General features: G+C 40.3%; 3 protein-coding genes and 1 pseudogene across 11 annotated transcripts; 2 read left to right on the forward strand and 2 right to left on the reverse strand.

The window, feature by feature from the left end:
- The first annotated feature begins 8,081 nt into the window (after positions 1-8,081).
- Positions 8,082-12,802, forward strand: FZD7 (frizzled class receptor 7). The gene has a single exon (XM_037848778.1). The coding sequence runs from the start codon at positions 8,860-8,862 to the stop codon at positions 10,582-10,584; it is 1,725 nt and encodes a 574-aa protein (XP_037704706.1). The 5' UTR covers positions 8,082-8,859; the 3' UTR covers positions 10,585-12,802.
- Positions 12,803-39,692: 26,890 nt separating this feature from the next.
- On the reverse strand, positions 39,693-40,160 carry LOC119543908 (annotated as a pseudogene).
- A 1,395-nt stretch (positions 40,161-41,555) lies between these two features.
- Positions 41,556-185,600, forward strand: KIAA2012 (KIAA2012 ortholog). 8 transcript variants are annotated; one of them, XM_037848777.1, is made up of 23 exons: positions 41,856-41,939; positions 43,106-43,375; positions 63,244-63,403; positions 65,413-65,568; positions 69,099-69,235; positions 70,675-70,861; positions 71,523-71,665; positions 74,550-74,718; positions 76,699-76,845; positions 80,029-80,151; positions 82,703-82,813; positions 113,333-113,409; positions 117,394-117,483; positions 126,258-126,395; positions 134,644-134,716; positions 159,247-159,337; positions 161,151-161,316; positions 162,800-162,914; positions 174,814-175,154; positions 176,994-177,196; positions 179,699-179,871; positions 180,689-180,908; positions 182,812-185,599. In XM_037848777.1, the coding sequence occupies exons 1-23, from the start codon at positions 41,856-41,858 to the stop codon at positions 182,948-182,950; spliced, it is 3,513 nt and encodes a 1,170-aa protein (XP_037704705.1). In that variant the 3' UTR covers positions 182,951-185,599. The 8 variants fall into 8 exon arrangements, with proteins under 8 accessions (XP_037704699.1, XP_037704700.1, XP_037704698.1 ...); XM_037848771.1 differs by lacking the exon at positions 76,699-76,845 and having other exon boundaries at positions 41,556-41,939; positions 182,812-185,600; XM_037848772.1 differs by lacking the exon at positions 65,413-65,568 and having other exon boundaries at positions 41,556-41,939; positions 182,812-185,598.
- A 79-nt stretch (positions 185,601-185,679) lies between these two features.
- On the reverse strand, positions 185,680-226,830 carry SUMO1 (small ubiquitin like modifier 1). Of its 2 annotated transcripts, XM_037848780.1 has the most exons (6): positions 226,677-226,830; positions 201,232-201,306; positions 194,617-194,694; positions 192,157-192,228; positions 186,445-186,513; positions 185,680-186,000 (listed from the first exon to the last, which is right to left on the reverse strand). In XM_037848780.1, exons 1-5 carry the CDS (start codon positions 226,686-226,688, stop codon positions 186,445-186,447), a joined length of 306 nt encoding a protein of 101 aa, XP_037704708.1. In that variant the 5' UTR covers positions 226,689-226,830; the 3' UTR covers positions 185,680-186,000. The 2 variants fall into 2 exon arrangements, with proteins under 2 accessions (XP_037704708.1, XP_037704707.1); XM_037848779.1 differs by having other exon boundaries at positions 185,680-186,513.
- Positions 226,831-251,746: the final 24,916 nt, after the last annotated feature.

The raw sequence follows: 251,746 nt of genomic DNA on the forward strand, positions 1-251,746 counted from the left end.
GGTTTGGATATATTATGTCCCCCACAAAAGTCATGATCTTTTAACCCAATCTTGTTGGGTGGAAACTCTTGATTGAGTGTTTCCATGGAGATATGACCCACCCAACTGTGGGTGATACCTTTGATTGAGCTATTTCCATGGAGGTGTGGTCCTGCCCACTCAGGGTGGGTCTTGATTAGTTCACTGGAGTATTTAAGAGAGCTAAGAGCCAACACAGAAGCTAATGCTTGCTGATGCTGACACTTGGAGACGCTTGGAGATGTAAACAGAAGGATGTTTGGAGAACCAAGCAGAGAGGTAAGAGAAGCTGAGAGAGACAGAAGGCCAGAGACATTTTGGAGAAAGCCATTTTGAAATGCAACCTGGGAGCAAAGGACCAGCAGAGCCAGCCACATGCCTTCCCAGCTGACAGACACCATTGGCCTTCCTTCGGTGAAGGTACCCTCTGTTGATGCCTTAGTTTGGATACTTTTTATGGTCTTAGAACTGTAAATTTGTAACTTAATAAATTTCCATTTCTGGTATTTGCACAATGGCAGCTTTAGCAAACCAGACACCCTGTATCCAGTGGATACGTCTAGTGGGCAGAAGTCTTATGCCAGACAAACTCTTGGCTGGGTCTGGTGCTCACTTATTTTTGGTTCAACCAGCTGAGGTCAGGGTTCGTATGGTCAAGGTCAAGAATAGCAATGTCAGTCTGAGGAAATGCTGTGAAGTGGGAATAGCGGCTGTTACATTTCAAAATAGCTACTGTGAACCTGTTGAGAATCATAAATAATGTCCCAGACCCAATCCCATACCAGGCAACCAACATTTATCCAACCACCTCTCTTTCTGTTTCTCTTTCTAATGTAAACACACACACACTTCATACACACCATCCTCCTTTATGGTTCTATTTCCTTCAGTTCAAAAGTTAATCAAGTGGAGTGACAACTTTATGCAAAACTAAAGATATCCTATAAGATGTCAATAACACAATATACTGCTTTGGAATACAAGTCTGGGTCAGCAGTTCCCAAACCTGAGTAATTCAAAAGAATCACTCAGTGAGCTTTTAAAAATTAAATTTCCAAGTCCAACGCCAGAGATTCTGACTCAGCAGGTCTGAAGTGAGGGCCAGGATTGTGTAAATTTTTCTTGTTTGTTTTTACTCCCTGGGTGATTCTGATGATCAGCCAAATTTGGGACCCATTGCTCCAGGTCCCATTTTCACTATTCTAGAAGGTTCCCTGGGTGCTTTCCTCACTATTGTGAGTCCCATTCCTGCAGCTTCTCCTTCTGGCTCTCTGCTAACTGTCATGGTCTGCCAACCTGCTCTCATATGAGGGCCTAATACACCTCCAAGCTTCCCACCTGACCTCAAAGTCAGGAGCAGAGCCCCACATCTCCTAAGCTAGATCCCCACCGGTGCAGTTTTGGCAATAGGAATTAAGTTATCCCTTGGAAAATTAGTGATGAATGAACATTACCAAGTAGGTTTGAAACCTGTATAGGTATAACGTTCAAAGGGTCAACACCAATCTGGGCTTTACCCCCTGTGCCAGTTTGAATGTATTATGTCCCCCAAAACGCCATTATCTTTGATGTAATCTTGTGTGGGCAGACTTATCAGTGTTGATTAGATTGTAATTCTTTGAGTGTTTCTGTGGAGATGTGCCCCACCCAACTGTGGGTGATGACTCTGATTGGATAATTTCCATGGAGGTGTTATCCCACCCATTGAGGGTGGGTCTAAATTAAATCAAAGGAGCCTTATAAATGAGCTGACAAACAGAAGGAACTCAATGCAGCTGAGAGTGACATTTTGAAGAGGAGCTACAGCCAAGAGGGACACTTTGAAGAATGCACAGAAGATGAGAGAGGAGCTGCAGATAAGAAACAGTTTGAAGATGGCCATTGAAAGCAGACTCTTGCTCCAGAGAAGCTAAGAGAGGACAAACACCCCAAGAGCAACTAAGAGTGACATTTTTGAGGAACTGCAGCCTAGAGAGGAACATTCTGGGAGAAAGCCATTTTGAAACCAGAACTCCAGAGCAGACGCCAGCCATGTGCCTTCGCAGCTAACAGAGGTTTTCCGGATGCCAATGGCCATTCTCCAGTGAAGGTACCCAATTGTTGATGTGCTACCTTGGACACTTGATGACATTAAGACTGTAACTGTGTAATCAAATAAACCCCCTTTATAAAAGCCAGTCCATTTCTGGTGTTTTGCATTCTGGCAGCATTAGCAAACTAGAACACCCCCCAAGCCTGGAAATCCTGGAGGTTCTCTAAATTTTGAAATGGCTTTTGATCAAACCTATTAAAATTACAAAATTAGTGATGTTTACCATGAAGACATTGAGGAGTAGTGCTGTGTGAAGTGAAAAATATAGATCTGAGTTTTAGTCCAGGCTTTGTTACTGTAAAAAGGAGCTTACACTTTGCACCTCACAGGACTGTTATGAAATTAGACATATTGTACCAAAAGTACCTGGAACTGTATAAATGATTGTCATTGCATTATTAAGAGTACAACAATTTTTGATGCTCAAAATTATTTGAAGAGAACAAGTTCTGTAAATCCTGTGGTGTGCTGGAGATGCTTCTCAGGGGCTTCCAAACTCTTGAATTCAAGGACTGTTATCAATTGAAGTGTGCCCACCCCCACCCCCCCAAATATATATGTTTAAGTCCTAATGTCCTCAGAATGTGACCTTATTTGCAAATAGGGTCATTAGAGATAGAATTAGGCAACTTAAAACAAGGTCATACTGGAGTAGGTGGGCCCTTAATCCAACATATAAGGACATTTGGACACAGACGGACAGACAGGAAAATGCCATGTGACTACTGAAGCAGAGAACACCATGGATTTCCGGGAAGCCACAGCTGGGAGCCAGGAGAGGCATGGATGGATTCTTTCCTACAAACTTTAGTGGAAGTATGACCTTGCTGACACCTTGATTTCGGACTTCTACCCTCCAAACTGTGAGATAATAAATTTCTCAAATTTTGTGATACTTTGTAATGGCAGCCCTAGGAAACTAAGACAGTGACATTACGTGGGTAGCTTGACATCAGCCGTGGTGGCAGTGTTTACACCATGGAAAGCAGCAAAAGTACAGATCAGAGCTTTTTCCTTGGAGAGCTGGTTGTTAAACATTTACTAGTACACCACCATTAAAACAAAACAAAACAAAACAAGAAAAACACAACCTCAGCAAAAGGGCCAGAACCACAAAATATGCAACTAACGTGGCCTTTTATTTTCTCTTATTTGCATCTATATAACTAAACTAGGATTCTGCCCTCATCACAAAGCATTTTGTAAACATTATCCCATTAATCCTAACAACACCCTGGGAGAGCTAGGGAGGTTAAGCGACTTGCCTGAGGCATCACAGGAAATCAATGGTGAAAGCAGAATGAAACCGGTTTGTACTAACCACCTCTGCAACCCTTCCTACACATCTAATGTACAGACTGGCACTGAAGACATGGGTAGCAATTACCAACGTGCTTTTACCTCAGAATCCAAACAAACCAAAGTCTCTTTCTACAGACTTAAGGCCCAATGCCCTGTCTTTTGAGTACAGATTTGACACCTCAGAATGGTCCACCCTCTGGACCTGAAGGTTTTTTTCCAGGCTTGGTGATGGTCTTTTATTAACCAACTTCCTTCATATTTCTTTCTCTCTCTAGTCCAACAGCATGTTTGAAAAATAGTTGGCCAAAGTTAGGGTTCTGTTCTTACTCTAACAGACACAAGTAGTATCATAACCAACCAACACTGTGTTTTTATTTGTGACCTTTTCTCTGGTCTCCCCAAGGGAAGAGACCCAAGGCTTGTTTCACTCTGTGGCCTCATCTCCATCTCATTTTGGAAATGAATGAACAAATACTTGTAGTAGGCAGTCTCTGAAATGGTTTCCAATGATTCTTGCCCTCCATGGGTTTTCATGCCCTCCTACCCCTTGAGTGTGGGTAGAGCTAGTGACTGGCTTCTAATGAGTAGAATATAGCAAAAGCTAGCAAGAACCTGAGGTCTGCCAACAGCCACAAAATGAGTTTGGAAATGGATTCTGCTCCAGCTGAGCCCTGAGACAGGTGCAGCCCTGACCAACACCTTGATGCAGTCTTGTGAAAGACCCTAAGCCAGAAGACCCAGCTAAGTGCACCCAGATTCCTGACACACAAACTGTGAGATATTAAATGTTTGTTGTTTTAAGCTGTGATAAAAGAAAAACTTTTTAACAACATGAAAATTAGGATCTCACGCTTTACTGAGCAACCCATGAATTGGGCTTGCATCCTATCCAGAAAGTAGAAGGGAGCTCTGAAGGGTGGTAGAAAGGGCAGGGTTTATCTAGACAAGCTTCTACAACCAACAAAGAAGCTAGCAATAGAAATGACTCCACTGCCTAACTCAAGAGATTATCCTTATGTGGTTAATGTCAAGCCAGAGGGGCTGGGACACACAACCTAAATTGGAGTTTCTGGACTATGACTGGTTGGCCTTAGGGTTTGGGTTCTGAGAGAGCTGAGGCTCACAAAATATAGTAGCTAAGTTAAGTTTTTGGTTTACTGACATGGGGATTTGCCTGAGCAGCTCCATCTTGGGCCTATGTGCATTCTCTCACAGCTGCTAAGTTTTGGGATAGTTAGTTACAAAGCAACAGATAATTAATACAACCCTTAACCAAGAAGGGAGATGGTGGTCAGATTCAGGGACTGAATCTGCCATATAAGTCATCTCTACAGGATGGGACCAACCACACCATGTTTTCAGCATTGTCCTCTTCTTATTCAATCTAGACATTTCTAACTTTCATAACATCTGAAAGTCTTTTTCAGAGATAAGAATGTCCCCATTTTTGGAATGAACCAAGACCAAACTAAAATGAACAGAAGCCAACAGCTACCTGATAACTGGGAATTCAAGTCCTCTATTTTATGATGTACAATTTGTCTAGTTAAAAGACAGACCAAAAAGGAAGGTATGTACTAAAAGCTGCCCTTTCTGGTGTTGCATGAGTAATTTTTGCAACTGGAGTTTCTCTACAACCACAGTATTGTGGAACCACAAAGGTGGCCATTTTCAAATCTGGCCTGACATCAGCATGTAATTCAACTAGATAAACCTAGGATCTGGCCAAAATAAGCAGCATTTAAAAAACTGGAGCTAATCAATAGCATAACTTTTCTGTGGGACTGTATGTCCATGGAATGCAGAAATAAAGGCCTCTGTTGTTTTAAAGGGCAGGAACAATTGGAAGTTTTGGAGCAGACAGTTACAACATTTTCCACCCTTAGCTTTAAGATACCAGTTAGTGGTGTTGGGAGTTGGGTGTGGAAGGTAATGCTTAGGAAAGAATATTAAATTGATCCTGGACAGAATGTAAACCAGTGTTACTACATTTTCAGAGAGCCTAAAACAGGTTACTTAGCCCTCTATGTTGTATACTTTTCCTAATTTACTCCCTTTTATTACTTAGTTTCTTGAAATCATAGCATTCTGTATCTGGTAAAGCATAGAAAGCTACTGCATTCTTCTCACAAACAGCAATTTCTCATTTTTCAGAATAATTTTGGAATTTTTAAAAAATCACCTTAAAAAAAACTAAAACATTTTCCAAACACTGCCTTTGCTTCTTGGCTTTTTGCACTTAACTGCCTGGGACAGAGCAAGAGTTCTCACATCTGTGGCACTTTCCATCTGGGATGGGTTTTCTATATCTTTATGCATAGATTCTTGTAAAAATATTTCATTCCTTCCCTGTTTCCTTTTTTTAAGGGCGCTCTATTTTTTCTTTCTGAATTGTCAGCCCTATTACCTAACATTAGGGAGCCATCTGGAGCTATAACATAAGGAACAGAAGTTGTGTTTGAGACTCAGTATTTTAACCTCTTGGTTTTCATTTAATTTGATGTCAGTACTTGCTATTTCTCCCTCAATAAACAAAGATGACTTAGATCAGTGGCCTGATGAATAAGCACGAAAAGTTGATTTAGAAAAGGAGGATATCCTGAAGCTCAGAGAGAAAAAAGAATTTCCAAACCCCCATTCCCTCCACCCCCACCACACACACACACTTTAAATGACAAAGCAAAGCAGCAGCACTATCTTTAAGCAACGAGTCTCAATGCTTCCTGAGGTAAGGTAATAGGAATAATAATTTAGAGAGACGTTAAAAACAATACAAGGGAGGAATGAAAAATTTCAAAGAAAATATCACTAATCCTTCATATTACCTTGAGGCAGATACCCCAATAGGGAAAAAAAAAAAAAAATCACCAGCCCAGATGTGAGAGGGAAAGCTGAGGCCTGGGAGGGAAAAAGATGAAGACTTCCACCGCGGCCGGAAGGAGGATGCGCACAGTCTGACACCCTCCTCAGCCCAAAGCTCTCAGCCCTCTAGACGCATAAATAGGAGGAGAGTGAGAAACGACAAAGAACTGTGACGTGGAAAGATTTCCAACGAACATCAATAAGAGAAAATAAATAAGAGGAAAACAGAGGCAGTCAGTCTCCGATGGAAGAGAACCCAATTAATTGTTTTAGATATCAGAATCATTGTTTTTTTGTTTTTTGTTTTTTTTCCTTGCTGGAGAAAGATTAGAAGCAGCAGCAGCACCAGCGGCAGCAGAAGCAACAACTTCTGCAAACACTCAACCTGATCAGAAATCCCTGAGAGTTCAAGCACTGGGAACTCAGAAAGGGCTCCGCCAGGAGTGACATTAAAAAAAAAAACAACCTAGGATTTCTGTGTTTGTGTGTGTGTGTGCGGGGAGGGAGAGAGGGGGGGGGGGGAGAGACAGAGAGAGGGATTGATTTTTCATTTCTTTCTCAACATGTTATTTTCCTGCATGGGAATTCATGATAATCCTTGCTAAAGGCCCCCGGGTTTCCACCTCGTCCAGAATAACCCGAGGGAGCGCGCCCAGCGCCTAGAGCTGGGCGAAGATTCGAGAACAAAAGGACATTTGCCAATCAGAAAATGCTATGAATGAGGGTGACTCCCTTTGTGTTTTTAAAACTCCTTAATTAGTAAACGGCCCTGGTTTCTAATACTGATTAAAACTTTTCTACGCAGTTTCCAGATCAAATAATTGCTTCTGCAAGGAAAACGGGATCCCGAATGCCCACACGCCGCAGAACTAAGGAAACAAGGCAACAGAAGATGCGCTTTAAACCACACAGTGTTCTTGGGCACTCGGTCTCGGGTTACCTTTATAACCATTTACCCCACACGGTGTCTTACTTTTCGTATAACGTTGCTGAAGCCTCCCCAGCTCCCCAGACCCTGGGCCGTGCGCGCGGGCCGAGCGGCCTGGGGCCGGGGTCTTCCACGCCCCCTGCTCCCGGGCCCTCTCCCCTCGCAGGGGTCTGCACTTCCTCCCGCCTTAAGTCTGGCGGCTCCGCCCAACTCTGCTTTCTCCTCCGTGGCGGGCCCTCCTCCTTTTTACAACTGGGGGAAGGGGAGAGAGGGGCTCACGGCCTCACGCGGTCTGTTCGGGTCTGGGGAGAGAAAAGCGACCACAAGGCGCACCCCTTTCTCGCCCAGACCCGAATCCCACATTTAGGATTCGGCTACTCAAAAGACCTCACCTGACCCAGCATTTTCAGCTCGGGCAGGGCTAACGTGACTACGGGTCACGTCTCTCTTCGGCTGAAGCGCTGCGCTATTCTCAACTTCTCGCAAAAGCCTTTCCCGAATGTGCTCTTCTGCTCAGGAATGTGCATTTTAGTGTACCCGGAAGAGGAACAAATCTTTCGAGCAAATGCCCTTTCTGGTGCGCTTTCCTCCAGAGCGAATTCAGGGTACGAGCTTTTTCTAACTTTTCCCTCTCGGCCGCCTGCCCCTCCCCTCAGGAATCCGCCCAAAGCTCTGCAGACACCGCCTTCCCAGTTCCCTCGCCCGCCCCTTCCGACTTCCACCCAATGCGGAGGTCCCTACAGAGAAAACAAAGGCCGTCATTGGGCCACCCGGGGGATCAGGGGCCCGCCCCCGGAGTGGTTTGTGAATGGGGGGAGGGGAAGGGGCGGGGCGGCCCGGATCCCTACAAGCCCGACGCGTCTTTTGCGGAGTTGGACGGCTCAGAGGCGTTACTCGGCATTCTCTCCCCGAGTGCGGGCGGTGGCTGCGGGCTCCCGGACTCTAGAGCTAGATAGAGCTCGCGGGACTGGAAAGGCCGGGCCCAGGCCAAGGGGTCTCGCAGCTTCGGACATAGTGTAACTGGATTTCCAAAAGGAATTTGCTGAGCTCCTGGCTCAAAAGCACGGATCGGACTCAGAGCGACAATCAGCCGTTTGGCTGAAACTTGGGCCGGAGCTGAAGGAGTGGGGAGTGGAGAAGGAGGCGGTGGCGGGGGCGAGCAGAGCCTCGAGGCGAGGGGGCGGAGCAGTACCGCCGAAGCTGCGGCCTGGGCGAGCTGGCGGCGGCGCCCGGCAATTGCCTGGCGGGGGACGGACTTGGTGTGGGAGGCGTGCGTATTTACTCTCGCTGGGGGTCGAGAGACTTCGGCAAACTTTGAAAGGTAACCGGAGACGCTTGTTGCTTCTCGCCTTAGAGAAAGCCGCACCGTTACGTCTTGGCGGGGAGAGGAAGGCTGTTCCGCTCAGCGCCCCTGGCCCAGGCGGACGAGTTTGGGGCCCCAGAGGCCACACGAGTGCGAGGGGAGGCAGTTGCGGCGCCCCCGCGGCGCGGACATCCAGGCGGCAGCGCTCTCGCCTGCACGCTGCCCACGGCCCGGCCCCGGCGCCAGGAGGACTCTGATGCGTCGGGCGCGGCGGCGCCTCTCCGGATCCAAGCCTTTCTCTGTCGCCTAGTCGCCCTCCTCGGGCTGAGAGTGCCGCTGCTCCCGCTGCCGGAGATGCCGGGCCCCGGCACGGCCGCGTCGCGCTCGCCCCTGGGCTTGTGCGCCCTGGTGCTGGCGCTGGTGGGCGTGCTGCCCGCGGGCGCCGGGGCGCAACCGTACCACGGCGAGAAGGGTATCTCGGTGCCAGACCACGGCTTCTGCCAGCCCATCTCCATCCCTCTGTGCACGGATATCGCCTACAACCAGACCATACTACCCAACCTGCTGGGCCACACGAACCAAGAGGACGCGGGCCTTGAGGTGCACCAGTTCTACCCTCTGGTGAAGGTGCAGTGCTCGCCCGAGCTGCGCTTCTTCCTGTGCTCCATGTACGCGCCCGTGTGCACTGTGCTGGAGCAGGCCATCCCGCCGTGTCGCTCTTTGTGCGAGCGCGCCCGCCAGGGCTGCGAGGCACTCATGAACAAGTTCGGCTTCCAGTGGCCTGAGCGGCTGCGCTGCGAAAACTTCCCGGTGCACGGCGCCGGTGAGATCTGCGTGGGCCAGAACACGTCCGACGGCTCCGGAGGCCCCGGCGGCGGCCCCACCGCCTACCCCACCGCGCCCTACCTACCGGACCTGCCCTTCACTGCGCTGCCCCCGGGGGCCGCAGACGGCAGGGACCGCTCGGCTTTCCCCTTCTCGTGCCCCCGTCAACTCAAGGTGCCCCCCTATCTGGGCTACCGCTTCCTGGGCGAGCGCGACTGCGGCGCCCCATGCGAGCCGGGCCGCGCTAACGGCCTCATGTACTTTAAGGAGGAGGAGAGGCGCTTCGCCCGCCTCTGGGTGGGCGTGTGGTCGGTGCTGTGCTGCGCCTCGACGCTCTTCACCGTGCTCACCTACCTGGTGGACATGCGGCGCTTCAGCTATCCTGAGCGGCCCATCATCTTTCTGTCGGGCTGCTACTTCATGGTGGCCGTGGCGCACGTGGCTGGCTTCTTGCTGGAGGACCGCGCTGTGTGCGTGGAGCGCTTCTCGGACGACGGCTACCGCACGGTGGCGCAGGGCACCAAGAAGGAGGGCTGCACCATCCTCTTCATGGTGCTCTACTTCTTCGGCATGGCCAGCTCTATCTGGTGGGTCATCCTGTCGCTCACCTGGTTCCTGGCGGCCGGCATGAAGTGGGGCCATGAGGCCATCGAGGCCAACTCGCAGTACTTCCACCTGGCCGCGTGGGCTGTGCCCGCCGTCAAGACCATCACCATCCTGGCCATGGGCCAGGTGGACGGGGACCTGCTCAGCGGGGTGTGCTACGTGGGCCTGTCGAGCGTAGACGCGCTGCGGGGCTTCGTGCTGGCGCCCCTGTTCGTCTACCTCTTCATCGGCACGTCCTTCCTGCTGGCGGGCTTCGTGTCTCTCTTCCGCATCCGCACCATCATGAAGCACGACGGCACCAAGACGGAGAAACTGGAGAAGCTCATGGTGCGCATCGGCGTCTTCAGCGTGCTCTACACGGTGCCCGCCACCATCGTGCTGGCCTGCTACTTCTACGAGCAGGCCTTCCGCGAGCATTGGGAGCGCACCTGGCTCCTGCAGACCTGCAAGAGCTACGCCGTGCCCTGTCCGCCCGGCCACTTCCCGCCCATGAGCCCCGACTTCACCGTCTTCATGATCAAGTACCTGATGACCATGATCGTGGGCATCACCACCGGCTTCTGGATCTGGTCGGGCAAGACCCTGCAGTCGTGGCGCCGCTTCTACCATAGATTCAGCCACAGCAGCAAGGGGGAGACTGCGGTATGAGCCCCGGCAGCTCCCGGAATGGGGGCCCCCGCATCCCTTTGCAGGGGGAGAGACGCGGTAGGGAAACAACTAATGTGTGTGGAGAGGGGAGTGTTTTTGTAACCTCCCACGCTCCGCTGAGTAGTGACCTGGAAGGGAGAAGTTTGCAGATTTGAGGTGAGCGGTGGGTTTGGAAAGGAGGCCTGGGTGAAAAGACTTCCGGCAAAGACTTGCAGAATAATGATAGTAACGATAGTGATAATCAGTAAGGGACGGGCAGACTTGGGCCTGTCGAGGAAATTGAGACCAGCAGAGACTGCCGTGCTTTCTTCCCGGCCCAGGGGTTGAACTGGGGCTATGAGCGATTCCTCTGCTGCAAGGGAAGTGGCCTGTCTCCACTCCTGTGACGCCCGGGGGAAAGGTACAGCGCCGTTTGCGGCGGCCACTTTGTTGGGGAGAGGGAGGACTCCCTGCGGTGTCCTTGTCAAACGGTGGTCAAACCATAATCTCTTTTCACTGGGGCCAAACTGGAGCCCAGATGGGTTAATTTCCAGGGTCAGACACTACAGTCCTCCCCTACCCCCTCCGGCCTGTTTTCCCTCCTCTTCTCCTTTCAAGTCTTATAAAATAAGCATTTGGAAGTCTTGGGAGACATGCTCCTAGAATCCTAATGCGAAGATGCAAAAGAAATGACGATATCATTTTGAGATGAGGCAAAGGAGACGAGTAGGAGGAATTTCTGCTGCTTTTTAATTTTGTGGGAAGGCAGGAGAAAGAAAGAAGGGTGTTGTGTTTGGTTTAATATCCTGAAAAGAAGTGATGACTTGTTGCTTTTTCGAAACAGGAACGCATTTTTCCCCTTGTCTTTGTTGTAAGAGACAAAAGAGGAAACAAAAGTGTCTCCCTTTGGAAAGGCATAACTGTGAAAGACAGCAACTCTTACAGGCAAAGTAGCGCGAATCTGAGGTTTCCCTTTGGTTGTTAATTTGGTTGAGGTAAACATTCCTTTTTAAGGAAAAGTGGAGGGCAGCGTGCTTTCGTGCCCAGTTCAGTCAGAGGTTTTGACTTGGCTAAAGGAAACTCAAGGGGTTTCGTTGTTGTGTTTGTTTTAAATAAATTTAATTCAGAACACATGATCCAACAGTCTTGGTTGCTTAACATGTTCAGGGAAATCTCTCCATTTTTTTTTCTTTTTTATGGCTGTATTTAGGGTTGTTTTTTCTATTTTTTCTCCAATTTGAATCCTTCAAAAGAAAAGAAAAAGCATAATGGCTTCAGCTTCATAATAAAGTAAAAAAAAAAAGTAAAAAACCATTTTGTCCTGTTTTCTTAATTTCATAAATCTGTTATAAAACATCTTGTGTATACTGACCCTGTCTTTGTGTGTTTGGGTAAGGAGGTGTTCTACAGAGATAGTAGTGAATGAAGAGGAAAGTTCCAACCATGGGCCCCATTTTTTAAGGAAACTCATTAAAAGAAGGTAAACTTTAAAGTAATTCTGGAATTCTTTGAAATGTGCTGGATGATTTAAATTTATTAATCTTAAATCATGTACTTTTTTTCTGTAATAAAACTCTTGATTCTTTCGTATAATGGTCTAAAGCTGAGCAAAGAATTATAGGAGCTAACCTTTACTCCCCCTTTGACACTATCCTGTTGTAACACTATCCTGTTTCTCAGAATAGTTTTAAAATGCCAATCATAGAAGGTACTGAGGGGAGTACAAGTTACTTTATATATGTAATGTTCAGTTGAGTGGAGCTGCTTTTATATTAAAGTTAAAATTGACATTGTGTTTCTTTAACCTCCCAAATTGTCTCATCTCTCTGATTTTTTGAACTCCCGCTACACAGGTTTTGGCCTCTTTTGTGTTATATCTTAAGTGCATGTGAAAATTGTAAAATAGAGACAAGTGCAGTATGTATATTTTGTAAATCTCCCATTTTTGTAAGAAAATATATATTGTATTTATACATTTTTACTTTGGATTTTGTTTTGTTTTGCCTTTAAAGGTCTACAGTGAAGCCCCACTTTATTACATGTACAGAACACAAATAAATTTTTTTAAAATACAATTGTTTATTTAATCTGCTGTTTTTATACATTGTTAAGCCAAAGAGCAGAACCTTGTGTTAAGGAAAGAAAGTATAGAGGGACCCCATTGGGTGTGTCACCCATTGGGGGAGGATGTATGTATTATTGAGGTCTTTTTTTCTTCTGCCTTTTAAAATACAGTGTAATGAATGCCTTACTGTCCTCTAATTTTTTTCTGTTGTTGCTCTTCTTGCCCCCTGTCCCCCCAATAATTCACCTGGTTAGGTGAATTATTGAAAGCAAGGAATAAGCATCTCTTTTGGAGAGATATTGTCGGATTTGTGTTTTTACTACCTTTAAGAGATGAAGTCCATATTTGAAAGAACACTAGAAGATATTTTTGGTCTTTTCTGCTTTTCTGGTGATGTTTCCATTGGGACCAAGTTGGTGAAGTGTTTTGTGTTTTATTTTGTTTAACTCATTGGTGTTTTTGTATTCTAAGGCACCTTATCTAAATAATTATTCTTAAATGCTTTGGGTTCAGATGGCACAAAAATCAATAGATACTCCCAGCTAATAGCAGAGGACTTAGGTGTGGAGACTTCTCAGCTGAAGGCTTCACTCTACCTTCCAGGTAAACTGAAGCAGAGGTCAAGTGCCTCCCCTACGTGGCAGCCCCAGCAGGAAGTCTCCATGCCTGACCTGGGGAGGTCCTCAAAAGCCGACTGAACTTACTCTCTGCCCTTCCTTATAGGAAAGGCTAACTTTGGAATCCAGTTTGACAGAGATGCCTTTATCATTCAGGCACTTGGCTATTAAGCAGTTCAAAACCAGTTCTTCAGGGAAATGATAAAGGCATTCTAATAATTCCAATTCCAAGCTTCACCAGTTTTTTTTTTTTTTTAAATCCACCTTTCTTTTAATTCAGGTGCCTGTTTCATGGCTTTTTATGATAGTCTTGATTCTTAGCAGCTCAGCAACAGGCTGTTGTTTCTCCTGCCTTGTTTCAGCTCTAAATAAGCTCAGCTGAAACCGTTCTGTTTTGGTTTTAATTAACAGGCCTGCACACATGGCTGGTGTGTTTAACAAACACATAGAAGGAGAATCAGTGACAGACAGTTCTCACTAGGAGGAGGAAGCGGTGTCTATTCACTCATGTGCAAAGCAGCTCTCCTTTAAGATCCTGGGTTTTGAACATCATGAGTGTGAGGTCATCTTAACCTGTGAAGATTTTGGCATCTAGAAAGGAAAAAAAAAAAAATACTGACTTCAAGTCTCCTAAGGTTTATCCAGTTTTTGCTCATAAAATGACACCTTTTAGGTTAAAGCATTCCTCTCTTAACACCATACCAATACCGCCTGTTAGGAATGTTTGCTTTTAAACTAGGTGGAAGGCTCCCAACGGTGTTTTTTGCTCACAAATTAACTGCTAAAGGCACTTAGACTCTTCTACTGGGAGATGTGTGTGACCGCTCCTGTAAATGCGTCCCCTTCCCCTCATCATCGTTGCCTGTCCTTCAGGTCTCTCAGATTGAAAAGTATTGGTCTTCAGTGACAGAACAAAGACTGTATATGAATAAATTACTACCTGCTTTTTTGTAAGCCGAGATAAAAGCGGTCCATTTAAAATTCCTTTCACATTGTGATGTGTCCTTATGCAATCGATTTTTACCTAAAAATTTTAGGACACTCAGGGATTTTTCTAAAGGTGGAGCATCTTAACAGAAAATATGTGAAGGAGAGTGTTTGTGAAAGGGCATGTGTATAGTTTAAGAAAACATTGGCAGGAGTTTGGTGTTAATCCCTAGATGAGGAGCTGTGCAACACTTGTGAAAATTTTCTTTAGTTTATAAAACAAACTGGTCTACACAATCCCACATAGCACCTAATCTCTTTAAGTAGGTAGTGAGAAACCTTGGCAAGAAATACACATCTTGTTGACAACATCTTACCATTAAAGAAAAAAATGGAATTTTTTTGAATGTGCTTCAGATAAAATAATATTAGGAATTCTGGTAGTACTATAGAAACATAACAGCTGTAGGTTTGAGCCCTATAATTATACCAGTAAAATCTCTTCAACTCTCCCATCTTTAATTTCACTGAAAAGGCAGGTGGCTATTTATAGATGGTATGTTTTTATATATGCATATGTGGATGGTGAATAACAGTCTACAGGGCTCCAGGAAATTCTAGAAGGGTCCCAAACCATTCCAATGTGGACTTAAATAAACAATTCATAGATCCATTTAATTTCTCTCTTATTTCCCTTCAGTGGCATTAAACTCATTTCATAAAACTTGGTTCTTCAACTCTTTCCTGTTTAAGATTTCTTACATCTGAATCTGTATACCTCACATTTCACCCAAAAGCAAACTAAGGGTATCATTAACATGTTCTGTGGTTCTTTGATAAACATGCACCATGTCTCTTATTATTTTTGTTTTTGTTTTTTTAATAATGAACTGTACAGTCACTTAGAATTTTCTCAATTTGTACCACAGTTGTAGAAAAAAGGAAGTTAGACCAAGACAATAGTAGTGTATAATTAATGCTCTATTTCAATAGGTACTGACTAAGCAGCTACTATGTGAAAGGTATTACGACTTTTAGTAGGGCCTACAGATAAAGTAAGAAAGACACAGTACACATGAACTAACTCCTGACTTAGTTGGGGGTGAGAAGGGCAGCCCCTAATGAGGAGTTAGCAAATAACTATAAGGCTAGACAAAACCCAGTAACTGCCATTATAAAAGCACAAATGGTATTTGGAATAATATTACCTATTGCTCAGTTTTTGTTTTGTTTTGTTTTGTTTATTCATTTTATTGAGAGAGATTCACATACCATGCAGTCATACAAAACAAAGTTACGTTCAATTGTTCACAGTACCACCACATAGTTGTGCATTCATCCCCCAAATCCATCCCTGACACCTTCATTACCACACACACAAAAATGACAAGAATAAAAATTAAAGTGAAAAAGAGCAATTAAAGTAAAAAAGAACACTGGGTGTCTTTTTTTGTTTGTTTTTGTTTTGTTTTGTTTGTTGTTTTTTTTTTTCCTTCCTCCATTTTTCTACTCATCCATCCGTAAACTAGACAAAGGGGAGTGTGGTCCATATGGTTTTCCCAATCACATTGTCACCCCTCATAAGCTACATTTTTATACAATCATCTTCAAGATTCATGGATTTTGTACAGTTTTTAAAAGCTCCTTTCACATTCATTATTTGACTGCATCCTCAAATAATTGCTCACAGTTATAACAATCCTGCAATGTGGAATAATTCCTATTTTAAAGATAAAGAAGCTGCAAGGCTCAGGGATGTGAAGCCACCGCATGGAGAAGAAGGAATCAATCTTGTGTCCCCAGACTGAACCCAGTGCTCTTTCTGTGATACTCCAGATGTAATATGCCTCTCTCACCAAGTGATGGTGGGAGTGACCCATCCAATTGCAGGTGGGTGTCCAGCGAGAATTCATTTTCCAAGAACGCAAATTGTGATCTTCCGAGCACCTTGCATTCCTTATCTGGTGTAGGTGACTCTGAGGTGAAGGCTTCCTCCAGCATCCCGTGATTCCAAACAGCCATGATAAAGGCTAGACTGGCCCGGCCATTGTGCGTCATCCACAGCCATTTTGAAATCCCTGTCTGATTGTTTTTTTCTCCTGTTGGTTAATGTGTTCCACTCTTCAGCCAAACAAGTCAGTGTGTGCTTAGTGAAGGAAAACAAGCTTTAACATTGGCCTTTGCAAATCCAATTAAAAAGAAAATCATTACTGTATTCAGAAGTCAAAATTCAAGTTTAGGGGATTTCTAGTCTCTTGAGTTAGGCAACTGTGTTCCATCACCTGATAGCAAATAACAAAGGGGTTTTATTGCGTGAGGTCTTGGTTTCTCTCAAAGATCCTGTCTATATCACAGGCAGGTTGGCCACAGTCTCATTAACTTGGAATTTCTGTTGGTGGGTATTTCAGTGCCAAATCGACATTTAAAATGGCTGAAGTAGTAAGAGAGAGGTTATTGGTTCTGAGCAGTTACACCCAGCCAAAGATTTAAATGCTTCTCTAGGTCATTGTCCCTAAAGCCTCTTTCAGAAGATCTCAAACTGACAAAATAAAATTGCAGCTATTGTGAGGGGTTCAAATGAGCTTTACTGGGGGGTTATTTAACTTTGTAAGAAAATTTTAGGGGACTTAAGTTCATCTCTTTTGCTATTTAGCTTCTTTTTTTTTTTTTTTTTTTCCTTTGTACCTGCAAATCTCTTTATGCTTCTTGGTCCTGGCATTGGATTTTTCTGAGAATTCAACAAGTGGTCTCCAAAAGATGGGCATATCAGAAACAAGAAAGAGCATTTAGGGGACAGGGGCAAAGGGAGGGAGAGAGATGAGATAAAGTTGCATGTCGCCCATGAAAAAAGACCAGCTATTCAAATGATCTAGGTAAGAAAATAACCTATTATTATTCACCCTTAAAAAATTTGATCCCTAAACATCAGTTTGTCCTTGCAGACCCTAAAGGGCAATTTAATCAAAGGCAAAAGTATCTGGGAAGGGTATGTGGGACAGAGAATAGGAAATACAGTACCAAAATGGAAGTTCACATGGCATAACCTAGCACCAATTATATGTTTTTTAATTTCCAAAGGGGAAAAAAAAAAAACGGCATTTAGCATGTAGTTCCAGTTTGCAGATCTGGGGAAGCTGGGAGGAGGAATGGGAGGCAGCTAGTACCTGAGTTGCTTTTGCAGCAGAAGTAGAGAACAAGTCAGTCCTTGATCTAAAACCAGGGATTATCTCCAGTGCCAACAAATTGCTTCTTGAGGACCTACTACATGCCAGATGCCATGCTTGGCCCTGAGCTGAGCACACTGGCTGCTGGGACTTTTTATCCTGAGTCTTAGCCACAGCTTCAACCTGGACACAGCACACACTCCTCACCTCACTCATGTCCCACACCAGCCAGTGAAGTGGGGAATGGGAAGTGAACTCAAAACAACCAACTTTTGTGTTTACAAAGTAACTTTCTCCATGTAATCCCAAAGTATTAGCAAATGTGTAATAATATCTTGATCACATTTTGAAGATATGGAAACCTGAGCCACAAGACTCAAAAGCAGCTCATGTCAGGTAATCCCGGGGCCCAACCACAATGAAGGCTCCACCCAAGTCTCCCAAGTCTCTGAACCTGGTCATCTTTCCCCCAGAGCAGTATGATGTGATGTGGCCAAAAGTAGAGGGACCTAAGAGGGGCAGGGGAGGGATGGGGGATTTGGACCAGCTTTCTGAAAGGGATCATGATTGTACAGACGTTGCTAAGGGCAGTGAAGATTGGCTTTGTTGATGATAATAATCATTATCTTCATAATTGCTAACATTAAGCATGTATCACATGCTTTGCCCTGGGCTATAATATGGTATAGTGGTTAAGATAATCCACATAAAGCCATAACCACAATACTTGACATCTAATAAGTGATCAATAAATATCAGCATATTACTATTAATATGTAATTATCTCACTTAATCTTCACAACAACCCCATGAGATAGGGACTATTAGCCCCATTTTATGTTTGAGGGAACTCTGGTTCCAAAAGGTGAGCTGGAGAGCATCAAAATTGGGTATAGTTTGTGCCCCTAATCACTATACGACCAGCATTTACTGAGGTCCTAATGTCTTCCATTCTCTATTATTTTTTTTAATTTAATCCAGAACCATTCAAAAATAAGGAAAATAGTTTGCATCAGGACAGAAAGAAGTGAGGAGGACATTTTCAGAGCCAGTTCCCAGGAAACACTTTTTAGTGAGAAGCAGAAGGCTCATAGATAGAGTAAATTCTGGAGGGCTGGGTGCTCCTTGTTCTCACCTTGCATGAGGTTCTCCTCTGGGGTCCGAGAGCCTGACAGCGAGAATGAGTTTGAGGAAGTGGAAGTTCGTCCCAGACATCACAGCCAGTCTCTCAGGGGGTTGGTTTAAAAGTATCTCTGGAGGCCACCTCCCTTAGTGTGGGTTTCTTCCCTGCCCATTCCAGAGGGCTGAGGGGGAAAGCCCACAGTCCCTCCTGGCTAGCGCCAGCAGTATTCCCACTGGAGTCAGTGAGCAGGAGCATGAGGAAAACAAACCCCACACCCGGAAACCCCCCTCCTGAAGGCCTATGTGGGGAATGATAAATACATTCACATAATTATTATCATGTATATCATATCAGTATATCATAATGAAATCATAATAATGATAGCTATCATTTAATAAGTGCTTATTATGTGCCAGTTCTGGGTTAAGCACTTCTATTAGCTCATTCAAATACAACCAGGTTATGAGGGAGAAATTACTATTATCCTCATTTTACAGGCTCTCAATATGAAATTCCAGAATGCTTCAGAGTGTTAGAGTTGGACATGAATGCAAGAGAGAGCTTGTGCAAGTATCCTACCTTAACTATCCTTTTATTATCCCCAGTTTACAGTAGGCAGCTAAAGCACAGCGATATTAACCAAGCCTCACCAAGGTAGAATGACAGGAAATTTTAGACCCGCTACCCATTGGAGTGCTACTTTTTTGGGAAAAAGTGAAAACAAATGCAGAGAATGTTGTTAAACTCTTCTGCCCTCCTACCCTTGGCTCCAAGAAGTGTGAATTCGGAAAGCAACACCCTTGGTTTTTTTCCTTATTAAAAAACACACACATGAAATAAATTCGTGAGTTTCAGCAGCACCAACAACAAAATCCAGTGCATTTGCAGGGAAAGCAGGACACTGTCTTTCTCCTGATGCTGAATGTCAGTGTGAAATGGCGTCTTGCACCCAGATCCCAGTGTACCTCCCCTTCCACATTTGTGCTTCTGCAGGCCTACAACATTTGTGTAAAAATAACTGAATTCCCAACAAAGGGAAGGTTCCAATTACAGGGAACTTAATAGCGAAAGCTGGCAAAGAAGAAACTCAAAAGGTTTTGCCCAGTACAACAGTCTGCTAATTTGCTAATTAAAGCCTGATATTAGTTAGTTATGATGGGGATCTAGAGTCCATTCTTCAATTTGTTCAGGGCCTAAGTGAGCTTTAGATTGCTTAGAAGTTCCAGATTCTCACGGAAAATCAAGTCACGCATAAAGAAATGAAAGGTTGGGTGAGTGTGTGTGCACATGGGTGTGTGTGTGCAGACTATTTTTAAATAAAAGGGGTCTTGTGTGTGTGCAGTAGTTCAAAGTGGGCTTTGAATATTTGAAAGAGGGCAGACTTAAGGGAAAGAAATCTAAATTTTAAGGTAGGATCTTTTTATTTAATCCATGATGAAAAGACAATATCTTACACATACTTCTGTCTCTCTTTCCCTCCCTCCATTCTTCCCTTCTTCCCTCCTCCCTCCATAATTAACACTGAAATGCCATATTTTAGCTGCATTTCTCTTTCCATGAAAGTTGACACAGATGTCATTTGTCACACTGTTACACCGAGACAGATACCAGCCTGAAATGGGGCTATTTAATTTTTCGCAGAAAAGAAATCATTCTAGGGATAATCTGTTGCTATTTTCATCCTCATCTACACTTACCATTTCCAAGGAGCTGAATTAGTAAAGAGCACACTTACTTTAGGAAACAGTCATTGCTGTATGAATTGACCACCATTACTTTCAGCTTCCAGCATTCTTCAAAAGCCAAATGGTGTGATAAAGGCAGAAGAGCCCCAGAAAATAAGAACAAATGTTACAAACTGAACCATCCTCTCAAGCCACAAAGAAGTTTCATTTTATTGTTGGCACAAGTAGCTGACAAAAAGAAGGCAAAAAATTAAACATTTCAAATTCTCCATTAAGGTTCTACTTAGGGGATTCTCCCACTACAAAAGTAGATTCTGATTTCATTTAAGGTGGGAATCTATTTCACCATAAGAGTTAAATGGAACAGTAAGGAAATTCAATTAGTTCATCTCTGAGGAGAGGAAGGCAACAGTACAATTCATCCATTCAACAAGTGGTTTTTGGTCTACAAATTGTACAAAATGTTTACTTCAGATAACTAAATCCCCTTTCAGTGGAAACCATTACTATTATATATTTTTAACTGTTCTGTGCTTGCCTCTCAGGATTACTGAAATCTGTCTGAGCAATGGAAATGGCTACTGGGAAAAAAAACTAAATGCAATCTCTGCTATCTTAAGAATGCTACCTAAATTGCCATTTATTATTTTTAAATTATAAAACCATTTTCTGCCAGTCAGAACACCAGGTTTGGATGACTGTGCTTGCTTATGAATAGGAAAGACTCAACAAGTTCCACCTCTGAGACAATTACTGCGTGGGTAGTAGTAAACATTACTGTTTCTCTTCATCCTGGCTATTTGAGTAAAAACGAAAGAATTTAACCCAGGGTTAGCCTTTTGCATAGGTTCAGCCTTCAGAGTTGATCCTATGCAAGCTAGCCTCATTTTCCTTGGGGACAGACTCCCACTTCTTTTAACCAGAAATCTTTCTTACCTGTCTCTTTGAACCAAGGAAAAGGAACACAAAGATGGAATGTGTTAAAAAAGAAAAAGATCAGAGGGAAGAACCAAGGCGGGAAAGAGGGAGATAGCAGCACGGTCCCGCTCCTGAGCCGATGGCACTTTCACTCCTTCCACAGCTATTGACTTTCGATCATTATCCTCATTTCCTGTGCCCCACAGTTATAATAAGAGCTAATAGTAATTGAGGGTGGAGGGTTTTGATGTACCAGGCACAGTTCTAAGCACTCGACACATCTTATTTGATTCTCTCAATGACCTTCTGAGCTAGAGTTTATCCCCATTTTAAAGCTAGAGAAAGCTGACATACCAAGGAGTTAAGTAACTTGTCCGAGACCCTTGGTTCCCATACTGTGTGGCATCACTCCTGTTTTGTTTCCCCAGCCCTGACCACTGAATTGTTGGTATCCGCAGAATAGACCCTGTTTCTCTGAAATATCACTAAAACAGCCAGATGATTAAATTAGCTTTTCTTGCAATTGTGAAGTGCATTTATCCTGAGTCATGTGTTCTTTGTTAGCGGGGAATTAGCCCTTGCTTTCCCATGATCTAGGTTTAATGACTTCACCCATGTGAACAGGATATCGTAGGAGGATCATGGCCACCAGTGGGGGAGCTGACAGACTGTTGGAGCCAAAGCAGGGTTTGAGTTTAGCTCATCTCATCGTGTTCTTACATGAAAGGGGTTGCAGGGTAGCCCTATAAGGGCACCCTGGGGCAAAGTGGCTCCAGAAGGTCAACAACCAAGTCCAGATGACTCACTGCATGTGTTCCCCCATGTGTTCCCTGCATCCAGCCTCCAAACTACCCCCAAAGGAAGAGGTTGTTGACAGATAATGACAGAATCCCTAAGGAGTTCGTGAGTTGTTTGGAAAAACTGATGAGTTAATGGCTCCCTCCAAGCATGAAAAATGTCATCACTATTATTCCAGTTTGGGGTAATATCTTCGGCTCAGTTATTTAGTTCATAGGGCTAGTCTGATCAAGGGACACAAGAATGTCCCCCAGCGAAACTCAGCTCTACCATCCCACAGGCCTGAGACGTCCCCTTTCCCTACCATGGCATTCAGATAAGGAGGGCATAAATGTTTGGAAGCCCACAAAACAAAACAGTCATGTCTCTAACAGAGAGCCAGTAACTGTGGTTCCCTCTAAGGGACTGGTTTCAGGGGAGAGAGAGCAGGGTGCAGTGGAAGAGACAGCTGTGCTCCCCCACCACTGTCAGGAATGGCTTCTTCTACAGCCTTCCACCTGTACTCAGGCTGACCCTACAGCCCTGCAGGGTCTTGGTATTTAAAAGGCATAGTGGACTGCCAGGACAAGGTGGATAGTTTGAGAGCCAACAGCTGGTGCTAAATATATACACAGTTGCTCTGCCAGCAACTGTAATTTATCCGTGGCTCCATCCTCTCCCTCAAGCCCTACAATCAGTCAACCAACTTGGCTTCTAGTTCTTCCCCGCAACTACCATCTCTTGCTTAGATCACTCTAATGACCTCCTAACTGGTCTCCCTGTCTCCATTTTGTCCTTCCTCCAATTTGTCCTCTACCCAGTACCAGAGGGAATCATAGAATCCCTTCCTTGCTTAAAACCCTAAGCATGGCATGCAAGGCCTTCCATGGTCTTCCCTGCCTAGCTCTCCAGCCTTATCTCCCACCGCTCCTGCTCTGCAGAGAGTACTCTGGTCATGTTGATCTCTTTACTGTTGCCCTACACATCCACATACCAGACAAATCCAATTTTGGTGAAAGGGAACATTTGCAGCTATTGTGACCATTGAAAGCTAATTGAGCTCCTTACTGGATGCACCTCTCCTGCTCCCTGCAGACATGGGCAGGAATGTGGATTTAGAAGGAAATAGAAATGAAGGCCTAGATACCTCCAACACCCTACATCATTGCAGGACAACTACAAGACTCTCAAGAAGAAGGTGTACTGCAATACTTTTAAAAAAATCTGATGAGATCATTAAATATTGTTATTGCCTAGAGAGCTGTGATTTGTGTTATATTTAATTTCTAGTGCCAAGTACAATATCCTGCACATAGTAGATGCTCAGTGAATGTTTGTTGGATAAATGAATAAAAGAATAAATGAGTGGATCAGATGTGGAAAGTTATTTGGACCCAGATAAAATATTAGCACCCTGAGAAATATGATTTAAACATTATCAACCAAAAGCAATTTCTCTTGCCTTACTACCCCATAACTAGATTAGAGCTGAACGTACATTTAAACTCTAAATAATAGTGGACCCAATTAGTTTGCTGTAGGTAATTGGTCCACAATAACTCACTCAAACTAAGGAGACGAAAACAAAGAATCCAGAGGTTGTTTTCAGGGAATCATGGGTTCTTTTGAAAATTTGATGGAAATTATGGGCTCAGACCCCGGAAAAACACATGCAGCATCAAACACACACAAAGTTGCAGGCAATTTCCTGCTGTCTCCCCACCCCCCAGCCCACTGAACCAAGGTAAAGAACTCCTGAATTAGAGGATATGGGTAGAATATTTAGGACTTTCCACCTTTTCTTTGGACACACTGAAAAACAGAGAAAGGCAGCGGAGTTGTTTCTCCTTTATAAATTAGGCCATGCCATGTCAAATTATGAGGCCCTAATAGCTACTATGGACTACAGGAGAGCCACAAGGCCTAGGAAATGCAGAGACCTGAATTCCAAATCCAGCTTTGCCATTTAATTCTTTTGTTCTCTCTCTTTTACTCACTCCCAACTCCAATAAAATGTGGCTGCTTTTAGGGTCAGAGGACAGGTTAATAAGATAATGCCGGTAAAGCACTTTGCCCCCACGAAAACATTCCTATGTAAACATAAGATATTATTAGACATTATCAAACTTCAGCAGGGCCAACAGCAACCCAGCCACCATGATGAACCCTCTTCCTTATCTACTGTTTGGCCAAATTTGGTTCTTTCTCTAGGCAGAGAGTGTGGGAGGTCTCCTGCCGCCTGGTGTTGGGGCCTCTGATAAGTGGACCCTATCACCTCCCCTTGAATAGTGCAAACAGATCATTTGACTGCATTTGATTAAAGGCCCCTTTCCTTTGCTAACATTCATTAGTCCCAAATCTCTTTGTACATACATATTGAAGCAATAATCATCTGGGAATTCTTCTTTTACTGTGTGTAACTTCAATGTGAATTTTTCAAATACATTAACAAGAAAATAAATCTTATTTGATGTTCAGTGGTTGTGATTTTTTAATACCTCTTAGGAATGATTACATAGGATTTCCTCTTTATTACTGCTGTTCTTGGCCAATTTGAGAAAACGAGAAAAACATGATGAGCAGGGATCCAAAACTTATTACATGGTTCTTTTACTGTACTTTTGAAAATCAGATAATAAGGAAGGACATTCTTTATTCATTTAACTTGATCATTTAGGTCAATGTTGTCCAATAGAACTTTCTGCAATGATGGAAATATTCTATAATTCTACACTGTTTGATATGGTAGCTTTTGGCTATTTAAATTACTTAAAATTTTTAAAAAATAAAAATTCAGTTTCTCAATTACATAAGAAACATTTCAAGGGCTCAGGAGAACTAGCCACATTTTATTTTATTTTAACTTTAAGTAATATAAATTTAAATTTAAATAATCACATGTGGCTAGTGGCTACTATGTCAGACAGCTCAGATCTAAACACTATTATCAAAAAAGACATATATATATAACTGTAATATGGATGAGAAAATATTCATAAAGTTACAAAAAAGAAAAGAGTAATGTCTACAATTACTAAATTGCAGTCAAACCTCAATGTTTCAAACTAACATTTTCTACACCCAAAAAAGCAATTGCTTGAATTCTATAGGAATTTGTTTAAAAAAAAATCTCAAAGGAGCTTTCTTTGTCATCAGAATTGACAAGGGCATAGTGTACTAAGAGAAACCTAATATGACAGCAATAATTTTCATCAACATGAAGATGACACAGAATCTTAACTCATACCCTTAAGAAATCCCACTACAAAGGAAAAAGAATTTACCCACAATTACCCACTCCTCGTGTACACAGACTAAGGGTATCTAACATTTGACATTAGCAAGTGCTCTGCATTCACTCAAACTATGTTTTTCCAATTTCTCCAATCATACTTCTCAACCAGAAGAATGACCTTTCAAAGAGATGTCTGAATCCTGGTCATGCGAGTGTGAGAATCTTCTCAGTTTCCTCTATCCCATCCTCCTTTCTTCCTTCAAATAAGCATATACTGACCACCTACTATGTACTAAGCACCATGTGAAGTAGAGGTAAATAGTATACATTCTACTAGTACCTATAAGATCAGTATCTAAATCATTGGGATTCCTGATCTAGCAACTTTTGGATGGGCGGAGATATACCTTGGGAAGAGGAAATTGTCTTAGCTACGTGGGAGAAAGGGGAAAGGGATAAAAATGATTTCACTTGGAAGGTCATAATTCAGACAAGTTTGAAAAGTGTACTGATGATGTACTGCTAATATTCTTACCATTTTACTTCCTCTCTTCCTTCCTCCAGTGGATCAAACATATAATGGTTACTCAGGACCACCCTAAATGACTCCAGTTCTAACCCAGGATACATGCATTTATATCACAGACTTAATTATGAGGGCATGGTGTTCTCCTAAATCTTTTCCTCTCTGAATACTGTATCCTAGGAATGTTCATGCCTCATCAAAAAGGAGAAAGAATGAATGAAAGAGAACCCCAATATGTTTAGAAAAGGTATACACTGAAGTTGTTTAAATACATATTTAACATTTACTAAAAGTAGCTCTGATTGCAGGAGAAAATCAAAAGAGATGAAATGCTTCTAATCGGATTTATGCTATCTGCTCATGTAATTAGACCTGACTTTTAGGCCATCCTAACAAGTTTATTTGAAAAGGAAGAGAGATCATTGTTTATTGGAATGGTAATAATTTGGGCTTCTTTAATTGACTCCTGGTGTGAAGACGTTGATGCCTGCTGTTCTCTAAGAAGCAGCATGGAAAGTTTCCAGGAAAAGTTCACATTCCAGAGGCAGCTTTGGAATCTACTTTCCATTGCAACCCAAGCCTGCCGTTGGGGCTTGAGTTCATACCAACAAAACGGCAGCTTTCAAAGGCAGCCTCACCAGGCAGCAGCCACCCCAGCCATGCCAGGGGCTAGATAAGGAGCCCAGCCTTGAGCTGGGGCATGAAGATAATGGAGGGCATTCCCGAAATCCCAGCGTTTCCATCTCCAAAGCACTAAAAAGCAGGAGGCACTAAGAGCTACGGTTTTAGGAGCCAACAGGGATGATTCTGAAACAGCATTAGCATTCTGATATAAAGCCAGCCAAGCGGCACTGCAATGAAGATAGGGGAGAGAAGCACTAGGTATTTCTCCTCCCAGTGTTCCCAAACTCCCAAGCACAGGGTTGCCAGTTGCCTGCTAAAAAAAAAAAAAAAAAAGACATTCCAAAGGAGTTTAACAAGGTACAAAATAAAAAATAATCCATAACTCACTTGAAAGCAGAGGCACGTCTTGAAGTCCCTCACTACTCCAAGCAATATGTTTTATTTTAGTAAATTGAGCTTCATTTCTTTATAGGGAGCTTTTAGGTGAGAACGAAGCTAGACTGGTGGTCCTGAAGGACGAATTGGAGATTTCAAAGCTTGATTTGATCCTGAAGGCCTAATAGGTGACCAACTCTCTCCATATATAATCATAATATATAGACTCAGCATGTCTGTGGCACATACTACCTCCATTGATCCTTACAAAAACCTTGCAAGTTTAAGGGTATTATTCCTATTTTCCAGATATGAAAACTGAGGTTCAAGGAGGTTAAGTAACTGGCTCAAGGTCAATATTTGTGCCTAAGCCTCTGACTCCAAAGTCCACATTCTGTCCATTACGATCCCAGGGCACCTGGCTGCACTGTCCCCACCCTCCATACAGACTGGCAGAGCCAGGTAAGGACAGCAGTGGCAGCCAATTGTCCTACACACGAGGTCAAAAGACATTTCACTCTCTAAATCATTCACTATTTCCTATGGCCCTCTCTGGAAGGACCAGGCATTTATATCTCAGTTTCTTCTTTTATTTTGATTTCTCTTTTACCTTTCCAGAAAATGGAGCACACTGACCAGAGCAGAAAAGAAAGCAACCCGCATTTCTCCATCTGGCCCACATGGTATACTTGGGGCTGAGTACATGATGCATCAGGCTGAGCCAGGGCAAGGAAAGAGCATCTTCTCTTCTCTCCTCTGTTTCTCTTAGTTCATGCCAACCCCCCAGAAAACCGTCTCCTAACTGAGTACAGAAGAGGGCCCCGCTTCCATCAGGGAGATGATGGAGCAGGCCCATTAGTCAGAATGATCTATTTAAAGCATGAATCAGATCAAGTCATTGCTGATTCAAAATCTTCAATGGCTTCTCATCTCAAACCCCTTCCATTGTCTCGCAAGGCCCCGGATGTTCTGGCCTCTACCTGTCCCGCACCCTGGTCTCTTACTTCCCGCTCCCTCGCTTACTGCCCTCAGTCACTCCGGCCTCCTTCCAGGTAGTCGTATCTGCCAAGCACTCCCCTACCTCAATGCTCTCAGCCTGGGAAGGCTGTTCCCACCCATCCCACACCTTAGCCCAGCAGGCTCCATTTCTCTCTCTCTCTCTCTCTCACCTGAAACCTGAAATGTCCCCTCCTCAGACAGTTTCACTGACCCCACTAATTAGTTCCCTCTCCACTTCCATTAATTGCCATCTAAGTTCCCTGTTCAAATCCTTTTTTAGAACTTACTGCAACTTGTAATTACATATTTTTTTTGTTTATTTATTGTCTGCTATCAATCTAGGCTCCCAGCACGGAGCCTGGCACTATTAGATGTTCAAAAATGTTTGTTAAATGAATGAATGTGCTAGCTCCAAAAACTGTTTCATTATTTTTTAATTTTCTCTTTTGAAATAACTTCAAATTTACAGGAAAGTTGCAAACATAACATAAAAATAATACAGAGAACTCCAATACGCTCCCTACCCAGATACAGATTTACTGACTTTTGACGTTTTGCTATATTTTTTATATAATTTTTCTGTGTATTAATCTATTTATATTTTCTAAACTTTTGAGCATATGTCAAAGGAGCTAAGCTCCTTTACCATTAAATACTTCCATGTATATTTCTGAAAAACAAAGATAGTCACTTATGTAAACACACTTAGTGAAATGATCAAGTTCAAGAAATTTAATATTGATATAAAGTATACAGTCTATATTCTGATTTTTTCAGTTGTCCCAATAATGTCCTTTTGGGCATTTTCTCCTCCACTATATCTGTCCAAGTCCCTGCTTTCAATTCTTTTCCATGTATATCTAGAAGTTGGATTGCCAGGTCATATGGTAATTCCATACTTCACTTTCTGCCAAACTGTTTTCCACAGTGGCTGCACCATTTTACATTCCCAACAATATACTAAGGTTCCTATTTATCCACATCCTCACCAACCCTTGTTATTTTCTATTTTTAAAATAGCAGCCATTCTAGTGGGTATGGGGTGTTATCTCATTGTGTTTTGGATTTGCATTTCCCTAGTGGCTAATGATGTTGAGCATCTTTTCATGTGCTTATTGGTCATTCACATATCTTCAAGTCCTTGGCCCATTTTTAAATTAGGTTGTTTGTCTTTTTGTTATTGAGTTGTAGAAGTTCTTTATATATTCTGGCTATTAAACCTTTATCAAATATATGGTTTCCACATATTTTCTCCCATTCTGTAGGTTGTCTTCTCACTTACTTGATAATGTCCTTTGAGATACAAAAGTTTTTAATTTTGATGAAATCCAGTGTATCTATTTTTTCTTTTGTTGCTCATACTTTTGGTATAAAGTCTAAGAATACATTGCCAAATACAAGGTCTTGAAGATATTTCTCTATATTTTCTTCTAAGACATTTTTGGTTTTAGCTGTTATATTTAGGTGGTCGATACATTCTGGGTTCATTTATGAGTTAATATGGCATGAGGTACAATTTCATTCTTTTGCATGTGGATATCCAGTTTTCCTAGCAGCATTTGTTGAAGAGATGAATCATTCCCTGTTGAGTGGGTTTGGTACACTTGTCAAAAATCAGTTGGCCATAGATGTGCGGGTTGATTTCTGAACTCTCAATTCTATTCCATTGTTCTATATGTCCTTGTGCCAGGACCCCACTGTTTTGATTACTTTAGCTTTGTAGAAAGTTTTGAAATTGGAGTGTGTGAGTCCTTCAACTTTGTTCTACTTTTTCAAGATGCTGTTGGCTATTTGGGGCCCCCTCCCCTTCTATATGAATTTGATGTTTAGCTTTTCCATTTCCACAAAGAAGCTGTTGGAATTTTCATTGGGATTGTGTTGAATCTGTAAATCATTTTGGGTAGTAATGACATCTTAAAAATATCAAGTCTTCCAGTCCATGAGCATGGGATATCTTTCCCCTTATTTAGGTCTTCATTAATTTCTTTCAGCAATGATTTGTGGTTTTCCATGTACAAGTCATTTACCTCCTTATTTAAATCTATTCCTAGATATTTGATTCTTTTAGTTGCTATTGTAAATGGAAGTGTTTTCTTTATTTCCTTTTGGGATTGTTCAATGCTGATGTAGGAACATCACTGATTTTTGTGTGTTGATCTTGTATTTGTTGAATTCACTTATTAGATCTAGTAGCTTTCTTGTAGATTCTTCAGGGTTTTCTATTTATAGGATCATTTCATCTGTGAATAGGGATAGTTTTACTTCTTCCCTTCCAATTTGGATGCCTTTTATTTCTTTTTCTTTCCTAATTTCTCTGGTTAGAATTTCTAATATAATGTTGAATAGCAATGGTAAAAGCGAGCATCCTTGTCTTGCTCCTGATCTTAAAAGGAAAGCTTTCCATCTTTCAGCATTGAGTATAATGTTAGCTGTGGGTTTTCCATATATGCTCTTTATCATGTTGAGGAAGGTCTCCTTGATTCCTAGTTTTCTGAATGTTTTTATCAAGAAAAGGTGACAGATTTTGTCAAATGCCTTTTCCATGCCAATTGAGATGATCATGTGTTTTTTTTTCCTCCATTCTATTAATGTGGTGTATTACATTGATTTATTTTCTTATGTTGAACCACCCACATATTTCTGGGATAAATCCCAATTGATAGTGGGTTATATTCCTTTTAATGTCCTGTAGGATTTGACTTGCTAGTATTTTGTTGAGGACTTGTTTTATTATTCTAAAAAACAAATAACCACAGAGTACCTTCCACATACTGCATCTGTAGTTCTCAACCCTGACTGAACTTTAGAATCACCTGGGGAGCATCTAAAAATTGTCAATGCCAGGCTCCTACTCCAAATGATTTAATCAGAATCATTTAGGAGCCCAGGCACATCATTTCACCTAATCCTTGCAATAGCCCCCCATAACTTTACAATGAAGAAACTGAGGCTAGAGAAATTAAGAATTTACCCATTAAACATCTAATAAGGGCCAGAACAGGGGTGGTCCCCAAATATTTCTCAAATGTATGTTGTTTTGTTAAGGGCCCTTTATAATACATTTTTTTTTTCAGTTTATTCAAAGTCAAACTACATATGAGTATGTTTTTAGAAGATAGTATGTCTCATTCACTTTTGCAAAATGGTCAGGAAAACCAAGGGGAAAAATGTGCATGAGGAAATCTCTTTATACACTTATATTTAAAATTTTGGAGAGGAACAATACCTTGAAATCATTTTATAAAGCAAACTTGTTTTACTCAAACTGATTTATGAAAGGCCTAAGCCAAGCAAACTATACTAACATCAAAGCACCATAGGTAGCAGGGTTAAGGTTGACTATTTCCATCCAGTATTTCAATTAGATGTAGGAGTTCCTGACTAAATAAGAAAAATAATCCTAACAAGTTTATAAATCCCTCAGATAATGTTTATCTTTCTATAACCACATATATAATACATTTTTACATTATATGAGGCAGCACCACTTCCGGTTTGCTAATGCTGCCATTATGCAAAATACCAAAAATGGATTGGCTTTTATAAAGGGGGTTTACTAGGTTACAAAGTTACAATTCTAAGGCCATAGAAGTGTCCAGACTAAGGCATCAGCAAGAGGATAACGTCACTGAAGAAAGGCCAATGGCATGCGGAAGAACGCTGTCATTCGGAAGGCACATGGCTGGTGTCTACTTGTCCCGTGTTGTGTTTCAAAATGGCCTTCTCCAAAATGTCTCTGGCCTTCTGTCTTCACTGCTGTCTCTCAGCTCCTGTGCAATCTTTGCTTCTTTCTCCCAGGGCATTGCTCTCTAAGCATCTCTCAGCGTCAGCATCTGTGTCAGCTCTTGAACTCTGTTAAAGGACTCCAGTGAACTAATCAAGACCCACCCTGAATGAGCAGGGCCACACCTCCGTGGAAATAATTCAGTCAGAGGTTCCACCCTAATCAACAGTCTAATTAGTCTGCCCCCACAAGATTGCATTAAAGAATATGGACTTTTCTGGGGGACATAATATATCCAAACTGGCACAACCACCAAGAGCCCTGACCCTGCTAAGTACTGCAGGAAACCTGGTGGGACAGACATGGGGAGCCATTCATCACCACACACAGCAGCAGCACAGGCACTTCCCTCACCTCCATGCCTCAGGAGAACAGCCACAAGCCCTGTCGCTTTGGTTTGTCGACTCTTCTGTTACATCTCTGTACCATGACTGAGGTTACTTTTCTCTTGAGGAACCAGAAGTTTAGAGCAGCACAATATTAGGGTGAAAGGCCAGGCTGAAAGTCAACATCTCATAAACATTACTGAGACTTTTCAACACCTTTAGTTCTTGAATATATTACATGCTTAGAGTTCAGTGAGAATAAGTACATGAGATGAAATTTGATTTTAAAAAAAGACAAAATTAATTAAATTGATTGACACAGGTGAACTAAAAGTGAGAACAGCTTGCCTTCTTCTTCGATGCACTTTGTTATTTCTCATTTTATTTAGTCCCTAGGCAAAACAATAAAGCAATTTTCAGTAAGACTGAAGAATTCCGCTAAGAATTCCGATCTTCATTGGTTGGGGATCTAGTCAATTTTTTTTTTCCAAATGCTGAATGAGGAGCTACTTTTTAGTGATATTATTAGCAAATCCAGAGTTGCTAAGACCTCCATGTTCTATTGGAGGCAAACTTCTTTCCCCAGCTTGTTGTTGACTGGGGACAAGACTGCCACAATATGGATTTCGTTGTCTGAACTCCCTGGTTCAGCAATGCCCCTTGTCGGAGCACAGAGCCCGCAGTTATATCACAGCTCGGCCCAGGAAACAGCTAGTCATGAATCACAGAGGCTCATGCATTTCTGCTGAACAAAGAACTCAGGGAAACTTTCTGGCCAAGTCTTTCCGTCCCAGTGGAAAAGCAGGTAATTTCCAACTGGTCCTGCAGGAAACCAGCATGAGGACCTCACAAGGTAGGTGTACTCAACCTGGTGTCACTTTATCTTCTCACATCCACAAATGCTATTTTTCATACCAGCTGCATCCTAAACACTGTGTTAAGATGGTGATTAGTGGTGATGGTGGGGAGGGGGGCGCGTCTCAGTAGGATCTTTCTTAAGAAGAAAGGGCTTTGATTGAGCCAATGAAAGCTGTTGCCAGGGAACCAGATGCCATGAACAGGCCACTCCAGCAGCGTAAGAATACAAGCCATGAATGCTGGACTGAGCGTTAAGTGTACTTGGCAGCTGAGTCCTACAAGGCCTGTTAACCCTTTGCATACCTGACCATGTCTAGACAGTGAGTCAAGAGAAGGATTATAGAATCTGGAAAGCCAAGCCACCCTTGCTCACAGCATGTCCCATCGGAATGACCATTTCAAAGGTGTTCTCCCCACTTGATCAACTTCCCTGGACACCTGCTTTAGAGAGGGTTGGCATTGGAGGTGGGCATGAATGAGAGCCATCTAGGAGCATGAGGTTCTGCAGAGGGCACTGCTCATGTCTGACCACATGTGTTTTAACACTAGCAGTTCCTCTCTGCTTTTGGTAGAGTTTCATCTGATCTTTTCGCCTCTGGAGAAGGGACTCTGCTTCCCCAAGTAGGTCTGCTCTATGAGTTAGGGAGGGAGTGCTTCCCCTCTTTCGTAATTTATAGTTTTAGAGGCCTCTTTGGGGGTGGCAGGCTATGTCCCCTTTTAAGATGGTTGTCTGGAGGAGCGTGGGTCCAGGCTGGCTCTCTGGGAAAGTGGGGGAATGAGCAAAGCCACTGTGAAAAGGGCCTGCTGAACTACTTCCCAGAGGACACATCCTCTAGCTTGTCTCAGCCTCTTCCTCTCTCTCTTCCCCTCGTTTCTCCCCCATCAATCCCCAATCCAGGCATCCTCTCTGGGTCCCATTCTTGCACAGCCTGGTTAATTCGATTTCTGTGGAGGGATTTGCATCTTAACTCAGTTCCCTGGAAGACCTGAACGCTTATAAAGGTTGAATAACGCTGCGGTGAGGTTACCTGAGGGCCAGGAGACTCCTTGGTTCACAAGGTAGACTCTGGCAATGTGTAGGCATGAGGGAAGGTTCTCCCACCACCCAGGCTCCCTGATACCCCTCCCTCTTCCTCAGATGGTCAGGTCCAGCACCCTAACTGCTCTTCTCCACCCATATGTCACTGATGTGGGCAAATAGTGGGAAGAGGATTTGGGTATACCTTGGGTTATGCAATAGATATGTCCCTGAAATGTCCATGATTTACACCTCAAATTTCCATTCTTCTAAAATGATTAGCAGACAGCTCACAAGTTTAATTGTGATAGTTAGAAATAATTGTTACATGTTCTCATCATAGGGTTTACATAGTGGGCTGGGATCCAGGTGACAGAGAAGTGGTTTTTTGTGCAGCCCAGAGACTAACCGTTTATTGATATGTGAGATTCCCCACTGCAAGGAAATGACTTTCAGGGCATCAGTTTGTATAGCAAAATCTCACCACTGGGCACTAATAGTAGGAAGAGAATTTGAATATTCTGAATTATGGATTGGAATTTTTATTAAGCAATATTTTCTGTTTATTAAGCACCTACTATGTGCCAAGCATGACACTCATTGCCTTACATAAACCATCTCATTCATTAATCAAACCTCATTGTAACAATATTTAATGAAAATCAAAAGAAAAAAATGTACCCACAGTCATACTAGCAACATAATTGAAACATTTCGTCTTCTTCCTCCAATGTTCATTGGTTCTAGGTTGTCAGAATCCAAGTAGTCTCAATGGATGGCATTTTCTCTGAGATTCTTCCCTTGGAATTAAAGTTACCTTTGCTCTCGCCACTCTCCATAGGTTGGTTCCTATGAAGCTTTGTTATTTTTGCTCCCAATGAGTGGGCTGCTAGTCAGAATAATGTTTGATTTTCCCAGTGTTAAGAAAGAACCAAGATTCATAGATTGTAAACTATTATAGCACTCACATCTATTCCTGAGTTGTTACAGTTTTTTCCAAATTCTGAGATGCTGAGCTCTTTGTGTATAACTTGGTCATTCCCCAGAATTTCGGGTATCTGTGTGACACCTGAGACTCAGAGCTAGAGTCCTGCGTCTTTGAAAGTCAGCATTACCCCATATAGCAACTGTTGAAAGAGCTGAAGAAGAAATCAGACTTCATTTAGAGATATGAATGAAGCAATCTGGTTAGGACTGAGGCAAATCAGACTAAAGGGTAAAGGACAACATTGACTGTGCTTTGAAACTTCAACTTCTGTGTGAGACCAAAGGAAGGGATGTTTATTTGGTTCAAAATTTATATTTTCTGTAGGACACTATTGAATTTAATTTGTATGGTCAGTCTATTTGAAAACCATAATTACATGGAAACTTAAATAGGGAGTGAGATCTTGGTTTGTATAGGTAGTGCGATGCCCCATTACATACCAGAGTAATTTGGGCAGAGAATAAAAAAATATTTGCAAAGCCCCCTTGAGGGACTGGGGGAAAATGTGGAAATATTAAACTTCTCCACCTGGGGAATTCCTGATATTCTCTTAAGCATAGGGGGCTACCATTTTAATAGACCAAGACTTCAATTTTGGGGCTTGCCCTCATGAAACTTATTCCTACAAAGGAGAAACTAAACCTACTTATAATTACATCTAAAAGTCACCCCCAGAGAACCTCTTTTGTTGCTCAGATGTGGCATCTCTCTCTAAGCCAATTCTGCAAGTAAACTCACTGCCCTCCCCCCTACATAGGACATGACTCTCAGGGGTGAAATCTCCCTGGCACTATTGGATGTGATTCCTGGGGATGAGCCTGGCCCTAGCACCATGGGATTGAGAAAGCTTTTTTGGACCAAAAAGGGGACGAGAAATGAAACAAAATAAAGTTTCAGTGGCTGAGAGATTTCAAATAGAGTTGAGAGGTCATTCTGGAGGTTATTCAGATGCATTATGTAGACATCCCTTTTTAGCTTTAGTGTATTAGAATAGTTTGAAGGAAATACCTGAAACTGTTGAACTTCAATCCAGTAGCTTTGATTCTTGAAGATGATTGTATAAGTATGTAGCTTTTACAGTGTGACTGTGTAATTGTGAAAACTTTGCAACTGACACTCCCTTTATCCAGTGTATGGACAGATGAGTAATAAAAGAAAGACAAAAAATAAATAAATAAAAGGGGATAAGGGGTATGGGATGTTTTGGGTGATCTTTTTAATTTTTATTTTCATTTTTTTTTCTTTTGGAAATGACAATGTTTAAAAATTGATAGCGATGATGAATGCACAACTATATGATGATTCTGTGAACCACTGATTTTACACTTTGGATGATTATCTGGTGTGTGAATATATCTCAATAAAATTGCATTAAAAAAGAAAAAAGAGAAAGAACTAAGAATGTGTGATTTTCATTTCTTCTCTAATCTTACTATCTTCCCATCATAAACTTAAAACTTGCAATTACTGTGAGCACTCCTACAAATAAAATGAAGCCCTGAGTGAAGACATAACTAAATATTTTAGACCCCCAAAGCAAACTCTTCAGAAAGGTCTAAAGTAAATAGATCTCCAGTCCCTCCCTCCTGAAATAGAGGGGCCAAGGGGCCAAAATTTATACCTAAGGAGAGAAAGGAAGCAAGGAGCTAAGGCTGACACTTTCTCCCTTGCTATGATTCTACAATATTCTTTATTGTTCTTTTTTTTTTTTTCCATTTTCTTCTTTCAAAGCTGACCTGAGTCACATGAGGAATTAGTCCTTAGTCTCTGAACAAGCCAAGTACCTGATCCTCACCAAGTCTGTGCTTCCTCCAACAAGTTTAGAGGTTGTGTCTTCCACACTGGCTCTGTTGGGGCCCCTTCAGCCTTCATATCCTAAGCTTTGTAGCATCTGCTCTGGGGTGAGTTGGGTACCTAACCTGTGACTGGCTCAGAGCAAACTACTAAATAGGCTTTGACCTAATTGTCCTCTTTCATGTATCTTTCAGACTGGTTCAAAGATAATTACACATCTCTTTGGGGGTTCTGAAAGCAAGCAACAAATATTAATTCAGTTACTACTAGATGCAAAGAGTGCTATGGAGAGTACTAAGAATTATAAGATGCAGCCCCTACCTTTCAAAGACTTACAGTCTAGCTGGGAATATAAAACACAAGCAAGTGAAAAGAGTTGTAACAATGCAAGGCAGTGTGATTTGATGGTTTGGCATGTACACAACCCATATTTTAAAAAAATCTTTTGTTTTGATTCATACAACTTGTCTTTGGTGCTTATGATTAATACCTGTAGATGGCTCTATCAACATTCATTCCACTTCCCCTCTAGCCAAAGAGGTTAGAAAGCTGGACATTTTCTTTCCTAGATTCTCTTGCAACTAGATTTAGAAGATAAAGTGAGGAGAAGCAGGATTGGGGTGAAATACAAGTGTTCAGAGGCAGTCACAGCCACCAGTCTGAGACTGGACAGCCAGCGTCCAGTGACCAGCTTCATGGCTGACGAGTGCACTGTGGTGACCACAGTCACAGCTCCTTTCTGACCACTGGCTTGTAGCCACAATGCAGCATCTTATGAATGGTTGCTTCTGCTCTGTTGTGGAAGTGTGATGGACAACAGAGTGGGATTAGGATTGAATTTGGATGAGGTCCCGTTTCACCTCGGTTTGCCGTGTGACTTTGTGCAAATCAATCTCTCTGTGCAATGACCTTTGCTCTTCAGCTAAAAGGGCAATGCCCATGATTCTTCTTGTAGGCTTCCCTTGAAAAACAACAAACAAAATTACTAGAAAACACTATCTCCATTGCTTTTTAAAGGGGGGTGAGGATCCTGACACTATCTCATGGACCACTTCCCCAGAACAGCATCCATTCACCCCACACACTTTAGAGCAAAGGACAGATTCCTGGACACACTGGGGACATGGCAGTTGAAAACATCTCTTTTCTTTGTTTCATGTGGTTTCTATTTATTTACAGAGTACCAGGGTTATTCACAATGCTTTACAAACCATAAAAACACAGTCTCCACCCTATAGAATTTACAGTGTAATTTAGACAGACATGCTGCATGGGCTGACAGGTCAGACATGCCAGGAGATGGTGTTGGTGTTGAATAACATGGGTGTGGAGGGTTCTTTCTTGAGTTATAAATACTTTCCAGTTACAAGGGCCTTTCATCTAAGATCCCCAAGCACTTCAGAATAGCAATAACCTCAATTGCTTTCTAAACGCACTTCCCATAAACCGCTGTGGGGACTGAGTAAATGCTTTTAAATGTCTATTAATTGATCCGTGTGTCTGTTCATAGTCCATATTAAACAACATGGATGTAAACAAAACAGTTAGGAAAGGCCTGCTTTGGGCTGTGTTCAGTCTGCCCAAAGATTACAATCCCAGGGAGGCCTGGGAGCCTTGCCATGGCATTGGGATGGTATTTTCTCAGGTGAAATGCTCATTCAACCTAGACTCCAATGGATCCCTTCTCGGGGTCCCGATTCACCATTTATGTGTGAGTTCGCATTGCAAAGTCAGGTGAGCTTGGGGAAAGAATTTCTACTGGAGGGAGTATTCCCTTGGCTAAAATGCCAATATTTCTCACTCAGGTCTCAATGGCTCCATCAATTTCCTTTTCTACTATCTTACGGACTTTCCAGAGAAATGGCATTTTCAAAATGGCAACATTTGTATTTCATTGCATCTGGCATGGAGTTTCCTCATCTATGGCTCTCTCTAAGGCCATTCCACAAGTGATTGTTCTTGACTTATTTGACAAGTTCATTAAATTCCCAGGAAAGATTGGCCTCTGTTCCAAGGTTCTGAAAGTTCACCCAGAGGTTTGTGATAAAAGCATCCCTCCTTCTAGCCATCTTTTATACTGTTATCTTTCTAAAACCCAGACTGAATCACATCACTCCCCTGCTTTAAAAAAAACTACCTGAAGAATAAAGTCCAAAGTGCCTTAGCAGGGAACACGTGGCCTGCAGGGCCTTGGTCAGTTGGCCTGTCTCCCCAGCCTCATCTCTGTCCTCACAACCTGAGGCTCTGGCTGCACCCACAAAGTTGCCCCTTCCCCAGAAACCTCAAATCTCTCTGTCTGTACCCCCTGCAATAGCTTCCTGCATCTCCCTTCCTTGCCAAATCCTCCCTTTGTCCTAGCCTCCACTGTCCCTCATCTTCATAGCCTTCCATGGTGCCCACCACCATCTATCCCCACCCTACACACACACACACACACACACACACACATACCCCTTACTCGTCTCCACCTCTGTTATCACAGGTGTCACGTTGAATGTCAGGTACCGGTTCACACACAGTTATCTCCTCCCTCGGCTGGGAGCTCCTTCAGGGCAGGGACCATGTCACATACAGTAATTCTCAGTAATGTTTTGTTGAAGGCTCCTTTATTCACTTTGAAGGGGTCGGTAAGGGGAAGGGAGGAACCTATGGTAGCCAAAGACACCTGGAAACTCTTTGGAACTCTGGTCTTATAGGATTTTGTGTCACCTCCTCTGAAAAGGGCACTCCCCAATAACGCTGACTCATCGGCTTCCAGATTCTAAAGTGCTAAATTCAGGGTTTTTTTTTTTTTTTTAATACAGCATTTTTATTTAAAGAAAAGATATTTTTTAAAGAATACATTCTCACATTAGAGATTCCTACAGTGGGAAAATAACAATTACTTCATGGTTTTATATTTGTGGACATTTTATTTAAGGACAACTAAAATAAACACATTTGAAGGATAAGTCTCAGTTTATAATTAGTAATATTTTGAAAGGTCAACAAGGGAGACCTCTTCTCTAAATGGAACTAGAAGATCCCCAAGCTCTTTTTCCTTGCATTTAGAAATTAGTTATGTGAGGTATCAGCATTTCCTAATTTTAAAGCTTCTCTAAAACATGTGACCATCATAGCTGAAATCAACTGCACAGAAGAGTTTTCAAAAATTAAGCAGAATCTAATTTTCTGCAAAGTCTTTATTAATGAATTAATAGTCTTTCCCTTTGTCAATCATTCCCAAGGCAAATATAGAAGAAGTGTGATCACAATGCATGGAGAGTAATAAAGCTGAGTTCCTATTAACAGATTGTAAATGAAAAAGCAAAAGCTCGTATATAAGGTCAGAGCTTCCAAAACATGGCAACAGCTTTACGGATACCCATATCACGATAGCTGAAGGAACAAAGCCCAGAAAAGGATAACTCCAAGAGGAAACTGCCTTGGCAGTTTTCTGTAGTGCTTTCCCAGGGACATAGTTAATAATAACTTGTTCAAGGCCCCATTTACTATGGATAGTGACTGCTGCAGCCAGGGAGCAATCCACCGCAGAGCAAGGAATAAAATAAGCAGCAGGAAGCAGGCCCAGGAGTAGGATGCTGACAGCCTTCTCGGCTGTCCAGCGGAGAGATGTAGCCTTGGAACTAGTACAGCGGCTGATGGACAGGTGAATGTGCTGCACTCCTGCAGTAGGTAGACTGGTCCTGGAGAAATGCTAAGACATGAGCCAGTCTGGTCACTGGGGTTCAGTGGAACTGAGCTCGGTCTCCCTGGGCACCACAGAGGACACCCAACCTCCAAAGAACCGCCATCCTGCTCCCTAAATTCAGTTTTGAGTCTCTGCATTTCCTGTCTTGATTCCCCATGATAACCCCCTTTGTGACCAGCTTGAATGCGACTTTACAGCATGCCCTCTGTCTTCTCCTCGTGTGGCTTAGCCTGCCTCACAGAAAAGGCGCCATCACATAGGGAGATCTGAAGGGTAACTGGGCCGGGAACCTGCTGGATTTCCTTCCCACAGGTTGGCAGGAGGCACTCCCACAAGACCGTCCAGCAGTTTAGCTGACAAATGACAGGGCAGGTTGCTTTCCTGCCCAAAGGAGGAGCCTAGATCACAAGCAAGATCTTTAACCACAGGGGCCTTGGTAGATCCATCCTCTTACTAGAACATTAATTATTTGCTTCTATCATTTAAAGAGAGTTTGCCCATTTGTTAAAGGTTCTAGTCAAATTTAAAAGCAATTGTATATGCTTCAGGCGGGTACGACAGAAGCTTCTGCAGAGCTGGTAAGGTTTTGTTTCTTGATCACAAGTACATTCGCTTTGCAAAATTCATCAATCCTATACATTCAAGATTTGTGAAGGTTTTGATAGATACATATTTTATATTTCAATAAAATGTTTACAAAAATAAAGGGGGGGGTCTTTTTCTCCCTACCTCTCTCCCCACCCCCTCGCCTTGTGCTGCTTGCAGTGTCAGCACCAAAGAGAACCAAGCAGCCCAGGCCATAGCAGTGCTGCTCAAATGGGGTGCTGCCGGCATAGCTCCTCATCAGGAAGACAGCCCCACCCACTGCAGAACTTTTAGCATCCCCGGCCCCTGCTTGCTAATTGCCAGTAGTGTCCCCTGTCATTGTGACAACCAAAATGTCCCCACTCGCATTTCCCAAGTTCTCCCCTCTCTGGGGGTGGGGTTTGCCCAGCTGAGAACTAGGTCCACGCAGGAATCTGGAGACTCCTAGTAACCCCCACTTGCTCATGCAAGGCAGCAACTACTTTATGAGGCCTCGTGTCCAGCCGAGTGGATGTTGGCGCTCAGCCAAGGAAACGTCACTGGCAGGAGGTTGCATTAGGTGACCTGGATGACTCTTCTGAGGCTGTTAACGGTTAATTGACAATAACAGGCTCGCATATCAGGAGAAGGGGAAAGATACTCTCTCAAAGCAAGATGAGCAGGGCAACAGGAAAACATATCCCAACCCCACGTCCCCCACCCGCAATCAGGACTGGAAATCTGAGCCTGGCCCTTCAGTGCACATTTGACCCCCAGAGTGAACAAGCACTGCCCTCGGCAGCCTCTGCCTTGCGTTGGCTGGTTTCAGGGACTCCATTTCCTTGTGCTGCCATAGCAACCAGGAAACAACCTCCGCTCACAATGAGAAGGATGGTGCCGTGGGCTGGATCTGCAGATGCACAGGGCTGGTAACAGGGCAACCAGGGCCGAAGGACAACAAGGGCTCAGGCAGAGGGGGAGAGAGGCTGCCCAGGGAGCAGCTCGTCCAGGGCTTGAGGAGTCTGAGTGCGCCGTTGATTTTTGCTCCCGACAAAGACACATACTGTCTAAACTGTGTGACTGGTTGTTATTAAGAAGCTGCTGTAAGAGGGGAAAATGTATTTAATAAAAGGCCCAGTGTCTGTGGCCTTCTAGGAAATCTTGAGGTGTGACCAGTTTTCAGCCTTCAAAACCAAGATGAACTGCCCTTGAGAAGGGGTGTTCATGGGCGAAGATGTTCACGCTTTCTCTCCTCAGCCGGGGACATGGGAAGTTGGTCCAAAACAAACAGAAGTTAGAAGTCTATTTTGAACCAGAGGTGAGTCTTACAGCTGCATAAAGGCCCATGTCGGGGGTGGGGGAAGAATGCTGTATTTTTCCATTCGGGGAGGAACCACGTGCATCTCAGTGTGTGTTGGTAGGGAGGTTTTTTTTTTGGGGGGGGGGGGTCACTGGTGTATCCTCCTTCCTTCAAGAAATGCAAAGAAATAATGTAGTTTGCCTGACACCAGGACGACCACTGGAGCCTGCTTCCTTCCACCTGCATACCCACTTTCAGTCTCATTTGCTTTAGACTGAAGGAGATTCCGGATTGCCTGTATTTCAGATGGTTTGGTTCAAAACCAAAATTTCCACCTGGGTTCTAGGCAAGCTGATGGTGCTTTGGTTTTGAGAAGTCTGAAATGCTGTGGATGTTTGTGCCATTTCAATGGCTTCCTTGAACTTTCTGAAATTCAATTCACAGGAATCATATTTAGTATAGGCTAAAAAATAAAATCTCATTTTAGAAGCTTTTAAAGAGGTGGCAAATTTCCCTTGTTGTATTGGAGTTTTATTTCACTGAATCCTGCTAGGAATAAGCAACCCACTGGGAATGTTTTGGAACACTTTAGTGTCACACAGGGATTTCCACTGTCGTGGTAGTTGTCATGATATTTGACCTCTGCTGTATTAAAACACATATGAAGTTTCAAAGGATCTCTTTGGTCAATGGTATTTGCTTACAAGATATGTAACTCTTTATAGGCTCCTAAATAGCCAAATTAGGTAATGTTACATAGCATCTGGAATGTATAGAACTTCTCCCTGTGAACAGCTAAAGTGATGGTGGGTTGGAATAGTTTTCTCCTATTTAAACTGCCAGCTAGTCCAGGTCTAATTTCAAAGTTATCTGCCGCCCTTGATAATTCAGACTACTTACTTGCATACCAGGAACTTTAACTGGCCTGAAACCTACACTCCACCCCCTTTAAGCCTCCAGGCAGGAATGGCTTTCCTCAAAGTCGTATGGGGTAAGACAGAACCACGCCCTGGGTTCTACCAATTTTGAGATGTGGAGAGCAAAATTAGTTGCTAAGAAGAGTGATCATGTTCCACGGCACCATGTGAACAATCAAGAGAGAATCAGTAACTAAAAAATGTCACTTTGCACAAGCATATTTGCTCTGAAAGTGGATCGATCAGGGTGGTTTCTTCTCATTGCAGGATTACTTGAACTGGAAGTCCCCAGAAGATTATGTCCTGGCCAGCAAACCCCAGGATGAGGGCTCCTGGAGCCTCTTCCTTCCGAAAACTTTTAGCACCAGAAAAGGTGCCCTGATCCTCTACTCAGAAGGTTTAGCCATATCAGCATGGACACCCGAAGAGAGGAGAAAGGGCCTCTATCGCCCCAAAGGCCACAGGAAGAGGCTGAACCTTGAACTGCACACACTTCGAGATCTCAAGGAAGCCATCCTGGCATACGGAAGGGAACAGGTAGGCAGAGCAGTGACCCGGGTTTGAGGAAGGCACGGCTCTGCGGGTCTGGAAACCCAGTTGTAGCTTTGGGTATAACATCTTCTCTAACCCTAAGGAAGGCATGAAATCCTCAAATCCCCATTTCTTCATCTCTAAAATGAGGGTTTTCTTGGCCCTGATCTGCCTCACACACGTGTCATGAGGTTTAAATGAGATAATGCACATAAAAGGGTTCTTGAAAGCATAAAAGGCCTTATTATTATCATTTTGTGTTTTCCTTTCAGTTATAGTAACACAGAGCCCTTTTCAACATTCAGACAGATCCAGGCTGGCAGATGTTTTCATCAGAATCCTTGAAATCCTGTCTCATAGCCATGAGCGTCATCAGGGCACCTCTGGTGGTTGTTCTTGGCTTTGTGGACATGGGGGGGGGGGACTTTAAATATTGACCTTGAGCCCTACAGAGTCTGCAGGATAAGTTAATGACTTTTTCCATTCTGAATTTAATATTAAAGGAAAATTCCTAAGTTCTTTTCTCTGATTCATACTTTCTGATGCCTGGTGGGAGGTACACACGGCCCCCATTTCATATAACTGCAGGCATTAGCACTTTGGCTGAGCCCAGGACAGAGACTGAGAAGACGTGTTACCTTATAAAGTTTTAGGTTATAGATGGTGGGTTATTCCTTCAGTTAAAAGTCTCTGCTGGCTTCTCATTCCACTCAGGATAAGTCATTTGCTTCTTACATCAGGCCCTTTGTTCACCAGCTTGTCCTCCATTTCTAGCCACATCCCCATTTGTTCCTACCACCACCTCTACCAAGGACACCTCAAGGCCCCACCCATCTGAAGAGCTCCCCATTCTCCTAGTACCCCACGCCCTCTGTGTCTCTATGCTTTTGCACATGCTTCTCGTGCTGGCAAACTCCTGCTAATCCCTCAAAACACAACCTGAATATCACCTCCTCCCTGAAGTCTTCTCTGGTTGCCTTAGGCAGAGATAGCCTATTGTTCCCACCTCTGTGAACATTCCCATACCATCTTGCATTGTGATTTATCTCTTTGCCCATCTGTCACCCCTGATGGAATAACATCCCCTCAGGGCATGGACCATCTCTAAATAATTTCCAGAAAAGAGTGAGGCCTCATAAATTTTTATAGAATGAATGACTCAATCATGTGCTATACTTTCAATGTCTCCTAGATCATCTTCTGGTATCATTATTGGGCAATTTATTACCTATGTCACCCTGGGCAGAGCCTCCAAAAGGAAAGACTCCTCGGCCCCCTTCCCATCTTTCAAAATACAGAAAGGCTTGATGACCTTGGCCAAATGCCCAGTTGTCTTTTGATTTAAAATCATAAATTCTTGGGTGAAAGGAAACCAACTGTGGTTGAATGCTTATGATACTTTATAGTTATTCTTTTTTTTTTTTTAATCTTCATTTTATTGAGATATATTCACATACCACGCAGTCATACAAAACAAATCGTACTTTCGATTGTTTACAGTACCATTACATAGTGGTACATTCATCACCCAAATCAATCCCTGACACCTTCATTAGCACACACACAAAAATAACAAGAATAATAATTAGAGTGAAAAAGAGCAATTGAAGTAAAAAAGAACACTGGGTACCTTTGCCTGTTTGTTTCCTTCCCCTATTTTTCTACTCATCCATCCATAAACTAGACAAAGTGGAGTGTGGTCCTTATGGCTTTCCCAATCCCATTGTCACCCCTCATAAGCTACATTTTTATACAACTGTCTTCGAGATTCATGGGTTCTGGGTTGCAGTCTGATAGTTTCAGGCATCCACCACCAGCCACCCCAACTCTTTAGAACCTAAAAAGGGTTGTCTAAAGTGTGAGTAAGAGTGCCCACCAGAGTGACCTCTCGGCTCGTTTTGGAATCTCTCTGCCACTGAAGCTTATTTCATTTCCTTTCACATCCCCCTTTTGGTCAAGACGATGTTCTCCGTCCCACGATGCCGGGTCTACATTCCTCCCCGGGAGTCATATTCCACGTTGCCAGGGAGATTCACTCCCCTGGGTGTCTGATCCCACGTAGCGGGGAGGGCAGTGATTTCACCTTTCAAGTTGGCTTAGCTAGAGAGACAGGGCCACATCTGAGCAACAAAGAGGCATTCGGGAGGAGGCTCTTAGGCACAACCATAGGGTGGCCTAGCCTCTCCTTTGCAGCAACCGTCTTCCCAAGGGTAAAACCTGTGGTAGAGGGCTCAACCAATCAAACCACCAGTCCCCTATGTCTGTGGTCATGTTAGCAACTATGGAGGTGGGGTAGGCGAATACCCCTGCATTCTCCACAGGCTCCTCAAGGGGGCACTACATCTTTTTTTTTTCCTTGTTTTTCTTTTCTTTTTTTTTTTTTTAACTTTCCCTTCTTTTTTAAATCAACTGTCTGAAAAAAAAGTTAAAAAGAAAACAAACATACAATAAAAGAACATTTCAAAGAGACCATAACAAGGGAGTAAGAAAAAGACAACTAACCTAAGATAACTGCTTAACTTCCAACATGTTCCTACTTTACCCCAAGAAAGTTACCTAATATAGCAACCTTTCTGTGAACTTGCTCCTACTATATCCATCAGAAATTAACAGACCATAGTCATTCCTGGGCATCCCCAGAACGTTAAATAGCTTATCTGTTCTTCTTGGATTATTGTTCCCCCTTCCTTAATTGCTCTCTATTGCTAGTTCCCCTACATTCTACATTATAAACCATTTGTTTTACATTTTTCAAAGTTCACACTAGTGGTAGCATATAATATTTCTCTTTTTGTGCCTGGCTTATTTCGCTCAGCATTATGTCTTCAAGGTTCATCCATGTTGTCATATGTTTCACGAGATCGTTCCTTCTTACTGCCGCGTAGTATTCCATCGTGTGTATATACCACATTTTATTTATCCACTCATCTGTTGAAGGACATTTGGGTTGTTTCCATCTCTTGGCAATTGTGAATAATGCTGCTATGAACATTGGCGTGCAGATATCTGTTCGTGTCACTGCTTTCCGATCTTCCGGGTATATACCGAGAAGTGCAATCGCTGGATCGAATGGTAACTCTATATCTAGTTTTCTAACGAACTGCCAGACTGACTTCCAGAGTGGCTGAACCATTATACAGTCCCACCAACAATGAATATGAGTTCCAATTTCTCCACATCCCCTCCAGCATTTGTAGTTTCCTGTTTGTTTAATGGCAGCCATTCTAACCGGTGTTAGATGGTATCTCATTGTGGTCTTAATTTGCATCTCTCTAATAGCTAGTGAAGCTGAACATTTTTTCATGTGTTTCTTGGCCATTTGTATTTCCTCTTCAGAGAACTGTCTTTTCATATCTTTTGCCCATTTTATAATTGGGCTGACTGTACTATTGTCATTGAGTTGTAGGATTTCTTTATATATGCAAGATATCAGTCTTTTGTCAGATACATGGTTTCCAAAAATTTTTTCCCATTGAGTTGGCTGCCTCTTTACCTTTTTGAGAAATTCCTTTGAGGTGCAGAAACTTCTAAGCTTGAGGAGTTCCCATTTATCTATTTTCTCTTTTGTTGCTTGTGCTTTGGGTGTAAAGTCTAGGAAGTGGCCGCCTAATACAAGGTCTTGAAGATGTTTTCCTACATTATCTTCTAGGAGTTTTATGGTACTTTCTTTTATATTGAGATCTTTGGTCCATTTTGAGTTAATTTTTGTGTAGGGGGTGAGGTAGGGGTCCTCTTTCATTCTTTTGGATATGGATATCCAACTCTCCCAGCCCCATTTGTTGAAAAGACCATTATGGCTCAGTTCAGTGACTTTGGGGGCCTTATCAAAGATCAGTCGGCCATAGATCTGAGGGTCTATCTCTGAATTCTCAATTCGATTCCATTGATCTATATGTCTATCTTTGTGCCAGTACCATGCTGTTTTGGCAACTGTGGCTTTATAATAAGCTTCAAAGTCAGGGAGTGTAAGTCCTCCCACTTCGTTTTTCTTTTTTAGAGTGTCTTTAGCAATTCGAGGCATCTTCCCTTTCCAAATAAATTTGATAACTAGCTTTTCCAAGTCTGCAAAGTAGGTTGTTGGAATTTTGATTGGGATTGCATTGAATCTGTAGATGAGTTTGGGTAGAATTGACATCTTAATGACATTTCGCCTTCCTATCCATGAACATGGAATATTTTTCCATCTTTTAAGGTCCCCTTCTATTTCTTTTAGTAGAGTTATGTAGTTTTCTTTGTATAGGTCTTTTACATCTTTGGTTAAGTTTATTCCTAGGTACTTGATTTTTTTAGTTGCTATTGAAAATGGTATCTTTTTCTTGAGTGTCTCTTCAGTTTGTTCATTTCTAGCATATAGAAACATTACTGACTTATGTGCATTAACCTTGTATCCCGCTACTTTGCTAAATTTGTTTATTAGCTCTAGTAGCTGTATCGTCGATTTCTCAGGGTTTTCCAGATATAAGATCATATCATCTGCAAACAATGACAGTTTTACTTCTTCTTTTCCAATTTGGATGCCTTTTATTTCTTTGTCTTGCCGGATTGCCCTGGCTAGCACTTCCAGCACAATGTTGAATAACAGTGGTGACAGCGGGCATCCTTGTCTTGTTCCTGATCTTAGGGGGAAGGCTTTCAGTCTCTCACCATTGAGTACTATGCTGGCTGTGGGTTTTTCATATATGCTCTTTATCATGTTGAGGAAATTTCCTTCAATTCCTACCTTTTGAAGTGTTTTTATCAAAAACGGATGTTGGATTTTATCAAATGCTTTTTCAGCATCTATTGAGATGATCAATTGATTTTTCCCTTTTGACTTGTTAATGTGTTGTAATACATTGATTGATTTTCTTATGTTGAACCATCCTTGCATGCCTGGAATGAACCCCACTTGGTCATGGTGTATGATTTTTTTAATGTGTCTTTGGATTCGATTTGCAAGTATTTTGTTGAGGATTTTTGCATCTATATTCATTAGGGAGATTGGCCGGTAGTTTTCCTTTTTTGTAGCATCTTTGCCTGGTTTTGGTATTAGATTGATGTTAGCTTCATAAAATGAGTTAGGTAGTGTTCCATTTTCTTCAATGTTTTGAAAGAGTTTGAGTAAGATTGGTGTCAGTTCTTTCTGGAAAGTTTGGTAGAATTCCCCTGTGAAGCCATCTGGCCCTGGGCATTTATTTGTGGGAAGATTTTTGATGACTGATTGGATCTCTTTGCTTGTGATGGGTTGGTTGAGGTCTTCTATTTCTTCTCTGGTCAGTCTAGGTTGTTCATATGTTTCCAGGAAATTGTCCATTTCCTCTACATTATCCAGTTTGTTGCCATACAGTTGTTCATAGAATCCTCTTATAATTTTTTTAATTTCTTCAGGATCTGCCGTTATGTCACCTTTTTCATTCATTATTTTGTTTATATGGGTCTTCTCTCTTTTTGATTTTGTCAGTCTAGCTAGGGGCTTGTCAATCTTGTTGATCTTCTCAAAGAACCAACTTTTGGTGATATTTATCCTCTCTATTGTTTTTTCTTCTCTATGTCATTTATTTCTGCTTTAATCCTTGGTATTTCTTTTCTTGTACTTGGTTTAGGATTGGTTTGCTGTTCATTTTCTAGCTTCTTCAGTTGATCCATTAGTTCTTTGATTTTGGCTCTTTCTTCCTTTTTAATATATGCGTTTAGTGCTATAAATTTCCCCCTTAGCACTGCTTTTGCTGCATCCCATAGGTTTTGGTATGTTGTGTTCTCATTTTCATTCGTCTCTATATATTTAGCAATTTCTCTTGCTATTTCTTCTTTAACCCACTGATTGTTTAGGAGTGTGTTGTTTAACCTCCAGGTATTTGTGAATTTTCTAAGTCTCTGATGGTTATTGACTTCTAATTGTATTCCATTGTGGTCAGAGAATGTGCTTTGAATAATTTCAATCTTTTTAAATTTATTGAGGCTTGTTTTATGTCCCAGCATATGATCTATTCTGGAGAAAGTTCCGTGAGCACTAGAAAAGTATGTGTATCCTGGTGATTTGGGATGTAATGTCCTGTATATGTCTGTTAAATCTAATTCATTTATCAGATTGTTTAGGTTTTCAATTTCCTTATTGGTCTTCTGTCTGGTTAATCTATCTCTAGGAGAGAGTGATGTGTTGAAGTCTCCCACAATTATTGTGGAAACATCAATTGCTTCCTTTAGTTTTGCCAGTGTTTCTCTCATGTATTTTGTGGCACCTTGATTGGGTGCATAGACATTTACGACTGTTATTTCTTCTTGCTGAATTGCCCCTTTTATTAGTATGTAGTGGCCTTCTTTGTCTCTCAAAACATCCCTGCATTTGAAGTCTATTTTATCTGAGATTAATATTGCTACACCTGCTTTCTTTTGGCTGTAGCTTGCATGAAATATTTTTTTCCATCCTTTCACTTTCAGTTTCTTTGTGTCCCTGTGTCTAAGATGAGTCTCTTGTATGCAACATATTGATGGTTCATTTTTTTTGATCCATTCTGAGAATCTATATCTTTTAATTGGGGAGTTTAATCCATTTACATTCAACATTATAACCGTGAAGGCATTTCTTGAATCAGCCATCTTATCCTTTGGTTTATGTTTGTCATATTTTTCCCCTCTGTCTATTAATATCCTTTATTGTACCCATACCGAATCTCTTTAGTACTGAACCTTTCTCCAAGTCTCTCTGTCCTTTCTTTGTTTCTCTGTCTGTAGGGCTCCCTTGAGTATCTCCAGTAGGGCAGGTCTCTTGTCAGCAAATTCTCTCAGCATTTGTTTGTCTGTGAAAAATTTAAGCTCTCCCTCAAATTTGAAGGAGAGCTTTGCTGGACAAAGTATTCTTGGCTGGAAATTTTTCTCACTCAGAATTTTAAATATATCGTGCCACTGCCTTCTTGCCTCCATGGTGGCTGCTGAGTAGTCACTACTTAGTCTTATGCTGTTTCCTTTGTATGTGGTGAATTGCTTTTCTCTTGCTGCTTTCAGAACTTGCTCCTTCTCTTCTGTGTTTGACAGTGTGATTAGTATATGTCTCAGAGTGGGTTTATTTGGATTTATTCTATTTGGGGTTCGCTGAGCATTTATGATTTGTGTATTTATGTTGTTTAGAAGATTTGGGAAGTTTTCCCCAACAATTTCTTTGAATACTCTTCCTAGACCTTTACCCTTTTCTTCCCCTTCTGGGACACCAATGAGTCTTATATTTGGACATTTCGTATTATCTATCATATCCCTGAGGTCCATTTCGATTTTTTCAATTTTTTTCCCCATTCTTTCTTTTATGCTTTCATTTTCCATTCTGTCATCTTCGAGGTCACTGATTCGTTGTTCAGCTTCCTCTAGTCTTGTACTATGAGTGTCCAGAATCTTTTTAATTTGGTCAACAGTTTCTTTAATTTCCATAAGATCATCCATTTTTTTATTTAGTCTTGCAATGTCTTCTTTATGCTCTTCTAGGGTCTTCTTGATTTCCTTTGTCTCCCGTACTATGGTCTCGTTGTTCATCTTTAGTTCTTTGAGTAGCTGCTCTAGGTGCTGTGTCTCTTCTGGTCTTTTGATTTGGGTGCTTGGGCTTGGGTTATCCATATCGTCTGGTTTTTTCATATGCTTTATAATTTTCTGTTGTTTTTGGCCTCGTGGCATTTGCTGAACTTGATAGGGTTCTTTTAGGATTTGTAGACCAATTGAAGTCCTTATCTCTAATTTATCAGATCTACAGCTTCATGGAGTACACTTTCTCTAACTAACCAGCAGGTGGCATCCACGATCCACCTGTTCTCCACAAGCCAGTTCTCCCCTGCTTAGCCTTTTTGTTGAGTGGGGGAGTGAGTCTTGTGGGGTCCAATTGGTGTACCAAGCTTGCGTGTGTAGTTGGTGTTGCCTGCCCTGTATATGGGGCGTGTTTCTGGGCAGTCAGGGAGTGGGGGGTGGCTCTAACAATCAAATCTCCCTGGTGATCCTAGAGTTTTAAAGCTGCTGCAATAGTCTAATCCTTCAGTTCAGTCCTGCCACAGTTTGTCTCTGCCACTGACCCACAAGTCCTTGGTATTGGCGTATGGCTCCTGAGACTTGCAAGTGGGCCCCTCTTCCAGGCCGTGCACCCCAGGTCCTCTGTTGAGGGATGACTGTGCTATGTCACAGGTGAGTGCCGTCCCCCCAGGGCAGTTCTGGGCTGCTGGGCTGTGTAGGGAGGCTCCCAGTCTGCTGAAATGATGGCTGAATGGGGCTTTGTTAATTCACACTGCTCTACCTTCCCAACTCTGGGACAATCAGCTGAGGTTGCAGGGAAGGCTAATGTCCACGCCCAGTTTTGTGGTGTGTGCCTGTTATTTGAAGCACTTCTGTCACACTGGGTTGTCTGGGGCAGTTCTGGGCTATGGGGCTGGCGATGGGCAGGAGTGTTTCCTGTCCACCAGGATGATGGCTGTGAGCGGACACCCCCCTTTTCTTGGGAAGTTGTGGTGTTTAGTGAATTTTCTCAGCCACTGGATTATTGCGTTTTGTCTCAGAGCTCTCCTAGTTCTGCTCTTGACTTGACCTGCCCAAATTGCAAGTCTTTGAAGCTTTCTGTATTGGGCTTCTTAGAGTAATTGTTTTAGAAAAAGAAAAAAGGATTAAAAAAAAAAAAAAAAGAAAAAGGAAAAAAAGAAAAAAGGGCCCTCCTCAGAGATCTAATGGGTTATTGAAATGCTAAGAGACAAAGCAACCAGGGCCATTAAGGTAAGGTCCACAGGGCAGAGAGATCAGCTTTTCTTCGGGATTTGCATATGCGCCTCAGGGCCTGAGCTCGGGCCTGGGCTCTGCCCTTCCCCTTTCTATGTTCACCAGAACTCCAAAAATCCTCCGCTTTTATTTTGGAGTTTTTCGTGTTGTTTTTTTTCTATGCCTGTCTCCTCTCTGCTGGGCTGGCTGTTCTCAGATTCTCTGGTGTCTGGTCTCAGTCTATCTATGGTTGGAGTTTGGATCAGTAGAATGAGTTTCTGATAAGGGCTGCCACTGCAGTTCTCCCTTCTCCTTCCCGGAGCTGACAGCTCCTCCTCCCACGGGACTGAGCCTGGCAGGGAGGGGCGTGGGTCCCCTGGCCGCAAAAACTTACAGATTTCGCTGATCTCAGCAGTTCCACGTTTTCATGAGTGTTGTATGAAGTATGCCCAAAGTCAAATTGCTCTGTGGTGTCCAGTCCACGCAGTTCCTGGCTTTCTACCTACTTTCCTAGAGGAGTAACTAAAACATACAGCTCACCAGTCTGCCATCTTGCCCCGCCTCCCTATAGTTATTCTTTTAACTAATCCTCACAACAACCCTGTGAGATATGGTTAATCTTGCCTCCCTTTTGTAGGTGAGGAGACTGAGGCTCAAAAAGTCAAGCGACTCACCCAAGGCCTCAGAGCCAGTAAATGACAGAGTCAGAATTCAAACCCAGGGCTATCTACTTCTGTAGGGACAGCATGCTTTGTGCTTTACCCAAATGTGTCTGGACTTGGATGGGACCCCAGAGGTCACTGTGCCAGGCCTTGGCCTGTTTGCCCTCAAACCGACTCCTCACCCTTCCCCTGTTCTGCTCTATATCACAAGGAGATGGGCCCCAGGCTACAGTTCCACAAACATCTGTGCCAACTGGCTTCTGACTGAATTTGGGAATGGGAGGCCTTGGGAGGAGATTGGAGATGGGAAGAAAGGAAAAGCCAGGGCATTTCCCCACTCCCCCTCTGTCTTGGGTGGTGAAAACATCTGCCTCCCCTCTGTGGTCCAGCCCCCAGTGGACAGGCTCCAGGTCCCTTCGGGTGGCCTCAGCGGCTCCTCCTCTGTCCCTCTACCCAGGGGCAGTGCTGGCCTCCTGACATTGCTCATCTCTGTGCAGCCTCACCATGTTTGGCTTCAGAGAAATTCAGTCACCGGTGTAACCAATTCCCTGAATTAAATTCCTTCTGTTTTTAAATCCTTAGCATGGTTTCTCTTTCCTGGTTGGATGCTGACTGATGATGAGGCTAAGAGTAAGGATACCTTCCAGTTATCAGATGCTTGTCTATAGGGCTTAAATCCTTCTGGCAACAGAGATCTTATTACTTTATAAAGTAGATGAGTCCATTTTAGGATAGCTTCATTTTGGGTTAGATTTGGGCTTGATGAAGAAAAAGAAGTTCCTGTCTTCCAGTGGTATTTGTCTGCTAGGTGTGCAACTCATACCCTTGTACAAAGCAGAACACTATTGTCCAGCTCCCGATGGGTAGAAGGGAGATGATGTGAAGAAATAAGTAAGGAAAGAAAGGTTTGGAAGAGTGACAGGGCAAGAATTTAAGGATATTAGAGGACATATTAGTTTAAAACAAGTGGGGAAAGCAACTCAAAAGGGGCTTGGGATTAAAGAAAATGAGCATCTTAAAAGAGTAGAACTTTGAAAAATAGAGCACACCATCTGATTTTTGAAACTACAGGCTGGCAAGAAACTTTTAGAATCATAATACCTGGTGCTGGGGAGGGTATGGGGAAATAAGCAATCTTATACATTCAGAGCACAAATCTGCATGACATATCTGGAGGGTATTTTGACAAAAGCCTAGAAAGGGTTTATACCCTTTGATTTAACATTCTACTTTCAGGAATTTGCCCTTGGAAATAATCAGAGATGTACCCAAAGATATATGCACAGAGAAAGTTTACTACAGAGTTATTTATTACTTTGCAAAATACAGAAAAAATAAATGTCCAACAATGGAACATTGATAAAATAATGGTATAGTCATATGATGGACTTTGGGACAGCCAATAAAGTAATGCATTAGTCATGAATGAAATGAAAAAAATGTTTGCAGTGTATTTTTAAAAGCAGGTTACAACATGGTATTCATAAAATAAAAATAACCCATATCCATTAACATTTTTGAGGACTTAACTCTATTCCTGCCACTGTCCTAAGTGCTTTCCACACATAACTCATTTACTCTTTCTAACAGTTCTGGGCGTGGGTACTGTTATTGTCCCATTTTAAAGGTGAGGAAACTGAGGCAAAGAGAGTTTGAGAAACTTAGTCAAGTTTATGCAGCCAAGTAGATGACTGCTTCAAAATTTGAAACCAGGCAGTGCAGAAAATATTGCTTCTCTAGTCCCAGTTTTTAAAAATTAATTAATTATACACTGGCAGAAGGATATACACCAGAATTTTAACAGTAGGTGGTGGGATTATGTCATATTTTTATTTATGCTTTTCTTTTTTTCTAGACATTACTTTTTCAAAGCCATGGAATTTTAAGATAAAAAAAGAAACAAAAAACCTTGTGGGTAAGGAGGTGGAGCGTGAAAGGGAGACAGGCTGACTCGAGAGTTAGGTGGGACAATCAGGAAGGGGAACAGAGGAACAAACAGCCCTGTAAATGGAGCCCAGGAATAACCATGCCATCTGTCCCTCAGGGCAGGATTTCTTTGTCAAAAAAATTAAGTTCAAGAGTTAACACCACACTCAAAGTAAAAGAGCCAAAATGAGGAGGGGGGAGGGATTAACTGACAAAGTGGGGCTGCTTAAAGAAGGATCCTGCTGGCTGAATCCCCTAGAAACGGGAAACCTACAAAGCTCAGGTGCCCTCTCAGACCTGTGAGAATCGAGGCTGTGGAAGAGAGGTGCAATTAAATGTCTCAAGCGTCTCGCATCGTCTGAAGTTCTACATATGGATCTAATGACATGCATGTGGCAATACGTTGGGGTTTTATAGCTCCACATACACCACTCTTTAATTATCTTGATGGCACAACTTCTTAATGAGCAAAGATAAACCTTAAATCAAGAGATTGGGTGCCAGAGTTCTCAGACTTCTCCATACATAGGATACATTGCTTATCTTTTAAGCAGAAGGAAATGCTGTTCAAACATTCCCACAGCTAAAGCCATTCTCCTTGAGGCCTTTAATTCCCTCTGCTTGCCATTATTGAGAAATCAAATAGCTTTGAAATCCAAATAACCAGAATTTGGGGTAATGTCTAAACAATAGTCAACGATGCTTTTGAAGAATGGCAAAATCCTAAAGTGCCTCCCAAATCACCCAAAATAATAAATAATTCATGTTGTTTTAGAATTTTTTTCTTATATTTTTAGAAATTTATAAACCCAGTGATATGCTTAAAATGTCCAACAATGGAGCATTGATGAGATATATTCAAAATGATTTATTAAAAAATACTCAATCCCACAGAGTATCCCATCTCCCTATCACTGAGGAATAAACAGGATTTACATTAGTATAGTTGATTCAGACAGGATTGTATCATTTCCACCATCTCTCTTATAAAGTATCATCAGACTTGTTCCATTGAATGTACATCCCCACTCATTCTATAGTGCCTAATTTCAGTCTTCAAGGCACTTAACTTATAGTTGGTGAATTCAGGTGTCCAAGTAATACTGAAAGAAATATGTTTTAAAAATAAAGTTTATTTTTCCATAGGCTCGTCATACAAAATAGGAAAACAGAAAAGTAGGAAGAAGAATAAATTATGTTATCCTTTCAGTCAAAAAATCAGGACAGTTTTGACATTCCCTTTGCACATCCTGACTAATAACTTGCTACTTGTTTTGATGTTTTCCCTGAGAAGTGAGAAATGTCTGATGGCATCAAGCAGGCCCAGTGGCCGTGAAGGGGAAGAAACAGTCCCTTGGCTGCACTCCTGTTTGCTAGTGCCCTCCATGTGAGCAATGCCTGAGTAGTTGTACTTGGAGCCTTTAATAAACCTAGGAGGTAGGAAAGGTCAGGAGAGAAACATGGGTCAACTCTGACTGTGAGGTCAAAGGTAAGGTAAATAGCAACTAACACTTATCGAGTGCTTAGTGTGTGCCAGGCATATTATTTATATTAAATTATACATCTACACTCGTTCTTCACAAACCTAGGAGCTGTATGCTAGCACCATCTTCATTTTATAGGAGGAAAAACTGGGGCTTTAAGTGAATGAACTGTTTGCCTAAAGTTACAGTCAAGTGGTGAAGCTGAGATTGGAGCCCAGACCACTGATTCTAAAGTCCCACTCTTAACGCCCAGAGTTAATGATGATTGCCAAAGATACATGATGTATGATTTTAAAGACTCCTCTTGCCCCAGAGAAAAGAAGCATCTCTGCTTTCAACAGAATGAGAGAGAGCAAGAATCTGTGCCTTAGATTTTCATTAAAATCAGTCTTAGTTATAGGCAGCATGTTCACTGTAAGTCATATGTATAATCCAGTAGAGCCCTTTTTGTTCCAGGCTCTACGAACTTCATCCATAGGTTCCCTCATATAACTAACAGATAGCATTATAATAATAGCTAACACTTTTGTGGCACTTACTATATGCCAGTCACTATTCTGAGAGCTTTACATTTAGTAACTCATTTAATCCTCACAACTTTATAAGTAACTTATTTTAATCATTCCCATTTGACAGATGAAATAACTTGGGCACAGATGGGTTGAGTAATTTCCCTTGGGTCACACAGCTAGTAAGTGATAGAGCTGGTATGCAGACCCTAGCAGACTAAACTTTCATAGGAATGGAGCTTAATTTTTACACTTTGCACTTCAAGTTGTTGTATCTTTGTTTTTGTGACATATGGCTGTTCAAATCTTTGATGCTAAATGGTTTGGTCAAGAATCAAGGCCTGTTAAAACACTGTATCTATGGGAAAATTCAGACCACTTCATGGTCTGTTGTCCAGGAACACATGATTGCCAAAGATATATGGGAGAGAGGATAACATTTGCACAGAATCCCAGAAATTAAATCTGCAGTGAAAGGGCTGTCTGAGAAGCAGGAGTGTTTGCACAATGCTGATTAAAGTCAGGCTGAGGTTGGGAAGATTCTCCAAACACAGCTGCAAATGGCCTTACCTCTCTCCCTTCCCCCCGGCCCCTTCCCCCACCTCTATTCCAGTTGCACCCACCTGGCAGCCCCAAGGCTGGTGCCAGTCACACCTGCACAGGTGACACAACAATGAGCACTCTCTCTGTTGTGAGGTTTGGCCTTTGCCAAAGCACACTGATTCCAGCAGGCCTAACTGAGGGGTAGAGAACACAGCCATGTTTCTCCTAATACAGCAGTAGAGTACTGGGTCTTTCCACTCAACTGAGCTAAAGTCTGAGTAGTTATAACTAGTCAGTGCCTAGAATAGGGCCTGGCACATAGCAAATGCTCAACAAATAGCTGTTAGATAAACATATTAGTCATGAGTGAATGGTGAGGGGAGGTCATAGCCTCTATCCACCGGGGGTGTACAATGTGGTCCAGGAGGCAGATTTGTGCCCTGGTGACACCTGAAACAAGACAGCCTATGAGAGGAGCTAGAATATGTTTTCAGTACATAAAGGAAATAGAGATTATGATTTCTTCTTACTGGGAAAATCTAGAGTGGCTTCTTGGAGGAGGTAGAATTTGGGCTGAGTCTTGTAAAAATAAGTGGAGAGAGACCTTTTGGATGAGGGTGAGTGAAGGCCTAGAGGGCTGAGCAAGCAGAGGAGGATAAAGGAATGGTTAAGTAGACAGGAGCGGCTCTTAGCTGGAAATAAACCTGAAGAAGTGGGAGGGTCCAAATTGTGGAGGGTTTGGCCTGCCAGGCACGGGATTTTCTGGGCTTCCCTCTTCACCCTCTACGACTTCAGCACACAAAGGCTGAGCCATTCTCTGTGGTAAGATGGCAGCTGACCTTTCTGGGGATTCTGGCTCCCTGCTGCTCATGTCTTCTGGGCAGGAGCACAGGCCCCAACTACTCCTTCCAGCCTCAGAAAACCCTCAGCTGCCAGCACTGGGCAGATGGTCAGGACATCCAGTGCTGGGATGGGGTGGGTGCACGGGGCTCCCCCTCACTCCTCAGCTTACCAAGGCCTGGCAGGCACTGGGGAGGCAGACGGGCCCAAACAAGTTCCTCATTAGAGGAAGCACTCGCGGTGGAGTGTGGATAAGAGGCTGCTCTGAGTACGCTAATTGCTCATTTCAGGTGGTATATTAGTTATCTGTTACTATGGAACATCTTATCACAAACATGGCGGCTTAAAACAAGAAGCATTTATCATCTCAGTTTCTGTGGGTCAGGAATTTTGGAGCAGTTTGGCAGGGGATTTCTGGCTTGGGGTCTCATGAGTTTGTGGTCAAGATGTTAGCTCAGGCTGGAGTCAGAGGAAGGCCTGACTGGAGCCAGGAGCTCTCCCATGGCCATTGGCAGGCAGCTTCAGTCCCTGCCGAGTGGACCTCTCCATGGGGCTGCTCGGGCATCCTCACATCGTGGCAGCTGGCTTCCTCCAAAGCAAGTGATCCAAGAGGAAGAGCAAGGAAGAAGACACCTTGCCTCTTACGACCCAGTTTCAGAAGTTGCACATGATCATTTTCTCCATTTTCTGTACATTAGAAGCAAGTCACTAAGTCCAGCCCACACTCGTAAGGTTTTTGCCAGTTTTTTGCTACTATAAAGTTACTGTTTCCTCCTTTGTAGTTAATAAATATCTTGTGGGAATATACTGTAAGACTATGTAAATCTCCCTGCATTTTCATCAAGTTTATGTTTATTATTTGACATGATTTCAAAATTAAGTAAATAGCCCATATGGTATTCAGAGATGGCAAAGATAGTTTGTGGAAAAGTGAAGTTTGGGCAATACATGTTTTCTTACATGCATTAAATTTAAAGGTAGGAAAAAAAAAGCCAAGGGCAGGTCACAAACACACAAAAATAGGGACTCAGGGAAACCCCATTATTTCTTACATTAGTACATGACAAAAGTGTCTTGTCTGGGTTTCCCTAACGTCTGACTCATGGAAGACATTATATTTGAAAGGATGAATAAATAAACTGAATATTGCTCAATGTTGTGGATTGAATCACATCCCCTACAAAGAAATGTTCAAGTTCCAACCCCGGGTCCTGTGGATGTGAGCCTATTTGTAAATAGGACCTTTGAAGATGTCATTAGTTAAGGTGAGGAAAAAAAAAACAGTGAAGGTAGAAGTTATGATTTAGAGTCCCAGGTTCACTGTTTACTCTTCTGAATCAGTTAGGGCAAGTTACCTATACCTGTCTAGGTATCAGCTTCCTCCTCTGGGAATTGGAATCAATGGATTTTAATTCTTGAGATTTAATAATTCTATTACTTGCTTGACCACACTTAACTTCCTAATTCCTCCTTGTACATCTCCCCTGCCACAGGTCTCCACCAGGGCCAGATCCTCCTGATTCTATCTCAGCTTCTCTGTGCCTCTATCCAGCCTAGCACCAGGGTGCCAGCCTCTGCACTGCCGGTCTGCTATGTTCCTCCATGGTTTTACATTCCACATTTGGAGCGTTGTTATGCTGGCCTTTTCCCCACCCCTTGGATCTATAGCAGCTTGAGATCTGTGGCTCCCATATTGTTCCCATGTGTCAGTGAGAACCACTTTTGGCTGCAAGTAACAGATTACTTGGTCCCCAGTGGTTTAAATCAGGGATTGGCGAACTATGGCTCACTAGCCAAATCCTGCCCGCTGCCTGCCTTTGTAAATAAAGTTTTATTGGAATACAGCCATGACCATTCACTTACATATTGTCTATGACTGTTTCATGCTACAGTGACAGAGCTGAGTAGCTGAAACAGAGACCATATGGCCTGAAAATCCTAAAATATTTCACATCTGCCCTTTTAAGTAAAAGTCTGCCTACCACTGGTATAGGCAATAAAGAGATGTAATGATCTAAAGGAACCAGACGTTGAGGGTAGGAATTTCATGTTTGGCCAGCTCCTCCACAATGCCGTTAAGGACTCAAGCTCCATCTTTTCCCTCCGCCATCCTTCGAATGTTGGCTTTTCTTCCTCATGCTTGTTAGCTCATGTTCACAAGATGGCTCCCATAGTTCCAGAGCTCACATCCGGTTCAAAGCATAAAGAAAAGGGCCAGTGAGCAAGCCTGTATAGCTGTCCCTTTGATAAGGAAGCAAAGACTTTCCAGAAGCTTCTAGCAGCTCCTTCTTATGTTTCATTGGCCAGAACTAGGTCACACGCCCACTCCAAGCAGCAGTGGAGTCTGGATAAGCAAGTGTCTAGGAACAGGGTACTGTTCACAAAGAATCAAGGGGCTGTTCGCCAAAGGAAATGAGGGGAAGAAAGGCTGTTAAGAAGGCAATTAACATAGTCTTACACATTCTGGACTAGGGGAAGGAGAAAAGACCTAATATTTGTTGATATACTAGTGCTGAGTACTAAGGACTTTAATACTTCAGCTCATTTAATCCTTACACTGAGGACACTGAGATCAGAGCAGTAATCTACTTGCCAAAGGGCGTATGCTCTGTAAGGGCCAGGCTAGCTCTTATGGCCACTTCCATCTTAATGCAAAACCTCGGTTCAGTCTCCTTCACTATGAGTTCTCCTCCAGGACCGTTAGGAGGGCTAGGAGATTAGAGAGTGCTCTCACATCTGATCCTCATTACATCCTATGGAGCAAGGCAGGCAGGGGTGGGAGGCCTGGAGGAGGGAAGAAGGACGCTCACGTTGGCTGCATACTTGACTATAAACTGGCTCAGTGAGAGACATTTAACATACGTTATTTCATTTACACCACCAAAAAACCCTAAAAAGTAGGTATTATGTCAGCATTACAGAGGAAGTTATGTATCTTAGACGACGAAGAAGTGGTAGGGCTGGAATGGGAACTATTCGTTCGCGTCATTATTCCTTTACCAACAATATCAACCCCCTACTATGCGTCAGGCACTGTGAAATGTGCCTCTCGGGTTATGTGATTCCAAAACCCTTGAACTGTCCACCCCCTGTACCATGCTATTAGCTCCATTTTACTTAGAGGTTCAGAGAGGTTTCAGGGCTTGCCCAAGGTCAGAGCCTCAGAACTGGCCCTGAACCCAGACATCCGGCTCTGAGTCCAGTGTGCTTTCCTAAGCTTTCTCACTAAGCTCTCTCCTTCCTGCTCTTCTGTTTGTGCTTTCTGGACCCACTTGGTATATTCCAAGTGTCTGTTATTCAGGCTTCGCAGGCCTGTAAGGCTGATGTGAAAAGGTTGTTCACAGAGGAAGAGACTTGGTGCCTGTAGAATAGGTTTCAGGACATCAGAGCCTCTGCTCAGGCGTGGGCTCGTGCGTCACCACTGCACTCTTCAGGAAGGCCGAGGGGCCACGTGTGAGAGCGCCGTGACCTCAGCTCCTCAGGCGCAGGAAGAGGGTATCAAAAGTCACCAAATGAGGCAGTGAAACGGCCACTGTGGCAGCTGCAGAATCGCAGTGTGCTGTGACCACAAATGCTGAAAGAGTTAAAGGATGCTGACCTGCACCATTGAACCTCTGAATTAACCAACTCTGGAACTCTCCAGCCTTTGACTGTGTTGTCCTACGAGATAATCACCTGTCCCATTTCAACTGGTTTAAGCCCACTGAGACTGACTTTACTACTTCCAACCAAAAGCGTCTTAACAAGTGGGAAAGTCAGCCTCTCTAGGCTTATAGTCTTACTGTCTGTGGCTCTCACTGAGGCACCTACTTTGAAACCATCTTATATTTCTTGTTTTGACATCAAGCTGGTTCATGGTGCTAAGTCCTCATCACCATCGACGAGATGGTGAGTTCTGGGAAAACTAGCAGCTTTGCACTGACATGGAGTTTGAAGACCTGGGTTCTGGTCCCAATTCCACTGCTAACTGGCTGAGCCTTTAAACCTCTGTCTCCCAGGCCTATTACCTTAGGTGAGCTGCTTAACCAAGGAGGGAAATAGGTTTCATCTCTGAGGCCAGCTTTCACTGATACACTGTGTGGAGTACTTTCATGAAGCAAAACTATATGCTATATGATTCCATTTATATGAAGTTCAAGAATAGACAAAACAAATCTATTAGTGATAGAAATTGAAATAGTGGTTAACTGGGGGTGGGGGACACTGACTGGAAAGGAGCATAAGGGAACGTTCTGTGATGATGCACATGTCCTATATCTTGTTTTTTGTTACAAAGGTGTGTGCAGTTGTCAAACTTTATCAATCTGAACATCTAAGCTCTGAGCGTGCTGTTATATTTAAATTACACCACAATTACCAAAAAAAAAAAAAAAAAAAATTAAAGAAAAGAGAGGGAATCTGAAACCAGGATCAGTTCAGCAGGAAAAATGCCAAGATTGATTAGTGATGTCTGCCATGGACAGGGGGCAGTGAGTGGTGTCAACACAAGTACCACATGTTTGCTATTCTTATGCTTAACTGATCATCCTCAGGGGATTTCTGCATCATTTAAGTGGTTATAATATTAATTCAGTCCACCTTACAGGATTATAATGAGGTGAAAGTTCTTTGTATAATATAAATCCTTTACCTTATAGTAAGACATTATTATTCACATTTATTATTTTCCACAATGTCTTGCACAGTGGGACTGACTTTGTCAGGCAGGTCCCCAGGAAATTCTGTTTAGACTGAAATGAAATGCAGCCAAGCCAGATATTTTCAAACTGCCAGGCTCCCTAGGAACATGGGACATGGTTTGTCCCATTATGCATATTACAAATGCTGAATGCCAGTGCTGATTTATCAAACTGGCCTTCCATTGCTATACAGGGCTACCTTTTATGGTACGAAAATAATTTCCACAGGTTGAACTTGGTAATGTGTTTTCTTTAGAAGTTACTTATCCCTTTTGATGCTCTATCTCAAGATGGGGTCTGGTATTTGTCGTTTCTTTTTCTCCTTCCACCTGCAAATCTGCAGGGACCTTCCAGAATTTTACTCTGTGAGCTCTTGGTTTGTGTCTATTAGTATCTAAGGCATCTGTTGTTGGTGCCCTCTGGCACCTTCTGGGGATCTCCCAGATTACTCATGAGGATTGTGCTAACCAGCCTGTATCACTAGGAGTGTCAGGACTCAGCGGCTGTGCTATTTCCTGACTGGTGTCCCCACAGAGGGAACAGGACAGAGCTTGGCGACCATACCTCCACTTCCAAAGCCAGCCAGAGAGCCAGGCCCAACGGCGGATCCAGCCTGGGTACTCAGCCAAGAGATACCTGCGAGGCCTCTTGCAGAGATGGCCCCTGGACACCATGTACAGGCTCCAGTGTGCAGGTCAGTGGGGAAATGGGTGGTGTGAAAGTATACTTTCCATCAAGGACTGAAACATCAGAATTCCAGGCCCCATTTTGTGTTAAAGCAAAGGTCCTCAAGCTTAGTAGCCCCCAAGCCTCTATCTTGCTTTTCACCCTCTATCCTCTCCCATTTGCAGAGGGACGTACAGCCTGAAGCCTTGGCTTTACCCCCAATCCTCTCACCAGGCTCACACTCCACATTCCAAGCCAGAACTTTCTTCCAAACCTTCCCCACTCAGAGGCCTCAGAGATCCTCTAGTTCACCCCTATGGTACAAGGTAAGGAAAAAGAGGCCCAGAGAGACAGTAATTTGCCCAAGGTCATTCAGTCAAAAGTGGAGCTGGGACAAGAAGCCAGTTCCTCCCCCAACTCCTAGCCCCAAATTCTGCCCACCATTCCCTAGTTCACCATCTGAGGTGATCTCAGGTCCTCAAGGAAGTGGAAATATTAGGACTCCTGCTAAAGATGGCAGCTCTCCACCACAATCCGCTTGGGAATGAGATGAACACCCCTCTGTTGAATGGAGACCTCAAATGCACTCTACAAGGCTGAAAAAGGGAAACAGGTTATTAGATGGAGCACGTGCGTGTGCACACACGTATACAAACTCTCAGATAAACTTGCAATATTTGGAACATACACTAAAAAATTATTCATTGTTTAGCTGAAACTCAAATTTAACTGGACATCCTGTATTTTATTTGGCAAACCTGTTAGGGATGAGAGAGGTGAGAAGAAAGATTTATCAGTGTCCACTTGGCTGTTTGTCATTTCTTCAGCACAAACAAACAGAGAGGACCAGACGAAGACTGACTTTCCTCTTGCTTTAGAGGTTTACCCTGAGAAAGGGAGAAAAGAATTCTCTCCCCAATAAGGGGTGACTTGAAGCAAAATGAGAGCTATGGGCTGGTCCTGTAATTGGTTTGACTTCCATGGCAGGCCCAAGGGTACAGGTGGTTCTATTTATTTACCACTTGTGGAAAGAACCTCTTAATCAAAGATGTGTTCATCAGCAGACAAGATGAAAGTCAGAGCATACCACTGCCCCATAGCACAGGCCCAATATTTTCAAGGATGAGAGCCCCTCTTAACATCAGAAAATGCCTCATACTTATCCGTGGGACAGTCATATGGCTAAAATGTGTGTTTTAAGAAAAGACGTGTGTGTGTGCATTTGTGGGCCCTTTGCCCCCACTGAGGGCAAGGTCCTCAGGTTGGAGGAACCATGGTGAGACTCTGGTAGGAGACTACTGGCCCAAGGGTCCCTGCCATCACCACCCCCACATCTCAGAGGTCACAGACTTTGTGATGCTAGAGTGTTCTCTGGTCCCTCGTTTACCCCTCTTATAATCTTCTTGACCCTTCAAACCCATGTCTTCTATCAAGTCCTCTCCAACAATTCCAGGTAATACTGAGTTCCTCGTTTTCTGACCTTATTTCACACTGACAGTTGGGGCATACAGTGGAGCACAGGTGAACTTTGTCTCTCCAATAGACTATTGATACCTTTAAAAAGGACCCATGCCTGGGACCTCAGTATCGAGTGAGGACCTCTGCCTAGCAGAGGGATGGGCCCATTGGTAAGCCCTCAATAAATCCTTGTAGAATGACTGGGTTGAGAAAGCTGTGGATGAAGGGGCCCATGGAAGCAAACAAGATGCATCCACTACCTTTTGCTCTCTCCTCCTGGGGCACAAGGAGCTTTTTACCCAACTCCAAGGAGGCAGTCATATTTCTTCCACCAGGGAGACCCAGTCATTAGGAATGGTGGAGAAGAAGGGCACATGTGGCACACAACACCTAAGGCCCTAGATGAGAAACATCTGTGGGTCCTACCTGATTTTTAAGTTCTTCTCATCTATTAATTATCTTACTTAATGTGCAATATCCAAAGTCAGGTCTAGTGCAAATTGGGAACCTGTAGTTATCTCCAAAAACACTAGACTGGCAACCATTATTTCTACTAGTAACTCCTGACCTACCCTTCAGGATACATCAAGGATTCTGTGCTGCTCCAGGACAGTCAACTTAACATACGAAAGAATCTCAGGCCACATCAGGATCTTTCAGGTGTACCCCCAAAATACCACCTCCTGCCTGTCTTCCCTCCATTTTGGATTCAACCAGAAAAATCTTATGAACAAGGTACATGTTAATTTTATGACCAGATCTCAAATATTTGGACTTTTAATGCCTTAAAATTGACTTTTCCAATATAAAGTCTGGGGATTCTGGGTTTCATTGTCCTCATCTATAAAATGGAAGGGTTTCATCAAGACAAATGTTACCCAGTAGTGCTTTCTGTAATGATAGAATGTTCTATAATATGTAGTGTCCACTATAGCAGACAGTAGCCACAGGTGGCTATTGAGCACTTGAAATGTAACTGATGGGACCAAGAAAGTGAATTTTTTATTTTATTCAATTTTAATTAATTTAAATTTAAATAGCCGTATGTAGCTAGTGGCTTCTATATTACACAGAGCAGGTCTAGACTCTAAATTTAGATGATTTCTAATATATATTCTTCTCTAACATTCTTAGATCTTGTAATTAGGTGGCAATAACATGTGGAAAAAATGTAGGCTTTGGAACCAGAAATCTGGTGATAGCTGTTCTCTAACTTATTATATGTAGGATCTTGAACAAGTCACCTTAACCTCTTTGAGCTGCTGTTTTCTGGTCTATGAAATGTGCAAAATAAGACCTATTTCATTATTGCACAGAAAATATAAGCTGTCCATATTGTTCTTGGAAATTTAAAGCATTAAAAGGGCCAGAAGTTACTTTTGGTAAAGGAGATGGGAAAAGATGATTGGGCAGCAGTAATGGCCCAAGAATGGGGCCTTGGTTGGTACCAGAGTTTTTAAGAAAAGAAAAGGAGAGAACAAGAGCCCAATAGAAAACAAAGGTAAATTTTCTGAAATTAAAAATGAATTTTCCGGGAGCAACAGCAATGCCTGACTGAGCTCTGTCCTTGGGAAAGGGACCTATTCAGGATAAGTGGAGTATCTGTACAAATGAGTGGAACAAATCAAATGAGCGGAGGAGAATGGGGCAGGCTGTCAGGACCTGGTACCATTAAACTCTCCAAGCACACACCTCCCTTTGTTCTGACTCCAGGCACCAGAGATTCCAGTCAAACATTGTCCACATGTAGTTTGTCTACAAGTTATATGTTGGTCAGGCAACCGCATATCTCTTTCTAAATTAATACCCTGGTTTATACATTCTTTGCACTTTGCTAATGTGGATCAGCATCTCTGTGACCATTGATTTTGGGGCACTGAAGGGATGAAGGTTTTGGACTGACTATGTGCTGGGAAGTGGTGGACTCACCCAGGTAATGCCCCTGCTACCCTTCCCCAGATGGCATCCTCCTGTGCCATTGCCTAAAGGCTTCTCTCTTCAAAAATCTGTCTCCAGTTAACAACCTTACACTGATTTCTAAGGTCCAAAATTACTGGACAGTGGATTTCAGTAGTTCAGTTTTGGGGGTGCATAATACTGCACACCTAAGGCCAGTATTTGATGACACATTCCAAGAAGCTATCACAGCCAGGCAGAAAACAGGGAGGTTAAAGAGAATGGAGGTTAAATCCATTAACACCAGACTCCCACCCATGTGACTTCCCTCAGTTTCCTCATTTGTAAAATGGGAGTGACCATGCCCACCTCTATCTGACTGGGTTGTATGTGGGAGTTAAATGAAATAATGCAGTGCCTGGCATATAGTAAGTGCTCAATAAATGCTATAGACCTCCCTAGTGTATGTTTTTAAAGCATGATTACAAACTAATTGCAATGCCTAATTGCCCATGATCACAAGGGCTAAAAGTCAACTTTCAAAGAAGTAAAAGCAGCTCATAGGCTTGTACTTTGCCTAATAGTTGTATTGGTTTTAACTTTATCTCCCCTTGGCCTCCCTTGGCAAAGCAGTAAAAGTCCTGGCTGCAAATCTCAGATTCTCCAACAATGTAACGTTGGACAAGACACCTTAGTTTGCTCATCTGTAAAATGGAAATTATGGTATCTGCATTCCTTCCTCCTGAGGTTATTGTGAAAAATCACAGGAGAGTATGGAGGTAAAGCTCTTAAAAAGCTCTAAATTGCTACTTTGCCCGTTATTTGTATGATCTGAATCCATATTTGAGATATAGAGAGACCAAATTTTGTGGTTTCCTTTTAACACCCGAATCTTCCAATACTTGGCTTGCAAACCTGTTGCTATTAAGCATAAACAAATAAGCCAGATGGTGATGTTTACTGAGAAAAACCTGGTTTCACCTCACATAGACTGAGTCATATATTTAGTCTCACCTGGGATGTAGCCAAAGGGAAGAATGCCTCCCTTTATCCCCCTACCCACACTCCCTCTGCCCCCATTTAGTCTGGCACGTAAGACTATTCAGTAACTGAGGGGCCATTTGGCCAGAATTCTACTTCCTCCACCCTCAGAACTGCATTTGAGTAAAGAATACTCAAGAAAAGGTCGGTTAGTGTTGCACTCAGCCCAGAGTTCAGGACCTCTAGGGGAAAGACCTAATATTGCCCTGGACCACCTCAGCTTGAGGAACACCCAGTGCCTAACAAATTTCCCCAGATCACTAAAACCTGACCAGACCCCACTGTACCTGAGCCTACGTCTGCTCTACCAAAACTCTCTAGGCATCAGCTCAGTCTGCAAGCAGCCTTCAGGAGCCACTGGGCACGGGAAAGAGAGCTGGAGGGCGGGAGCAGTCCTACAAGCAGGCCTTGACTCGTGATCCAGTGACACCAAGGATGGGAGTGACAATGGGAGGTGGGGGCTGGGGAGCATTCGGGGAAGGTGAATCTGGTGTGGGGAAGGAGGAGGGGCTTCCAGAAGCCCAATGCTCCCTCATACACAGGGACCCCAAAGGCTCCCAGAGCTCCTGGTTGAGAAACAACCTCATATTGTTTCTCTGAGCTGCATGCTGGGAGTGGAGGTATTGCTAAAGCTTGGCACCAAACACGGCAGGTTTACCAGACTCTTTAAGTAATAAATCTACCTTGAGTAACTGATGAAAATAGCTGCAGGACCCTTTAAACCATTGATGAAAGATTTGTTAACTATGCTGGAATCATCTGTTGACTCAGATCATTCCTGAGGGTTGCACAGATCTGGTAAATTCAGAGAGCTGAGCAGTGGTCCCACTACATTGCATTCAACAGAAGATTTTCCACAAGTAAACAACCAGCAGACAGTCCAGGAAACCCAGGAGCTTGCTTCAAACTGAGCATCTCTATGACAACCGAGAATGGCTGCAGGTCCTGGCGTAATCACACCACTGCTCACGCCACTTCTAGCCACTAATCTCTAATGACTTACAAAGGACTGTCAGAGTCGTTATCTTATCTGAGCTCCAGACAATGCTGCAAGAAATCAGTATCCCCCTTTACAGATGAGAAAACTGCATCCAAGACATGAAGACTCAACGCTGAGTCTCCTGACCCCCAGTGCAGTTCTGTCTTCCCTGACCTGGCTGCCACTTCCACAGAAGCACTGTCAGAAATACAGACACCAGGGAAGAGGAGGTGCAAGGGCCTTGAACAGTTTTGCTCTGAAGAGCAAGAAGGGAGGCAGTTTAGAGACAGCTAACAGCATCATGCCCACCTCTGGGGCTATTGGGCTGACCCACTGTTCACCTTTGCAGGTCAACAGGGCCTGGAGGAGGGGGATGCTGGGGCTGGTGGACTTGTGGACCCTGTAGCCAAGGACCCAGGCAGTGAAGGGACTCACTTGCCACCACTCAGGAAGCAGCCCTGGCAGGAAGATGAGAGCTGGGCAGAGGTACCGTTTCTGATGGGTTCCCCTCTGATATTGCTGTCCTTGACTTTGAAGGGGATGCTCTCTCCTGTCAGTGTTTCTTGGGGTCCTCTAGAGAAGAGTACTTCGGTTCTCTTGACCACCATTTCCCAAAGTGTTGCCTGTGGAATCCTAGTATTGCTAAATGCTTCATGAAAAAGGATTTTGTGGCCAAAGATGTTTGGGAAATGCTGCATACCCTCCCAGAGAGTCACAGGACATGTTTGGCTATGGATGGCTTGGAGAAGTTCTATAGTAAATTAGCCGCTTTAACTTTAACTCAGAGTTTTCCAAAATTATTTAACCACAGATCCTCCCCTCCACTAGGCAGCTGTCATCTTGTCTAGGAAAAAAAGAGTTCTTGGCTTTAGAGTTGGAAAAGCCCTGATTTGAGTCCTGCATCTTACTAGTTGTGATCAGCCTGACCAAGAAACTTAGCAACTTTGAGCCTGAGTTAACCTCTTCTGTAAAATAGAACTGTCATAATACATATCTCCCAAGGTTACTAAGAGCATTAAATGAGTTAAAATGTAAAAGCGCTTTCTAAACTCTACAGCGCACATGTGCTGAGAACTGGATGACACCAGTTCAGGACAACATAGACTTCTACTCACATCTTGATTAAACTCCTTGGTCTTTCAGGAAGGTCATATGCTCATGAGAACAGGGAACAGAAAAAAGAGAAATGCCATGCAGTGGAAGGGAAGGGGCGAGAGACACTTATGAGGGATAAGGACAACGATACCAGCAATTCATTTTGATGTTAAAATCTGTTTGCAAGAAAGCATTACATGTCAGGCACAGTTAAATGTCATTTTTACTGTGGGAATGACACTTGGGAAATAGTGGTCAAAGAGTCCTTCTTACTATCATCAGTAATAAAATCTTTTATTGGAATAAACAGCATTAGATATTTTGCTATTATAACCATGTTTTTCTGCCCAGTCTGTGAATGAGATTCTTTGATTTTTTTTTTTTTTTTTTTAGAGCAGTTGTAGATTTACAGAAAAATCATGCAGAAAGTATGGAGTTCCCATATACCACCACCCCCAGCCCCCGCCCACAGTTCTTCCTATTACTAACATTTTGCATTAGTGTGTACCTTTGATACAATCAGTGGAATAAAATTATTATAATTACACTATTAACTATAGGCAATAGTTAGGGTTCATTCTTTGTGTCATACAGTTCTATCAGGATTTTTTTTAAATTTTTTGTTCTGGTAACATATATATATATATATATATATATATATAACCTAGAAGTTCCCATTTCATCCACTTTCAATTATACAATTCAGTGGCTGTAAAGGAAGTTTGATGGTTGGAACCACAAGCCTAGCCACAAGGTCTGGCTGTTAAAGGAACCTGCTTTGTTCCTTTATAAAAGCATGTTTACAGGATTATGTTTCTGTGGTTCCCTAGGACACGTCAATGCAGAATCACCATCGTATACACGCTTCAAAGGGAAGCCAAGGGCACAAAGAAAAGACACAGCAAACCTCCAGTAGGGCCTTTGAAGCCCACATCGATCATTCTCGGTTCCTGGGTGACAAAACCCACATTACATTCTACCGAGGCGCCTTCCCCAATAGGAAGGCAGATGTCAGTGGTAAGAGGGCAAATATCTTTTTTGTTGATCTGCGTAAAGCTAACCATGGGGAGTTCATTTGAGGACACTGAGGCATGCCAAGTGTCACTTCCTTGTGCTGCTCACCTTAGAAACTAACAGCCAGAGTCCAGTTGGAGGTTAGAAGGGCATCTTGACAGTCTCCTCTTTACTTAATGCTTAATTACACACATTCTGGCATTAGGTTGCCTGGGTTCAAATCATTTCCCCACTTAACTAGCTGTGTGTGATCTTGGGCAAGTTACTTAGTCTCTCTGAGGCTCAGTTTTCTCATCTGTGAAATAGGGACAATAATAGCACCCCAATTATAATAACCCCCATTAATAATAACATCCCCATGGGGATTGAGTTAATGCATGTAAAACACCTTGCACAGCTTCTCCTGCCTTATTTAGAGCTCAACACATATTATTATTGTTGTTTTCCTTCTCTCCATTGCCTGGCTCAGCCAGCAAGAACTCAACCCAGATAATTAGACTGGGGATCCCTGAACCCTGCCTCAGCCAAAGCCGTGCCTACCTCGGTCCTCTGTCAGCCTCCCTACCTTTCTTCCCATTAACCAAAAAGTGAGAGAAGTTGAAAGGCAGCTGTCCATCCCTATATCTGCAACTAACAGGTTCTCATTCCCATCCTGTGTCTGCAGACAAACAAGAGGATGTGAAGCTCCACAAGGTCAGAGGCAGCCACTTGTTACATGAGACCCCTGCTGAGAGATGCCTTTTCCCTCCAGTACCATCTACCACTGGCTCAGAAAAAAACACACCTGGGGAAGTGAAGAAGAAAAAGGTTGCATGAGTGTGTGTGTGTAATTAAAAGATTAATTCCAATCAAGGAACAAGGTGACTCAGAAGGATATCTCAACAGAGAACTGTCCTTGCATGCATCTGAGTTTATCTTGTGGGGCTGGATTAAAGTTTGTAGTAACTTATTAAATGTTGGAAATAGTAAAATACAAGGAATTTCAGCTGCCCTCAATTCTTCCTTAAAGCATATGTTACTCTGCTCTCTCTGGTCACAACAGAATCCTTTGTTCTCTTAAGGGGCCAGTGGTTATCTGAAAACATGGGAGGACAGAATTTGATGGAATTAAGTAATTGGCCCTATTCAAACTCAAAGTGCTTAAGATCTTGAATCCAACAATGGTTTTGCTTGGTTTGCTAAATTTTCTAGATTTGAAAATTTCAGGTAAATCTTGCAGGTTTATCAGCACCCTTCAGAAGTCAAGTGCAGCTCCTTCCTTGGAGGTGTCCTTAGCTGTCTCTGGCCCGGTTGTGCCATGCAGTTCTGTGTGGGCCTTCAGTGGTTTTGAAGTACATGTGGACAGCAGAAGGAGCATGGGTTCCGAGACGAGGAGGCCTGGCCTGGACTCTGGCTCTGCATGGAGCAGCCCGGGAACCTGGGCAGGTCACTCAACCCTCTGTGCTGCAGTGACCATGTCTTTGATAACAGTGCCAACCTCACAGGGCTGACGGGTGGATGAAAGGCAATGGTGCACTGTTTTAGTTTCCTAGGCTGAGTAAAGCAAATTCCAATACATGGTTCGGCTTAAACAATGGGGAATTTATTAGCTTACAGTTTGAGGCTGGGAAAAAGTCCAAACCAAGGCATCATCAAGGTGATGCTTTCTTTCTGAAGACTGGCTGCAGGCAATCGTTGGCCCCTCTGCCACATGGCAAGGCACATGGTGGCATCTGCTGGTTCTTTCCCTTTTCTTCTAGATTTCGTCACTTTCAGCTTCTTGCTTCCCTGGCTTTCTCTCTCTCTCTCTCTCTCTCTCTCTCTCTGTATTCATTCCATTTATAAAGGATTCCAGTAAAAGGATTAACACTCATCCTGAATGAGGTAGGTCATACCTTAATTGAAGTAGCTTCACCAAAAAGTCCTACTTACACTGGGTTTACACCCACAGGAATGGATTGACTTTAAGAACATGTTTTTCTGAGGTACATACAGCTTCACACCACCACATGCACTCTTGTGAAAGTATTTCGTGTCTGATTGGGAACTACAGCAATGTTAGTTAATTGTGGGATTTGTGTCTCCTGAAGTGGCCCCGAAGGAGCCACAGGCACTGCAGGTGGTCCTGGCACCAATGAGGGGTTGTTTTCAGTCTAATCAGGATTTTCCCAGATTTTCTGTATCTAGGCTGATCTAAACCTATCTACTCACACCAGAAGGGCCTCTATCTTCCCAGACTCCTTTGGACGAGAGACAAGGCGGGCCAAAAAAGCCCTCGTTCTGACACTCCAGGTCAGCCCAGAATTGGACAAGGGCCAGAGGAAAGAACCCCTTCCCTCAACCCACGTATATGGTTTAGCAGAGGAAAGCAATGTTTTCCACTATATTAAAACTGTTTAAATTTTTAATTGGAATAAAGAAATTATGTCTTGACTTGTGAGACATACCTCACACAAATCATTTGAGTTTCCATGTAGATTTCTAAATGCAAACCTTGTCCAATAAAATGCACAAGGTCAGTATTCAAAGAAGGGCAGTTGGTGGGCAGCAGGCACCTGGACAGTGAAGGGCTCCAGAAACATAAAGATCCTATGTGCATGTGTTTGGTTAATGATTTTCTTAATGTCTCAAAATTAGAAATATTACTCTGCATATATTTTGGTTGAATTTCCTTCCTCATTCAACTCTAAAGACATAAGACACTTATGTATGTTTCTGATAATTTTTCTTTTTGAACACTAAAACGAGAAACATTTTTGTTTTTCCTAAGAAATTGAACTCCCTGAAACCTAGCACACCCACATTTCTTAGAGCCAAGTTCACATGTTAAAAGTTACAAACTAAAAAGAGAAAATTTCAGCAACATCTGAATAATTGGAAGCAGTAGTCTCTAACTACTACCTTGGACTCTAGTCTCTCTCTCTCTCTCTCTCTCTCTCTCTCTCTCTCTCTCTGTCTCTCTCAATATATATAAATATATCATATACATATATATGTATATGATAAGTTTGTGGCTAATTCTGATGCACAGTGATTCTTTTTCAGCTACCATTTATTTTGTAGAAGTGTAGAGAAGCCTAGACATTCTGTTAGTGGCTAAATTTGGAATTAAACTCGAATGAGAGAAGAGTCTACTGTCAAAGAATTGTAGAAATAATGACAGTTCCAGACACTATTCTAAGTACATATATTAATTCATTTAATCCTCACCATGACCTTATGAGGTAGGAGGCTTAGGGAGGTTCTGTAAGGTAAGCAAATGCAAATATGTGCTCCCATTTTTTGTCCTTTCTTATCCAAAAGTTTGCACACTCAAATAATATTCTGCCTCTTGCTTTTTTCCCTTAACAATATGAGATTTCTTCCTATTGGTACGCAGAGAGCTCAGCTATTTTATTTCAATATAATCTTTAATGTAAGAAAAAGATTATATTTCCTGTCAAAGGCTCTTGAATTTATCACATTTATAATTTTCAGAGGAATCAGAGACTGGATTAACCAGGGCATATGCTGAGCTTCCAAGAGGTAAAGTGGCTCCACTGTAGTCAGATGCTCCCAGGTTGGTTTGCTTTACTTCTCTTGGCCAAGTGCACTGAAACTACATCCCACCCAGCAGAGATACAATAAGATACAATATTATTTGGCCCATACAGGCAGCAGGGTTTGGATACCTGCCATGTTGGTTTTTGTTTTGTTTTTAAATTTTCTCCAGGAGTCAAAGGCTTTGAAATTACCTCCTATCTCAGAAGAACCACCCAGAGTCCTGGATCCCCAGAGGAGTCAATTTAAAGTCAATGAACCCCCGACAGAGCTCTTCATCCTCCCTGTGGAGATTCATTTCCACACCCAACACCCCTCCAAAGAGAAAGCCCCAGAAAGAGGTAGGTCGCCTGTGAGAACTCAGGCAAGGCAGGAAAGACTGGGATACGGGGTTCAGCTAATTCAATTTTCTCCTATATCATGGCTGAACCTCTCTAGGGTCACCCTTTTCAGAGAATTTATTTTAAAAGAAGGAAAAAGGGAAAGAAAAAAAAAAAAGTAGGTCTCCTCTGATCATAGTCAATTCAATTTTTAAAATATTTATTGAGCCTTTCATTAAGCAATACATTTTGCTAAACTGTGGAAGAGATTAACACATCAAGATATGGTCCCTGTCTCCCAGGATCTTACATACAAAGGAAGACAGGCATATACATAAATAAGTCCAGTGTACAGCAGGTATTGCAATAGGAATCAAGAATATTCAGACAGCTTACTAAAAATAAACCCAACCTAAAACAGAACAATTAAAAATGAAATAACAAAAAAAAAGCCTATTTAAAAGAAGCAGAGAAATAGATGTTATCAGATATCTAGGATGAGTTCACTGCTTTAGGTAAGCACTGGATTTAACTGAGTTTCCTGGCAGCCAAGTAAAAAGAGATACTTGGATCCTCATCTTGTAAAAGAAAAAAGTTTGTCTGAAGAGTATTTTCCCTGATTTGAATTAGGTTATTATACAACATTTATGATCCTTGTCAAGGCAGAGATTTTGTCTTCTAAGCAAAGTGCTAAGAGAATATAGGTAATGGAGAGATCAGTTCCAACTTAGGAAAGCTTTTATGGAGGAGGCTTCTAAGCGACCTCAGAAGATTCTCTCTGACCTTCCCAAGTCATACATAGCACCCTCCCCTAAAACACATTTTTGTTCCTGGAACTTCTCTACGAAATCTTTGGGAAAAAGTGACTCCCATCCTGAGGGATACTTGTTCTGACTTTTCTAGAAATTTCATCAGAAAGTACCACTGATTTCTCAGAGAGTTTTGATTCCTGGGAACCATACAGCAGCCATTTTGTTCGAAGGCTGTTTGGAATTGTCATTATGAAGAAGAATGCGTAACTGTTGAGCGTAAAAAACCAATCAATGCAAGGGCATAAGGGAACTTTCTGGGGTGATAAAAATGTCCTATATTTTGTTTGGGGTGTTGGTTAATATATACATTTGTCAAAACCCATTGAATTGTACATCTAAAAATCTGCTCATTTCATAGTATGAAAATTTTACCTTAAAAAAAATTACCCTTAACTCCTTTTAAAAGGAAACAACACACAGACAAGATTTAGCAGGATTGGGTCCTGATTATTCTCTAAATGACTCTCTGAGAGAAGGTCAGAAGACAGTCAGACTGTCATAAATCAGATTATTATAGCTAGTAGATACATTGAGCTTGCCTGCACAGTGCTAAATTAAAAAAAAAAAAAAAAAATTGGGAACAAAGTACAGAGGAAGATGACTCCATTGAGTTATTCTTTCTTTTGTAGGTCAGTAAGGACTCTTTCAGTTGCAAGTATCAGAAACCAAACTCAAATAGACTTAAGCAAAAAATGAAATGTATTAGCTCATGTAATTGGAAGTGAAATTGTCAATTAACATTAGGCACAGTTGGCTCCAGGCCTCAGAAAAACGACATCTGGGCATGATTTCTCTGAGTCTCTCAGCTCATGCGGCTTTCCTTCTCAAGCAGGCTTTCCCCATGTGGTGGTAAAGATGGCTCCCAGCCAATCCAGGCTAACCAGCTTCCTGTTAACCCCAGTACAAGGATATGCCTCTTAACAAGAGCTGATGCAAAAGTATCAAAATTGCCTCTGATTGGCCAGGCTGGGATCATGTGCCCATCCTGGAACCAATCACTGTGGCCAAGACAAAGAGGTACTCTCATTAGTCAGGCTTCAGTCACATGCCCACCCTTGGACCAGGGAATGAACACAGCTCTGCCCAAACCAGTGGTCAGAGTAGGGGAGGGATGGATCCCCAAAAGGAAGAGATAGCTAGCGAAAACAGCAGATGTTGACTTCAACTGGGCTTGCTTTTTGTCTTCTAGGTGCTCTATGCCATGAGTCCGCACCAGAAACAGAGGAGGCCAGGCCCTTATGGAGGTCTCCCCTGAAGCTTGCATCCTTAGAAAGGCCAACGGGAATAACAGTGCCTCTCCCGGAGGACATGGGCAGGGACACACTCTCACCTAAAGGTAGCCACTGCCTCCTTCCAGTATCCCACCGGTGTAGGGAAGCAAGGCCAGACACACGAGGGTCCTCCAGTGAGAAAAATTAGGTTCATCCCCAGCCACTTGACAATGACTTTTGCTCAGGCAGCAGCTGCCTTAACCCAAGTGCTTCTGTAAAACTAACTTAGAATCTAGTTCACAAATGACTTACAAAATCAGCCCGCCTACTAATACTCTCTGGTTGCAAATGTAAAATGATGCCAAACTTTCTAAAAATTTGCTGCCTACCTATGTTTTTAACAAATGAAATTTCATTTCTAATCACCTGTTCATGAATATCTGTTTACTCATTTAAAAATCCACAATATCAATAAAAGTCTTTATTCTGATTATACAAAATATACAAACCTTTGGATTTATAGACATGGGTGCATCTAAGCATATATTTTCATGTGTTTGGTAGGTTGGAAGTAATGGGCCATATTTATAAATCTCCCTATTTTCAGAAACTGAACCTTTTTTCCAAAGGGGATGTGCAAGATGACAAAATCAGAAATGTAAAGTTATCTCTGACTAGTGTTAAGCAGACAAAGGAAAAGGATGAATATTAGCATTTATTGAGTTCTTCCTCTGGGCCTGGCACTGTCCTTAGTTTTTAACATGCATTATTTCATTTACTCCTTACAACAATCCTGCCCTCAGTTTACGGATCAGGGAAGTTCCCTGAGAGAAAAAGTAACTTGTTCGAGGTCACACCACTATAAGTGGCTGAGCTGGGATCGGAGTTCAGGCCACCACCCAGTACTAGAATCTGTGCACTTACCCATTACACCGCATTGCCTTTCCAAATAAACAAACCAATGAACCTAGGTCAGAACATTCTAGAGACATTTAGGTTTTGAGAACTTTCTTTAATTACTGGAACAGGGGCTTATTTAGTCTGTCTCTTAAGTGAGAGTTAATCATCCTAAAGACTTTGAAGTTTCTTTTTTTGAAAAAGTTCTACATATGGATAGTGTTAATACATGTGCAAAATTATTAAACAACCATAAAAAAGGCAACTTTCTACCGATGGGCCATAGCAGCAGGGTGCACAACTGAACCACCAAGACAAATGGCAATGCTGGTGAATTTCATCTCTGGTACCGTTCACCTCGCACTAACCTCCACTCATTTCGAGCTGCCACGTCCATGAGGAACCCAAGTTTCTAGAGCTTGTCCAGGCCTCTGCCACCCTGTCAGGAAGAAGCTGGTCCAAGAATTCACTGATATCGTGGTGTAAATTAGTTCAATATGTAACCCCTGCCCAGTAGTCGAAGCTTAAAGAAAAGAACCCAAAGAGGCAAGTCTTTCATGGCAGACTTTCTCATGCAGAGGCCCCTGGGGCACAGGTATTTATAGGCAGTGAGTGGGACTGTCCCATTGCCACAGAAGTGCACTGCGTATGAACATCGTGTATAGCTACAACTCACGCACATTCCCACTTATTTGCTTTACCTTCAATTCTTTCATCTCCAATATCACAGAAATGAAACCAGCTTTATATTTGCATGTACACACATACATATTTTATTTTTATTGCTGAAACTTCTGAGAGTAAGTTGCATGCACTGTACATTTTATCCCTTATCAATAGATGTCCCCTAAGGACCCAAGGATATTCTACCTCACAAGACAATACTTTATCACACTCAGTATTTTCTAATACATAGTACATACTCAAATTTCTCCAAATATACCAGTAATGTTGGTTTATTCCTTATAGCTAGGTTGTTTTCTTTCTTTTCTTTTCTTTTCTTTTTTCTTTTTCTTTTTCTCTTTGCAAGACGAGACAACTCAGGGTCATGTGTTGCATTTAGTTGTCACATCTTTTTAGAATTTTTAAATCTTGAATGGTTCCTCAGTCTTGTCTTTCATGACATTGACATTTTTAAATAGTATAGCATCTGTTTTGCAAAATTATCCTCAGTTTGGATTTGTCTGTTTCCCTCATGAAACTCGTTCAGCTAAGACATTTTTGGCAAGAATATCACATAGGTGATATGTCCTTAGCAGGCATTATAGGTAAAAAGTTTCATTATTCAGGTAAAGGTGGTGTTTTAGTTTTCTAGCTGCTAAAACAAATAGCAAACAATGGATTGGTTTAAACCATGGGAATTTGTTGGGTCACAGTTTTGAGGCTAGGAGAAATCTAAAATCGATTGCATCAGCAAGGCAACGCTTTCTCCTTTAGGATTGTGGCATTCCAGGGCTAGCTGCTGATGATCCTTGGTCCTTGGCTTTTCTGTCTCATTGGCAAATACACATGGCAGCGTCTTTCCCTTTTCTCTTCCTGGTTCCTTTAACTTCCGGCTTCTGGCTGTTCCCCATGGTTTTCCCCCATGTCTGAACTTCATTCTGTTTATAAAGGACACCAGTAATCCCAGATTAAAGCCCAAACTGATTCAGTTGGCCACAACTTAACTAAAAATAAGATCTTCAAAAGTCCTATTTACATTGGGACTCTCCACTCACAGGAATGGATTAATAAGATTATGAACGTGTTTTCCTAGGGTACTGAATTCATCCGCAACAGGTGGTGTCTGCCAGGTTTCTCCATTGTACAGCTACCTTTTTCCCTTTGTAACAAATAAGCAACAGTCTGTGGAGTGATACTTTGTGACTGTGTGGAAAGCCACCTTTTAAACAAATAGCAACAGTTGTGTTGAACATGAAATAAAGACCACTCTCTCTGAATGAGATTTAAGGCAAACCTCAATCACTTAGATTACTGAATTTCACTCTTCCTAGAGCACTCCCTGCAGGTTTTGAGAAAGAGAGAACAGAGGTGGAGGGAAGGATGTGCATTATGGAGCATTATTATCAATCCTTTCATACTGCAACTACCATCTGGAGGATGGTGCCTTGTACCTGATATAATTTAAGAAGACAATGTGCTCAACAATCACTGTGCAATTCCTCCCAGTTCTTGGAGAGCAACCAAATGAAGGATCATAGTTCTAGCCAAGAGTGATTTCACTTTGACCACAGGAGATACCTTGTCTCTGCTCTTTAGCAGGGCCACAAAAGAGGAACAAAATTGAGAATGAATGGAATAAACCATCCTAACCACTAGAAGCCATCACCAAGTTAGAAAAGAGGTTCATGTGGCTGTTTGCTGAAACAGAAGTTCTCTCTCTCATGCTTTTTACCTTTTTGCTTTTGCAGATGTTGAAGCCCCACCCCAGAATTCAGTTCTACCACAGGGTCCCAGGACATCAGGCCACAGCAGTTCCAGAGATGCTCTGAATGTGACACCACCTGGGAAGGCGCTCCTAGCAGAAGGACAAGGTAACCATTCCCTCCCCACCATGGGCCTGGCATATTTGTGGCTCTGGGCTCGTTTTAACCATCTGCCAAGCTGCATGGCAGCCATGAAGTAAGCGCCCAGAAAGTCACCCAATGAAAAGGGGAAATCAGCAGTGTTCTGACAACGTCAGTGGGATTAATGTTCACCACACATATTCCTTAAGAGTCAGTACATGTTTTAAGGGGGTTGCTGCACCAACTTGCATTGCCAAGCTGTTTCGTACTTTCCTCACCCCTGGCAGCAGCATGTGCTGACACAGCTCCCTGTGCTCACAGAGGAAAAAGGTACTAGATTTACCAGGCACACTGAACCCCAAGCCATAACCTGACCCATCCAGGAGCAAGGGAGCCTGGTGACCCTGCCATTAGGAAGAGTTCTGGAGAGTAGTCATCTGTTAGCCCAGGGCAGAGCGTGAGGCCTGGTGACAGAAGGAAGGACTTGCATCTCTATTGAAAGGTGAGGCAGGGCAGGGCCACGTCCCTATGACTTAGCCCCACTTAAAGTTCTTATCCTAAGGAGCTGACAGTCAAGGAGGGGACTAAGATGCGTATACGAGAGCAGTAACACAAGGACAGTGCAGTAGCAACTTCCATAGGGCCTTTAATCTAAAGGCAATTCATAAAGCAAAAATTGCTTAGGGTCCAAATGACCCCAGAAAATCCCTTAGAAAGGTGCCATGCTGGAGACTGACAACCATTTTTCCAGTAAGCACAGCCCAGGCAGCAGTTTCTCCCTCTTCAGAGGAGCATTGGACCACTTTTTCTTGAGCTGAGCATCAGATGAAGGAGATGACCTGTGTGTTTGGGGACCAGACTATGTGATGAAAGTATCTCTGTTAACATCAGAATCACACTCAGGGCTGCAAGGGGCACACACTCCAAGACCCACAAGGGAACTGAGAGCCACAAAGAAGACAGTATTTGACATCTTTCATCTCATGCTCATTCAGGGACAGAACGCCTCACTATTTAAAGTGCTCACTCTCTTCCTCTTTTTCTCCCTCTCTCCTTCCCTCCCTTTTTCCCTCTCTTCCTCTTTCTCCCAAGCCTGTACAGTTAAATTCTTAAAGTATAAATTAAATACATAGATCAATAACTCCATTACGTGTTTGCAGCATCTCTGTTTAAGACTGAGATGGTCAAAATCAAATCCCCTATCCCCACCCCCACCCCCAATACACACACACACACACACACACACACACACACACTCCCCAAAGACACTGTTTTCACTTAGAAACCATTACAGGATTGGAACCTTTCTTTCACAACCCCCGCCCCTTATTCCTGTGTGGCAGTGATGCTCTCTTCATTTTGATAAGAACCAAACCTTAGATACCAAGGGCCTTTCTAGGAGACTGCATAACCCAGGACAAATCACACCAAACCCAAACACAGTTTCTCAGATATCCTTATAAAGGGGGAATCTGATTAAAATAAATGTCAGGGTCATGGTTATGACAAGAAGGCAACCTGAAGCCTCAAGTGTATATGTTGGGGAGAGGATATGTGTGTGTAAGTGAATGTATGTGTGAGTGCCCATGTATACCTGAGTGTGTGGGGGTATGTGTGTGCTTGCCTGCCCATGTTGAATGCATGTGTGCATGAATGCACACCATGTATGTGTGACTGTGTGATTGTACATGTCTGTATATGCATGCACACCTATGAGTGTGTAAATGTGTGTGAGTGTGTCATTATGTGTGCTTGTTTATGTATGCATGTGTATAAGTGTGTGTACATACATGCACATCTGCATGTGTGGTTGTATACATAATATATACATGAATGCTTTGTGTGTGTGCATATATGCATACAAGTAAATGTGTGTGTGCACATGCACCCCTCTGTACTAATATGTGTGTGTTGGTAAGTGCATGTATGTGTGTTGTTCTTCAGTGTATGTGTGTGTTTATGTACTCATAAGTGTCCACTATGGCTGGTGGCAAGCTTATTACTGACTCCTTTACCCTGAAGATTGGGAAGGTAAGATTACAGAAACACCTTTGGTCTTTCTGAGCACCTGAGGGAAATACAGATTCCTTCTCTCCTTCAGCGCCAGCTCCCTGGAGTCAACAAGCAGTCTCAGAAGCAGGGCTTCAGAGTATGACTGTGCCTGCTGAGCACTGCACAGAACTATCTGATGGAAAGGGATAGCAGAGGCTGGAATCACCAAGCCCTGCACCCAGGGGTTGGGCTGCCCACACCTGGAGAAAGGGGCTCCCTTTCCTTCACAGAAGGTGCCCCCACTAGCCATGCCTTGCCCCTGTTGGGCTGCTTGAGTCCAGAGAGGTGCCTTTTCCAAACTCACACAAAGGCACACAAAGGGAATCACACAAAGGGAAAGACCTAACCAATGGCCCTGCTCCATAGAATCCCAGGAGCAGGGCTTACCCTGTGTTCTGGTGAGCACCTGAGTACACAGGTATCTGTGAGCCTGTGCCCACCAGGGATTAGGGGAACACAGTCCTGCCTCGGCCTCCCTCACCTGCAGTGGTGATAACACTGACCATGCCTTTTGTTTACCTTCTAGAAGGTCCTAGGGACCCCACATTGGAACATGTCTTGCTGGATCCAGATGGAGTAAAAGTCTGCCTGTCCCTCCCAGGGCCTACCCAAACCAAGGGACTTGTGTCAGGTGAAGGTAAGATAGCGCAAGGCTGAAGGTCAGCCTCATTTTCAAAGGGGAAGATTGTACCTGCAGCTTCTAAAACTTCCCAGCATCAGAGACATCATTAAAAACCGCCAGTTTCTCCCCTCTTACTGACACAGAGGTGCTTCATTAGCTGAGACACAATAACCCAATGTTTGACTAACAAGTTTTCTCTTGCTGGAGAATCCAGAGAAAGAAGTTCCAGTGGAATGGCTTGAGGAGGTCTAATGTACCATGTTGATGCCTTGATGAGAATGATAAAGCCCTTTTGGTATTTGCCCAAACAAAACATGGCCTTTTCTCTTCTTTCTAACTACCCTCCAAAGATGGAGGTCGCTAATTGGTAATCCAATCAGTTATCCTTGTTATGTGAGTTGGTTCAATGCTATGAATAATTTGGCTCCTGACAGATATCAAGGCAGTTTCCAAAAACCCTTCTGGCGTGTTAGCTTTTTGGAAAAGAGATGCTGGCTCTGGACAACAGCCATTTTGCAAAGAAAAAGCAATGAAGTCAGAGGGTGGTGGGTGTTAACTGCCCAGGAACCATCATGATGTGTGTGCAGGAGCAGAAAAGCCAGCAGACCTCTTGAGGAAGCTCAAAATCTGCGCTAATTTGGTGGGTATATGCATGACTGGCTTCACAAAAAGAGCATGGATTCAGGGCCACGACATTTGAGTAGCTCTGGCTTGTCCTCTATGCTGCCAGAATGACTTTGGGTCAGTCCCTAATCCTCCCTGTGTTCAAGGTTCCTCATCTTAAATGAGAGGATTGGACCACATGACTTCCCCACCAGCAGCAGCTGGAAAATGGCTTGACTATTGCTTCATTTTGCATTTTGTGTTCATTGCTATTGAAATAGCCACCCAGTATATGCATGTGTTTCCAAATTCAGCAGTAAAGAATTTCCCTCACTGTCTGGATTGTACCATGAGTGTGTTTAAACATAACTTGGTTCTGAGTCACTGGAAGTAGGAGTTAGACAGATGGAGGCCACTGTCAGTGTGACACAGCTGGTACAGCAGCTGGAAAGCAAATATGATTCTGTTCACCTGCTGCACATTTGTCCACTCTGTTCCAGGAGAAACAGCTTCCCTTTTGGCAAAGCAAAAGTCAGATGCAGAAAAGGAAACAAGTAGGCTTTAAGTTTGTTGTCACCATTGTCAATATGATATTTCATGCATTTTAGTATCCCCAGCACTTAGCACAGTCCCTGACACACATATAACAGGATCACAACAAATGTTCATCAGAAATTTTTCAATAATTTGTGCATGAAATGAAAGGAGAACAGAAGGATGGAAGGATGGAAGGGGAGGGAAGGAAGGAGGGAAGGAGGAAGGAAAGGAGGGAGAGAGAGGGAGGGAGAGAAAGAGACAGAGAGAGAGAGAGAGTGAGAGATGCAGTGAAAGAAAAAGTGGGCAATGAAACTTATCCTGAATAATGGAGACCTGCTTGACATTTTGTTCCAGTCCTACGAACAATATATTTAATCCTACTTGCCTCTCAAAACTAAAGGCATTCAAAGTATGCTTGTTGAATGAATGAATCAATCAGTCAGTCAGTCACTGGCCTCTCTCTAGCCTTTATTCCATAGTCAGTCTTGAAGGTGACAGGAATATTTGAAAAAAGGATCAAGACCTTAAACCCACATCTCCCCACAAATGTCCATAGTACAAGTCTAGATTTCTAAGTTTCTCTATTTTTTTTTTAACTAAGGTTCTCTATTAATGGGAAAGGAGTTTTTATTTTTTTTAATTTTTGGGGGGAAGGAGCATACTGAACAAATTTTTCTCTTTTGCAAGGATTTGTCCCCAGACTGCACCAAACTCTTCTGCAGTTCAATTTGTTCAAATCACCACTCCCACTCTACCCCTCCAATTGTGTCTGCCACTGTATTTCAGCCCACCCTTTTCTCATCAGCTCAACGGCCCAAACACCGAATATTCTTTCTCTCATCTCCAAGTCTTTGCCCAGGTTGCCCCCAAATATTTAGAATAGCTTTAATTTCTAGGCAGAGACTCATCTTTTCTGGACTCTTGTCCTTAATAAATCCCACTCATCTCTTACAACTGCCTCATTGTAGTCTCAGCCCATTCCTCCCTCTCAATTTCACTTTTGTATTTATCTGCATCTGTTTTATGTTTAACTCCCAAATACATTATATGAGTCTTAGAGAACAAAGATAACCTCTTATCTTTATCGTATGTCCAAGAAATGCTTGTTGATTGACTGAATACCCCAGGTGCCACAAAGGAAAGTTCTTTGGGGATCATAGTTATTTTTCTATAAAAAACAAAAACCTTGAGTAAAGGAGAGAATATGTTCTGTCTGATTTTTCTGAAACTTTCAGACTTTGTCAACATCTATTTGGAGATAAATTCTTAGGCAATTAGATCACGATATCTTGCATTCAGACAGCATAAAGAAATGAATATAAACCTTCAGAAGGAAGGGGGAAAAAAAGGTTTGAAGATTAAAGCTGGAATTTGACCCTCTTGGTCTTGTTAAGATAGTGCAACACTTAGGAAATTCAAAGGCTTAAGAAAGGAAAAGTTAACTTGGAAGAATACAAGTCAAAACATTGGATATGCTCTCTGAATTGCTTATCCTTGACTCAAATCCTTCATCTATTCTCCTAGTTGTGGTGCCAAAATAGATGTTTTATTTCAGACATTAATGCAAGAAGTTCAATGTATGCCTATATGGAGTCAAGTTGGAATTTCAGGTCCCATGTAAATTCAAATTCCCAGTCTCTTCCAAAGTTTCCGTTTAGTGTTTGTTCTTGTCCTAAACAGATTTTTATCCCCTAAAATGTTTCTTGTTTTTTATTTGTTTATTTGTTATTTAAATAGCATCCTTCCTTGCAAACCTTTCTTGGTGTGGTAGTTTAAAAATATGTCTACAAATTCTTTGACATGCCTCCCTTCAAAAGGAAGAGCCAAATCTTCCTCCCCTTGAGTGTGGCTGGACATAGTGACACTCTTCAAATGAATATAGACTATGACGGACATGATTGTGAGTGACTATCGAGACTGGGTCATAAAAGGCATTGTGGCTCTCTTCTTGCTCTGCCTCTTCGATTACTCACTCTGGGAAAAGCCAGCCAGCCCTATGGGGAGATCCATGTGGCATGAATATTTGAGGCGAAGATATGCTAAGTGGTTGATTTTCCCTTTACTCTCCCCATCAGTCATTTTTTTATAATGTTGGTTGTGAGAGGCATTAGTGCAGCCATCTATTTCTCTACCCCTCTTAGCTTCAGAGACCCAAGGGTAAAAGAACCCTTTCCATGTTGGTGGGCTGTTTAACAAGGTATGATTTTTCTTGAGTAGCCTTTCTTTTGGTAGCTGCTGTATCTCCCCAGTGCTTGGAAGTTTAAAGGAGGGAGAGTCCTTTAGATGGAGCAGTGTAAGGAAGAAGAAAGAACTCTGGACTATGTCCAAAGTCTTGTGTTTTATGCCTTGGTCTACCACCCATGAGTTCTGTGATCATGGGCAAATAACTTTACTGCCTTAGATCTTAGCTTCCTCATGAAAAAAAGAGAGGTCGGCATTAGATCCAAACCTCCCGGAGGATGTACCATAAATTCCAATTCTTCAGAAAATTAGTAGGCGATATGAAAAAAAAAGGAAAGCTTCTGAGGCCAAATAAGCTTGGAAACCAGCAGGCTAAAGTTAAGCAAATTCTTCACTGCAGGACTTCACAGAGCCTTTATTAGGCTAAAGTGAGTTGTGACTCTTCAAGATTGAGACATACACAGTTTCACAAACTTATTTGACCATTGAATACTTTCATTTTAACAAAACATCTTGTGGCTCTAAATAGTTTTTGGAACACATTTTGGAAAATGCTCAACTAGATGATTTCTAAAGTTCCTTCTAGCTATAATGCTCTATGTTTCTAAATATACCACTTCCCCCAAGGGGAATCTCTCAGTGGGGCAGCTCTGTTGTCTAAATCCTGAAGCGGGATCTCAGCCATTCAATAATTCATGACTGTTCTTATTTTTGTTCTACAAAACATCACTTCTGAACCGTACAGTCCTCCATCTCTCCATCTCTGAATGGAAAGAAGTAGAGGAAGAAAGGAAGAGATCCTTGTGGCAATAATTTACATTGTCCCTTTTGCTCAGTCAGTGTTGTTAATGACCCATGAAATGAAGTTAGTAGGTGTTACCAGTTCTAGGGAGCTTGGATCAAATGTCTGAATAAAGGAAAACAGGGCTCCTAGGCTTGATATGATTGATTGGTACACAGCATCTCCTTCCAATCAGCCTTTCTATACTGCAGAGTCTAGAAGGCTAAAAACTCCATTTTACAGATAACTTTTGCATCTAGGGAGATGGATGCAATGTAGGTCCTGCCAATTTGATGCACTTGCATGAGATTTGGAGGGCAGAGTAAAGCAGAGGCATCTTCATGAAGCTTTTGGCTGTTTAATACCGGCAAGCAAGCACATGATGATTGAGCACGTCAATAGACAGTTGCTGCAGTAACTTTGTAAGGACCTCATTCTCTACAGTTATGCCATTTCTGCTTAAAATACCTGGGTGGTTTCTGTTATGCACTGAGTCCTGCCCATGTGCTCCCCTTGCAGAAATTGTGGGAGTGTCCCACTAGACTCAGCATGGGGCTGATTTGGGTCTGTCACATGTACAGCACAGTTGAGTGGTCAGGGAAGGTCACGCTGTGAAAGCTGTGTGAAGGGTTCTTTCCTTCACTATTGTGAAACAAGCAAGTCCTCAGCAACCAGCCCTGGAAGGTGTTCTGATAGCCACCAGCAGAGAGCCACTGCTATAGACGAATCACATCCCCCACCAAGGCATGTTCAAGTCCTAGCTCTAGGTCCTGTGGATATGAACCCATTTGTAAGTGGAATTTTTGAAGATCCTATTAAGATGAGATCAACTGAATCAGGGTGGGCCTTAATCCAGTCTGACTGGAGTCCTTATAAGTTGAGGAAATTTGGACACAGGAGTGGGAGCCATTAAGAGACAAGAGACAGAGGGCCATGTGACAGACTGAGTTTTGGATTGCCAGCAAGCCACTGTTAAAATGCTGCAGATGTGACAACATAGATGAACCTTGAAAACATGATTTTGAGGGAAATAAGCCAGATACAAAGGGACAAATATTGTATGATCTCACTGATATGAAATAATTAGAATAAGCGAACTCATAGAATCAGAATCTAGAATATAGGTTACCAGGGATGGGGTAAGGGTAGGGAATAGGATTAAGGAGTTTTGGTTTAAAATGTACAGAATTTCTGTTTAGGATCATGGAAACGTTTTGGTATTAGATGGTGGTGATGGCAGCATAACATGATGAACATAATTAACAGCACTGAATTATATATTTGAATGTGGTTAAAAGAGAAGTTTTAGGTTGGATATATATTACTAGAATAAAAAATTAAAAAATGAAATAAAATAAATGATACAGACTTCAGAAAAAGCATGATCCTGCCGACACCTTGATTTTGTATTTCTAGCCTTCAAAACTATGAGACAATAAATTCCTGTTGGTTTAGCCAACTAGTCTGTGCTACTTGTTAGAATGGCCCTGGCAAATTAAGACACCCACTAAGAAGCACTAGGGACTCTTCTTTCCTCTGACAAAAATCTCTTGTCATTCCTATAAGCACAAATACTCCCCTACATGACAGTTGAAAAGGTGGCTTCATCACTACTTTGTGGCTTCTAAAGAAGAATAATTTCAAAAATAGTAGTTTGTTCTGAATCCACTGGAAAGTCATCTTTTTAAGAAAAAAATAGCATGAAATATTGAAGAATATTAACTCATCTTTATTTTTGCATCGTACTTATATATTTTACACAGCCTGTGAAGCTGTGACTTCTACCTCCCTTGCGTTTGTTCTGTTTTAGGGAACCCTAGAGTTGGGAGGGAACTTAGGCATCAGCTTCATCAGGGCTTTTTGAACATTTTTTAAGCAGAGGAAGAATTTTATCAAACAGACTCTTGCTGGGGAGATCCATAGATAAAAAAGATAAAAGCAGAGCTTCCCTGGTTAAAGTAGGGATGAGATCTCTGACTGTGGCCCCCCAGCTTCTTCAGAGCCCAGCTATCTCTTCCCCTCCTGAGGGAGAGGGTCTGTGCTGGGCCCATAGAGCTAGGAGACCACAATTTAGAAAAAAACAAAAACAAAAACAAAAACAAACAAACAAAAACCTTTATTTTATGGATAAGAAACAGAGATCCAGAGAGTCATGGTGATTTACTCCAAGTCACACAGCTTCTATGTGGTTAATCCAAGGCTTAAACCCAGATCTTCCTGCAACCAGTTAGGACAAAGCTCCTCCCATAAATCACACTGCCTCTGGTCCCTCTTTCCGAGTTTCCCAGTTTCAAGGACCAGATGAAGTACTGCCTTCTCTGGGACGCCTTCCCAGCACACCTCAGCCCACACCGATTGCTCACTCCTGAGGTTCCTCTAAGGAACCTTACTGCCTGGGGCTCTTACCAGGCACTTCCTCACTTCCTTTATCACTTTTACTCTTTTCTTCTTGCCTCACCTAGATTTAAAATTCCTTCTAGGGATATCCCCCTCATCTACTTTTGAATAGTCCAAAGAACACACTAGTTACTTACAGAACATAGCCCATAAAAATTGACTGAAACTGTGAACAGCAGAGACTGTTTCCCAGTATCTGTTTTTTCCATTGTTCCTTTTACTAACAGAACCCCTACCCTGAATTTTAGCAGAACACATGGCTTCCTAGCTAGATCTATATTTCCCAGGCTTTCTTGCAGCTAGGTATGGCCATGTGATTAAGTTTTGGCTAATGGGATGTGAATGGAAGTAATGCGTGCAACTTCCAGGCCATTTCCTTAAGAGGAAACTGCTTGCCCTCCTCCTCCTCTTTCCCCCTTGGACTTGACTGTAGTGGTGAAAAAGCTTCAACTATGTGGAAGAGGACAAAACTAAGGGATGGTGGAGCAACAAGATATAAGGAATTAGGGTACCTGGATAACTTCATGGCACAGAGCTACCCCACCCCACCTGCTACCTCTAGACTATTATGTGAAAGGGAAACAGACATGTATCCTGTTTGAGCCGCTCTTTTGCCTTAACTAGTAAAATTCAACTATAATAATACCTGCCCAACCTACTTCACGTTGCTTTGCAAAAATCAAAGCAGCTTATATTAAGTAAAATCTGAGTATAGAATATCTTTGGACCAAAAGGAGAGAAGGCCCGTCACCTGCTTATTTGACTCCTTTGACAAAATGTACTGAATACCTGGCATGTGCAAGGGACATCAAAGAATGTTAATACTAAGAGCAAATATTCTCAAGCACCGTGCTTCATATGTTATCTCATTCCATCATCACAATAATCCTACAAAGTAAGTATTTTCATTCATATACCCTAGGCAAGGAAGTTGAAACAGGGAGACAGGGAGGTCAGCTCTCTCGTGCAAGTTGACTACACCTGGAAAGTAGCAGACGTGCGACTCCTTCCCAGGCCTGTCTGTCCCAGAGGTTGCTCTCTGCTCTGTCTGTCCCCGAGGTTGTGCTCTCCTCACCCACTTCCCAAGGCCCAAAACCAGGCACTGTGGTTACTGCCCTCACAGATCTCACGGTCAGACTCGCAAGCAGCTAACTCTACCACGAGGCAGAATAAAGTGCATGCTGTAACGGAGCCCTAAACAATGCGATTCAGGGGTGTTCATAGAAGGAATGAGTAATTCTAACAAGAGGGGCTGGGAAGGGTTTCACAGAAGAGTCACCATTTGCACTGACCTTTGAGAAGTAGGTAGAAGTGGGTAAACAGAGAAGGGGAAGGAAAGACCCCAGCTGAGGGACCCACATGAACAAAGTCAAAGAGGGAGGAAAGTAGAGTATGTTTGGGAAATGACAAATAGCCCAGAGTGAATGGAGGTCTAATGGAGGGGTCTAATGGGGGTTGGGGCAGGCCAGGGCCAAAGCAGGGAAGGCCTTGAATGCCAGGAAAGAGATGAAATACTGATTTGTAGGCAACAAGGAATCACGAAGATGTTTGAGCAGGGACCTCACACACAGGCAAGCATAAAGGCGGAGAGCTCAGGCTACTGCTATCATCAGGCAGCAGCTGATGAGCTGAATGGAAGGTGGTGGGCAGATATCAAAGACATCGCAAAGAGAAGACCCCAAGGGCTGCTACCTGGGTGTGGGGATCTCAACCAGCACTCTGAAAGCTGAGGAACCAGTGACAAGCCTGTTTGTAGAGTCTCTTTACAAAATTGGCTACAATTCTCAGCTACAATTTTCTACTCCAATTACCTTTTTTCTTTTTTTGCTTTCAGTTAAAGAGGATTACTTGATTTCAGTTAAAGAGGGGAGAGGAGGTGTTAGATGTGTATGTGTGTCTCATCTATTGTAATTAAGATAAAACAATTAAGGCCCTGGAGCCACGTCACTCCCACAGCACGGGCTGCAGCCCCCTCCCACATGGCACCCCGCTCCAGCAGCCTCCCTCGTTTTTAAGTCAAACTCCCACAAGCACAGATAAAAATTAAAATACAGTGTCATATGCCTCTCAGGCTGTCAGTAATGCAGTGTGGCTGTTTGCTGGCTTATGTGCTCTAGGCGAGGTGGGTGAGCTTCCTAGCAGACAACTGTGGTAAACAACAAGAGTTCGGAAGAAAACCATGATAGCAAATTTCTTGGGAGATGTGAGGCAAAGGACAAGGCTGTAAGCAGTGATGGAAAGTGTTTGTGTAACCCTCCTGTACCCTCTCATCCGACACACAGACACGCATCGAGGTTTCTCGTTCATGATTGTTTTAGTCTCTCTTTCCCTTTCAACCACCGACCACTCAATTCTTTGAGGGAAAATTAACATTCATTATGCAATTTATCTCTCTCCTTTTAATCCAGTGTGTCTTGTCTCCAAGGTCCCTACTCAATAATTAATGTTTGTTCTCATTTCCCATTCTCTAGAGCATCTATTCTTGAACTGTAGGGTCAACAATTAACACTAATTATGGCTTTTTCTCTTTCCACTGTTGGTTCTCAGAATCCCAAGCCACCCTGCTCATGCTAAGTTATCTGTGTGCATGTGGCTGCGTGTATGCATGCCGACATAATCAAGGAACAGGCTTTTCCAAGCCCCACTGCAGTTTAGCAAATCAATAAATCCCAAACATTCTCTTTTGGCAACCCTTCTAGTACATTTATTATCAGTAATGAGACAATGAAGGAGAAACAAAAGTATTTGGAAATGACTTGAGGTGGGTAGTTAGACTGGAAGATTTCTAACTCTCTTCCAGTTTGAATTTTCTAGAACTCCCTCTCCCTCTGATTTTTTTTTCATTCCTACTGCTATCTCCCCCCACACCCCCTGCCCCATTTTCCGTCTCTCGATTTCTCCTTTTCTCTCTTTCTCACCCCTCCCCACTCCCACACACATATACACACACCAAATTTCTCTTTAAAAACCATTTCTCCTGCATTTAGGATCCACTCAGCTGACCTCTTTGCCATCTATTACCTGTCCCTTATCTGTCTTTCTTGGGTCTGTCATCCCAATTCTCTTCAGCCATTACAATAGCATTGTTTTAACTAGTTTTCATTTTGACTGACAAGGACAGCTAAGAGACTAATTCTTGCCCAAGGTGGCTCTAATAGATTTAAAAAAAAAAAAAGTCATCAGGAACTGTGAAAAAGCCTGGCTCTCTTTTTGGCTGGAATCAGATGGGCTAGAATCCCTTCTGTCCTCTCTGGTCCAACGCTTGTACTCGTGCTGCAGCTGGGGACTGGGGCTCCTCATGCTTGTCTGTAATCCCCCATTGCTGCAAGCACTGGGGCCTCATGTCACATCTGCTGTTCAAATCTGGGCATCTTCTCACAGCATGTGTCAAGTATCAACTGTTTCATGCTTTCACTCTGTCAAAAGTTTTCCTCCAGGAATTTTAGAATCATGATCCCGACAGGGTTTTACCTTTAAGCATCTTGGATAAAACATTATTTTCCTCAGTATTGTTCAATCCTAGATCTATCTTTTCTCCATGATAGCATCTACAGATTTTCAAAGTCATCCAGTTCATTACTTGGCTTAGCATTGAGGCATTGCACTTAGTGTTTCCCCTGTCTTAAGGTAAAGGAAATACCCTTTTTCAAGATTTTTTCACACTGTCAGGTAAAACTCTCTATTTTTTTCAGCCTATGAGTCTGTTATTTCAGATATCAGCCACAAAGAGGAAAGGTCAACCATGCCCAAGAGCTAAGTGTTTCCCCTAAAAGGTCACTTCTTTGATTACCTCTGTATGCTAATTGACTCACAGACATATTTCATTCCTAGCCCTTCAGATACACACAATTTCTCCCCAGACATACTAATAAGTATGAACAGTGTTCTTTTCTTGGAGAGCATGGTAAGTGTGGTGTCTTCATGAGCTATTCATGGACAGCCCTGTGTTCTGTGGTCTGAGTATCAATATTAGGAGAGAAGTAGGGCTCATACAAGTGGCTGTGCTTTGCTGGCCCAGGAAGGGTAATTTGTAGGGATATACTGTGTGTTTCTCGGGTTATACACTGCACAATTCACATTGTAATGAGGGAAACATCACCCCCCAGAGCTATATATAGCTCAGCGTGCACAATCACGTACTAGGAAGCTATCTGGAAAAGGCTCTCAGGCTTATATTTTAAATGGAGGACTGAGGCCAGTTCTGCGTCTCCCAAGCCTCCTTTTATATTTCCTTACCCCCACAAGAAAGATGCAAGAACTGGAAATATAGTCAACTTTGTAGCCCATCTTCCACTGACAGCCACTGTTGCTTCTGCTTCAGACCAGGCAGGAAGGATAATTATGTGGAGACTTCTTCTCTCTCCTAAAAATAGTCTTTGATTAATAGGGAGATGTGTGTGGTCTTCCCTGCTGCTTATTTTTAGGCAGGCAGCAATGAATCCTGCATTAGGACCTGCTACAGTAACAGGAATCTATGCCACAGATTGAGGACCCGAGCCTGCGCTTGGTGGAGGGAATTATTTTTGCCAGAGATTGCAAAACTAGGAGGAGAAAAGACACAATCACATGCTTGCCAATTTCAAAATCTGTAAGCAGAGAAATACCTAGGAGCCTGGCACTCCACTTTGTCCCTTGTGCCAGTTTGGATGTATTATGTCCCACAAAAAGCCATGCTCTTTAATGCAATCCTGTTGAGGCAGAGGTATTAGTCTTGATTAGGTTGGAATCCTTTGATTGAGTGCTTCCATGGAGATATGATTTAATCAATGGTGAGTGAACCATTTGATTGGATTATTTACATGGAGATATGGACCTGCCCATTAAGGGTGGGTCTTGATTTAATCACTGGAGTCCTATAAGAGCTCAGGCAGAAGGAGCTCTGTGTTGTAGCTTAGAAAGACATTTTGGGAGACGGCCGTTGAAAGCAGACTTTTGCTGACGCTTGTGAGATGATAGCCTAGAGTATGCTCCAGAGAAGACAAGAGAGGACAAAACACCCCAAGTGCAACAATTTGAAGAATGCACAGGAGCAGAGAGAGGAGCTGGAACACAACCTGAGGTCAGCAGATGCCAGCCACGTGCCTTCCCAGCTAACAGAAGTTTTCCAGATGCCATTGTTCTTCCTCAGTGAAGGTATACTCGTGTTGATGACTTAATTTGGACATTTTCATGTCTTCATGAAAAAAGCTACCTTCAGACTGTAGCTTTGTAACCAAATAAACCCCCTTTATAAAAGACAATCCATTTCTGGTGTTTTGCATAATGGCAGCATTAGCAAACCAGAACACCCCTTTTGCCACCCTTTTCTGGTAGACATCCTGACCCTGGTGGAAAAGTTTCCAAGTCAGTTATACTCATTCTCACTCACTGATTGGAGCTAGGCCAGGGGTGGCTCACAAATAGGAGCCCTCCAGGGAAAGGAGAAGGAGAAGGTAGAGGAGAAGGAGGAGGAGAAGGAGGAGGGGGAAGAGATGATGATATGCCTAACAATGTGCTGAGGGTTTTATACTCATTATTTCACTGAGTCCTCACAGAAATAATATTAGGTAAATTCTATCATTATCTTTACTTTCCATCCAGGTCATTGTGGTTCAGAGAAGTTGACTTGCCAATGGTCACACAGCTACATTGTTAAGTTGGGGTTTGAACTTAGGAATCTGCATTCTTGCATACACTAACCATGATTAGTGGTTGTATCCATTTAAATAGGCATATTTCCACCCGACAATATGTGGGAGTTTAGGATATCCCTGACTTAATAATGACCCATACAGACAAATGCTTTCTGTTGCACACCCTCTTCCTGTCCCTCCACCCCCACCCCCAAATTCCCCTCACTCAGCATCAGACTTCCTCTGGCAGATAATACTGAAAACAAAATTGCAACCTGTAGAGATAATATGGCAAGAAGAGAAGAACTGGGGGAAAATGTAGGTTCAGTCTGGGAGAACCAAACTCTTGAAGCAGATTTTCAAGCAAGATAGGCCTATTTACAGGGTAGCTCTCTATACCAAAAATGTATTTCCTCTTACAGTCTAAAATATTATAATTTTACTTTATTGTGCTATTACAATCTCACTAATAAAAGATTCCCATTGGATTAAGAAGCATCCTCCTTAAAATACTGACACTTCTAAGAAGCTAAAAGTCATTCACACTTTAGTGAAAAATTATAAAATCAGATGGCTGTTCTCTTGCAACCTAGCTGAGAATAGCTGCTTTGAGGTACTAAGAATTTTGACAGGGGTGAAAACAGAGATGGGTAATTTTGGGGTAAGGAGAGTTTTAAGGGTCACAGCATGCCTAATACACAGCAGAAGTGTATTAGGTAAATGTGGAAGGAGGCACTAAAGGAGAAAAAGTACAGAAAGAGAGATGGTGGTATGCCAAAGACAAACTTGGCATATTTCAGAATTGTCCCATTACAGACTCTGTATCCAGGAAAGGGAAAGAAAAACTGTATTCCTTCTCCCTCTTTTCCTACTAACTGAAAGACCCTAGGCTAATGCCAAGTTCTTATTTCCACTTCTTTGAACAAACTGTTCCCAGTGTCTGGAGCACAATTCCCCCCCATGTTTTACCCCTTTACCTGGTTGACTCCTACAAATCCTTCAGTTCCCAGTTTAGTTCTCAGGCCAACCTAGGGTCAGCTTTTCTGCTCCCCACACCCACCCCGGCTGGGTGACAGGCCTCCTCAGTGTGCTCGCATTGCCCCAGGTATGTTCTCTATTGCAGCATCTCTCTCACAGTAGCACCGATTTACTGGACTTTTCTCTCCGTTAGACTGCAAGCTCTCCGAGGGCAGGCACCCACTTGTATCCCCAACATCTGGCACAATGCTGCTGGCACACACCTACCATAGGCATTTCACAAATATTTGATGAATGAAAAAATGACAATATGAATGCAAGAGTTGTTCAGGTTGACTTGGGAGCATAGTCACCTTGTATAACAGTTTCTCTAGGAAAAGGCATTTTAACAGATCTGTCTGTATATATAAGCAGAGAGTGCCTCTTTCAGGGCTTAGAATATAGGAACCTTATTGGTTCCTTTGATTTGCTCAATGACCTTGACAATAGTTTCTGTGTCTCTTTGTACTTAACATTCCCCATTTGTTTTTAAGAAAATGGATATAACACTACTCTGAACATACTTGACACCCCACAGAATTATGTTCAAAGAAGCAATCTAAAAATCTGTTTATTGGAATCACCCATAGGAGCTTTCATAACTTTTTGTTTTCTTTTTGGTCATTTGGTTTTTGTTTTTTTTTTTCTTTTGGAAAATTAACTTTAATGTTCATATACTTTTTTTTTTATTTTTTTATTGAGATTGTTCAGATACCATACAACTATCCAAAGATCCAAAGTGTACAATCAGTTGCCCATGGCACCACCATACAGCTGTGCATCCATCAACACAATTATTTTTTTTTCAATTTTTAGAACATTTTCACTACTCCAGAAAAGAAACAAAGACAAAAAAAAGGAAACTCACATCCTCCCATACCCCTAACCATGCCCCCCCTCTCCATTATTGATTCATAGTTTTGGTATAGTACATTTGTTACTGTTTGTTCTAGGTTGCTAATGCTGCCGGAATGCAAAACACCAGAGACGGATTGGCTTTTATAATGGGGGTTTACTCGGTTTACACAGTTACAGTCTTAAGGCCATAAAGTGTCGAAGGTAACACATCAACAATTGGGTACCTTCACTGGAGGATGGCCAATGGTGTCCAGAAAACCTCTGTTAGCTGGGAAGGCACATGGCTGGCGTCTGCTCCAAAGTTCTGGTTTCAGAATGGCTTTCTCCCAGGACATTCCTCTCTAGGCTGCAGTTCCTCAGAAATGTCACTCTTAGTTGCACTTGGGATATTTGTCCTCTCTCAGCTTCTCTGGAGCAAGAGTCTGCCTTCAATGGCCATTTTCAAACTGTCTCTCATCTGCAGCTCCTGTGCTTTCCAAGTGTCCCTCTTGGCTGTAGCTCCTCTTCAAAACATCACTCACAGCTGCACTGAGTTCCTTCTGTTATGTCAGCTCATTTATGTGGCTCCACTGATCAACTTAGACCCACCCCGAATGGGCGGAGCAACACCTCCATGAAAATTATCCAATCAGAGTCATCACCCACAGCTGGGTGGGGCGCATTCCAAAGAAACACTCAAAGAATTACAATCTAATCAACACTGACAATGTCTGCCCACATAAGATTACATCAAAGATAATGGTATTTGGGGGACACAATATATTCAAACTGGCACACTGTTGATGAAAGAATGTTAAAATACTACTAACTGTAGTATATAGTTTGCAATAGGTATATATTTTTCCCTATATGCCTCTCTATTATTAACCTCTAGTTATAGTGACATACATTTGTTCTAGTTCATGAGAGAGATTTCTAATATTTGTATAGTTAATCACAGACATTGTCCACCAAAAGATTCACTGTTTTATACATTCCTATCTTTTAACCTCCAACTTTCCTTCTGGTGACATGAGTGACTCTGAGCTTACCCTTTCCACCACTTTCTCTCACCTTTTAGCACTGTTAATGCTACCATCACCCCTGTCCATTTCCAAATATTTAAGTTCACCCTAGTTGAACATTCTGCTCATAATAAGCAACCACTCCCCATTCTTTAGCCTCATTCTATATCCTGGTAACTTATATTTCATGTCTATGAGTTTACATATTATAATTAGTTCGTATCGGTGAGACCCTGCAATATTTGCCTTTATGTGTCTGTCTTATTTCACTCAATATAGTGCCCTCAAGGTTTCTTCATCAACCCATTTCTTTTAAGACGGTTTTGTTCAAACACTATACGTTCTGTCCTAAGTAAACAATCGTTGGTTCCCCGTATAGTCACATATTTATGTATTGAGCACCCTCGCCACTCTCTATATAAGGACATTTCTTCCACAAAGATGGAGGAAGAGTCAAAGAAGGCAGAGAGGTAAAAGAAAAAGGCAAGAGAAAGAGAGAAAAATAAACAAACAAATAAAAAAAACTTGATAGCTAGAAGGTGACAAAAGGAAAGATAGCATTAACCTAAAGTAGAATAGAGTCAGACAACATCACCAATGCCATAAGGGTATCGGAAGTCCCATACCCTTCCCCTATTCCCCACCCCCCCATATGCATTTAGCTTTGGTATATTGCTTTTATTACATTAAAGAAAGAATAATACAATGATTCTGTTAATTCTAGCCTCTAGTTTGCATTGATTGTATTTTCCTTCAATGCCACCCTATTTTTAACACCTTGCAATGTTGACATTCATTTGTTCTACCTCATGTAAAAACATATTTGTACCTTTTATTACAATTGTTGAGCATTCTAGGTTTCCCTGAGTTACACAGTCCCAGTCTTTATCATTCGTCTTTTGTTCTGGTGTCCCACATGATCCCAGCCTTCCTCTTTCAACCATATTCACAATCATCTTTGTTCAGCGTACTTACATTGCTGTGCTACTATCTCCCAAAATTGTTTTCCAAACCTCTCACTCCTGTCTTTTCCTTTCTGTCTGCAGTGCTTCCTTTAGTGTTTCCTGTAGAAGAGGTTTCTTGTTCACAAACTCAGTCATTGTCTGTTTCTCAGAGAATATTTTAAGCTTTCCCTCATATCTGAAGGATAGTTTTGCCAGATATAGGATTCTTGGTTGGCGGTTTTTCTCTTTCAGTATCTTAAATATATCACCCCACTTCCTTCTTGCCTCCATGGTTTCTATTGAGAAATCCACACATAGTCTTATCAGGCTTCCTTTGTATGTGATAGATCGTTTCTCTCTTGCTGCTTTCAGAATTCTCTCTTTATCTTTGATGTTTGATAATCTGATTATTAAGTGTCTTGGCAAAGGCCTATTCAGATCTATTCTGTTTGGGGTACGCTGCACTTCTTGGATCCATAATTTTATGTCTTTCATAAAAGATGGGAAATTTTCATTGATTATTTCCTCTATTATTGCTTCTGCCCCTTTTCCCTTCCCTTCTCCTTCTGGGACACCAATAACATGTAAATTCTTGCTTTTCATTTTGTCTTTAAGTTCCCGGAGACGATGCTCGTATTTTTCCGTTCTTTTCTCTATCTGCTCTTTTGTTTGTAGGCTTTCAGGTGCCTTGTTCTCCAGTTCCTGAGTGTTTTCTTCTGCCTCTTGAGATCTGCTGTTGTATGTTTCCAGTGTGTCTTTCATCTCTTGTGTTGTGCCTTTCATTTCCATAGATTCCGCCAGTTGGTTTTTTGAACTTTCAATTTCTACCTTATGTACATCCTGTGTTTTCATTATACGGTTCATCTCTTTTGCCGTATCTTCCCTAAACTTTTTGAATTCAGTTATTATTAGTTGTTTCAATTCCTGCATCACAGTTGAAGTGCAAGTTTGCTCCCCTGACTGGGCCATAACCTCATTTTTCTTGGTGTAGGTTGTAGTTTTCTGTTGTCTAGGCATGGTTTCCTTGGTTACCCGAATCAGGCCTCCCCAGACCAGAATGGGCTAAGGTCCCAGAAGGAAGAAATATTCAGTATCTGGTTTCCCTGAGGGTGTGTCTTAGAAAATTGGTACACCCTCTGATGTCTCCGGTCACTGTGCTTTTCTGCCCAGCAGGTGGCGCCTGTTAGCCTATAATTCTTGACTGGTGTAAGTTCTGAATGAAAGGCAGGCAGTAGAGCTGGGCTCTACCCCTTTCCTCTTAGAGAAGATAGATGCCCTAGGGGGAGGTCATTAGCATTTCAAAGGTCTCTCTCTCCCTGTGCTATACCCTTGTCTGGGTCACAGAACTGGGAACTGAAAATGGCTGAGGCTTTCTCCAATGAGTCAGAAAAGGAATAGAGCTAGTCCGAGGCGACCTTCTGGCTCTCCAAGGTCAGTCGTCACCCAAAGCTTCTGTCTACTTATTGGGGATTCGTGCCTCGTAGTAAGCAGTTCACACTCACTAATTAAAACCCCAGTTGGAGCTCAGCCAAGCTATATTCGCTTGCTGGGAGAAAGCTTCTCTCTGGCACCACAAGGCTTTGCAGCTCGGGCTGTGGGGGAAGGGTCTCTCGATTTGGATCCACAGTTCTTACTTACAGATTTTATGCTGTGATCTCAGGCATTCCTCCCAATTCAGGTTGGTGTATGATGAGTGGATGGTCATGTTTGTCCCCCTGCAGTTATTCCAGATAATTTACTAGTTGTTTCTGGTTTATTTTAGTTGTTCCAGGGGGACTACTTAGCTTTCACTCCTCTCTATTCTACCATCTTAGATGCTCCTGGTCATTTGTTTTTTTGTTTTTTTTTTTTTTTTAATCATCATTTTATTGAGATATATTCACATACCACGCAGTCATACAAAACAAATCGTACTTTCGATTGTTTACAGTACCATTACATAGTTGTACATTCATCACCTAAATCAATCCCTGACACCTTCATTAGCACACACACAAAAATAACAAGAATAATAATTAGAGTGAAAAAGAGCAATTGAAGTAAAAAAGAACACTGGGTACCTTTGTCTGTTTGTTTCCTTCCCCTACTATTCTACTCATCCATCCATAAACTAGACAAAGTGGAGTGTGGTCCTTATGGCTTTCCCAATCCCCTTGTCACCCCTCATAAGCTACATTTTTATACAACTGTCTTCGAGATTCATGGGTTCTGGGTTGTAGTTTGATAGTTCCAGGTATCCACCACCAGCTACCCCAATTCTTTAGAACCTAAAAAGGGTTGTCTAAAGTGTGCGTAAGAGTGCCCACCAGAGTGATCTCTCGGCTCGTTTTGGAATCTATCTGCCACTGAAGCTTATTTCATTTCCTTTCACATCCCCCTTTTGGTCAAGAAGATGTTCTCCGTCCCACGATGCCGGGTCTACATTACTCCCCGGGAGTCATATTCCACGTTGCCAGGGAGATTCACTCCCCTGGGTGTCTGATCCCACGTAGGGGGGAGGGCAGTGATTTCACCTTTCAAGTTGGCTTAGCCAGAGAGAGAGGGCCACATCTGAGCAACAAAGAGGCATTCAGGAGGAGACTCTTAGGCACAAATCTAGGGAGGCCTAGCCTCTCCTTTGCAGCAACCGTCTTCCCAAGGGTAAAACTTATGGTAGAGGGCTCAACCCATCAAACCACCAGTCCCCTATGTCTGTGGTCATGTTAGCAACCATGGAGGTGGGGTAGGCGAATACCCCTGCATTCTCCACAGGCTCCTCAAGGGGGCACTACATCTTTTTTTTTTTTTCCTTGTTTTTCTTTCTTTCTTTTTTTTTTTTAACTTTCCCTTCTTTTTTAAATCAACTGTATGAAAAAAAAAAGTTAAAAAGAAAACAAACATACAATAAAAGAACATTTCAAAGAGACCATAACAAGGGAGTAAGAAAAAGACAACTAACCTAAGATAACTGCTTAACTTCCAACATGTTCCTACTTTACCCCAAGAAAGTTACATAATATAGCAACATATCTGTGAACTTGTTCCTACTATATCCATCAGAAATTAACAGACCATAGTCATTTCTGGGCATCCCCAGAACGTTAAATAGCTTATCTGTTCTTCTTGGATTATTGTTCCCCCTTCCTTAATTGCTCTCTACTGCTAGTTCCCCTACATTCTACATTATAAACCATTTGTTTTACATTTTTCAAAGTTCACATTAGTGGTAGCATATAATATTTCTCTTTTTGTGCCTGGCTTATTTCGCTCAGCATTATGTCTTCAAGGTTCATCCATGTTGTCATATGTTTCACGAGATCGTTCCTTCTTACTGCTGCATAGTATTCCATCGTGTGTATATACCACATTTTATTTATCCACTCATCTGTTGAAGGACATTTGGGTTGTTTCCATCTCTTGGCAATTGTGAATAATGCTGCTATGAACATTGGCGTGCAGATATCTGTTCGTGTCACTGCTTTCCGATCTTCCGGGTATATACCGAGAAGTGCAATCGCTGGATCGAATGGTAGCTCTATATCTAGTTTTCTAAGGAACTGCCAGACTGACTTCCAGAGTGGCTGAACCATTATACAGTCCCACCAACAATGAATAAGAGTTCCAATTTCTCCACATCCCCTCCAGCATTTGTAGTTTCCTGTTTGTTTCATGGCAGCCATTCTAACCAGTGTTAGATGGTATCTCATTGTGGTCTTAATTTGCATCTCTCTAATAGCTAGTGAAGCTGAACATTTTTTCATGTGTTTCTTGGCCATTTGTATTTCCTCTTCAGAGAACTGTCTTTTCATATCTTTTGCCCATTTTATAATTGGGCTGTCTGTACTATTGTCATTGAGTTGTAGGATTTCTTTGTATATGCAAGATATCAGTCTTTTGTCAGATACATGGTTTCCAAAAATTTTTTCCCATTGAGTTGGCTGCCTCTTTACCTTTTTGAGAAATTCCTTTGAGGTGCAGAAACTTCTAAGCTTGAGGAGTTCCCATTTATCTATTTTCTCTTTTGTTGCTTGTGCTTTGGGTGTAAAGTCTAGGAAGTGGCCGCCTAATACAAGGTCTTGAAGATGTTTTCCTACATTATCTTCTAGGAGTTTTATGGTACTTTCTTTTATATTGAGATCTTTGGTCCATTTTGAGTTAATTTTTGTGTAGGGGGTGAGGTAGGGGTCCTCTTTCATTCTTTTGGATATGGATATCCAACTCTCCCAGCCTCATTTGTTGAAAAGACCTTTATGGCTCAGTTCAGTGACTTTGGGGGCCTTATCAAATATCAGTCGGCCATAGATCTGAGGGTCTATCTCTGAATTCTCAATTCGATTCCATTGATCTATATGTCTATCTTTGTGCCAGTACCATGCTGTTTTGGCAACTGTGGCTTTATAATAAGCTTTAAAGTCAGGGAGTGTGAGTCCTCCCACTTCGTTTTTCTTTTTTAGAGTGTCTTTAGCAATTCGAGGCATCTTCCCTTTCCAAATAAATTTGATAACTAGCTTTTCCAAGTCTGCAAAGTAGGTTGTTGGAATTTTGATTGGGATTGCATTGAATCTGTAGATGAGTTTGGGTAGAATTGACATCTTAATGACATTTACTCTTCCTATCCATGAACATGGAATATTTTTCCATCTTTTAAGGTCCCCTTCTATTTCTTTTAGTAGAGTTATGTAGTTTTCTTTGTATAGGTCTTTTACATCTTTGGTTAAGTTTATTCCTAGGTCCTTGATTTTTTTAGTTGCTATTGAAAATGGTATCTTTTTCTTGAGTGTCTCTTCAGTTTGTTCATTTCTAGCATATAGAAACATTACTGACTTATGTGCATTAATCTTGTATCCCGCTACTTTGCTAAATTTGTTTATTAGCTCTAGTAGGTGTATCGTTGATTTCTCAGGGTTTTCTAGATATAAGATCATATCATCTGCAAACAATGACAGTTTTTTCTTCTTTTCCAATTTGGTGCCTTTTATTTCTTTGTCTTGCCGGATTGCCCTGGCTAGCACTTCCAGCACAATGTTGAATAACAGTGGTGACAGTGGGCATCCTTGTCTTGTTCCTGATCTTAGAGGGAAGGCTTTCAGTCTCTCACCATTGAGTACTATGCTGGCTGTGGGTTTTTCATATATGCTCTTTATCATGTTGAGGAAGTTTCCTTCAATTCCTACCTTTTGAAGTGTTTTTATCAAAAACGGATGTTGGATTTTGTCAAATGCTTTTTCAGCATCTATTGAGATGATCAATTGATTTTTCCCTTTTGACTTGTTAATGTGTTGTAATACATTGATTGTTTTTCTTATGTTGAACCATCCTTGCATGCCTGGAATGAACCCCACTTGGTCATGGTGTATGATTTTTTTAATGTGTCTTTGGATTCGATTTGCAAGTATTTTGTTGAGGATTTTTGCATCTATATTCATTAGGGAGATTGGCCGGTAGTTTTCCTTTTTTGTAGCATCTTTGCCTGGTTTTGGTATTAGATTGATGTTAGCTTCATAAAATGAGTTAGGTAGTGTTCCATTTTCTTCAATGTTTTGAAAGAGTTTGAGTAAGATTGGTGTCAGTTCTTTCTGGAAAGTTTGGTAGAATTCCCCTGTGAAGCCATCTGGCCCTGGGCATTTATTTGTGGGAAGATTTTTGATGACTGATTGGATCTCTTTGCTTGTGATGGGTTGGTTGAGGTCTTCTATTTCTTCTCTGGTCAGTCTAGGTTGTTCATATGTTTCCAGGAAATTGTCCATTTCTTCTACATTATCCAGTTTCTTGCCATACAGTTGTTCATAATATCCTCTTATAATTTTTTTAATTTCTTCAGGATCTGCAGTTATGTCACCTTTTTCATTCATTATTTTGTTTACATGGGTCTTCTCTCTTTTTGATTTTGTCAGTCTAGCTAGGGGCTTGTCAATCTTGTTGATCTTCTCAAAGAACCAACTTTTGGTGATATTTATCCTCTCTATTGTTTTTTTGTTCTCGATGTCATTTATTTCTGCTTTAATCCTTGTTATTTCTTTTCTTGTACTTGGTTTAGGATTGGTTTGCTGTTCATTTTCTAGCTTCTTCAGTTGATCCATTAGTTCTTTGATTTTGGCTCTTTCTTCCTTTTTAATATATGCGTTTAGTGCTATAAATTTCCCCCGTAGCATTGCTTTTGCTGCATCCCATAGGTTTTGGTATGTTGTGTTCTCATTTTCATTCGTCTCTATATATTTAGCAATTTCTCTTGCTATTTCTTCGTTAACCCACTGATTGTTTAGGAGTGTGTTGTTTAACCTCCAGGTATTTGTGAATTTTCTAAGTCTCTGATGGTTATTGACTTCTAATTGTATTCCATTGTGGTCAGAGAATGTGCTTTGAATAATTTCAATCTTTTTAAATTTATTGAGGCTTGTTTTATGTCCCAGCATATGATCTATTCTACAGAAAGTTCCATGAGCACTAGAAAAGTATGTGTATCCTGGTGATTTGGGATGTAATGTCCTGTAGATGTCTGTTAAATCTAATTCATTTATCAGATTGTTTAGGTTTTCAATTTCCTTATTGGTCTTCTGTCTGGTTGATCTATCTATAGGAGAGAGTGATGTGTTGAAGTCTCCCACAATTATTGTGGAAACATCAATTGCTTCCTTTAGTTTTGCCAGTGTTTCTCTCATGTATTTTGTGGCACCTTGATTGGGTGCATAGACATTTACGATTGTTATTTCTTCTTGCTGAATTGCCCCTTTTATTAGTATGTAGTGGCCTTCTTTGTCTCTCAAAACATCCCTGCATTTGAAGTCTATTTTATCTGAGATTAATATTGCTACACCTGCTTTCTTTTGGCTGTAGCTTGCATGAAATATTTTTTTCCATCCTTTCACTTTCAGTTTCTTTGTGTCCCTGTGTCTAAGATGAGTCTCTTGTATGCAACATATTGATGGTTCATTTTTTTTGATCCATTCTGCGAATCTATATCTTTTAATTGGGGAGTTTAATCCATTTACATTCAACGTTAAAACCGTGAAGGCATTTCTTGAATCAGCCATCTTATCCTTTGGTTTATGTTTGCCATATTTTTCCCCTCTCTCTATTAATATCCTTTATTGTACCCATACCGAATCTCTTTAGTACTGAACCTTTCTCCAAGTCTCTCTGTCCTGTCTTTGTTTCTCTGTCTGTAGGGCTCCCTTTAGTATCTCCAGTAGGGCAGGTCTCTTGTTAGCAAATTCTCTCAGCATTTGTTTGTCTGTGAAAAATTTAAGCTCTCCCTCAAATTTGAAGGAGAGCTTTGCTGGATAAAGTATTCTTGGCTGGAAATTTTTCTCACTCAGAATTTTAAATATATCGTGCCACTGCCTTCTCGCCTCCATGGTGGCTGCTGAGTAGTCACTACTTAGTCTTATGCTGTTTCCTTTGTATGTGGTGAATTGCTTTTCTCTTGCTGCTTTCAGAACTTGCTCCTTCTCTTCTGTGTTTGACAGTGTGATCAGTATATGTCTCGGAGTGGGTTTATTTGGATTTATTCTATTTGGGGTTCGCTGAGCATTTATGATTTGTGTATTTATGTTGTTTTGAAGATTTGGGAAGTTTTCCCCAACAATTTCTTTGAATACTCTTCCTAGACCTTTACCCTTTTCTTCCCCTTCTGGGACACCAATGAGTCTTATATTTGGACGTTTCATATTATCTATCATATCCCTGAGGTCCATTTTGATTTTTTCAATTTTTTTCCCCATTCTTTCTTTTATGCTTTCATTTTCCATTCTGTCATCTTCCAGGTCACTGATTCGTTGTTCAACTTCCTCTAGTCTTGTACTATGAGTGTCCAGAATCTTTTTAATTTGGTCAACAGTTTCTTTAATTTCCATAAGATCATCCATTTTTTTATTTAGTCTTGCAATGTCTTCTTTATGCTCTTCTAGAGTCTTCTTGATTTCCTTCATATCCTGTACTACGGTCTCATTGTTCATCTTTAGTTCTTTGAGTAGCTGCTCTAGGTGCTGTGTCTCTTCTGGTCTTTTGATTTGGATGCTTGGGCTTGGGTTATCCATATCGTGTGGTTTTTTCATATGCTTTATAATTTTCTGTTGTTTTTGGCCTCGTGGCATTTGCTGAACCTGATAGGGTTCTTTTAGGATTTGTAGACCTATTGAAGTCCTTATCTCTAATTTATCAGATCTACAGCTTCGTGGAGTACACTTTCTCTAACTAACCAGCAGGTGGCATCCACGAGCCACCTGTTCTCCACAAGCCAGTTCTCCCCTGCTTAGCCTTTTTGGTGAGTGGGGGAGTGAGTCTTGTGGGGCTCAATTGGTGTACCAAGCTTGCGTGTGTAGTTGGTGTTGCCTGCCCTGTATGTGGGGCGTGTTTCTGGGTAGTCGGGGAGGGGGGCTGGCCCTAACAATCAAATCTCCCTGATGATCCTAGAGTTTTAAAGCTGCTGCAATAGTCTAATCCTTCAGTTCAGTCCTGCCACAGTTTGTCTCTGCCACTGACCCACAAGTCTTTGGTATTGGCGTATGGCTCCTGAGACTTGCAAGTGGGCCCCTCTTCCAGGCTGTGCACCCCGGGTCCTCTGTTGAGGGATGACTGTGCTATGTCACAGGTGAGTGCCGTCCCCCCAGGGCAGTTCTGGGCTTCTGGGCTGTGTAGGGAGGCTCCCAGTCTGCTGAAATGATGGCTGAATGGGGCTTTGTTAATTCACACTGCTCCACCTTCCCAGCTCTGGGACAATCAGCTGAGGTTGCAGGGAAGGCTAATGTCCACGCCCAGTTTTGTGGTGTGTGCCTATTATTTGAAGCACTTCCGTCACACTGGGTTGTCTGGGGCAGCTCTGGGCTATGGGGCTGGCGATGGGCAGGAGTGTTTCCTGTCCACCAGGATGGTGGCTGTGAGCAGACACCCCCCTTTTCTTGGGAAGTTGTGGTGTTTAGTGAATTTTCTCAGCCACTGGATTATTGCCTTTTGTCTCAGAGCTCTCTTGGTTCTGCTCTTGACTTGACGTGCCCAAATTGCAATTCTTTGAAGCTTTCTGTATTGGGCTTCTTAGAGTAATTGTTTTAGAAAAAGAAAAAAGGATTAAAAAAAAAAAAAAAAAAAAGGGCCTTCCTCAGAGATCTAATGGGTTATTGAAATGCTAATAGACAAAGCAACCAGGGCCATTAAGGTAAGGTCCACAGGGCAGAGAGATCAGCTTTTCTTCGGGATTTGCATATGCGCCTCAAGGCCTGAGCTCCACCCTTCCCCTTTCTGTGTTCACCAGAACTCCAAAAATCCTCTGCTTTTATTTTGGAGTTTTTCGCGTTATTTTTTTTTTTTCTATGCCTGTCTCCTCTCTGCTGGGCTGGCAGCTCTCAGATTCTCTGGTGTGTGGTCTCAGTCTATAGATTTCGCTGATCTCAGCAGTTCGACATTTTCATGAGTGTTGTATGAAGTATGCCCAAAGTCAGATTGCTCTGTGGTGTCCAGTCCATGCAGATCCTGGCTTTTTACCTACTTTCCTGGAGGAGTAACTAAAACTTACAGCTCACCAGTCTGCCATCTTGCCCCGCCTCCCTCATTTGGTTTTAATGAATATTTTCAGATAAAAGTGATAGGTTTTAACAAACTAAATAGGTGGCGGACTCTGGTGTTCATGACTAAAAAGTCAGTTTCAGCTATTTGCAAATGTCCTGAAAAGTCAAGGGCACATACAGTTTGTCATTTTGCAGAGGCTTAAAGTCAAATCATAGACATCATGAGAATGGGAGGCAGAAGGCAGTCACTGAGCTAGTGAGAGAACCTAGCCAACCTCCCAGCACCCATATCTCAGTATCGTGGTCTATATTCATTGTAAAATCTGTAATAGCTATTGTAAAGTGATTTTTTTTTTTTTTAAAGAAGGACTTCATTTCTTTATATGCTTAATGGCCCTTAACAGGAAGGGCTGGGGCTAGTGCTAGAAGTAAGAGAAAGCGAAATGGTCTTAATAAAGTGATGATTCTCTGCCAAAAATAGTTTATAAATCACTCTGATCCTTTATTTATAGACTCATTAAGAGTCTAAAGAACTCCCCATCTTTTTTCAGTCCTACTTTAGCTTTATTGATGATATGATATACACTAGGAGTCTTCACAAATCTAAGGATTCTTGAAATTGTCAGGTTGTGTCCCTCCCAAATAGCAGGATCTGCTATTCACTTAAGTCAAGATATACACAAGGGAACAGGGCCTTGCCCGAGCAGTAAAGTAGTACTTAACACAATGCATTTTAAGGTTGATATCCATTTTAAGAAATATATGTTGCATTTCTCAATGTATAATAAAGTTAAGAATATTAATTATTCCTCTGTCAGAGTGTTCAAAAAATAGTAACTTCTGTTAACCAGTCATCCATAAATACCTTTTTTCTATTTCATCACCCTTCAGACATACATGTTATCTTCTCATCAGAAAGACCATAAAGAAGCATGAGGCTTTTCTTAAGGATTTATTGGGGTTTTTCTTTTCCTCCTAGTTCTCTCACTCACTTCTTTCACATGTCCCCTGTGGCCTAGGGATTTTCATTTGCTGTTGTCTTAGATTCCCTAGAATTCCTCATTTGGAAATTAATGTAGACACCAGCATCAGAACATGTCCAACGGAAAGAACCAATGAGTCGATTCTTTCTGTAAAGTACCAAGAGGTTGCTCATTCGTTTGTTCATTCATCCTACAAAACACAATTGACCACCTGCTAGTTCCAAATACTGTGCTAGCCACTTGGAGAAGAGGGAAGGATGCTGAGGGGAAGAGACCACATGGAAGTGCAAGAACATGGCAGCATGGGAGAAATGCAAGAGCTTGTAATGAGCAGACACCAGGGAGGGAGTGGTAAGAAATGCAGCTGGGGTAGGCAGGAGTCAGATCATGAAGATTCAAGGCAACAACTAAAGAATTTATCCCAGAGATGGTGGGATCCTGCTTCCATAGGGATTGACATATCCAGATTTTGATTTTAAAGAAATGACACTCTCAACCACACAGAGAAACGATTGGAGGGGCTAAGTTTGGAGGCTGGGAGACCAAATGTCTATATTTATTTGAGAACGAGTGACATGACCAAGAGCAATATTTTCTGGAGAATTAAGACCACCACATGAATTAAATTAGTTGGCCACTTTGTATGTAGATCCACACTCTTTTTCAAATTCTCTTCTTTGCACTGTCTTCTACCACATCTATCCTTATTAATCCTATGCTATATCTTGATTGGAGGGTTTCTCACATAGTTGATTTTTTTTTTTTTGTTCCTACCTAACTTGAATTTAAATTCCACCATCTAACTTCACTTCCATTTTGGGCTTGGTAAATTGCCATGTACCTTCGAACCTCTCCATAAAAAAAAATTTATGAACTTTTGGGAGAAGTTGGTGTTCCCAAAGCTAAAGCCAGACCCTTGAGACTTGGCTAGCCTTGGTCTAAGAAGATATATGTAGAGTAAATGGACTGTTGTTCCAAACTGGAAGAAAAATATTGCCCTCACATCTATTAGGCATTTCCACATTTAAATTCAGGCTGACTCATATCTTCTAGATCTGTCCACTTGATCCTTTAATAGAGCTCCCTGGGGTATGACTTTAGCCTGGAGACTTTCTCAGGTCTTGTGCAACTGTTTGATACTCCCATCTCAACCTCCTTTCCATCCAGAAAGATTTAAAGTGAAAATATGTAGCATAAACAGGACCTTAAATCTTGTCTGAAGAATTTGATAATGACAATACCAAAAGGCCATCTCCGGTCCTGGTCTCCTGCATTAAACAAGCATACTGGAGATTTATTAAACACGACAAGTACTCTATAGGCCATAGATGTCCTGGGTCACATCATATAAAATAAAGTATTTTTAGATACCATTCTTAAGAAAAGGTCAGAAGAGCTATGTAAAGGGACTAGTATTATCCTTCCTTTTATGGTTAAGTTTATACTGGGAAGACTTTTTTTTTAATAATCTGGAATTTGCATTTGCATTTTCCATTTTTGACTGAAAAATAAAACCATGAAGGTACAAAAGCGGACTTTTAGGCTCCTCCCACTGGAGGTCAGCAAGTCCATTGGCAAAACTGTGAAAAGGCAAAGGTGTTTCCTGAGATCTGTTTGGCAATAGATGTAACCCCTCACCAATGATGAAAGCAATTCCACAGGAGAAGTTCCATGAGCACCAATCAAAAGGTGCTCATACCTCAGAAATGGTACGCGTGGAAAAATGCCCTAAAATATTTAAAGAGGCTCCCACCATACCTCCAACAGCTACTGCCTTTGTAGCCACCAAATGTTTGTCCACCTTGGAGCCTGCAGGTCCACAATTGCTTCCCAAGCCCTGATATGCACCTGGCTAGGAGCCAGGTGGCCCACCTTGTCTGATAAGGTGAATCTTTGAAGTTAGGTCTCTATTCTGACACCAGATGGGGCCTACCACAGCATCCCACACCAAGGAAAACAGTGGGAACAAATATGACTATGTTTCATTTTACTTAAAACAGCAAACAAAAACAACTTGGGAGTTAAAACAGCCAACCCAGATTTAAATAGGAGGAAATTTTAAGGCATCATATTCCATTGAAGAATCAGGTGGTCCTTCCTGCTTTTCAAGTTTTGAGTGTTTGGTGAAAGATTCCATGATTTGAAGAAGGCAAAAGAGGTTTGGGATGAGACCCTGTCTAGCAAGGGTCATCTCTAAAACTGCCTGATTATCTAGTGGGAATGCTATCTCCTTGCTAAAAGCCTGTGGTTAGATTAATGCTAGCATCTGAAAATCTGTTCAGGCCTGATGGTGGGCAGCCCAAGAAGGAATGTGTTTTCTGTTTATCTCTTTAGTGGCAGAAACGTTCCTCACGGAAAGACTCTGAGCTCCCAGTTTCAGGCGTGCCTGGAAGTTGTGCAGTCTCTTGTCTGTGAATGTGTACACCAGCTCCTAGATGTTGAAAAAGAACTGGGCCCTGTATTCACAGCCAGTTGCCTGGGTTTGTTGATGGGTTAGTCAGTTTCTTTGGCTTGATAACAGGGAAAGATCTTGCCACATTGCTCTGAGAGGAAGTTTTACCACCCCCATTGCTTTATCTCCCAGGAATGCAGTTTGAATTGTGTCTCCTCCTTGACAGCTTGGACATCAGTAAATTACCAGGGTCTTGACCCAAGAGATGGAGAAGTCCTAAGTGATTTTTCAGTCTCCTATCTAAAAATGTGTTTACATTTCTTGAACTCTGGCTGACTGATTCATTCTCCTAGTATTGCAAGAACTTCCCTTATGCATAAGAATTTATAAGTTTCATTTCTAAGAGACCATAGCTCCTTCCAAGCCACAGCAAAGCGAACCTCATCGCAACACAATTCTGCTGGGCTGGATTTGTCCAGAGGATGGATCGTGGCCAAGCAGCTGTGATGTGGCAAGCTCAAGTGAGGCTAACAGAAGGCTTTGTGATGTGGAGGGAAAAGTACAAGACGCTGTCAGGAGATCTGGGTTCTGGTCCTGGACTTGTGTTTTTTTCAAGGTGTGGCCCAGTCACACGAAACCACTCTCTGAGCCTCAGTTTCCCCAGCTGTTCTAAATATGAAAGATTTTTAAATCTGTGCAGAATCTATTTCAAACAAGGCAGAAGAGGACACATGTGAAATGTGAAACAACAGGAAAGGGAAGGTCAGTCCACTAGGAATGAATAGAAGCTTCAGGTCAAAGAAAAAACAAAGGTGCAAAATCACATATGGCCACAGACTCTTAAAGAGCTACTTGTAAGTACCAAGTATGGAAAGAACTCTTTGTTGGACACTGGTTCCACACAAGAAATCAAAATCCTTTTCAGTGGAGCTATGTGCTTAGCTAAATCTGTTCCTCAAATAAACATTAAATTTACTTTCTTAGGGGGAAAAAGAAAAATCAAATAAATCCTATCTTTTCATAGCATGGAGTTTTAGTCAGGCAATCTTGTACTCAGAGCCTTACTCAAAATCTCTCTAGCTGTACGACCTTGGGTAAATTGGTCTACCTTTCAAGTCTCAGCTTCCACGCCTGTAGAGAGCAGTGACAGCAAAGCCATAGAGGAGAGCCATGCAGATTATACACCAACACCTTTGTCGGTGCCCACGGGGTGCCTGCTTCATGGCAGGGCTCCATGATTTCCATTAGTTCACCCCCAAGCAGCCCCACTTCGGCCTTTGCATTTGTTTGCTGTAGTTTCCAGCTCTCCTCCACAAAATGACAAAAAGGTCAATCTCTGATCTGCCTATCTAGAAGTTTGCAGAGGCATTTTCCTACTTCAGTGAAGTATGATCATACAAAATTTACATTCAAAAGTATCAGCAGATTTTTTTCCATCAATATTTCCTTTTTAATGTCAGTTTTATCTAAATTTTAATAGCACAAAGAATTTACTTTTGTTTTTTTAAAAAACAACTAAATCAACAAAAATATAAATTTGACTATAAGGTCTTAACATTATATTTAACATGGAGTTTAGAGGGTACTTATAGGGGGATAGGTGTTATGTAGTGAGTAAATATGAATCCCATAAGTGTATGTGTACTTATAACCTTACATGCACATGAACTAGGTGTGTATAAGTAAAAATTCATGTGATCTATATCTGACAACCCTGATCCTTTTTCTCTCTGATTTTTACCATAGCAAACACTGAATCTGGAACTGATCTTCACATGAATCTTTATGAAATCTCACCTTTGACCCAGGAGCCAGATAAGCAGGTACAGTATTGACTCTGAATGAGCATGAGAACAGGAGTCAGGATTGCTTTGTGACCCTGGGTCAGACACTTCACTTCTCTGGACCTCATTTGCCTAATCTGTAAAACGAGGCAGTTAGACTATAAAATCCCAGAGGTTTCTTAACTCTTGAATTTAGAATGTCTTAACTCTTAACTTGGACTGTTTTGTCTGACTCTTCATGTGCATGAATAAGCTAAATAGGTCTTTCCCTGACTTCTGCAAAGTCTGAAAGTGAACAAGGAAACACCGAGAGACATCCATTAAGGCAAAGGGCCCTAAGACTTTGTGGCGCTGGGCCCATTTTTCCACTCCAAAGTTTCATTCTGAATGGGGGGAGGAAAATTAGCAATCAAGAAAAAAATACAATAATAACTGTGAAGAAAGGAGAAAAACGCTTTATCTGAATGGTTCATCCAGTACTGGTTCAAGGACATTTGTTCACAAAGATTTATAAGTTTGTTCCTTCAATGGAAGCTCTGAGGCTGGACTGTCTTCAAAATCTCCCTAGAGAGACATCCCAGGAGAATTCTTAGAGCCGAGAAATCCAGGGTCTCGGAGAACGTGAGGCAGGAGTACCACACAGCTCCAAGGGACCCCACGTCTCTCCCTGCTGTGTAACAGCCTCCCAGGCCAGTGACCTCTATTTCTCCCTTGTCTCCAACTTCCTGCCTCAGTCTGGCTTTCTCCTCTTTACTAGCATGCTTTTTTTTTTTTTTTTTAAGTTTTGTTTTCATCTGTGTGCCTGAGCTGGTTCCTAAGGAAAAACCTGAACTCTCAATTAGGAGAACAGGCCTGGGTCAGGCCACTGCTGAGGTAAAACCCAGTTGAGCTGCCCCTCCCCGCTACTGAAGAACCACAGAGCCAATGTTCACATTTTTTTAAATGCCTACATTTAAGAGATCCTGTCACTAAGGAAAAATATGAAAGTTCTGCAACTCCAAAGGCCTTGCAAATGCCCCACAGACTCCAAACACACTCCAAGTTCACACAACCTGTCAATTTGTACTTCAAGAGACCTAATATTAACCTGCAATAAAAGAGTGTCTCAGCCATGTCAAATTAAGTTAAATTAACAACTTTGCAGTCAGAAAAAGGAGCACTGGACCAACGGTCTTAAACTCTAATCTTGGGTTTTCCGTACGAGGCTGTGGCAAGGTAGAGTTCTCTGAGAACATGTGCCTCTTTTGTGAAATGAGGGGCTTTGTCCCCACCAGAGCCAGTTAGTTTGGTCAAGTCACAGTAGACTACTTCCTTTAGAGGTAGCGCGCAAAAGGAAAGCTACATGAGGAAAAGTCTAGGAAGTCCCACTTACCCCGAACATGGAGAAAACTGGGGAAGAGGTGTCTTCTCTGCCTCCCTCACCATGCCCCTCTTATTTCTTGAGACTAAGGGCCCTTTATTAGATTAATCACTGACTTCAATTTTAACTACTTCCTCAACCTATTCCATGTAAATGACTAATTTCTTGTTTACTAGAAAGCATCTGGAAAGGATTTAGAAACAAATTTCTGCTTGGGCAGATTTCAGTTTTGTACCTTGGTGGTTCCTTCCACTGTTGTCTTCTCGCTGTGAAGCAGGCATAGGATACGACACAAAATTGATCTTTATCAGCATCTGCAGTTTCTGCTCTCCTTTCCTTTCCAATAAACCACACGCACACTGACTCACCCGCTCCCTTCCTTGTGGTCTGACCATATGATAGTTCAGTTACATAAAATACTTGTAGTTTTTTATCGCTTTGCTAGCTGAAAGAAAAAAAATCCCAAAGGTAGAATATTTTGGCATCAATGCCCTTTAACAAGAAGTCACAGAACTGGATTTGGAAAACAATTTCTGACTGTGGGTCAGAAAGAAACCCAGAAGGCTCTTTGCAGACATAACTGGATTTACCCGGGTCTGCAGACTGCCTCGGGTGCCCCCTACTGGTTGATTTTCAAGACCTCTCCTCCGTGTTTCCTAAGGGTCTGTCTGCACGTTAAGGGAAAGCAGTTCCCACCTCCTTTACACAGAATGACAGCAAACTGTGGGAACAGCTACTAAGGCACCCCTTTCACACCTGACCCGGGGATCGGGGCCTCGGAGATAAATCCTTAATAAAAATGACAGTACCAACGGACAGCAACAACTTCGTAGGAGTTGGGAGGAAGGGGTTAAGTCAGAGGAAATAGGGGAAAGAAAACTACCAGGGAAAATGTGGAGATGAAAAGAGCAATGGGAAAAAAAAGGAGACAAGCAGACATGTTTCAACTCCAAACTCCCATTTCCTCTTTCAAATGAACTGCCTCCCCACTGTGAGCAGAATCAAGTATTTATGAAGGCATTTTTTGCATATTAATAGCTCCGTATAGAGCATTGCCGGTTCTGAAGTCCTAAAGGTATGGTGCCCTTTTTTAAGGCAGGTTCTTCAAACTCCTTACAGAATTTGGTATTCTCTGTCAGATTTATTTTCCTTTCTGCCTTGTGGCTCCTCCGAAGGCCCTTCATTTGATTAAGGGAAATTAGTTCCTGGGATAACTTCAGAGACCTAGTGTCACCCTTACCTCAGTCACTGACATCAAACGCTGAGAAGCTTTTCCTCTTCCCCAGGGCCTCTTCGTGAGGTGGCTGCAGGTTGGGTGAGGTGACCAGTACCTAAGAAGAGTATTAAAATTATAAATGCACTTGTAGATTCTGGGAGGAAATGTTAACATAGCTATGCAGTGTGGGGAGAAAAATATGAGTTAATATCTATACTGGTAAGGATCTCATTCAATTAAAAAGAAAAACATTGAAAGCCTGTTTGTTAGAAAAATAACCAAAAGATATAAACAATCCATACCATAAAACGATAGTAAACAATATGGAAAAAATATTCATCCCATGTAGCTCATTTAAATGTAAAGTGAGGTAACCCAGAGGTACTGTTTGGTACTTGATTTTTGTGCCCCCACATACACACTTTTTAAAATCAGAAAACCCAGTGGTGCTGAGTTTTTGGTAAACCTAGTCTGTTTATACACTTCTGGCTGATTGTAAATTGGTTCAATCCATTTGTAAAGCAAAATGGCAGTATGATCCATGAAACATGAAAAAATACTCCTATCTATTGATTCACTAATTTCTGACTTCTGGGAATTTATTCCAAGGAAATAATTCAGCAGAAAAGGGGGTGAGTGAAGATGTACATTGCAGCATTATTTTTAGTAGAGAAAAACTAGAAAGTCTAACACCAGGGAAATTAAGTTAATTATTGTATATTCTCCTGAGTAAGAGGTTAATTCAGGCACTTAAAAAAGACGGTTGTTCATACTAGAAACTATGACTTAATGCTAATGGTTTAACACAGGGTTTCTCAGTCTCAGCACCACTAACATTTTGGGCCAGATACTTCTTTGTTGTTTGGGGGGCTGTCCTGTGCATTGTAAGACATTGAGCAGCATTCCTGGCCTCTACCCACTAGATGTAAGCAGCATGCACCCTCCCACCACCACCGCAGTTGTGACAATCAAAAATGTCTTCAGACATTGCTAAATGTCCCTTGGAGGGCAAAATTGCCCCCAGTTGTGAACCACTGATTTTATGCTTTAAAAACAGAAATTGACATTCATCAACTATGACTGCAACTATGTAAATACATATATATCTGTGTATATGTATACATATGTGTGTGTGTATATATATTCATAAGGAAAAGACTTGCAAATAATTATTGAAAGAACATGCAGTCATGTTAACATAGAATTAAGATGTTTTCAGTTGTGTTTTAGTTTTTTATTTAGTTTTTCTTTTTTCATTTTCTTTTTAAAATTGTTTTTGCTTTGTTTCAAAATTCTATAAAAAGGAATGATGGATCATGAAAAGAGCTGGTTTTATTAAAGTCTGGCTTAATATGATTGAGAAGTCACAGTATATGACAAGTATACAACAAGCTAAATAGAGGGCACTCAAAATTCCCCTTTCAACATTTTATTCCTCTGACTCTAGACTTGGGAGACATTGAATTTTGCCTCTTTTTCTGAGCAAAAGTTTGGATCTCAAAGTATGAAGCTTCCTTGTCCATCTGGATCCCTCCATGTAAGTTTGTGCAAGGGGGCCCTGAGACCACTGGTTTATAGAGCTGTCAGGGTGGAGAGGTTGTCAGTAAAGAGTATCAAAGTACAAACTCAAACCTTAATTAGATTTTCCAAGGGTCGTTGCATCTCTGTCTTTTGTTTAAAATAAGAAAGAAACTATCTCAGCAGTTTCCACATTGCCATTTGCATTGCACTGCTTCCAGCAAACTTCTCTCTTTGTTTAAATGATCTCTGAGTTAGGGAGAGCAAACACCCTTTCTCACATGCTTTATCTTGAGTTTTGTTTTGCTGTTTTGTGGGGATTAGAATTTTGGTAGTATCCTAAAAATCCTGTGAAACTGGTATTATGTCCCTTTTTCTCATTTCATAAAGCCACTTCTATTTCAATCTGTATTATCTCTTGAGCTCTGGTTACATGAATTTACTACTTACAATATAAATTCATATTTGATCTTATGTGTCCTAAATTTACCTCTTTTGAATGTCAGAGAGTATGCTGTAATTCTAGCACACTAGGATTCAGGTTGGATAAACCTATGTTTATCCCATCTGTTTCCTTGGTGGTTTCACAGATGGCGTTCATATCCCCTTTCAGTCTTCCTTTTACAGGATAAGGAAACAAAAAATCTGTAGACACACTATGTTTTTGTACAAGGGTATAAAGGTAATGTTTTGTTTTAGTGCCCTGTCAAGCCATACCCTGCCTTCTGTTGAAATTTTTTGGCTGCAGTTGAACTACCATCTAAAAGAACAAGCTACCAATCTTTAAAGACAGACCTTTTTTCTTATTTTACCTTATTTACCTTTGCACCCTTCATGACTAGCATAGTCCCTGACACATGGTAGCCACTCAAAAAATTTGACAAATCTTTTGTTTACATTAAGGTCTGTGTCCTGGGTAGAATAAATCCGTGATCTTCTAAGTAGGATTCAGAGATTGCACTTGCTTTATTGTCAGTGATAATAATATGGAAGTATAACTGACATTTCTCTAATGACTCACACAATCTCCAGACCCTTCCTATTTGTTGCCATGATTTGGTATTTCACTCTCTGGAAGACCTTTGGGCCTTGTGCAGACTTGGAGATGTCACTAGGCATCCTTCTTGGGGCTCTTTGTGAAGCTGATTAGGAAGACGAGGCCTAGCACTGATGCTTAGGAGAATTAATTTTCTGCCTTTCTCCATCTAGAGAAGGGCTCTTTAACCCCCAACCATTCTTTCTCATTTCTAAAGTCAGCTCTTTAAATGACATATTTCACCTACTTCCATGCTCATTCTCTCTCTCTCTCCCTCCCTCCCTCCCTCCCTCCCTGGTTTTGTAAATAGCTTTGGTTGTGGAATTTAACTCAAAGGCTTTTTGATCTAAGCAAACTTTATCTGGTTAGACTATACCCACAGGTTTACTTTGTCCACCCAAAACTCCATGGCAATTTAAGGTTAATTTCCTGACAGGGTTTTATTTTTTTATTTTTATTTTTTTAATTACAAATCAAGGTTTTTATTTGTTGGATTTTTTGCATGACTATCATTTATTCCAGTAAGTCTATTTACTGAGCCGTTGGCTACTAGTTCCAACCAGATACATGATCTGTGCCTAGTTAATGTCTTTTTCTTTATCATAGAAAATTTCAAGCATATGGAAAAGTGGAGAGACTAGTATAATGAACTTCTGTATACATATCACAAGCTTCAACAGTTATCCCACAATTATCTTAGAGGGTCTTTTTAAATGTAGCAATGGCCAACGTTTTCAAGTTTTGCTATGCACAGGGTTTAGGATCTTCCTTGATCCTTACAGCAACCCTGTGAGGTAGGCACAGTTGTTATCCCTATTTTATAGTTGAGGGACAGATGGCAGGACAGACAGGGCCCCATTCACATGTAACGTGCACGTGCAAGGAGGCCTACTGGTTTGGGAACCCCATAAAACTGCATTTAGATCCCAACTTCTTCCCTATTTTAGTAGTTTTAGACAGGTTATTTAACCTCTCGGAGGCTCCATTTCCTCATCTGTAAAGGAGAATAATATTTCCCTCATGGGGTCATGACAGGGATCAGATGAAGCAGCATATGAAAAAGCATTCACTCAGTGGTTGGCTTTAGGCAGCCCCTGATTAATTATAATAATAATTATTATTACTCCATTCCCCCATCTTCTACCTTGAAAGCCATTATAAAAGAGAACTTGGAGTTTGTATACAATCTAAGGGTTCAGACGCAGACAAGGAGAAGCTTGAAAAGCAGGAATAACTTAAAGGAAAGCCTACCTCCCATCTGCCCCTGCACCTTCCCCACCACCTGTCTTTTATTCTGTCTAGAATTTTTACTTTGTTTCACTGGTTAAAAATTCTACCTATTATAGATTCCTTTGGACTTCTCAAATCTCAACGTGAATTCATTTAAAAAAAAAAAAAATGTTTTCTTTCTGCCTATACCTAAAAGAATGAGCTAACGGCCTGAAAAGAGGCAGGGAATTTGGAGGCCTGGAGCTCTGTATCCAGCAGGAAGCCAGCCCCCACAGTACGTGGCTCCCAGGAAAACTTAGAAGTCAGAGGACAGGAGGACCCGATGGAGGAGAAGGGGCAGAAAAGCGTGAGGGTCCATGAAAGGAAAAAAAGGGAAAGGGCATTTTTCTTTCTCTTCCTCCAGCCTTCTGCTGTCCCTGCAGTACCAGGGCTAGTTCAGCTCTCTAGCCCGGCTAAATTTAGGGTTAGATGAGCTCTTATGACCAGCCAAGGAGTCAAAGCACCATGGGCTATGTTTTCTTTTCTAGTGAAAATTGACTGATTTAAAAGTGGAATTAGTTTGCACATTGAGAGTCCCTGTCTCGGTTTGTCAGACTGGAAAAGTCACACTGGACTTTCCTAGTTTGGGATTAGAAGGAGCTGGATAGTTGTGCAGATTTCTCACCCTGCCCCCCACCTCCTCCCATCTCCCAGTTTAAAATAGGAGGTATCATCTCTCAAGCACAGGCAAAGTTCCAGCCTGAATACATCCTCACGCCCCCTCACAGAAAAAGGTTTCCACCTCCCCTGGGGCAGAAGAGATCACTATTTTGGCTTAAAATGTTTCTCCTCCAGCTCCCGCTCAGCCAGATAAACAATGATTCTGTTGTGTCAACAAAGCACTTAATTAAACTGAAGACAATATCAATTAGAATTCACAGATAAGATTTACTTCCAGATAGTAGAAGCCCTGGGATTAAAGTGGCCTGAGTTTCATTATTCAAAACCTCCCCAAGGAGAACAGTGAGGTGAACCCCATTTTATAGGTAGGGAAACTGAGCCACAGAAAGATTTGGCAAAAGACACCAAATGAGTCTGTCACAAAAGCTAAGACTTAGAGACTACAGCGTTCATCTTCCTAGTCTAAGATTTGCTGACTATTGGGCTAATTTGCTAAACACTCAGCAGGATGTAAAATCTCCTTGCATTGAGAAAATGTAGGTGGAGGCCAAACTTCATGACAGGAGGAGAACAAGAACTGTTTCTCCACTATGCCTACTTGTGGGACCCTCCTAAAACTGTCAACTCAGCCCATTTCACCAGCACCAAAAAGTGGGCCAAGGTATCTGAGGTGGCCAAGATAACCAGGATAAACCCAGGTGACCAGCATGTAGACTGCTAGGCAGACTTGTGGTCTTTGGAACCAAACCATGGTTTGGGGGTCCCTTCTGCTCCTCAGAAAGAGGCAATGCAGGCAGGCTGGGTTGCTGAGTTGGAGGTTCTGGGTGTTCCATCAGGCTTCCTGCAGATTGGAGGTCTCTTTTTACCCCAGGCCAGGAAAACTTACAAAGAGACAAGGTCTCAGAGTGGGGACCTAGGGAAGGGGTGGGGTAGGAGGGGAGGGGAGGGGAGGGGAGGCGGTGGGGGGGAGAGGGAGAAGGTTAGTCTCGCCACAGACTGGTCCCCTTCAAGTTAGCCTGAGGTTGATGATGTATACCAAGCCCTTGGCTCACTCAGACCCCCCTCTCCAGGCAGCCCAGCCATAGGGAGCCCAGCGGAGTTCCACACCCCACCCAGTCCCACCTGTGTCCCCATTCCTACTATACTCACTTATTTCCACAGGCTGCCATGGACAAAAAAATAACAGGCCTGAGAAGGCAGGGCAGCAGGGAACCCTGCCAGGCCCTTCAGCCCATAGCTCCTGGCAGACGTAGCCCTTTCAGAATGTGGTTCCTTTACCTCCACCCCAGCATGGGGAGGTGGGGAAGGGGGCTGGGGAGAGGAGGAGGGAAGCTCTGAATCCCAGCCTCCTGGGAGACTAACTCTCTCAGATCTAATCTATCCCCACAGGGGTTCAGCGTGCCCCAGAGGGAAGTGGATGACCAGACTCTCAGCCAAGGAGGGGGGCCTGGTGGTCGGGAGGAGAAACTGACTCTTTTCCTTTTGTTTGCTCACAGGAGGGGACAAATGCCCTGTGAGCACCGAGGGTTTGATGTGACAACTTGATAGACCACATAAGGGTTTCAGCAAAGGGCTCCCTACCTGCTCTCTGTGCATTAAGATAATGGTGGGGTGTGTTCCCCAGCACATTTCAGATCTTGGCTACAAAGCCCTCCTTCCTTCTGTTTTCTTTCTCTAGCTCAGCTGGCCCACAAGTTCCCAGAGACACTTGGCAGCTTGCTCTCAGGCAAAATGAAGTTGTGAGCTGCGTGGGTGGCAGTTAGCGAGAGTGTTGCAGACTCCTTAATGAGGGACAATAGCTCTACTTGGAGCCATTAAGCCACAGCTCTCAAGATGGGGAACCCCAATTAGAAAGGAGTGGGAGAAGCACAGAGAAGGGCCTGAGAGACGCCTGAGAGGCCCTCCTTAGATCCTTATCTTTGGTGGCGCTGGGGGAACCCCTAGGGGTTGGTTGGGTTTAGAATCTCATCTCCTTCTTAAGGTGAAAGATCCATGGTCTCTTGGTAGAGCTAACCCATGGAAGTGACCCCTCAAAATACACAACTTAAAAGGAAGAAACGAAAACATTGGGGAGGAGGGTTTCTCTCTGGGTTTGTAGCTCAGATATATTACAATCTAAGAGTTAAAATGGAAATGATAAGATATGCATGTAATTTAATGGATGTTCTTTTTAAGTCTTGCTGCATTATTTATGTGTGTTTATGAATATTTGTATACAGCCAATAGTTCTCCTTTGTGCTGGCTTTCAACTGAATCACGTTATATTTACAGCGCGATAATAATCCTGAATTTTCCATGGCTCATCCTGACAGAGTGTAAGATTAGCTCTTGAATTCATTAACAGTCATCTCCTTTTAAATGTCAGATAACTTTTTAAATGCCAAGTACTTACGCAATGCCTTCTGTGCAATTCAAATCAGCTTTACCAAATTAACTCAATCTTTATTGTTTCATTTACTGAAGAGAAAGGTTTCCAGGTGTTTTTCGTGAAACATAAAAATATTAAAATATTTATAGTACAATATAGGAAAGGGAATGGGTTTTGATTTTCTGCTAAACAGTTCACTCTTCCCTCAGTTCTTTAATCATCCCTACCAAGGCATGAACATAAAAGAAACAAGCTTCAGGCTTCTCTGCTTTCTTCTAGTTCCTCCATTTTCTCTTCCTTCAATTTAGCCTTGAGTTTTCTTCTCCCTCCTACACTTTCAGACACCTTGACTTCTGTTTATTATTTATTCTGCTGTGTTTGCTCTCAGTGTATCCCAAGAGCTGCAAGGGTCAGTTATGATTAATCTACCCCACCTCCACACCCCAAAATAGAGAAGCACCTGGCAGGGTCAAGGATGGATCCATGTGGTCTGGAGCAGAACAGGACTAGAAATCAGGAACTCTACTTTGCTTTTCAAAGAATGCTGCCTGATTCTACCTCTGAATAACAGACCACAGGGATGCAGGGATAAAGGCTACAATGACAGCTAAAGACACATCCTTATGGGCTGGTTCCTTCTGGTCATCCTCCTCCAAGAAGTCTTCCCTGACCACCCAAAGTAAAGTCATCAACCTCTCCTGCATCATTCTCCATCCTATTTCATTGTCTCCATTTATTTATCACTATCTAAAACATCTTGCTTGTCTGACACCGAGTAGGCACTCAATAAATATCAGTTTAATGAATAAATGAAAAATCACATAAGAACGTGGCATTCTTTCTGGTTTCAATATTCTGACTTTTTCTCCTCTTATCACTACCTCCCAGAATCCTCTTCATATGTTTAAGCTTTTCTTTCCTCCCATCTCCCAAATCCCCACCCACCCACCTCCAACCCCCAAACCACCACTTTTACTATCATTTATTTACTGGAACCCTTGAACACACTAGGTAAAAGCTACTGTGCATTCCAGGGGCTATAGAAGCTTCACCTAAAACATTCCATAAAGTTAGAATTGATGGCCCCTAAACATTAGGGAGATGAGCAACCTGGTCAAGAGAATTGTTTTATCAAAAGATTTATAAGCCAAGTGATTCGGAGAGACTTTTCTCAAAGCCTCGCAACTCCCCACTCCTCAGTCTGAGCTCCACATAAGGAGTTAAAGTAATTCCAGCCATTGGAACTGGTCTTGGCTATGTCTTTTGCCCTCTAGCCTAACACAAAATCTTCTGTTGGGAATAATGGATAAATTCCCCTCAAATCAGTATTGTCTGATTTTGATTATTTCTTCCTGTGATTTGTGCATGATTTTGGAGGCCAGAAAGCCTGAAATTCTTTGTCTGATTCCAGTTGGACCACATGCTTTCATTAAATCTAGAAATAGGAAGGGACTATCTCACCCAGAGAAGCTAACAGATATATGGCTGAGATGACAAAAAATTGGATCTGCATTTGTCCAGAAAAATCTTTATCTCTCACCACATTTGAAAACAAAGGAAAAGGGCATGGGTGTTCCTTGGAATGACTGCTGCTTGTTAATTCGACATTAATGCTTAAAAATAATATAAAGGTTATGGGGAGGGAGAGTTTATGACTGCCCAGAGAAATGGATGTCTGAGAGTTAGTTTCCTAGAAAATATGGAAATGATTAAATCCACACCCGGGGTGATTTTACAGCACACCAATGTATATGACCCCAGCAAGTCTACCCCCCCCCACACCCAAATATCTTTTCTCTCTGCAAATGAGGAACCAGTGCTAAGCCGAGGACAGACTTTTGGAGGTCAGCATGCACTTCCTGTAAAGGTGTCTTCACTGGCCTCTCCTCACTTTGACTGAGGTGGGCTGTAGCCTTGTAGCTTGCCCCGTGTCATTCATTCATGTATTTGTTCAGCAAATATTCAAGTGTGTACTCATTTCCAGACCCTGTGCCAGGCACTGGTGTTTCAATGGAAATAGGCCAGTCATGTTCCCAGCCTCATGGAGCTTACAGTCTAATGGGAAAAACAGAGAGCCACACAAGCGCGTGCATTCATTGTGGGCAATAATGATAAGTGCTCAGTGCTCTGTTGATGTAATGGGAGGCACAGATGAACCAGACGCCAAGGAAAAGGAGGAATCAGAAGGCCACAGGAAGAGAGGAGAGTATTCCCAGCAGGCGTGCTTCAGGAACTGAAAGTTTAGTGTTGATGGTGGGCTTTGTACTTGCTCGTCCTTCAGTGAGGTAAATGCTTCTTGCGGATAGCCCCGTGAAACCATGCCTCACCTTCTTCAGAGCTTTGCTCAAATGTTACTTTCTTGTGGGGCTTTCCCTGATGTTCCTGCTTAAAATTGCAGCCACCGCCTCCATCCTCTGGTACTCCTCATCTCCTTTTCCTGGTTTATTTTCTCTAAATCATGACCTTCATGCATAACTCACCTTCTATTTCCTTGTTGTTATCTCTTCCTTTTCAATGGAACGCATGTGCACTCTCCATGAGGGCAGAGATTTTTGTATTTTGTGTACTGCTGTATCTTCTCTGCCTGGCATAAAAAAGGCACTTCATATATCTTTGTTGTGTGGCTAAATGAGGCTGGAGAGATAGATAGTCCAGGACCAGGCAGGGCAGGCGCTATAAATCTTTTAAGCAGATTGGCCGTCACCCTGAGGGCAATGGCCTTGAAGGTTTTAAGCAGGACGAATGTGTAGGAAAGATCACCCAGGTCTCAGTGTGGGGTATGGGGTAGAGCATAACTTCAGATCAAACTCTGTAGTCTCTGAAACATGGCATTGTTGCATGTTGTGGTGACTAGAGAAACCTGGCCCCCAAACCAGGAGCCCCCAAACCAGGAGCTCCCAGGACCTCCCACAAGCCTCTATCGGTCTGTCCTTTTCCTCTCTGCTACATTTGTTCACATCACTAGTGCTGACATCTCAAATACATTTTCAGCTTGAAAATAAACTGGAATCTTGCTATAGCCTAATATGCTGCAAGGTAGATTTGATAAGCATTCATGGAAGCTATAGAAGATTCAACAAGTTCTCATAAAAAAGTCATCTTGGGCCTTCAGTGATTGCAGACGGTGATTTCAGCTTTGCCTTTTACCAGCTGTGTGGCTTGGACAAGTTGCTTAACTTCCCAGAGCCTCTGAGTTCTAATCTGTGAAGTGTGATTAAGGTTGTTGTGAGGATTAGGTGAGATAATGTGCAACACTCACACATAAAAGGGTCCCTCTTTCCGCTTCCCCATTGCACAATCCCAGGGATGAATTAAGAACCACTCTCAGGTTATATTATATATATTGTGTCCCCTGAGTCTTCAATGGCAAAGATAGGTGTTACTATTAGTGTCCCAATGAAGAAAAATTGTTTTCTATAAATATTTGAGGATTTGGACTAGCTCTTGTTGCACTGTATTTCATTCCAATGAAAGTTGGGCTTTCTGCTTCTCTTCACAGGGAGCCCAGCAGTCCATGGAGGCAGCGGCTCAGAAAACAGGAGAGCCTCAAAGTTATATAAATAAAGGGCTGATGTGTTCAAACAGCAAAGAATTTTACACGCGCAAGCTGCACATTGACATGATGCCGCTCCTGAAGGTGATCTCACACTGGGAAGACGAAGGGTTTTATAGACACATACACAGAAATTCCAGTTAATACACTTCTGCATGGTACAAAAACAGCTTCAGAAGTGCCTCAGAGCTCCTGCTTTATCAGAAGGGTCAGAAAATAAGCAGTCTGCAGAAGATGAAGAAAGAACAAATTAGGACAATAATCACAGCCCGCCGTCAGGGACAAATCAGTTGGGTGTCTGGTTCAGGTGGTGAGGGACAGGAAGCAGAGAGGAGAAAGGATAACCTTGAACTACTTCATAAAACAAGCAAATATAATTCAGCTTATGTTGACAGTAGCTAAAATAATTGTTACTGTTTTACCACTGTACCTTGGTAGATATGCTATAGGAAGAACTGATTGCTGAGTTAACTATTTAGAAGTCAACTGCATATCATCTTCTGGATGTCCAACCTGTTTTCTGTTCTCTAAGAGTTCATTGATCTCCCAAGCTCAGCTTCGTTTCTAGTTAATGGTACTGAGAGCTCTTGCGGGCGAGACATCATTATTTGTCCATCTTTGCAGTAATCCCTCCCACTCCAGGCGCTCATACACACAAAGTACTCACTAAATGCTCCAAAATTGGCCCACTCGTAGCCCTCTGCTTTAGGGCCCCCTTTCCAATCACTCTTTTTTTTTTTTTTTTTAACTTTTTATTTTGAAATAATTTCAAGCTTATAGGACAGTTACAAAAATAATATAAACCCCATACAGAGAACTCCAACGTACCCCCTTCCCCTCATCCCCGGATACCCAGATCCACCAATTTTAACATTTTTGGCACCTTTGTCAAATCATCCTATCTATCATCTATCTATTATCTATCTAGCCATTTATTTATTTTCTGAACATTTGAGAACAAGTTGCACACATCATACTTAAAAACATAATGCTTCTGTGTACATTTCCTACAAACAAGGATATTCATTTATGTAATCAGCTTAAGTGTAGTTATCAAGTTCAAGAAATTTAACTTTGATATAAAGCCTATATTCTATATTCCAATTTTTTCTTATGTACTAATAATGTCCTTTTGAGCCTTTTCTCCTCAGTGTTACAGTATCCTTACCACCATCCATTACTATCACTTTTCCTTCACCCCCTCTAGAAACCCTGCACTCATTTGCATTAACTCCCTACTCCCCCTGACTCCCACCTCTGGTAACATGTTCTCTACTTTTTGTCTATGAGTTTGCATATTCTCTGATATTTTCTTTGTGGTTACCACGGGGCTTAAATTTAACATCCTAAATCTTTAACAATTTCATTTGCTTTGATACCAAATTAACAATGTCAGTAGCATACAAAAACTATGTCCCTAATAATAAACTCTGCTTCTGGCCAGCTTCTTTGACTCCATGGCTATTTGCCCCCAGTTCAGTAAGCTCTGAGTGGGGAGGAAAGAATAGGTGGCTGACCGTGATCGAGATGGTGGAGTGAGAAGCCTCACAGTCTGTCCTTCCACAGAAGTTTTGAACAACCAGAAAGAACTGGCACAACATCTTCCTCAGAGCTCCAGAAAAAAATTAAAGGATGGCACTAACCAGGAGAGTACCGAGTCAAGAAAAATGCTTCTTAAAAGCAGTAGGATCTCCTGGCACCCTTGCTGGCCCCTCCTCATTCCCTCACCAGCTCAGCACAGAGCCAGCCTGCACTCCCAATGTGGACCCCTGGTCCCAGTTCCAGAGGAAGGAGAGTAACACTGTGTACATACAGGGAACTTGTGTACATGACCCTGTCTATCCGGTGGTGATCTGGGCAACTTGCCATCCCAGAACTTGCCCTTTATATTGAAAGCACCTCACAGAGCTTCCCTTCAGAAAACTGTGGGAGAGCAGTCAAGTTGTGACTGCCTGGGGCAAGGGATTACTGGCTGTAGGTCATACAGTGAAGTGCTCAGACAGTGAGGAAACTGTTTCCTAGGGAAGAGGGGACATTCTAATTTATGTAAATAGAGAATTACTAGGGTCAAACACTCATGGCCAAGGGAAGAGCATACCCAGAAAGGATCAGGGAGGCCCCTGTGCTTTGCCTCTGGCTATTCTCTAAACTCTTTGTATGGATGAGCACAGATCAATCTGTGGAGAATGGAAAAGGTGCATCCCCCATCCCTTTTTATCGTTAGCTCTTGCCAACAAGGAAAGCAATGTCATAACACTTGCTAGATATAAGCTTTAAGAAACAGATGCGCCAAAGTCTAAAATCCAGTGTTAGCACATTAAAATATCAAAATGCCCAGGTTTCAATGAAAGGTTAAAAACCATACAAAGGAACAGGAAGTGATGGCCCAGGCAAAGAAGAAGATTAAAGCATTAGAAACTATCAAAGTGAAGAACCAGAACTCGGGCACACCAGACAAAGACTTTTTTTTTTTTTGAGGTAGTTTTTTTTTTTTTATTCATTTTTATTGAGATATATTCACATACCATGCAGTCATACAAAGCGTACATTCAGTTGTTCACAGTACCATTATATAGTTGTACGTTCATCACCAAAATTAATTTTTGAACATTTTCATTACCACACACAAAAATAAGAATAAAAATTAAAGTGAAAAAGAACAATTAAAGTAAAAAAGAACACTGGTGCCTTCCCCCGCCCCACATTTTTCTACTCATTCATCCATATACTGGACAAAGGAGAGTGTGGTCCATATGGCTTTCCCAATCACATTGTCACCCCTTATAAGCTACATTTTTATACAATCATCTTCAAGATTCATGGGTTCTGGGTTGTAGTTTGATAGTTTCAGGTATTTACTGTGAGCTATTCCAATTCATTAGAACCTAAAAAGGTTTCAGACAAAGACTTTTAAAATGTGGTCATAAATATGCTCTAAGAGCTAAAGGAAAATATTGTCAAATAACTAAAATAAATCAGAAAAACAACAGATGAATGCAAAGAGAATATCAAGAGAGAAATGGAAATTATGATAAAGAACCAAACTGAGTCGAAGACCACAGTAACAGAAATGAAAAATTCCCTGGAGGGGTTCAATAGCAGACTGCAGATGGCAGAAGAAAGAATCATGAACTTGAAGAGAAGACATTTGAAATCATCCAGTCCAAGGAGTGCACAGAACAAAGAATGAAGAAAAGTGAACAGAGCCTCAGGAGACTGTGGAACACCTTCAAGCATACCAGTACATGCATTGTGGAAGGAGAAGAAAGAAAGGCGCAGAGAGAATATTCAAAGAAATAATGGCTGAAACTTCCCAAATTTAATGAAAGATATGACAAGACACATTTAAGACCCTTAATAAACTCCAATTTTGATAAACCCAAATAGACCCACACTGTGACATATGATAACAAAACCATCGTATGTCATAGATAAAGTATTTTGAAAGCCACAAGAGAGAAACAATGTAGCATATACAAGGGATCCTCAATTAGATTAAGTGCCTATTTCTCACTGGAAACCATGGAGGCTAGAAGGCATTGGATGACATATTTAAAGTGCTGAAAGCAAAAAATCACCACCCAAGAATTCTATATCTGGTAATATGAGGGAAAGATTAAGATATTCCCAGATAAAAAAAAAGCTGAGGGAGTTCATAACCACTAGACCAGCCCTACAACAGATACTAAAGAGAGTTTCACAGGTTGAAAGGAAAGGATACTAGACAATAGATTGAAGTCACTTCAAGAAATAAAGACTTCCATTAAGGGTAACAATACAGGTTAATATAAATGCCAGTATTATTATGTTTTTGGTTTGTAACTCCACTTTTTACTTCCTCAAGATCTAAAAGGCAAATTATTAAAATGTAATGATAAATCAGTAGTTTGGGACTAATATGCTACAAATATGCAATATTTATAGAGGTAGGGGAACAGACAGGTACAGAAATGTAGTTTGTGTATACTATCGAAGTTAAGCTGGTATCAACACAAATCAGATTATTATAGGTTTAGGATGTTAATTTTAAGCCCCATAGTAACTACAAAGAAAATACTGGAGAATATGCAAGTTCATAGAGGCAGAAATTAGAGTACAATTTGCCAGGGCAGCAGGCAGGGGGAATGGGGAGTTAATGCATAATGGGTGTAGCGTTTCTGTTTCGGGTAAAGGGAAAGTTTTAGTAATGGAAGTTGGTGACAGTACCATAATATTGTGAATGTCATTAATCCCACTGAATGGTATGCTTGGGAGTGGTTGAGATGGGAAAGTTATGTTGTATATATGTTCCCAAATTAAAAATTAAAAAAAGAATAACTAAAGAGACAATGACAATTAAATGCAACACATGATCCAGGATGTGATCTCACAAGGGAGGAGAAAAGCCTCAAAAGGGCATTATTGGAACATATGAAAAAACTGAAATATAGACTGTGAACTTTATATCAATGTTAAATTTCTTGAACTTGATTACTGTACTTAAGGTGGTTACATAAGTGAATATCTGTGGTCTTAGAAATGCACAGAGCAGTATTAAGTGTTCAGGGAACATGAGGTACACAGCCTAAGCTCACTCAAATGTTCAGAAAATGGACTGATAAATAGATAAGCAGGCAGACAGATGATAGATAGAGAGATAGATAGAGAGATAGAGAGATAGAGAGATGCAATGTATTGGCAAATGTGACAAAATGTCAAAATTGGTAGCTCTGGATACCTGGGGTATAGGGCTATTTGGAGTTCTCTGTATGGGGTTTGTATTTTTTTTTTTTTTAATTGTCCTATAAGTTTGAAAGTATTTCAAGATAAAAGTTTTAAAAAGAGAAAGGTCAGTTAATGAGTAAATTGAGATACAGATCTTTTCCAGGAACGTTAATAAATTATTAGTGTTAGGTCAGACTGTGAGGAAGAAAATGGCAATAATGTCTATTAATGCTAGATACAGAATTGAATATATTTCTATTTAACATTGGCATCAAAGAAGATGTGAAGGATGAGAAATAAGCTTCTACTTCATAGCCATCACACAGGCAGTTATCATTTGGTGCCTCAAATGTAAAGTAGAGGAACCTGCCTGAATGTGGGTACAAGAGCCAGCTGTGCTGGGCAGTAGAGCAGCTCCCGCATGGTTGGTGGCTGCCTCACTTTTCTCACACAGGCGGGTGTGAGCACATCCCGACAAGCAGAGCAGGACTCCCATGCCATTGAATCCTGTGGTCACAATGGGGAGGTCCATGTGGTCCATGAGTAGAAGCAACAATGAAACATTTTTCAGCTTTAGAAGTTGTCTGAAGATGGGGCAGGCCGCCTCAGGAGAGAAGTTCCTATCCCTAGAGGAATTCCTATCCCTAGAAGAATTCGAACATGCTTCAGTGACCACTTGGTAGGAAAGTTGTCGAGGGATCACAAGCTGGATTCTGGAGTCAATGTTTACTGGGCACTTGACTAATATTGCCAAGGAAAATATTCAGGACATTGGTTTGGTTACATTTCCAAAAGAAAGAACCCCAGGATTAAGTGGAATATTATCAATATTAAAATATCAGACCAGTAGTTAGGAAGCCCTAGATCTTCCCTGATTCTGAGTGACCTCATGACATTTCTGTGACTGTTTCCTCTTTTATGAAATGGAGGTAATAATACTGGAAACTCCATGCCTGCTTCTCAACAGTGAATTAAGAATTACATGAAATAATAATTTTCTCAGAGAATGTTCACACCTATAAAGGATTCTATTCATAAAGGAGAAAGAAGCAAATGTTCACTGATCTCTGCTACAGGCCAGGCTCTTCAAATATTGAACCTTATTTAATCTCTCTCAGCCCCCTTCCTGGTTAGTGTGCAGATCCCCCATTGTGCAGATGAGAAAACTGAGGCTCATAGACAATCAGAGACATGGCCAGTAGCTGAGGGAGGTAGCATCCAAAGCCACACAACCCACAAAGCCTGATATCAAGGAGGTCTGTCTATTCTGTTTCTGGCAGGAATTTGATTGTACATTTCTTTTCTGGCATCAGAACCTGAGAGGAAGGGGAGATTTGATTAAATATTTTAATTTTAATAACACAAGTTACCTTATGATTTTCATAAATCAGTTTTCTTTTATAAAGAAAAAGTGTGGGATCTTTTTAATACACATGAAATGTTGTACTACCTTGAAGTTAAAACTCAAATGAGGTACTGATTTCCTTCCATCATTAAGAAGGTAGTGAAATTAGCAAATTATATTTGTGTTCCTCATTGTATGTTACACAGAATTTCCAAATGTATTTTTCTCATCAAGCCTTTCAAGATTTTTGTACATTAGTTACTATTACTCCCATTTCACAGATGGGAAGGCCGGCTCAATAAGTCATGCAGCTAGCTCATGGTAGACCAGAGCCCCCACCTCTGATACCCAAATCCTCTATCCCCCCAGCAGTTTTTTCCAAAAGTCTGCCTTGGGCCTAGACATACCTTGCTTCTTGGGATAGGATGCTGCGCCTGAGGATGGAGGGCAGGACCAGTGAAAGGTTTTCCAAGGACCAATGAAAACTTAAGATCATTTAGTCTAGCCCCTGTAGGTTTATAGTTGAAAAAACAGAGGCTCAGGAGTTAAGTATCTCCCACAGCCTATCAGGCATGAAGAGAAGAGTTGGGACTTCAGTGCAGGTAGTTGGACTCCAGGACACGTACTCCAGCTGCTTGGGGAAACCAGCTCTACAGTTTGTGTTCACAAAGTCTATTACTTTCTATCCAAGCTCTGTAATACTACACTGCTGCCTGTGCACTCTCTAAGTACAGCTCAACTATATCACTGTTTTGCTTGAAATTCTTGAATGTGTCCCCATTGGCCTTCAGGTTAAAATCTCAGCATCAAAGATATATTTCTTTTATAAATAGAAAAATATAATGAATGCGATTTAAAAAAAAATCCAAAAGCAACACACAAGTTCAGGTCCATACCTCATTTCACACATGCCCTCTCAGGCACACCAAACTGCCTCCTAACCAGCACATACTGGTTCCTCTGCCTGGAATTTTCCTACCTCCCCTTCTCTGCAAGATTTACCAACATGTCCCCTGTTAAATAAGCCTTCCCCAGTCTAGTTTAGCTTCACCTCCCAGGACGTCCTGCAGAGACTTGTCATAATCTGTGACAACATTTATCACATATATTGCAGCTGTGAGATTTCTTGTTTCCCCACAAGTCAGTGAGCTTCTTACAAATGGATCCTTCATCTTTTTGCCCCAACGTCTTGCACAGTCTCTGGCACACAGCAGGCACTCAATTAGCTGAATGTACAGGTGAGGAACAAATCACTTGGTCAAAAGAACAGAGCTGGGATTCAAATTTGCAGTCCCCCAGTTTGTTTTGCTCACTCACCAAGTACTATTACCTGTGTTTCAATCACTTGGTTTAGACACTGAATTTGTAATTCATATTAAAAATGACAGAAAGCATTTTATTTAGTTTTAGTTTTTTTTAATTTAAATTTTAAATCTAAAATATACTCAGAAAGGTTAAAAAATAATTATTAAAGTTTATGTCTCCCAGCCATTCAGTTCCCTTCTCTTTAGACAATCACTGTTGCTAGTTTCTTGTGTGCCTTTCATGAGATGTATTATACACATACAAGCAAATACAGATAAATACATAGATAAACAGATAGATTAATAGGTAGATAGGTTAGATAGTGAATAGATATTTTATGTGAATGTTAGAATATTATACATATTGTGCAGAGTCTTGCTTTTTTCACTTAATATATCTTGAAGTTCCTTCTATATCAGTTCACAGAGATGTGATAAGAGACTTCATCCATGATAATCCTGGAAGCTCCACAAAAGGCTGATCTGAGCCTGGTTCTTTAAGTCTTTGTGCTTTCCATTTGCTCTCAGGATGAAGACCAGTACCCTTAACCTGCTTTCAAGGCCACAGCATCTGAGGCCTCGCATCCTTAGACTTCTCTCCGTCTCTGCTCCAGCCTCATCAGTCTTCTTTCAGGTTGCAGGAGGTGCCCCACTTCCTTCTGCCTGCTGGCCTTTGCCTCTGCTCCCCTTTTTCCCTTCCCCCATTTAATTCCTACATAAACCAAGCACTGAGCACTGCACAAATGAAGAGGACAAGTCTCCATCCAGATAAAGAATAACTAAGAACCTAACAGTGCTCAGTGCCACTGCCCAGCCTGCCCAGCTCTTTAAGGTCATTCACACTGACAGCAGCTCTCTTGGACACTTACAGTAAAAGAAGAAGAAACAGCTGAGAAAACTGGATACCAAAGAGATGGACCACAGGAATGTTGGCATCTATTTTGCCTTACGCATTCTTTGTCATGTGTTCACCTAATAGGAAAGCGAAGATGAACTGGACCATCCTGAAGGATCAGGAGGACCCCTTGGAGAAAATCATCAAGACAGCCAAGGTAGAGACAGCTTGGTGGTGTTTTATCATTTTTATCTCTGTCATGGTGGAATGAACTTTGCACGGTTAAAAGATATTAATGGGGAATGACCCTCCCATTTCCTCTCGGGTAATGGGTTTGAAGTCAGAACACAAACTCTGAATTCAGAGTCTGGTATGTTTTTAATGCATCACAAGCCAAATGATAATAGCATGCTTTTATGTCCCCAGACTTAATGGAAGACTTCTCTCCTCCCAGAAGGCTGCAGATTGATGAGAGTGGAGACTTTAGGAGCATTAGGAAAATGGCCATACAGGCCTCACTTCTCTGTTCTTTCTGCTTTCATGGGAGCTCGGATGTGCAGGCGAGGTCACCAAGGTCCCTGCCTAGAGGGTTAACGTTCCAACAGAGGGGGCACCGGTGTCTATAGAGACCCAGCCCCTGTCTCCCACAGCTCTCCATGTCCAAAGCTGCTTGATTGTGCCTTCCTCCAGAAATAATGCAGCATTTGATGATGATGAGGAGGAGGAGGAGGAAGGGTACAATGATGGTTCTAGGAAATATTGGGCCCAGAACCACTGGACTTTTTTACATAGTCCATATCCCCAGGTCCTATACTAGGAACTAAGCTCTTCCCTGTGGATACCTGGGCTTGCCATGAGATGCAGGAATTGGCTAGGCCCAGGTAGCAGAGCTGTTTTTTTTACCTTTTCTAGTTCTTGCAGAAGTGAAAACAGAAATCTAAGAAACCCTTAAATTCTCAGGGAGTGCACAAGGCCACACAGTAGAGCTATGCTTGTTGTTTACTGCACAGAGGAGCCCAGCAAAGGGAGCAAGTAAGGGCTGAAGTTCAGCCTGTGTTCTAGCTAAACCAAGGACCCCAGCACTGAGCTGCATCCTCCCAGAGGGACTCCTTTCCCTACCTGGCCCTCCTAGTAGGGTGCCTTTATCCAATTCACATAGAGGTGCTCTATGCAGGCTAGCAGCAGCAGGTCTGAGCAGCTAAGTTGGGAGCCTGGGCTCTAGAGTTGGAGGGCCTGTGCCCTAACCTCTCTGTGACTGTCCTGTCTGTCAAATGAGGCTGAAAACAGTACACCCCTCACGAGATTGCATGAGGATTAAATGAGGTAATTCATGTAGTGCATCCCCTTAATAAATGTTAATCTTCTTGACTTGGATATCACAATGACTAAATATCTACCCTCTCACGGTCACAGTTTACCCATTTGGGAAGTGACAGCAGGATTCTCTCTTTCTCCTCTAGATCCCATTTGGGGAGGCCTCAAACTGATGACAGTACACTGGAGATAAATTTGCAAAGTCGTGGATTTGTTGTTTCACCCTAAACTTGATCTTTTTCTGTTTACATTTTGATCATTTTTTTCAGTTGACATCCTAGTGCAAAATAATTTATTTTTGTACTGCATTTTTAACGAAACTCACTGTTTCTCGATATTAGATAATACAAAATTATGGTAGCCTGATCCCTGTGTTTGTTCAAGCTTTGAAGCAGGGCTTCTGCTAACCTGAGGCTCCTGCCACCTCCATTTTCAAAGCTGAGCAACAGTAACCGGAGAAATGTTCTCCGGTCTTCAGATCGTCCATACTGTAAATCACATATGCACAATGTGAACACTGAAGAGGCTCCAAGGTCTTGGCCAAGTGTGATGGAGGTTTTAGGCAGCACAGGACATTGGCCAAGTCTGAGCAATGACCAAGTCAATCAAAACAGATTTCCTATCTCATGACCAAGGGATGGGCTCCAGCTGCATTCCAAAACAGATATTCAGAAAGTCTTTAATGCAGTGAAATATCACTGCAGAAAATTAAAGAAGGCATTTGCCTGCTCTGAATGACAACTACTAATGTTTAATAGGATTTCAAGGCTTTGAAAGAAAAAAGGAAGCAGTGGCAAGGAATTTTTTCAACTATTTAAGGATCAATGTTCTCCCCATAGGTCTTAGGGCCAATTGTCAGAATTGTTTTCCTACTCCCCATCAAGTAGTGATCTTCATGGTTAAATTCAAGGGTGAGCCAGTGAGAATAGCACAACTCTTGGGCTTGGTGAGGACACCACGTGCATATATTCACAAGACACGTCAAATCAGCAACCTCCAAATCAATGATGGTTTGGAAAATTGTTCTTGTTCTAAACACAGAGCACCCCCTCTTCCCACTCCCTCCTTCCTCCCCAAAGTCCAAGGAAGAATAAAACTTCCATATGGCCAATCTTGATTATTTCCTAGGCCAATGCATCAAATTCACCTGGAGAACTTGTTAAAATACCAATTTGTGGGCTGGAGCCACTGCCAGAGTTTTGAATCACTAGGCTGGGGCCTGAGAATTTGTATTGGTAGTGAGTTCCCAGGTGATTCTGATGCTGGTGGTCTAGAGACCACACTTGGAGGACCACCGTCTTGGGCCTTGTTTCTAGTGCTTGTTTCTCTGATTTGGGCAGTGACTCAATTCAGTCTGTTCTCTAAGAAATATTGGTGGAGGCAGAGCAGGGCAGGGGATGGAGGGTGGGCTCTGTTTGGCAACAGCACTGTGATCAAGAGCATGTTATAAATTCTCGTTGCCTGGGTTCAAATCCCAGCTCTACCACTTACTAGCTCCATGGCCTCAAGTAAGTTACTGAACTACTCTGTGCTTCTTTTTCTTCATCTGCAAACAGGGATACTAATGGTACTTATCTCCTGGGGTGGCTGTGAGGATTAAAAGAAGTTATTACACATAATCTGCTTCGAAGAATGCCTGACACAAAATAAGTGCCCACTAGGGCTAGCTATTAGCCTATTAAAAAAAAAAAAACCTTAATTTTAGTAGCTTGAATTTGCACCTTGTCAGGAAAGCCTTGTTCTAAGTTGATTACATGCTGATTTCTTGACTTTCCAAATCAGTCTGAGTGACAGGGGGGCTTCTTGGGCCTTCTGTTTAAATTCTTCTTTTACTTAAGTCCAGATGTAGGCAGCAGATCCAATCTGCATTTGGCAAATTAGTGACATAATCTCTTGGAACACAAAAGAAATGCTTTAAAATATTTTTAGGAGGAGTGAAAGATTTAGAGAACCCTGTGTATTGTGCAGGGAGTTCCTAATGAGCAGCACAGAAAAATGAAGGCGGGGGGGGGACAGGTCGTGCTGAATCTATCAGAAACCAATGAGCCATTTCCATTATTTCTCTTCTACCAAAAAAGAAAGACTCAAAGCCTTATTGCCTTGTTCACAAGATAGATGTGAGTAGTTAGGATGTTGGTACAACTGTTCTAACAAAAACTCAAGTAAAGTGACTTCAAACAATATGGAAGGTTTCTTTCTCTCTCATGTTAAAGTCCAAGCTGCCGAGCAGGGGGTAGGATAGCTCCACTCCACAAGGCTGTCCCAGGGCCCAGGCTTCTTCTCTCTTGCTGTTCTGCCACCTCCTTTACTGTGGCACCTTGCTGGCTGCAGGAAGGCAAAGAGTCAGTGCTAAGCCTACAGCTTCCTTGTAAGGGCATGATTCAAGTGTTGCACATATGCCACTTCTTCTCACATGCCAGTGGCCCATCTGGCTAGCTGCAAAGATGTTCAGAAATGAAGTCTCTTGCTGGATGTACATGTACCAAGATAAAACTTGAGGGGGTTCGGCTCAGCTACCCAAAGGTGAAGGGGGAATGGACCTTGGGGGACAATCACGGTTTCTGCTGCATGTGGGCAATGGCTCTGTCTTACAGATGCTACCACTTTCCTACCTTTTGGGTCCAGAGCCATGATGGTGGGCCATTTATCTTTACAACACATCTTTAAATTCCGTATCTTCTCTTCTCTCTTTGCCACAAACACTGTGCTTTGCTGTCTACTCTGTGGCTTGTCCAAGAAAAGGAGCCAAGATATCCTTACTTCCTCTATTGGTCTTTGTGGTGTCAAAGGGAAAGAAAAAACAATTAATGTATTTGTGAATTTGCCTGATAACTTTCAAAAGTACAGAGGCTTCTGTGAGGCTTTACATGGTATAATTTCCATTGACTCTAACGGGAGCTGCCTAGGAAGCCGGGCAATCTTCTTTTGAAAACAAACCCCTTATTAGGAAGCATCCAACACTGTCTTGCTGTTCATTGCACTTACTATCACCTGATGATGCTTCCACTTCCCTCTGAGCCTTGAAGTCTAATTAAATTTCACACACACACACACTTATTGGGTGACCATTAGGTACAACTTTGTAGCCTCATGTTATGTCTGATTCTTGAAGGCAAGGACTGTGCCTTATTCAGGCCTAGCAAACATTCCTTAAAATGAATGAGTGAATTGCGTGAATGAACATATTGAGTATTCAGGGGATTTAAAGATGAAAAAGCCAAGTCCCCTCCCTTTAAGAGCTGACAGTGACGACTTCAACGTTGGGCGTGGCCTACTCTCTGTGAACAAACAGTATATTCAATGACTACTAAGGCAGAGTCCTCCAAGTAGGGTGCATACACAGCCCCCACGGCCACCAGCCCAGAACAGCACCTCCACCAGAGACAGCAAAGCAGCCAATAGGAATGGCCAATGGCTAACACTGATGGGGATGGACTGAGGATGCGAGGAAGACAACATGCTACAGTGGTTTCTGGGAACCACTGGGCACCATCGGGCACCACCAGCTGCCACACCTACATTGACCTGACAAGGTTGGTCTAATTGGGGCCAGTGTACTAAGTTATGTCATAGCGGAGCTGGAAGATTTAGACCAGTGCTTTTTGTGAGAACTGCTGGTCTGGTCACTTTCAGCCAGAACCTGGGAGCTTGTTAGAAATGCAGAATCTGGGATCCCACCCTAGATCTGCCTTGGTTTAATGAGATTCTCAGGTGATTCTATGCCCATTAACATTGAGAAACACTGGAGTAGCTTCATTGAGGGAATTGGGTTTCGGATTCAAAGACACAGGTTCGGTTACCAACTCTGCCTTTCGATAGGTTCATAGTCTAGGACAGGGTATGTCACTTCTCTGAGCCTCAGTCTCCTTTTCCAGAAAACAAGGAATTGGGTTGGATAATCTCTAGGGCCCCATTGAAAGCTCAAGCTCTGTGTCTTGCCCGGGGTTGCACACTGATAAGCAGTAGACAGGACCAGAGCCAAACCTCCTTCCAAAGCTTCCTCCACTGCACCCACACCCAGGAAGGCCAGCCACCATCTTCACTGTGTCCCACATCACCTTTGGCTGGGTGATGAACAAGATGGCCTGGGAGGAGGCCGGCAGTCCCTGAATTGCATCTGAGCCCTGGCTTGATGGCAACGGTGGCCAGTGAGAAAGAGCCCAGTGGGTCAAGCACTGGCTTCAGCCACAATCCTCCTACACTGGTGTGAGGTCTCAGATAAACCTCTCAACCTCTCTAGGCTTCCACTTCCTCCTCTGAAACAAGAAAATTGACCTTCCTGTCTCTATTTCTCATTTTCTGTGATTCACAGATGTTGGAGTTGTATCTTAGGGAAAAGCAGAATCCTCATTGTTACCACTGAGATAGCTGCCAGGGTTCAGCCACCAGCTTCAAGCCTTCCTAAGTGTTTAACACTGATGGCATGAGTGGAAATTTCCTTCATTCTCTCAGCAAACATTTGCTGTTCCCCTACTGAGTTCCAGTACAGTGTGTATAGATGGTTCCAGTACAGTGTAATGAGTGCTCCAAGAGAACACAAGAAGGGCAACTGATCCAGACCAGGCTGGGAGGGATAAGGAGAGGTCAGGGAGGACTCCCTGGAGGAGGTGATGCCCGGCATGAAGGAGGAAGTTTACTGAACCCTAGTACCTCACTGAAATCAAACTTGCATTCTGACTGAAATTCAAAGCCCTCTGCTATTGTTCTGTTACAGGGTTTAGCTCTACCAGATAAACTGGTACCCTGAGTGCATCTATACCCTTGCAATGAAGGCCTCAAGGCAGGGGCTGCAGGCCACACTCACTAGGTGCCAGCAACAGGGCTTAATGTTTTCTACCCATGTTCTCATTTAACTTTTATAACAACCCTATAAAGAAGGAGCTCTTATAATCCCCATTTGCCAGATGAGAAAATTGAGGCCCAGAGAGGTTAAGTAACATACCCTTGGTCACAGAGCTGGGCAGTGGCAATACTGGAATTCACACCCAGGTCTGAATGACCACCCTAGATTCTACAGAGATTATTTCTCCAGGTTGTTAACAGCTACCAAAAAGAGGGTTTGCAGATTCTGGAGTTCTCATAGGTAGATGGGGAGAAAGCAGATGAAAGGTCAAGGGGAAATAGAGATTTAAAGAAACGCTCCCAGCTGCTATACCCACCCCATTTCAACCCCCCCCCCCCCCAAATAGAGAAACCCAAATGAAGAGAATATTCAGCCAGGTTTTCTAAAGGCTCACCCCCCCCTCAACCCCCAGCCCCCCTTGGCAAATCAGGGTAGGAGAGGAAGGACAAAATGGCCCGGCAGTCACTGCCTCTGTGTCTGCCTCAGACTCTGTGGCAGTAGCAGGAAACCAAGGTCTGCATCAGGAACCCCCCAGGACATGTGCAGGGAAGGCCATTTCTCTGGCCAGACAACTTGGATAGCGTTTGATACTTAAGCAGTGCAGCTCCTGTGGTGCCTGCTCTCCAGGGAGGTTCCTGACAAGTGCCTCTTGGCGCAGGGGAGGCCATCCCACCTGTGGCCTATGAACTCCTTAGAAAAAGGGGCTACTTGTCAGTTAGAGAAAGACCCCAGGTTGGGCTCTCCCCAAAGGTAACTTGAGATGTGTCTACACGCTGGGACATCCTGTGGGTTCCATGCCTGGGTGGGGACTTGCAGAAGCAGAAGAGCTAAAAGTCTAAAAAACAAGCAGACATAGATCCTAGGGAAAAGGTGGGAGGCAGGCAAACATGAAAACCCCTTGAGTGCCACCCAGTTTACTGTTTAATTTAAACAGCTTTGTTTGTTTGTTTTATTTTTGGCTGGTTTTCCACACAGACATTTCACAGGTAGAGAAAAGGGAACTACTTTTTGGCACTTGGTGTAAAGCAAGACACTATGCTTTATATCTGTTTATTTAATTTTATCCTCATCACAACCCTCTGAGGTAAAATGCATTATCCCTATTTCACATATGAGGAAAATGAAGCTCAGAGAGATTAAGTAACTTGCCCAATGTCACACAGCCAAGAAGAGGAGAAGCCAATATATGAACCCAGGTTTTCATGACTCCAAAGCCCTTGGTTCTTTGAGAGTTATAATTCCATCCATGTGTTTCTGTTTAGGAAACAGTTACAAAGTTGGGGAAAACACCATCAAATTAAGGCAGAGTTATTTTTAAAGCCAGAATGAATCATGTAGATCATTTAGAATCTCTAGAAGTTCTTTTATCTTACAGATGAAGTAACTCCAGGCCTAGAAGTCAAGTCACAGCTAATCATTAAAACCAAGGTAATGTGAGTCTCTGCCCAATGATTTGAGTACAGTGTAGTGTAATGTAGTGTAGTATAGTGTAATGTAGTTCAGTTTAGTTTAGTTTAGAAGGTCTTTCCTCAGTAGCAGTTCCCAACTCAAAGAATAAACAGCTCCAGAAGGAGTAAGTACAACCTGTGCAAAGAAGGGAGAAGCAGCCAGTGTTGGAAACATTTCTCTGAAAGCTGTGGAGAAAATCAGGAGACAGAGGGAGGTGCCAGGGAGTTGAGACCATGCCATGACTGCATAAAAATTTACATCCTGGAAAGTGGTATCACTGCAAAGGGCAATGGCAAGGGGCCAGTCTGGGGTCCTTGCTCCCCTGTTGCTCCATGTGGGACATGCGCAGTTCCTGCACACTGCCAGTCTCTATCTGGGATCCGCAATAAGGAGCTCGGAGCATTCTTCTGCTGGTTCTTTTTTTAATTAAATTTTATTGAGATTATTCATATACCATACAGTCATCCAAAGTGCATAATCAATTGCCCACAGTACCATCATACAGCTGTGCATCCATTATTCCAGAAAATAAACAAAAACAAAAAAGAAAACTCAAATCTTTCCATATCCCAAAACACAGCCCCCTCCATTATTGACTCATAGTATTGGTATAGTACATTTGTTACTGTTGATGAATTAATGTTAAACACACCCAAACTGAGTTCTCCAACTGAACCCCACAAGAATCATTTCCCCACACACCGCGGGGACAAGGTTGAGAACTGACTTGAGGGGTATAAATGATTCACAGACGCCATCTGCTGGTTAGTTAGAGAAAGTGTACGCCACCAAACTGTTTCTGAAAAATTATATTGGTATCTTTTTTTTACAACTTGAAAGAACCCTATCAAGCAAAGCAAATGCCAAGAGGCCAAAAACAACAGAAAATATTAATGCATATGATAAAACCAGATGATATGGAGAATCCAATTCCAAACACCCAAATCAAAATATCAGAAGAGACACAGTACTTGGCACAATTAATCAAAGAACTATAATCAAGGAACGAAAACATGGCAAAGGATTTAAAGGACATCAAGAAGACCATGGCCCAGGATATAAGTGACATAAAGAAGACCCTAGAAGAGCATAAAGAAGACATTGAAAGAGTAAATAAAAAAATAGAAGATCTTATGGAAATAAAAGAAACTATTGGCCAAATTAAAAAGACTCTGGATATTCACAATACAAGATTAGAGGAAGTTGAACAATGTCTCAGTGTCCTAGAAGTCCACAGAACAGAAAATGAAAGAATAGAAGAAAGAATGGAGAAAAAAATTGAAAAAATCAAAATGGATCTCAGGGATACAATAGATAAAATAAAACTTCCAAACTTAAGACTCATTGGTGTCCCAGAAGGGGAAGAGAAGGGTAAAGGTCTAGAAAGAGTATTCAAAGAAATTGTTGGGGAAAACTTCCCCAACCTTCTACACAATATAAATACACAAAGCATAAATGCCCAGTGAACTCCAGCGAACTCCAAATAGAATAAATCCAAATAAACCCACTCCGAGACAAATTCTGATCAGACTCTCAAATACTGAAGAGAAGGAGCAAGTTCTGAAAGCAGCAAGAGAAAAGCAATTCACCACATACAAAGGAAACAACCTAAGACTAAGTAGTGACTACTCAGCGGCCACCTTGGAAGCGAGAAGGCAGTGGCATGACATATTTAAAATTCTGAGAGAGAAAAATTTCCAACCAAGAATACTTTATCCAGCAAAACTCTCCTTCAAATTTGAGGGAGAGGATTTTGTGGCAAGATGGCGGGCTGGTGAGCTGTATGTTTTAGTTACTCCTCCAGGAAAGTAGGTAGACAGCCAGGAACTGCGTGGACTGGACACCACAGAGCAATCTGACTTTGGGCATACTTCATACAACACTCATGAAAACGTGGAACTGCTGAGATCAGCGAAATCTGTAAGTTTTTGCGGCCAGGGGACCCGTGCCCCTCCCTGCCAGGCTCAGTCCCGTGGGAGGAGGGGCTGTCAGCTACAGGAAGGAGAAGGGAGAACTGCAGTGGCAGCCCTTATCGGAAACTCATTCTGCTGATCCAAACTCCAACCATAGATAGACTGAGACCAGACACCAGAGAATCTGAGAGCAGCCAGCCCAGCAGAGAGGAGACAGGCATAGAAAAAAAAACAACACAAAAAACTCCAAAATAAAAACGGAGGATTTTTGGAGTTCTGGTGAACATAGAAAGGGGAAGGGCAGAGCTCAGGCCCTGAGGCGCATATGCAAATCCCGAAGAAAAGCTGTTCTCTCTGCCCTGTGGACCTTTCCTTAATGGCCCTGGTTGCTTTGTCTCTTAGCATTTCAATAACCCATTAGACCTCTGAGGAGGGCCCTTTTTTTTTTTTTTTTAATCCTTTTTTCTTTTTCTAAAACAATTACTCTAAGAAGCCCAATACAGAAAGCTTCAAAGACTTTCAATTTGGGCAGGTCAAGTAAAGAGCAGAACTAAGAGAGCTCTGAGACAAAAGGCAATAATCCAGTGGCTGAGAAAATTCACTAAACACCACAACTTCCCAAGAAAAGGGGGGTGTCTGCTCACAGCCATCATCCTGGTGGACAGAAAACACTCCTGCCCATCACCAGCCCCATAGCCCAGAGCTGCCCCAGACAACCCAGTGTGACGGAAGTGCTTCAAATAACAGGCACACACCACAAAACTGGGCATGGACATTAGCCTTCCCTGCAACCTCAGCTGATTGTCCCAGAGTTGGGAAGGTGGAGCAGTGTGAATTAACAAAGCCCCATTCAGCCATCATTTCAGCAGACTGGGAGCCTCCCTACACAGTCCAACAGCCCAGAACTGCCCTGGGGGGATGGCACTCACCTGTGACATAGCACAGTCATCCCTCAACAGAGGACCCGGGTGCACAGCCTGGAAGAGGGGCCCACTTGCAAGTCTCAGGAGCCATACGCCAATACCAAGGACTTGTGGGTCAGTGGCAGAGACAAACTGTGGCAGGACTGAACTGAAGGATTAGACTATTGCAGCAGCTTTAAAACTCTAGGATCACCAGGGAGATTTGATTGTTAGGGCCACCCCCCCTCCCTGACTGCCCAGAAACACGCCCCATATACAGGGCAGGCAACACCAACTACACACGCAAGCTTGGTACACCAATTGGACCCCACAAGACTCACTCCCCCACTCACCAAAAAGGCTAAGCAGGGGAGAACTGGCTTGTGGAGAACAGGTGGCTCGTGGACGCCACCTGCTGGTTAGTTAGAGAAAGTGTACTCCACGAAGCTGTAGATCTGATAAATTAGAGATAAGGACTTCAATTGGTCTACAAATCCTAAAAGAACCCTATCAAGTTCAGCAAATGCCACGAGGCCAAAAACAACAGGAAATTATAAAGCATATGAAAAAACCAGACGATATGGATAACCCAAGCCCAAGCACCCAAATCAAAAGACCAGAAGAGACACAGCACCTAGAGCAGCTACTCAAAGAACTAAAGATGAACAATGAGACCATAGTACGGGAGACAAAGGAAATCAAGAAGACCCTAGCAGAGCATAAAGAAGACATTGCAAGACTAAATAAAAAAATGGATGATCTTATGGAAATTAAAGAAACTGTTGACCAAATTAAAAAGATTCTGGACACTCATAGTACAAGACTAGAGGAAGTTGAACAATGAATCAGTGACCTCGAAGATGACAGAATGGAAAATGAAAGCATAAAAGAAAGAATGGGGAAAAAAATTGAAAAAATCGAAATGGACCTCAGGGATATGATAGATAATATGAAACGTCCGAATATAAGACTCATTGGTGTCCCAGAAGGGGAAGAAAAGGGTAAAGGTCTAGGAAGAGTATTCAAAGAAATTGTTGGGGAAAACTTCCCAAATCTTCTAAACAACATAAATACACAAATCATAAATGCTCAGCAAACTCCAAATAGAATAAATCCAAAAAAACCCACTCTGAGACATATACTGATCACACTGTCAAACACAGAAGAGAAGGAGCAAGTTCTGAAAGCAGCAAGAGAAAAGCAATTCACCACATACAAAGGAAACAGCATAAGACTAAGTAGTGACTACTCACCAGCCACCATGGAGGCAAGAAGGCAGTGGCACGATATATTTAAAATTCTGAGTGAGAAAAATTTCCAGCCAAGAATACTTTATCCAGCAAAGCTCTCCTTCAAATTTGAGGGAGAGCTTAAATTTTTCACAGACAAACAAATGCTGAGAGAATTTGCTGACAAGAGACCAGCCCTACTGGAGATACTAAAGGGAGCCCTACAGACAGAGAAACAAAGACAGGACAGAAAGACTTGGAGAAAGGTTCAGTACTAAAGAGATTCAGTATGGGTACAATAAAGGATATTAATAGACAGAGGGGAAAAATATGACAAACATAAACCAAAGGATAAGATGGCTGATTCAAGAAATGCCTTCACGGTCATAACGTTGAATGTAAATGGATTAAACTCCCCAATTAAAAGATATAGATTCACAGAATGGATCAAAAAAAATGAACCATCAATATGTTGCATACAAGAGACTCATCTTAGACACAGGGACACAAAGAAACTGAAAGTGAAAGGATGGAAAAAAATATTTCAAGCAAGCTACAGCCAAAAGAAAGCAGGTGTAGCAATATTAATCTCAGATAAAATAGACTTCAAATGCAGGGATGTTTTGAGAGACAAAGAAGGCCACTACATACTAATAAAAGGGGCAATTCAACAAGAAGAAATAACAATCGTAAATGTCTATGCACCCAATCAAGGTGCCACAAAATACATGAGAGAAACACTGGCAAAACTAAAGGAAGCAATTGATGTTTCCACAATAATTGTGGGAGACTTCAACACATCGCTCTCTCCTATAGATAGATCAACCAGACAGAAGACCAATAAGGAAATTGAAAACCTAAACAATCTGATAAATGAATTAGATTTAACAGACATATACAGGACATTACATCCCAAATCACCAGGATATACATACTTTTCTAGTGCTCACGGAACTTTCTGTAGAATAGATCATATGCTGGGACATAAAACAAGCCTCAATAAATTTAAAAAGATTGAAATTATTCAAAGCACATTCTCTGACCACAATGGAATACAATTAGAAGTCAATAACCATCAGAGACTTAGAAAATTCACAAATACCTGGAGGTTAAACAACACACTCCTAAACAATCAGTGGGTTAAAGAAGAAATAGCAAGAGAAATTGCTAAATACATAGAGACGAATGAAAATGAGAACACAACATACCAAAACCTATGGGATGCAGCAAAAGCAGTGCTAAGGGGTAAATTTATAGCACTAAACGCATATATTAAAAAGGAAGAAAGAGCGAAAATTAAAGAACTAATGGATCAACTGAAGAAGCTAGAAAATGAACAGCAAACCAATCCTAAACCAAGTAGAAGAAAAGAAATAACAAGGATTAAAGCACAAATTTGAGGGAGAGCTTAAATTTTTCACAGACAAACAAATGCTAGAGAGTTTGCCAATAAAAGACCTGCCCTACTTCAGATACTAAAGGGAGCCCTACCGACAGAGAAACAAAGAAAGGAGAAAGAGATATAGAGAATTTTAACAGACATATATAGAACCTTACATCCCAAATCAACAGGACACTCATTTTTCTCTAGTGATCATGGATCTTTCTCCAGAAGGGACCATAAGCTGGGACATAAAACAAGCCTCAAGAAATAAAAAAAAAAAAAAGAAAAAAATTGAATATACTCAAAGCACATTCTCCAACAACAATGGAATACAAATAGAAGTCAATAATTTTTTAACTGTAACTCCACTATTTACTTCCTACATGATATAAAATACACAAGCTCTAATGACAAATCAGTGGTTTTGAACTCAACGTAAAATATGTAATTTTAGACAACTATATAAAGGTGGGAATGGAGGAGTATAGGAACATAGTTTATATGTCCTATTGTAGTGAAGGTGGTATCAAAGAAGAAGAAGATTTTTATGGATTTAAGAGGTTAATTTTAAGCCCCACAGTAAACACAAAGAGATTATCAGAGAATATGACCGTAGAGATGAAAAGTAGAGTATGGGTTAAGAGAAATGGGGGAAGGGGCAATGGGGAGTTAAGAAATAAGTGTTGGGTTGCTGTTTGAGGTGAAGGGAAATTTCTAGTAATGGATGGTGGGAAAGAGCATTACAACATTCTAAAGGTGATTAATCCCACTAATGGAAGGCTAGGGAGGGGGTGGAATGGGAAGATTCAGGCTGTATATATGTTTCCACAATTGGAAAAAAAAAAAAAAAGACAGTCTAAATAGATGACAATTGAATGCCAAGGATGAACCTGGATGGGATTGGAGTATGGAGGACAGGAGGCTCAAAGGGACACAGTTGAGACATAAGGAAAAGGAAATATAGAATGTAAGCTTTGTATCATTGTTGAATCTCTTGTACTTCTTAGCTGCACTTAATGGGATTGCATAAAAGAATGTTCTTGTTCATGGGAAGTGTATATGTGAATTATAGTCTTTGTTCAAGGATGTGTGCAGCTAGCTCTCATATGTTCAGAAGACAGAGCAATAGATGATGGATGATAGATAGGGAGGGAGGGAGGGAGGGAAAGAAATAGTGATGTGACAGCATGTTAAAGTTGGTGGATTGGGCTATCGGGGGAGGGGGTCAGGGTATGATGGAGTTCTGTGTATGGGATTAGTATTGTTTTTGCAACTGTTCTTATAAGTTTGAATTTATTTCAAAATAAAAAAAATACTACTTACTTTAGAACATAGTTTGCAATAGGTATGTTTTTCCCTATATACCCCTCTATTATTAACTTCAAGTTATAGTATCATACATTTGTTCTAATTCATGAAAGAGATTTCTAATATTTGTACAGTTAATCAGGGACATTGTCCACCACAAGATTCACTGTTTTATACATTCCCATCTTTTAACCTCCAACTTTCCTTCTGGTGACATACATGACTCTGTTTCCCCTTTCCCCTAATTCACCCACCATTCAGCACTATTAGTTATTCTCACAATAATGGACTGTCACCCCTGTCCATTTCCAAACATTTAAGTTCAACCTAGTTGAACATTCTGCTCATAATAAGCAACCACTCCCCATTCTCATTCTATATCCTGGTAACTTATATTTCATGTCTATGAGTTTACATATTATAATTAGTTCATATCAGTGAGACCATACAATATTTATTCTTTTGTATCTGACTTATTTCACTCAATATAGTGCCTTCAAGGTTTCTTCATCAACCCACTTTTTTTGTTTGTTTTTTGTCTTTTAAGATGGTTTTGTTCACCCACCATACATTCCATCCTAAGTAAACAATCGATGGTTCCATGTATAATCACATACTTATGGATTCACTACCATCACCACTATCTATATAAGGACATCTCCATTTCTTCTACAAAGAAGGAGGAAGAGTCAAAGAAGGTAGAGAGACAAAAGAAAAAGAAAAAAGGAAGAAAATAAGTGATAGCTAAAAAGCAACAAAAGGAAGGATAGAATTAAAGTACAATAAGAGTCAGACAACATCACTAATGCCAAGAGTTCCATACCCCTCCCTTATATCCCCCTCTTATAGGCATTTAGCTTTGGTATATTGCCTTTCTTACATTAAAGGAAGCATAATACAATGTTTCTGTTAACTATAATCTCTAATTTGCATTGATTGTATTTTTCCCCAATACAACCCCATTTTTAACACCTTGCAAGGTTAACATTCATTTGTTCTCCCTCATGTAAAAACATATTTGCACATTTTATCACAGTTGTTGGACACTCTAGGTTTCACTGAGTTATACAGACCCAGTGTTTATCTTTCCTCTTTCCTTCTGGTGTCCCACATGCTCCTAACCTTCCTCTTTCAACCATACTCACAGTCATCTTTGTTCAGTGTACTTACATTGCTGTGCTACCATCACCCAAAACTGTTCCAAACCTCTCACTCCTGTCTTTTCCTATCTGTCTATAGTGCTCCCTTGAGTATTTCCTGTAGAGCAGATATCTTGTTCACAAATTCCATCATTGTCTGTTTGTCAGAGAATATTTTAAACTCTCCCTCATATTTGAAGGACAGTTTTTCCAGATATAGGAGTCTTGGTTGGTGGTTTTTCTCTTTCAGTATCTTAAATATATCACACCACTTCCTTCTTGCCTCCATGGTGTCTACTGAGGAATCCTCACATAGTTTTATCAAGCTTCCTTTGTATGTGATGGATTGCTTTTCTCTTGCTGCTTTCAGGATTCTCTCTTTGTCTTTGATGTTTGATAATCTGATTATTAAGTGTCTTGGTGTAGGTCTATTCAGATCTATTCTGTTTGAGGTATGCTGTGCTTCTTGGATCTGTAATTTTATGTCTTTCATAAGAGATGGAAATTTTCATGGATTATTTCCTTTATTATTGCTTCTGCCCCTTTTCCCTTCTCTTCTCCATTTGGGACACCCAGGACATGTACATTCATGCACTTCATGTTGTCATTCAGTTCCCTGAGATGTTGCTCATATTTTCCCATTCTTTTTTCTATCTGTTCTTTTGTGTGTAGGCTTTCAGGTGTCCTGTTCTCCCATTCCTGAGTTTTTTCTTCTGCCTCTTAAACTCTGCTGTTGTATATTTCCATTGTGTTTTGAATCTCTTATGTTGTGCCTTTCATTTCCATAGATTCTGCCTGTAGTTTTTTCAAACTTTTGATTTCTACCTTATGTTCAACCAGTGTCTTCTTTACATCCTTCATCTCTTTTGCCATATCTTCCCTGAACTCATTGACTTGGTTTTTTATATGATTTAGCATGTTTATTTGAAAATCTTTAATTGATTGTTTCATTAAAGTGAAACAATATCTCAACTCTATCTTAATTAAGGTGTAAGTTTGTTCCTTTGATTGGGTCATATCTTCATTTTTCCTAATGTAATTTGTAGTTTTCTGTTGTCTAGGCATGTGGTTTCCTTGGTTACCCTAATCAGATTTTCCCAGACAAGACCAGGTTCAGGTCTCAGAGTGGGGCTATATTCAGAGTCAAGTTTCCCTGAGGGTGTGTCTTAGAAGATTGACACACTTTCCTGTGAGGCCTCTAGCTACTGTGCTTCTCCTAACCTTCCCAGCATGTGGGCCTGTCAGCCTGTTACTCTGGACTGGTATAAGGAGGTGTGGCCCCTTTAATTCTTAGCTTAGTTTGTTTCTGTTTTGACTGTTTTCTCCCAGGCTCTGGGGTCTGAGTTCTGAAGGGTGGGCTGGCCCTAGAGCTGAGCCCCACCTCCTTCCTCTTAGGGAAGATACACCCCCTAGGGAGTTATCTTCTGCATTTGAATAGCTCCTTTGTCTCTCTGACTCTTTTAACTCAACCCCTGTCTGGGTCAGAGTGCTACAAACTGAAAATGGCTTTTTACACTGAGCCACTCAGGTTGAGAGAGAGAAAAAGGGAAAGAAAGCCCCCTTTCAGAGCCAGTCCACAGCCCCCCCAGTTTTGCCCATCAGTCAGAGAGAGCACCCGGTCTTCTGGGCTCCCTTTCCCAGGGTACAAGTGTTTTCTGGCTCTCTAAGGTCAGTCTCTAAAAGTCTCTGTATTTTTCCTTCTATTTTTTTTAATTAAATTTTTTCCCCATCAGCCCCACCTCCTCTCCATTAGGAGTGACCTCAGGGTACTTTGCTGATTGTTAGCAGTTTGTCTATGTTTGTAGTTTATATGCAGCAGTCCACATTTGTTAATTAATACCCCAGTTGGAGCTGGGCTGAGCTATATTCGCTCACTCTGGGAATGCTGCTTTCTCCTACAATGAGGTCTTGCAGCTCAGCCTGCTGTGGAGGGAGGGGGCTCCAGTCATGGTTCCACAGTTTTTACTTACAGCTTTTATGCTGCAATCTCAGCCATTCCATCCATTCCAGGTTGGTGTACACTGTGTGGACCGTCACGGTTGTCCCCTAGCAGTTGTACCAGATTATTTACTAGTTGTTCCTGGTTGTTTATTAATTGCTCCAGGGGACTAACTAAATTCTACTCCTCTCTATGCCACCATCTTGCCCCTCCTCCTCCTCTGCTGGTCCAGCCCAGATGACCAACACATGCCAGTACTATATTTTTTATTCTGGAAACTATTTCAACTTCTCCTTAGCAGAGGAGGAGTGAGTGGGGAAGTGGTGAATCCTTCTTCAGAATATTTCTAACTCACTCCCACTTAGCCCAGGATGGAAAACACAGGGAAGTCCCCAGAATCCCAGAACACACTTGCTGTCCCTTGATTCTTAAGATCCTCTTCACCTTCCAGGAAAGAAAGTTTATTTCTAACATGGGACCTAAATTCTTGAAAACCAAAAGCAGTTGAAACTGGAGACAAGGACAAGCATGAAATGGACAATTATAAACCATTCAATCTCACTTAAGATCAAAGATGCAAAAATCCTAAATAAAATATTAGTCAATCAAATGTTTAAGTTTATATTTAAACAAATATATACCAGACTGAATCCCATGACTGGGATTTGATTTATCCCAGAAATTCAAAGATGGTCTAACATTTGAACACCTGTTTATATAATTCACATCAAGATGTTAAAGGAGAAAAGCCTTAGAGCAATCTTAATAGATGTAGAAAAATATTTTATAAAATTCACCCATTCATGATAAAAAATACAAACTAGGAATGGAAGGGAACTTCCTAATTTTGATAAAAGTATTTACCAAAACTCTACAGTAAATATCATACATGAATGGTGAAACTTTAGAAGCAATCTCTTTAGAGATGGGAGTAAGACAAGGATGCCCTCTATCATTGCTTCTGTTTCAATGTTGTCCTAGAGTCCTGGCCAGCACAATAAGAAAAGCAAAAAAAAAAAATGAAAAGTAGAAGGATGGATTCCACTTATATGAACAATCTAGAATAAGCAAACTCATAGAGACAGAAAGTTGATTAGAGGCTATCAGGTGTTGGGAAGGAAGAATGGGGAGTTACTGCTTAATGGGTACAGAATTTCTGTTTTGGGTGATAAAAACGTTTTGATAATGAATGGTGATGATGGTAGGACAACATGTTAAATGAAATTAATGCCACTGAATTGTACATTTAAAAATAGTTAAAATGGCAAATTTTATGCTGTATATGTTACCACAATAAAAATATTTTTTAAGGTAAAAAGATGGAAAAAGGGGAATGACATGACACCATCATTATTTCCAGACAATATTATTATTTACCTGGAAAATCAGAGATACTACAGACAAGCCATTAAAAGACCAATCATTAAAAAGCAAACAATTAAAAGAAATAAAAGAATTCAGCAATATTACTAACTACAGATCAATACATAAGAATTAGTTGAGGAAAAAAATTGTGTTTCAAACCAAAGCACAATTTAAAATATAATTTAAAAATATTATTCTGAAAAATTCCAAACATACCCAAAGGTAGACAGAACAGCTCAGTGAATCCCATGTAACCATCTCTTGGCCAATACTGTTCACCTATATCCCCAACTCCTTCTCCCCTTCCATATTATTTTGAAACAAATTCCAGAATCATATTATTTTACCTATATATACTTCAGCATGTATCTATAAAAGATAAAAAAGGACTCTTTTGACATAACTATAATACCACTATTGCACCTAAAAATTAGAATAATTCTTTAATACAATTGAATATTTGATCTGTGCTCAAGTTTATAATTTTTTAGAGTTTGTTCATATTTGGTTGAAATGGTCTCTAAGTCTCATTTAACTTATAGGTTCCCTTCATTTCTTTTTTCCCCCCTTCCTTTTAATTTTTTAGGAAATTGGACACTTGTCTTATAGTTTCCCACAATCTAGATTTTGCTGATTGCATCCTCATGGTGTAGTTTAACATGATTATTTTCTGTTTTCAATATTTCCTATAAATTAGTACTTAGATCTAGAGGTTTGATCAGATTCAGGTTTGGTTTTTCCTTTTGACAAGACGACTTCATGGAGGGCATTGTTTTCTTCCATCAGGAGACATAATGTTTGCTTGTCTCTTCTCCAACAGCTAGAGATCCATTAATTCATTAGAGATTGCAACATAGTGGTATTGAAATTCTATATTCCTTCTTCCTTTATTCTTTGGGAACCTCCAATAAAGAGAAACTGGTTTATCTACTATTTACATATCCAATGGTAAAGTTGTATAGGAAGGCAGGATAAAGGCTTTTCCTTTATTTACCAGTTTTCATAATAATGAAGTGGTTCTTAGCATCCTCCAACAGTAATGTAGTTCTTTTTTTCAAGCAGCATAATGAAATCATGGATTTAAACATATGGAAATATATTTTTAATATAACATTTACAGTAGAAAAATTTATATGTACATATATTTAAAATCTAATAATAAATTTTAAAAATTGTGAGACTTTCATGAAATTATAAAACTTTATTAAAGTAGCTTTGTCTCTATATAATGCTGAATATAATGTGCATAGATAGGAAAGCTCAGTATCATAAACATGGTTATTCTTCCTAAATTAATCTATAAATTCTGTACAATTCCAATTTTAAAATCCCCAACAGGGTTTTTGTTGGAACATGATGAGTTGATCCTAAAAATCATATAGAAGGGTCAAAAATAACCAATGCAATTTCAAAGAAAAACAAAGTTGAAGAGTTTTCCCTGGCAAATATCAAAAATTATTTTTTCTATAATAAATAATTCTGTATGATGTTGGCTCAGACAGAGAGCCAGACAGAAGAGAATAGATAATTCAGAAAAAAATGCATCCATACACGGAAATCTGATATATGACAAAGGTAACATAATAAAACAGTGGGGAAAAGATGTACTATTATTCACTATATCATTTTGATATAACTGGTTTTCCAGTTTTTAGATCCTTACCTCACAAAATAAATATCAGGCATATTAGGATATAAATTTGAAAAGCAAAACTATCAGAAGAAAATATAAGGAGAATATCTTTATGAATTGGGGGAAAGGAAAAATTTCTTACCCATGATTCAAAAACACAAGCCATAAGGAAAATTACTGATAAATCTGACTATACTAAAATCTAAAGCTTTTCACAAGACATCATAAACAAGTTAAAAGACAAACCATATATTGGAAGAAGATATCTGCAATGCATGTAACCAACAAAGGATTAGTATACAAAATACAAGAACTTCTACAAATAGGTAAAGAAAAAGACAATCAACCACAAAGAAAAATAGACAAAAGGTACGAAAAGACAATTAACAGAAGAGGAAATCCAAATAAATGGCCAAATAAAAAAGGTTCAGCCATGCTATTAATCAGGAAAATTCAAAGTAAAACAGCCAAAAGATAACATTTCATATGAATCAGATTGACTATAAATATCCATTATTGATAAGGATGTGAAGTTTCAGAAACTCAGCACAATTTTGAAATATCCATTAAAACCAAAGATGCATATACCCTGCAACCCAATAGTTCTACTGCCAGGTATACCTCATAGAAACTCTTGCTCATATAAACAGAGTTCACCTGTTCATTGCAGCATTGTTTGTAATCATGAAATATTGAAAACTTTTAAAAGTTATCAACAGTATAATGGATATATGAATTGTGGTATGTTTCTACAATGGAATACTGTACAGCAGCTTAAAATAAATGAAAGAAAGCTACATGTATTAACATGGATTAATCTCAAAAATATGTTAAAGCAAGTTGCAAAAATTACCATTTATATAAAGTTTTAATATGTAAAATAATACTATATGTTGTTTATAAGTTCATTCATATGTGGTAAACGTATAAAAATATCCATGAGAATTGATAAATACCAAATTTAAGATCATGGCTACCTCCGGGGAAGGAGTGAGAGAATGGGATTGTTTGGTGATACAATGAAGGTTTGAACTATATCTGAAATATTTTATTTCTTTAGAAAACCTGTGAATCAAATATGGCAAAATGGTTAAGACTTCATAAAAATAGGTCATAAGTACCTAGTATGATCATTTTATAGCATTTTTTCTAAACTCTGCATGTTTAAAAGCCTTTATAATCTTAGCAATTATAAGTTGTAAATTATTATTCAAAGTAATGCCTTAGTTTCTTCCAATACTTCCTAGATATCAGGTTATTTTACCAGGAAATAAAAATCATACTTTGATTGTCCACATCCCCAAACTGACAGGGTTTCAATTCTAATTAAAATGGTGAAATTGCAGGAATGTAGAACTTCAGCTTTTGGTCAATACAAAGGCGCCCTCTGCTGGGACTGTTATGCCCTGTCCTAAAGTTAAAAATATCTGTGAAAGAGCAGTAGTGTACATCTTCAAGGAGACAACTTTTACTGAGTCATCCATCTTAAGGAAAGAAAACTTCACAGAATTCCCTTTATCACAAAGATACTTTAATCAGCATCCACTGTGTTAATATTACATGTTATTCAAGACAAAATAAATCCCAAGGCACAACCCCAGTCAATCTTTTCAGTTTCCTTAACGTCCTGGTGAATTAACAATTTTGACCCCACTCCAAAATCTGGAGATTGACATGTGGGACAGTAGATAGTACTCTTAAAATTTGGGAATGGCAGAAGGGAATCCAAGTTGCAAAGAGGCTCTGGGAAAAAATGATTGAACACTGAAAAATGAATTAATTAAGGGAATGATGTTAATGGTATGATGGACAAACTTTTCAAATCTTTCTTGAAAGTTACCTTAAGTAAAAAAAGAGAGAGAGAGAAAGAGAGAGGAGAAATAAATTAAAAAATTGCATGGAAGAATCTACTGCTCAAAGTGAGAGAGAGAAGGGGGGCGGGGATACTGGATATTAGGTATTATTTCAAAAACATGTTTTATGTTTTGTTTTGTTTAATATTCATCTTCCCCAGTAGAATTTAAATTCTCTAAGACTAGGTCTGTGTCTGTTCTACTCACTGCTATATTCCCAGCACGGAGCACAAAGCCTGGCATGTAGTAAGTATTTAATAAACATTTGGTAAATGAAGGAATGAATGACAATTTTCTCAGGGTATAAATCAGTACAAATTTGGCAGTAGATACTTAGAGTATACATCCTTTCATAAACATAGATGTGGACTAAGATTAAATTCTTTAATAAGAAAAAAATATTCCTTTCAAGGAAATTCTATGCAAAGTTATATATTTATAAAACATTGGAAACAATTTGAATTTCAGAAATTAGGTGTTTGGTTAAGTCAATTATGGTAAACCCATATGATGAAATGCTATGCAGCCAGTAACATTTTTTAAATGATTTCATTATATGAGAAAATGCTAATAATATAAAAGTAGATTTAAAATACTGTATATACTATCTTACCAATTCTATTAAAATATGAGCATTTACTTATATACACCTGAAAATAAATACACCAAAGCATCTTCAGTAGTTGCATATGGGTAGAAGGATGGTGGGTTTTTTAAATTATTTCTGTTCATTTGTACCATGTACCAGCACTCGTTTAGGCACTTTATTTGTATTAACATATTTTGTTAAATTTTTAAAGCAGCTTCAGTGAGGTATAATTAAAATACCATGAATTGCATTTATTTAATTGCATAAGTAGATAAGGTTTGATATATGTATACACCCATAGAACCATCACCACAATCAAGATCAAACATTCATCACCTGCAAGTTCCCTTGTGCCTCCCTGCCACCCCAAGCTTCCCTCATCCCCAGACAACCACTGATCTGATTTATGTCACTATCATTTGCATTTTTTTGGAATTTTACATATTGAATTATACCATAGGTCCTCTTTTTTTTAATCAAGATAAAATGTACATAACATGAAATTTCTCATCTTAAAATCTATTTTCCATAGCATTTAGTACATTCACAATGTTGTGCAACATTTTCGTCACCCTGTACTCTTTTTTTCTTCTGACTTCTTTCACTCAGCGTAATTTGAAATTCATCTACGTTGTTGGGTATACCAATCATTCACTCCTTTTTCCTGCTGAGTAGTATTCAGTCTATGTATATACCAGTTTTCTTATCCATTCACCTGTTGAGGGACATTTGGGCTGTTTCAGCTTTTTTGGGTACTACAAGTAAAGCTGCTGTGAACATTTGTTTACAAGTCTTTGTATGCTTTCATTTCTCTTGGATATATGCCTAAGAGTGGATGGTCTAGATCATATGATAGGTATATGTTTAACTTTTTTAAGAAACTATCAAACTGTTTTCCAAAGTAGCTGTATCATTTTCCATCCCCACTAACAGTGTATGAGAGTTCCAGTTCCTCTACTCCTTGTCAACTCTTAATATAGTCAGTCTTTTTAGCACTAGTTATTCTAATAGATGTGTATTGGTTGTGGGATTTTTTTCCCTCCTTTATGCTTTTTTTGTGTTTTCCAAATTTTATGCAATGAAATATTTCTTCTATGCTCAAAAAATTGTTTAAAGTAACTAAAAGAAAAGGAAAGGCAGCCTAGACCAATATGAAGTCTTGGTTTAGGGACTCTTCTCACTCTTTAGGAGCTATTCAGAGCACCTAACAAAAAGAGCTGTGTGGCCTGCAAAAGCCGTCTGTGGGGTGTAACATTTGTTTTTTAAATCAATTTGTTTTTCAATGTTATAACCACACTGGGATTTTTAGAAAAAATTTAAACACACATAAATCTCCCGACCTAACATATTTCTTTTTTCTGTTTTCTCTCCCAGTACTTATCTCACCTACATACATATTTTTTCAGTGATGTAACACAACATACTACAGTTCACATTTTTGTTATTATATCATAAATATTTTCCATGTTGTTTATCTTCTTAACCATAATTTTCCATGTTATAAATTACTTCCCCAGTCTCCCATTGTTGGGCTGTTTCCAATTTTTCATGATTAATGATAATGTTACACTAAATAAATTGGAACAAAAAAACTTCTTTATTCTTTTGAATTATTTCCTTAGATAAATACCAGGAGTAAGATTCTTGATCAAAGTCTGGGGACATTATTCTAGTTCTTGATATATACTATCATATCACTTTCCCAAATTTTAATGTCACTGCTATGTGCCAGCACTGGTTTCTGCAGCATTTGTAATTTCCCAGATATAACTCGTTCTAATTTTCATGCTTTTGACTCTTCCCCTGGTAGACATTTTCCCAGGCCTGCATCTCCCCCTGTGATAACTGCCCATTGTCCTTTGCTGATTAAGGATGTTGTTTTCACAGACGCAGAACTAAGGAGTGGGACCCTTAGCCCTCTCAGTGTTTCGCTGTCTGAGCACATCCAGACCCCTGAGGCATATACTGTCCAAGAGGTGTAAGTGTTTAAAGTTATAATGACACAGACTTCTCTGCTTTTCTTTTTTCTTTGTTTTAAATTAATTTAGTTTCTGTTTTTTTTTTCTGAGAGGCACAAGGATTCTCAGCTGAAAGCATGCTCTGACAGCAGGAAGTAAACTTATCTAAGATTCTTGGGGAGGATTATATTGTGATGTGTTTCTATATTGTGATGTATTACTGTATTCTTTGGCTGGGTAGAATAAGAGTGAAGGTTAATTCTAACAATGTGAAAGTGGCTTTTTCCATTTGTCCATATATCTGAGCTCTACAGAGATGCCTAGAAAACTGAGGTCTGTCAATTCAAACCTGATTTCTTCTCTCAGCATTTACTCAGCTCTGGACAGTATAAATCAATAAAAATAGTAGTAGTGGTAATAATAACAACAGCAGCTAACATCTATTGAGTGCTTACCATGTGCCAGGCTCTTAATATGCTAATTGACTCCAGCAACTTAGCTAGTCAGGCCCAGTGATTTGGCCCCAAAACTCTTTGGCAGTGGCAGCTGATGAGGTCGCTGACTGCAGAGCCTATTGTGACCTCCTAGGAGCCTCAGTAACTTGAGAACCTGCCCTCACCTGCCCAGTGATCTGAGAATCCCTTCCTGGGTCAAAAAGGCCCTGTGTTCCCTAGAAAGAAAGGGAAAAGGGCACTTTGGTTGAGGGAACTCCCTGAGTAATTCCATTTTTTAATTTTTATACCTCATCTCCTTCCACAGTGGATTTCCACTGCAACCACAACCAAAAACAAAAAATAAAGAAAAGATAAAATAACCAAGAAGAAAAAAAAATTTTTTTTTTAAATCAGGAGCAAAGAAAAAAAAAGAATACAAATGCTCCACAACAGTCGTTATTGTCACTGTGTCCAGCTTGCTGACTTGACACAGAGATTCCTGATTACAAAGGGAAAGGGCAAATGAACAGTTCCGTGGTTCTTGTTTGCAGCATACCTGTTCCTCAAGTAAAATAAAGGTTTTCTTAGCACTAAATCCTAAAAGATACTTCTTCTATGGGTTTTTATAGAGTGACACTGAATGATTTAAAGGCTCATATATTTACAGGAAATTCCATTGACCTCACTCACCAAATATTTCTCAAGTTTCTACAGTAAGGCCCTGTGTTAGGAGAGCATGGTAAATACACTACTGATTTAGCAAAAATAAATAAATAAATAAAATGCCCAGAACAGGCCTGGCACACAACAGGCACTCAGGATCTAACAGCTCCTGCTTCTAATACTGAAATCCATGGGGCTGTTTCTTAGTGGTCTTTTGAGCCGGAGGACGTAAATCAGTTATCCTTGGGGCACAGTCAGTGGTACTATATCTATGAGGAATAAAACTATCACCACATATGACCATTTGATGGATGAATCTGATCAAGAATAAAAATCGTAAAACACAAAGGAATGGATGGTTATATGTTCCTAAGGCAATCTTTCCTAAAAGTCACTTTTTATTCAGCTAAGCCTTTGATGGAAGAAATTTCAGTTAAATAATTCTGTGTCATTCAGTAAAGGCATAAACATGCAATCCCAAGGAGGTAAACTATTTCCCTCACTCCCTAAGTTTTAGAATTTACCCCGAGACAATCCCCAAAGTGAAGAGCAACCTTTCTAATCTGCCTTATTCAGGGACGTGTTGAGGAAAAGAATTTGAACAAGTATGTAAAATATCTGGCATAGTACCTGGCACAGAATGGGCGCTCAATAATCGTTGGTTCACTTTCCCCCTTCCCTATCCACCAGAGAGTTTTCTCATGAGTTTGGTCCTGATGGCTTGCTCTTTTCAAAGGGGTAGCGATCATTACGTACATCCCCAGCATAGAGGACTTCCAGGACATGGAGTGGGATCGCTAGAGAGGCTGGGTGCTGTGGATACATTTCTTCTTCCAAGAGGAAGACAAGAGGAGGTAGAACCAAGACTTTTCAACCAGCAGACACCAGCCAGCATCAGCCCTGTGAGTATAAACACCCAAGGTCTTGGTCTGAAAGCCCAGCCTAGATTCATATTCAAGATCAGGAGTTCCATGTACAGTTATATGGGTTGCTTACTATACAAGGGCACCTGACAAAAGGAGCAAATGGGGGCTGAAATCCCCCATGCACCCTTGCATGAGGCTGTATCTACATGAAAGATAGAGGGCACCCATTTCTTGTTTGTTGTTTTTTTCTTGTTTGTTTTTGTTTCTTGGTTGCTGTGGCTCTCTCTCACACTCTCTCTCTCTCCCTCTCTCCTTCTCTCTCTTTCATCATTTTGCTCTGGGGGAAGCCAGGTGCCACGATGTGTGCAGTCTTATGGAGAGGCCAGGACAAAGAACTGAAACCTTTTGCCAACAGTCATTGTGAGTGAGCCATCTAGGAAGTGAAATCGTCAACCCCAGTCAAGCCTTCATATGACTACAGTCCTGGCTGACATCTTAGGGCATCCATTTCTAATATCTACTAAGTTACTGAATGGGAAGTCATAGCCCTACTCTGCCATTCTCTATTATGAGGAACCTACATGTGGGCCCACTCTTTCCAGGAAAGAGTGAAGACTGACATGGCTGTGGTCATCTGCCCAAGGCTTCCAGAAAGTTAGCAAATGATGATCTATTGAATAAAGCTGGCTTTGATTTAAAATAGTTAACTATTAATCATGGCCGCATCAGTCTGTTAAAGTTGAAAATTGCTTTACTTTGAACCAGCTCTGGAGACCATAATTTAGCAACAAAAAAAGAGGAGGTGTATTTGTAAACCAATGATGCTGTTCCTGGCAGCAGTATTCACAAGAGCCAAAAGATGGAAGTCCATGATCAGATGAATAAATGACATGTGGTATGTACACACAGTGGACTATTACTCAGCCATAAAAAGGAATGAAGTTCTGATACATGCTACAACATGCAAACCTTGAAGACACTGTGCTGAGTGAAATAAGCCAGACACAAAAGGACAAATATTGTGTTAGTTCATTTTTATGAAATACTTAAAATAAGAAAATTCGTAGAGGAAGAAAGTAGATTACAGGTTACCAGGTACCAGAGGCTGGGCAGGGAGAGGGAGGGAATGGGGAGCTGTTAGTTAATGGGTACAGGGTTCTGTTTGGGCAGATGAAAAAGTTTTGCTAATTAATAGCAGTAATTAATATCACTTAATTGTACACATGAAGGTGGTTAAAATGGGAAATTTTGTGTTGTGCATATATTACCACAACAAAATTGTTTTTAAAAGGAGGCAGACCATAAACTACTTAGTAGTTTTAAATCAAAGGCTGAAACTTAACTGCTGCTCTCCCTACCAGCTCCACAGTCTGTACAACTTCACTCTTCTGCTTCATCTGGCACCCATGTGAACACCATTCTAAGCCATTCTGTCACTTTGTTCAACATCATCTTCCTTTGATGGATTTTTAGTTTCCTACACATATCATGGTTCTTCTCCTCAATTTTTCACCTTTAGGAGAGAGAGCTGATTGGCAAAGCCAGGAGAAAGAAAAGAACCAAGACAGACAAATCCATGACACCTAAAGGGGAGAGAGAAGGCAAAGGCCCTGGTGGAACAGAGACTGCAGTCGGTAAGGGAATGTGCCTGCAAGGAATGACCCAGGGGAGACGCCTAATGGGTGGGTAGGAGCAGGAAACAAGAATGGGCATGGACTCTACAGGGTGCCACAGCTAAGAGGTGTTGCAGCTTTACTTCACATCAATATCCTAGTAGACAGGGAAAGGAAACAGGGAGTCTAAACACATGTGATCACCAAGAGAGGATATGATGATAATAGTAGCAATTATTCACTGAATACCTAATGTATTAGAAGCTCTGCATGAATGATCCCATGAAATCCCATTTTACATCTCCATGAAGTAAGTACTATTAATATATTCATGTAGCAGTTGAGGCTGAGAGAGGTTGAGCAACTGCATAAGATCAAACAAATCAAACAGATTCTTCCTGCCTATTTGACTCCAAATGCATGCCATTGCCACCCCTCTATGAACCAATGATTATATCATAATCAGAGAACTGGGCAGTACAAGCATTTGGGAAGAGGGAGGATGCCACAAACTCTTAACAATCACCAGTCACTGCAGCTACCATTTTCCATCTAAGTTCCCTATGTTGCAACCTCCCTGTTGCCAACCTTACAAAGAACTCAGATTCCTATGCTTCTGAAGACTTTCTTTAGTGTAAACTCTACACCCATGCTTTCCTGGCCACATGATTCAGAAGACCCTCCAAACAAATCTAAGGAAAAGAAAATAGGCTGGAAAGGATGACACTGGATATGCGCATGGGTCAAATGTGTGGTTTTTTTTTTTTTTTTTACTCTTTATTTTGAAATACTTTCAAACTTACAGGACAGTTGCAAAAATAATACAAACTCCATACAGAGAACTCCAAATAGAAACTCCATACAAAGAACACCAAAAGACCCCCACCCCATGCTCACCTACCCAGATCCACCAATTTTAACATTTTGCCAAACTTTACATATCCTTCTATCTCCATCTATCAATCCATCTATCTATCTATCTTTTCTGAACATTTGAGAGGAATTTGTATACATCATGCTCCTTGAACACATAATACTTCTGTGTACATTCCTTAAGAACAAGGATGTTCATTTATGTAACCACTGCAAGTGGTATAGTTTGCTAATGCTGCCGGAATGCAAAACACCAGAGATGGATTGACTTTTACAAAAGGGGGTTTATTTGGTTACACAGTTACAGTCTTAAAGCCATAAAGTATCCAAGGTAACACATCAGCAATCGAGTACCTTCACTGGAGGATGGCCAATGGTGTCTGGAAAACCTCTGTTAGCTGGGAAGGCACGTGGCTGGTGTCTGCTCCAAAGTTCTGGTTTCAAAATGGCTTTCTTCCAGGACATTCCTCTCTAGGCTGCAGTTCCTCAAAAATGTCACTCTTAGTTGCACTTGGGATATTTGTCCTCTCTCAGCTTCTCTGGAGCAAGAGTCTGCTTTCAACAGCCATTTTCAAACTGTCTCTCATCTGCAGCTCCTGTGCTTTCTTCAAAGTGTCCCTCTTGGCTGTAGCTCCTCTTCAAAACATCACTCACAGCTGCACGAGTTCCTTCTCTTATGTCAGCTCATTTATATGACTCCACTGATCAACTTAGACCCACCCCGAATGGGCAGAGCAATACCTCCATGGAAATTATCCAATCAGAGTCATCACCCACACCTAGGTGGGGCGCATTCCAAAGAAACACTCAAAGAATTACAATCTAATCGACACTGATAACATCTGCCCACACAAGATTACATCAAAGATAATGGCATTTGGGGGACACAATATATTCAAACTGGCACAGCAAGTACAGTTGTTCAATTGGTATCAAGATCAAGAAATTTAACATTGATATAAAGCTTAGTGCTTATATTCCAATTTTTTCATATATCCCAATAATGCCCTTTATAAAAAGCAATTTTATTGATATATATTCACATAACATACAGTCCTCCAAGGTGTACAATCAGTTGTTCACAGTATCATCATATAGTTGTGCATTCATCACCACAATCAATCTTTGGACACTTTCATTACTCCAAAAAATAAAATAAAAATTAAAATAAAAAAGAACATCTAAAACACTGCATTCCCCTCCTCCACCCCCATTGTTCATTTACTTATTTACTCTTTTAAACACTCATTCATTTTTTTTTAACTTTATCAAAAAATTTAAAAACAATAAAAAACAAATAAAAAACATGTCAAACAAAATCGAAACAAAGGAATAAGAAAAAACAAATAACCTAAAATAACTACATTGCTTCCAACATGTTCCTACCATACCCCAAGAAAATTAACAAACCATAACCAAAGGAATAAGAAAAACAATTAACCTAAAATAACTACATACCCCCTCAAAATTAACAAACCGTAATCGTTCCTGAGCATTCCCATAACATTAAGTTTACCCTCCATAACTTATCTGTTCTTATTAGATTGTTGTTCCCCCTTCACTATTTGCTGTCTATCGCTAGGTCCCCTACTCAATAATGTTCTGTTGAGCATTTTCTCTTCCATTATTGGATCCTATCCAGGATGGGTAATTTAATTGTCATTGTACCTATAATTAATATCAGATCTTTTTTTTAAAACTTTTTATTTTGAAAAATGTTCAAACTTATTGGACAGTTATAAAAATAATACAAACCCCATACAGGGAACACCAACATACCCTTCAACCCTCTCCAGATACCCAGATCCACCAATTAAAAACTTTTACCACATTTGCAGTGTGATTCCATCTATCTATCTATCTGTTTATTTATCAATCCATTTTCTGAACACTTGAATGTAGGTTGTATACATCATGATCCCTGAACACTTAATACTGCCAAGTATATTTCCTAAGAACAAGGATATTCACTTATGTAACCACTTTATCATGTTCAAGTAATCTAACATTGATATAAAGCTTACAATCTATATTCCAAGTTTTTCATATATCCCCATAACGTCCCTTTGAGCCTTTTCTCCCCCCCTGCTAGATGCCATCCAGGATCATGTATTGCATTTAATTGTCATTGTCTCTTTAGTTGCTCGTTCTTTTTTTTTTTTAATTATGGGAACATATACACAGTATAAACTTTCTCATCTCAACCACTTCCAAGCATACCATTCAGTGGTATTAATCACATTCACAATATTGCAGTACCCTCACCACTTTCCATTATTAAAACTTCCCCATCTCTCCAAACAAACCCACACCCATTAGGCATTAATGACCCATTCCCCCTGCCCACCATACCTGGCAACCTGTATTCCAATTTATAGTCTATGACCTTGCATATTCTATAATATTTTCTTTTTAGCTACCATGGGGCTTAAATTAACCCCGTAAATCTATAACAATCTCGTTTGCTTTGATACCAAGTTAAACTTCAATAGTATACACAAAATACATTCCTATACCTCTCCACCACCCCTACCTTTATGTAATTCTTGTCACAAATTACATGTTTATACATTGTGAGTCCAAAAGTACTGATTTATCATTAGATTCTATGCATTTGCCTTTTAGGCCCTCTAGAAAGTAAAATGAGGAATTTTAAACATTCTTAAATACAACGGTAATGGTATTCATATTTACCCATGTCTTTATCTTTATTTCTTCATTTGGCTTCACTCAATTGTCTAGCACCCTTTCCTTTTAACCTGCAGAACTCCCTTCAGCATTTCTTGAAGGGCTTGTCTAGTGGTGATAAAGTCCCTCAGCTTTTGTTTATCTGGTAATGTCTTAATTCTTCCCTCATTTTTGAATGATATTGGCCAGATACAGAATTCTTGTTTGGCCATTTTTTGCTTTCAGCATATGTCTTTCTAATGCCTTTGGCCCTCCATGGTTTCCAGTGAGAAATCAACAATTAATCTTCTTGGGGCTCCCTTGTACGTGACACATTACTTCTCTCTTGTTGCTTTCAGAATTCTCTCTTTATCTTGGCATTTGAAAGTCTAATTATAATATGCCACAGCATGGCTCTATTTAGTTTATACAGTTTGGAATTCATTGAACATCTTTGATGTGTATATTCATGTTTTTCATTAAATTTGGGAAGTTCTCAGCCATCATTTGCTTGAATATTCTCTTTGTCCCTTTCTCTACTTCTCTTTCTGAGACAATGTATATATTGGTATGCCTCATGCTGTTCATCTAGTGTTTTCCTGACTTCTCTTAGTTCTTTCCCCATGTTTTCCTTCAGCTCTTTGAGCATATTTAGGACAATGTTTTAAAAGTCTGGTATGTCCCATGTCTGGTTCTCCACATTAATGGTTTCTAATGCTTTAATCATCTCCTTTCCCTGGGCCATCATGACCTATTTCTTTGTATGTTTTGTAATCTTTTGTTGAAAGCTGGACATTTTGATATTTTAATGTATAATCACTGAAATCTAGACTCTGCAGTGTCTGTTCCTTAAGCTTGTATACAGCTAGGATTATGACCAACTTTTCCTTGAATGTCAGGAGCAAACAAACAAACAAAAAAGAAAAAAAAAAAAGAGGGAAATAAAGAAAACACCTTTCCCAGTCTTTGCAAATTGACCTATGTGAGTGCCTTCCTCCAGGGCTTATCCATTCAATGAGTTTTATTAGAATAGCTCAAGACCAAATTGTAGGGGCCTCCCTGTCTTCTGTACATGTCTTGTCTAGGGCATGGGTGTGTGGCCCTAGAAATCCCCCCATTTATAGGGTTGCAAGTGTCCCTTCTTCCCTAGGAAACAGGTTCCTCATGGTCCTGGCAATGTATATCCTACTATGAGCAATCCTTTAACCTAGGCAGCCACTTAACTACTCTACTACAGCATTCTCTAAGGAGAGCTCTCTGAGCTGCCTTCTACACAAAAGGCAAGTTCTGGGACAGAAATACCCTCAGGTCACCACCAGATTGAGCCAGATATACATGTTCCCAGTATGTGCACGTAGGCCTCTCTTCTCCAGCCAGAACCAGGACCAGGGTTCCGCATTAGGAGCACAGGCTGGCACTGCACCCCAGCCAGGGCATCACAAAACCTACCTTTTTAAAGTAGCCTTTTCCTTGATCTGGCCTTAACCCTATTACTGTATTCCTTTACCTGTTTTCTAGGGCTCTGAGAAAGATGTTTCTGCCAGTTCTTGTTGGTTGTTCAAAGTTTCTGTCAGGGGAAGGAAACCTGAAGAGTCTCACTCTGCCATTTTGATCAGGTCCCTAGATCTAGTTTTGAAGTTTGCTTTTTAAACTTGCTGAGTTTACATTTTTGTAGACCACAATCTGAGTAGCATTGACAGGGTTGGGAAAAGGCAATATTTGTGGCCCCTAGATGAATTGAGGGAGAGTCCTTGAAGTATGGGAGGCTTGAAGTCTGCCAGATTACAAAAATGCAACATCAAGCCAAACTCAGGCATTACTTTCCACCTGTGTCTGTAAATGTCCCCTGGGAAAGTCTTGTCTACATCACAGAACAGGATAAAACAGAACTTTTTAAGTAGCAAGATTGCTGAATTAGAGTTGAACCAAATTGGAAAGGCAGTTTCTCAAAGGGTAGTCTGTGGATTACCTACCTCAAAACACTTGTGGTGGAAGCTGGTCAACCAAGGTGGCAGTGTAAGATGTTCCAGAGTGCTGTCCCCCATAGAATCTTTGAATAACTAGCAAATATTGGCAGAGCCATCTTCCTCAAAACAGTTAAGGCATTGCAGTAACTGAGAGAAGGCTGAATCAAGAAAATGCAGCTATAAAAACTGCAGGAGAAGCTGGCTGTGCATTCACTGGCCTCTCACCCACTCCCTTGCTGACCCTGTTCTGGAGGGAGCAGAGTAATCTGTATGCACATACTGGGGTGCCTATATGTCAATGTCTGATTATCGGGTGGCAGCCTGAAAGAATGAAACAGGAAACTTGTTTCATGCTCACCTTCCCAGAACTTCCCTTGCAGGCAGAAGCAGCTTGCAGACAGCAAAACAATTAAGAAACAATTAAGTAAAACAATTAAGCAACAATTAAGTTAAAGCAGCCTGAAATGAAGGATTACCTGCATTAAATCATATAATAGAGCACTCAGGAAAGGGATAAAGGCAATTTTATAGGGACTAGAGGAGGCATTCAAATTCCTGTAAATGGGGAATTCCTCAGGCCACAAGAAAGCACAAGATCAGGACGAGACATAGGCTCAGAAAATATGCGAATGTGCACTTCACATTCACCTTAGGCTGATCATCTTCATAGGAGAGCTAAACACTGAAGGACAGCACCAGACAACAGTGCAAAGACTATAAAAGATATTTTTTGCATAGGTTTGTTTGTTTTTCTTAGCTCCTGGCATTCAAGAAAATCTCTGTCATATCACTAGCTGAATAGAAACTTAAGGAACAGACTGCTCAGGGATTAAATCCCGGAATTCACACTTTAAAAAATTAAAACATACAGTGTACAACAGAAGATTACAAGACAAACAAGGAAACAGAAAATGATGGCCCATCCAAAGAACAAGATAAAAATCCAGAAACCATCAATGAAGATCAGATGTTGGACATACTGGACAAAGACTTTAAAAAATGATCCTCAACATGTGCAAGAGAAAAAGGAAAACAAAGAGAAAGAACTAAAGGATACCAGGAAAACAATGAGTGAACAATATGACAATCTCAATAAAGAGATAGAAATTTTAAAAGGGAACAAAAGAGAGATACTGGAGTTAAAGACCACAGTAACTGAAATGAAAAATTCCCTGAAGGGTTTCAAGAGCAGATTGGCAGTGGCAGAAGAAAGAATCAATGAACTTGAAGACAAGACTATTTAATTGACTCAGGCTGAGACCCAGAAAGAAAAAAGAATTTTAAAAAGTCCCCAGCCTAAGAGACCTTTGGGACACCATTAATCGTACCAATATATGCATTATGGGAGATCTAGAAGAAGAAAGAGATAAAGGGGCAGAAGGAATATTCAAAGAAATAATAGCATGAAACTTCCCAAATGTAACAAGACATGAATTTGCACATTCAAGAAGCCCAACAAATGCCAAACAGAATAAACTCAAAGAGAACCACACCCAGACCCATAGTAGTCAAACTGTAAAATGCTAAGGACAAAACAGAGTTCTGAAAGCTGCAAGAGAAAAGTATTATGCACAAGGGAATCCCCAAAAGATTAAGTGTCAATTTCTCATCAGAAAACATGGAGGCAGGAAAGCAGTAGGAAAAATATTTAAAGTACTGAAAGAAGACAATTGCCAACCAAGAATTTTATAACCAAGACTGTCTTTTGAAAATGACGGAGAGATCAAGACATCCCAAGATAAACAAAATCTAAGGGAATTCATCACCACTAGACCTACCCTACAAGCAATGCTAAAGGGAATTATTCAGACTGAAAGGAAAGGACACTAGTAGAGAGTGGATCAAAGTAACATAAAAAAATATAGATCTCCAGTTAGAGTAACCATATGGGTAATTATAAATGCTAGTATGACTGTATTGTATTTTTTGGTATGCAACTACATTTTTGTACTTCTTAAAGGTTCTAAAATGCAAATGCATAAAATGTAATGACATATCTATAGTTTTGGACATACACTGTATAAAGAAATATTTTGTAACAAGTGCAAGAAAAATGTGGGGAGATAGAGGGATACAGGAACAATGTATGTATATGCTATTGAAGTTAATTTGGTAACAAATCAATTATGATTGTTATAGATTCAGGATGTTAAATTTAAAACCCATGGTAACCACAAAGAAAATATATGAAAAATATGAATAGAAAGAAATGAGAAGGGATTCAAAATGGTACAAAAAAAAATGAAAGTAGGCATTAATGGAAAAATTGAGGAACCAAAAAGATATAAGATTTACAAAGATCAAATAGCAAAACAGCAGAAGAAAGTATAGCATTATCAGTACTTATTTAATGTAAATGGATTAAACTCTCCAGTAAAGAGGAGATTACAGAATGAATAAAAAGCTTGACTCAACTATATGCTGTTTACACGAAGTACAAAAATGTAGTTACATACCAAAAAATACAATAAATTCAAAAACAAAAGTATGGAAAAAATATATATATGTGCTATACAAATAGTAACCAAAAGAAAGCTAGAGTAGCTGTACTAATACCAGATAAAATAGGCTTTAAGTCAAAAACTGATATAAGGGGCAAAGAAGGTCTCTCTATACTAATAAAGGGATCAATTCAACAAGAAGATATTATAACTATAAATAAATATGCACCTAACAGCAGAAGCCAAAAATATATGATGTAAATATTGACAAACCTGAAGGGAGAAACTGATGATTCTACATTTATAGCAGGAGACATCAATACATCACTTTCATCAATGGATAGAACATCTAGACAGAAAATCCATAAGGAAACAGAAGACTTGAACAATACTCTAAACCAACTAGACCTACCAGATATATATAAACAATTCACCCAACAATAGAATACACATTCTTCTCAAATGCCCATGGATCATTCTCCAGGATAGACCATATCTTGGGTCACAAAATGGGTCTCAAAAAATTCAAAATATTGAAATCGTACAATGTGTTTTCTCCAACACCTGTGGAATGAAGCTAGAAATCAATAACAGAGGGAGAAGTGAAAAATTCACAAATATGTGGAATTTAAGCTTAAACAACCAATGGGCTAAAATCACAAGAGAAATTAGGAAATATCTTGAGGTGAATGAAAATGAAAATACAACATACCAAAAGCTGAGAGGGAAATTTATAGCTCTAAATGCTTATATTAAAGAAAAGAAGAAAGATTTCAAATCAGAGACCTAGCCTCAAGACTGGAAGAACTAGAAAATGAAGATCAAACTAAACCCATAGCAAGCAAAAGGAATGAGATAACAAAGATTAGAGTGGAGATAAATGATATAGAGAATTAAAAAAAAAACAATAGAGATAATCAATGAAACCAAAAATTGATTCTTTGCAAAGATCAATAAAATTGACAAACCTTTAGCTAGACTGACAAGGAAAAAGAGAGAAAGGGTGCAAATAACTAAAATCAGAAATGAAAGGGGGGGACATTACTACTGACCCCACAGAAATAAAAAGGATTATAAGAGGATACAATGAACAACTGTATGCCAACAAATTAGATAACCTAGATGAAACAGACAAATTCTTAGAAATACTCAAACTACCGAGACTGACTCAAAAAGACAAAGATGATCTCAACAAACCTATAACAAGTAAAGAGATTGAATCGGTAAACAAAAAACCACCCAAAAAAGAAAAGCCCAGGACCAGATGGCTTCACTGGAGAATTCTACCAAACATTCCAAGAATTAACACCAATCTGGCTCAAACTCTTCTAAAAAATAGAGGATGAAGGTATACTACTTAATTCATTCTGTGAGGCCAACATCACTCTCTTACTAAAGCCAGATAAAGATACCACAAGAAATGAAAATTACAGATCAATATTCTGAATGAATATAGATGGAAAAGTCCTCAATAAAATACTAGTAATCCAGATCCAACAGCACACTGAAAGAATTATGATCAAGTGGGATTTAAAATTCAGGTATGCAAGAGTGGTTCAACACAAAATCAAATTAATGTAATATACCACAGTAATAGAACAAAGGATAAAAACAACATGATCATCTCCATTGAAGCTGAAAAGGCATTTAACAAATTCCAGCACCCCTTCTTGATAAAAACACTTTAAAAACAAGGAATAGAAGGAAACTTCCTCAACAAGATAAAGGGCATTTATGAAAAACTCACAGTTAACATCACATTCAAGGTTGTCCACTGTTACCATTGTTCTTCAACATAGCACTGGAAGTTCTAGCCAGAGCAGTTAGGCAAGAAAAAAAGAAAAAATACAAGGCATCCAAATTGTAAAGGAAGAAGTAAAACTTTCACTATTTGCAGATGACATGGTCCTGTATATACAAAATCCTGAAAAATCCACAACAAAGCTAGTAGAGCTAATAAATGAAATCAGCAAAGTGGTAGGGTACAAAATAAACAAGCAAAAATCAACAGTGTTTCTATACAACAGTAATGAACAATCTAAGAGGAAATCAAGACAAAAATTCCACTTACAATAGTAACTAAAAGAATCAAATATCTAGGAATACATTTAACCAAGGATGTAAAGGGCTTATACATGGAAAACTACAAAACATTGCTAAAAGAAATCAAAGACGACCTAAATAAATAGGACATTCTGTGTTCATGGATTGGAAAATTAAATATCGTTAAGATGTTAGTTCTACCCAAAACAATTTACAGATTCAATGCAATCCCAATAAAATTTCCAACATCCCTCTTTGCAGAAATGGAAAATCAAATCACCAAATTTATGTGGAAGGTAAGGGGCCCCAAATTGCAAAAATTAACTCAAAATGAATTGAAGACCTAATATAAAAACCCAAGCTATAAAACTCCTAAAAGAAAAAATAGGAAAGCATCTTCAGGATCTTGTGTTAGGCAATGGTTTGTTAGACTTTACATCAAAAGCACAAGCAAAAATGCAAAAAAAGAAAAATGGGACTTCGTCAAAATTAAAAATGTTTGCACATCAAAGGACTTCATCATGAAAGTAAAAATGCAACCTACAGAATGGGAGAAAATATTTGGAAACCACATATCCAATAAGGGTTTAATATTCTTAATTTATAAAGAACTCTTACAACTCAACAACAAAAAGACACGCAACCCAATTAAAAATGGGGAAAAGATATAAATAGACATTTCTTCAAAGAAGATATACAGATGGCCAAAAAACACATGAAAAGATGCTTAACATCATTAGCCATTAGGGAAATGCAAATCAAAACCACAATGTGATACCACTTCACACCCACTAAAATGGGTACTATTTATTTTATTCTATTTTTAAAAATGTAAAATAACAAATGTGGGGAGGAGGTGAAGAAATAGGAATGCTCATTAAGTGTTGGCAGGAATGTAAAATAGTGCAGCTACTGTGGAAAACAGTTTGGCAGTTCCTTAGAAAGTGAAGTATGGTATTACCATATGGCCCAGAAATTTGACTTCTGAGTTTATACCTCAAAGGATTAAAAACAGGAACTTGAACAGATATTTGTACACCAGTATTCATAGCAGCATTGTTTACAATTGCTGAAAGATGGGAGCAACCCAGGTGTCCATCAACAGATGAACAGATAAACAATGGAATGTTATTCAGCCACAGAAAGTAATGAAGTTCTGATATATGTGATACATGGGATAACACGGATGAATCTTGAAGACATCATGATGAGTGAAATAAGCCAGACACAAAAGTACAAACACTGTATGATCTCTCTGATATGAAATAATTAGAATAAGCAAATTCGTAGAGTCAGAAACTAGAATACAGATTACTAGGGGCCAGAGTAGGGGTAGTAATATAAAGTTAATGCTTAATTGGTACAGAATTTCTATTTGGGGTGATGGAAAAGTTTTGGTAACAGATGGTGGTAATGGTACCACAATATTGTGAATGGAATTAACAGCACTGAATTGCATATTTGAATGTGTTTAAGAGAGAAAATTTTAGGTTGTATATATGTTCCTAGAATGAAAACATAGAACTACAACACAGTGAACCCTGATGTAAACAATGGACTATAGTTAATATACAATTAGAATATTATTATTTCATTAATTGTAACAAAGATCCCACACTAATGCAAAGCGTTAAAAATGAAAACCGGGCCAGGGGTGCTGGTGGTGGTGGTGCAGGGAGTATATATTGGAATTCTGTTTTCTGCGTATTTTCTGTAAACCTAGAACTTCTCTAATAAAAAAAAATACTTGGGATGCTTGTTAAAATGCATCCCTCCCAGACTTGCTGAATCAGATTCTGGGGGTGGAGTTTAGGAATCTGCACCCCAGGTGATTCCATTGCACACTAAAGTTTAAAAATCACTGAAGAGGATGCTTAGTGATCACCTTTAACTACCTCAGCCATACTGTCTCCAATTGTTCTCCCCTAGGAAAATCAAAGGAATCAAAGATTGAAAAGAAATCTGAGCTAATTCTCAAAGAAAAAAAAACAAGAGTTAAAAAGAAAAAGACATCAAAGGAAAAGAATCTGGAGATAGCAGCAGAGCTGAGTGGGCCTGATATGATCAACTCTGAGGAAATGGAAGACCCCTCAGATAAAGGTTTCTTTCCTTCCAGCTCCATTGTAGAGGACCCTGAGCTTTCTCCCAAATATGATGCTGGGGAAAGCCATGTTTCTATAGCTGAAAGGTCATCATCACCTACACAGATTGTCACCGTCAGTGGAAACATGGAAATTGAAGGAGAGAAAGACCAAGATGACCCTTCCAAGGTAGGAAGGGAGTTCTGTCCTCACTGGTGCAACTGCAGAGGTGGGAAAAACTGCCCCTATGTATACTACAGTTACTGAACCATCTCTACTACATAATGGTATTATTTTTTCTACTTTGGTACCTCTGATACTTTTAAGAAGCCAGACCTGATCAAAGATACAGGGTGGTAAAACTCCTTTGAAATGATGCATTCTATGAGAACTCCTAAACTGCCAGGGCATGTTTCCCACTCCCTTAAAGAGCAGTAGGTTGACAAAGCACCCATCTGTGAGAGCGCAGGTCTCACAGTTACAGTGAAAGTAACCAGCTGGACCAAATACAGTTTATACATACTCACCTGGTTTTACATGGTGCTTTTTCATGTAAGTCACCTAGTTCCAGGTGCCTAGCTTCTAATATCAGGCATTTTAGGGAAATCCTGAGTATAACAAAAATTATCCGTGAATTTCCCTGCAATTAACCAAAATGTATACCATACAGATACATCATCTCTCAGAGCACCACAGTCAATTTTTCCTCTGCTTTTAGAATAGATCACTGTTTCTTCCACTGAGATGAAAGTATTGAGCTGCATTTAGGGGTCTTATTGTACTCTCCACAGAAGTATCATTAAACACTAGAAACAACAGCTAAGCCAGTATGGTTAAATCTGCCCAAATTACATGCACATATGGTGCACCTCTGCTGAAATTTCATATAATCTTTACAACCACACTTGTAAACCTAGCATGATTTTACAGACCTGTTTCATTTTACAGACCTGGAAACTGAGGCTCAACAGAGGTAAATGTCAGTTGCCAGAAATTACACAACCATTGAATGGTAGAGCCAAGACTTAAACTCAGGTCCTTGACTTCAAATTCAGAGCTCTTGTCATTGTTTCATATTAGTATCTATTTGTTGATTTTATAGGCTATGGTCTTCCAAAAGGATTTGGAAGACCCTTCCCAGCTGCCCAGATTATGGTATTCTGCTCTGCACAGCAGAAGAACATTTTAATCTGTGGGCACAACTTCCTGTGTCTGCTGGATCATCAGAATTTCTTAGCTTTACCTTCAATCCATAGGACCGTGCTGCCTCTCTGAAGGTTAAAAAGCAAGGATGTTCACCCCAAATTGGAAATACAGAGTTCCCGCAGAAAAGCTGTCTCTCAATTTCCCCTCATGGGCATATTTATGACTGAGGAGGAGGCACTAGCTAAGATGCCCTTCACATACAATGAGAGAAGAACCCCTCCACTGAAAAAGGGTGTGTATGTCAAACACATCTGATCACATCTATATCTAAGACTGCCTCTGATAAAATAGCTTTTCTCTAGAACCATGTGCCCCCTAGCTTCCCATTAGAATCACCTGAGAAGCTTTTCAAACACCCCACCACCACCACCACCACCACCACCACCAGGCCTTGTCCCCTAGAGTCTCTTCCAGTTGGTCTGGGATGAGGCCCTGAACTCAAGCCATTTTTAAAATTTCTTTGGACAATTCAGAAGTGCAGCTAGGGATGAGAACTCTAGAACACATACTTACACTGGCACTTTCACTATTTCAATTAATCCTGGTAACAGCCCCATAAGGAAGACAAGATCAGAGAAATTAAGTTGTTTAACTCCTCAATTCCAAAGCTAGTAAGACAGAGACTTGGTAAATCTGACTCCAAAACCCAGGCTGCTGCCACTATAATTTATGTGACTATGGTCAGAGTGTGGAATTTACTTTTTGATTCCATCTCTGATTACCAATCACATTGCTGGGGTTGGGAAGAGCTTACTTCTGAGACAAATTCTACCCACAATTACAACACTGTCCCCTGCACTAAGAACAACTCCGGTTTCTTAGGCCCTCTTGGCTAAGAGGGAGCAGGAGAAAGCTTTCCGGGACAGGCTGCGAGCGGAGAAGGCCAAGATGAGACAGCTGGAGGTGGAGAGGAAGAGAAGGGAGCAGGAAGAAGAGAGGCAGCTCCAGCAGGAGCAGCTGGAGAGGGCAGAGAAGATGAAGAAGGAGCTGGAGCTGGAGCAGCAGAGACGCATAGAGAAGATACGGTAGGTCGGGCGGCCAGGGACTCCACTTCCCGGAATGTTAGAAAGCAAAAGAAAAAAGGCAGAGATTGACCTCTGTCTGAGGCTCATGCCTCAAAGTAAAATAGCATGTTTCATTTTTCTCCATCCCCAGTTATCCCAGGAGCAGTTGTCTTGACCATAGGGTTACTCAAGATAGAAGTTGATGGGATCTTCTTGGGAGGGATTGGAGATTCAAATCCAACAAACATGTGCTGGGCCCTGCCAGGTTGTCAGCATTGTGCAAGGCTCTTTCACAGGCCTTAAATCATTTAATTTATCTTTACAACAAACTTGTGAAGCAAGAGTTTCAAAATCCATTGTACAGGCATACCTCAGAGATATTGCGGGTTCAGTTCCAGACTGCTGCAATAAAGCAAGTCACACAAATTTTTGGTTTCCCAGGGTATATAAAAGTTAAGTTTACACTATACTATAGCCCATTAAGTGTGCAATAGTATTATATCTAAAAACAAAACAAAACAAAACAAAACAAAACTACATACTTTAATTTAAAAATACTTTATTGCTAAAAAATGCTAACCATCATCTGAGCCTTCAGAGAGTCATAATCTTTTTGCTGGTGGAGAGTTTTGCCTCAATGTTGATGGCTGCTGACTGATCAAGATGGTGGTTGCTGAAGGTTGGGAGGCTGCGGCAATTTCTTAAAATAAGACAACAACGATTTGCCACATTGATTGACTTTTCCTTTCACAAAAGATTTCTCTGAAGCATGCAATGCTGTTAGATAACATTTTACCCACAGTAGAACTTTTTCAATATTGGAATCAATCTTCTCAAGCCCTGCTATTGCATTATCAAGTAAGTTTATGAATCAACTAAGTTTTAGGATAAATGTCTGTTGTTTCAATCCTCTCAAAGCCCTGTCATTATCAACTAAGTTATGAATCAACTAAGTTTTAGAATAAATGTCTGTTGTCATTTCAACAATGTTTACAGCACTTTTACCAGGAGTAGATTCCATCTTAAGAAACTACTTTCTTTGCTCCTCCATAAGAAGCAATTCCTCATCTGTTCAAGTTTTATCATAAGATTGTCGCAATTCAGTCACATCTTCAGACTCCACTTCTAATTCTGCTTCTCTTGCTATTTCCAACACATCTGGGGGTTCATCCTCCACTGAAGTCTTGAACCCCTCAAAGTCATCCATTAAGTATTGGTATCAACTTCTTCCAAACTCCTGTTTGTGTTGATATTTTGACCTCCTCCCATCAATCACGAATGTTCTTAATGGCATGGAGAATGGTGAATCTTTTCCAGAAAGTTTTCAATTTACTTTGCCCAGATCCATGAGACGAATCACTATCAATGGCAGTTATAAGCATTATGGAATGTGTTTATGTTATAGAGATGGCTTCTTTCCTTAAATATCATGAACCAGCCTCTGCTAGCTTCAAACTTTTCTTCTGCAGTTTCTTCGCCTCTCTCATTCTTCATAGAATTGAAGAGCGTTAGGGCCTTGCCCTGGATTAGGCTTTGTCTTAAAGGAATGTTGTGGCTAGTTTGATCTATCTAGATCACTAAAACCTTCTTCATATAAGCAATGACTGTTTTGCTTTCTTATCATTCATGTGTTCACTGGAGTAACATTTTTAATTTCCTTCAAGAACTTTTCCTTTGCATTCATAACTTGGCTAACTGGTGCAAGAGGCCTAGCTTTTGGCCTGTCTTGGCTTTCAACATGCCTTCCTCACTAAGCTTAATAATTTCTAACTTTTTATTTAAAGAGAGCTGGGCAACTCTTCCTTTCACTTGAACACTTAGAGGTCATTGTAGGGTTATTAATTGTCTTAATTTCAATATTGTTGTGTTTCAGGGAATAGGGAGACCCAAGGAGAGGGAGAGAGACAGGGAACAGTCAGTGGAGCAGCCAGAACACATAAAATAGTTAAGTTCATTGTCTTAAATGGGCACAGTTCATGGAGCCCCAAAACATTACAATAACATCAAAGATCACTGATCACAGATCACCATAACAGATATAATAATGAAAAAGTTTGAAATTTTGCAAGAATTATCAAAATGTGACACAGAGACACAGTGAGCACACACTGTTGGAAAAACGGCACCTATAGACTTGCTCGATCCAGGGTTGCCACAAACTTTCAATTTATAAAAAATGCACTATCCATAAAGTACATTAAAGTGAAGCACAATAAAATGAGGTCTGCCTGAATAAGAATGGGAAATGAAGCTCTGAGAATTTAAGGTCCTGAGCCAAGGGCACAGAGCCATGTACTCAAACTTCAGACTTCTAGTTCCAAGCCCACTATGTTCTTCCTTCTGCTCTGCAATACTGGTTTTCCTTGGAAAACCAAGTTTCTGAATGGGATGCTCTGCCTGGCCTGTAGGCTGTTTGGTCTGTAAGTGACAAATCTCTATCAGGGGCACTGCCTATTGGCTTGTCATACAAGGATGCTCCAATGTTTTCTGCCATTTCCCTGACGATCGTGTGTGTTTTCTCAGCTTAAGGAAACAGAGACTTGAAGAAGAACGCCAGCAGCAGGAGGAGGAAGAGAGAAAGCAGTTGGTCCAGTTGCAAGCGGCCCAGGAGAGAGCCCGGCAGCAGCAGGAGGAATTCCGGAGAAAACTGCAGGAGCTGCAGAGAAAAAAGCAGCAGGAGGAAGCCAAGAGGGCTGGTGAGGGGGGATTCTTGAGCTCACTGCATCTCCCATCTATTTAGGACAGAAATATTTTTCCCCTCTGTGGGGTGTTCATTTTAATCTCCCCAAAGTGTATGAAGCACTGTAAATGTATAAACTACTTTTTCAAGATGATTATTATGTGTGACTACAGTGAATTGAGATAAATCAGAATAAGAAAAGACTCACTTGTGGAAATAATTCTTGAATCCCATTCCCAATTCAGAATCTCCTGAACTGGGACCTTTCCCCTACCTTTGCCAGTGCAGCATTGCTCAAGAACTGCCTATGTTAGAGACACAGCCCTGCTCCTTGCTTCCTTCCCTAACAGATGGAAACAGAGTCATAAACATCTGGACAGCTTCAAGGCAAACTTTCAGGTGTTTATGCATAGAATCTCTCCAGCCTCACTTTTGAGGAAGAGGTAGAAACTTCAGTAGATGACACTGTGGCACACTTCCTGGTTCTGGCTGTTCAGACAGGTTAATCCTGCTGAGTAAGCGCCAAGTTTTTCCAGTCCCAGATCTTACATGTATCCCCAACCCAGCTCCATACCATCCCATGAGCACACCAGACTCTGGAGAATTCTTCCCCAAGGTTTTGTATTAATTGCACAGTGCATTGCACATAGCAGTTGCTTGGTAAAGAGCTCTTAAATTAGTAAATTAACCCCCAACATAATCCCTGCAGAGGATCTGGCAGCCAGCTGGCAAGTAAGCTGCAGAACTTCTTACAAGCAGTGAGAGTTATAGCCGAGAAATGTTTTCTCCAATAATGAGACTCTACTGAGTCAATCCTCTTTTCTGTTTTGCAGAGGCAGAGAAGCAAAGGCAGAAGGAGCTGGAAATGCTGTTAGCAGAAGAACAAAAACGCCTGTTGGAAAAGGCTGAAGAAGAACGACTGGAGTACCAGCAGCAGAAACAGGAAGCAGAAGAGAAGGCTCAGCTGGAGGCAGAGGAGGGAAGGCAAAAGAAAGAGGAAGCAGCAAGGCTGGCTCTGGAGGAAAGCAAGAAACAAGCCCAGGAACTAGCCAGGTACTGGGTATTTGGGCAACGGGTGCCAGAGGAGGATTGCTTAAGGGGTAGATGACCTGGTGCCAGTGGTTACTTGCACTGCCTTTGGACAAGTCAAGTTTTCCCACTCCCCAAAAGCTGGTTTGGAAGAACTAAATAATAGATTCCTTTGCTGCAAACATCACACGATTACTTCATGGCTTACAGTAGGACTTATATTCGTGGATTAGTACAAAGCTGGTAGGGAGTTTCGAGATGAGAAAATAAGAGTCCCAAAGAAGGAAGTATCTCAATCAGGGCTAACAGTGAGTTAGAGAACAGTGTAAGGTCCCCTGATTCTGAACCCACTGCCTTTGTCAGTAAGTATTTATTGGGTGCCTATTATGTGCCAAACACTGATATTGACACTGGGAATTCCGAAGTAAGCAAGACAAGGTCTGTTCTCCCATGGCACTGATATTCTATGGATGAGGGTAGGGAGAAAGACTCTAAACAGATATTTTTAGATGGCAAAAAATACTAAGCAGAAAATTTTTAAAGTAGACATGACAGGCTTGCTGTTTACTTTAAATTGGCTGCTCAGGGCAAGACCTTTCTGAAGAAGGTATTTAAGGTGAGACCTGAATGATAAGGAGTCAGCCACATGAAGATCTGGAGAAAAATATTCCTGAAAGTAAACAAGTGCAAAGACCCAAAAGAGGAATGAGGCTGGCACGTTGGAGAAGACAGACAGCATGGCTGGAATGAAGTGAACAAGGGGCAAAGAATACTTTCAGATAAGGTCAGAGAGGTAGGCCGAGACCCAATCTCATAAAGGCCTTGTTAAGAGAAATAGCACAGAACCGAAGTCATCAAAGGCCAAGAGCATTTCTTCCCCTTTATTATCCTACAATAGTAATGATCCTTGCATCTTTCCGATGAGTTTTTTTAGTAATGTGGTTTGAATGATTCTTTTTAAAACAGGGTCCTCTATAATTGCTTTGTCATTAATTTCTCTTCTTAAGTTATGAGTGACAATTTACCTCCCTAAGTTCTATAGAACCATCAAAATTTAAGGGTAAAGAGATTAAAAAACAAACAAAAAACAGAAAATTGTACAATTCCAACCTTAATGTAAACTCTTTTCCCCTTGAAATACATTTTCCACAATATAGGCCTAATCTGGTCCCCTTTCAGGAATGTAAATGCCATGGGAGAACAGATCTTGTCTGTCTTACTTTCTCCCCTTTTAAGGAACCAGAAAGAGAAGGTAGCCAGACAATTCTATTTCAAGGCTTTCCATCAACCTTGAGGTGTTGTGTTCCTTCCTCGGACTTTCTTTGGTTTCTTATGTGAATTATCAAATGGACCACTAGGAAAGTTGATTCAATTTCAAAATTATGTATTCTATTTATCATAGCAGTAGGGCTAGGTTAAGAAAAACTCAGACCAAAAGCAAGCTATTGGTGTTCCAACTTTTCACAAAAAGAAAACTGAGTCATAGGAGAGGAAATTGAGCTATTTCTTAAGGCTAATCCAAGTAAGTGAGAGCAGAAAACCAAGTGACTAAAGGGATGCATGGGTGGTGGAGTGAGAACTTGACTTGTATTGACTGTAACTTCATCCTCATTTGTGTGACTTTGGCCCAGATACTTAAACAACTTCTGGGCCTGTTTCCTCATCTCAAAAACAAGGGATGCCTTTCCATCACTACAAGTTAAAGGACTGTGAACTATGCCTTTCCTTTCAGTTTTTCCAACTGAAGACCCATGATACTCTAAACCTCTTACGTAAAGTTCCTAAATGAACAAGTTCCAAATGAATTCCTAAAATGCAAGTTCTACAGCCCTGATGATTGCTCAAATCCAAAGTTCTACTAGCTTGTAAGGGCAATTTCTAGAGTGCTTAATCAATATTAAGACTGGGGGTTGGCTTGTCTCCTTAGGCAAAAAGCTGCTTTGGAGAAACATCTTCATTTCCATCGAGAGCTGCATAAGGAAGCCAGTGGCCTACAATGGACTCAGAGTATTTCCAGAGCATGGGTCTACTCTTATTTCCAGTTTCTACAAATACCCAGGCCTTAAGGCTAGAAGGAACAAAAAGTAAGGTGGGGGAGAGGGGGCAGTGAAGTTGAGAGGTGGAAAAAAAAGAGTCGCTTCCTTTTATAATTCATTTATAATTCAATTCATTTCATGTGGTTCCCTTGAACCCACGCTTTAGATTTTCTCTACTCTGGGGCCTCCATTCCCATACACCCTCCCACCCCACACATATGCACACTTTGCTCAACCCAATTAAATTCTTTATTCACCTAACCCTTTATGTTCTCTAAAACCACATAAATCCAGAAACTCAGGTACCCTAAAACTGTCCATGACTTGGTAACTTCATTTTGAAACACTAATATGGTCTTAGAACAAAGTGTTTCATTTCAGTAAGTTTGTGTCTGAAAAGTTGCAGATAAATGGAAATTCTATAATAAAAATAATTCTAAATTAGTTGAGGGGAATGCTATTAAGAATTTTATTGTAAATCTCTTTAAAAGGCAAACCCATATCCTTTCATCCTGAGTCTAAAATTTATGTCTATTTAAAACAAGGTATTTTAGCAACCATGATAAAATGCTCACTTGAGCAAAATAAGGCTATTTGTAAGGCTATTCTCAACTCCTCGAAGTATAGATTCTAGAGCTGCACTGACCAATACGGTAGCCACTAGATTCATGTGGTTATTTAAGTTTCAGTTCTTCAGTCATGGTTGCCACATTTCAAGCGCTCAACAGCTATACGTGACTACTACTACTGTATTGAACAGCACTGAAATAGAACACTTCCATCACAAAAAAAAATTCTATTGGAAAATACTGTTCTAGAGTCCTGAAAATTAACAAATCTTGAATTTTTGCTCTTAACTGCACTTTGAAGAACTATCCATGCACAAAATTTCCTTTTTAAGAATCACACAGACTTTGTATCAGGATTCTATCAATTAGATAATTTGCCTCTGTCTCTTTAATATCTAATAAATCACTAAACAAGGTATCTGTCATAGAATGAAGGTAATCAAAGAATATGAAAGAGCTTTAGCAAACAAGGTATTTGCTAAAATTATGTTAAAGCAAGCAATATCAAAACCTGAATTTACCCGAATTTCCTTTGGCCTTACCCTAAATTTCACTATTTATAGCTGAAAAGCTTAATATTTACAGGTAATTCCCTCCCAATTCTCATTAATGATTGTGAAATATTTGCTTTCTGCATCTCTACAACCCAGAAGTTGAGCTTAATCTGGATTCTGTATTGTTGTGTCATCAGACTTGCTTAGATTTGATGCATTAACTCCTTGCTTCATGTAAAATTAAATAGAAATAAAATGGCCAAAACACTGAATATCAATTGTAGTGAATCTAAATGTTACAAACTTTTTCTCACGATCATTGGTGCTGCTTGCATATTCACTCATTCAATCAATTCACTCAATAATATTTAATCAAATAAGAGCATCTCAAATAATTCAACCAAGAACAGAAGAAAACACTCAAGGAAAACATCCTTGTGCGGGAAATTACCATTACTGACTTTATTTTCTTCCTTCTTTAACAAATTTAGGATGTTGCAGTCAAGCACCAGGTAGAGTGGCTACACTAAATGTTATACAAAATTCCTTCCAAATCTGATATTCTATTCAACTGTTGCTGTGAAATGCCTATTTTATCACCACTAACTACACCAGATAAGCACTTTTTGAAGTTAACCTCAGCAGAGTGCAATACATTTAGAAGAATCCAATAAACTACTTCTTCAGTAGCTAAGATCCACTGCCTAATTGCTGAGAACTTTCAGATATTTAAAGAAGCAAACAAAATTAAGATACCCAACTACATATGCACACTTCTCGATAGCTCAAATAACCAATCGGGTTTGTTAGTCTTGACAGAAATATGCAAGTCATGAGGATTTCCTTAAAACAGGCCTAATTCCTAGACATTATTTACTGTATTAATAAATGTCAAGTGACAGTCCAACTTTAAAAGCTCTCATTTACCTTGTCTATACATGTATAATACAAATAACTTTTCAGTTAGGGTCAGATATAGGAATCTTTAGGTCACGCCAATCGGTTTTTCAACAGCTGATTTGATTACGGTATGTAAACCATAACAATTTATAAAATCATTAGATAGGTTTTATTTGCTTAAGTAGTCAGATGACAGTCTATTTGGGATGTATGAAACGGGATCATGTGTATGCACAGATATAATAAATTCTGTGATTCATTAAAGAGTTAAAAGGAAAATTTAAGCCCTCTCATAGGAACAAACTAATCTGGCATTTTAATTTTACATGGTTTAAATATTTAAGATATAGAAAGAAATAAAAAGAAAAATATAAACAATGTTTAATACATGCAACCTTAACTAATCCGAGAACACTCTGTAAATTGTTAAAGGGAGAAATGAAATTATCAATATAAATCAATTAAGAATTTTTTGCATCCCCATTTTTTCAACATGATTGGGGAACTGTACCATATATATGCCCCATACAGGAATATCAAATTTTTTCTAAAAAAAACAGAACACTGTGTATTTAAGAAGATATGTGGCCTTAATTAAATTTTTGATTTGAAAGGCACTTCAGTAATTTTCAGTGCTTCAAAGTTATTAACATTACCACTGTACAGAACTGAAAAAAAATTTATGTGTACCATGGACAAACAGTAATTTCCAGTATTATGCAAGAAAACCTTATGTTTTAGGCATTTTCTTTTTTCTTTCTATACTGTACAATTAAAAATAAAATGAACATTAATATGGTTTTTACAAATATGTTTATTTTAGTGAAGCTGGTACAGACAATGTCCATTTAAAACCCATATCCCAGGCCAAAAAGTACAAATAAAATCAAAAAGAGCAGTGTTCTGTCGTATACACTTCTGCATGAATAACTTTATTAACTGTTAATGAAAATCAGAACCTTTCTGGGATCTTCTGACAAGATTGTTTTCATTCTTAAAATGCTTTGTCTCTTCAGTGAAGCCATCTTTGGAGTTCATCATTACTCACACCATATCTGTCATCTTGATTCCAACCGGATATTCCTCTTCTTTTGGTCCAGACCCTCAGATTTCAAAAGTAGCTTCAAGTTAAGGAAAGGTCATTTTTCCACAGTTCAGTTCTCTAAAAAACTTCCATCTCCCACTGAAAGTCACAGTCCAGGAGTGAAGCAATCATGCTAGAACCTCAGAGCCAATTGGAAAAGTCATTATGAACACTCTCACATTGGTCGATCTTATTTATCACCACAAGCCTGAAAATGCACAGTCCTGGAAAAGGTGACCTCTCTGTGCACACATGTAATTTTTTAAAAGGAGAGGGCTATATGAAGGGGGCTGAGTCTTGATCACCAAAATCAGCACAATGAAAACAAACGATAATTGAGCACTATAATTCAAAATACCAGACGTCTTAAAGAGATAGGGTGCCAGTTTTCAATTCCGTTTTGAACACCACATTACAAAAGAACTATTTTTAAAAATAAAAAAGGATTAAGGGAAAAGAAAAAAAATTAAAGAATATCTAAACCGTTGAATGACCCCCTGTTTGTTCCTGATATACTTCAATCACATCTTCTTCCTCCATACCCAGCTGTAAGAGGAAAGAAAAATATGTTATCAGAATATAAAAGCACTATTTTTGCAATGGTGTAGCACCATTCTAAAGTGCAAAAAGATACAAAAGTGATCCATAGTTACACTAACTCTAAGACTAAGAATCCTGTTTCCTTTAATCTAAAGAACACAGAGGTATATGTCTTCCTCCTGATTTCATTTCTATGAAATAATTCATCTTACTTTCCCATGTCAACTTCACTTCTAAGTTTATTCACTACATAATTTCACTGTTTTTAGCAAGTACCTTAAAGGAGTTTTAAATCTAACGAAATGTGTATTCTAAATAATAATTTTACAGCATATTTCTAAAAAGCACTTTACTACTAGACGATTCTTTCATTTCCTTTCAAAAATCCTGGTTTCACTTTGAAATATTTATGGTTTTAGTTAGAAAAATACTGCTTAAAGATTCATTCCTAAGTGGTTTACCTTGTCATCTACAATTCCTTCTAGCATAGAACTATCATTTTCTTTGAGTGACCACTCTCAATGTAGTCATACATCTTCTCTTACTCAAAACCTCCAGTTTTATGTCATATTTTTCAGCCCAATACTTCACAATTCTTGCAGGGAAAAAAAAAGGAGGTCCTTAAAAATCCCTTTAAAGAACATTAAGTATGTGCAATTATATTTTTTAAATGTTTTATATGCATTGAAATATTCTGCAATTTTTTTCTTAAAGAAACTATTAACAATGGTTGCCTCTGAGAAATAGGAATGCAGAAGTTTTCAGGATATATTTATCTTCCATTTTATACTCCAGTAGTTTGGTTTTTTTTTTCCTATTATTTTTAACTATAAGCATTTTTTATTAAAAAAATTTTTAAAGACAATACATAATGGTGCATGGTGGCGCAAAGAAGCCCAGGTGTTACCTTCAGTGAAGGCAAAAGACTGAAGCTGTTGATTCTGCTGAGAAGCACTGAAATTAGCAGACTGACAACAAAAACTGGCATTGTTTCTACTGAAAACTATAATGGTTCAAAAAAAGAAATAAAAAATAAAATATTAAAGCAAAATCTAAGACCAGTAGTCTCTAATAAGAAAACAGTTTTATATTTTATAGGTTACTTTTTTGTGTGCAGAACTATGAAATATGAAAAGTAAAAATACTAAGAAATCTAAAAACAACAGGCTTATGTGGAATGAGGATTTTTAAGTAATTGGATTGTTTCCAGTGTTATGGATATCTTGGTTGTGGTACATATATATTAAAATAATTATTAAAGATGTTATTAAAACTTGATTTTGATTGCACATACAGCCAGATAAATATCTTGCAAAGAATAAAATCTCAAACTTTATAAGGAATCTTCAAATCAAGAAGATGTCCTCTACCTGTGGAGAATATGAAGCTACAAATTTCAAGAAGTATGTTAGAATAGAGACAAGTGAACATCAGTGTAAGAATTTCACTCCATAAAAACCTACTCTCTCTCAATGCCCTCTCATTCTTCTGAAAAGATAATCTCTTAATTATAGTAAGGAAGGTGTCAGTAAAATGTATTAAGTATCTATTGTGTGCCAGAGATTGTCAACTACTTTACACGTTCATTTTATTTATTTAGCAAATATTAAGTAAGTGCCCACTATGTGCCAGGCACAATATTCTATTTTACAAATGTAAAAACTTGGGCACAGAGAAATTAAGTAATCTGAACCCAGTCACACTTTAAGCAGCCAAGCCAGGATCCAAACCCAGGCCATATAATCCCTTCACCTAGTTTCCCCATGTTTGTGTTTTGCTTTTTTCTGTCTCCTCCATCAGGGTCCATGACCCTGATATCGCACAGTCACCAGTGCTCCATATTGCTAACTTAAATAACTCCTAGTGAAATAAAGTAAGGCTTCTGTTTGATAGATGGGGTACAGAGCTCTGGTTTGCCCTGCCCCAAAACGTATGACAAACACTCCAAATGCCTTCAACTCCTTCCATTTGCAACCTAAGAGCAAGAACCCAAGCACTTCCTTTGTAATAGTCCATGCCTACTAAAACAGTTTATGACATTCTGTAGGTGTCTAGTTCTGGATATCTAAGTCTTAAGTGCATTGAGCACCTGATGTCTACTCAGATGTCAACTCTTCTCAAGTATCAGAAATAAGACAGAAGTAATAATGATAGTGTTAAAGGAAGAGAGATGAAGAGGTCTGACCTAGACCACCGGATATCACTTTTCTATCAACTTCAAAAAAAAAAAAAAAAAATTCTAAGGCATAAAAGTTCAAATTACTTAAAATAAAAATTAAATCAAGGAACAGAAAACCTAGACTCAAAAAACTTATGAAGCAGAAAAGCTATTTCTGGAGCAGGACTTTATCATAACATCCCTCACCTGTAAATTAGCACCTACTTACATGCAGAGATACCAAATGACTGATAATATCTGGTAAGTTATCAGTAATCTGGTAATATCCTATACTCACAGCCTGGGAATCAGGATTGCTGATTTCTCATTTAACCAGTTTGGGCAGAAATGTAAGCTATAAGCACTCACAAGTAGCTGGGATGAATCAATTAATAAGTGACTTTCAAATTGTGCTTCTCAGAGATCTTAAGGTTGGAGGTACCTCAGGCATTGAGAAGGGTTAGCTCTGAACACCCAACTTCACCTCAGTCAGAACACTTCTGTCTTTATCTGTTTTATAAATTGGCTTTCAGCAATATTTCAATTGAAGAATGGTATGGCTATGCTATTTTTTTAGAAAAGAGGGTGAAGTCTGAAAATCTCCACCCTGAACACTGTTCAACTGCAAATAACTGTAAGCACAGCAGTGTGCAGACAGGACTTTTCATCATATTTTTCAAAAACGGGGTTTTGTTGGAGTTAGGACAATCCTGGGAACTCTTGACAGCACTATAAAGAAATATCTGGTTTATCATTTCATACATTACATCTAATCCAGAAGATGGGCAAAAGTTGCCTTATCCCACCACAGACTCCAAAGCAAAGATAGGCAAAACATGCTAACTGTTGTCAGATCCACTAATTGCGATGAAATGTTTGCCTTAAATGAAAGTAAGAAATTACCTACTTCAGGGCACTACTTTACTTCTTATTAAATATTTTTCCTGTCTGTGAACACCAACAGAAACATAGGTTACAATGAAATATATACCCTTACTCAATACCTTATCATTAACTTAATCTCAAGAATCTATTCAGAAAGCTGTTTAAATGTTTTTAAAATATCTAGTCCCATGAAATACAAACACATACAAACAGGCATCACCCCATATTTCGCTTTCTAAATACCATTCCTCACTAAAAGCAATCAGGGTTCACTGGAGAAATGGCTGAATCCAAGGTTAGGACAGGGAAAGTGCAAGATGAGTTTGGAACATCATACTGTGCCAGAAAGTAAAGCAGTACTCAAGAAAGAGGATAAATGCTAAACCTAGGGGTAAAGAGCTTGATGAGAAAGAGGATATTTATGTAGTCTCAAAGTATGTCCCCACAAATTACTCCATTATAACAGGAAACAAGTAATCAAACAGTAGGAAGAGGAAACACTTGAGCCAAGTGACCAAAATTAACATCATCAAGAGACTTACTGATGACAGAGACAAAAGAGTCTTCATGTGCTCCAGATAGGATACCCTGAGAAAGATCAGCATTTATGTAGTATTCCATCCAAAATTACATAACCTGAATGTAGTCATGGGGAAAGAGAAGAATTGAGGGACTTTCTAGAAAATCCGTGGTTTGTATTCTTTAAAAATGTAAACATCACAAACCACCAAAAAAAGGCAGCTGAGAAACTTTCCAAATCATAGATGACTGAAGAGACAACTAAATAAAATATGCAATACTGAACTGGACCTAGGGGAGAAAAATTGTTATAAAGGACATAATTGGGAAAACTGGCAAAATTATAGATTAAAGTAGTCTATTAACGTTAAATTTCCTGAATTTGATGATAATACTTTGGTTATATAAAAGAATATACTTGTTTTTCAGAAATACACACTGAAATATTAGGAATAAATGGGAATGATGTACATAACCAACTCAAATAGTTCAGGGTAAAAATAAAAAGGAATCATTAAGCAAAAGTAGCAAAGAATTTAAAAAATAGGTGAAACTAGATGAAGACTATATGGGAGTTATTTTTTTTTCTATTCTTGCAACCTGTCTGTAAGTTTAAAATTATTCCAAAATAAAAAGTTAAAAAAGATGGAAGTAGGTCAAAAAGAACACAGATGTCAATTTGAAGGACATATCTAAAGGATATTCACAGTTTCAAAGCATCTCCCCACAAATTACTTATTAATTACAAAGTAAAAAACAATAACTTTACAATGGAGAAATCTGGCAGTTACCACCTTAGCTAACTGATCAAAGTTAACATTACCCATAAAGGGACAAACTGATACCATGTTTTTCCAGACGTGATGCACTCGGAAGCATGTAACATCACTTCTATGATAACCCTACCAAAAAAATGCAAACCTGAATCTAACCAGGAGGAAACATCAGAAAAACCCAAATGCAAGGGCATTCTAAAAAAAAAAAAAAAAAAAAAAACTGGCCTGTTCTCTTAAAAATGTCTGTGTGATGAAAAACAAAGACTGGGGAACTGTTCTAGATTAAAGGAGGCTAAAGAAACATAACTAATTACCATGAATAATTTTGGACTGGATCCCTTATTGGGTAAAGAAAAAAAAAGGCTATAAAGGATACCATTGGGGCAAACAGCAAATCTTACTATGGACTGAATGTTAGATAACAGAACTGTATCAACGCTAAATCTCCTGAATTTGATAACTGAACGTAGTTCTTAGGAAATAACACACTGAAATATTCAGGGGTAAAGGCTTATATTAACTGCAACTTACTTTCATATGGTTCAGCAATGATAACAGTGTGTATAAAGAGTGATAAAGAAAATGCAGCACACTGTTAATAACTGGTAAATCTACGGAAAGAGTACATAGGAGAATATTGTACTATTCTCACAACTCTATAAATTTGAGATGTTCTTTAAAAAGATTAATAATAACCATATTTCAATGCCACTATCAGAAATGTTATTTTGTACACGGAGGGGAAAAATCCATATAAATATATACACAAGCATACACATACTCTCTCTTCAGAAGTACTTTGAGATGCCTCTACGGGAAGAAAATACATCAACAAAGAAAACAGTTCATACAGCAAAACAATGAAATGAGAACACAGAAGCATTTTAAAAATACAAATAATTTTTAAAAAAGGACAAAAGCAAATACATGAACATGCACTAAATTGCCCTATTCAAAGAAAGATTCTCAAAATAGGTCAAAAATCAAAATCCAACTATAAAGGTCACCATCACCCTGAAAGTGTAGCAGAATTCTGCCAAATTTGAGGAGCATTTGTCCATCTTTGTAGAAGATACAGTAAGTGCTTCATGGCATAATTCTAGTACTTACTTCCCACATTCCACCTTCCTTTCTATTGGCATTTTTGAAGGCAATATATGGGATGTTTAACCCAAGAAGAATATTTCTCTCTGTCATATGATATACTGCTTAAACCGGAGAACATTCAAGAAAAGGGCAGTTTAACACTAGTGAACTAAAACATTCAATGAAGAATTAAAAATTTTGATTCAGAGAAGGAACTGTACTCACTTCTTTTGGAGTGTGATTATCAGCAATTCTCTGACCTTCAAAGAGAAACCTGAGTGAATTCATTGGAACTCCCTAAAAAAGTAAAACAAATATATATATATATATGTATGTTTTCTTATAACTAAGAAAAGATAATAGGAACTTTGATGCACAAAAAGCAAATATGAAAGCTTCAACATGCTACATAGAACATGAAACTAGCCCAGGTTAACTGCTATCATAGTTACCATTTATTGAGTATTGTGCTGGTTTGAATCTATAACATACCCCAGGAAAGACTATATTCTTTTAATCCACTCTTGTGGGTGCAGACTTATTGTGGGTGGGATCTTCTGATTAGGTTGTGACCCTGCCCATTCAAGGAGATACAGACAGAAAGATGTTTAGAGATGCTAAGCTAAGAGATGAAGCCCAGAGTTTGCCCCGGGGAAGCTAAGTGAGAACCCACAGATGCTTAAGGAGAAAGTCACTGGAATCAGAAGCTGAAAGGAATGCAACCCAGGAGCAAAGGACCAGTAGGCACCACCCACGTGCCTTCCCAGCTGAGAGGTATTCTGGACGCCATCGGCCTTTCTCTCAGAAAAGATATCCACCTCTTGATGCCTTAAATTGGACATTTTCATGGCCTTAGAACTGTAAATTTGTGAATAAACTTCCACTCTAAAAGTCAATCCATTTCTGGTATTTTGCATTCCATCAGCTTTAGCAAACCAGAACAAGTACCAACTACTGGCGCTCCCTGAACCAAGTGCTTTACATAAATGTTCATCACAACAACCCTGGAAGGTAGGTATTACCACCTTATCCTCATTTTATAGTGGAGAATCTGAGGCTTAGGAAGGCACACAAGTTAGGCTAGAATTTAACCCCAAACCTGTTTTAATTCCTAAGCCTATGCTCTTGACCACTGTTATACACACTTTCCCCTTAAATCAGTGAGTTAACATAAAAGCTAAAACAGAAACTGAGCCTCACTAGCTTCCAATTTTACAAGCAAAATTGGTTTTAAACAGATTACGTTGTAGAAATTTGGTGAAGCAAAACAGCTAGCCACATAAGTTACAGTGAACCTGCAATGGCATTTATAGCACTATAAATATAAGAAAAGATATTAAAGTATATTTTTTAATCAGACAGCAATGTATTTAATATTAGGGGAAAGATGACACATTTAAAAGGAAAGAACTTCACTATCAAATATAAATCTAGGATCATTTATTTAGCAAGACAAAAGTTTTGCACAAAACTTAATATAATTAAGACTATCCCTGTTTTGGATGTCCCAAAAACATCCAAAGAAATTAAACTATCTTTCGATATGTACTTTTTCTTAAGAATAGGAGACCATGGAAACCAACTCTTCATTGGATTTAAATTCTCTCTAGGGTTATATTAAATAATTAAACAAACTGACAAAGGCAGAATATTCTTTGCTTTCAATTGTCGGGCTTTTTTTAAAGAAACATTATCTTGTGGTGGGGTCAAAAACTCTTCTAACAAAAAATGAATTTTATATGAGTTACAAATTTCAACTATGGAAAGCACACCTAAAAAAATCTACAATGCCTGTGTTAATATCATACAATACATATGAATTTAAATAGATTGATTAAATATTTCTTACTTATTAATTTAAATCATAATTCTATTTAAAAATTTATCTTGGTTATCCCCTACATATACTAATTTCCAATTATATTCCTAAAAAACTTCCATTTTAATAATGATAATATGGCTAAGAGCTACTGACTACTTTTTAGACACTACTTTAGGAACTGTAAATAGGTTATCTCATTTAATCTTCATGAGATATACAGAATAATATTCTTCTTACTGGGGAAACAAGACACATAGAGGTTAAATAACTTGCCCAAGGTCCCATAGCCAGAGAGCACAGAACACAAATTCAAATAAAGGCAGTTAAAAGAATCAGGTGTTTTAATAATCTAACTCATGAAGACCAGCATCTGTGAGGATTTGGTATTAATATATGTACTAGACTTCTATATTAATAAAAAAGGGAAATTCCTTTATGTTAAAAGTGTGGGATGCAATTAGCAGTAATTTATAAATTATATATAAAAATAATAAACATAATATTACCACTTAAGTTTCACACTTGGCTAAGCACAAGGAAATTTCATAGTGATCACTAAAACTCACTTGGTTTTTATTGTCACATTCACTGAGGAGCCACCAAGATAGAAACATTCATATAGGAATCTTTACATTACTGGGTTACTTTTCAAAACAGTTTTACATATCTTATAAATTTAAACTTTGAAATGGGACACAGAAGAAGGGTAGGGGGCAGGTAGAGGATGTAAGAAATGATCAAGTTAGTGTTCTCCTTGAGTTGTAAAAGTGAAAATAATAAAACAGGCTCATTTTTCTTTTGATAGCCTTCCTAAAAGAAAAATTAATGACAAAACATTGTATTTAATACTATAATACACAAACCTGTCTCTGACAGTATGATTCCTTGAGTTTCTTGAGATGTGTTGTCATTTTCACCTTGAAGTGAATCTCACTGCTATCCTAAGGAGATAAAAGAAAAAAATATTAACTATTTACTTTGCTTGAACCAAATTACGTAACCAGGCATGTAGTACATGTATATAGTACAAACAGAAATGGCAACTTTGTTTGCCTATATTTTATCCCAAAAGTGTTCTTCTTATCATTGTTTTATTTACCATCTATTTATTTATTGGTTTATTAAAACAAATTAAATCATCCTCAAAGTTACTTTATTATCAGTTAAAAAGGAACTTAATAAAACAAAGATAATCTGCCCTGGGTGTTAAAATTAACGTATAAGTGAAAGCAGGCATGTTCTTTTGAGTTCAAAGAATGTATTCCTTCATAATTAATTAAATGCCCATTCTATCTGCAAAATAACAAAAAGCTGGGTATTAACTTTCACAAACTAGCAATAGCAACTCAAAACAGAAAGGGATAGGATAACTCAAGTGTCACTGAAGGTGGTCAAACCTACAAAAGAGGTAGATACCAAAGAAAAAGAGACTGAGAAACTTAGTACTGCATAAGCTGTCACCCTACTGAATCTGGCTTCTCACCCTTGAGTACAACGAACAAGAATCTGAGTCAGTCAAATTGATTTGTGGGACTATAGATTCTTTTATTCTACCCATACTGTGAAGCAAACTATTGAGCAACTATCAGGCAAAATACTGGCACTTAAACAGACACCATAAAATTTCAAAGTCAATCCTTACGCTTGCATATCACTTTCACAAATGCATAAAGTAGAGGTTACATGTTTACAGTATGTATATGTGATTATAACTATGAAGGAAAGTTCTACAGCATCCCTCACCCCATACAATGAAGTAACTTATGGATGAATCTAAGACTTTTTTTTTTTAATTTAATATCTCTCTCCTTTTTAAGACAGAATTTCTTCTCAAATCTCAGCATTCTAATAAGCAAGATTTTAAACTAGAAACCACTTTTTTAAAAGAATTTAAATAAAAAATTTTTAATTACAAATTTTTCAAAAAAGGATTTGACAAATTTTGATAAATTTGACTCAATAAAAATGTTAAATATCTATAGAGTAAAAGACCCCACAAATGAAACTTAAGAGACTGGAGAAAATCTTCATATACAACAGACAAGAAAATATAAAGAACACATACAGTCAATACATCTTAAAAAGATAATGTCAAAAGGATAAACCTACAGTTCAAGGGAAAAGAATTAAGAGTCCAGAAATAAACTCATACATATACATTAAGGTCAGTTTATTTTTCAACAACGGTGCCAAGACAATTCAATTGAGAGTCTTTTCAACAAATGATGCTGGGACAATTGGACAGCCACATGCAAAAGAATGAAGTTGGACTCTACTTCATATAACATACAAAAATGTACTCAAAATGGATCAAAGAGTTACAACTATAGAACTCTTAGAAGAAAACATACATGTAAATCTTTGTGACTTGATTAGGTAACAGTTTCTTTGATATAACACTAAAAGCACAAGCAACAAAATACACTGGACTTCATCCCAATTAAAAACTTTTATGTTGCAAAGGATACACTCAAAAAGGGAAAAGACAACCCACAGAATGGAAAATACCTGCAAATCATATCTGATACGGACTTTGTATCAAGAATATATAAAGAACTCTTACAACTCAACAAAAAAAGGCAAATAACCCAATTTAAAACTGGGAAAAGGATCTGAATGAACACTTCTCCAAAGGAGATATATTAATGGACAATAAGCACATGAAATGATGCTCAATTAGGCACCAAGGAAATGCAAACCAAGACCACAATGAGATACTTCACACCCACTAGGATGGCTATTATATTAGCTTCTTAGGGCTCCTATAACAGCAAACTACCCCAAACTTGGTAGCTTACCACAACCATAATTTATTTATTCTCTCACAGTTCTGGAGAGCAGAAATCCAAATTAAGTATCACTGGGCTGAAATCAAGGTGCCTGCAGGGTCTCATTTCCTTGGAAGGCTTAGGGGAGAATTTTTATCTGTTCCAATTCCTGTCATTCCAGGTGTCACTCAGCAATGGCTCCATAACTCCAATCTCTGCCTCCATCTTCACATGGCATTCTCATCTCCCTTCATCTTCTCCTCATCTAATTAGGACACCTGTCATTAGATTTAGGGCCCATCTATGGGCATACTAGCCTAAATGTGCCCAATCTCATCTGATCTTGGAAACTAAGCAGGATCGGGTCTGGTCAGTACTTGGATGGGAGATTTACAGCCCACCCCAATGATCCAGGGTAAGCACATCTTGAAATTCTTAACTGCATCTACAAAGCCCCCTTATTTTCTAAATAAGGTCACATTCCCAGGTTCTGGGTGGTCATATCTTCAGTGAGGCCACCACTCAACCCAAAGTCCCTGCTCAGGCTTCCCAAATTCACATTGATCTCACATGCAAAATATGTTCACCCCGTATCACTCAGGGTTCTCTAAGGAAACAGAACCTATAGGATATCTCTGTAAATATTATGAGCTTTTTATAAAAATTGTCTCACACAACTGTGGGGAAGCACAAGTCCAAATTCCATAGGGCAAGCCAGAAACTAGGAACTCCAATGAAGGTTTCAATGGATTCCCCAGGAGAAGCGACCTGGTTGAAGCAGAGATAAAAATTCTCTCTTCTGACTGCTGAAATCATCATTTCTCCTCCTAAAGCCTTCAACGGACTGGATGAGATGTCTCTCATTGTTGAAAGCAATCTCCTCAGCTGAAATATTCATAACCACCACACACACCATCCCAACATCCCCAAAATTCTCAACCCATTACAGCATCAACTCTAAGTCCAAAATCTCATCTAAATATCATCAGCTCAAAAGGCCCATATCTCACCATCTAATTTATCTAAATCAAGTATGGGTGAGACTGAGTATTATCTATCCTGAGGCAAAATTCCTCTCATCTATGGACCTGTGAAACAGAAAATAAGTTATCTGCTTCCAAAATATAATGGTGGAACAGGCATAGGACAGACATTCCCATTCCAAAGAGAGAAACTGGAAAGAATAAAGGTGTACCAGTATGAATGTATTATGTTCCCCCAAATACCATTATCTTTGATGTAATCTTGTGTGAGCAGACCTATCAGCGTTAACTAGATTGTAATCCTTTGAGTGTTTCCAAGGAGATGCACCCCACCCAACTGTGGGTGATGACTCTGACTGGATAATTTCCATGGAGGTGTTGGCCCGCCCATTCAGGGTGGGTCTGAATTAAATTACTGGAGCACTGTATAAGATGAGACAGAAGGAGCAAGCTGCTACAGCCAAGAGGGAGACTTTGAAGAAAGCACAGGAGCTGCAGATGAGAGACAGTCTGAAGACAGCCGCTGAAAGCAGACTTTTGCTCTGGAGAAGCTAAGAGAGGCGAAATGCCCCAAGAGCATCTGAGAGTGACAGTTTGGAGAGAAGCTGAAGCCTAGAGAGGAACGTCCTGGGAGAAAGCCATTTTGAAACCAGAATTTTGAGCAGACGCCAGCCACGCCTTCCCAGCTAACAGAGGTTTTCCGGACACCATTGGCCATCTTCCGGTGAAGGTACCCGAATGCTGATGTGTTACCTTGGACACCTTATGGCCTTAAGACTGTGACTGTGTAACCAAATAAACCCCCTTTTATAAAAGCCAATCCATCTCTGGTGTTTTGCGTTCCGGCAGCATTAGCAAACTAGAACAAAAGGGGTCACTAGTCCAAGTGAGTACAAAATCCTGCAGGGCAAATTCCCTTAGGTTTTAAGGCTTGAGAATAATCCTCCATGGCTTAAGAATCTACCCTCTCAGCATGTGGCAGCTCAACAGGCCTCAAACTCTGCACCAACACCTCTGGCCTCTGCCTCTGCATCTGAGACTCTACCCTCGGAATCATTCTTCCTTTTTCTTGAAATGTCGCAGGTTTGCAACCGAATAGTTCTATCAGCCTGTTCCTGCCTGGAGAATCCTAGAAGTCTGATAACCTTCCTTCATTTTGTCTTGCCTCTGTCCCCTTCAGTCCATATTGGCAGTATTTCTGCTGATAGAACCTTCTCAAAAACCTTACCCAACTTCTGTGTATTTCACGGGGACTGATGTCATTAGACAAGCAGGTTATCTACACATCCTTGCTTTATGAACTCACCTCTCTTCCCGGCTTCTGATTAGATAGTTGATTGAATCCTTGAGTCACACACCCAATCTCTTCAGCAAAAGGTTATCCATCCACATGGCCCCCTCTTCAAAGCATGCTTTTCCAACAGTGAATAGCCTAATTTTAGCATCCTTTGCAATCTGGATAGAATCTCCCAAATCATCAAGTGCTGGTTCCTTTTTTGCTTAACAATTCCTTCCTCAATTTCTCTCTTTCCTCTCCCATTTTACCATAAGCAGAAAGGAGAAACCAGGCCACACCTTCAATACTTTATTTGGAAATCTCTTCAGCTGAAAATCCAAGTTCATCAATTTTAAGTTCTGCTTTCCACCCACAGCAGAACACAATTCGGTCAAGTTTCTCCTACTTTATAATACAGATCACGTTTCCTCCATTTCCATTAACACATTCCTCATTTTCTTCTGTGACCTAACTAGAAGCACCTTTAATATTCATACTTCTACCAACATTCTCTTCAATACAATATATGTATACTGTAAGATGACAGAAGTTTTCTCAACCATGTTCCTCTCACTTTTCTTAGCCCTCAACAGATCATCACCAACATTCATATTTCTACCAGCTATCTCTTCAAGGCAACCTAGACTTTTCTACCATGTGCATCAAAATTCTTCCAGCTTCTCTCCCACTGCCCAAGGCCAAAGCTGCTTTCATGTTTTTTAGTTAATTGTTACAGAAACACCCCATTTCTGATACCAAAGTCTGTATTAGTTTTCTATGGCTGCTATTATCTCACAGTTCTTGAGGGCAGAAGTCTGAAATCAGTATCACTGGCTGAAATCAAGGTGTCCACAGGGCCATGCCCCCTCCAAAACCTGTGGGGAGAATCTTTCCTTGCCTCTTTCAGTTTTCCTTGGCTTGTGGCTACATAACGTTCATGGCGGCATTATTTATAATAGCCAAAAAGTGGAAAAAAACTCAAATATTCATCAATGGATGAATGGATAAAGATAATATTCCTTTGTATGGTATAGCCATATGCTAAATGAAAGAAACCAGACACAAAAAGCCACATATTATGAATTTATGTGAATGTCCAGAATAGGCAAATCCATAGGAAAAAAAGTGGAGTGGAGCAATGGTTGCCAAGGGCTGAAGGAAGGCAGAAATGAGGGATGATGACTGCTAAAAGGTAAAGAATTTCTTTTGGAAGTGATGAAAATATTCTGGAATTAAGCAGTGGTAACAGTTTGCACAGTCTTGTGAATATAATAAAAGCTACTGAACTGTACTTTTTAAATGGTAAAGTTTTTTGATACGTGTATTACATAGCAATAAAAGTTTTTTCAAAAAAAATATAATCCAACAGAAATACAGGAAAAGGATATGAACACATAATTAAAAGAAAATAAATGTCAGTAAACAAAAAATTACACCTCACTTATAATCAAGGAAATGCAAAATAAAGCAAAATTTTTTACCTATCGTAAGACTGGTGATATTCCATGTGTCTTAGTTCACCAGGGCTGCTACAAGAAATACCAGACTGGTTGGCTCATGCAACAGGAATTAACTGTTTCACAGTTTTGGAGGCTAGAAGTCCAATATCAAGGTGTTAGCAGGGCAACAATTTCTCTGAAGTCTGTAGCATTCTGGTGGTAGCTTGCCAGCAATCCATTACTCAATCTCTACCTGTGTCACATGGCCCTCTGTCTCTTCTGTCTCCTATTCCTTGTGTCCAAATTTCCTCTGCTTATCAGGACTCCAGCCATACTGGATTAAAGCTCACTTTGATTCAGTGTGGCCTCCCCTTAACTAGTAACATCTTCAGAGAGGCTGTTTACAAAGGGATTCATATCCACAGAACCAGGTGGGGGTTAGCACTTAAACATATCTTTGGGGACAACACAATTTACTCCATAACTCCATGTTAGGGTGAATGTGGGGAAATGATATTCTCACACTTTAAAAAAACAAATAACTATGAAATGTCATTCCTCTAACAGTTTTCAGCTAACCTTAATTACCAGTAAACAACTCAGAAAAGGTCAATAATAAAAATACAGGCCAAAGTCTGGAGAAATAAGGTACCAGGAAAGAGAAGAGAGTCCAGAAAAGGGAATGAAAGACCCTTTTGTTGAAGGCTGGCCCTTGTCTTACCACTTAAAAGCATTCACCATATTTGCTACTGAAGCATGCTAACCAAAAAAAAGTTCATTTTTAAAGAAACTAAGATGATCTAAACATGCCTAGCAGAGTACTTAAAAAAAAAAAAAAAAAAAAAAACAGTATCAGCCTCTTCTACCTGCAGCAGTTGCATATATAATAAATTTTTAAATAACTTGCCTAACTTAAATCATTTTTCCTGTGTATGTGGAACAATCTACAATGATTTGAAAAACAACTCTCTCCCTGGAGAGTCAAATAAAGGAGAAAAATAATGAAACTCACCTGTCCAATGACTTTCAGTTTAATGTATTCGCCTTCTTTCTTATCCCCCAAGTCCTCAGTTGAAGGTTTCGCTTCCTGAGGAAAAAAAAAAAGTAAATTACAGATAAAAGTTCCCATATGCTGTTTTAATTACTCACTTAAGAGTATCTATTCTTTCCCATAGGATACAAAATCTGCACCTGAAAGTATAAAGTAAGTTTCTTTTTTCTGCCAGTCAATTAAGCAAAAAAGGCTGTAAGTCAAGTCAACTACTGTCCCAAACACTGGTTTCACTGAGAAATCAGGAAAAGGAGCTCTTTTTAAATATCTTACAGTAAAGGTCTCACAGAATCAGCAGAAGGGTTTGTTAAAACACAGACTGCTGGGCCCCATACACTTACCCAAACTGTACTAAGAAACATAAACTAAGCACATTAGCATAAGCAAAATCTAGTTATGAAAGAAATTGAAATGAAGTATTGACCTAATGCAGTCTGGAGTTGAAACATATGAGCTTTATATCTACATCTATTATTTTAGATTATCTGAAGCATTGTATCAAATTTCTGATGTGATCGAAATATGGATGAAAAAAAATCAAGAAAAACCAACCAGAATAAGAAAAAATTAAGTAGGAAAAAGAAACCAAAGACAAAAACTGGGAAACAGAAGAAAAGAGTTACAAAATAATTTCAAATAAGTGGATGCTGAAAAGAAGTAAGTAAGTTGAAACAACTTCATGATGAAATAATTAAAGAATAAGTAAGTTATTTTTACCAAAGTGATTAAACCTTGGAAAATTTCACTCCAGTATGGTAAAAGCAGATTTTCCCCCATATACTATACCTTAGTTTGGCACCAATTTCTCCACTCACTTAAATATATACTCTTCTATCATTCATAATAATTTCAAACAGTTAATCCATGCTTTATAAGACTATAAGCAACCATATTACAATTTGCAAATAAAGTAACAGGACCTGTAATATCTCATGTAACATAAAAACTACTAAAATCTTAAACATTCAAAAATTAACACAGCATATTAAATAAGAAGTAGCTTTTAACTTTAAGACAGAGGCCAGAACCTAGGGAAATCCTTAGAAAACAGACTGGACTTTATTATATGAATCCCTGTCTGTTTTTCATTATACAGGGTTTTGGGGTTTTGTTTTGTTTTTGCAATTTATTTATTTTTTATTAGAAAAGTTATAGGTTTACAAAACAATCATATATAAAATACAGGATTCCCATATACCACCCTATAATTAACAACTTGAACTAGTGTGCTACATTTGTTACAATTGATTAAAGCACATTTTTATGATTTTACTATTAACTATAGTCCATCTTTTTCAAGACGGTTTTGGCTATTCAGGGACCCTCACCTTTCCATGTAAATTTGATAACTGACTTTTCCATTTATGCAAAGGCGGCTGTGGGAATTTTGATTGTGAGTATGTTAAATCTGTAAAGGGCTTTGGGTAAAAATGACATCTTACCAATATTGGGGTTTCCAATCCACAAACACAGAATGTTTTTGCATTTATGTAGATCTTCTTTGATTTCTTTTAGCAATGTTTTACAGTTTTACGTGTACAAGTCCTTTACATCCTTGGTTAGATTTATTCCTAGATAACTGATTCTTTAAGTGGCTTTTGTAAATGGAATTATTTTTCTTGGTTTCTTCTTTCGATTGTTCATTGCTTGTGTACAGAACCCTTATCGATTTGGGAGTACTGATCTTGTACACTGCCACTCTGCTGAATTCTTTTATTAGCTCTAGTAGTTTAGTTGTGTATTTTTCAGAATGGTCAGAAACACTATTTCCTCTCCAACTTGATGCCTTTTATTTCTTTTTCTTGCCTAAATGCTCTGGCAAGAACTTCTAGTATAATGTTGAATAACAGTGGTGACAGTGGACATCCTTATCGTGCTCCTGATCTTAGAGAAAAAGCTTTCAGGCTTTCACAATTAGTAGGGTGTTAGCTGTGGGCTTTACATACATATCCTTTATCATGTTGAGGAAATTTCCCTCTAGTCCTAGTTTTCCAAGTGTTTTTATCAAAAAGGCGTGCTGGATTACATCAAATGCCTATTCTGCATGAATTGAGATGATCATGATTTTTCCCCCTTCATTGTGTTACTATGATGTATTACATCATATTATGTTGTAATTTTGTTTATGTTGAACCAACTTTGCATTCCAAGGATAAATACCACTTTATCATGGTATATAATTCTTTTAATGTGCTCTCAGATTGGGTTTGCTATTATATTGTTGAGGACTTTGGCATCTATATTCATAGAAGATACTGATCTGTGGTTCTCTCGTAGTATTCTTATCTGGCTTTGGTTTGAGGGTGATGTTAACCTCCCAGACTGAATTAAGGAGTGCTCCCTCCTCTTCAATTTTTTTGAAAAGTCTGAGCAGAATTGGAGTTAAGTCTCTTGGAATGTTTGGTAGAATTCCTCTGTGAAGCCATCTGGTTCTGGGCTTCTCTTTGCTAGGAGATACTTGATTACTGATTCAGTCTCTTTACTAGTAATTGGTTTGTTGAGAGCTTCTATTTCTTCTTGAGTCAATGCAGGTAATTTGTGTGTTTCTAAGAATTTGTTCATTTCATCCGGGTTACCTAATTTATTGACATAATTGTTCATTGTACCCTTTTGCTGTCCTTATTTCGCTGGAGTAGACAGTAATGTCCTTTTCATTTCTGTATCCTCTCTATTTTTTCAGTCCAGTTGAAGGTCTGACCATTTTATTCATCTTTTCCAAGAACCAACTTCCTTTTTAATTCTTTTTTTTTTTTCTATTTCATTTATCTCCATTCCAATCTTTGTTATTTCCTCACTTCTGTTCACTTTGGGTTTCGTCTGTTTCTTTTTCTAGTTCTTCCAGTTTTGAAGTTAGTTCTCCAAAGTCTTTCTTTTTAATGTATCATTTAGAGCTATAAATTTTCCCTCTCAGGACTGCATTCCTGCATCCCATAATTTTTGGTATGTTATATTTTCATTTTAATTCACATAAAGGTATTTCCTACTTTTGCTTCTGTTTCCGCTTTAACTTACTGGTTGTTTAATATCCACGTGATTTCCTCTTTAACCAAGAAGTTGCTTAAGAATATATTGTTTAACATCCATATATTGATGCATTTTCCATTTCTCCCTCTAGGTTCATTCCACTGTGGTTGCAGAATATACACCAGATGATTTCAATATTTTTTAATTTATTGAGACGTATTTTATGACCTAAACTATGGTCTATATTGGAGAATGATCCATGGGCACTTGAGAAGAATGCATATTCTGTTGTAGTTGGGTGAAGTGTTCTATTTATATCTGGTAGGTCTAGTTGGTTTAGGGTACATGCAAGTCTTCTACTTCCTTACAGATGTTCTACCTGTGAGAAACAAAGCACTATACCTAAAAAGGAAAAAAACACTTGTTTTAGTTTGCTAATGCTGCCAGAATGCAAAGCACCAGATGGATAGGCTTTTATAAAGGGGGTTTATTTGGTTACACAGCTATAGTCTTAAGGCCATAAAGTGTCCAAGGTAACACATCAGCAATTGGGTACTGTTCTAGTTTGCTAATGCTGCCAGAATGCAAAACATCAGAGATGGATTGGCTTTTATAAAAGGGGGTTTATTTGGTTACACAGTTACAATCTTAAGGCCATAAAGTGTCCAAGGCAACAAATCAGCAATCTTGTACCTTCACTGGAGGATGGCCAATGGTGTCTAGAAAACCTCTGTTAGCTACGAAGGCACATGGCTGGCGTCTGCTCCAAAGTTCTGGTTTCAAAATGGCTTTCTCCCAGGATGTTCCTCTCTAGGCTGCACTTCCTCAAAAATGTCACTCTTAGTTGCACTTGGGATATATGTCCTCTCTCAGCTTCTCTGGAGCAAGAGTCTGCTTTCAATGGCCGTCTTCAAACTGTCTTTCATCTGCAGCTCCTGTGCCTTCTTCAAAGCATCCCTCTTGGCTGTAGCAGCTTGCTCCTCTTGTCTGATCTTATATAGTGCTCCAGTAATTTAATTCAGACCCACCCAATGGGCGGGCCAACACCTCCATGATAATTATCCAATCAGAGTCATCACCCACAGTTGGGTGCGGCGCATCTCCACGGAAACACTCAAAGAATTACAATCTAATTAACACTGATAAGTCTGCCCACACAAGATTACATCAAAGATAATGGCATTTGGGGGACATAATATATTCAAACTCGCACAGGTACCTTCACTGAAGAATGGCCAACAGTGTCTGGAAAACCTCTGTTAGCTGGGAAGGCACGTGGCTGGCATCTGCTCCAAAGTTCTGGTTTCAAAATGGCTTTCTCCCAGGGCGTTCCTCTCTAGGCTGTACTTCCTCATAAAGGAATATGCCCCATATTCTCTCGGCTTCTCTGGAGCAAGAGTCTGCTTTCATGGTTGTCTTCAAACTGTCTCTCATCTGCAGCTCCTGTGCTTTCTTCAAAATGTCCCTCTTGGCTGTAGCTCCTCTTCAAAACATCACTCTCAACTGCACTGAGCACTGAGTTCTTTCTGTTTGTCAGCTCCTTTATATGGCTCCACTGATCAAGGCCCACCCTGAATGGGTGGGGCCACACCTCCATGGAAATATCTCATCAGAGTTATCATCTACAGTTGGGTGGGGCGCATTTCCATGGAAACACTCAAAGAATTGCAATCTAATTAACATTGATAGGTCTCTCCACACAAGTTTACATCAAAGATAATGGCGTTTGGGGGGACATAATACATTCAAACTGGCACATTCCACCCCCTGAACCCCAAAATGACATTATCTTTCTATATACAAAATAGATTCATCCCACAACAATATCACAGAATCTTAAATCATTTCAGTAACAATAGTTAAGTACAAGATCCCATCTAAATCAATTATACGCGTGGTCAGTCCTAAGGCATAATTTTCCTTCAGCTATGGATCTGTGAACTAAGAACAAGTTATGTGCTTCCACTATACAAAGGAGGGACATTCGTAGGATAAACATTCCCATTGCCATAAGGTGAAACTGAAAGCAAAACAGGGTTCACAGGACCGAAACAGTTCCTAGAACCTGCAGGACAAACTGCAGTAGATTTCAAAGTCTGAGAGTCATTTACAGAATGACGTTGCATCCTTGGGCCTTGAGAGGGCAGGAGTCTAACCTTTCCTAAGGGCCTTTGTGGCAGCCCTTTCCTCTCCAAATGCTTAGGTGAGTGTTCCAACATATCCACACACTGGGGAGACCAGCTTCTCAGCCCCACCCTCCTCAAACATCGGGGCAGCTCCCGGATTCCCTTCCATCTCCGGGGCACATGCTCAACCCCTTCAGAACAGTGTGGTGGCAGCCAGGCTCTCCCCAATTCCCTGGGAATGTGCTTCATCCTCTCTGGGGTTTGGGGTGGCAGGACATTTCCTGAGCATCGAGGTGGAAGGCCCGCCCCCAACCTCCAGGACAAATTCACCCTTTCCATGTGTGTGGGCTTCTCCGCTCTCCCAGCCCGAGACCTCTTAACTCCAGACCTCAACCTCCATGGCTCTGTCTTTGAAGAAATTTTTCCTTCAATTTGTTCCTTGTCTTTCTCAACCAGTCCAGAATGGCAGCGGCTCTGTCTATAAAGACCTCGCAAAAATTCTGTTAGTTTCACATGAAGAACACAGGGGTCAAAGCTGTCAGACAACAGGACTTTCCAAAAATCCTTTCTGGTTAACTCCATTTCCAATCTTGGCTTGTACTGAAATGGCGGCTGGGTGCCATGTTTGGTTACATCCTCACATTGGGCTGTAGCTTCTGGGATTCCACTCCCTGGAAGCCCGTAATTTTCCAAGCCACCGGCTTCCAGTTTCTTTGAACCCAAGAGTTCAGTTCTAAGTTTATCTCTCTCTGCTCGCATTTTACTATAAGCTGCAAGGAGTAGCCAAGGTACATCCTCCACACGTAGTCTGGAGATCTCCTCAGCTAAGTATTCCAGGTTGTCGCTTTCAAATTCTTCCTTCCATGTGACACCAGCGCTCAATTTTGCCAAATTCTCTGCCACTTTAAAACAAGCATTGCCTTTTTTCCAGTTTGCAACAACACATTCATTTCTGTTCAAGGCCTCGTCAGAAGTATCTTCAGAGTCCATGTTTCCACAAACAGTCTCTTCAAAGCAGTTTAGGCCTTTTCTCTCAAGCTCCTCACAATTCTTCCAGAATCTTCCCCTTATCAATTTAAAAAGCTGTTCCAACATGTTTGGTATTTGCCAACTCAGCAGCAAAAGCACCCCACTTCTGGTACCAAAATGTTTTAGTTTGCTAATGCTGGCAGAATACAAAACACCAGAGATGGAAAGACTTTCATAAAGGGGGTTTATTTGGTTTAAGGCCATAAAGCGTCCAAGGTACATATCAGCAATAAGGTACCTTCATTGGAAAATGGCCAATGGTGTCCAGAAAGCCTCTGTCAGCTGGGAAGGCACGTGGCTGGCATCTGCTCCAAAGTTCTGGTTTCAAAATGGCTTTCTCCCAGGGCGTTCCTCTCTAGGCTGTACTTCCTCATAAAGGAATATGCCCCATCCTCTCTCAGCTTCTCTGGAGCAAGACTCTTCAAAATGTCTCTCATCTGCAGCTCCTGTGCTTTCTTCAAAGTGTCCCTCTTGGCTATAGCTCCTCTTCAAAACATCACTCTCAGCTGCACTGAGCACTGAGTTCCTTCTGTTTGTCAGCCCATTTATATGGCTCCACTGATCAAGGCCAACTCTGAATGGGTGAGGCCACACCTGCATGGAAATATCTCATCAGAGTTATCACCTACAGTTGGGTGGGGCGCATTTCCATGGAAACACTCAAAGAATTGCAATCTAATTAACACTGATAGGTCTGCCCACACAAGTTTACATCAAAGACAATGGCATTTGGTGGGGGACATAATACATTCAAACTGGCACAATGCTCACCAGATGTGGAGAAGAAAAGAATTTATTCACGATCTTTCAGAACGAGCACACAACCAAAATGTGGTGGCTGACACACTAAACAATATAACACAGAACTACTTATTCCCTAAGCCTAACAGGCAAGTCCCTCCCATTTCTCCATTTGACAGGCCAGAGGTTACAGCCTATTCGATAGGCCTAACTAGCCAAAGCAAATTTAAAATAAGCAACCTGCGCAAACTTGAAACATCTGAAACAAGAAACATCTGAAACAAGTCTCCACCCCTGACTGTAACTGTTATGCCCATATAAGGCACTGACACCACTCTTATGCTTATATGTCCTCTTTCCTTTGCTCCTTAACCACAGAGCCAGTTGGTAACAAATTATGAGGCTATTTTAGGAGCCTCCACCCCCGAGTCTCCACCTTGCAAGGACAGTGGGCGGATAAACAGGAGGACCAGCCGCCAACTATGGCTTGGCTTCTTGACCCTCCACCACCCCCCGAGCTGCCCCCCTAAGTGACACCCACCCTGTGTGAAAGCTAAACTTAATCTCATTCTCACATACCCATTACTAAAAGTCAAATACTAAGTTTCGTACTATTAGTATAGAACCATCAATTTCTCCCTTCCAATCTGTCAGTATTTGCTTCATACATCTTGGGGCTCTGCTGTTAGACGCATATATACTTATAACTTATTTCTTCTTCTTGAATTGTCCCCTTTATCAGTATATAATGAACATCTTTGTCCCTCAGGACTGTTTTTTACTTCAAGTCTGTTTTATCTGGTATTAGTATGAAACCCAGGTCTCTTCTGATTACTACTTGTATGGACTATTTTTTCCATTCTTTCACTTTCAACCTTCTTGTAGCTTTGGGTTTAAGGTAAGTCTCTCATACACAGAATACAGTTGGGTCATGCTTTCTATTCCATTCCGCCAATCTCTGCCTTTTGACTGGAGAGTTTAACCCATTTATATTTAAAGTCACAACCGATAATGCAGGGCTTTCTTTTGCCATGTTGCTATTTAGCCTTTGCATGTCTTTTACCTTTTCGGTGTCTCAATTCTTCCATTAATGCCTACTTTCATATTAATTTAATTTTTTGTATTATACCACAGTGAGTGCCTTCTCTTTTCTATCTGAATATATTTTTCATTTATTTTCCTTGTGGTTACCACGGGGTTAAAATTTAACACCCTAAGACATAATGATCATATCTGGTTTGATACCAACCTGACTTCAATAGCATACACATACACTGTTCTTATAACCCTCCATTCCCATCTCCTCAACTTCTTTTGTACTTGTTACCAATTATATCTTTGTAAACTTCATGTCCAAAACTGTAGATTTATCATTACTTCTTATACAATTAAGATTTTAGCACCTGTAGGAAGAAGTGGAGTTACATACCAAAAAAAATACAATACAATAGTACTGGCACTTATGATTACCCAAATGGTAATCATAATCCTTTCAGTCTGAAGAACTCCCCTGAGCATTACTTATAGGGCAGGTTTAGGAGTGATGAACTCTCTCAGCTTTTATCTGAGAATGTCTTAATCTCTCTCTCATTTCTGAAGGAGAGTCTCACCAGTTGTGAGTTGTGAGTTGGCTGGCAGTTGTTTTCTTTCAGCACTTGAAGTATTTCAACCCACTGCTTTCTTGACTCCATGGTTTCTGATGAGAAACTGGATTATCAATCTAATTGGGACTCCCCTTGTACATACCATGTTACTTTTCTCTTGCAGCTTTCAGAACACTCTCCCTGTCCTCTGCATTCAATAGTGACATCAATATATGACTAGGTGTGCCAGTTTGTCCCCCAAAAAGCCATGTTCTTTAATGCAACCTTGTGGGGGCAAACTGATAAGTCTGTTGATTAGGGTGGAACCTTTGATTAAATTATTTCCATGGAGGAGTGGAACTTGCCCATTCAGGATGGGTCTTGATTAGTTCACTGGACGACTTAAGAGAGCAGAAGATCCAACACTGACACTGATGCTTGCTGACAATAAGAGATATTTGCAGATGTGAACAGAAGGATTGTGGAGATGCTAAGCTAAAAGATGAAGCCCAGAGTTTGCCCTGGAGAAGCTAAGAGAGGACTCCCAGAGAGAAAGCCACTTTATCAGAAGCTGAAAGCAACGCAACCCGGGAGCAAAGGACCAGCAGCCGCCAGCCACGTGCCTTCCCAGCTAACAGAGGTGCTCCGGATGCCATCGGCTGGACACTTTTATGGCCTTAGGACCATAAATTTGTAACCAAATAAACCCCCTTTATAAAACCCAACCCATTTGTGGTACTTGGCATATTGGCAGCATTAGCAAACCGGAACACTCAGTGAATTTTTCTTCACATTCATCCTGTTTGGTGTTTTCTGGTCTTCTTGGATATGCATATTCCCATCTTTTGTTAACTTTAGGTAGTTCTCTGTCATTATTTCTTTGAATATTTCTTCTGCCCCTTTGTCTTTCTTTTCCTTCTCAGAGTCCCATAATGTGCATATTGGTACACTTACAGTGTCTCATGGGTCCCTAAGGCTCTTTTTGCTTTTTATAATTCTTTTATCTTTCTCCTTCTTGGCCTGACTCATTTCAACTGTCTTAAGTTCACTGATTCTTTCTTCTGCCAGCTCCAAAATGCTGTTGAAATCCTCCTGGAAATTTTTCATTTCAGTTACCAAGGTCTTTAACTCCACTAGTTCTTTTAGTTCCTTTTTAAAATTTCTCTTTACTAACATTCTCATATTGCTCATTCATTGTCTTCCTGATATCCTTTAGTTCCTTCTATTTTCCTTCATCACCTTGAGCATTCTTAAGATCATCTTTAAAGCAATTTTATTAAGATATATCCACACACCATACAATCCATCCAAAATATACAATCAGTAGCTCACAGTATCATCACATAGTTGTGCATTCATCAACATGGTCAATTTTAGAACATTTTCATTACTCCAGAAAAATAAAACCCAAAACATCCCATACGCTTTTTACCACCGCCACCCCCAACCCCCCCCCCCCCATTACTGACCACAAGTACTGGTGTGGTACATTTGTTACTGTTTGACGAAAGAATATGGAGATATTATTGTTAACTATAGTCCACAGTTTGCGATAGGTACTTTTCCCATATACCCCACTATTATTAACTCCTTGTAATAGGTCATACATTTGTTCTAGCGCATGAAATAACTTTTTTATATTTCTATAATTAATCACAGTCATAAGATCTTTTTTTTAAAAAGTCTTTGTCTGGTATGCTCATATTCTGGTTTTCTTCCTTGATGTTTTCTGGATTTTTATCCTCTTTCTTTGGATGAACCATCATTTCCTGTTTGTCTTGTACTTGTTTGTGGCACACTGCACATTTTTTTTTATTGTGATTGTTCACATACTGTACAATTATCCAAAGATCCAAAGTGTACAAACAACTGCCCCTGGTACCATCATACAGCGGTGCATCCATCACAATTTTTTTTTTCAATTTTTAGAACATTTTCATTACTCCAGAAAAGAAATAAAGACCAAAAAAAAGGGAAACTCAAATCCTCCCACATCCCTAACCACCCCCTGCTCCACTGTTGACTCATAATATTGGTATAGTACATTTCTTACTGTTTATGAAAGAACATTAAAACACTAACTGTAGTATATAGATTGCAATAGGTATACACATATTTTTCCCACATGCCCCTCTATTATTAATTTCTAGTTATAGTGTCATACATTTGATCTGGTTCATGAAAGAGATTTCTAATATTTGTACAGTTAATCTCGGACACTGCCCACCACAAGGTTCACTGTTTCATACATTCTCATCTTTTAACCTCCAACTTTCCTTCTGACATACATGACTCGGAGCTTCCCCTTTCCACCACATTCACACACCATTCAGCACTGTTAGTTATTCTCACAACGTGCTACCATCACCTCTTGTTCATTTCCAAACATTCAAGTTCAACCTAGTTGAACATTCTGCTCATAATAAGCAACCGCTCCCCATTCTTAGCCTCGGTCTATATCCTGGTAACTTATAATTCATGTCTATGAATTTACATATTATAATTAGTTCATATCCGTGAGACCCTGAAATATTTGTCCTTATGTGTCTGACTTATTTCACTCAGCATACTGCCCTCAAGGTTTTGTCATCAACCCATTTTTTTTAAAGATGGTTTTGTTCAAACCCCATACATACCATCCTAAATAAACAATCAATTGTTCCCTGTAAGGTCATGCATTTATGTCTTCACCACCCTCACCACTATCCATATAAGGAAATCTCCATTTCTTCCACAAAGCAGGAGGAAAAGTCAAAGAAGGCAGAGAGGAAAAGAAAAAGAAAAAGATAAGAAAGAAAAAAATAAAAAACAACATGAAGCTAGGAAGCAGCAAAAGGAAAGATAACCTTAAACTACAGTAGATAAAGAGTCAGACAACATTATCAATGCGAAGAGTCCCACACCCCTCCCTTATGCCCTCCTCGTATACGCATTTAGCCTTGGTATACTGCCTTTGTTACATTAAAGGAAGCATAGTGTAATGATTCTGTTAATTATAGTCTCTAGTTTATGTTGATTGTATTTTCCCCCACTACCTCCCTATTTTTAATACCTTGCAAGGCTGACATTTGTTCTCCCTCATGAAAAAAACATATTTGTACATTTTATCACAACTGTTGAACACTCTAGGTTTCACTGAGTTATACTCCTAGTCTTTATCCTTCCTCTTTCCTTCTGGTGTCCCACATGCTCCTAACCTTTCTCTTTCAACATATTCATAGTTATCTTTGTTCAGTGTACTTAATTGCTATGCTACCATCACCCAAAATTGCGTTTCAAACCTCTTACTCCTGTCTCTTCCTATCTGTCTGTAGTGCTCCCTTTAGTATTTCCAGCAGAGCAGGTATCTTGTTCACAAACTCCGTCATTGTCTGTCTGTCAGAGAATATTTTGAACTCTCCCTCATATTTGAAGGACAGTTTTGCTGAATACAGGATTCTTGGTTGGCAGTTTTTCTCTTTCAGTATCTTAAATATATCAAACCACTTCCTTCTTGCCTCCATGGTTTCTGCTGAGAGATCCGCACAGTCTTATTAAGCTTCCTTTACATGTGATGGATCGCTTTTCTCTTACTGCTTTCAGGGTTCTCTCTTTGACGTTTGATAATATGATTATTAAGGGTCTTGGCAAAGGCCTATTCAGATCTATTCTGTTTGGGGTACACTGTGCTTCCTGGATCTGTAATTTTACGTCTTTCATAAGAGATGGGAAATTTTCATTGATTATTTCCTCTATTATTGCTTGTGCATCTTTTCCTTTCTCTTCTCCTTCTGGGACACCAATGACACATACATCCTTGCATTTTGTTTAGTCCTTATGTTCCCGGAGACGTTGCTCATATTTTTCAATTCTTTTCTCTATCTGTTCTCTTCTGTGTAGGCTTTCAGGTGCCTTGTTCTCCAGTTCCTGAGTATTTTCTTCTGCCTCTTAAGATCTGCTGTTTCATGTTTCCATTGTGTCTTTCGTCTCTTGTGTTGTGCCTTGCTTTCTTTTTTTTAAACAAAAACCAACTTTTTATTATGAAATGATTTCAAACTTACAGGACAGCTGCAAAAATAATATGAAACTCTGTATACAGAGAATGCCAACATACCTCCCACCCTAATACCCACATCCATCAACTTTTAAACTTTTGCCACATCCTCTGTATCTATCTGTCTATCTGTCCATCTGTATATTTGTCTGTCTGTATTTTCTAAACATTTGAGGGTCGGTTGCATAATTATGCTCTTTGAACACTTAACACTTCCAGGTATATTTCCTAAGAACAAGGGTATTCAATTATTGTTCCCGTTCGCTAATGCTGCTGGAATGCAAAACACCAGAAATGGATTGGCTTTTATAAAAGGGGGTTTATTTGGTTACACAGTCTTAAGGCCATAAAGTGTCCAAGGGAATGCATCAACAATCGGGTACCTTCACGTGAGGATGGCCAATGGCATCCGGAAAACCTGTTAGCTGGGAAAGCACATGGCTGGCACCTGCTCCAAGTTCTGGTTTCAAAATGGCTTTCACCCAGGACATCCCTCTCTAGGCTTTGGTGTGTTGTGTCTTTCATTTCATAGCTTCTGCCAGTTGTTTTATCAAACTTTCGACTTCTGCCTTATGTATGCCCAGTGTCTTCCTTGTATGCTTTTATCTCTTTTGCCATATCTTCCCTCAACTTTTTGAATTGATTTAGCATTAGTTGTTTAAATTCCTGTATCTCAGTTGAAATGTAAGTTTGTTCCTTTGACTGGGCCATAACTTCGTTTTTCTTAGTGTAGGCTGTAGTTTTCTGTTGTCTAGGCATCTGGCCTCCTTGGCCACCTGAATCAGGTTTTCCCAGACCAGAACAGACTCAGGTCCCAGAAGGAAGAAATATTCAGTATCTGGTTTTCCTGATGGTTTTTCTTAGAGGATTGACACACCCTGTGCTTTTCTGCCCAGCAGGTGGCGCCTGTCAGCCTGTCACTCCAGACTGCTGTAAGGAGGTATAACCCATGACTGTTTTCCCCCAGGCTCTGGGGTCTGGTTCTGAATGGAAGGTGGGTAGTAGAGCTGCACCCCACCTTCTTCCTTTTAGGGAAGATATGCCCCCTAGAGAGAGGTCATTTGCATATAGATTCTTCATTTCTCTGACTCTGCTATCTCCACCCTTGTATGTACTATGAATTTAAAATGGCTGAGGCTTTCTCTAGTGCGGAACACTGCAAGCTGAAAACGGCTGAGGCTTTCTCTACTGAGCTGCCCAAGCTGAGAGAGAAAGGGACAGAAAGCCACTTTTCAGGGTCAGTCTGCAGCTCCCAGATTCACCCAACAGTCAGATATAGCACCCAATCCTTTGGGCTCCCCGTCCTGAGTCAGATACATCCCCTGATTCTCCAAGGTCAGTCATCACCAAAAGCCTGTGTCTGCTTGTTGGGGATTCATAGTTTAAATTGAGCAGTTAAAATTTGTTAATTAAAACCCCAGGTGGAGCTGGGATGAGGTATATTCACCTGTTCAGAGAGTGCTACTCTCTATCACAGCGAGGCTCTGCAGTTCAGGCTGCCATGAGGGAGGCACTCTTGGCTGGGGTCCGCAGTTTTTACTTATAGATTTTATGCTGTGATCTCGGGCATTTCCCCCAATCCAGATTGTTGCACGATGTGTGGACAGTCATGGTCATCTCCCAGCAGTTATTCCACACCTTTTACTAGTTGTTCCGCGTTTTTCATTAGTTGCTCTGAGGAGACTAACTTCCACTCCTCTCTATGCCGCCATCTTCCTTCCCACACTGTACATTTTAATATTTTAAAATGTTAACTAGAGCCCCCTACGTGGGATCAGACACCCAGGGGAGTGAATCTCCCTGGCAACGTGGAATATGAGTCCCGGAGAGGAATGTAGACCTGGCATCGTGGGACGGAGAACATCTTCTTGACCAAAAGGGGGATGTGAAAGGAAATGAAATAAGCTTCAGTGACAGAGAGATTCCAAAAGGAGCTGAGAGGTCACTCTGGTGGGCACTCTTATGCACACTTTAGACAACCCTTTTTAGGTTCTAAAGAATTGGGGTAGCTGGTGGTGGATACCTGAAACTATCAAACTGCAACCCAGAACCCATGAATCTCGAAGACAGTTGTATAAAAATGTAGCTTATGAGGGGTGACAATGGGATTGGGAAAGCCATAAGGACCACACTCCACTTTGTCTAGTTTATGGATGGATGAGTAGAAAAGTAGGGGAAGGAAACAAACAGACAAAGGTACCCAGTGTTCTTTTTTACTTCAATTGCTCTTTTTCACTCTAATTATTATTCTTGTTATTTTTGTGTGTGTGCTAATGAAGGTGTCAGGGATTGATTTGGGTGATGAATGTACCACTATGTAATGGTACTGTAAACAATCGAAAGTACGATTTGTTTTGTATGACTGCGTGGTATGTGAATATATCTCAATAAAATGAAGATTAAAAAAAAAAACATTTCTGGCATAGAAATAAAGGCTCTTTTCCCTCAAAAAAAAATAAAATAAAATAAAATGTTAACTAGAGAAGTTATTCCTTGAGCTGTCTGTTTCTTGATTCTATAACCAATTGGTGATAAGACAGAGATTTTCTTGAATGTCAGATCTCCTATCAGGAAGGTCTTTTCCAGTCCAAGGCAAAGTGCAAGGTCCTTCCCGTCTTTTCTGGGTCTGTGTCTTATCCTGGGCTTGTGCTTGTTAGTTGTTTTAGTGTTCACCTGTTTTTACAAGAGTTTGAATTCCCCCTCTATTTCCCAGGAGACAGACATCCCTCTTCAGGGTACTTAAAGCAGGCAAGCCTTTGCCCCAGGCTATCCACCTCAGTAGTTTCTTACACTCCTTTGCCCTCTCAAGCTGCTTTTGCCTGAAGGACCAATTCCAGGAGGGGTGTGGGGCATGCCAGAGTAGAGTTTCCCAAGTCAGCCTTTCACAGCTAGAATAAGGCCAGGGATCCACAGAAGGAGCACTATGGCTCCAAACTGTGGGGGTGGCAGTGGGGGGATCAGGAAGGGTGCCAGGGCTCTTTCCATGGCTCCTCAAAGCTGCCCTATCTTGACCTGCCCAAAAAAATGCTGCCCTGGGGAGCACAGTATCTTTAATTCTCGTCAGCTGCCTTTGTCCAGGGCCAGTTAGAACCACCACCATCCTCAGAGCCAGCCAACAGTGATCTGAAGTCACTAATCAAAAGCACCAATCAGCAATCGGACATGCTCACCCCCGATCTTTAGAGAAAAGGATTTTTATGTTCCTTTCTGTCTCCAGTGAGCTTGCCAGGGGCCGTAACTCACAATCGCCTGCCGCAAGAGGTAGGAATGGGTGCCAAAAACTGCAGCACATGGAAAGCAATTTACTAAATTTTTTACCATAATTTACCAGCCTCTTCCTCCTGCTATTCCCTGCATGCTATATACAGTGTTCTACTGGACTCCAGAATTTCAAAATAGTTGTTTCACACATGTCTTGCCTGTTTAATAGTTGTTCAGTGGGAGGACTGAATCCTAATGCTTCCTACTCTGCCATCTTCCCCCAATCTTCTCCCACAACAAAGTTTTCAACCTATGGTGACTACTGTGTATTATGGCAGCAGACAAAATTAACCTTTAGTGAGACAGTATTTCACCTGAAAACTAAAAGACTATCTTCAAATATGTTCTACTACTACATTTCCATGAATTTATACTCACAGTAAACAACTGTTTCTTCCTTTAAGTATTTAGAGAACAAGAACAGTTTATTCCATACAGTGCAGGGCAATAAATAGTAACCAAGCCCCAAGTGGGTCTTTTATAACCTCTGCGGGGAAGGGGGAGTATGAAGAAGTTTTGTACAAGTTACACCATTATAACGGTGTTTCCCAAATATATCCACCAGCATTCTTCCATTGTCAGTCTTTAGTGGCCTATTTCCTTTACCTGGAAAATATATCCTCCCTTGGCCTCTCCTGAGAAGCAACACAGGATGGAAATCCATCAAGCACATCATCTGAAGTCCATTATGAAAACTCTTCTAGGAAGCACAGCACACCCCAACCAGGCAACCTTCCAACCAGGATTAATATCTTTCTTCAATGCTCCTAGCTGCACTTTATTTACGTTTCTTTTGGCATTCATTTTCTCAATTTACAAATACTCCCCCTTGACCTTACTTATCGTTATTGTCCTCACCTTTTCTTCCAAGTCAAACTTTGACCTTCTCCAAAAAGCTTTCCCACTTAAAATGTTCTCCTAAATGTTCTCATATAGTTGTTTGCAAAACTGTATCGCCCACTAGATTGAGTTCTTCATTGGCATGCCTTACTCTTTGCATTGCTGGTCGACCACAGTGCCTACAACTGCGAAGATATTCAGTATACTTGTGAAATAAATTAATGTTTTCTGTGACAATTTTGTACAACTTGTCTTCCCGACAAGTTTACAAGAGGAGGGTCAAGTTTTTCATCTGTATAATCTCTGAAGTACCAGGCAAATACAACGAAATTATTAAATGTTTGTTGTGTTAAACTGACAGCAGTATTCTCCTTATCATACCACAAAATCTTAAGTCATGCTCCATACTTTTACTGTACACAACCATCCTTTCAGTTTTTTTATATCTATTATTGGGAATAAGAAATAATTCACTTCAATTTCATAAGAATATGTGAATACTTGGATTTGAAATTTCCAAAAATAAAGTTGCCACTTTCCTTAGGTACTTCAATTTGATGATCTCTTTCCAACTTTGAACCACTATAATAACAATTATTTGTACTACTTATTTGATAGTCTCAAGCTTGCCTAATGCAGTCATCCAGCTTTTCATATATTCTTGTCTTTTTTTCTTTAACAAACTACCCTGGAAAGTGAGAAGATCATGAACAAAAAAGGCTGAAGTGATCTTAGTGTCTCCAGTGATCTTAGTGTCTTTTTATGCCAATTTTCCTCCTCTCCCTTGTATAAAAAAAAATCAATTAATGCAGAATACTATGGCACACAGGATAAAGAACAGCGCAAACATTCAGCAATGGGTATGGGGCACTTGGTCAATAATAAAGAGAGAACCCAGAGAGGGGTGGATGATTTGTATGCAAAGGGTACACAGCCCTCAAGCAAAAGAAACTGGCAATGAAAAAAAAAAATACATATACAAGATAAAAGATAAATTTTCAGGTCTGTGTCATCGAGAGAATGAACTCTCGTAAATGGAATAGTAAATTCCAGGCACCAGGCCCTATCAACTCTACTTTCCAAGAAGACAGATGGATCTGGAAAGAGAACTAGATCAGAGATGATATGGAAAACACAACAGTCCTCATTTACTAATATACAAAATTCCTCAAAAGGGTTTTATTGTGCCATTTCAAAGTCAAAAGAACAAGACCTTTGCTAAGAAGCACTTTGGCAATCAGTATGTTGACAATTCAGTCACAATGACAAAGTATCAGACTTCATAACTACCAAATCTGTCATGGGCCCTTCCACTTGTACAAGGTTTGCTTCATCCTTACTGAAGAGGGAACGATTCTGTGGAAACCCCAAAACATAAAAAGAATGCATTTACTCTTATTTAATATCAACAAATCTGTTAATTTTTTAAGGTGTGGTAAAAGTATCATGATAATGTTAACAGAAGTCCCTATCTTTTAGAGATACATACTGAAATATTTATCAATGAAATGATACAAAATCTGGGATTGGCTTCAAAATAATATGAAGGACTAAAGTGAGGGGGTAGAGTGAGGGCATACAGGCCAAGAGACATCAGGTGCATTACATATACATTTACATTTTCCATAATAAAGTTACTTCATAAAAAATGCATTCACTCAAAGTTTTAAAAAATTCTGTTAACAATGGGTCTTACTAAAATACATCATTTTCTTTAATTTTATTTCCTATTGAAGAAAGCTCAACAAGAGTTAAAAAGAATAATTCTAATACTTAAATCCATTATTCAAAAGGTACAAACCCAGAATTATAATAAAGTCACTTCTATTATACATTGATTTTACCACAGCCCTAAAAACACAAAAATGCAGGTACATTTTCATCTTCATGCTGCATTTGTTCAAACTTATTGAGATAGTACTAGAGATCTGGAATAGATCTGACCAGATTCATCTCCATAACGTCAAGGCTTAAGTCACATATACCGTCAAGACACTGGGCTTACTCAATGTTTCCATTCAAATCCTAATATTGTGATAAAACCCCTGATATGCACAGACAGCTTCTCAAGAACCAAAAATTATGACAATTCTACCTGTTGCATAAACCTTACTCTTTGAACCTAGACTACAGACCTAAGCAGACCCTAGAATAAATTGGCTTGACTGTATCCAAAAGTATTAGCAGACAGGTTTGGAGGTATGGCAGACATCATTAATCACCCATTCAATATCTATTTTCCCCTTCTTCCTTACAAAGGAAAGCCTAAATTTGCCCAGCTGAAAAAAAAAAAAAACATTTCTCAGCTTCCCTTGTGGTTATGTGACCCAGTGCTGGCCAATGAGGTCATAAGGCAAAATACTTTCTGCTGGTACATTTTTGGCATACTTTTTTCCTTTGCTGCTCCACTATTTCTGAGCTACTTACCCCCATACATTTTGTTTCATAAGAATAAACTCCATACTTGTTTATCCTACTATCTGTCAAGTTTTCTGTTCATTCCAAAAGCAATGCTACTTGACATAGAGGTGCTGTAAATAGATTTCATTTGGCCCATACTAAAAACAGGTCCTAGAAAATTACCTCAATATGCATCAAAAGTAGAATGGATAAATATGCACAAGAGAATGCAATCCAGCAATAAGATTTAACAATATACCACAGGAAACAATAATATAGATGAATCTACAAACAACGCTGAGCAAAAGAAGCCAGACACAGGAGTACATAACGTATGGCTCCATTTATATAATGTTACAATGTATAAAAGCACGCAAAACTATGTGTTAGAAGACAGGATTGTGCTTGGAGGGTGGTTAGTTACTGGAAGGGAGCAAGAGGAGTGAGTTGCTAATGCTGAGTTTCTTGCTCTGGAAGATGGTGACATGGATGTGTTCAGCTTGTGAAAATTCAGCGAACTGTATAGTTAGGATACGTGCATTTTTTTTAGGTATATTAGTCTTCGGTAAGACCTTTAAAGAAAAAAAAAACAAAAACTGGCCCTAGATATTGAGAACAGCAAATGCAGTGAACAGAACTCCACCCTTCCTTCCTTCAGGTCATTTCCTTCAGATCAGCATCAGTTCAGTGAAGGCAATCAAATATAGAAAGAATGGTCAAAATATAACATATCCTTAAATAGGCATAAATCACATTACAGAAATGTCCAAAGGTGCTCAATAATAAAATCTGTATGAAGTTACCCACGTGACTTTTTTAAAAACAGTTTTATTCACACACCATACAATCCATCCAAAGTGTATAATCAATGGCTCTTAATATAATAACATAGTTTGTGCATTCATCACCATAATCAATTTGAGAACATTCTCATTGCCCCAAAAAAGAAAACATTCCATACCCCTTAAACTCCTCTATTACTGACACTTAACATCGGTATAGTACCTTTGTTACAAATGAAAGAATATTACAATATTACTGTTAACTATAGTCCATAGTTTGCATTAGTTGTATTTTTCCCATATACCACTCTGTTATAACACCTTGTAATAGTGATGTGCATTTGTTCAAGTTCATGGAAGAACATTCTTATATTTGTATAATTAACCACAACAGGGTTCACTGTTATACGGTCCCATGTTTTACTCTCTAGCTTTTCTTCTAGTGACATATACAACCCTAAACTTCCCCTTTCAACCATAATCACACCCATAATTCAGCAGTGTTAATTACAGTAAGGTGCTACCATCACCTCTACTCATTTCCAAACATTTACAATCAAACTTATTAAAAATTCTAGTACAAATTAAGCATCAGCTCCCATTCTCTACCCTCATTCTATCTCCTGGTAATCTATACTCTAGATTTTAACTCCAAGAGTTTGCACATTATAATTAGTTCAGATTAGTGAGACCATACAATATTTGTCCTTTTGTATCTGGCTTATTTCACTCAACATAATAATGTCTTCCAGGTCCATCTATGTTGTTGCATGCATCAAGACTTCGTTCCTTCTTACAGCTGAAAAATATTCCATCATATATATCTACCACATTTTCTTATCCATTCATCAGCTGATAGATACTCAGGCTGTTTCCATCTTTTGGCAATTGTGAATAATGCCACTAAGAACATCAGTGTGCAAATGTCTGTTCCGGTCCCTGCTTTCAGTTGTTCTGAGTATATACCTAGAAGTGGGATTGCTGGATCATATGGCAATTCTATACGTAGCATCCCGAGGAGCTGCCAAACTGTCTTCCACAGCAGCCACACCATTCTACATTCCCACCAGCAGTAAATACATGACTCATTTTTTAAAGTGGAATATCAGAGAATTACCCAAAACAAATCACAATTTCAGGAAATTCCAAAATGGAATGCTAAAGATGTCTTAGAGAACATTATCCTTAACAATTCCATTGTCCTGGAAGAATCAAATGATTCAATCTTGGAGATAAATTAAAAAGTTACTTTCCCAGGTCTATTGCTAACAGAAGGATCAAGAAGGTATGTAAAGACATCATAAAAGGAAAACTAACCCTTTCTCAATAACAAAACAATATCATGAGACTGGAAGAGGAAGAGGAAGATACCTGATGTTTCACGCTTTTGAGGCAATCTTCCAACTGTAGGGCCTAGAATGGTGCCTAGAATATAATGATATTTAGTAAATATTTGCAGAATAAATTAATCTAACCACTCACTCATCCAAAAAAACTTTTACTAAGTATGCTGGTCACCTGGCTGAGAACTACATAAAAAAAGGATGAATAAAGGCTGATTCCTGACTCTCAAAAGCAAATAATTGGATAGAGATACTTATAAAAATAATTGCAGTACTATATTTAACAATTATAATAGAGACATTCGAAGTGCTGTGAGGGCTAAAGATGTCATAACATGTTTGACAACTGCTTTAGTTATGAAATTTGATCTATTCAACAACCTTCATGAATGCTCTAACAATGATAATTACATTGTTTTCAAAATATTATTAAATATTGTTTAGGTGGCACTTACTTGAAATGTTTTATTATAATCAATGTGTATGCAGCATCCACTAGCAGCACCTCATGTCTATCAGAAGACATAAGATATCATTCCTCTCCTTAATGTATGCTCCTTACTCCTTAATGGAATGCTGAATGCATGTATTACTAAACACTTAATGAAATCTTAGGTACAGTTTAACATACTTAGTCTATGATATGAAGAGCATACATAATATTATGGATTTAATATATAACCAGTTCATCTTATTCTGCTGCTCCCTCAAGATAACAGTAAGATCAGTAAACTTCAACAACAGGGAACAATAAAGAACACTGCAGGGAATAATGCTAACCTGACCCAAGAAGTAAAATTAATGGTGTGGATTAAATATAACTACAAATTCTTTGTTATTCCTTCCATTGAGTAATGGAGTATAAATGTCTTTCCCTTGAATGTGGACTGGCTTGACCAATTTAGATTTGCTTGACCAAAAGAATGCAGAAGTGAGCTCTGAGCTGCTGTTAAGTATGAATGCCCTTGGGTCTCCGTGCTGAAGTGAACACATGGTGAGACCAACTTAGAGAGGACCTGGGACTACATGAAGAGGCCATCTCACACACAACCCTACCACCACCCCATCATCACCACCACCAGCGATGTGAGTCATCATAGCTGAGCACAAAGTAACAGAGATGAGTCCCATTCAGAGAGTCCTGCCCAAACTGCAGATTTATAAGCAAAATAGAAGACTGCTGTAGTTCTTTGTAAGGCAGCAACAGATAATCAGAATAATTACATGCTTCCAAGTCCTTGACTAAAGATAAAAGGAAATCAATCAAGCAATATTTCTTTCCCCCTCTCCCTGAGATGGGATGAAGGGGATGAAGCCTTGTTATTACAGATTCCGTTAGCAAATCAGTCATCCAATTGCTAGAATTAATAGACCTGAACTAAAGAACTGAGGCCCAAGATGCCTCTGATGATTTTGGTACAGAAAGGAAACACTATAAACTTGAATACAAGGAAGGAGGAAGAGAAAATATCTGTACAAATAACCCTTACCCTTTTGGTATTAAGCTTCTGGTTCTTTATCAGTGCTTTGCTTTGCTGCCAGGGGAGATTAGACTAAAGGAGGGCACAGAATCAAATATGTCACTGGCTCTGAAGGATGGTCCTTAATCTTTTTAAAGGATCATGTTCTCCTGATGTACGCTATGGACCCTTTCTCCCTAAAAAATACACATGCACAAAGTCACAAAATACTCCATACAATTTCAGGGGATTCTCGGCCCATAAGTCGCCAAGGGTCCAGGGATCTCAAGTTTAGAATCTGTTTTAGAGGATTATTTAATAACAGTCCACAAATCTACCATATTGCTGGAATTGTTAGAATTATTAGAAAGTGTTTCACTCAAATTCCAAAAACAATTATTTGCACTGACCAATGGAAAATCCAGGAATGCAAGTCGTGTGTGAATTTAACATCCACCTGTTTTAACCTGAAATTATTAGTCAATTTCAGAATCTTAGTACCAAACAATAACCTTCTGAGAGGAGCCTCAGAAAATACATTTCTCCAAAAGAATTTGGTTTAAATGAGAGTTGTCTTTAAGGGACAGTGGTTAAGTTTTGTGCAGCTAACACTGAACAGTAATAACCTGGGACTCTTGCTCTCACTGAAAAGCTTCTTCAAGGTAGGGATTCAGCTTCACATCTCTCTAAATTCTTAGCACCCAACATTTGTGCTGGGTCCTCATTATTAATAATGATACTGACCAATTAGTCTAAAGCAACAGTGCTTAAACTTTCATGGTATTAAAAAGCACATAAAGCTTTTGATAGGCTGGTTATATCTCTAAAATTTACAGTATTAGAAATGGAAACAGAAGTTTCAAAAGCATTCATTTAAAAACAATAAACCCATTACATGTTTACAAATAGCATTTTAAAAAATACTTATCAAAACAAAATTAATGAGAAAAGAGGCAATGTTTTTAAATTTGCAAATGTCTAATGTCTAGCGTAATACAAAGAAGCATCTGAATTCTCACATCTGCATCTATAATTCCATCTATTGTGATATCACAGGTCATGCAGTCTCTAGAAAACTCCACTGAAAACTCATGAAAGAATGAGTGAAAATGACAAAAAATATCCTAGCATCATCAGGAAAATACTTTTGACCCTGACAACCCCCTGAAAAGTCTCAAGAACCTCTGTCTATTGCCACTAGATTGTATCCTAGGTCCTTTATTTCTCCTTCTTGTCTCTTAAATAACCTGACTTCAAACTGGAGAAAAAAAAATCTAATTTATAATTATTTCTGTATATTCCTCTTTCATCAGACTATTATAGAAAATTTTGACATGATTCCTAGCCACTACTAACATCAAAATAAAAGGCTGATGAAACTAAGCATTTACACCTGTTCTTTCCTCCCCGGCAACCAAGTAAACAACTATCTAGGGAGATACTTAAAATGCCATTCCCATACCAACTTGGGAATTAATCTAGATTATTAGTAAGGGGAGCCACTCAAAACTAATCTAGATCACAGTTAAGTTTTAAAAGTATAAGTGTAAATTTTGTATAGTGATACTAAGGTGCAAAAGCCTCCCTCGCTCTCACCAAATGGTACAAAACTGAGTTAAAAGTCAAGAGGAACAAGTGTGTAAAATTTTGAAAGTTCACGGAATTGCCTGAAAATTTTTTGCTTAACTATCACTGAACAACAAAGGGATGAAAAATACTTTAAAAAGTCAAAGTCACCTGAGCAAACAAAATGAAGACCAGACAAAAAACCCTTATCAATTAAAAACTAGCCATACAAGATGTTAACGTTACGAAAGGCTGGTGCACCTTCCTATGAATCTATAATTATTAAAAAAAAAAAAAAGTTAAACAAACAGAAAACTAGCCATAGACGTAATGAGAAGAGGAAGGGGGAAAAAAATGACAAAAGAAAATCGATAACTCCTGATTGAGTTCAAATCCCAGGTAAATTCCGGATGCTAACATTAAGAGAAAGCACACCGCAATAAAAGACAGTTTTCTATAAATATTCTGCAACTGCTCTACAAAGTGGTATCAGTCATTTCCATGTTAATGCCCAGACGAAGGGTTTTTTTTTGGTTTACTCCTGGCAGTTTTGTTCCACTTTGTTTCATAGTTATTCTGAGTGCTCTGTTACAACTGGAGAGTTGCTGAACCAATCCCGAGTAAGAAACGGGAAAGTAAGTACAAGAGAACAGGCGACAACTCTGCACCTCCACACGGAAAAAGATCCAGAGCGACAAGCAGCGGCTCGGCCCTAGTTGCAATCATCCGATCTTGAGGGCAGCGCTTTCTTGGTTCCCAGCAGCACCAAACAGTATCTCCCTCACCCCCAGCCCATTCGGGACCATCCAAAGTCGGAATCAAAAGTGTAGTCCACCCGCTTTTCAGGGCCACCGAGCCTCCCAGTCACGGATTCTCCCGTTACATAACTGGGGCCTAAGGCCTGGCTTCGGCAATCAGTCCTCTGGAGAAGGAGACGAACTGTTCCCCCAAGGAACCCTCTCAAAGAGGTGGAAACCGGACTCTGCACCTGGCAGACCCCAGAGGAAGAGGGACGACGTGAGGGAGGCCACAAGAGGCACTGGGGGTGATGGGAGAGCTGGGAGAGGGGCGGGGCGGTTCCCGGACGACCGCGGCACTCCGGGGCGGCTCTGACTCTACTCCGCTCTCGGTCCTTGCCGGACCAGTGCCCGCCGGCCGCCCCCTCCCCCATTCCGTGCTCCCCTCCCCCGCGCCTCCATCCCGGGCCGCAACCGAGCGGCAAGCGAACTTGTTGGGTGCGGCCCCGGCCACTGCCGTCAGACGGCTCCCGGTCCATACCTGGTCAGACATGGTGACAGTGGCTTCACCTCGGGGTCTCCGCACAGCAGCGACCTCGGGCAAGCAGAACCTTGCTCGGGGTTTATAAATTCGTCTCTCTTCCCTACAGAACAACACCGAGGCTAGAGGAACTTCCGCTACGCTCCCCGTCACTTCCGCTACGTGCAGGGAGGAGGGATATGGAGGAGGAGAAAGGCGAGGCGGGAAACGCGTTGGGGCGTGGATTGGGGGCGGGAGGAGAAGGGAGGGGCCAGGAGGTACTTCGTCGGTTGTCGCGCTGATGAATTAACTACAATCTCGCCAATTTCTCGGAGCACCCGCCTCTGCGCCCCAACCCCAAATCGATCCTCCACGGGAAGAGTTTCCAGCCCGCAGTCTCAGTGTTTGGGAAGATATTGACAACCGAGACTCCTCCCTCTCCGACACTTTGCGAATTTCTGAAGGCCGAACCAAGATACTTCTTTTGCCTCCTCTGAGTCTACTCATCACAAACGCTCCATAAATGTTTTGGATTGAATATCAATCTAGAAATGACATTTTTTTAACCAGCCCTTGGCCAAATACATAACCTTGATTTAAATATTCACATTTTGTGTATATATATACACCATTGGACGCAATCTTGATGGGTACGGATGAAAAAGACACTGATAAAAGTTCTAAGCTTAGGGGAAAGGGGAAATCATTCTGACCCTTGAATTCGTTGCTTTGAGTTAAAAAATTATCTTTCCATGATTTCTTATTTAAAATACAGTGACCCTAAAAAAATACGTGGCTCTGCTAGCTTAAGGACAGATGATTGGAATAAAATTGAAACTCCGGAAATAAATCATTAAGCACTCACATAAACTTAACAGTCGATTGATTTTCAATAAGGATATTAAGACAATTCAATAGTAAAAGAATAGTCTTTTCAACAAATTGTGCTGGAACAACAGGATATCTACCTGTGAAAGAATGAAGTTGGATTACTGTCTCATGCTATATAAAAAAATAAAACAGATCAAAGGCTCAATGTAGGAGATAAAATTATAAAACTGCTAGAAGAAAATAAACACAGGCATAAATCTTCATGACTGTGAGAATTAGATTAAGTATAGCTTTCACAATCGGTGGGGGCAGCTCAGCGGAATGGCAGAGGGTCAAGAAGCCAAGCTGTACTTGGTGGCCAGTCCTCCTGTTTATCTGCCCACTGTCCTTGCAAGGTGGAGAGTGCGGGGGAGGGGGGGTAGAGGTTCCTGAAATAGCTTCATAAATTGTTACCAAACTAGCCCAAACTGGCTCTGCACTTAAAGAACAAAGGAAAGGGGGGTGGAGACTTGTTTCAAATGTTCCAAGTTTGCACAGGAGACTTTTTTTTCAAATGTTTCCAACTTGGGCAGGCTGCATGTCTCAAGTTTGCCTGGGCTAGCTAAGCTTGTGGAATAGAAAGTAACCTCTGAAGTATCCAGCCACTGGAGAAACAGGGGAGGGACTGTGGTTAGGCCTAGGAAATAAATACTGCTGGGTCTATTGTTCTGTGCACCAACCCCCCAAATTTTGGTTGGGTGCACATTCTTGCAAGATCGTGAATAAATTCTTTTCTTCTCCTTAATCAGGTGAGTGTTTATTCCTTTTAGGAACAGTGCTTGTTTCTCACAATGACCTTGGATTAGGCAATGGTTTCTTAGGTATGACACCAAAAGCACAAGCTAACAAACATAGATAAATTGGACTTCATCAAAAATGAAAAACTTTGTACTTCAAAGGACACTATCAAGAAAATGAAAAGACAACCCAAAGGATGGGAAAATATATTTTCAAATCATTTATAAGAGTCTAATATGCAAAATATATAAGGAACACCTATGGCTCAACAACAAAAAGACAAACAACCCAATTTAAAAATGGGAAAGGTCTAAATGGACATTTCTCCAAAGAAGATATACTAGTGACCAATAAGCATCGGAGAAACGCAACTCAAACCACAGTAAGATGTCACTTCACACCCCCCAGTATGGCTATAATCAAAAATCTGGTCACACAGGATCACATGTATGAATCCATTCATATGACATGTCCAGAATAGGCAAATCGATAGAGACAGAAAGTAAATTAGTGGTTACCTAGGGTTGGAGTGCTTGTGGGTGGGTGGGATGGGGAATGACTGCTAATAGGTATGTGGTTTCTTTTGGGCATGATGAAAATGCACTAAAAAGGATTGTGGTGATGGTTGCACAAGTCTGTGAGCATACTAAAAACCATTGATTTGTATATTTTAAATATGTGAATTGTAGGATATGTTAATTATATCTCAATAAAGCTGTTACATTAAAAAAACAAAACAAAACAATACAATGGCAATGAAAAGAGCCATTATCAATGAATAGTTATTGATAAATAAAGTAAAGGCTGTTATTAAGGGAAAATGTAGACAGACCAGACCAGGATGGTCAGAAAAAGCTTCTAAGAACATCTAAATTGAAATTCAAAGGGTAAGTTGAAACAAGGTACCGTAGAGGTTCCTCAACATTTTGGTGCCAGGACTCCATTAAACTTTAAAAATTATTGAAGACCCCAAAGAGCCATTGTTTAATTGTGTTAATATTATATATTAGAAATTAAAACAGAGAAACTTTAAAAATATTTAATAATCATTGAAAATAATAAGCCTTTTACATGTTAACACAAATAACATTTTTTTATGAAAAATAACTATGTTTTCTGAAAACAATTAGTAAGAGTGGCATTGTTTTTCATTTTTGCAAATGTCTTTAATCTCTTTAATGCCTGGCTTGATAGAAGGCAGCAGGGTAGTTATATCTGCTTCATTCAATTGTTGCAACATTGGTGCCAATTGGTTAAAGTACATAAAGAAAATATAGTGTCATACAGATACATATTTGGAAAAAAAAACCTTTTCAAATAATTGTGGATATTCTTCTTTGAAAGCATAGTTTCTTAATTAAAATGTGGAATCTAAAACAATATCAATGAACTTTTTGTGCTCAATTACATTAAAATCCATTGGTCTATCTTGCCCTTTGAATATATGTTTTATTCATGCATAACTTTGTAATATTTTGCATTGGTTATTTAGAAAACCTTGATTCATTGAGTTATTCAGATTTTCTAAATGATGACATTTTTCATCATACAATATCCAAAACTCACACTCATTATTTTTACAGATTCATCAGAAAGTCTTTACTTGTTGGGAAAGTGTCAAACTCACAGATACAAGTTTTCCAAATTCCAATTTTGCTTGAAAGCTCAAATTTTGTCATTAACAACGCAAACTGTCAGTTGTTTTCTTTAAAGTTACAGACTCATTTGTTCATTTGTTCTTTCACATAAAAATGGTGCTACATTAAAAAAAAAAAGTGGCTAGAGAAGCTTTGAACAGCCAGCAAGAACTGGAAGAAACATCTTTCACAAAGCTCCAGAAAACTTCCACAAAGTGCCAAATCAAGAAAAAAGCAATTTAACAGAGGCAGGATCTTACGGTTCCCTCCCTCACCAGCTAGGCAAGGAGCCAGCCCAGGCTCCTAGTGTGTTCAAGGAGAATGATTTATGCAACCTGTGAACTGTTCAGAAAATAGATGATAGATGGATAGATGGATAGATGGATAGAGAGAGAGAGAGAAAGAGAGAAAGAATGATGTGGCAAAGGTGGCAAAATGTTAAAATTGGTGGATCGAGGTCTCTGGGGGGTGTGGGTATGTTGGAGTTCTCTGTATGGAGTTTGTATTATTTTTTCAACTATTCTGTAATTTTAAAATTATTTCAAAATTAAAAAAAAAATTTAAGTGGCTAATTCAGCTTGCAATTAAAGAATCTTGTGTGCTTCTTCCCAAGATAGCCATCATATGGAGCATAAGTAGCTGCATTTCTTCACATAGAATATTAAAAAGACACTATTCAAGCACTAAAATTTGATAAAATTAATGTATTAGTTTCCTATTACTGCTGTAAGAAATTGCCACAAACATATTGGCTTAAAACAATACAAATTTATTATCTTACAGATCTGGAAGTAAAAAGTCTTAAACTCAAGGTTTTAGTAGGACTGTATTCCTTCTGGGGGCTCTAGGCTTCCATTTCCTTGCCTTTCTACCTCTAGAAGCTATGTATATTCCTTGGCTTGTGGTCCCTTCCTCCATCTTCGAGATCATCAGCTTAGCGTCTTCAAATATCTCTATCTCGGACCTCTGCTTCTGCTATTACAACTCCTTTTCTGAGTCTGACCCTCCTGTCATCCTCTTATAAGGCTTCCTGTTATTACATTAGGCCTACCCAGATAATATAAGATAATTTCCCCACCTCAAAATCCTTATTCTCATCTGCAAAATCCCTTTTTCCATGTAAGGTAACATATTCACAGATCTCCAACATTAGAAAGTGGATACCTCTGGGAGGCCATTATTCAGCCTACCATAATAAATGTTTACTGTTTCATCAAAGACATTCTTAAATAAAACTGATTTTTTTTATTTCACATGTATTGCAGTAAAGAATACAATGAATACTAGTACAGTTGGTGTCACTGTTTTGATTCATGCTACGGTGCCAGCAGTTTTATAAACCATTGCTTTTACACCATCAGTGCAAATGTCAACACAGTGAAAAGGGAAAATAATGTCTATTATTATAAAAATAGTTTCGATCTTGCAGACCCCCTGAAAAGGTCTCAGGTACTTCAGAGTTCCTCCAATCATACTTTGAGAATTTCTGAGCTACAGGAAAAGAAGAACATTTTTGTTAGGACAAGAAAAGTGGCAAGAGGAAATGGGACAACAAGACATGTTCTGTATGGTAGAAGCATGGTTTGGGAGGTGGGAGCTAGAAAGAGAACCCCAGAGAAGAAAACAAAGGTCCATTCATAGTAAAACATATTAAGAAATACAGACTTAATCTTGAAAGGATTGGAGTAGGAAGAAGAGGGGATTGCAGGCATTAAAGTGTTTTTAAAGGAGGGGGGTGATAATACCTGCTTCAATGTGGAGAAGCAAGACAGCAAGGAGGGCAATAGATTAAGAGGCTGTTGCAGTCATCTAGAAAAAAAGAAAAAAGTGACTGGTAATTAGGTTATGGTAGTGGAGATGGAAATGGAAATGATACAACCATCAGGTTTTGGTGATTGACTAGATTCTGACTAACTAGGGCATGATGATACCATTTATTAAGATAGAAAGTCATGGAGAAAAGGTGCAGATTTTCAATGAAAAACTGTTAAATTTTAGACATAAGTTTGCAATACCCAGTGTCATCCAAGGAGAGATGTCCAGAAGGCAGTTGGGTACAGTCTGGAGTACTAAGAGAAATCTGTGCTGAAGATAAGAGATTTGGAAGCCATTGGCATATAAATGGTGGTGATGATGATGATGATAACTATTAACATTTATTGATTGTCAGACACTCTTACAAGTACTATTCATTTATTATTTCATTTAATCCTCACAAAAACCCTATAAGGTAGTAATAATACTGTTTCAGTTTTTCTCACTGCCAAAGAAAATACCACACAATGGGTTGGCTTATAAAATGGGAATTTATTGGCTCACTATTCTGAAGCTAGGAGAAGTCCAAAATCAAGCCTTCATCAAGGCGATGCTTTCTCCCAGAAGACTATGGCACTCTGGGGTTGGACATCAGCAATCCCTGGTCCCCAGCATTTCTGTCACAAGGCAATGCACACAGCAGCCTTTCCTGGCTTCTCAGTTCTGTTGACTTCCGGCTTCTGGCTGCTCCCTTTGTCTTTTTTTCTGTCTGACTTTTACTCTGCTTATAAAGGACTCCAAGGATCCGGATTAAAATCAATTTGATTCATTTGGGCCACACCTTAACTGAAGTAACAGCCTCTGTTTTCAGATGAGGAAACAGACAAGAGAGATTGATAACTCACCCAAATAAGTAAGGGAGTCAGGATTTGAACTAGGAGGTCTTGACTCCAGTTCCATAAGTGATTTACAACAGGTAGAGAGTATAGGAGAAATGTTTCCTAGAGAGATTTTCAAATTAAGCATACCACAGTCAGCGCCACCTCACTCCAGGTGATACCATGTTGACATCTACTTTCTTGGCTCCACCTAATGACTTTAGGACTGAATAGTTCAAGAAGAGGAAAAAGAAAAAAGAAAGGAAAGTGAAGGCAGCAAAAGAAGAAGAAAAGCTCAAAGCCTTTGTTACTATTGGGATTTAGATGAAGTCACCATTTCCCACCTGCAAGGTCCCAAATTTCTAGACTCTAGAAACAACTCCATCAATTCTTTCCCAATCTCATCTCTTTCTTGTAGTATCTTGTCAAACACTCCTAAAAATAACCAGTATTAAGTTTCTATTTTCTATACTCTTTCTGAGGCCCACAGACTCAGTAGGCACATGGTCTACTGTTCAAGTAACTTCAAGCAACAGTTTTGCCCACTGCATCTAATGGCTTGCCATTTTTTTAGCCTCTGTGCCAGTTTGGATATATTATGTCCCCCAAAAGCCATGTTCTTTAATGCAATCATGTGAGGGCAGACATTAATCTTTTGATTGAATGTTTCTATGGAGTTGTGATTCAATCAACCGTGGATGACCTGTTTGATTAAATTATTTCCATGGAGCTATGGACACTGCCCATTCAGGGTGGGTCTTGATTTAATCATTGAAGTCCTATAAAAGAGCTCTTAAACAGAGGCAGCTCAGAGCAGCTGAGAGAGACATTTTGGAGATGGCTGTTGAAAGTAGGCTTTTGCTGATGTTTTGGAGATGCTATCCCAGAGTTTGCTCCAGAGAAACTAAGAGAGGACAAAATGCCCCAAGAGCAACATTTTGAAGAATGCACAGGGGCTGAGAGAGGAGCTGGAACACAACCTGGATCAGCAGACGCCAGCCATGTGCCCTCCCAGCTAACAGAGGTTTTTTGGATGCCATTGGCCTTCCTTCAGTGAAGGTGTACTCGTGTTGATGCCTTATTTGGACAATTTCATGGCCTTCAGATGTAAATTTGTAACCAAATAAACCCCCATTATAAAAGCCAATCCATTTCTGGTATTTTGCATAACAGCAGCATTAGCAAACCGGAACAGTCTCTGACAGCAGGTTCATTGCAGGCTGCCACCTACTTGCTAAGTCAATACCACATAGTTTTTCTACAGTAGGTCCACTTCAAGCAGAGAACGGAACAGATAAAGTCTCTACCTCCTGGAATTCATGGAGGATTCTTCTACTTCCTCATACAGTTTTATTTTAGGAAAAGCATGCTGTGCTCTCTAACTAGAAGACCATGCTAGCCCTTACCTAGTCCCCTTCATGTGGATTACTCCTATCTACTAGCAGGACTTAAATGGTTTCTCTTTCAGGCTTTTCTCACCCCCAATTATACATTATCCAGATTTAAAAATCATCAAGATTTTTCACACTTCTTCCTCCCTCCTCCTAAATTATTTTAAACCAAAGCCAAGACATGTTATTTCACCCCCATATACTTCAGAATGCAATGCTTAAAAAATGGATATTTCCTTAAATTTCCATACCATTTCTAAGTAAATAGAAATAAAATAATTCTTAACAACAACAACAAAAAAGAGCGAACAATTTATTGACAGTTATGGTGCTTGTCTGTGGTAAGCTGAATAATGGCACCCCAATGATGCCCCTGTCCTAATCCCCACAATCTATGAATATGTTATGTTACCTTACATTGCAAAAGGGACTCTGCAGATGTTATTAAGTTAAGGATTCTGAGTTGGGCAAGTAATCCTGGATTATCTGGATGGGCCCAATGTAATCACAAGGGCCCTTATAAGTGAAACAGGAGGGCAAAAGAGCCAGAGTCTGGTTCCTCAAAGAACTACTGTATGACCTGGCAATCCCACTTCTCTGGGTATACCCAAAACAATTGAAAGCAGAAACACAAGATATTTGTACACCAATTTTTATAGCAGAATTATTCACAATAATCAAAAAGTAGAAGTAAACCAAGCATCCATCAACAAATGGTTAACAAAATGTGGTACAGTATATACATTCAATAGAATATTATTCAGCCATAAAAAGGAATAAAGTCCTGATACATGATACAACATGGATGAACCTTGAAGACATCATGTTGTGTGAAATAAGCTAGGCACAAAAGGACATATTGTATTATTTCACATACATGAAATAACTAGAATATTCTACTTTCTATCTCTATTAATAGAGATAGAAAGTAGAATACAGGTTACCAAGGGTAGGTGAGAAGGGTTTGCAAAGTCAATGTTTAATGGGTTCATAATTTCTGTTTAGGCTGATGGAAAAGTTTTAGTATGGTAGTGATAGTAGCACAACAGCATGAATGTAATTAACGCCATGAATTGTATGCTTAAAAGTGATTAAAAGGGGAAATTTTGTGTTGTATATATGTTATCACAATAAAAGAGACAGAGAGAGAGAAAGAGAGAGAGGGAGGGAGGGACAGGGAGGGAGGGAGAGAGAAAGAGAGAGGGAGAGATGTTTGAGGAAAGGTGACAACACTAGCAGAGATTGGGGTAATGTAAGACCACAAGTCAAGGAATGCAGATAGCCTCTGGAAGCTGGAAAAGACAAGGAAAAGGATTCTCCCCTGGGGCTCCAGACTCCAGGTGCCCTGCTGACCATTGCCTTTAGCCCAGAAAGTCCCTTTTCATACTTCTGATATTCATAACTGTAAGATAATAAATTTGTATTGTCACTAAGTTTGTGGTAATTTGTTAAAGCAGCAATAGAAAATTAATACACTGTCTTTGTACTTGAACATGTGTGTGTTTCTATCCAAACTGAAAAATACAAAATTCCTGAAACATCCTTCCATAAATTATTGATATTATTTTAACTATATACAATTAACCTATGGAAGGTGATCTTTGCTTTTTGATTTGGAATTTCTTTTCAAATATTGAGCTACAGAAACAAGAGATCTTTCCTAGTAGTGTTGAAATAATTTAAAAATCTATTTATTAATCTTAATTATATTAAGAATGTCAAATATAATTATAATGCTATGTAATTATATTAATTATATTATTTATATAACATATATTATAATCAAATATGATTAATTTATTATGTCATAATATGTAATACATTTTATATAACAGAAATAAATATATTTTATAGTATATAGTATAAACAATAATATAGAATATATAAATTATGCAATATCCTTTATAAGGTGAAAGAGCATATGTTTGTGGGTGTGCTCATCCCTACTGCTGTCTAGGAAACTCCAAATAAAATGTAGTTGCAAAAGACATGTGAGCAGTTTTATTATTTTGAATTCAGAGTTTGCATTTGAGAAGCACAATATTTAAAAGATTTGTCAGAGGAGACAAGTAATTTAAGTACTCATTAATCTCTATAAACTAATCAAAACAGGAGCTCTGTTAAATTTAAGATAACACAATCTAATGTAATAGTTTTTTCTGGAGATAGGCAAAAGTGTACGAATACATTTGCTCAGAAATTGTTTCACACACACAATAGAAAAATCTTACCTAAATTTTGGGAAAGTTAGGGATTTCAAGAATTTTATAACTGGATCTCTCCCCATTTCACTATACACTGTGTTTTGTAATACTTATTCAGTCAGATTATGGACACAATTTTAAGATTTATTAACAATTTGTCCATATATGGAGATTTCCCTCACATCTTGACTTAGTTCACTAATATATTTCTATGGGACTCTCTTATTTTCCTCTGAGAAAGGAAGAAAAAAAAAAAAAAAGAGTTGTGATCCCAGGACCCTTTAGTTTTCTCAGGTCATGTAACACCAGACTGGTTGTCAGAAGCAATCATCCTACTCTATCTGGATTTCCATTCCACAACTTCGGGCTCATTCATACAGCTGTTATATAAATCAAGTAAATAAATTTAAAATTCTTTATTCCTTGCCCTAAATCCATATAAAAGAGTTGCAATTTTCTTCTTTCCTTTTATACATTTTTTCCCCTTTAAGCGTAGATCTTTCTGATTGTATATAAATGACAGATTTTTATGACCAATTAATCTCCAATAGTTTTAGAGAAAGAAAGGGGGAGTAGCCACAGATACAGAACTGTAAATGAAACATTACAAAGGCTAGGTACCTTTGTTTTGCAGGGAGGGGTAAAATTTTTAGAATTTATACCTAAATAGAACCAAGGGTTGAAAGGAAACACATAGCACAAAACTCACCAGTTGGCTATAGCAGTTCTCAGAGAACTATTTTCTGTTCACACACACATAAAATTTTTCAGTTATTTAACTCATAATGACTCACAGACAGGACAAATGGCACAGAGGATGCCAGGACAAACAAATAATCAAATTTGCTGCTTCTGTTACCCAACTGTGATCAGATTATATATGTCTGTCTGCCATCTGGCACAAACCAAATGGTCATACAATAAATAAATGAATGGATGACTGAGTGAATGAATACTAGATTCCCATGTTGCTGCCACCAACAGTTGTACACAAATGAAAACCAGAGCTGGATCCAGCCTTGGCCAATTATTAGAAATCTAGAACAGAAACAGATTTAGTCAGAGTAAAGCTTTATTGTCAGATGTGAGTCAAGCCAGGAGCCAGAAAAGTTAAGTTATGGATCAAAGGTGAGTCCTTCAAATTTGTCAAAAGGCAATTGGCTCATAGGACTACCACAGATAAAGATGTAACCTTTTGGTATACATTGGATTTCCTAAGTAGTTCCTTGTAAAGCTTGACTTTGCCTGAAAATTTTAGGGCTGTCTAGGGTTTTCTTTAGATTGTGGCAGAGGTTAGACAAGGGGCCTAGTTTATAGGGTTCTTGCAAGGAATGAAGTTTACGGGATGAGTATGAGCAAGATTTCTTCCAAACATACTATTTCATTGGCTTTTTATATGTTAACTCCCATTTCAGATTTAGATAAGTGTAGTATGTGAAAATTTTGTATCCTGATTTAATGATTCCTCTTTTGAGGTCCCAACACATGGCTCTTTTATCCAGGTTTCAGTTTATAGTATAATTACAAGTAGTTTCATGATGTCAATGGGGAAGTACCCAGGTGCTTGTTAGAATTGGTACATCTGGGGTTGGGGTGAGAAAGGTTAAATTTCTCGTTTTGTCTTTTCCATAAATCAGTGATTGGTTTTGCTAGGGAGTTGAGTCAAAACACATAAATGGACTAAGGCTAACAGGTTTCCTTTTACAGGAAGTTCGAGTTCTAAATTTTGTTGACCCATATGAGGGGTTAGCTCTGGGACTGGATGGATGTTTTGCATTGGCATAGCAGTGTATGAGAAGGATTTGGTGTATGGGGTTGAGATGGCATACCCAGCAATCCTTTAACTGGCCTCCCCAAGCTAGAACTTGAGATGGTTTTATGATAAAGTTGCCTTTCCATTCTGCAACTATCTTATTGGTCAGGACACATAGTAAAAGCAAACTAGTAATAAGGTAATAGTGCAGAGACATTGTTCTGGCAATAGAAATGCTTCCACCCCACAGGCAATAAGCGACTTTGTTGTAAAGTTATAAAAATCATTAAAGTCAACCAGGCTAGGAAAAGTAGCAAAATAGATCAGAGGAGATCAGTTCACATGTGGCAGTGGCTGGGTGCTCTTCTCCCAATAGAAGGAGTGTCTTCCTCCTGGAACTCCTGGTGTATAACCTTTGAGTGATGGATCCAAGGTTTGATGCCCTGCAACTTAACAGAAGAATGAATAACAAGCAAGACAAGGTAGGGTCCCTGCCATTTAGGTAGGAGTTGACTTTCAGAGTGTGGTGTCTTCCAGATTTTTCATAACACCCAATCTTCAGGTTTTACATTGTGCAGGAGATCATCAGTAGTAAATAAAAGGCGGTCAGAAGCATATTCATGGGCTGCCATTAAAGTAGCTTCTAGGGATCTAACATATTTAATCGTCTCTATTTCAGAGGCCGGGTGTGCTTTTTGGGATGCTTGCTTTTGAGAAATGGTCTCCCATATACCATTTCATAAGGACTTAATCCAAGTACACTTCTGGGGGCTACCTTTATCCTAAGCAGGTCGATTTGTAAGGCTTATCCCCATGTCAAGCTGACTTCTCAGCAAATCTTGGCTAATATTTTCTTAAACATTTGATTCATTCTTTCAGTTTTTCAAGTAGACTGAGACCTCCAGGGAGTGAGTAGATTCCAATTAATGTGTAATGCCACTGATATTACTTGGGTGATTTTAGAGACAAAAGCACCTCCACTGTCACTTTGTATGAAGTAAGGTACTCCAACCTGGGGATAATTTCTTTTAATAAGGATTTTAGCTACTTCTGATGCTTTTTGTGTTCTGCCAGGGAAGGCCTCAGTCCATCCTGAGAATGTGTTTACAGGCACAAGGAAGTATTTGCCATTTCCTGGGGCTGTTGGCATAAGAGTAAAGTCTATTTGCCAGTCTTCATCAGAGCCTAATCCCTGGTAATGTACTTCTTTAACAAGAGCCAGGGGGCAGTTTTGGCATTGATTTTGGCATATGTTATGCAACTATGGTTAAACTTTTGAATATTCCTCCTCATATCTGGTCCCACTATAAACTTATGTAACCAGTGATACATAGTTTGTTGGTCATAGTGTGTGTACTGATGTAAATGAGATATGATTGGCACTGTTAGTCTTTCAGGCATGCGTATAACACCTGCTTCACTTTTTTTTTTCAACCAACAGACAAAACCAAAGGGAGACGTTCTTCCTCCATTCTCCCATAACCCTCTGCAAATAATGATAATAGGGTCAACAATGAATGATTCCTAAGCACCTGCCTGTGTGTTTCATTGCCTCTCAGCGAATTGGGAACTGTTAGTGTCCTCATTGTGCAGATGAGGAAACTGAGGCTCAGAGACATGAAGTAATTTGCACAAGGCCACACAGGTTATAAATAGCAGAGACAAGACTCCAATACTCTATGACATTGCCATGCACCATACATCACATAAATACATCCTTGCAGTTTTAACACTAAGACAGCATACTGTGCTTCAGATGTTGTTATAATTGCTATAGAAATATTAACATTTTATTTAAGTCTCATAACAACATGTGGAGCTGTTGTAATTCCCCTGAATTACTGGAAAGGAAAATGAGGCTCTGAGAGGTGACATGAGCTTTCACTTCCTTGCCTGTAACAGAGATATATTATAATGAAATTCAAATACTGCTCAGTGAGGTTTAATTTAATGAATCAAATAAATTTAAGTGAATCAACTTTGTCAAACTTTAGGGCCAATTCGGGTTTCTGTGCAGTATCAGATCAGGCCACTTTCCATCAACCTGCTTCACTTTTGAGCCAACCAGTTGAAGTCTGGTTAGTAAATCTCCATTCTTTTGCTCTGGCTAAGTTTTTTGGAATATATTTAGGAGATTTAAAAGGGCTGCAATCAATTGCCACATAAGAGATCAGAATAAGTGCAGTTACTAGTCCCAGTTTCTGTGTTCTAGCAGCCTATTTTGCAGTGAGGTTGGCTTATTTATTACCAAAAGCTGTGGATGTGTTTCCTTTTTGGTGCCCTGAACAATGAAGTATGGCTGTTTCTTTAGGGAACAAATGTAACTCCTAATAAGGCAAGAATGATGTCAGTGTGTTCAACGACCTTGTTACCAGATGTTCCATGGGCATGCACCACAGAGAAGGCATACTCAGAGTCATTGTAAATATTAACCCTTTTTCCATTGCCAAGATGCAAGGACCTAGTAAGTGTAACGAGTTTGGTGCATTGTGCAGACATACCCGGAAGAAAGGCTTCAGCATCCAGGGTTTCCTGCAAAGTGACAATGGCATACCCTGCTCTCCGAGGTCCATGATCCATGAAGCTGCTTCCGTCAGTGAACATCTCCAGGTCTGGGTCCAGGTCTTGTAGGGCCTCATCTAGAAGATCAGGTCAGTAAAATAAACTACTTCAGTTACCTGTATATGGTCATGTCCAGGTTCCTCCCAGTTATTTTCCGGTAGGAGAGTTATTGATTTAAAAAAAAGATAACCCTAAGTTTCACATTGGGATTATCGAAGAGGATGGCCTCGTATTTGCTGAGATGTCCTGCCATGAGCCAATATCTCCCCTTTTGTTCTAGGAGAGATAATACATAGTGAGGAGTAAACACAGTTGGGGTTAGCCCAGGGTAAACTTTTCTGCTTCCTACTGGTCACAAGTTGCAGCTACTGCTCTCAGGCAAGTTGACCATCCTCGGGCCATAGGATCAGTTGTTTGGAGAAATAAGCAACTGGTCTTTGGGAAGTTCTAAGAATTTGAGTTAGGACCCCCAGGTCGATGCCTTTTCTTTGCTAGACAAAGGAAAGAAGAAGAAGGCTTTTCAAGGGTCTGGCAGGCTAAGGCATGTTCTCTGATAGTAAGAAAAGCTAATTGGCACTCTGGCATCCATTCTAAAGGTTCTTTTTCTCCCCCCTTTAAAGGCTGCATGTAGAGGCTTATCTATAAGTCCAAAATCTGGTATCCAAACGCAGCAGAATCCTGCCATTCCTAAAAATCCTCACAGCTGCTCTTTGGTGGTAAGCTCAGCTCCTTAGGCTAAAGCCTCTGTCCTGTCAGGAAGTAAATTTCTTTGTCCTTTTGACAATTCAAATTCTAAATATTTTACAACTAGTTGTGATATTTGGGCATTTTTTAAGATGCTTTATAACCTCAAATCTGCTAGGAAATTTAAGTGTTAGATACTGTTGTGGTCTGATGCTTCTTTAGATATACTAGCAATTAGAAAGTCATCTACATATTGCAAAAGCATCCCTTCTTGAAGTTGTAAATTTCTTAAGACTTTAGCTAAAGTCTTGCCAAATAAAGCAGGGGCATTCTTTTTTTTTTTCCAATTTTACTGAGCTATATTCACATACCATGCAGTCATACAAAGCGTACATTCAATTGCTCAGAGTACCATTATATAGTTGTGCGTTCATAACCAAAATTAATTTTTGAACATTTTCATTACTACACACACAAAAAAAACAATAAGAATAAAGATTAAAGTGAAAAAGAACAATTAAAATGAAAAAGAACACTGGGTGCCTTTTTGATTTTTTTTTTTTTTGCCCCCATTTTTCTACTCATCCATCCATACACTGGACAAAGGGGACTATAGTTCATATGGCTTTCCCAATCACATTGTCACCCCTCATAAGCTACATTTTTATACAATCGCCTTCAAGATTCAAGAGTTCTTGGTTGTAGTTTGATAGTTTCAGGTATTTACTGCTAGCTATTCCAATTCATTAGGACCTAAAAAGGGTTCTCTATATTGTGCCTGAGAGTGCCCACCAGAGTGACCTCTCAGCTCCTTTTAGAATCTCTCTGCCACTGAAGCTTATTTCATTTCCTTTTACACCCCTCTTTTGGTCAAGAAGATGTTCTCCATCCCATGATGCCAGGTCTACATTCCTCCCAGGGAGTCATATTCCACGTTGCCAGGGAGATTACTCCCCTGGGTGTCAGATCCCATGTAGCGAGGAGGGCAGTGATTTCACCTTCCAAGTTGGCTTAGCTAGAGAGAGAGGGCCACATCTGAGCAACAAAGAGGCATTCGGGAGGAGGCTCTTAGGCACAATTATAGGCAGGCCTAGCCTCTCCTTTGCAGCAACAGTCTTGCCAAGGGCAAGTCCTGTGGTAGAGGGCTCAGCCCATCAAACCACCCGTCCCCTATGTCTGTGAGCACATCAGCAACTGTCCAGGTGGGGAAGCCCAATACCAGCAGGGAAATTCTTAAACCAATGGGGAAGTACAGTCCAACAATATTGCTGTTTTACATTGATTTGGGGATCCTCCCATTCAAAAGCAAATACTTCCTGAGATTCAGGGCTTAATGGCTCACAGTAAAAGGCATCCTTTAAATCTAGCACAATAAACCAACAGAATTCCCCAAGTAGAGTGGTCTGTAACATGTACAGTTTTGGTACCACTGGATGAATTTCTTCCACTATTTGATTGATGGCCCTTGGATCTTGTACAAATCAATATTCCTTTTTTCCCACCTAGTTTTAGGACAGGTAAGATGGGAGGATTGTATGAAGATTGGCATGGTAGAATTAAATGGTGTTTGAGAAAAGAATCTGTCAGTGGGCCTATACCTTCTTGAGCTTCCTTCTTTAAGGAATACTGCTTGAGGTTAGGAATGTTCATGTTGGGTCAGATTTTTACTTGTATTGGTTCTGCAGTCCTGGCCCTTCTCAGCAACCTGTCAGCCCATACTTCTGGTCTTACCCTTATAAGGTTGTCTTTGGGTATCTCAGATGGAGATTCTTCCTTCATGTATAGCAGGGCAGCTTGAAGGGCACACGCCTAGTCTGGGAGAACCTCAATGTTCAGGTTGTCTGCCGAAAAAGTTAATTGGGCATTTAATTTAGCTAGTAAGTCTCATCCAAGTAAGGGCATGGGACATTCAGGTGTGTACAGGAAACTGCTTTAAATTAGTATTTCTCAGTTGACATTTGATGGCTTATCATTAGCAGTTCCAGATATTCTGATTATCGAAATAGTTTTTGAAGGAAGAGCTCTTTGTCTCTTATTTAAGGTAGAGTAAATAGCCCCATTGTCTATTAAAAAGCCTATTAATTGTTCTCCCACCAATATAGATACTCAGAGCACCTGGTGGGAAATGAGGACATGACAGTTAAAGTGCAATGTGCCCCTGGGCCTTGTCATTCTTGGTCACTTTCATCCCCTGCAAGTTGAGGCATTTGATAAGTGGGTTGTGAGATGCTTTAGTCTCCCTTCTCTGAGAGCAACTTGGGCATTCCTGCCACCAGTGGCCTTCTTCCTTTCAGTGGGCACTCTGCTCTGGCCTTAAAGGAAGGATGAATTTTGGGTTATTTGTTGGTGGCCCCAGGGGACTTACCCTTCATTGGTCTTCTCCTCTGGTCAGCCAGTCTCATGTCAGTCTGGAAATGTTGGCTGATGGCTGCTCCTAGTAAAGTAGCTTGACATTTCACCTGCTTTTATTGAAGTTGGTCCCAATTATTAAACACTTTAAATGCAGTCTCAACAAGTTGTGACATGGGTATCTCTAGTACTCCTTGTAATTTGGATAATTTCTTCTTAATATCTGGAACACTTTGATGATGAAAGTCATATTAATAAGTCTCATATTATCTAGGTCTTCAGAATTTAAGTCAGTATATTGTCTCTATGCCACAAATATCTGCTAAAGAAATGCAGAGGGGTTTTCTTAGGGTCCCTGTTGAATGTCCTGTACTTTCTTTAAGCTTTTAGGTTTCATGCCCCTTTCTGCATTCCAACAACTCTGCACCCTTTGTAATGGTCTAATTTAGCTCAATCCCCTTCTTCATTGGGGTTCCAATGGGGCTCTGTTAACTAAGGTTCGCTGAGCTTGAATGGGACTGTTTGGCTGTAAATTGTGCAGTCTGTCAGCCTTCTGTCCAGCCTTTTCAAGAACCATTCTGTATTCCTCTGGAGTGACAAGGATATTCAGTAGTGCCTGAATGTCAGCCCAGGTTGGATTGTGTGTGCAAAAACAGAAGCAAAGGGATCCTCCATCTTTTTGGGTTTCTCCTAGTTAGAAGGCATTTTTTTTTCCCAGTTGAATAAATCTTAAACAGAGAAAGGAATGCGCACATACATAAATTCTCTTGGGTGTCCTTGGCATCAATCCTGACTGGAATTTGCCTTAACGAAAATTGCCTGACCTAGGATTGGGTAGGCCCCTGGCCAAATTAGGTATGGGCTGGGGTGACAATTTCTCCTTGATCAGGGGATGAAGAGTCTGATGAGGATTCACTCTCATGTGAAGTGGCATCTTCCTCCTCTCTCCCATCCTCCACCCCAGCATAGGGAGGTGGAGGAGCAGTGGGGAAATCTAAATGTAATAGTGAAAAATCTCTCTCTGGGACCAAATCAGCTAATATCTGTTTGGATTGAGATTTTCCACTGTTCTTAATGTCCTTCTTTTTAGTCGCCACATCATGATATCATGTGAATGATGATCCTTTTGAAGCGTTATGTGACATCTCTTCTGTAAGTTCTTATTTTGGGACAAGTACATGAAACATTGAACATAAGGCATTTCATCCCATTTCTCTTCCTTCTTACAAAGCAATTTTAATTGTAAAATGGTATTATGATTTCGAGACCCATCCCAGGGCCATTGTTCCCCATACTCTAATTCATATTGGGGTCAGGCATTAGTACATAGAAACATCATCCTTTTCTTTTTCATAGGTTTGTATCCAAACATTGATCAGTTATCAAGGTTACATTTTGATAATGGTGTACTGTTCTGTTATTAGAGTGCAATGCCCTTTGTGGGGTTATGTGTGTATGAATGCATTTGTTTGTCTGAACACTTTCTTCAAGAATTTTTCTCTGGATCCAGTCCCCCCATCCCTGTGCCCACTCTGCTGAATTCTTCTCCCTGCTGCAGTTGCTAGCCAAGCTGGGGGGCCATTTGGATGGGTTAGACCATTTCTGCCATGAAGATTTGGAATTTTGCACATGACAGTACTGGGGAGGTATTCCTGTCAGAGCTTCCACAACACAGTTCCTCCTTTCTCTACCTAGTCAATCACTTCTGTTCTCTCCAAAGCACCGTTATTTATTCTTACTCTGACTGCAAATTACTATGGGCAACACATTAAATGGTTCTCTAATGCTTACCTGTGTGGACTTGGTCTGTGTCAGCCATGCTATTTAGTCATACATATATACGTCCTGTTTTTAAAATATAAATATATTGTTAAAGGTAGAGTAGGAACATGTTGGAAGTAAAGTAGTTATTTTAGGTTAGTTTCTTTTTCTTACTCCCTTGTTATGGTTTGTTTGAAAATTTTTTTATTGTATTTTTTTTTAAGAGTATCTTTTATTTCCATAAGATCCGCTATTTTTTTAATTACTCTTGCAAATTCTTCTTTATGCTCTTCTAGGATCTTCTTCATGTCCTTTATATCGTAAACCATAATAATAATGTTTGTAAGTACTTCTTCGATTAATTGCTCCAGGTTCTGTGTATCTTCTGCGTGTTTCATTTGGACGTTTGGGTTATCCATATCTTCCAGTTTCTCCATATGCTTTGTAATTTTCTATTGTTTTTGGCCTTTTGACTTTTGCTTATCTTGACAGGGTTCTTTTAGAGTATGCAGGATTATTTAAGCATTTATCTATAATTTGACATAGCTACAACTTGGTGGCATGCACTTTCCTGACCTACCATCAGATGGCGCTCCTGAGACACCTTTTACTCTTAAGTCCATTCTCCTCAACTTAGTTTATGTACTAAATGGGAATCCAAACCATATGGGGGTCCAATCAGTGTACCAGTTTTCCACATGGACTGGGGACTGTCAGTCCTATGGTTGAGGGGCATGCCCTGTGCAGTTTGGCAGAAAGTCTGTTCCAGGACACAGAGGTCCTGGCCATTCCCAGGTCTGCAGATGGAGAACTCTGGAACTGAAGAGCTTGTGTCTCACCTTCCAGCTCAAATGACACACTTCCCTCTCTGCCATGCACTCATGAGTCCCTGGGATTGGGGGAGGGCTCCTGGCACTTACATGCAGCACCCCTATCTCTATGCTGTGCACACCATGGGCCTCTGTGGAGGTTACATCAAACAACACACTCTGAAACAAGCAGTGGGTCAACGAATAAATTGCAAGAGAAATTCCTAAATATCTAGAGACAAATAAAAATGAGACTACAACATATCAAAATTTATGGGCTGCAGCAAAGGTGGTATTGAAAGGGAAGTTTATAGTTCTAAATGCATACATTAAAAGGGAAGAGTTAAAATCGAAATACTAATGGAACAACTGAAGAAGCTAGAAAATGATCAGCAAACTTATCCTAAAGCAAGTAGAAGAAATAACAAGGATTCAGGCAGAAATAAATGTTACGGAAAACAAACAAACAAACAAAAAAACAATAAAGAGAATAAATAAAGCCAAAAGTTGATTCTTTGAGAAGAGCAACAAGAACAACAAACCCTTAGCTAGACTGAAAAAGTAAAAAAGAGAGAAGAACCAAATAAACAAAATAATAAACAAGAGGGGGGATATTACAATGGTTCCTGAAGAAATAAAAATATCGTAAGAGGATACTATGAACACTCTATGCCAACAAACTACATAATTTAGAGGAAATGGATAATTTCCTAGACTGAATAAATACTGAAATAGAAGAACTCAACAAACCAATTACAAGTAAAAAGATCCAATCAGTTATCAAAAAGCTTCCTACAAATAAAACCCTAGGCCCAGATGGCTTCACAGGGGATTTCTACCAAACTTTTCAAAAAGAACTGACACCATTCCCTCTTAAACTCTTTAAAAAAATGGAAGAAAATGGAACACTACCTAACTCATTTTATGAAGCCAACAATGCTCTAATACCAAAACCAGATAAAGATGCTACTACAAAGGAAAACTACAGGCCAATTTGTCTAATGAATGCAGATGCAAAAATTATCAACAAAACACTTGCAACTCGAATTCAAAGACACATTAAAAACATCAAACACCCTGACCAAGTGGGGTTCATTCCAGGTAGGCAAGGATGGTTCAACATAAGAAAATCAATCAATGTAATACAACACATTAGCAAATTGAAAGGGAGCATTCAAATGATCATCTCAATACATGCTGAAAAAGCATTCGACAAAATCCAGCATCTTTTTATGATAAAAACACTTCAAAAGTTAGGAATTGAAGGAAACTTCCTCAATATGATAAAAAAGCATATATGAAAAACCCACAGCAAGTATAGTACTCAATGGTGAGAGACTGAAAGTTTTACCTCTAAGATCAGGAACGAGACAAAGATGCCCATTCTCACCACTATTATTCAACATTGTGCTAGAAGTTCTAGCCAGAGCAATTTGGCAAGAAAAAGAAATAAATGACATCCAAATTGGAAAGGAAGAAGCAAAACTTTCATTATTTGCAGATGATATGATCTTATACTTGGAAAACCTTGAGAAATTGATGACACACCTACTTGAGCTAATAAACAAATTCAGCAAAGTAGTAGGATATAAGATGAATGCATATTAAAAAACACCTCTGTGAAAAATACTAGATAAAAGCCAGAAAATGACCCAGAACACCAGTTCCAGCATAGCACCAGCCAGCCAAAGTCTGCTAAATCCACAGGGACTGTGCATTTGGTGAAACTGTGAGTCTGAATTCTGAAACGAGTGAGTGAGCCAGCTGAAAGTCCAGCGGTTGTGCTGTGGTGTGTGGAAACTGTGGGTTGGCATTTGGAGACGGACTTGTTCTTTTAAAAAAAAAAAAACCTGGGACCGACTGCAGATACAACAGCTGGGAATACCCCTGCACAGCCCAGAGGTCCAGGGCTTCCCTGGAGGACCAGCACACACTTGGGACGTGGCGCAGCCTTCCCTTGGCAAGGGTCCTGGAAGAGCACAGCTAAGAAGGGGGACCCGCTCGGAAATCTCAGGGACCCTACGCCAGTGCCAGGGACTTGTGAGTCAGTTGCAGAGACAATCTGGTGGGACTGAGGTGAAGGCTTGGACTCTTGCAACAGCCTTAAATCTCTGGGAACACCTAGGAGGTTTGATTTTTAAAGCTGTCCTGCCTCCCCAACCACTCAGACACATGCCCCACATTCAGGGCGGACAGCACCAACAACACACCCAAACTTGGTGCACCTATTGAACCCCACAAGAATCAGACCCCCACACACCACAAAGACAAAGTTGGGGAGAACTGACTTGAGGGGAGTAGGTGACTCACGGACACCATCTGCTGGTTAGTTAGAGAAAGTGTACACTACCAAGCTGTAGATATGACAATTTAGAGATTGATATTTTATAGACCCTGAAAGGACCCGATCAAGTAAAGCAAATGCCAAGAGGCCAAAAACAACAGAAAATCTTAAAGCATATGATAAAAACAGATGATATGGAGAACCCAAACCCAAACACCCAAATCAAAAGATCATAAGAGACATAGTATTTGGCGCAATTAATCAAAGAACTAAAATCAAGCAACAAAAGCATGGCACAGGATATAAAGGACATAAAGAAGACCCTAGAAGAGTATAAAGAAGAAATTGCAAGAGTAAACAAAAAATAGAAGATCTTATGGAAATAAAAGAAACTGTTGGCCAAATTAAAGACACTGGACACTCATAATACAAGATCGGAGGAAGTTGAACAACAACTCAGCATCCTTGAAGACCACAGAACAGAAAATGAAAGAACAAAAGAAAGAATGGGAAAAAAATTGAAAAAATCGAAATGGATCTCAGGGATATGATAGACAAAATAAAACATCCAAATTTAAGACTCATTGGTGTCCCAGAAGGGGACCAAAAGAGTATTCAAAGAAATTGTTGGGGAAAACTTCCCAAACCTTTTATACAATATAGATATGCAAAGCATAAATGCCCAGTGAACTCCAAATAGAATAAATCCAAATAAACCCACTCCAAGACATATTCTGATCAGACTGTCAAATACTGAAGAGAAGGAGCAAGTTCTGAAAGCAGCAAGAGAAAAGTAATTCACCGCATACAAAGGAAACAACATAAGACTAAGTAGTGACAACTCAGTGGCCACCATGGAGGCGAGAAGGCACTGGCATGACATATTTAAAATTCTGAGAGAGAAAAATTTCCAACCAAGAATACTTTATCCAGCAAAACTCTCCTTCAAATTTGAGGGAGAACTTAAATTTTTCACAGACAAACAAATGCTGAGAGATTTTGCTAATAAAAGACCTGCCCTACTTCAGATACTAAAGGGAGCCCTACTGACAGAGAAACAAAGAAAGGAGAGAGAGATATAGAGAAATTTAACAGACATATATAGAACATTACATCCCAAATCACCAGGACACACATTGTTCTCTAATGATCACGGACCTTTCTCCACAATAGAGCATATGCTGGGACATAAAACAAGCCTCAATAAATTTAAAAAAAATTGAATTTATTTGAAGCACATTCTCTAACCACAATGGAATACAAATAGAAGTCAATAACCATCAGAGACTTAGAAAATTCACAAACATCTGGAGGTTAAAAATGAGGGGGAGATGAAAACATTCCCAGATAATCAAAAGCTGAGGGACTTCATCATCAGTAGATCAGTCCTATAAGAAATGCTAAAGGGAATTGTGCAGGCTGAAAGGAAGGGACACTAAACAATTGACTGAAACCACATGAAGAAACAAAGATTTCCAGTAAAGATCACATGGTAAATATAAATATCAATACTACTGTATTTTTGATTTGTAACTCCACTATTTACTTCCTACAGGATCTAAAATACATAAAGTGTAATGATAAATCAGTGGTTTTGGACTCAATCTAAAATAGGTAATTTTTGACAAGAACTACATAAAGGTGGGGGAATGGAGGAGTAAAGGAACATAGTTTATGAGTCCTTTTGAAGTTAAGTTGATATCAAAGAAAAACAAGATTGTTGTAGACTTAAGAGGTTAAATTTAAGCCGCACAGTAAACACAAAGAAAGTATCAGAGAATTTGACCATAGAGATGAAAAGTGGAGTATGGGTTACAAGAAGTGGGGGAAGGGGCAATGGGAAGTTAAGAAATGAGTGTAGGGTTTCTGTTGGGGTGAAGGGAAATTTCTAGTAATGGATGGTAGGAAGGTGATAGCATTGCAACATTCTAAATGTGATTAATGCCACTAATGGAATGCTAGGGAGGGGTTGGAATGGGAAGATTTAGGCTGTATATATGTTTCCACAAGTGAAAAAAAAAAAAAGATAATGACAATTAAATGCCAGGGAAGATCCTGGATGGGATCTGAGGATGGAGGAGAGGAGGTTCAAAGGGACACAGTTGGGACATAAGAAAAAAAAAAGGGAAATATAGAATGTAAGCTTTGTAATAATGTTGAATTTCTTGAACTTCTTAGCTGCATTTAATGAGAATACATAAAAGAATGTTCTTGTTCAAGGGAAACGTATATGTGAATTATATTGTTTGTTCAAGGATGTGTGCAGCCTGCTCTCATATGCTCAGAAGGCAGAGCAATAGATGATGGATGATAGATAGGGAGGGAAGGAGGGAAAGAAAGAAATGGTGGTGTGACAGGATGTTAGAGTTGGAGGATCAGGGTATCGGGGGAGGGGGGGTCGGGGTATGCTGGAGTTCTGTGTATAGGGTTTGTATTGTTTTTGCAACTGTTCCTGTAAGTTCGAATTTATTTAAAAATAAAATTTTAAAAAAAAGATTAATGTACATAAGTCAGTAATGTTTCTATATAGTAGAAATGACATAACTGAAGAGACACTCAAGAAAAAGATTCCATTCTCAATAGAAACTAAAAAAATTGACTATCTAGGAATAAACTTAGCCAAGGAGGTAAAAGACCTCTACACAGAAAATTACATAACTCTACTAAAAGAAATAGAAGGTCACCTAAAGAGATGGAGACATATTCTGTGTTCATGGACAGGAAGGCTAAATGTAGTTAAGATATTAATTCTACCCAAAGTGATCTATAGATTTAATGCAATTCCCATCAAAATTCCAACAATCTACTTTGCAGACTTGGAAAACTTAGTCATCAAATTTATTTGGAAGGGACAGATGCCTCAAATTGCTAAAAATATTCTAAAAAGGAAAAACAAAGTAGGAGGACTTACACTGCCTATGAAGCCTACTACAAAGCTACAGTAGTCAAAATAGCATGATACTGGCACAAAGATAGACATATCCATCAATGGAATCAGACTGAGAATTCAAAGATAGACCCACAGATCTCTGGTCAACTGATTTCTGAAAAGGCCCCAAAATCCACTGAATTGGGACATAACAGCCTTTTCAACAAATGGGGCTGGAAGAATTGGATATTGTTCTAGTTTGCTAATGCTGCTGGAATGCAAAACACCAGAGATGGATTGGCTTTTATAAAAGGGGGTTTATTTGGTTACACAATTACAGTCTTAAGGCCATAAAGTGTCCAAGTAACACATCAGCAATCGGGTACCTTCACTGGAGGATGGCCAATGATGTCCGGAAAACCTCTGTTAGCTGGGAAGGCACGTGGCTGGCGTCTGCTCCAAAGCACTGGTTTCAAAATGGCTTTCTCCCAGGACATTCCTCTCTAGGCTGCAGTTCCTCAAAAATGTCACTCTTAGTTGCACTTGG

The sequence above is a fragment of the Choloepus didactylus genome, chromosome 9, assembly GCF_015220235.1.
Source record: "Choloepus didactylus isolate mChoDid1 chromosome 9, mChoDid1.pri, whole genome shotgun sequence".
Taxonomy (NCBI): domain Eukaryota; kingdom Metazoa; phylum Chordata; class Mammalia; order Pilosa; family Megalonychidae; genus Choloepus; species Choloepus didactylus.

What these genes read in the sequence shown, in the direction of transcription:
- FZD7 (XM_037848778.1), top strand. Translation starts at nt 8,860, where the DNA reads ATGCCGGGCCCCGGCACGGCCGCGTCGCGCTCGCCCCTGGGCTTGTGC.
- KIAA2012 (XM_037848777.1), top strand. Translation starts at nt 41,856, where the DNA reads ATGTTCACGCTTTCTCTCCTCAGCCGGGGACATGGGAAGTTGGTCCAA. An exon ending in GGACACACTCTCACCTAAAG is followed by an intron (nt 76,846 to 80,028) that starts GTAGCCACTGCC and finishes TTGCTTTTGCAG; the next exon opens with ATGTTGAAGCCCCACCCCAG. An exon ending in CAAGCCCAGGAACTAGCCAG is followed by an intron (nt 180,909 to 182,811) that starts GTACTGGGTATT and finishes TTGTCTCCTTAG; the next exon opens with GCAAAAAGCTGCTTTGGAGA.
- SUMO1 (XM_037848780.1), bottom strand. An exon ending in AACTGAAAGTCATTGGACAG is followed by an intron (nt 194,695 to 201,231) that starts GTGAGTTTCATT and finishes TTATCTCCTTAG; the next exon opens with GATAGCAGTGAGATTCACTT. An exon ending in AATCATACTGTCAGAGACAG is followed by an intron (nt 192,229 to 194,616) that starts GTTTGTGTATTA and finishes TTACTTTTTTAG; the next exon opens with GGAGTTCCAATGAATTCACT.